The sequence below is a fragment of the Diaporthe batatas genome (genome assembly GCF_019321695.1).
Source record: "Diaporthe batatas strain CRI 302-4 chromosome Unknown Contig00011, whole genome shotgun sequence".
Taxonomy (NCBI): domain Eukaryota; kingdom Fungi; phylum Ascomycota; class Sordariomycetes; order Diaporthales; family Diaporthaceae; genus Diaporthe; species Diaporthe batatas.
Genome location: NW_025408558.1, coordinates 687,468 through 901,440, shown reverse-complemented (window position 1 = coordinate 901,440; position 213,973 = coordinate 687,468). Strand labels below are relative to the sequence as shown.

At 52.8% G+C, this 213,973-nt stretch overlaps 57 protein-coding genes across 57 annotated transcripts; 25 read left to right on the top strand and 32 right to left on the bottom strand.

Moving 5' to 3' along the window:
- The first annotated feature begins 1,456 nt into the window (after window positions 1-1,456).
- On the top strand, window positions 1,457-5,921 carry KVR01_009314 (uncharacterized protein). Its single transcript, XM_044784958.1, has 2 exons — window positions 1,457-4,040; window positions 4,114-5,921. Exons 1-2 carry the CDS (start codon window positions 3,504-3,506, stop codon window positions 4,774-4,776), a joined length of 1,200 nt encoding a protein of 399 aa, XP_044641816.1. The 5' UTR covers window positions 1,457-3,503; the 3' UTR covers window positions 4,777-5,921.
- Window positions 5,922-18,098: 12,177 nt separating this feature from the next.
- KVR01_009029 (uncharacterized protein) lies at window positions 18,099-21,968 on the bottom strand. The gene is made up of 3 exons (XM_044782051.1): window positions 20,172-21,968; window positions 19,816-20,069; window positions 18,099-19,732 (listed from the first exon to the last, which is right to left on the bottom strand). Exons 1-3 carry the CDS (start codon window positions 20,382-20,384, stop codon window positions 18,484-18,486), a joined length of 1,716 nt encoding a protein of 571 aa, XP_044641531.1. The 5' UTR covers window positions 20,385-21,968; the 3' UTR covers window positions 18,099-18,483.
- A 5,082-nt stretch (window positions 21,969-27,050) lies between these two features.
- KVR01_009129 (uncharacterized protein) lies at window positions 27,051-32,194 on the bottom strand. Its single transcript, XM_044788215.1, has 4 exons — window positions 31,406-32,194; window positions 31,310-31,339; window positions 30,638-31,003; window positions 27,051-30,581 (listed from the first exon to the last, which is right to left on the bottom strand). The coding sequence occupies exons 1-4, from the start codon at window positions 31,553-31,555 to the stop codon at window positions 29,436-29,438; spliced, it is 1,692 nt and encodes a 563-aa protein (XP_044641631.1). The 5' UTR covers window positions 31,556-32,194; the 3' UTR covers window positions 27,051-29,435.
- Window positions 32,195-33,238: 1,044 nt separating this feature from the next.
- On the bottom strand, window positions 33,239-35,489 carry KVR01_009450 (ubiquitin-specific protease UBP6). The gene is made up of 2 exons (XM_044788284.1): window positions 35,317-35,489; window positions 33,239-35,190 (listed from the first exon to the last, which is right to left on the bottom strand). The coding sequence occupies exons 1-2, from the start codon at window positions 35,327-35,329 to the stop codon at window positions 33,521-33,523; spliced, it is 1,683 nt and encodes a 560-aa protein (XP_044641952.1). The 5' UTR covers window positions 35,330-35,489; the 3' UTR covers window positions 33,239-33,520.
- Window positions 35,490-35,672: 183 nt separating this feature from the next.
- KVR01_009388 (uncharacterized protein) lies at window positions 35,673-37,380 on the top strand. The gene is made up of 4 exons (XM_044789446.1): window positions 35,673-35,802; window positions 35,860-36,186; window positions 36,292-36,417; window positions 36,469-37,380. Exons 1-4 carry the CDS (start codon window positions 35,800-35,802, stop codon window positions 36,520-36,522), a joined length of 510 nt encoding a protein of 169 aa, XP_044641890.1. The 5' UTR covers window positions 35,673-35,799; the 3' UTR covers window positions 36,523-37,380.
- A 1,076-nt stretch (window positions 37,381-38,456) lies between these two features.
- On the top strand, window positions 38,457-41,668 carry KVR01_009146 (uncharacterized protein; the record flags this gene model as incomplete). Its single annotated transcript, XM_044791057.1, has 6 exons — window positions 38,457-39,053; window positions 39,384-40,346; window positions 40,424-40,804; window positions 40,860-40,895; window positions 40,967-41,353; window positions 41,438-41,668. 6 exons carry the CDS (start codon window positions 38,457-38,459, stop codon window positions 41,666-41,668), a joined length of 2,595 nt encoding a protein of 864 aa, XP_044641648.1.
- A 968-nt stretch (window positions 41,669-42,636) lies between these two features.
- On the top strand, window positions 42,637-45,110 carry KVR01_009259 (uncharacterized protein). The gene is made up of 3 exons (XM_044789923.1): window positions 42,637-43,028; window positions 43,136-43,874; window positions 43,955-45,110. Exons 1-3 carry the CDS (start codon window positions 42,826-42,828, stop codon window positions 44,165-44,167), a joined length of 1,155 nt encoding a protein of 384 aa, XP_044641761.1. The 5' UTR covers window positions 42,637-42,825; the 3' UTR covers window positions 44,168-45,110.
- Window positions 45,111-45,172: 62 nt separating this feature from the next.
- KVR01_009632 (uncharacterized protein) lies at window positions 45,173-49,692 on the top strand. The gene is made up of 2 exons (XM_044782050.1): window positions 45,173-45,799; window positions 45,861-49,692. Exons 1-2 carry the CDS (start codon window positions 45,777-45,779, stop codon window positions 49,159-49,161), a joined length of 3,324 nt encoding a protein of 1,107 aa, XP_044642134.1. The 5' UTR covers window positions 45,173-45,776; the 3' UTR covers window positions 49,162-49,692.
- A 391-nt stretch (window positions 49,693-50,083) lies between these two features.
- KVR01_008941 (uncharacterized protein) lies at window positions 50,084-52,094 on the top strand. The gene has a single exon (XM_044783401.1). It carries the CDS (start codon window positions 50,512-50,514, stop codon window positions 51,676-51,678), a length of 1,167 nt encoding a protein of 388 aa, XP_044641443.1. The 5' UTR covers window positions 50,084-50,511; the 3' UTR covers window positions 51,679-52,094.
- A 47-nt stretch (window positions 52,095-52,141) lies between these two features.
- On the bottom strand, window positions 52,142-52,770 carry KVR01_009554 (uncharacterized protein). Its single transcript, XM_044783113.1, has 2 exons — window positions 52,532-52,770; window positions 52,142-52,429 (listed from the first exon to the last, which is right to left on the bottom strand). The coding sequence occupies exons 1-2, from the start codon at window positions 52,692-52,694 to the stop codon at window positions 52,275-52,277; spliced, it is 318 nt and encodes a 105-aa protein (XP_044642056.1). The 5' UTR covers window positions 52,695-52,770; the 3' UTR covers window positions 52,142-52,274.
- Window positions 52,771-53,476: 706 nt separating this feature from the next.
- On the bottom strand, window positions 53,477-55,698 carry KVR01_009285 (uncharacterized protein). The gene is made up of 4 exons (XM_044786931.1): window positions 55,510-55,698; window positions 55,399-55,431; window positions 55,221-55,336; window positions 53,477-55,159 (listed from the first exon to the last, which is right to left on the bottom strand). Exons 1-4 carry the CDS (start codon window positions 55,549-55,551, stop codon window positions 53,566-53,568), a joined length of 1,785 nt encoding a protein of 594 aa, XP_044641787.1. The 5' UTR covers window positions 55,552-55,698; the 3' UTR covers window positions 53,477-53,565.
- Window positions 55,699-61,279: 5,581 nt separating this feature from the next.
- On the bottom strand, window positions 61,280-64,719 carry KVR01_009579 (uncharacterized protein). The gene is made up of 2 exons (XM_044785428.1): window positions 64,148-64,719; window positions 61,280-64,084 (listed from the first exon to the last, which is right to left on the bottom strand). Exons 1-2 carry the CDS (start codon window positions 64,259-64,261, stop codon window positions 61,547-61,549), a joined length of 2,652 nt encoding a protein of 883 aa, XP_044642081.1. The 5' UTR covers window positions 64,262-64,719; the 3' UTR covers window positions 61,280-61,546.
- A 237-nt stretch (window positions 64,720-64,956) lies between these two features.
- Window positions 64,957-67,180, bottom strand: KVR01_009153 (uncharacterized protein). The gene is made up of 7 exons (XM_044788210.1): window positions 66,787-67,180; window positions 66,578-66,697; window positions 66,290-66,513; window positions 66,089-66,233; window positions 65,467-66,023; window positions 65,300-65,396; window positions 64,957-65,224 (listed from the first exon to the last, which is right to left on the bottom strand). The coding sequence occupies exons 1-7, from the start codon at window positions 67,091-67,093 to the stop codon at window positions 65,094-65,096; spliced, it is 1,581 nt and encodes a 526-aa protein (XP_044641655.1). The 5' UTR covers window positions 67,094-67,180; the 3' UTR covers window positions 64,957-65,093.
- Window positions 67,181-71,792: 4,612 nt separating this feature from the next.
- On the bottom strand, window positions 71,793-73,498 carry KVR01_009082 (uncharacterized protein; the record flags this gene model as incomplete). Its single annotated transcript, XM_044791229.1, has 4 exons — window positions 71,793-72,222; window positions 72,286-72,670; window positions 72,757-72,941; window positions 72,999-73,498. The coding sequence occupies 4 exons, from the start codon at window positions 73,496-73,498 to the stop codon at window positions 71,793-71,795; spliced, it is 1,500 nt and encodes a 499-aa protein (XP_044641584.1).
- A 1,993-nt stretch (window positions 73,499-75,491) lies between these two features.
- On the bottom strand, window positions 75,492-76,658 carry KVR01_009627 (uncharacterized protein). Its single transcript, XM_044784989.1, has 2 exons — window positions 76,055-76,658; window positions 75,492-75,982 (listed from the first exon to the last, which is right to left on the bottom strand). The coding sequence occupies exons 1-2, from the start codon at window positions 76,498-76,500 to the stop codon at window positions 75,649-75,651; spliced, it is 780 nt and encodes a 259-aa protein (XP_044642129.1). The 5' UTR covers window positions 76,501-76,658; the 3' UTR covers window positions 75,492-75,648.
- A 2,473-nt stretch (window positions 76,659-79,131) lies between these two features.
- Window positions 79,132-80,931, bottom strand: KVR01_009343 (uncharacterized protein; the record flags this gene model as incomplete). Its single annotated transcript, XM_044788405.1, has 7 exons — window positions 79,132-79,511; window positions 79,602-79,901; window positions 79,991-80,131; window positions 80,192-80,225; window positions 80,286-80,536; window positions 80,666-80,755; window positions 80,874-80,931. 7 exons carry the CDS (start codon window positions 80,929-80,931, stop codon window positions 79,132-79,134), a joined length of 1,254 nt encoding a protein of 417 aa, XP_044641845.1.
- A 1,620-nt stretch (window positions 80,932-82,551) lies between these two features.
- Window positions 82,552-83,133, top strand: KVR01_008908 (uncharacterized protein; the record flags this gene model as incomplete). Its single annotated transcript, XM_044792626.1, has 3 exons — window positions 82,552-82,671; window positions 82,738-82,902; window positions 82,957-83,133. 3 exons carry the CDS (start codon window positions 82,552-82,554, stop codon window positions 83,131-83,133), a joined length of 462 nt encoding a protein of 153 aa, XP_044641410.1.
- A 433-nt stretch (window positions 83,134-83,566) lies between these two features.
- On the top strand, window positions 83,567-84,215 carry KVR01_009141 (uncharacterized protein). The gene has a single exon (XM_044781731.1). It carries the CDS (start codon window positions 83,718-83,720, stop codon window positions 84,117-84,119), a length of 402 nt encoding a protein of 133 aa, XP_044641643.1. The 5' UTR covers window positions 83,567-83,717; the 3' UTR covers window positions 84,120-84,215.
- Window positions 84,216-84,783: 568 nt separating this feature from the next.
- Window positions 84,784-86,512, top strand: KVR01_009569 (uncharacterized protein; the record flags this gene model as incomplete). The annotated part of the gene is made up of 2 exons (XM_044782258.1): window positions 84,784-86,346; window positions 86,435-86,512. The coding sequence occupies 2 exons, from the start codon at window positions 84,784-84,786 to the stop codon at window positions 86,510-86,512; spliced, it is 1,641 nt and encodes a 546-aa protein (XP_044642071.1).
- Window positions 86,513-93,906: 7,394 nt separating this feature from the next.
- On the top strand, window positions 93,907-95,546 carry KVR01_009507 (uncharacterized protein; the record flags this gene model as incomplete). Its single annotated transcript, XM_044794342.1, has 4 exons — window positions 93,907-94,163; window positions 94,235-94,767; window positions 94,880-95,067; window positions 95,166-95,546. The coding sequence occupies 4 exons, from the start codon at window positions 93,907-93,909 to the stop codon at window positions 95,544-95,546; spliced, it is 1,359 nt and encodes a 452-aa protein (XP_044642009.1).
- A 345-nt stretch (window positions 95,547-95,891) lies between these two features.
- Window positions 95,892-97,974, bottom strand: KVR01_009050 (glutamine--tRNA ligase; the record flags this gene model as incomplete). The annotated part of the gene is made up of 4 exons (XM_044790203.1): window positions 95,892-95,972; window positions 96,034-97,280; window positions 97,333-97,514; window positions 97,571-97,974. 4 exons carry the CDS (start codon window positions 97,972-97,974, stop codon window positions 95,892-95,894), a joined length of 1,914 nt encoding a protein of 637 aa, XP_044641552.1.
- Window positions 97,975-98,325: 351 nt separating this feature from the next.
- KVR01_009150 (uncharacterized protein) lies at window positions 98,326-99,824 on the top strand. Its single transcript, XM_044782910.1, has 2 exons — window positions 98,326-99,166; window positions 99,230-99,824. Exons 1-2 carry the CDS (start codon window positions 98,466-98,468, stop codon window positions 99,399-99,401), a joined length of 873 nt encoding a protein of 290 aa, XP_044641652.1. The 5' UTR covers window positions 98,326-98,465; the 3' UTR covers window positions 99,402-99,824.
- Window positions 99,807-104,513, bottom strand: KVR01_008967 (uncharacterized protein; the record flags this gene model as incomplete). The annotated part of the gene is made up of 6 exons (XM_044789073.1): window positions 99,807-101,936; window positions 102,060-102,311; window positions 102,436-102,774; window positions 103,206-103,326; window positions 103,390-103,457; window positions 103,536-104,513. The coding sequence occupies 6 exons, from the start codon at window positions 104,511-104,513 to the stop codon at window positions 99,807-99,809; spliced, it is 3,888 nt and encodes a 1,295-aa protein (XP_044641469.1).
- A 1,160-nt stretch (window positions 104,514-105,673) lies between these two features.
- On the bottom strand, window positions 105,674-106,677 carry KVR01_009505 (uncharacterized protein; the record flags this gene model as incomplete). The annotated part of the gene is made up of 2 exons (XM_044789920.1): window positions 106,466-106,677; window positions 105,674-106,401 (listed from the first exon to the last, which is right to left on the bottom strand). Exons 1-2 carry the CDS (start codon window positions 106,503-106,505, stop codon window positions 105,674-105,676), a joined length of 768 nt encoding a protein of 255 aa, XP_044642007.1. The 5' UTR covers window positions 106,506-106,677.
- Window positions 106,678-107,199: 522 nt separating this feature from the next.
- KVR01_009195 (uncharacterized protein) lies at window positions 107,200-108,503 on the top strand. The gene has a single exon (XM_044788895.1). The coding sequence runs from the start codon at window positions 107,240-107,242 to the stop codon at window positions 108,218-108,220; it is 981 nt and encodes a 326-aa protein (XP_044641697.1). The 5' UTR covers window positions 107,200-107,239; the 3' UTR covers window positions 108,221-108,503.
- Window positions 108,504-112,535: 4,032 nt separating this feature from the next.
- KVR01_009329 (uncharacterized protein) lies at window positions 112,536-112,872 on the bottom strand (the record flags this gene model as incomplete). Its single annotated transcript, XM_044784512.1, has 2 exons — window positions 112,536-112,558; window positions 112,647-112,872. The coding sequence occupies 2 exons, from the start codon at window positions 112,870-112,872 to the stop codon at window positions 112,536-112,538; spliced, it is 249 nt and encodes an 82-aa protein (XP_044641831.1).
- Window positions 112,873-120,249: 7,377 nt separating this feature from the next.
- On the top strand, window positions 120,250-124,744 carry KVR01_009348 (uncharacterized protein). The gene is made up of 3 exons (XM_044794412.1): window positions 120,250-120,903; window positions 121,305-124,244; window positions 124,304-124,744. Exons 1-3 carry the CDS (start codon window positions 120,749-120,751, stop codon window positions 124,383-124,385), a joined length of 3,177 nt encoding a protein of 1,058 aa, XP_044641850.1. The 5' UTR covers window positions 120,250-120,748; the 3' UTR covers window positions 124,386-124,744.
- A 703-nt stretch (window positions 124,745-125,447) lies between these two features.
- Window positions 125,448-126,259, top strand: KVR01_009038 (uncharacterized protein). The gene is made up of 2 exons (XM_044794983.1): window positions 125,448-125,679; window positions 125,828-126,259. Exons 1-2 carry the CDS (start codon window positions 125,608-125,610, stop codon window positions 126,032-126,034), a joined length of 279 nt encoding a protein of 92 aa, XP_044641540.1. The 5' UTR covers window positions 125,448-125,607; the 3' UTR covers window positions 126,035-126,259.
- A 1,363-nt stretch (window positions 126,260-127,622) lies between these two features.
- KVR01_009023 (uncharacterized protein) lies at window positions 127,623-129,746 on the top strand (the record flags this gene model as incomplete). The annotated part of the gene is made up of 3 exons (XM_044793503.1): window positions 127,623-127,770; window positions 127,871-128,603; window positions 128,705-129,746. Exons 1-3 carry the CDS (start codon window positions 127,737-127,739, stop codon window positions 129,744-129,746), a joined length of 1,809 nt encoding a protein of 602 aa, XP_044641525.1. The 5' UTR covers window positions 127,623-127,736.
- Window positions 129,747-131,758: 2,012 nt separating this feature from the next.
- On the bottom strand, window positions 131,759-133,893 carry KVR01_008978 (uncharacterized protein). Its single transcript, XM_044791462.1, has 5 exons — window positions 132,988-133,893; window positions 132,825-132,929; window positions 132,534-132,758; window positions 132,341-132,483; window positions 131,759-132,284 (listed from the first exon to the last, which is right to left on the bottom strand). The coding sequence occupies exons 1-5, from the start codon at window positions 133,225-133,227 to the stop codon at window positions 131,789-131,791; spliced, it is 1,209 nt and encodes a 402-aa protein (XP_044641480.1). The 5' UTR covers window positions 133,228-133,893; the 3' UTR covers window positions 131,759-131,788.
- A 236-nt stretch (window positions 133,894-134,129) lies between these two features.
- KVR01_009499 (uncharacterized protein) lies at window positions 134,130-136,153 on the top strand (the record flags this gene model as incomplete). Its single annotated transcript, XM_044792507.1, has 6 exons — window positions 134,130-134,376; window positions 134,435-134,505; window positions 134,561-134,696; window positions 134,756-134,816; window positions 134,881-135,457; window positions 135,571-136,153. The coding sequence occupies exons 1-6, from the start codon at window positions 134,239-134,241 to the stop codon at window positions 136,151-136,153; spliced, it is 1,566 nt and encodes a 521-aa protein (XP_044642001.1). The 5' UTR covers window positions 134,130-134,238.
- A 328-nt stretch (window positions 136,154-136,481) lies between these two features.
- KVR01_009270 (uncharacterized protein) lies at window positions 136,482-137,852 on the bottom strand (the record flags this gene model as incomplete). The annotated part of the gene is made up of 4 exons (XM_044792891.1): window positions 136,482-136,522; window positions 136,792-137,166; window positions 137,250-137,591; window positions 137,648-137,852. 4 exons carry the CDS (start codon window positions 137,850-137,852, stop codon window positions 136,482-136,484), a joined length of 963 nt encoding a protein of 320 aa, XP_044641772.1.
- A 1,424-nt stretch (window positions 137,853-139,276) lies between these two features.
- On the bottom strand, window positions 139,277-139,581 carry KVR01_009033 (uncharacterized protein; the record flags this gene model as incomplete). The annotated part of the gene is made up of 2 exons (XM_044783771.1): window positions 139,277-139,398; window positions 139,479-139,581. 2 exons carry the CDS (start codon window positions 139,579-139,581, stop codon window positions 139,277-139,279), a joined length of 225 nt encoding a protein of 74 aa, XP_044641535.1.
- Window positions 139,582-139,943: 362 nt separating this feature from the next.
- KVR01_009492 (uncharacterized protein) lies at window positions 139,944-141,716 on the top strand (the record flags this gene model as incomplete). Its single annotated transcript, XM_044793363.1, has 2 exons — window positions 139,944-139,971; window positions 140,092-141,716. 2 exons carry the CDS (start codon window positions 139,944-139,946, stop codon window positions 141,714-141,716), a joined length of 1,653 nt encoding a protein of 550 aa, XP_044641994.1.
- Window positions 141,717-142,026: 310 nt separating this feature from the next.
- On the bottom strand, window positions 142,027-143,199 carry KVR01_009370 (uncharacterized protein; the record flags this gene model as incomplete). The annotated part of the gene is made up of 4 exons (XM_044781334.1): window positions 142,027-142,673; window positions 142,755-142,828; window positions 142,902-143,075; window positions 143,174-143,199. 4 exons carry the CDS (start codon window positions 143,197-143,199, stop codon window positions 142,027-142,029), a joined length of 921 nt encoding a protein of 306 aa, XP_044641872.1.
- Window positions 143,200-147,131: 3,932 nt separating this feature from the next.
- KVR01_009368 (uncharacterized protein) lies at window positions 147,132-148,301 on the bottom strand. Its single transcript, XM_044782243.1, has 2 exons — window positions 147,796-148,301; window positions 147,132-147,689 (listed from the first exon to the last, which is right to left on the bottom strand). The coding sequence occupies exons 1-2, from the start codon at window positions 147,937-147,939 to the stop codon at window positions 147,396-147,398; spliced, it is 438 nt and encodes a 145-aa protein (XP_044641870.1). The 5' UTR covers window positions 147,940-148,301; the 3' UTR covers window positions 147,132-147,395.
- A 480-nt stretch (window positions 148,302-148,781) lies between these two features.
- On the top strand, window positions 148,782-151,189 carry KVR01_009211 (uncharacterized protein). The gene is made up of 3 exons (XM_044782167.1): window positions 148,782-149,394; window positions 149,495-150,427; window positions 150,496-151,189. Exons 1-3 carry the CDS (start codon window positions 148,998-149,000, stop codon window positions 151,098-151,100), a joined length of 1,935 nt encoding a protein of 644 aa, XP_044641713.1. The 5' UTR covers window positions 148,782-148,997; the 3' UTR covers window positions 151,101-151,189.
- Window positions 151,190-151,203: 14 nt separating this feature from the next.
- Window positions 151,204-151,992, bottom strand: KVR01_009117 (uncharacterized protein; the record flags this gene model as incomplete). Its single annotated transcript, XM_044785382.1, has 1 exon — window positions 151,204-151,992. One exon carries the CDS (start codon window positions 151,990-151,992, stop codon window positions 151,204-151,206), a length of 789 nt encoding a protein of 262 aa, XP_044641619.1.
- A 952-nt stretch (window positions 151,993-152,944) lies between these two features.
- On the bottom strand, window positions 152,945-154,498 carry KVR01_009525 (uncharacterized protein; the record flags this gene model as incomplete). The annotated part of the gene is made up of 6 exons (XM_044786981.1): window positions 152,945-153,498; window positions 153,669-153,786; window positions 153,854-153,977; window positions 154,034-154,202; window positions 154,266-154,367; window positions 154,444-154,498. The coding sequence occupies 6 exons, from the start codon at window positions 154,496-154,498 to the stop codon at window positions 152,945-152,947; spliced, it is 1,122 nt and encodes a 373-aa protein (XP_044642027.1).
- A 3,354-nt stretch (window positions 154,499-157,852) lies between these two features.
- Window positions 157,853-164,553, top strand: KVR01_009134 (uncharacterized protein). The gene is made up of 2 exons (XM_044794424.1): window positions 157,853-158,151; window positions 158,242-164,553. The coding sequence occupies exons 1-2, from the start codon at window positions 158,128-158,130 to the stop codon at window positions 158,728-158,730; spliced, it is 513 nt and encodes a 170-aa protein (XP_044641636.1). The 5' UTR covers window positions 157,853-158,127; the 3' UTR covers window positions 158,731-164,553.
- KVR01_009341 (uncharacterized protein) lies at window positions 160,105-164,190 on the bottom strand (the record flags this gene model as incomplete). Its single annotated transcript, XM_044792548.1, has 1 exon — window positions 160,105-164,190. One exon carries the CDS (start codon window positions 164,188-164,190, stop codon window positions 160,105-160,107), a length of 4,086 nt encoding a protein of 1,361 aa, XP_044641843.1.
- Window positions 164,554-169,041: 4,488 nt separating the features above from the next.
- KVR01_009239 (uncharacterized protein) lies at window positions 169,042-169,998 on the top strand (the record flags this gene model as incomplete). Its single annotated transcript, XM_044782127.1, has 3 exons — window positions 169,042-169,121; window positions 169,579-169,661; window positions 169,733-169,998. 3 exons carry the CDS (start codon window positions 169,042-169,044, stop codon window positions 169,996-169,998), a joined length of 429 nt encoding a protein of 142 aa, XP_044641741.1.
- A 1,486-nt stretch (window positions 169,999-171,484) lies between these two features.
- Window positions 171,485-173,238, bottom strand: KVR01_009185 (uncharacterized protein; the record flags this gene model as incomplete). Its single annotated transcript, XM_044785278.1, has 3 exons — window positions 171,485-171,547; window positions 171,623-173,004; window positions 173,058-173,238. The coding sequence occupies 3 exons, from the start codon at window positions 173,236-173,238 to the stop codon at window positions 171,485-171,487; spliced, it is 1,626 nt and encodes a 541-aa protein (XP_044641687.1).
- A 706-nt stretch (window positions 173,239-173,944) lies between these two features.
- On the bottom strand, window positions 173,945-174,934 carry KVR01_009398 (uncharacterized protein). The gene is made up of 2 exons (XM_044785257.1): window positions 174,750-174,934; window positions 173,945-174,690 (listed from the first exon to the last, which is right to left on the bottom strand). The coding sequence occupies exons 1-2, from the start codon at window positions 174,888-174,890 to the stop codon at window positions 173,953-173,955; spliced, it is 879 nt and encodes a 292-aa protein (XP_044641900.1). The 5' UTR covers window positions 174,891-174,934; the 3' UTR covers window positions 173,945-173,952.
- A 360-nt stretch (window positions 174,935-175,294) lies between these two features.
- On the bottom strand, window positions 175,295-175,894 carry KVR01_009027 (uncharacterized protein; the record flags this gene model as incomplete). The annotated part of the gene is made up of 3 exons (XM_044781626.1): window positions 175,295-175,367; window positions 175,397-175,654; window positions 175,728-175,894. 3 exons carry the CDS (start codon window positions 175,892-175,894, stop codon window positions 175,295-175,297), a joined length of 498 nt encoding a protein of 165 aa, XP_044641529.1.
- A 1,382-nt stretch (window positions 175,895-177,276) lies between these two features.
- Window positions 177,277-179,949, bottom strand: KVR01_008946 (uncharacterized protein). The gene is made up of 2 exons (XM_044790486.1): window positions 177,733-179,949; window positions 177,277-177,676 (listed from the first exon to the last, which is right to left on the bottom strand). Exons 1-2 carry the CDS (start codon window positions 179,692-179,694, stop codon window positions 177,602-177,604), a joined length of 2,037 nt encoding a protein of 678 aa, XP_044641448.1. The 5' UTR covers window positions 179,695-179,949; the 3' UTR covers window positions 177,277-177,601.
- Window positions 179,950-181,302: 1,353 nt separating this feature from the next.
- KVR01_009070 (uncharacterized protein) lies at window positions 181,303-183,939 on the top strand. Its single transcript, XM_044790233.1, has 3 exons — window positions 181,303-182,264; window positions 182,404-183,132; window positions 183,220-183,939. Exons 1-3 carry the CDS (start codon window positions 181,406-181,408, stop codon window positions 183,675-183,677), a joined length of 2,046 nt encoding a protein of 681 aa, XP_044641572.1. The 5' UTR covers window positions 181,303-181,405; the 3' UTR covers window positions 183,678-183,939.
- Window positions 183,940-187,302: 3,363 nt separating this feature from the next.
- On the top strand, window positions 187,303-188,409 carry KVR01_009338 (uncharacterized protein; the record flags this gene model as incomplete). The annotated part of the gene is made up of 3 exons (XM_044790348.1): window positions 187,303-187,556; window positions 187,623-188,003; window positions 188,067-188,409. 3 exons carry the CDS (start codon window positions 187,303-187,305, stop codon window positions 188,407-188,409), a joined length of 978 nt encoding a protein of 325 aa, XP_044641840.1.
- Window positions 188,410-189,532: 1,123 nt separating this feature from the next.
- Window positions 189,533-190,466, top strand: KVR01_009036 (uncharacterized protein). Its single transcript, XM_044788157.1, has one exon. The coding sequence runs from the start codon at window positions 189,570-189,572 to the stop codon at window positions 190,365-190,367; it is 798 nt and encodes a 265-aa protein (XP_044641538.1). The 5' UTR covers window positions 189,533-189,569; the 3' UTR covers window positions 190,368-190,466.
- A 2,489-nt stretch (window positions 190,467-192,955) lies between these two features.
- On the bottom strand, window positions 192,956-193,735 carry KVR01_009202 (uncharacterized protein; the record flags this gene model as incomplete). Its single annotated transcript, XM_044788969.1, has 2 exons — window positions 192,956-193,572; window positions 193,669-193,735. The coding sequence occupies 2 exons, from the start codon at window positions 193,733-193,735 to the stop codon at window positions 192,956-192,958; spliced, it is 684 nt and encodes a 227-aa protein (XP_044641704.1).
- A 1,939-nt stretch (window positions 193,736-195,674) lies between these two features.
- On the bottom strand, window positions 195,675-197,346 carry KVR01_009636 (uncharacterized protein; the record flags this gene model as incomplete). The annotated part of the gene is made up of 4 exons (XM_044785398.1): window positions 196,383-197,346; window positions 195,954-196,309; window positions 195,809-195,875; window positions 195,675-195,743 (listed from the first exon to the last, which is right to left on the bottom strand). Exons 1-4 carry the CDS (start codon window positions 196,515-196,517, stop codon window positions 195,675-195,677), a joined length of 627 nt encoding a protein of 208 aa, XP_044642138.1. The 5' UTR covers window positions 196,518-197,346.
- Window positions 197,347-202,109: 4,763 nt separating this feature from the next.
- On the bottom strand, window positions 202,110-203,307 carry KVR01_008880 (uncharacterized protein; the record flags this gene model as incomplete). The annotated part of the gene is made up of 5 exons (XM_044788695.1): window positions 202,110-202,224; window positions 202,304-202,436; window positions 202,516-202,899; window positions 203,004-203,204; window positions 203,274-203,307. 5 exons carry the CDS (start codon window positions 203,305-203,307, stop codon window positions 202,110-202,112), a joined length of 867 nt encoding a protein of 288 aa, XP_044641382.1.
- Window positions 203,308-204,044: 737 nt separating this feature from the next.
- Window positions 204,045-206,177, bottom strand: KVR01_009629 (uncharacterized protein; the record flags this gene model as incomplete). The annotated part of the gene is made up of 1 exon (XM_044781900.1): window positions 204,045-206,177. The coding sequence occupies one exon, from the start codon at window positions 206,175-206,177 to the stop codon at window positions 204,045-204,047; it is 2,133 nt and encodes a 710-aa protein (XP_044642131.1).
- Window positions 206,178-206,586: 409 nt separating this feature from the next.
- Window positions 206,587-207,777, top strand: KVR01_008994 (GTPase NPA3; the record flags this gene model as incomplete). The annotated part of the gene is made up of 1 exon (XM_044788994.1): window positions 206,587-207,777. The coding sequence occupies one exon, from the start codon at window positions 206,587-206,589 to the stop codon at window positions 207,775-207,777; it is 1,191 nt and encodes a 396-aa protein (XP_044641496.1).
- Window positions 207,778-208,232: 455 nt separating this feature from the next.
- KVR01_008961 (DNA-directed RNA polymerase core subunit RPC10) lies at window positions 208,233-208,549 on the bottom strand (the record flags this gene model as incomplete). Its single annotated transcript, XM_044786432.1, has 2 exons — window positions 208,233-208,257; window positions 208,323-208,549. 2 exons carry the CDS (start codon window positions 208,547-208,549, stop codon window positions 208,233-208,235), a joined length of 252 nt encoding a protein of 83 aa, XP_044641463.1.
- A 324-nt stretch (window positions 208,550-208,873) lies between these two features.
- Window positions 208,874-211,284, top strand: KVR01_009097 (uncharacterized protein). Its single transcript, XM_044782667.1, has 2 exons — window positions 208,874-209,856; window positions 209,905-211,284. Exon 1 carries the CDS (start codon window positions 209,073-209,075, stop codon window positions 209,712-209,714), a length of 642 nt encoding a protein of 213 aa, XP_044641599.1. The 5' UTR covers window positions 208,874-209,072; the 3' UTR covers window positions 209,715-209,856; window positions 209,905-211,284.
- Window positions 210,519-211,314, bottom strand: KVR01_009471 (uncharacterized protein; the record flags this gene model as incomplete). The annotated part of the gene is made up of 2 exons (XM_044782999.1): window positions 210,519-211,134; window positions 211,232-211,314. 2 exons carry the CDS (start codon window positions 211,312-211,314, stop codon window positions 210,519-210,521), a joined length of 699 nt encoding a protein of 232 aa, XP_044641973.1.
- Window positions 211,315-213,973: the final 2,659 nt, after the last annotated feature.

Sequence of the window (213,973 nt, the reverse complement as noted above, 5' to 3'; positions counted from 1 at the left end):
ACGTCCAGGGTGGCCAGCTAACAGAGAGCACGGCATGACCGATGGTTTCCCTCCGCGCACTCGGGGATGAACTGTGGCAGAGAAAAGATCAGACAGAGTGCTCGCCCTGGTTGACACCAAAAACTCCACTTGCCCGGTCTGGGCTCGAGAGTCCAGAAAAGAGGCAAAGCACCGCGATGACAGTCAGCTGATGAGGCAAACCCAAACCCCATTATCAATGTCCGTGTGAACATGGGCGCACTCGCCGACACCAGCCCAGCTGCCCACACCCCGTGCCCAGCTTGAGCCCTCCCGGGAGCGATCATGCGGCTCTCCCCGGCCCTCTTGAGCATGCGCTGAGGGGGAGAAGTGAAGACAGCAGCCCCACACACGGGGTTTGATGAGGATGAAACCTACACCTGCGAGATTCCGCCCTGGTTGAGACTCATTTATTAGACTGGGCCTGCCAGTCCAGGCGCAGGCCGGCCGAGGGTAGGCAGGAGGAGTTCAGGTCAGAATCAGGTAAGATCAAGCGCGTGGGAAGTCAGTCATCTTATTGCCTGCGCCATGGCCGTTCTCGTGCCGCGGGCCCCAGGGCGACGGGAGATAGATGCGAGGCTTACGAGGGAGGGCGGGTGACGGTTACGGTTACGGGACGCCTAGTCGAGGCCAGCTACAAGCGAGCAAGTACCCGGCCATGCAGGTACTTGGGACAAGTATCTTTTCATGGGCGGTACGTACCCGGGGCCAAGGCAGGGATACATGGCTAAGTTGGGACCGCCCCTGGGCCTGGGAACAGAACAACCTGGGAAGGCACATGGGCCTCTCCCGCCCGCCCTCCTGCTCGGTCCCCTGCCCGGCCCTGGCCTCTGCCCTGCCCAGATGGCTAGGTGGTGGTATGGTAGTATCTATCCCTATCCCATCCGCTCATTCACGCATCCTGGCCATGCATCCATCCACCCACCCATCCACCCCCAACACCATCATCCATGGATGGACCGACCCATGGGACCTGATGCATCCTTACCCTTAGCAGCCTACAGCCCAGCACAGTACGCCCAGGTATCCAAGTACCCCCAGGCGGGCAGCGTGCAGCGTGCCACCCTTTTCCCTCTCTAGGGCCCTAGGGCCCCCTCCCCCCGCCGCCGCCGCCGCCGTGGGCCGTGGAACCCTTCCGTCTGTCTGTTGTTGCCAAGTTGGAGAGAGAGGGCTTGCTTCCATTCCTTCCCCATTCCACCACACATGCCACGGCCTGCCAATGCCATGAACCGTACCTACCTGGCCTAACCTGAATCTGATTCTGATTCCGACCCGTGCAGCCTGCCAGCCCTGCCTGACTTGACTGACCCTTCGCGGCCCTGACGGCCCAGGAACACACGTTGTACGGAGTACGGAGGTACCTCTCCACCTGGGCACCTCTGACCTCCCACCTGCCTACCTTACCTTCCCACCTCTGTCTGCCATCTCCCACCCTGACCTGCCCTGCCTGCACCAGACAGCTCGTACGTAAGTAAACCGGGGGAGCTCAGCAATACATTACCATCCTTCCCGCACCTCTCTGCGCTCCGCGTCACCGTCGACCATCCCTTTCCCTTTTCTACCTTGTCTTTGTCTCGAACTCTGCCCTGCCTTGCCTGTCTTGCCTGTCGGCGCTGCTCGTCTCATTTTCCCATTCCAATTCCGCCGTCGGACCCGACCCGACAACCCCCCACCCCGCCACTGCAGTAGTAGCAGCAGCAGCAGCAGCAGCAGCAGCAGCAAGGCTCCCAGAATAAGGTACGGTCTATCTGGTCTTGATGTGTGCTCCCCACCTGAGTGTGTGTGTTTGTGTTTGTGGGTTGAGTGAGAGAGAGCCCACCGCATTTTACTCGGCTCGACAGTCAGCCTGGACTCGAGCTTGACTCGATCTCCATCACGTACCATGCTCACTTGTCTGGTGACGACTTGACACGGGGACTTCAGTGTCGCTTGTCGTCTTTGTTCGCTCGCCATTCCTTGCCCCCCCTCGCCCAACCTCCTTGCCGACTCCTCCGCCCCCCCCCCCAACCGACCCAGGAAAGAGGGCAGCGCGCACTTCTGCACTCGGCTCTCTTTGCTGACGATTGTTGGCTGCAAACGTTACTTTCTTGCCCCCTTTTGCCCCCGTGCCAGACTCGCCTCTCTTCTTGATTTCTTTCCCCCTTCATCTCTTTCTTTCTAGCCCCTTCCGTTTGCCCGTTTTGTTCGTGTACCATGATATCATCCGTGACCGTGGCGCTCCCGCACCGGGTTCAGGAAAAGAGGGCACTCACACTCATGGCTTGTAGGCTGACATTCCTCGAGGGGCGGCAGAAGATCTAGAAGATTGGAGAGGACGGTCCGGAATTGGGCCTTGGAACGAACGGAAACTCGGTTTCGGCTCGGCTCAGCTCATTCACGGCGAGGCCTTGATGAAGGTTGGCGAACTCGAGTTCGAGAAAGGCGAAACGACCAGACGGAGCACGGCCAGAAACGGCGCACACCCTAAAGGCCTAGAGGGCGACCAGCCGTCCCGTTCGTGGTGCCTTGGTGTGTCTTGGGGCTGTTTCTTTTTGAGATTGACGAGCCCTGCGCGCCAGATCAGGACCTGATCTAGGTAGTAGCCTTCCGGGCTGTCCCGCTAAGTACTTACCGTACCAAAACCACCCACCCGGGCAGGCAGGCCAAGGGGGGGTACTCGGCTGGGCTGTACTGTGCTGTGCCGTACCGTACCGCACCCGCACCGTACCGCACCGTACCGTGCCTGCACTGCAGACTGGCAGTCCCGCCAACCGCGACTGCTTGCTACTGCTGCTACTTTCGACTGCAACTACGAGGCCTGGCGAGGGAGTTTCCGACTATAAGGAAGGGTGTTCCCGCCCCGAATCAACTTCTCCACACTTTGGGAATTTTGCGTCGGCCCCTTCCAAATTTTGCCAAATTACATTGCTTGCAGCAACCCCAAGCAAGGTGACAAAGAGAGTACCCTCTGTTTTCCTCCCCTCTGCGAAACCTCGTCCTCGACACGACACCGCACAGCGCGCGCGCGCGCACACACCCAACACACCCACACCACCCACCACATACTACACGCACATAGACACACACACACACGCACACAATAACCAGCACAGCACCATCCACAAATACCAGCGCAACATCATCCACGGCCTTCAATTGACCGGAATTCCCAACCCTCCTGGATTACGACCAACCCAATCCTGGTGCATGCAGCATCCCTCTGAGCTGTGCTACCAGGTGTGGTGTTTAAATACCGCTCGGTACGACTAGTATTGCTTTTACTACTACCGTTGCGACCGATTCCGCCAGCCAGGCCGTTTTGATTGACACAGCCTCGGCGGTTACGCCACTGTCGCATAGCAGCTGCTTCTAGAACAATTTTCTGGGAGACCACAAAAACACACGGGACAAGAAGAATAGACCCGCGACGACCATCCTCCAGACTTCTCGTTCGACTTGTTCGAGCCGTGGTCAGGCTGGCGCCGAGCACACTCCGCCAGTTTAGGATGTCAGATCAGGATGGTGGCAGGGGCCATCCCGCCCGAGAAGCCCAAGAGTCTGCGTATCCACCGCCTCCTGGCGAAGAAGACGACCGCTCAAGGTCATCTTACCACCACCTGCCTCCTCCTCCTCAAGCGAGCGTGACTCTCCCGCCAATCCATGACGCCCACCCGGCCTACGGCGGGAGTCGCTACCCACCACCTCCAGATCCCAGGACGCGAGGGACCTACTCTGCTTCACCTACCGGTGGGCCAAACGGCTATCCCGCTCCACCTGGTGGCATGTACAACTTACCACCTGTTCAGGCGCCGCCGGATCAGCGACACTACGGGGTTGAGCCACGCGACTACTACGCGCGTGGTGGATCCTTTCCTCCGCATCCTCAGCCCGAACCTTACAGCTATGGCGGATACCGACCGCCTTCCGGGCCTCCTTACGGTGCCTATCCTCCCGAGTATGCGCGCGGTCCGGGTGGCCCACCACAACAGGCTGCGCCGCGGCAGAGGACTTCAATAGCATGCCGCTACTGCCGCAAACGTAAAGTCAGTAGAAAAATTCCTTTTGCGGCACGGAAAAACTCGGCGTGAGTTGTTTACTGACCTTATGCGCATCTAGATCCGTTGCAGTGGTTACAGCCAGACGCCCGACGGGAAATGTACAAATTGCAGGAAAACGGGCAATGAGTGCATTTTCCAGCCTGTTTCCTCATCCTCGACCACTGCATTTGTCCCTGTGTCGGCTGTGCCCGGCGGTGTACCCCCCGGAACACCTTTGTTCGGCGCTTTCGGACAGCCGTTGCCGCAGGGAGGAGCACAACCAGGACAGCCTGGAGGGGCGCCTCAGCCACCCGCTGGTGGCTCGCAGCAGCCGTATCCTCCTTCGGAAAACTACGCCTTGCCCTCGCCCACTGGCTCTTACTACCCCCCGCCTCCAGAAGACAGGAGTGGAGTCCCACAGCGACGGTTGCACGAAGAAGAGCACGGGCAGCGCCTGCCCCCTCCGCACGTCTACGGTGAACCTGACCCGCGAAGGCGCTCTCCCGCATCCTCTGCACCCGGTGGCACTCCGCCGCAGTACGAGTATCCACCTCCAGACAGGACCTCGACTCCTAGCCAGCGCAGAGAGAGCCCGAACGCGGCTCAGTCTGGGCAGCAGGGCGGCAGTGTCATGGCGCTGAGCAGCCTGATGGACCACCCACCCCCACGCCCCCCGCCAAGCTCTGACTCGAGTCGCGATATCGATCAGAACATGCTCGGACGGCTGAACCGACGGACCTAGCAAGGAGGATTGGTAGCCATAGGACAATCGGTCATGGCACGGGAATTAGGACTCGCCCTGTGACGAACCACGGAAGTATTCGCCTCGGCGCGACAACGAGCTGGTTCACGGCGCCCCGCGTGACAGTAGTCCGGCCTATGGACGGCATCGATAGATCTCTGCTGGACAGTCTTGATCCATTCGTTTGTGAAGCACGCGTTTTCTTAATCTTTCGACTTTCCAGCATCCTCATCGACAACTCGGTTTGCTTTTCTCGAACTACTATGATACCCCCCGATTGTTTGGAAGATTGTCTGCCATGGGAATTAACGTGGCTACTCGGGCATGGATGGGTAATTTGGGAAGTCGGACGGGATTGCCGCGTTTTACTCGTTGGGACGGGGCGGGGTGACGGAGCGGGAAAGACGAAAGGGATTACAGGAAATTCGGGGATTCAAACACAGGCCCACTATTGCATGTCTTGAAAGAGCAAAACTGTCACCAAACAAAAAAGGGTAATTTGTTGCCAGCGACGGGACAGAGGCGGCGGCGGGGCGGAGGAGATCTCGCAACGACCTTGGCAAACCTCTTCTGTGTGTGGGCGGGCGGGCATTTCAGCAATTAGAGATGATCTCATCGGTTTGGCGACAAACAACACACACTCGCAACAGCCTAGCCCTTCTGCTTTTTATCATCTCTTCCTCTTCTTTCCTGCAGCAGAGGAAAACAAAGTAATGCCGGGGGATACCTCTTTTTGTTTTCCTTTTTGTGCTTTTACTCCTGCATCTGTCTTGGCATTTTTGTTTCTTCCTTGCCTCATGTACAGAAGGGCGAGATGGCACCTAACAGCAAATTTGGAGGGGTTGAAAGAAGGATTGCCTCACGGCAGAAGAGAAGGCTGCAATCAAAGTCATGCTTTTTTATGATTTCTATTTTGCCTCTATTGCGTTCTACCTGATGATTACGCATGCTATTTGTCTCCTGCTCCCATCCTTCCTCTGTGTTTACTTTTTTTGTTTTTGGTCATGTCCTCCTTCATGCTCATGCAAAATGTTGATTCTTTGTTGCCCTCTCTGTACAAACCATCCATTCACCCTTCTTCCCACTGCGGCTTCTTATTCAACTGTTGTCTACCTGCCAGCCTGTGCTGGCTGGGGAAAAAGTGGGAGGGGAGGAGGGGGGAAGGGAGGCTCGGGCAAACCTAACAAGACGTCAGTCATGCCGGAAAGATGTTCTGCGAGGAACAACAAAAAGCACACACACAAATGACAAATACACATGATATTGCTTTGGTCTGATCATCAAGACCATTGCCAGCCAAAACACCGAAGACTCTGCCGTCTCTTCTTACATCCTACTATATGTCTCTTGCCGTGCCATGTAATTATGCCGTTTTGCCAGTGCTGGGTGTCCGTCCCGTAGTCGAACCCATCCCACCTCCACCTCGCCCGCCCCCCGACCCGAGACCCGAGGGCATCCAGCCGTGGCCCCCCCCCCAGACAACCGATGTGACTTTGTTTCAAGAATGCCCTGATACTGCCTTGACGGGAGGGCCAGGCGGGTAAGGAGAAAACATAGTTTGGACTATCAAGGGGCACTAGGCGGGAATGTTCGTGTGATATGCCATCATCTAACACTGCGCCATGAGGGACGAAACGCCTGGATACCACAGTACCTGGATAGCCAAGGCCCTGCGGGCGTCTCCAAAACCTTGAGAAAACCCGTCCTCCTACCAAGGGTTACCTACCTGGGCAATGCTACAGTGGCAGGGCGGGCAGCGTGCCCTGCCCCTCCCATCCATGGCGGGAAGTGGAAGTGGCCTGACAGGGCACAGGCGGAATCGATAGGACGGACGGGCAGCAGAAAGTCAAAGAGAAAGACGACATGGTCGCGCGTGTTGTGGGCTGCATGCTGCAGTAGCCTCCCCCTCCTAGGATGCCGAATGCGTGTTCCGCGTTCCCTCGTTTCCGGGTTTCCAAATCGCCCCTCCTCCTCTGGGTCCCTCGGATGCGCCCAGGCGGACCAGAGGGGTTGATTTCTGTGGAGCTGCGCGCCGCAGCGAGATAGGCTCGTCGATGAGGGGTCTGGTTACTCATCCTTCGAGGCTTTTTTTTTTCTTTTCGCTTGCTGCTGGGGTATCGGCTGCAAGTCTGGGCGCACACTGTGCTAGCAAGTAGGCAGGTAACGGCTGGGCCTCCGCTGGGGCTGGCAGGGCAGGGTAGAAGCTCCTGGGGGAGACCTAGACAACTAGAGCACGGAGTACATGGTGTACACAGTAGCAAGGAGTGTTCGGCAGCCCCCAAGGTGCGTGCGCGCATTGGCTGGTTGCGGGACTGCCCTTGTAGTGGGCTGGCCCGGCATGGGTAGGGCATTGACGGGCCTTGCTGTCAGCCACGAGGTGTCTTCAGGTTGGTGCCGGGGTGCTGGGGGCTTGGACAGGTGTTTGTTGCTCCGGAAGGGCTGGATCTTGGGGATAATCTCCGGCGGCGAACCGTATCTGGTGGTCGTCCAAGCACCATGGTTGACTGATGAGTGGGCGTGTGAAGTGAAAGGCTGGCCAGGTGGTTGAGTGGGAATGGATGGACGGGTGGACGGGTGGACAGGTGGACGTGTTCGTTGGTCTCGCACGTTCTCGTTCACAGCCCAGTTGGCAGTTGCAACCTTCAGCTGGCTCCAAGGTTGTCGTGGATGGTACTCTGCTCGCTCAGTTCCCGAGAGGGCGATGACATGACCATCAACGCCAGCGACGGACACTCAGCGACGGCCCCTCCGCTCATCAAAGTGCCTGCCTGGTACCGTCTGCCCCTCCCAGCTAGAGCCGACGTCCTGAGTCCCCCCGTTGGAGACCATCGCGTAGAGCTTGCCCAGGAGAGGGCCTCGCAGCAGCGGGCATCCTTGCTCGGCAAAGCAGGAGCGTGAGTAACGGGCCCGGGCAGGGCCAACGAATGACTTACATTGGATTCTCGGGCGGCGCCAGAATTGTGGGAACACTGCTGGGCGCAGCAAAGCACCCAGATCCCGAGAACAGAACAGCAGACTGACTGTCCTTCTGGCCTGGGATCTCGTGGGGTCGGAGATCATTCACGTAACTCATTGCTGCAGTGGCCAGGGGCAGTCGCACGGTGGATCGGGGGGGGCAGCTGCTGCGAGATGACGGATCTTGATCGGAGAGGGGACCGATCACGCTGTTCCCCTTGGGCAAGCATATTATGCCCCTGATGTCGTGTCATGTTGTACTAGCAGAGAGACGCAGACGCAGACTGCAGAGTCTGCAGAGACTGCAGACGGGATGGCTGGTCCAACTTCCGCGGGGCAGGACTTCTCCGTCGAGAGCAACATCAATTCGCTAGTCTGAGGCAGTCGCGGTGTCAGGGAGGCGAGTGGGAGCAAGTGGCATTCGGCCTCCTTCCAGAAATGAACACCACTCACGCACGCACGCACGCACGCACACACACCAAAGCCAACCAACCTCTCCTGTGGTCTCCTCATCTGTTTCTGCAGCTAGTTTATGCATACACTTTTCAATGACACCATCAAGCTGAACCACCACGATGTACTTTTATGTATACTCTTGTAGGCACGTAGCATCTGCAGAGCCTTCCTTTCGCCGAGGCTCGAGGGCTGGGCAAATGCCAACGGAACATGGCCTCTCTCTGACCAGCAGTGCTGTGTGAGCTGCCAGCTCGCCTTGCTCTCGTGGGCGGAAGCTACTGCAAGGACTGTTGAGTTGACGGCGGGAGCAGCCATGGGTGCATTGCTCCTGCCCCGTTGTTGTGATTGATGTGCCTCAGCTCCAAGGCTCCGTTCCGTTTCTGTAGGCGCGGGTACGGCTGCTGCTGCTACTGCTCTTGCTGCTGCTGCACATCTGACCTTCCTGGTCCCTGACCGTCAAGGCTTGCCCGTTTGCCTGTGCAGACGGGCAGACGGGCAGACACTGACCGTATGTACTTGCAAGTCATGATCAAAATACGCAGGACCGTTGCGCTTGTTAGCACAGTCTGCGCCTAAAATACAAACGGTTCTGTCCAAGTTTCTTTGGACAACATATGTCACTCTGCTCGAGTTTGATGGCATCATCAAGATGCACATTTTCGCATCGTTATCATCATACATCTTCTTTGAGTGAGGCTGCCTGCCTGGAAGGGGCCTATCCGTTTTAATCCGTTTCCCAGCCTGGGCTCAGAGCTGCCTTGTGGCCTCGCGTAACACACGAGGGCAGCCACAGTCACCAGGCTCGACATTTTTTCTTCCCAAACCTTGCCGGTCCACCACCATCGTCCTGGGCCAAGCACCAGGCGGCGCACCGTGGGAGTTTGGTGTCGTGGTTCGCTGGCAAAGCTCCGGGCAAATCTCCCTGGCGCGGCTGGGAGCTGCGTAGCTCCAAGGCCGGGCCGTGTCGCAAGCGTAAAGCTGGGATATCCCGCCTGTACAACGGCACAGTCCCTTGGTGCATGCGACGTGTGGCGTGATTCAGCGTGGTAGACGAACGGAGACTCCGGTTTAGTGCCTCCCTCTTCCACAATGCGCCCGAGTGGTCGACCCAGTGCTGCCCGACCGTGCCGATTCACTTGGTTTCGGTCCGCTGTGTGGCCGGGTGGCTACAGGCGCTGCCCAGGCTGCCATGTCGACGAGTACTCCGTACGAATTAGGGGCTTCTCAACGCTCAGGCTGGTACTACATAGTAACGGGATGAAGCGTGCTGACCGGCCCTGCGCCAGACACCTAGTCAAGGCAGCCCAGCCTGCTTCTGGCCGCGGCCTTGCCTACCAAAGTTTGGTCAGTAACTTGGCCCGCTGCCCCGACTTTCTCGAGCACCATCACCCCTCTCTCGATGTCACCAAAGGCTGTCATTGGCTGGGGTATGGATTGTGACAGCCGAAATGACCGTACCAGACTTCACGGCTTCACAGCTGTGAGTGCGCGGCAGTGATGGCAACCATCCGTCTTCTGCTGCTGTGCATCATCTGCTCCTCAGACTGTCGGCCGGGTGCCAGAAGACCACAAAGGCTGAAGCAAGGCGGAGCCGACCACAACTGACCCGGATTGCCTGGTTCTGTGGAAGGTAGGTACAGTCTAGAACGCGCGCTACATTCAAGAGAATAACCTTTCCCAGTCTTGGTACGCCTTGCCTCTAGCCTAACGTGCGAACCCGACCAAGACACCCACATCCATGACCTGCTGCTGCGGTACCCATGGAAGGCTGCAGGCCCCTCTTCCCGGCCAGTCAGCCAGTGACTGCGCATTAAAAACTGGTAGAGGGGCATGCTGAGGGCTCTAGTGCGCGGTGTTTCTGAACGTTGCACAGAGACCAGCACTGACCACACGCGACAAGAGGTTGGGTTCCTTTGCTGGACCCGACTGGCCTGTACAGAAGGGCCGGATCCGCGATTTCGACACCAATACTGCATCCTCTGGTCACCTGCGCCTCGCGAGGCAACGGACTGGCTACCCTACTCGCTCTCAGACCGACGGCCTGCGTTCTTTGGGCTGCGAAGCCGTCTCGCTCTGGCATGCACCGCCCAGACCCAGAGAGTCTTCTTCCGGAGCAGCTGCACGTGGGTCATGTGCTTGCCATTGTGCTGCAAATAGCCGCATGAATGCAGAGCTGCTGCAAGCTACGTACTCGGCACCCGTTGTATTGGTTGGATGTTGGCGCAAGGAACAGTCGCCCACAACGCTGCGGGCTTCCAAGACACCAAGAGAGACATGGGCCTTGCCTTTCGAAATCGTACGACATCATTCCGAGCGTCCGAGCTTGATAAAAACACGCCCTGTCATTCCTCTCTCGCGGTGGGAGGGAACGGCGAAAACATGGTACCCGGCAGCCTCGTCCACTCGCAGGACTCAGCCTTGTCTACAAGCTTTCCGGGGCCCGCGGGCTCTGGAGATACGAAATGATTCGGAAGGGGGAAGGAACTAAATAGACAGCACGTCTTGTCCCGATGCCCCGGCCCTATTACGCATCCAGCACAATTTGCGCAGCGAGTGGTTGCTTGGTAAAATCCCGTGTGCACGCGTCTGGATGTCCGGGGTTCTTCATTGCGCAGACCGTGTCTGGCTGCGCTCGAGTGACGGACAGAGGCGCCTGGCAGAGCGGTAGCTGACTTAGTTAGCTTCGCGGTGGGATCTCGCTCCACTCGCTGTCATTAACTAGGGGGTTGCAAACCCCTGTGGTTATCTGCGAGTGCAGCTGGCCAACTGGTGGGTCCTAAACGCAGGCTCGAGGTCACGACAGGAGGGAATACTGAATATGTCGCTAATAATCTCGCAAGGCTACCTTTAAAATCGTCATGGAGGCGCAATCTACGCCTGTGGACCCGCGGCGCCACTGATGTGAAAGGTGATCGCACTCGTTGACGCGGGGGATGTGCATCAGGTCCCTCACAATACGGATGGCAAACAACCCCCTTGGTGGCCCGGTATGCCTCGAATTCTCCAGCGAGATGTCTTCTGACAGAAACCCAAAGCCGCAGATGCCCTCGAAACCACGCGACCGAACCTGTCCCTTGCGAAATTCACTTGCGACGCCCAAGATGGATGCGATGTTGCGATGACCGAGACATACACGGAAACGAATCAATCGAATTGCTCGCGACCAGCTCAGGAGCCCCCATGGGAAAGTGACAAATGCTGGGCACACCAGAGGCAGCTGCTCCGAGTGGAACGTGTGAAGGTCCAAGATACGTTGACGCTGCGCACGGCGGGCAGGCAAACGATGCCGAACAGTCTTCTAATCAGAGATGGGAATCATAAGCCCAGGCCTCTATCGCATCGTCCACAACGAAACCACAAGCGAGACTGATGACCCACTTGGGTGTCCAAGCTTCGACCGCCAGTACTGAAGTTACCAGGCAGGCAATCGACCAGGCAGGCAATCGAGGTCATCCGCCTTGTCCTCGTGTATCGGAGGACTGCAACCCATCTGCCAGTGTTTGAAGAGTTGCCGAGACTCAAGGACAGCCCAACACAATATTGTGATTGACTATAAGTCTAGATTGACAGCAATATAGTCAGAGACCGGTCGGGTCTCGTCTATGCGACCGGGTGGAGACTCTGGCACCCTGGGTTGCAAAGAGATTTTGGCTACACCGCACTGTGGCTCTTGCTCCTTGCAGAGACTATGGAAAGAGACCGAAGAGTCCCGGGCTTGGGCTGTAGTGTCTCTTCACTAGCTCGCAGGGTCGAAAAGCTTACTTGCGCAACAGCACTGCGGGTCTACACCAAGATTCATCGCAGGCCACAGCCCTCAAGCGAGGGGCCCAAGTACGTCTCGCCGCGCGCTTCCTCAGACTGGGTCTTGTGAGGGAAGCGAGGTTACCACGAAACAGAGTCTCAACCAAGTTGTTGAGTCTCAAACCTAGTTTTTGTGGGACCAGATAGTGTGTTTACTATGGGCTGTGGTGGCTCCTGGAAATCTGCCGAGTTGGAGAGCTCAGCTGACCACCACACCTTTTTCTCTCCCCTGCACTTTGGCTATCCACCCGCGCAGCATCGTGAAACATTTCGAGGCCAATCAGCGGCGGAAGCGTATTCCATCCTGGAGCTTCGAAATGCCTCGACCGGGCAGAGCTGAGAACCCCGGGGGGGCGCAAGCTGCGCGACCAGGCGCTGGCCACACGCTGAATGATGCACAGTGACCCACCGTTCTCGGCACGCCATGTCCATCTGGTACTGGATCAAGAAAGTACATTTGTTCCCGTGCCTGCTTGTACTCTGGCTGTGAATCTGATAGACGGGCAGCTATAGCTCTCATTGGAGGCAGCTTCTCCTGCGCGGCGTCTCAGGAGCCTCACCGTGTCAGCTCCTGACTCGGCCTCCCTGCAGTGGCGGAATGGACCAGTTCCGTCGTCCGCTTGCCTGCACTACACTACACGACACCACACTGCACTGCACTGCACTGCACGGTCCTGGTGAATCTGTTGGGACTCAGCAAGAGGGCTCGGTCCGAAGCTCATTCCGTCGTCTCCAGGACCGCAGGCTGGAGCTTGTGTGTACATGTACCCCCATCTGGCCTGTGCGGAGAAGCGAGTGCGAAGTTTAAATGACGACAATTTGCCGTGACTGGTTCAGCGGAACGGCACGCAGCGAGCGGGAACAGTGGGAAATTCGAGAAGCAAAAAGAACACGCGCACAGAGGCGAGGGGTGGGCACGAGAGGAAAAAAGCAAGTCGGCGGTTCGTCACGCAACAGGGGTTTTGCCGGCTGCTTGAATCCATGCGTCCATGCCCATGCCCACCCCTCATGGGAGATCCCGCGCATCCCGCCTCCCGTCCACCTACCTCACTGGCTCATAATAATATATACGCAACGCAGGGACAAATGATATCGTGGGAAAGCCATGCCCTCCCCTTCCCTCTTCCCCCTCCACCCCCCAATCTGGACCCCGTCCCCAATTCCTGTCCCGCTCACCTGGGTCCCGCAAGGTCAGGGGTGTCGGGCAAGCCGTATCGTCGCCTGTCTCGGGACAGGGGTGAGCTTTTGGGATGGAGGTGGGAGGCGACTAGGCGCACGATAGGCACGACGAAGGGAACAAGATCAAGGAGCCACGTTGGACAAAGAGGTGGGGAGAGGCGGGCCAGAGGGGCTGGGAGGACCGACTGACCGATCGGAGTGACGAGTCAGAAAGAAATTTCACCCTTCTTTCCCCTCTCTCTGCCCTACTGCTGTGTGTGTGTGTGTGTGTCTGTCTCTTGTCGGATCTCGACCTCGACCTTGGCCTGGGGGCGTGGGATGCGCGCACATGTAGTTTGTGTACTGTGCAGGCCGGCTAGGTTTGTTGCGTGCGGGTTGGGTTGGGGAGAATGTGCGTGCGGTAGATCTGCCCGTCCTCACGTGGGCGGTGCGGGCCTGGCTGGCCCTCACTGCCTCGCCCTCCTACCCACCCCCACGCCCCCGTGCAACTATCTGTCATGTCGAGCCCGCCCTCTTTTCATCTGGTTTTCCTTCTTTTTTCTTGTAATTTTTTTATTCCTCTTCTTGGCCCTTTGGCCGTCCCGCGTGATAGATTCCAGGGGTTCGCACCGGGCCGATGATGCAAGCACCATGTGGATGTGGGGTGGGCAACCCTTGTTCACTAGGTATTCTTTCTGGGTGGCAGGCTGGGTTGGCAGGCATGGCAGGCATGGCAGTGGCCCGCACAGTGTCTCGGCTGCGTGGGTGTCCCTACACCCCTGTGGATAGGTACCTGGGCGGGACTGTTTAACGCCGACGGGCGCTCGGCTGGCACGGAGTACGGGGGTACATCATGTATGTGTCTGTGTGTCTACGAAGTACGTCTCTGTGTATGTACATGTACGGTGGACGGTGGACGGCCACGGCGGCAGGCGGTGCAGGCCAGTCAGTGGTGGGATGAGGAGATGCACGCCCCGGGTGTCTCTCTGTGTCTGACGGGTCAGATGGCGGTGAGGTTGAAATATTTTTTTTTTCCCCTTCCTGCTGTTGTATTGTTGAGTGTCACGATCCGTAGGGACGACTCGGACTGGTTGTGATTGACGGTCCTTTCTAGATGTACGCTGGGCGTCTTTTTTTGTGTGTCGGTGTGTGTTTATATGGCACGCGCCTACCGCGGGTAACGGTAATTCCAGGTCTGAGCGACCGGCGCATCGAGACCATCTATACAAGGCAACTTTTATAGCCTTATGAGACTTGGCGTGTTCATATCCAGTGTAGTATTATGAATATACTTTTTTGGATTCCTTGTTATACCGTATGTACATGCGAGCGTCTGGGGTCCATCGCTTGGACCCCTGGGGCTGAGGGCTCCGCATAGCTGAGCCTCGATGTATTACATGCATATGATTGCACCTTGCGCTTTCTCGTTCAAGCCGCGGTGCTTGCTTGTGAAATTGGACCATGTGAAATCCCGTCGGTTAGGCATTGTGACGATGTAGAGAGTGTCAACCATTTCTACTCCATCTGATCTGCACAACATGAACAGAGACACAAGAAGGGACGGGCAAAGTGTAGGCCTAAAACGGAAGAGTAGAGCCCCAATCGTCTTCAAATCTGGCGCCACTATATGATTTTACGTTTCTGTTCTCGGAAGCGGGATATTGTTTGTTACTTGGGGGACGCGTTCCTTAGAAGGTTGACTGTACACACCATGCTACAATAAATCTAATTAGCTCAGGCATCTGCGATACGGCTCTAGTACTTTTGGATCTATCCTCGGGGCTTCATATAGCACATTGTTCCAAGGAATAATTTCCCAATAATATCATCCCAAGGAACAATCAACGATCTCCTGTAGAACGATCTCCTATTGGACAACCTTTTGTGAAATATCCACGTTTAGGGATAGCTCTTAGGATTGCCTTCCAAGGAATAGCATGCTTAAACGGACGTGGAGATAAAACATGTTTAGAATATATCCCTCTGAGTTGCCAAAACAGATACGGGTGAGCAGTGAGACTCCCGCATAATATTTTACAGGCTGTGGAGGTGTGGTTATGTCCAGATGTCATGACAATAATCCATGCGACCATCCTCCTGGCCCCGAATATCAATGACTACCTGTATCAACACGAGAGTGCCTTTAGTCTAGAGACAGGGCAAGGGAGAGAGCAAGTCACCAAATTCACGGCATACCCAAAAGACCGACCTGCTCACGGACGGAATGTGGCCCAGACGGGTCTGACTTGGCAATTTGTGCGCAGACGAGGAATCCCAATACCAAAACCATTTCCAAACTCACCCCTCTCATACACGGGTGTCAAACACCTCTGTCTCACTGACCACGAGTTCAAACGAGTTTGCACATACCTGGGTACCTTGAGCAAGAGTGATGCCTGCACTGTTCCCGGACATCGCCGTGCTTGTATTTCTCTAAGAACAGACTCATTGTGTGATCTTACATCCTCGGTGCAATAGCTATCTCGGGGGCTTTAGCCAACCATGAGTTATCGAACTGTTTGCCAAACCTGGCCTATGTGTCGTAGACTCGGTACGCACTTCCAAACTATCCATCATACCATACCACAGATCGGGTAATGTACCGTGACTGATGCACAAATGAATTGGAATGGAATGCGCGTCATTGTGGAGAAACGCATAACGTTGCGAACCCGTTTTGGATGTGCTCGAACTCGTGAGCCTGGACGTTCGTCGCTGCCCAGGTGTTTCCGAAGCCCTGCCGTTGGTGCCCCCGGCGGGGCCTCGGGGCGCTCACGTAGACGCGCGCGGGCGCTTCAGATACTCCGTCCCGGAAGTCGGACAAATGACCATACTCAGGAGCGCGCGCCGTCGAGACGGTACGCTTTAGCCTTCCAATTGTGTGTGCGTTGTAAGGCTGAGACTATAAGCACCTATTGTATTGTAACTACAGTTATCAACATCATATGTTTTTTTTTCAAGCGCTGTCTTGAGCGTTTACCACCTTATGAAGGCGCCATGTATGTCCTCGGACGTTTACGGAATAGGAGCGAAACCAGTCAGGACCGCGCGGCTGGGGGAATTGGAATAGCTCTTGCATCATGAGACCTTACTCTCACTGATCTGAGTGTCAGATGGGATATTCAAGACGATGTTGTATATTCTCTTTAGCGAAACTAGGTCCTAGTCCAAGCTCGCTTTTTCAATACGTCTGTGAGTTGCTTGGTTTTTTTTTCTTTTTGATGTATTTTTTTTTGGGGGGGGGGGGAGGCTTGCTTTGCGAATCCTCGTCTCTATTCTGGCAAGTGGTACTCCTCAAGCTGAGGTTGGGTTCAAAGGAGTGGACGTGACTTCTCGGTAACACGGTATGATGAGAGGACAGAGTTGTTCCGGCGCACTACAGGCCTGCGAGACTCAAAAAGCACCGATGGACATTTTGTTGGCGCGTCATGAAATGAAGCATAACTCCCATGGAATAGACCTTTTGTCTCTTCTGCTACAAGATTCTGATGGCCGAGTACAGATCGAGGCCCCAGATACCGTACTTTGCATACGCATGGCTTTGGATCAAATAACCATGATAAGAGACTTTGGCGGCTGGGGCATATGAATTCCATGAAAGTTTTCGAAAAGATATTTTACCCTTGAGTATGATTTAAATTTCGTTGAATATACATGTTATCTTAATGGGTGGTTTCGTTTTTAATGCCTATACATATAAAATGTATGTGGCGCCTTCATACAGTGGTAAACGCTCAAGACCCAGCGTTTTTTTTTAAAAAAAAATGCAGTGCCAATAACAGTGGAAAGAGAATACAGAACGTATGTGGGCACGTGGCTCAGCCTCGTGCCGCACATGTTATCATAATATATTCTTACAAATTGTTCGCGGGTAATTAGTACGTGAGAACGAAACTACACACATCTCAGAACGCCAACGCTGTCCATAAGGCACTGTCCCAAGTCGGCAGAAGAGTTGCTACTGCTCAGTAAATGGTCCCAAAAAGCTGTTCATCCGAGATCGACAGGTTGAGATCGGATGGCATCCCATCGGGGCTGTGGAAAAACGCAGCTGGTGATGTACTATAGTATATGTAACGCGCACGTCAAATTTGGCCCCATCCCTAGCTCCCCTCAACGGACATTTCTGCTTCCTTGCCTTCAAATTCCTGCATAACTAGTTCTCTCTCTGATAGGAAATCACCAGTAGAAATATCAAGGTCGTGATTCTTTCCAAGTCAACCTTGCAGAGGCCCCTGAGATATCTTGTAATGTGGGCCCACACCCCTGCGCCCACAACTCCAGCCTCGTGGCTAGCACAAACATGAGGCGTGCTGCTGTCTTACCCACACAAGAGTATCTTTTCCTTGCGCACGTTACCGCGAAACATTCCATTCTGATTCCCTAGACACAATGCTTCATAATCGTTTGTTTAGCACATCCTGGGGTTCCATGCAGAATATAGTCGAGCCTCATCGTACCTGGCCGGGCACACTGTGTCTTGGTGAACGCAACCGCCCTCAGACCGGGTTGCTGCCTAATTGTCTCCTGCCGCTGCTCGCGAAAAGCAGACAGTACGTGAGACCCTGTTGAGCACATAGGGTTATCCCTTGTGGCCCCCCTGCCTACAACCCCCCCCAGGCCCAAATGATCGTACGTGGACCTCGTCGTTCTACTATCACTGCAGGTGCTAGACTAGCCGTCTCACATACGAATAACGCCCCAGATCGCGTGTAAACAACAGACTGTCCCTCGCTATATCAGTCCTCCGGCTCCTGACTACTTGTCAAGGCCCAGGGACGGTACAAGGGATGGATCAGCCTCGAGGACAGGGTATCCCATAATATGGATAGGGCGAGGCAGGCGGTATGAACCACATCAACCGGCCCATGTATGAGAAAGGAGGATGACGGCTGGGGCAGAGACGAGACCTACCAGTGCGAGAAGAGGAAGGAAAAGAGCTCAACGTGAAATAAACTCTGGCGTAGGTAGATAAATGCCAGTTGTATGGTCTAATTGCTACCTCAAAATGCCCAATGTACAAGCGATCAAATAAGAACCATGAATCCGGTAAAAGAACCCGTCCTCGCTGAGAAACGCCCTTGCTCAATGTTGGTTATGATGTGAGATGCTGCGCTTATCCTGTTGTGCGCACCGTAAGAATGACCTTCCTCCATTTGACTTGACACAAGGGCCCTGCCTGCCCAAATTCCTGTTGTAAAATGACCTCAATATGCTTCTGATATGCCCATCTCCCTTTTTTGTGAATCCAATTCGGTTATGCTAGCGAGCAATGCAATGTTTTCCTCCCATGGACATTCTGGAAGTTCTGTTCTTCGCCCTTGATTAAGTGATCTTTCAATCATCGTCGGAGGACATCTCCTCGTCCTCATCCTCCTGTTCTTCGTCCTCCTCGTCCTCCAGCTCAGGCGTAGCCTGCCGGCTGGCTTCGACAGCAACCTCCTCGCGGACGCTCATCTCGCCCGTCCCAGCGTTGCGCTCGAGCACAAAGCACCGCTCGGCAAAGACGCCGCGCTCGTTCTGCCGCCGCCAGGGCTCACTGAGGCGCCGCACCATCACCTTCTTCCACCCGCCGACGTTGATGGTGATGGAGCGCCAGGGGACGGCGCCGGCCTTGTGCCTCACGAGGAAGTGCAGCGTGCGCATGCTCGCGTCGCGGTCGCGGTCCGAGCCCGGGTGCACCACCTCGAAAGGGTGCAGGACGGTCTGCACGTGCAGCGTGAGGGTGTGCAGCGCGGGGAAGGCGCACACGGCGCGCAGGAACTGCGGCGGGTCCGTGTGCACCACGTCCATGTCCAGCTCGAGCACCTGCACCTGTCGCATGTGCGTGGCGAGCATGGCCAGGTCCTCGTGGTAGACGGTCGGGCAGCGGCGGTCCTCCTCGCCGAAGCCCGTGTGGTCGCGGAGGCGTAGGGTTGTTAGGGTCCGGGCGTGCGAGAGAAGGGCGTCCACGGGGAAGTGGTACGTGTGCACCGTGATCTGCAAGGTCGACAGGGCTCGGATGTGGGACCGAACCAGGAGGTTAAGCCGCCTCGTGGCCTCGATCCGCAGGTCCGGGAGGTGTGCGCTGAAGTCCTCGCAGTGCAGCGTCTGCAGGTTGGCCAGCTCGTGGAAGCTGACCGAGTTGAGGAAGTTGAACACGGGCACCGAGATGAGCTCCAGCGAGGTGATGCGCGAGAAGTCCCAGTGCCGGGAGACCTCGTCCGCGCTGTGCCGCCAGTCGTAGGAGCGGAGGGTCAGCTCGCGCAGCGGGGGGAGCCGCTCGTGCGGCGCGAAGTCGAACTGCGTGCCCTGGCCCCGGTCCTCGAAGTGCAGCGTCTCCAGCTGACGCGCGGAGAGAAGGAGGTGCTTGAGCGAGTTGAGCCGGGTGACGAGCGGCGGCGCCGGGTGCGCCATCTTCAGGGACACCAGGAGGTTGATGGGTATGGCGCGGAGGTAGGTGTTGCGCATCTCGCCCTCAAAGTCCCGGAGAGGCAGCTCCTCGACATACAGCTTGGTGCGGTTGTAACGGGTCTGCTCTGCGCTCAGTATATCGGATGGCAGCCAGAATCGGCCCGATCGGACCTCTCTGTCTACGTATCGCCATCTAATTTAAGTACGTTGGTCAGTACGTCCGGAACTTTGATCTGGAAAAGGAGGGTTGCTGGCTGCTTGCAGGAGCAAACTTACCTCACGGAACAGAGTCTCCGTATCCTCTCCAGGATTCGTTTGATACCGGCCGGGTCCAGGTCGCTCCTGGCAACAACGTGGTTCGTATGATTACTGATGTGCTCGAGAGCTTGGGGGAAATGTAGCACTGCATCCTGGGCTACTATCCGCTCCGTCAAGACCAAAGTCTTGTAGGCGATAGGTATGGCTATCTGGTTGAACCGTTGGCAGAGAAGCCGAGCGGTCGAGACATATTGGGTGTCGATGTCCCGGAGCTGCCAGATCCAAGTCAGTATGTTGGTCAACAGGAAAGCGGCCTTCAACAAGAAGGTATCACTTGACAGGCCACGGGCGTGCTAGGAGAGATGGCCACAGACCTGTTCGAATATTAAGGCCAGCAGCTCGGTGCTGAGGTCGTTCAGAGACCACCTAGGCTGATGCTGATGATACTGCTGCTGCTGCTGCTGCTGTTGCGAGTGGTAACATGTCTGGCATGCGCCTTGGGCATAAGAGGCCATTCGCTTCCTCCGCTGGCGAGCACATTCAGCCAGGTCTCTGGGGAAAGAAAGGAGTGTAGAAGGCATGGACATTAGGTTGAGGTGCCTCGTGGAGAAGATCTCACACGAAGCAGGCGGGACGGGTAATATTAATTCTGGAAGATGTTTCCATGGGATCCAATAATTGATATGGACAGGGGTGGGTGACCCAGAAGTGAGGTTGGGTGGATATGTGGATATTTCCGATGGGTAACAGCAAAGGATGGGCTGCAGGGGGGGAAGAAGGGTCAGATCTTGGCCCGGGTTGGGTGCTGAGGGTCGACGTGGGAAAAGGAGGCTATCCTGCTTTTGGAGAAAGTAACGAAGATGGAGCGGTTGGGGGATGGGGGCGGAGGTGACATCAAGGACCGGCGATGGTCGATGTAAACGATCCACCGGCTGCGGCAGAGAGCTGCAGTGCTAATCTGCGAGTAGCGTGACACGGCCGTAATAATGCACGCGAGGAAGGCGGCCGAGATCGAGAGGGGGGCGCGGGCACAGCGAGGCCCGGGTTGCGGATCTCACGAGGCTTGGGGAGGGGGGGCGGCTCTGATGGGTCCGTCGCGCTGGGACTGACTGTTGCCTTTTTGCGTGCCCAGGACGGCGGAGACGAGACGTCGATAGGATTGCTGGTTGGGCTGGCAGACTAAGATCGACGCGCTATGTCATGTCCCGAGAGGTACTGTGCGTGTTTCCGTACCTCGACCTTGGGGAACTGGACTAGGACCCAGCCCGGGTAAAGCACAAGCCCGAGACGAGTCGGAGGGAGAGACAGCCAGGGCCGAATAATATTCTGCCGTATGCGGGTGGGTGGATATGCGGGCGTCGACGCAAGCGAGGTGGCTTCCACCAAGAAGGTGCATGCGTCGGAGGAGGGGGTGGCCGTCAAAAGAACGAGCGAGTGGGTGGATGGTGGACCGGAGAGAATGCCAGGCAAAAGTACGCAGTGAGTGGCGGTAAGGCTATAAAGAGCGTGGATGCCACCAGTTGACACTAGACTGGCAGCCCGGCTTGGAATGGAGAAACGTGGCACGCACGGATTCTGGAATTGTGGGTTGTTGTTGTGGACCAGACAGAAAAAGAAAAAAGAAAAGGGCTAGAATCCAAGGCCCAGAAGCTAGAACACTGACGTTGGGCGGGAAGAGAAGCGATTCGTAGAAGAGAAAGAAGGAGCGGTCGTTTGAGAGTAGTGTAGACCGTGGTAGCGTCAGCTCCAGCTCGAGCCCAAGAAGAAGGGGCACGCTGCTGAGTAGTAGCAGTCCAGGTTTCCACGCCCGGCTATTCCGTTCCAGTCCAATCGAGGCGAGGCCACTTGCTGTCTGCCTGTCTGGCAGTCAAGGCAGTGTCTGTGTTTTGCCTGCCCACCGAGCCGCCAGGACAGGCTGTTGGTGGGCGATGGGCCACAGCATGGCGAGGCCGTGGAAGAAGATGGGATGAGGTGAAGCAGCGCGCACACGAGAAACGCCGCCAAAGCAGCCGTGGGGCGGCGGCGGCGGCGGCGAGGAGACACGGGGCAGATGGTCTGGTGCGGATCACGACCCAATCGCGGAGCAGCACAGCAGGGTGGACAGCAGCCAACATCAGACGGGCCGGCCAATGCTTGTCCCGTCTCGGACGGTCGTGTTAGACCCAACGGAGAAGCTTATACGTCGTCTGATGTTTGTGGCAGAGTCGTCGTCGAGACGAGCAAGTGATTGTTGCGGGTGTGGCCTGCCTGCCCTGCTGTGCCCTGCTGCAGCCCGTGTGGCCGGATGCATGCTCGCTTACTTGCTCGCTGTGGTGCATGGGTGCATGCAAGTGAGGCTTGTTGGTTGGTAATTGGCCCGTCTGGGGAACGTTCTCAGTGCTGCTGTTCTTCCGTGACATGTCATGCCACGCCATGTCAAGTAATGCCACGGTCTAGCTGGGCTGACGCGACTCGACCTGCCAGAGCAGCAGGAAGCAGTATTTCCATCCCATCCGTAGCGACTCGTCCAGTCCCCAAGCGGGTGATCTCAATTTGTTTGATTGCTGCCTTGCTCTGTTGGGCTGAAGCCTTTGGGGGCCTGTGTTGTGCTGGTCGAGGTGTTTCGTGTCGTGTCATGTCGTATCATGTCACCTAATCTCGCGGCACATCTGGGCTGGCAGGCAGGCAGGCTGGCTGGCTGGCTGTCAGTCTCTCCATGTCCACCTGGCCCTGTCGGTGCGTGCGGGAGCATGTATATCGCTCACTTGGTCCACTGGCTGGCTCACACGGCTGCCGATGGCGTGCTGCTGGCCAAATGGTGATGGGCAGTCGGCGGATGTGGAGAGGTTTGTCGAGGCGTCAAACGAGTGTTGCCAAAGTGGACGTTTCGCAAGGTCCGCCCAAAGAAGCAAGAGGCGTTTTTGGCTCCCGCCCCACCATCGAGCAGCCGGGGGCCGCCCCACCGTGGGAGCTTGACCGTTTTGGGCGCCTGATACCACGTCGCCCCAGGCGGCCACGCCCCAAGAGGCGACGCTGGCACATGCGATTCCGCTGCAGTGGTAACGCATGTCCAATCAGGGGTCCTTTGTGCATTGGCTCTGCAATCTTGTGTGGGGAGGGGGGGGGGGGCTGGCCGTCCCTGGCCTGCAGCCTGCAGCAGTTTGCCGTGTGGATCCGAACGAAACGCATTGTCCCGCGGCAAGTATTCTCGGTACCCTTTGTACCTGGGCACATTGCGGCAGGCGAGGGGTACATGTCGAGTACCAGCAATGCGGAATACTGAAGCACACCTCACCCGTCCGTGGAAGCAACTGCTCCTGCTTGTCATCACCATCATTCGAACAGACGGCATGATATGCTGCAGACAATCAATCTGCAGCGTCTATGCATGTTATGGGCCAACCGCTGCATATCCCACAGCATGCTGGAGCTGAATCCAGCCAAAAGTACTCTGTATTGCTTGGCCACATGGGACCATGCGCGCCATATTGCACACCGACGACTCGTAAACCACGTCTATCACGTCTGACGACACCAATAACTCGGCATGCTGTTCGATAGAAACATGCAGGCCGGGGTCGGGCCTGGGGCACATTAGAACTTTAATATGATCATTCAGTCAGTCGATCAGTCGGTCAGTCGGTCAACATGCGTCATGTCAATGACCCCATCAGAGAGAAAGAAGCAAAAGCACTGGCACCACTATTGTGCTGCACGCACGGCATCTATCTTATCCGAGAAACCTGTCAAATGTCTGCATGATACCCCTGCATACCTACTATTCCCCACCAAGCCCATCCTTCATCGATGGCTGCCTTGATGTGCATACAGACACGAGGAGGCTAACGAGGCGTACTGGCTTGCGACTGGGCTGGGTCCGAGGCACGACGAGGGGACAACGACGAGCCGGGTCGCCGTCTACCGCGGTACTGGCCAGTGGCGCTGGCGCCATCATGCACGCCATTGTCCGAGTGAGCTCCTAGGGCCCATCAACACGGGTTGGCGACCATGGAAGCCAGCAGCCAGAAGCGTTGAAACAACCACCGGGCGGGTAATAATGACGATAAAAACGATGGAGTATACCATAATACCCTGAGATAGCGGCTCGATTTTGTTTCCGTCCCAAAAAAAAAGGGTGCCACCGCCGCCGCCGCAGCAGGTCATCACACACCAAACCGACCGACCAACAAACCCCCACACACCCATCCACCCACCATCATCCATCCACCTGGGCACTTGCTAGCACTTTCCTACCTGGGCAGACGTGTGACTGGGGAAGCCCAAGACATCGGATGATGTCTTGTCCTGCAGACAACTCTGGCATTCCAGGAACCTTTTCTGTTCCTGCTTTTTTGGTCTGCCCTCTTTAGCACGCACGCGTGGGAGAGCAAAGATTGTTCCATATGCCGATCAACAATAAGACTGACAGGGCAGCGTGCAGCCTCGGCGTTGATCCAACCAGCTTGGCCGTTGGGCCTTCATTGGGTCGCCGCTCGTATAGATATTGTACAAGCCTGCGTATAGGTGTACAAGTGTACCAAAAAAAATCGAGGACACAAGGGGGGAACTGCCTAGGTTCCATCCTCCAGGTTGGGGGCCGGCTTGCTACTGTGCATACCTTGCTTCTTCACAAACCTGCAGTTGGGAGTACGGATTATGCAACTATCCGTCGGCTTTGGCCAGCCGGCCAGTGAGCCGGGACAAGGGGCCAAGTCGCAACGGCCTTGGAATGACTGGCCTCTGAAAAGCAGGGCCAGCTTCATCCCTTCTGTACTGTGTAATATCTCCGGCAGTAGTCCACTCTCCAATCAAACTGCCAGACTGCCGCGATATTAACCGCTTTCATCTGAGGGGTGGTCGAGGGGGGGAACAAAGTGCAATATAATGGGTGGGTGACATGTTGAGGCGTCGATCACCTGGGACGACACGCGACGGGCACACCCACCACACACAGTACCCTACCTATAGAAACACATACGGGATGAAGATGGCGTCAACACCAAGGCCTGATGCACCATGTTGGAAGGCGCCGAGGTCCATGCTGAGGATCGCTGAACTGCATCATCCATGGCATTCCTCATTGCTGTTCGACTTGTGAAGGCGGGGAAGGGGGCGGTGTCATCTTCAGACAAAATCCACGTTGATCACAGGTTTCGCAGGTGTTGCCGCAAGCTCTTCCAAGAGCAGAACAGCAACGCCTGCGCATTTACCAACCAGCCAGCCACAGTTCGGTCAGCCAGGTACGGCTCGGCAAGGACACCCGATCTGCAGGGCTGCAGGGCTGGATCGGCCCCCTGGGGCACAGACATGAGACGGAATTTTCTGGTTTTGATGTTTCTTTCCCCTTTGGCGTCGATCAACCAGACTCGCATACAAGAATCCTTCGCCGGCCGGTCCAGTCGCGTCTCTTTCTTTGCAACAGGACCATCACATCGCACCAACATGGACGGGAGGCGGCGCCTGCATAACGTGCGTTTCGCAGATGATGATGTGTCGATGCAGCAAGGCGTCCAGCGCTGCCGCCCCCTCAGCCCCTCCGGAGGGGCCTATCCGGAATTGTCGTCCCTTGCTCTCTCTCTCGGCTACGTACGTACTGTGCGTGGTACCTGTGTCCGGGGCACAGTTCGCAAAGTAGCCCCTGGATTCGCTTTTGGACGAGCCGCTGCGAAGGAGGACCCCACAGAACGCGAAAGGAACGAGTGGACAAAGGTGTGGGGTCTCAAGGGGCAGATCTCGGTGGAGCCCTGGATCGAGGTTGCACTCGCGCACCCGCGAGATAGTGCGAGTATAATTAATTAACTGAACTCTGGGGTTCCAACAGCCTTGGTCTGCCCTTTGAAACTTGCAGCGGAGGTCCCGACGTTTATCGTTATTATGGGAGTAGGCCTTTTCTCAGTAGGCATCCGGCCGTTGCACAGATACACTGAAACTTTAGGAAGCCAAGAGCGACGGCCCTCGCCCTCGGATTCCTAGGTCGGGAGGAGCGGAATCTTCTTGACTCGCATACGGTTACAACATAGGCCAACGTGCAGAGAGCCTATATGACTTGCATCTGCAGCTGCAGTCGTGTGTGTGCCCACAACGTCTTGGGCTGGCTCGTGGGGCATGGACCACATACATTAATTTTGAATCTTTAAGAGATTTGTCCTCAGTCTTGGACGGAACTCGTCAAGATGCGAAGGATCACGTCCACCGCTGGGAAAAGCAAACTCACCTCCCCGGCTTTTCCGGGCAACCACCACCGGAAACATATTTAAGGTTCTAGGCAACGTCTCCTTCTACTCTGTTTCCAGGGCCAATCCTCACCCTACGTCTCAGATCCCCACGGGTTTCGACTGTTCTGCCGGTTTGCGCGGGGGAGGGGGGAAAGTTCGGGCGACATTTCCGAATGCAGTTTGACTTGCACACTTCCAAGCGTCAAGCCGATTCACCTGCGACGGGTGAGCCGAGACGGGCCTTGCGCTCTTCCTTTGCCTCATCCCCTGCGAATCCTACATCCCTAGCTTGTCCTGTAGACCGCATCCTATCGTTCTATGTGTATATCCGGAGCAACGTATAGATGCAGTGACTCGAAATATCTGCGGCCACTCAAGCGCAGGCCGCCAGCACTGACTGACCCGGTCTATCATCCAAGACCCTCCTAGCGGCCGGGGCTCCCAAGGTTCCCCAGCTGGGCTGACGCCACGCTGCAGAGTCCTTTGTTCCCTGGTACGACACATGTGTATTCACACCTCACTCGTAACTAGACCCAACACACCGGGCCATGCGGACCAAGGCCGGGCCAAGAGACGACGGAGCCTGTGGACGCCAACGAGTTATTTTCGCTCGCGCGCGCCTCAAATGGCCAAGAAAAGGAAGGGACGAACACATGTTCGCGAAACCGAACGGCGGCGGGCGAACCTACCCGCCCGCAACCCGCCAACGAGCGCGGCTTACTTGATTCGGATGTAGCTTGCGATGGAGGAGTGCGTACTTACGGAGCCTCAAGTCCACCGGTGTGGGACTCCCAGCGGGGTGGGGAGGAAGGGCAACAGAAATGGCCCCCGACATGTGAGTCTGTCCGTGTGAGAGCTGAAGAGACATGCCACCAAAAGACGAGATTTCGTATCTATCTCGTATATGCTTCTTGCCGCGGTAGGGAGGAGGAGGGCCGAATGCTGACGTGTCTGCCTGTGTATTCACCGCCCCTATCAGACCGGCCTCACCAACCACGTTCCGATATGGGGCGATCTGTGACGACGGCATCGAGCCCGCCGCATCGGGGGACCAGGCCGGGCTTCCACCCCCTTCCACCCCCACCCGGTGAGAGCACATTTTTCACACCGGGCAATAATACACGCATTACGCCGCAACCACCACCGTGGCTGCTTGTGTTTCTGTTCCACCTTTGTGGATATCTGGAGGTGTGATGGGGGGGGGACACTGTGCACCAGCCTCTCAAGTGAGCGAGCGGATGGGCAAAGACAGCCAAAACTCGTCCCCGATAGACGAGGTTATGCATCTCGTGCATGGCTACTGGGGATTTCTGAGGCAGGCCGCAGAGACTCGCCTCCCCATGATGGGAAGCAGAAGCCGCAAAAACAAACTGCCCCAACCCACGTCTGCATATGCGCGGCCAGCTCCCCTGGCGGCTCTTGCAGCAGCAGCTTCAACAGTTGTCGTGCGTCCACTCGCAACTCATGCCGTGGTCAGAGGAAGACACGCCTGTCTTCTCTGCCCACTCGTCCTGGCGCCCGTTGATGGTCGCCGTCGACAGGGGATAGGCCGGCCAATGTCGAGGAAATCACGCACCCTCCCACACAGAAACAAATGCATAACACGCACGCATGCAAACGTTTTGCTTTTTCTAAGCCCCTCCTTTTTTTGAGGCGCGTGTCCACATGGCCCGACACGAGGTACGTGCATGAGAAACGTGCATCGGGAGGGAGGCGGGCAGATCACAAACTGGGCACTGATACCAACACCACGACGCCGCCCACACCACAACGGCTATGTCAAGTCCCGCTTCCAAAACTCTTTCACTCACCAGGAAGACGGGAAGAATTTCGTGCCGGAAAGTGGGGAGAAGATAGGGGGGGTTTACAACTGAACAAGGAAAATATCAATAGACCTCAGCTGGGCAAGGGGTGGTGTGTGTGTCAGCACAAGACAGGCACATCCATCATCTTTTGGAAAGACCCATGCCGGACACAGATGGATACCTTCTCCAGACTCCCTCCGAGATCCTCAGGTCTCAAAAACTGCCACTTATGATAAAAGAAAAAGCCGCCGATGAACCGCACTGCTTCCCCTTTCCAGGTCGTCGTCGCAGAGAAGAAGAAGAAAAAAGAAGAAAAAAAGACAGATCCGAATGCGAGGAGACAGACGCCTCGTCCCGCGGCGCAAACGAGAGACACTGATCTGCGGACATAAACCCCCGACGCAAGCCAAGGCGGGCACAAGAGGCCGGGGGGGGGGAGGCAAGCGAGAAGAAGCAACATCGTAGGAAGGGGACGAGACTTCCAAAAAGAAGCAGGAGAAGAAAGAAAAAGAAAGAGAGGAAGAAGCAAAAAAAGAAAGTTATTGGAGGCAGCCCGCTGTCCGTTGCCCACATTGTGTCCAACACCGCCCAGTGCCTATGCACACGTCAACGCGCATCAGAACCACACCATATCATCTACCGACGACACGAAACCACACGACATGCACAAGCTTGCGAGCCCTTCCCCGGTCTGGCCGAGTGTCATGGGGGACTGACTGACTGACTGACTGGTGACTCGAGCAGTCGGGCTCAACAGGTAGCCCGAATGAGAGGGGACTTCGGGTCTAGGAGGCTCTCGGGGCCAATATATCGAAGACAGACAGACAGACAGACAGACAGACAGACAGACAGACAGATTCGAGGCAGAGCCGGGGACTCTGGAGAAGAGCAGGAAGTCGTGAGAAGAGAGAGGGAGGGAAACGTGTCGCCGTTCTGAACCGCTGGAACGTGCCGCATGTTATCCTCAACCTCACACCACACGCGCAGTTTGTTGGTTCCATGCCCTGAAGGGCGGGACCGCGAATGCGATATGTCCCCTCCCCTACTAGGTGTCGTACGCAGTCCGTGAAGGCGCCGAGAGGACAAAACGGGACAAAGGCCCCCGGAGATATGACCAAGGATGAGCCAGATGACACATGGACGAGCAGGTAGGTAGTCACGGATACAAGACCGTGGCCGGCGCGTAGGTATGTAGGTATGCTCGCTCACTCTCTCTGGCTGGTATTTCTTCTCATGCCCCATGGTAAGAACTGCTGTCTGTCTGTCTGTTTTGTTTTTACTATTATCTTTCATCCATGCCAACCCTGATGCTTCATCCTCAACCACAACCCCCTTCCCCGCATGACATCGCCACTGCAATCACACATCCTCATGTCTCTCTGTTCATTCTCACCCGAGAGGGGGGAAAAAATCCATAAACAAGAATGCTGTTGGTTGACCCCCCAGGTAAGTACCTGCCTGGGTAGGTGTAGATAGATCTGTGTGTTTTAAGCTAAACCAAAGAAAAGAAAAAGGGCAACCTGGGTATTTAGGTGGTAGGTAGGTAGGCAATCGCGCGGAAACCACATTCCATGCATCCCTCCTCCCCATGCAACAACATATGTGCAGTTAACCAGCCCGTAAAGCAAAGGCCGCTCGCTCAGTACCGATAAACCGGCCTCTTCCCGGACGAAGACCCGCCGTACGAGTCCGAGGCGGTCGGCGCGTTGTAGATGTCATCGCTCAGGTCCGACACGGCACGTGGCCTGCTCGACGAGGAGGACCCGCCGTACCCGCCCGCGCTGCCGCCGGCGACGACGGGGCTCACGACCTCCTTATCGCCGTCCTGGTCCGGCGGCCCGTAGCCCGCGCCGTGCATGGTCACCTTGTTCATGGCGCTTTCCTGCCGCCCGAGATAGCTGCGCGTCGGCTGCTCGCCGAAGCCCGGGTGGAACGGCTCGTCGGCCAGCCGCGGCTCGTCCAGGTGTGGCGCCCCAGAGTTGGAGGAAGAGGACCCGCCTCCTTGCTGCCTCCTGCCGCTGCTGCTGTACCCCGCCGGCTCCGGGTCGCGGAAGGGATCCTGGCCCTCATCCAACGGCGTTGCGTTTGCGGATCGGGATGGGCCCGCTGTTGTTGAGTAGTGGTTGTTCCCTGCTGCAGAGTGTCCCGGCGGCGGTCCCGGAGGTGGCGGCACGTAGTCCGCGGGGTCAGGCTCTTGTCTCCCCTTCCCTTTCCCATTGTTGAGCGGCTTCCTTGGCACCGACGGCGCCGATTCGCTCACGTACCCCATACCGGCGGGTGGGAATGATCCCCCCTGTTGGAGAGAGTAAGACGCCGTCGCCTGGGGCATGGGAGGGCGGTTCGAGCCGTTCACCTCGGGCGCGGGGCTGACGTTCTCGGAGCGGTCGCCGACGCCGAGTTCCTTCCTGGCGCTAAGCCGGGCGCGCTTCTCGTTGTTGAGCGCCTGCTGCAGCTCCTCGTTGACGTCGATCAGGCTCTCCATGGTCTCGTTATCCGGACCCGGGTTCTCGGCGGTCATGTAGCCCTGTATGCTCCTGGACGCGCTCAAACACCTGTCGGCGAACTCCTTGACCAGGTCGTTATCCAGGACCTCGGTCGATGGCGTGTTGGCTACCAGCTGCGAGAGCAACTTGGCCGACGTCCGCGCCTCCTCTAGACGGTTCGCCAGCTCGACGGGGTCGGGAAGACGCTTGTTGCTATGGCTCCTCGCGAAATAGTTTTGCGAGTGCATGTCTTGAGGGGGCATGTTGAAATTTTGTGGACGCGGTGGTGGCGGCGGTTGTCCCTGAAAACCATTAGCAACTCTGCTTCTGACATGGATGCAGTGGTGCCGGTGCATACCTTGTAGGCCTTCTCCTTCTCCTTCTTCCACAGCTCGTTGAGCGGACCAAGGTTCTCGTCCCAGCCCTTCTGCTGCTCGAATGTGTCCAGCGTCTCCATGAGCATGTGGCGCACAGAGAGGTCTTTCCCACTCCGCAGCAGCTCCTTGACCACGTCCAGGAACTTCCCGTCCAGGTTCCGAGTAAAGGTCGGCCCGGGGTTGTCAGCGAGAATCCTCATGAGCATGAGCGCATTGTACTGGTAGGACGGCTTCGTCCAGTAATCCTTCTTGAGGTACTTGCGTATCGTCCGCGCGCACTCGGCGGCTGCTGTTGGCGACGACTCGGCGGACTCGACTATGGACGGCAGGTAGATGACATCGTCGCCCTGTACTCCCACGCGATCAGCAACTCTGCGCCAGTAGTAGTGTCAGACAAGGGGGCACAGCGGGCGGGCGGGAAAGACGACGGCAGATGGGCAGGCCAAAGATGCGCAAGCAGAAGTGTTGTGCCTGTCCCTCCCGTCATCTCGGACAACGATGCCGACCTGCGCACCGCCCAGTAAGGCCCTCCTCAGCCCTGGGGAGAGATGCCGCAGATCTCGCATCAACCATGTCGTGCGACACTTGCGCGGCCACCCAAAGCTGCCCTAGTCCGGATTCCACGAGTGCGCCCCCAATGACATGCAACATACCGAATTACTACTCGACTCGCAGAAAGCTTTCTACACACACACAGCAGCATCAGCAAGCAAAATCCCCCAGCGACTGGCGGTTGGCGGGAATCGTACCACGCTCCTGGCGGCGACGGCCTCGGGCGAGTCGCCCTGCAGGTCGACGGCGGAATCGCTGCCTGCTGCGCTCGCGGTGTCGCCGGAAGAGTCGGTCCTCTTCTTGATGCTGCCGAGCATCTTACTGCTCAGACCCTTCATAGACTTCATCGTGGGCGTGGGAGAGGGGGCGCGCTCTGTGCGGCCACAGTCAAGGTATGACGTCGGGTCGGGCAAGAGGAAGAGCGGAGGTGGGTGGGTGGGCCCAGATGGGCAGGCAGAGTGACGCGATTAGGCTGCTGTTGCTCGAGTCGAGGTTCGGGGTCAGCCAAGGCTCCGAGTCGAAGCAGCAGCTGTGGAAGCTGTCCTGATGGTCGTGGCGGAAGAAGCAGTAGGCAATAAGTTGGGAGAAGGCTGTTCAAAGAGAGAGGAGAGAGTGAGGGTTGGGAGGAGGGGTATCTCAACAAAGAAGAAAACAGAAAAAGGATCGATGCGAAGGAACGAGGCGAGGAGCGGCGCAGTCAGTTTGGATTGTCGTGCAGTCGTCGTAATGAAGTATGGGGGAGGGGGCGGTGATTGTGCACGATAATAATACCGTACAAACAGTCAGTCAGGCAGTCAGGCAGGCAGGCAGGCAGCCAGTAACAATAATAGACTGAGACTGGGGGCTGTTAGGCGATGGGCCGATGTAATAATATGCGTGGCAGCGTACAGGCATGCAGGCGTGCAGGCATGCTTGCGCAGGTGGGAAGAAAAGGCAGCCTGGCAGCCTGGGATCCGCGAGGTCGCGTCAGTCAAGCAGTAACCAAGAAGGCAGGAAGGGTGCAATGGGGATCTGGTTCGGTTTTCGGTTGACCAACAAAAGCCAAGCAAGGGTCCTGTCCTCGAAGCTCTGAGGGGCAGAGGGGAAACCCACCTGCCCACCTGCCCACCCACGTACGTACCACCTGGTCAGCGTCCCCACAACGCTTGATCTGGGCTGTGCTAATGCGCGTATAATGCTGTGTTGGCTGGCCTATCTTGTCTGTCTGGCAGTCTATCTGTCTGTCTGGGTGGCCCGGGTGTGCTGGCAGCTAGCTGTCTCGTCTCCTCCCCCACTTCGCCTATCAGCTACCAAAGCAGCCTAGGGCCAGCACTCCTGTCTGCGAGACCAAGAGACGGCAGTAGTTTCAACGTGACGGCCGGCCGTTTGAGGCCAGTGTTTTGACAGCTGCAGGAACAGGAAATCGGAGAGGTGTGTTTGTGTGCCCTGAGAGTGAGTTCGGTCAACAGGTCTGTCAGGGGGAGACCAAGCACTCGGAAACAGTAGGTGCGGGGATTATAATCTTCAGTTATACACTTCTGCCGAGCAGCATAGATGGGATGAGACGGGATGGTTTGGCGGTAGGCTCTTGTTGCTTGTACAGTATAGCCCGCCCCAATGGTCAAAGTAAGACCCCTGTTCGTCTTCTCTTTCTCTGTCCTTCTCTCTCTGTCTCTCTCGTTGCTGCTGGTCCTGCCGTCGTCGCTGCTGACTGATTCTTCATCAACGCCGACCGACCTCCATTCACCGGCTGCACAGCCTCAACCTCCACGCAACCCGACCACACTTCCAAGCTTCCTGGCGGGGCCCCCCAGACCAGCCGGCACATCATCTTACGGCTTGGTCGCACTTGGCTGGCACATCACCTGCCGCCCGCCTGTCGTGGCCTTGGGGGCTGCCACCTCCCGTGCCCTCCCGTGCCCTCTCGTGCAAGCTGATGTTGACCCATAACTGACGAGGCCGCCATTGCATGCTTCCGCCCCGGCCAATCACAACTTCCCCGCTAGTTGCGAAAAAGCAACATCAGTAGACAGGGGTCGGGCCACAGCATCCTGCGAGAGACGGCTTTTTTGTATTAATCTTGCAATAATGGTGCACCCACTCTAGTTTCTATCGCTGGCAATGTTCCTCAGTCTCCAGACTCCACTTTGTACCGCCGTGGCAAGCACTGCATCGCTTGTTCCTTGACTAGATCCATGTTGAATGCTCCCTTGCCATCCGTCCCCAGTCAGAATGAGCTGTGCTCCCACATGCGGCGGACCCTCCGGACCAGACATCACCTGCACCGATTCCATGTGAACCATACTGCCGGCCTCGCCTGTTCCCGAACGGCTCTACTGGGTCTCCTCCACGGTGGGCAATGGGACCGCCTTGTACAGCAGGATCAGCGCTGAGTGCGTCTCTCCGCCGCCGGCAAGCGTCTCGATCTTGTCGCCGGCTACCTCCGACACCCTGTCGTCGTTGAACCAGTACCAGTTGCCGTCCTCCTCGCCGACCTTGCCAGTCTTGGCATCCTTGGAGCCCGGCTTCTTGACATACGCCGTGTAGTGCCCGCTGTCGGCGCTGGAACCTTGATGAGTAATCACGGCCCGGAGTTCGTAGAGGCCAGACTGGTTCGCGCCATCGTCCTTGGCCAGGTCTTGGTTGACCAGCGAGAGGAGCTCCTTCTTCGCCTCACGGAGCGCCGATGCCTTCTCCTCCTCCCACTCCGCGTCCGTCTTATACGTCTCCATCGACGTGTCGCCGTCAGCATCTGTAGCAGGCTTCTTGCCTTCCTTCTTGTCCTCCTTCTTGTCCTTCTTGTCAGCCTCGGCTGCCTCAGCTGGGGCATCCGAAGATGTGGGCTGTGCCCTTCTCCTCTTGCGCGCCCGCGTGATGTCCTCCTCGTCCTTCTGAACCTCTCGAAGCCTGTCCCTGACTGGGATCAACTTCTGCTTCAGCTCGTCCGTGCAGAACTCCATGATGTCGAGGTCCTTTGGGAAGGTGACCTTGCGGAGGATCTTGGCCTTCTTCTGCGTGTCTCTCCTCCAGAAGAAGCGAACGAATTGAACGGTCAGGTACAAGGGCAACCGCGAGATCTTAGACGACCTAGTATAAGATACGTCCCTGCCTAGTACCTCGGACCTCTTTTCGATCTTCTCTGTCAGGCCAGCCAAGATTCCGTCTCGCAGGTGGTTGGTCTCGGCATCGATATGACAGTTGAGCTTCAGGTGCCTGTCAATGGCCTCAATAGGCTGCTCGCCCCGCTCTCGGGCTTCCTGCTCGTCACACTCTAGCTTCGACTCGAGCTGAAGAGACATGTATCGGTCGACCCACGAGACGGGGGCAGAATCGTTTGGGCCCTTGATTTGCAGGCTCGTACGGACCTGGGAGAGGATGTTGGTCCAGGCCTCCTCGGCATCCTGCTGCGCATAGCCCTGCCCTGTGCGAGACCTCTCCGCGAACTGGGGGAAGCTTTGACGCAGGGCCTGGATGAAAGCAAATGGCGCAAAGGAATCCTGTGTCTCGCCCATCGCCTTGACAAGGTTCTTCAACTGTGTCGTGATGTCGAACTGGGGCAGGACGCCGAGGGCGCTGGAACCCGGTTGGCTCTTGTACTCGTACTTGACCAGAGATTCTTGGAGCTCGGGTATCGCCCGGAGCGTCTGCAAGGTCGAGTTGAGGTAGCAGGTATTGCCCAGGTTGGTCAGGCCGCTTGGGATCGCGCCCACCTGCTGGGCCCTCTCGGCGTCGGTCATGTCCTCCATGAACTTGATCTTCTCCTTTGGCCGGGCCAGTTCTCCTCCACCGGCGCTCGGGGTGCCCATCATCATAATCTGCTGACCATTCTTCAGGCCAAGCTTGCCCATGTCCGCGTCATCTTTCAGCTGACCACCCTTGATCAGGATCTTTTGTCGTTCGGGCTCGACGGCTGTTAGGCTGTAGACGATCTCCTTGAACTCCGCACCCGTTGCGGAAGGGTCCACCTCGACATCATATTTGGTGCCCTGGTGTTTGATAATGACTGCGATAGGCAATGTTAGCACCTGGCAGTCGATCATAGAAGGGAAGCGATCGGGGCATCTGAGCATTTCCGACCTGCGTGATTCGGAGGAGGCAGGGAGCTGAGCGCGGGGGAGGGTTGACTTACCATTCACCGCCATCTTGTCAGTTGCTGTCTGGAGTTTAACGTGCTGCAACTTTCATTCACAGGTTTGATGCGCAATGGGGATGGTGGAGAAAAAAAAGTTGGCAGTTGTATAGACTTTCTGGAAGAACCAGGTAGATGTATGTCGACGTGAGCTGCAGGGAGGCAAAACCGCGGGAGGCGGGCAGGCAGCTGGGAGCTTGTGTCATCAATGGACATGGCGGGGCACACCAGACAGCAGTGTGTAACTGTGTAAGGGAAGGCGCGACAGGGGGGAGGGGGCAACACCCGAGCTCCAGCAAATAGGGTACGTACCTCCAAGCCTTCCCCTGATTCCGCTGGCATGTCCCGCCGCTCCTGACGCCCCACACCGGGCTGGGTTGACGTCGCTCCATTCGGGGACAGCTCCTCTGGACGACCACCTCGACCTTCACCACGCCAGCCCGGCATCTTGGACACAACTGGCAGAGTCCCCGCGCCTTCAAGATGGTACGGGATGACCCCCATACCCGTATATTTGCATTGCACCGCTGACGAGTCTCCTAGTCTCAATCCCTCAGGCCGTACCTTCAGGCCGTCCGCAGCAGCCTGACAGCCGCCCTCTGCCTTTCCAACTTCGCATCCCAGACCGCCGAGCGACACAATGTCCCCGAAGTCGAGGCCAGGACATCGCCCGAGGTCCTCCTGACGCCCCTAACCATTGCGCGAAACGAAAACGAGCGCGTCCTCATCGAGCCCAGCATCAACAGCGTGCGCATCAGCATCAAGATCAAGCAGGCTGACGAGATCGAGCACATCCTGGTACACAAGTTCACCCGATTCTTGGAACAGCGCGCCGAGTCCTTCTTCATACTGCGGCGGAAACCCATCAAGGTGCGTGGTTACGACGACGGGTGTTCTGCCGACCTCTCGCTGCCTCCCCCCGGGCAGGCTGCGGCACCCCTGACTAAGGTGGAGACTGACCGACCGTCTGAGTAGGGATATGACATCTCCTTCCTGATCACGAACTTCCACACGGAGGAAATGTTGAAGCACAAACTGGTGGACTTCATCATTCAGTTCATGGAGGAGGTTGACAAGGAGATTTCGGAGATGAAGCTATTCGTGAGTGACAACTGCCATAGCCTCCTCGTTGCATCGACTAACCAGGTGCAGTTAAACGCACGAGCACGATTCGTTGCGGAGTCCTTCTTGACACCTTTCGACTAAGGCTTGACTTGCCCTGTATTTGGTTTGTGGGAGGGGGGGTGCTGTGACATGCCATGACGGGTTGGGGTGGTAGATAGCGCTCAGAAACGGAGCAACTCGGCAAGCATGCCTCCTTCCTTTCAATGACCCCGAGCCATGGTATGTGGCTCGAAAATGGCTGTATTGCACCAAAGGAGAGGTTGCTAGGTGCCGGTGAATTGGCACATTGGCAGTATTTTGGCCCAGGCTCAGCACTCATTGCTGCCGTCCAAAGGCTGACAATTGAAATTAGACGAGTCAGATTCAAGCTCATGAGGGAACTGAGCCAATAAAATATCAAAAAGTTGTTTGCAGCCAAGCGGTCTCCCTTTAGATGCTGATTCTCCCACGTCCACAGCAAGGCTACTGGCACGGCTGACACTGCAGGTAGGCTTCCAAGTGCTCATATGCGAAGTTGTCTTATAGGAGGTCATATTAAAGCAAGTGATCTTTTCAGAAACCATGGGGATGTCTTTAAGAAGGTTGGTCCACCAGGTTTTGAGTATAATAATAATTTCGAGTCTGACGCGGCTGAGTGGGCGGGCTGAGTGGGCGGGCTGAGCGGGAGGGCTCAGTTGTGTCCAAGGAGACAGTGCAGCCTTGCCACTCTGCATCATTTCCGAGCTTTCCATGTTGGTTTTCTGTATACTAGAATCACTCTTCGCTTTATTTTGGCAGAATCCTGGTGTCTGCTGGTCATGCGTTCCACCGAGTTCATTCACGAGAGGACCAAGAACAAGACTGTCATGCAGACAAGCTCCGCAAGCCATTCTATCAAGGCTGGCTTGAAGACGTAGCATGATATAGCTCTCCTTTTGAAATTTCTTATTCTCGATGGACAAGATCTAAAGAATGCACAGCTGTGCCACCATGTGTGGTCGAGTCTGAACAATGGACACGACAGTGTTATTACAGTAGATCTGGAGCACACCCATGGACCTAGGAGACATATTGGAGTCAAGGGACCCAGCACGCTGTTTGATATTATAGGGCTTTCTGTTTGTCTTGGGCAACTCATAGCCCTGTCCACCTCATCTGAGGTCCAAGACCCAGATCAGACTTTTTTTGACTTTGGTTTCTTTTTTGATCTCACTCCATCTTGTGAGCTTTTCCCCTTCTCTCTTTCTGCAATTTCTTTTAAAGCAACACGTTTTCATTCTGCCCCTGCCTATATCCTGCTTTCGTCCAAACTCTTGCCAGGCCTCTCCCAGTGCACCTGCTGCTGCCAGGTAGGGACGCGTCGAAGTCCACACCACCAGCTTAAGGTGAGTTGACTTTCTTACTTCGCCCTGGGCTTGCCTGACCTCTTCTGAGTACTAATTCTTTTGCATTTTCCGAAGTGCCCTGCCATAACTTCCATCACTCGGAAACACCAACTTGTACTCTCAATTTCACCATCGTCAAACTTCACTGTTGCTGGACGAGCTGACCACTTCCCTGATCAAGTGAGTATTCGCACCATTCTCTTCTTCTCTTCGCCTTCCTCTGATACCACTTCCACGCTTTGTCCTCGCCTTGCCATCCTGGCATTCCATCATCCTGCCGTCCCATCACTTCCACTGTCACTGTCCTGTTGGCAACGTGTCCTCTCAACGTCACCTCTTTCCTCATCACGTCCCATACTTCCGGTTGATTCCGAGGCACTGCCTCTGAATCACAGGGCCTCAAGTCTGTCCTGTTTGAGCCGGTCTTCTAGTCCAACTGTAAAGACGGAGCTCAGAAACCCCTCCTTCGAGAGTGTAGCAGTTCTCTGCCACAACAGTGGCGTTCCTCCCCTTCCACCTTCCCAACTGCCCGACTTCTTGCACATTGATATAGCTGTCTGGCACTTACTCCACCTGAAGAATTGCTACCTGATTTGTTGATTGGAACGATCTTGATTTGCTAAACCCCGGTAGCCACAGGCCTGAATTGCGATGTCGTCCTCTTCCCACACCACGCCGACCAAACCCGGCTTGGTGAAGACGTTCGAGACGCCTCACGGTCGCCGCACTCATATCCAGCGGCTGCCTCCTGTCCAAGAGGGCTCGAACGATTCGCTCGACTCCTCTGGCGGGGGTGTTCCCCTCAACACCTTTGCCTTCCCTGGACTTCCGTCCCAGAGCAAGAGTGAGACCAACTCGCCGTTGTCAGACCGCTCCTCTTCGATCAACCAGGCTTCTCACCTCAGCGAGCCCGCTGGACTTCAGTCCAGCCTTCAGAATGCCAGGTTCAACATGGGTCTTCAGCAGCTTGAGGCATCGGCTCAGCGAAACTATGGCCAGCTCAACCCGTCTACCGCGGAGTTTCAACCTGCTGGCATCCAGCAGGCCCCTGTTGTGTATGCCCAGCAGAGCTCCATGGGCGTCACTCAGGGTCAGAGTAACATGGCCATGGGATCAACTGCCTTCCAGCCTCAAGCAGGTGACCAGCTTGACGGCGCTGCCCTCACCCCATTCACCACCGTGAGTGTTCCCAGTCAGACTGGCAACACGTTCCCATCCCAGGTTGGCAGCGCGCAGCTTCAGCCCCAAGTGACCTTTCCCAAGACGAACGGTATGACCGTTGTCAACGGATCGACCCCTCAATTCGCCCGAGTTGCATTCGACCCAACCAGTGGAGTGACTTACAACGGTCCTAACGGTGGCAGCCACCTGCAGCAGCAGTTTATTCAACAGCAGCAACTCTTGCAGCAACAGCAAGCTTTGCAACAGCAGCAGCTACTGCAGCAACAGCAACAGCAGTTCCTCAACGCGAGTGGAATGACTTTCGGTGCACCCCACAACAACAACAACCCTCCTGTTCAGTACGCCGCGAACAACACGAACCAGACCCTGGTGCTTCGAGATAGCAACGCGACCCAGCAGTACGCCAACAACACCAAGATGGATTTCAGCGCGCCTCACGGCAGCGGCCCTCAGTCTTTCAACAACGATGGACAAAACACTGGTGCCCATTACGGTCAGGTCGCCCAGGGTATGTCTTCGATCTCCTCCCCACCAGCCAACGGTATGGCCAACGACGCGAGTGGCATGACCACTGTCGCCAATGCCTTTGAGCAGATGTCCATGTCCACTCTGCAGGCCCACCTGGTCCACGGAGGCCAGTACGCGCAGGCGCAGACCAACGCGACCCCTACTTTCCCACAGGGTGTTGCTAGCCCTGCCCAGTACTCAGCCCAGTCCACACCCTTCCAGCCGCAGAGCAACGTTGTCATGCAGCAGCAGCAGCAGGTGGGCAACCTCTCCAGCAACTCTGGAGGCGGCCCCAATTACGTCCAGTCGACTCCCGCACCGCCGTCCACCATGTACAACAGCCCTGGAGGCGCAGTCCCCCAGGCTCGTTACGTGGCGCCCCCCTCCTCTCGTGGATGGAGCGAGCCTCGCAAGCTGGACACGCGCCCCAACATCTCGAACGAGCCTCCTCCTCGATTCGATCTGCAGACCACTCCGACTGGTGTGTCTCAGCAGGGCTACAGCAATGTGATGTCGCCTGCCTCGACCGCTGGCACCATCCCGCCCCGCGGCACCACAGCCTCGACTGGACCATCGTCCTCCGCCAACTCGGTGGTGGACCCCTTCAACGGCCCGCCTCTGCCCAGCGTCATCCAGCCGATTGAGCCCCAGTCTGCCATGGTCCTCCACGAGAACCGTGTGCCGGAGGCAATTCGCAGGATGCGTTCCAAGCAGTTGAACGCGCTGACGGACTCCGGACCAAACGGTCGTCCCCGTCTTGACGTAGCTCTGGATGCTGCCAACTTCCCCTTCGTCGAGAGCGCTCGCAACGCGCAGCCTGGCGCCCACTGTGGTGTCATAAAGCTGAAGAACGTGAGTCTGCGAATCCCTCTGCCTTTCATGAATCTGGACCTGAGCGTGTGAACGTCCCGCTGACGGAGCTTTATCAGATTCCCTTTGCCACCAAGAAGTCCGAGATCCTCGCCTTTCTTGGGCGCAACTCCAAGGTTTTGAATGACAGCCAGGAACCCGTCCACATCATTATGGAGCGCGTTACGACCAAGACCAATGATGCGTTCGTCGAGTTCATGAGCATGCAGGCGGCTTCCAACGCTGTCGAGAAGCACCACAAGACCATCGCGAACGGCCGCCTCAGCCGCCTTGGCGACCGCCCGATTGAGGTGGAGCTTTCCAGCCAGGCCGCCCTGATGAAGGACCTCTTCCCTCACGCCAAGGGTGTTCGCTGGGAGGGAGCTGTGCCGATCATCCTCGAGGACCACCCCACTGAGCCGTGGAACTGCTTCAAGGGATTTGTCACCGAGGAGGAGATGGTAAGAGACTTCGTTTCGTGCCCGGTTTGTGAAAGTGCTAAGAAACTGTGCACAGGCGATGCTTGTGAAGCACGTCGAGGTTCCCCAGCGTGTAAGTTAACAAATCATCCATCCACCACGGTTCCTGCCTTGAACAGTCAGCTGATGGTGTTTTTCACACAGTCCCCCTACTCCCGTGATTGCCCGCAGCGCCCCTTTGAGTGCATGATCAGCACCCTCCGCAAGCTGCCGTGGTACAAGACCGACTGCATCACCATCAAGCAGCGCCACGCCGTGTACAACGCCTGCATCCAGCTGATCCGTCTGCTTCAACACTCCATCAACGACAGGAAGAACGAGGAGCACCTGACGCCGCAGCTCCTGAAGCGCCTCTGGACCTCGGCCATGCTCTGCCACGGCTTCACGGTCACCCAGCGGGACGACATCGCATACGTGGCCGGCATCCCGGAGAACCGCCTGCGCGAGTTCAACATGCCTCGCTTTGCCGAGAAGTGGGTGCACGCCTACACCTTGTGCCCCAAGCCTGGCACCCCACTGGACATGATTGAGGTATGGTTATTGCGCTTCCTTTCATTCCATCCTTTGTGTTGTTGTCACCCGAAAGAAAAGTGTTGCTGACCAAGCCGGCCACAGTGGTACATCGCCATCATTCGCGAGGAGACCAACCGCACCGTCAGCATCCTGCAGCCCAACATCCAGGCTCAGATCTACAAGGAGGGAGAGCACACCGACCTGTACTGGGGCTTCTACTTCAAGGAGCTGAACCTCCCCCAGGGCCCTGACTTTGACAACATGACCCTGGCCAGCATGGCGGAGCTCGAGTTCCGCTGCCTGACCAGCATCCTCACGCGTGCCTTTGGCTGAGGTGCCTGTCGAGAGCTGTACCGAGATGGAATGGCTTTCTTGTTGGAAACCCTTGTTGGTTGTCCTTGATTCGAAGGTGCCTGTCATCCACAGATGACTGTTGAGTCCGTTCTAAACCGGACTGTTGGTCTACAACAATCTGCTCATCATTCGCTTCTCTGAGTTGGCTGCCGTGGAAAGAAGGCGGCTGGAAGTTTCATGGCATGGAATTCTTCTTCGGAAATCATTCCCTATCCCAGCTGAGGCTGAGACCTGGAGGACTCTTGTCCGATTTGAATGATGCGACACATGGGTCGGAGTTGTTGGCGGCATCTGCCTCTTTTAATTCGTTTCTTTTTAGTTTCTCGTTTTCTTCCGTCCTGCACCCCCTGGCCGCGGGGTTGGCGTTTCCGGATGGGTTGTTCTCCCACAGTTGTGGTGGTGATCTTGGAAAGGGGATTCAGTACACATGGATGGATGATGGGGCGTCACTCCATCTTGACACATTTCCCCAACATTAGATTAATACCTTGAGGCTTGCCACATGGTGCGCACAATGGTGATGGAGGACATTGATGGACTCGGAAAAAACTGCCGATTAGACTGATGCACAAATTGAAGGAGTTCATTGATGACTACTGCATGCTCAGTGGTAATGTGTATGTGCCGCAGCCATGTGCAAGAGCCTCGTCTTGCCGTTCAGTCTTCCGTTCTTGTAGGTCCTCGCCCGCTCAAGGCGAAGACTGAAGCCGCAAGCAATTATTGACCCTGATTAAATTGAAGAAAGTGGCTTACACCAGGGCAGGACTGTTGAGAAGGGATCAATGCCACCGAGGCCTCCCGGGTACGCATTGATGGCTGAGCCGAGGTAGTTTGCTCAATGGCAGGCACGCGTCATCTCTGGCTTAGGTAATCCACATGCAGACTGCACACTCCCCCCCCCCCCTGCCCAAAATTTCGGGCGGTACGAGGCGTTGCCAATCTTATCGGCGATTTTTCGTCATGGATGAGTTTACTTTCCTCCCATCAGTCGATTAATCTTTTTTGTACTGTCAACTTTGACCCACCGCACGAGGGCCACCATCCGAGCCTGCAACGAAATGTGCTCCAGGCTGCAATAGTACAATTGACGTTACCCGAGGGTGGGATTCCGCAGGTTTCAGCAGCCCTGAGTGGCAATGGCGACGCCGGCGGCGACTTACACGATGGCCTCTGACAGAGACGACGGCCGGCGTGAGCAGCGGGCGGCAGACCGCCTCCCCCCGCTGATCCGCTCGAGAGAAACTGGTGAGGTGATGCCAGAGGCGCGTCCCCTCGGTTCAGCCCAGCCCGTAAAGGCTTTGGCGTTTGCAAAATCGTGGCACCACATGGTAGCCGGAGCGTAAGAGAACCCCCAACGCCGACTTGGAGCCCGAGACCGAGAACTGGAACTGCATGGTCTCGAGAGCCGCGCGCGCTCCCCCGCTGACAGCCATGTTCAACCTACAGTGTCGGCGGAATGACGGCCGCCGCCCTGACCGCGCCCCTCGACGTCCTCAAGACCCGCCTCCAGTCAGACTTCTACCAAGCACAGCTCCGGGCCGCGCGGCAAGCCCACGCCAACATGAACCCGGTGCGCGCCGGCATGTACCACCTGACCGAGACGATACAGATCCTGTCGTCGGTCCCGAAACAAGAAGGCTGGCGGGCGCTGTTCAAGGGCCTGGGCCCCAACCTGGTGGGCGTGATCCCCGCGAGGTCAATCAACTTCTACGTGTACGGCAACGGCAAGCGGCTGGTCTCGGAGTACCTGAACCACGGGCAGGAGGCGCCCTGGGTGCACCTGACGGCGGCCATCGCGGCGGGCGTGGCGACGGGCACGGCGACGAACCCGATCTGGCTGATCAAGACGCGGCTGCAGCTGGACAAGAACGTGGCCGAGCAGGCGGGCGGCGCCGCCAAGAGGCAGTACAAGAACAGCCTGGACTGCATACGGCAGGTCTTCCGCACCGAGGGCCCGCGCGGGTTCTTCAAGGGCCTCAGCGCCAGCTACCTGGGCGTCACCGAGTCGACGCTGCAGTGGGTGCTGTACGAGCGCCTCAAGAAGGGGCTCAAGCACCGCGAGGAGAGGCTCGTCGCCAGCGGGCGCGAGTGGTCCTGGTGGGATCACTTCGTCGACTACACGGGCAAGGCGGGCGCGGCCGGCGGGGCAAAGCTCTTCGCGGCCGTGATAGCGTATCCGCATGAGGTTCGTTTACATCCGACCCGAGACGGACGGCATGCGCCGAAATAGGGGGGAGACACAATGCTAACATGCATGGCGAACAGGTTGCGAGGACGCGGTTACGACAGGCGCCCACGGCAGACGGGCGGCCGAAATACACGGGCTTGATGCAGTGCTTCAAGCGCGTGTGGTTGGAAGAAGGCCTGGTCGGCCTCTACGGCGGGCTGACGCCGCACCTCATGCGGACGGTGCCGAGTGCTGCCATCATGTTTGGCATGTACGAGGTCATCCTCCGGCTCCTGGACACACCCTCTTGAGGAGCCCCAACGCCTCTTCAGACCACTGCCTCGGCGCATATCTCATCATATCTCGTCGCGCAGAGACACAGCGCAGCAACTGCGCCACAGCCAAAAAGGAAGGACGGCGGCAACCACATAGGAGGAGGACAATGTAAGATCTACAAGGCATGATGGATGCACGATTAGAATCTGAGAATCTCCCCGCCCCCCACACCCCCACCCTCGCCACAAGCAGGGTCGACACGCTACTCAATTCTTTCTCTTTCCGAGGCTCCTTGTTTCCGGGTTCGACGGGGTCGAACGCACCCTGTCATTGTACCTACCTACCCAACCCACCCCCTCGTGTCAGCTCATTCTGCATATAGCCGGACGGAGCCTTGGTTGTACCATATCTAGAGGAGGCGCATAGAATAGCAAGATCATGGCCCATTGAGCCTGTTTGGCGTTGAGCCGGGGGGCCTGAACAAAAGTATAGGATATATACAACAATATAAGAATACCCAATGCCGACCGAGGCGACAACCGCTCGCCTCATTGACGGTGGTCCTCGAGTGGAGGCCTGCACCAAGTGAAGCCTGAACCTCAGGGATGATGGTTGATATTCTTCAAAACGAGCACTGCGGTCAAAGTTTTTGATACCAAACCAGCCGCACAGATGCTGGCCGCCGGCCCGTCGCTGCTGCGACAAGGAGCCCGTGCGAGCCGTACTTGTTTCTTCAGGGGCGAGGTACCAAGTGGTTAGGACGTCATCCCATCTTCAATGCGCCCGGGCTGCAGGTGACTGTGCGTGGCGTTCCTGACAGCTCTGGGCCGGCTGGGCGAACGGGCACTGGAAATAAATAAATGTAGTCTATTTACTTATTTTACGCATGGACCGTGGGCCGCCGTTGATCGCCACCGGCATGGTGTCGACACGTCTTGAACTACTTGGCCCTCGGCGGATGGGTGTGGCGATTGTGGGGTCGTCATGCCCATCTCTGTGATAAAAGGGTCGTTGGGGGGGCCTCCCTCCCGGGCTCCCGGCAGAGTCAGAAGGACGAATTATTAAGTTAATGCAACTCTGTGAGCTCTGTGGCTTGGCCAAGGACCGAGGAGGCACGAGGGTGGGACGGGACACTGCCGCAGCGGCTTGCCCAATTCCTCGTAGGATCTGCCTGCCCTCTTCTGTCTCTGTCGTACCCAGAAAATACGGATACAATTAGCCAGTTCGAGTCCATCCCGCGGACGAAACAAACCCACCCAACCGCCTGGCTTTATTTATATCCCCCCTGCCCACATATTACCCGCTCGCCTTGGCCCCACGACTCGTCACCAATCGTCACTGGTGGCCTGCTTCCGCGCCATCGAACTGCCTCTCTCCCACGACTGCTGTGACTGCGCCGCTGTGGTCCAGTTCGCCCTCGTCCTGTTCACCCCGACCCGAGCATAACTTCTCTCTCTCCACTGCACGAGGCAGCGATCCTGGAGGCAAGGGCGCCCGCGCAATGCCACTTTGGTGACACGACGTCCGCGACTCGGCCCACACCCCTGCGGAGACACCGGCAGACCTGCGCCCCCAGCCTGCTAGAAGTACTCCGTAGAGTAGAAGCGACATCCCCCGAGTGCAAAAGCACCCCCTAATAAGCCCATGATGGACGCCCGTTCCCCAGCGTAAGTCCACTCACTAGGTGCAGATGCGAGCAGATGTCTAATGTCGCGCGTCATCGTGCAGAACCCCAAACACGCCCTACGGCCAGCCAAGCCAGTACAAGGTCAATGTCAACCGACAGAAGACGAGGAAATGGGTCGAGGCCAAGACCCAGAATTATGACGGCGACGACTGGGGAGGAATCGACGACGAGTTCGACGACGACGATGCCCACGACACCGGCAGCGCAGGCGGGCGCCAGGACTACTTCAACCAGCCGCCGCAGGCTCAGAGGCCCGGGAGGCTGACGGCGGGACTGCGGGCCATATCCAGCAGCGGGCCACCGACGCCCGGGTCGGGGTCGGGCGGCTCGTCGCCCAGCCTCAGGCCGAGCGAGCGCATAGCCCTGGAGAAGCAGGCCGCGGGCAACAGGAGCGCGAGCGGACCGCCGGCCCTGCACATCCAGACACCGGGCAAGACGGCGACACAACCGCCGCCGCCGCAGGTCGGAGGGCCGACCGGGCCTGTGGGCGGTGCGGCGTCCCCGTCCCCGTTCCCGCCGCGCAAGAGCAGCATGACGAGCCAGGACAGGCCCGACGTGACCACGACCGCCGACGCACGACCGCCACGCACGAGCTCGAGGCCAGAGTCCCCGGCAAGCGCGGCGAGGACGCCAGCCTCGGCGGCAGGACCACCGCGGTTCATCCGACCGTCTGAGATCTACAAGCGGATGGAGGAGGAGAAGGAGAAAGAACGTAGGTCAATGGAGTCGGCGGGACGGCCGAGCCTGGACAGCATCGGGGGCCCAAGCAGCAGCGAGGAGGGAGGCGACCCGACAAATGCCCGGAGGCGCCCGAGTTTCGGCAGGAACGATGAAGGAGAGGCCAACCGCAGCTTGCGACCCCTGGAATCGGTGGCCGAGAGGAAGAGCGAGTATGGATTTGACGGGCTGATGATCAACCCAGCAGAACCAGCGCCCCAGATGCCGACCCAGACCCAGACCCAGACCCAGGCCCAGGACGAATCCCGGAATGCGAGTGTGCCAGAGCCAAAGCCAGACCCCATTCCCGAGCCCGAGCCTGCGATGCCCTCACCTCCAGAGCTGCACCACCCCCAGGCAACCACCGCCACAGACGCCCCGCCCGAACCACTCAAGCGTTACTCCACGAGCCCCAAGCTGCCCCTCCTCTCGAGGCTGAGTGGGTTCGGCGGCGACTTCTTTTCTGGAGGTGCAGACTTCATGAGCGACTCGCCCAAATCTTCAGAGCCCCCTCCTACCAACGCCGAGCCAACGCGTCCAACAGGAGACGAGCCAGCCAACGCGCCACAGCCAACAGTAGCAAATGACGCACAACTCAGTAAGCAACCGCAACCGCAACCAGAGCCAGAGTCAGAGTCTCTTGGATCCAGCCAGCCAAAGCCAAAGCCCTTCCGCCCCTCGTTCCCTGGAGCCTGGGTCAGCGAGACTGCCACCACGCCTGGAGACATGGCCACCCCTGGCCTTGGAGACAACACAGCTGACGTCCCAGCCCATCAACCTATTTCCATCAGTGAGAGCCCCGACGACGCCCACGACGCCCACGACGCCCACGACGCCCACCTGAGACCTGCGCCTTTGCGAACACCCTCCCCTGGCAGTGCAAGTGCATTCAGCGCCCACGACGATCAACAACAACACTCCACAAGGTCTGGACGTGCCTCGCCCGCTAATCACCACTACCTCAAAGCTACAGCAGACCGCTCTGTGGATGCTCTTTCGGGGCGAGACAACGAGGATAAGACCGGTCCCCGCCGAGACATGACCCCGATCGCACCCTTGCAGCCCCGCAAAAAGTCGTTCGTGGTCGAGGACGACGCGGCCCCGGCCCCTGCCCCAGCCCCATCCCATCCCAGCAATCCCATCACGAGAGTCGAGACCTTCGGCACGGCGGACAACGCGTCGCCACTCAAGGAGAGCGATGTCCTTCGCGACGAGATCATGCGGAGCCTTAGCCCGGTCCGTCCGCCCGGTGGACCCAGCGAGCCTCCCCGGGATGAGAGTGCGGCCCGCGAGAGTGCTTACCTGAGTGATGTCTACGGTGACTACTGGTCGGGCGACGACAAACCATCCGAGGCCGGCAATCCTCTCAAACTAGGCAGCCTCCGCGAACTCGAAGCTGCGCCAGCAGACAAAGACGAGGCTGCGGATGCCACTCCAAAGCCTCCTCCACATTCATCCTTCGAACCTGTGACGACCAATGCGGCTCCACCACCCATCCCAGCTGTCGAGCCAGAAGCCGCAAGGCCAGAGCCGAAGCGAGAGCGCTTCTCGTGGGAGGCAGGGTCTACTTTTGGTGGCCCCAGCTCGGCTCAAGCTTCACCAACGAAGCAGCCAGACCCAGATTCCACGGACAACCTGACAAGCCCCATCTCTGCATCGAGACATGAGGACCCCACAAGCCCAAGCGGCGACGGCCGCAGCTCGCCTCTCTTGTCCCTCCCGACCATGAACTTTGGCGACAGCGACATATCCCCCACAGTGGTATCAGCAGTAAGCACGCTTCCTCAGGACCAGGACAACCGCACCACCAGTGACATACAATCCCCGCAGTCTAACACCACCGCCGATCAGGACGCCTTCTCCCCGCCACCTGACAGCGCGAACAAGCACCTCTACCCCACCGAGGACAAGATCCCGGCCCAGTCGCCAATGTCGCCCCTGTCCCCGCTGGAGCCCATCGCGACGGCAGACGACGAGGAGGCACAGCGCACCACATCGCCGCCGCCACAGGAACCACCGGAGGGCGTCCCGCTCCCGCGCAGCCCATCACCCACGCAGCCGGGCCCAGCCGCCACCACCACCCCCACCGGCGGCGCCGATGAGAAGCGGCAGAGCCAGGCGGCGGCCTACAACATGATGACGCTCAAGCAGATCCTGTCGCTGCCGTCGCCCTCGGACCGCGTGCAGAAGATGCGCGAGACGCGCGAGCACATGGCGGCCCTGGAGACGGGGCTCGCGGCGTGGCTGGCCGAGATGGCGGCGCGGCCGGCGCACGAGAACGCGATGCCCTCGTACGGCTACGCGCTGTCGGGCGACGACGCGGAGCTGTGGGGCACCAAGGGCGGGGCGGCGCGGATCCCGCTGAACGCGCCCTCGGCTCCCGGTGGGGGCCACGACGGCGGGGATGGGGATGGTGGTGGTGGTGGTGGTGGTGGTGGTGCGCCGCACCCGGGCATGGGCCGCGCCGCCAGCACCAGCATCAACATGGGCAACCTCGTCATGCACTCCGGGCAGGCGGGGGCCAAGGGCAAGGAGCTGCTGCACAGCGCCGGCAAGATGGGGAAGGGGCTGCTGAGCAAGGGGAAGAATAAGCTGAGGGAGAGGGCGGAGAGCAAGAGGGCCTAGGGAGGGGCTGGGGCCGCAAGAGGGCCTAGGGAGGGGCTGGGGCCCGTGTGAGACGAGACGGGGGTGGGAAACGAGACGGTTTGGGTGGTGGGTTGTGGTAATTCCCTGATTTCTTCTCTTGTACTCGGTGGTAAGTAGGGTTGGTACTTGCTGTATGTGTTGGGAGGGAGGGCGAGGAGGGCATAGCGCATTGTTTTGTGCTTCTTCTTCTTCTTCTTCTTGGTACCAACTTTGTTTGTGCCTTTTTGATTACTTGGCTTCCCTCTTTTTTTTTTCTTCTCCAATCCGTCCCTTGTTCTCTCTCACTCTTCTTCTATGTCGACTCTGACTGGATAGGAGGCAATTGGCGGGACTGCAGAATGAGAGAGGAGGCGGATAAATGGGTGGTTACTTGGTCGGGTGGGATGTCTATGTAATCTATTTTCCCCCCAAGGCATATAATCCGGCTGGTCGGGCACTGGCTGGGTATGGGCGTTTTACGAAGCACAAGTGAGAGATAGCAGCAAATTGAGGAATGAACTGCTCTATTCATGTTGTTCTCTTTTCTGGGGGTGGAAGTGACTTGGATGTTGTTAAGTGAGATATAGGCGTTGCTGGGGCCTACGAATCTACAAGTGGCCTTTTCTGTCCGACTCCATTATTTTGTGCTTGAACTTTAAAGGTAGCTCCCAGGACCAGAAGCTACATGTAGCTAGTTAAACTAGGCATGTTATATTGCTCCCACAGTGCCCCATGTCTGACTGAATTATATGCATATAGGCCCTTCACAACACGACATACACAATGCTGCTCTATGGTATGTTTCAACGCCCCAGCTGACCTTGATCTAGGAAACGATATCCATTTGGCACACGAGAAGTCGAGACAGAACGGTCATCGTGCTGTCAATTTGGCTGCCGTCGAACAAGCCGCGCGGATCCGTCCGAAGGCAATACACGTGTAAGCCAATCCCCGCAACAAGACGTCATAAGAGTCAGACACCCACCCTGCCCCGTGTAAGAGACTCGGACAGCCAAGACCATCAGGACATACTATACAGAAACAATTGTTGTGATAAATGCGTTCAGGCGTATAGGCGCATAATCGGCCGTGCAGCGCAGCAAATCATTCGGCATCTGATGCACCGAGATCAACGCGGTCAGATCGGCATGAGTCACATTTGTGGTGTTGCTCGAGAAACACCAAATGGGCGTGGAGCAGATGAAGTTTTGATATGAATAAAGCCCGTCTGGGAAACCATGGGGAATGGACATTTGGAATGCCAATCAATCAAATAGATCGCACCCTTTACTCACATACCAAATATCTTACAGAATTCCCATATCAGCCCCAACTGCTTCAAGTTGAGCCATGGCCGACGTCGAGGGCGCCCTCCCGCTCGCAGCCCGCCGAGACCTTCGGGTCTCGATCGCGGAGACCAAGGACCCGCTGGTAGAAGCACTGCCCAAGGTCGAGCTCCACGTGCACATCGAGGGCACGCTGACCCCGGAGCTCAAGTGGAGGTTCGCCCGGCGCAACGGCATGACCCTGCAGAACCCGCGGACGGGGGCGGCGTTCGCCTCGCTCGACGAGTACCAGGACTCGCACGACAGCTTCAAGAGCCTGTCCGGCGCCGGCGCCGGCGGCGGGCGGATGAACAACGAGGAGGAGACCCTGTCCTTCTTCGAGGCCTACTACGGCGGGTTCGAGGTGCTCAAGACGGCGGCGGACTACCGCGAGCTCGCGATGCACTACCTCGAGCGCGCCGCGGGCATGAACGTGCGGTACTGCGAGCTGTTCTTCGACCCGCAGGGGCACACCCGCACCGGCGTGAGCTGGGAGACGATGATGGGCGGGTTCCGGTCCGCGCAGGAGGAGGCGGAGAGGCGCCTCGGGGTCAGGAGCGCCTGGGTCATGTGCTTCCTCCGCGACGAGCCGGTGCGGTCGGCCGTCGAGCACTACGCCGCCGCGCTCGGCTACCGCGACATGATCGTCGGCGTCGGCCTGGACTCGAACGAGGACCGGCGGCCGCCCGCGCTCTTCGAGGAGGTCTTTGCCCGGGCGAGGGCGGACGGCTTCCGCCTGACGGCGCACTGCGACGTCGGCAGGGCGTACCCGGTCGAGCATGCCCGCCAGGTCATCTGCTCCGTGGGGGGGACGGGTGCCGACCGCATCGACCACGGCCTGAATGCCGTCGAGAGCGCCGAGCTTGTGGAGGCGTTGAGGTCGAGGGGGATGGGGATGACGATCTGCCCCTGGTCCTACATCCGGCACCAGCCCATGGATGAGGTGTTTGAGCGCATCCGCGCCCTCTTCGACGCGGGCGTCCGGGTCTCTATCAATAGCGATGATCCGGCGTTCATGGAGGATACCTGGGTACATGAGAACCTGCTGGTCGTGCGGAAGTTCTGCAAGTTTAGCGACGAGGATATGATCAGGCTTGCGGAGAATGCTATCCTCACCTGTTGGGCTTCTGATTCGACCAAGGCAGAGATCACGGCTGAGCTGGATGCCTTGAGGGGGAGGTACATAACATGATGTATTGGGTTATGGGCTGGCAACTCTCGCTCATTTTTCACGTGATCGGTTGTGGACTGTTGCTGGACCGCATCCATGGATTGCTCATGTCGCCGGAATAAGGGCGAGGGCGTGCCTTAGGGGCAATGGACACAAGTGGTGCGCGCGGAAGTGCCCCAGGGTGAGTGCGATCGATCTGGACCTGTCGAGAGGGCCATCGCTCGGGATGGCCAAGCCACATGTGCAATGATCGGTCCATTGGGAACTGCAGGATTAGTGGGGGGATTACATCAGGAGATACACATTCTCGATGCGAGACCAGTGTCACTCCCAATGACAGCTCTTGGTGGCCGGGATCAATTACGTTTGGAGTCCTTACATGCCACAATGTCCTTTCAGTCTGTGGACAGAGGGCGTAATTATATTGTTGATAAAAGTTCTCGGGGATATTTCAACTTTAAAGAGCGGTGGATAGACCTCAGCGTGAAAAAGAGACATGATGTTTATTAAATATTGCCGGCTAAACCATGTAAAAATGTCTCCACGAATCTATTCCCGTCGCGCGCGTTTACAGCAGAGTCGAATTCCTCGTCCGAAATCCAGCTCATGCTCGCGATTTAAAACGCCAAGCAGCTTCCGCTGACGATGGCCTGAGGCGGCGCAACAGCAGCACTGCGGGCGCCGACGATGGTGACGGTGGCCCCATCAACGCCGGAGAACGAGCAGGTCGCCCCGCCCAGGGAGCTGATGGTGTCCACGGCAAGGCCATTGTCTAATCTCTTGCGTCAGAACACATTATTTTCGCAGGTTGGGAGCAGGTGGAGTTCTTGGGGTGAGGTTTTCATGATCTCTCTTTTTCTCTGTATGTACTTACTTGTGTGGAAAACGGTGGCGTCGGTAGGGACGTCGAGGGTGTAAGAGGCCGCTGCGCCGCTGAATGTGATGACGGCCTTGAACTGGCGGGGCTCGGCTGCCGGGGCGGCGAAGGTAAGGCCGGCGAGGGCGGAGATGATGGAGATTGCCTGGAAGTACTGCATTTTTGCGGTTTGGACTGGGAGATTTGACTCTGAATGTAGCGAGAGAATTGGCTGAAGGATGGTGTCTTGATTATTTATGTGATGGTGGTGAAGTCGACATGTAATCGTGGAATGGAGAGACGCGGCACCTTTTTATAATATCTAGGTACTGCAAACTCATGACGGCGGTTACGTCGGCATAGTGCACACGATGTTTTCAAAGAGAGGTTTCTCGTATAAGCTCAGTAAGCATTATGGTATGCGATTTTGCCCAATACTCAGTGGCGATGTAAAGGGCCGACTAGTAGTAACCAATACGAACATCTGCAGTTATGGCCTTCTTTAGTCTCAGCCAAGACCTACACGATATTTACTATGGTATCCAGCCTCAGTGTGCACGTGCTGATCATCTGATCGTGAGGGTCAACGTCTGGACCATTAGTCGTCTGGTTGCTTCTAGGGGCAGAATGATTCCAAATATCGTAGTCGCACTGCGGCGGAGTCGATGCGCGCGGCTTACTGCTCAGGGCCCACTTGTGATTAATTGATTATTGATCTGCTGGATTAGCCGCCACGCTCATTCATAATTTATCTGACAAGCATCAAGCTAGATTTGTCAACCGCTACCAGTGAAAGTAACAACGGGATAGGCGACTGCAAGTCGGGAACGAATTACCATTTAGATATGATTCAAATGCATGCTAGACTATTTGAAAAGGCTGTGCAGAGACACCACGGCCCAATTCAGCTCGGGGTAACAAGATGCACCTTCGGCTTGAAGGCAAGTTGGTATTAGGGGCATTAACTCGCAAAACCAAACTCAAGTCGTAACAATCCAGATGAGCAAGCTCATCCAAGGCAGTAACGAAAGCAACCCCACACCAGTCGTCACTCATGCAGCGCTAGCCTTTTCCTGGACCTCGCCCTTGGGCAAATTAGTACCCTCCGCAGTCTTAGGTTCCTCCTTGGTCTCAACGTTCTCCGCCGGTTGGGTAGCAGTCGATGTCGGCGCAGCAGCAGCACTTTCCTCAGAAGCAGTCGACGCCTGCTTCTTGGAAAAGAACCCGGCGCCCGGCACGCTGACACTGGGAACGCTGACGCTCGGCATGCTCATACTCGGCATAGTAGGCATGCTCGGCAGCTTTGTTGGAATGTACCCTTTGACCCCGGAGCTGGCCTGGGAGATGCCCGTGCCGGTAGACTGGGCGATCCCCATAAGGTACCTGTAGTAGCTCTGCTTGTCCTTGACCTCGGGGACCGAAGCCTCTACGCCCTCGGCGGCAGCTGCGTCGTCGCCACCATCGGTTGGCAGGGGCACCAGGGAGGCGGCGGCGGCAATGTCGAGGGGCGACTCATCGGGCATGCCGTCGCTGTCTTCCGAGGCTTGGGTGTCAGCAGCGTTTTCTGTTGTTGTGCCCTTTTCCCCTTCGACCTCGACGCCCTCGTCTGTGGCCTTGATAGCGTTCTCGGCAGAGTCAGCGGGGCTGGGCTTCGTGATTTCGGGGTTGTCGACTATCTCGGAGTCATCATTGAACCATGTGATGACCAACTTGGTCGCCTTGTCGATCATGAGTTTGTAATCCTCGTTCTTGTCGGTTTTGAACAGCGACATGTGCGCCTGGATCTCGTCCTCGGCGTTCTCGACGACATGCCTGGAGAACAAATTGCTTGCGGGTTGGTCGTCTGCCGGAACAGCGCAAAAGGTCCTCTCCGGTACGAAATACCCGCCGCTCCAGTAGCCATTCTCACCCATCGAGCAGTAGATGTCGTGGATGCCGATGCCCTTCAGGTTCGCAAGCCGCTCGAGCCTCTTGTTCAGCTCCTGCTGCTTCATGAGCACGCCGACAAACGTGAGGTGGTCACTAAGCCAGGCAAAGGACTGCCCGACGTTACCCTTGTTGACATAAGCAAGACCCTGACCGAGGCGATCCACTCCCTGCTGGTACCCCTCGACAATGTCCTGCTTCTTCAGATTCCTCATGCCCTGGACGCCGTCCATGATTTTCTGGCGGTGGATATAGGCAGCCACGCCGCCCGCAGCGATGGCGCCGACGGTCCCCGTGCGCACGGCAACCAGCTGCCACGTCTTCCACGCCGCCGGGCTCGTGGTCCTGTTGGCGCCCGGGACAGACCCGGCGCCCCGCTTGAGCGCGGTGCTGATGCTGGCGGGCGCGGCGGATAACGCCGTCATGACGTTGAAGACCGAGCTGACTTTCTGGTAGTTGGAGAAGCCGCCGTAGACGAACATGGAGCGCGCGAGACCGTTGAAGGGCGTGTCGAAGGCGAGGATCCCCTGAATCATGGGGAACAGCGGGGCCTTTGGGTCGTCACTGGTGGCGCGCTCGTTCAGGATGTGAAAGAGGGCCTCAGTGGCTACGAAGCCGCCCATGGAGTGGGCGATGAGGATGACGCCGACATTCTTGTCGTTTGGTGGCCAGGGCTTCTCCAGCTTGGCCTTCCTAACGTCCATCACTCGTTCCTTGAGCCTGTCGCACTGTCAGTTGAGAGGCTCGTCTCTCGGACACGCTTGTGGAAAAACAATCTTACCATTCTAGGAAGTTGACGCTGGCTTCGGTGAGCTCTCCCTTGGTAGCATACTTGGGATAAACGACGGACTCGACGTTATGGTCGGAGAGCTGACTGCTGAGGTGCTTTTTGAGATCCTTCACAAATTTTGTTAGTTCACTAGAATAACCAACTACCTTGAGAGAGGCGGCCTATTTACCTCCGGGAAAGTACCGAAGCTGTCATCGCTGCCCTGTAAGTGCAGAGTTAGCATCAATAGTGTTCTTGTGGGTTGTTCTCGTTTCAGCCCTGACTACAGGTAGAAACTTACCTTGAAGCCATGTATATGGCACAAAAGCAATGTTCGTGACATAGCTATCGTTGCTGTGCGTGGTTGATGATGATACACGGTGTTCCAAGGTTCTAGGTTTGTTGTAAGATGGTCCTAGGTATTCTCAATGAGATGATAATTTTGCAAATATGAGAGAGTGAGCGCGCAACGAGCTTGAGAGCATGTATGAGCTGTGTCTACGCATTGTGTATTTGTCTCCGGGATAGGCTCTAGATGTCGTCAGCCACACCTGCCTTTCTTTTACACTCGAAACAGTAGGAGGGTGGCCAAGAGTGTGGCGTGACGAGCCACAACGTCACCCACGACGTCACCGGCAGCGTGGTCGCCCCCAAAAGCTAAAGAGACACTATGCAACTTGCATGTGAACGGCTGAACCCGCCACAGACCATTCTATTGGGTTTTGGAGAAACGGCTGTCAAGGATGACAGCTTAAGCGTGTAGCATAAAACTTGATTTGACGGCGCTAACGCCTGGCGGGCAAATGGCTGTTGGAGGACGCAGCTAGGCTGGTCGTCTGGGCATCCCGACGAACGTCGGAGGTGCAACGGCCCCCACCTCCGGCTCAACTTACCACTGCCGTCTGAGACCGGAGCCGATGACCGGGCGTGCTACTATTATCTTACTTAGCCCGTTTGCATGCTAAGTGAGGAAAGTGATTAAAGTGTATGCGATGCCTTCATGCAGTGAAAGATGGGATTATGCGCCAATGCGACCGGGACTGAATACAGCCCTCAAGTGCTGTTTGACAATGGCTCTCGTCACCCTGGTAGGTCGACAACAACTGAAAGAGTCTGCCTATCTGTCTGAATGTATCATCGTGTGAACCCAGTCTTCTCTGGACCATCTTCACGCCTGGGGGGATACACTCCCATGGAGTGAGCTGCTTTGCGATGATTGTCCTCGGCACAAGTTTCCCCCGGGTGTGACTGTCGAATTCGAAGTCTTTGGGCTTCTCAGGCACGGCAAGGTGTGTGTACACGCGAATGTTTAGCTCCCGCATCTGCTCATCTGGGAACTGGCACGACAACCCGATAGAGCGCGCCTTAAGTCCTTGAATTCTTCGTTGGCATGTCGCTTCAGATTGAAGACCCCGGCGCCTACTCGGCGACCGACAACAGCCTGACAGAATTTGAACCGCTTGGAAAGTGTCTAAGCATATTCTCACTTCCTGACATGACATTTTGGCAAATTCTTTGAAATTGTGACTGATTAGTTGTAATAGTATGTATTGCTTGTGACAAATCGTGAGTCTGGGGCGTGACTCCCGACGCGACGCGAGGTTGGGTGGTTAGGACTCCTCAGGTCGACGTTGTGGCTGCGTGACGGATGTCCGAGCAAAACTTGTACATTACTAAGGTTGTCTCGAGTTTCTGTAGCCTTGGACTCAGGATATAAAGTTCAGCATAGCTATAGAAACCACGCGGTTTCCACATATCAGTATATTGGAGTCTCGGCAACGCCAATTCACGATTATTGCCACGAGACGGTCTCGTCAATACGAGGTAGATGGGGTCAGGGAGAGAGGGACAGCATTTGTGGTCCAGATGTAGTAAGTCGGGGGACGCCAGTGGAGTATTGCCTCCATTCTGGAACGCCATGTTGACAATTATTGCATCGATCGAGGACGGCACCCTCATCTGATCGGCTGGCTGGTGGTGGCGGATACTGCCGCAGCTTTCTGCGGCACTTTCTTCGCCATGTTTATATGCTGAATTGTCGCCCGCATCCGATTGATCCAAATGCGTGCAGTAAGCCAAAACTCCCCAACTCCTATCCATCCATTGTATGCTCCGGTAAACGCCCGTGACTCCACAAATTAATCACTGCACTGCCTCGCGGGGCATACCGATTGGTAACGGCTGTGTGCCATCCGGCACGTGCGTGCACCTTTTTTTCATATCATCGAAGGCCTCGAGACCGGGTATTGCAAGTCTTTTCAACGGTCGGAAAAATCGGGCTTCGACGGGTTTCGGGTGCTGGAACATGGAGAATGAGCATTCGAGCGGGCAGGGCCGGACGGCTTCAGGACCTCGGGGCCGAAGTCGTCCAGAACATTGGGAATCGAGCCATGGGACAAACCTGATCAGTCATATTTTCGACCCCGGCCGGCTTATTCCCAGCCTTCCTGGCTCATAGACGCATAGTGGGTTTCGGACGACCGCGGCCGGTGTCTCGGGGCCGGATTTTGTGTGTATGTGCGCCTCAAGGCCCAGCGTGTCTCCGACTTGGCCCCCAGAAGCTTAATTCCTGCTGAAGCTTATATCCCCAAGCCTTCCCAGGGTGATGATCAAGGCGAGAAGAAGACCAAGAACGATCACGAAGACCTCAACCATGAACAGGGGAACAATAATCATCTTGAGGGATGTGTTGTATGTTGGTCCGGCGGCTTGGCAGGCGGGCCCTCTGTGGTTCACTGTTGACTTGTTGCCGGATGGGAACTCTTTGGCGTGCAGAGGGTGCTGGAACGGGAGGAGATCGGACGCGAACAAGCTGTGACGAGAGTGCTGCGGCTGCCATGCAGTTTATAAAAAGTCAAAAGGAGTGGTCACGACGGTACGTCACGATCTCGCACTCTCCGGTTTTAATCTCGGATGCTGGCCGGGGGGCATCTCTCGGTGGGCACTCTGCATTGTCCCTTGACCGCTCTGCTCGCGCATTCTGGGCTGCTCTGGTGTTGGCCCTTATTTACTATGGGCAGGGGTGAATGCTTGCGCCGGACGGGGCAGAGGTGTTGTGTGTCTTCCCACGTCGACAGGAGGGGGGCACGGATTAGGAGGCCTAGGAGGCTCCATAGTCTCGTGGGAAAAAGCCCCAATCTGCGCCATGGCCCTTGCAAGGGAAGAGAGAAAAAAAAAAACCCACACTCCCAGAAGCAGGCCATACCGTGTATAGCAAGGGCCCCCAATCGCACCTCCGGGCCAGCCCAGCCAGTTGCAGCAGCTCATTGGCGACTCATTTTACAGGATATCCATCGCCGGTGGACCAAGCTACCGAGGAACCGCAAGTGGGCCCTCGCTACATGGGCACCTGGGCCGGTTGAGTCTTGTGGCGTTCGAATTCCCGAGCCCCTGAGTCGTCAAAATTCACCATCGGCCACGCGTTACCACGCTAGACCTGGAGGCCACTTATATAAGCGAACAGCTTCCACCCTGCCATTCATACTCGCCTCCCGAACCGCGAAGCGAACGGGTTTCCCATGATCCAAGGGGCGACTGCACTATGGTATCGTGCCATTGCTTCATTCCGACATCCATGATGCACCTACCGCATTTTGCCGGAGCCGTGCCTTTGCCCTTGTGATAGGGACACAGGTTTGAGGCGTTGGGGCTTGTCGGCCGCAGTGGCGCCCCTTTTCCTCCCACCATGCAGACCCACTCAGAATCCCTGATTTGCAACCCGCATTCCAAGATTCAGAGAGGTGCAGGCTTCCTTCCGATGGGACCTCAGAGTGCACAAAAAAAGCCGCCACCCACCCTCGACTCTCGTGGACGAGGGTAAATCTGGGCGAACACGACCTCATGAGATCCGGTTTTCGGGTGTGATTGAGCAGGAGGATTTCCGCGACTCGGGGCAGCCCCCAAATTACTCGAGCAGACCATAATAACCTTTCCTCGTACCGACTATACTATTGCGCTCGACATCCATGGATACAATCATGGCCCTTGGCGAACCCAACCGACTTGACACAGACAGCGAGCAAGCATCCCAAGGTTTACTGTCAGTGCACAACCCAGGCCTGGCCATCCCGCACGTCTCGACAGTTCCTCCGCGCCTCGCATAAAGTGAAAGCTTCGCGATGCCAACCGCACCAGCTACCCTGGTCCAATGCGACATAATACCGAGCTTGCCTTATCTCCCTCCCTACTATGTAGTACACAGTGTAACCGAAGCATATCTTCAGGGGAGTCTCGGGTAGATCCCCTTGGCCAGGGTCGTAAGATTTAAAAACGCTATCTGACCGTCCGTCCAGCCCGTCCTAGGAGTTAGTATTTGGGCCTAGCTAAGCCCCAAGGGTTGGTCGACGTCTAGGTGATATACAGGCCCTCTAAGGGGCCACGACCTTCATCTGCTCACTTGCATCGGGTCCACTTAAGGGGATTAATGGGACAACATGGCTAGCAGCGTGGGTATGCTGGCTGGCTGAAAGACCCACCCTGACCAGGGTCGGGGTGGTTAGAGACAACGGCCCAGGCTAAAATAACCTCTAGTACCTAGCACATTACCTGAGATTGCTAACCGGAGTCCACTTTCCCGTGCCCCTAGACACGGCATACTAATAGAATCCCATGTCTCGCTTGATCACCACAAAGACTGATCGAGACACTCTGGATTGTAGAGAATAGCAAACGAGAGAATATTGTCCACCTGAACGAGCTTCAGAAGAGGCCAAAATGGAAGATTGGTTGAAATCCTATCTTTGATGAGTTGCTGCATGGACGTTGTCGGTGGGATATGCACTCGAGTGCCCTTCCAAGGTTCGAAAATGTCGGATGCTCCCGAAGCAGAAAGAACTTGTGAAATAATCATCAGTTCAAGGAATAAGAAAATACAGCTCTAGAGCATAACAGACAATGCTCAGTCGCCTCGTCTCATCAATGCTTTCCACCAGAGCCTCATCTCCGGACTCTGGGTAACGCCCCGCCCCCCCCAAATCAGCTCAGGCTGTCAATCGCTTTCCTCTTTGTGTACGCGTCTGTTCCCGAAGTTCCACTTCGCTAGTGCATAAAGTAGATCAGGTTCGGCGGTTCCATCTTCGCAGGGCAGAAGATTAAGAACGCGAGGCGGTCCACTGTGGGCCTTGTTGATCGATTTGTGCTCCGCAGTATACCGAACAGCATTATTTTTCTACGCTTACACGTTAGACAGTAGCCTTAGAATGCATATCAGTCTTACCAAATCGCCCTGCCTTGTGTAAATCAGCGTGGTGCGCGTCGTCAGATCACACGATCATCACAGGCACACTGGCAGAATTGGTTGTACGGTCAGTACTCTTTTCTGAGTCTCATATTGACATTCTTCTACTTTTTTTTTTAATGCACGTGAGTGTCTAAAGCAAAATTTCTATTACGATCTCATCGAATGATCAGTGTCCCACTGTTGTTAAAGCCCTTGGCAACTTGGATAAATAGAGGCTGTGTTGTGTCAATGAGGGACGTTAAGTCAACTAGAACTAGTTCAGTGGCTGGTTTTCACTGAGACCAACTTATCAGCTCACGCACCCCAGAATTCTACGAACCCCAGATATCGATACCTAGGTACTGTTACAATTGCAATTGGAGCGACGGAGGCTACAACGTTGCACACAGCGGTAGTGTTGAAGTACACTACACATGGTCCATCACCATCACTGCTGCTCCCTCTGGTCATTTCCGTAGACAAGATGAAGTCGAAGTCGAGTATTATCCAATTGAGCGTTTTCCATTGTGTGAAGGAACCATGCGCCTCCGGGATGTATACGGATGAAGAACGAAATCACTTATCCATTTGGTCACAAGCTAGCGGAGTCCCCTCTTCGGCATAAAATCAGGGCCAGAGTCCCGTTGTGATAACACTCTGTCATTCCTCATCTGCAGGATAGGTGATGCGCGCCACCTCCAGGATGCCCAAGTAGCCTCTGTATGATATTATCCTTTGATTTCATATGGGATAATATTCTATATAACGTTCTCCTTTAACAAACACCATGCTTGGATCACAAAACACGAGGATACGGGCAATTTCGGACATGATGGACGATCCATCTACACATGTGGCTCATGGTCTCAATTGATGTGACACATTGGTGCCAGACTACCTAACTACCTAATTGCAAAGCTCTCGACGCCTAGACGGAAACCCAAAGTACTGAGTGGCTAATTGCTGTCATTTTCTTTTCGCATCCAAAATTCGCTCCAGACCTCAAATCCGATAACCCAAGCCATTACTTCATCCTGATGCCCACCACCATTCATTCCCCGATGTGCCTCAAAGCCTTGGACAACAACAAAAACGCCAATTCTGTTGCCCGCGCTTCAACTCACTTCGAGTTAGTCGAATGAACGGCCTTGTCCCCAAGAGGGAACGAGACCTCGTACTCGAGGTCCAGCTTGACGCCCTTGCCGGGGTGCAGCTCGACGTCCCAGCGGACCTCGCCGCTCTTCTTGAGCGTCGCGACGGCCGTGCCCCAGCCGCCCTTGCCGCCGTCCTTGGGGCCAGCCACCTGGTGCTGGGATCCGGTGCTGACGCCGCTGCCGCCCTCGGACAGGCCGCGCGGGCTCGCAATGTCGACGCGCAGCTTGTCGTCCTCGCTGACGGGGACCTGGTCCAGGACGATGAGGCGGACGGGCTTGGAGCTGCTGCTGCTGGTGGTGGTGGTGCCGTCGCCGCTGGTCTGGGAGGTGGCGCCGCGGGTGTTGGTGATGGTGACGGATCGCCTGTACCCGGTGCTGTCCTCCTTAGAGAAGACACCTGTCTGGCCGCGCTTGACGTCCGCGTTGGGGTAGATGACCCTGATGGTGGGGTCGACGCCCAGGCTCATGTTGAACGAGTCGCCGCTTGGGCAGTGCGGCAGCGACGAGCGGCCCATGAAGGTGCCGTCGAGGGTGAGGCCCACGGGGCCGCGGAGCAGCGACAGCTTGCTCGCGTTGCGCAGCTTGGCCCTGAGGAAGGCGGCGGGGCGGTACTTGGCCACGACGGTGTGGCTGAAGCCGACGTTGCTGAAGAGGATCCTGGCCACGCGCTGCTTGGAGGCGTTGCTGCTGGGGGCGAGCGTCTTGCTGCCCGGGAGGTCGTACGTCGTCGTCATGCCCATCTCCTCGACCGCCGACTCCTCGAAGTGGAGGAATTTGTCGAAATCAAAGTCCTGGAGCGCGTCCTCAGTGTCCAGCTGGTTGGCATGGTCGTAGTCACAGTCTTGCGGAATCTTGTCGGCGAAGACGCCAGCGTTTGTATTCGCAGCCGCGGGAGGAGGTGGGTTGGCACCGCTCGGGGCACCGAACAGGCTGCTGGCTGGTTGGATGGCACGGCTCTGGGCACCGAACAGCCCGCCGCCGGTTTGTTGGTTGGCACCGCTCGGGGCACCACCGAACAAGGTGGTCACGGTGTGGGCTGGCGCGTTACCGAACGGACCGAATGCATTGTTTGATTGCGCTTGCGCCTGTTGCATCTGCATCTGTTGTTGCTGTTGCGCCTGCGGCTGAACCTTCCTCATCTGCGCAGGATGCGCCGGAGGCTCCTCCTGCCGTGCCCTCATCGTTCGCCTAACACCCTGCTGTTCCAGTAACATCAGTTGCATCTGGTAGTCCTGCAAATCGTGATTCGTGCCGCCAACCGCCCGGGCCTGTTTCCTGAATTGTGTGTTGCCGTTCGGGAAAGGCTGGCCGGGCAGCCCAATCAGGTGGACTCCGTGCCTTTCATGGGACGTGAAGCAAGCCGCGTTAATGTTCGCGGCCCGCTGTGCCACCTCCTCGGGGCTGTTTGTGATGTCACCAGCGGAGTAGTCATCGGACCTCCTGGCGAGCTTGATACGCCACGGCACGAGCTTCGGGATGTCGTCCTGCAGGCCAGAAAAGACGGCCTGGGAGGTAGAGAGGATGATCTTGCAGTCCTTCCACGTCTCGGAGGTGTTGTTGGTGAGCTGGGCGTCGAAGAACAGGGTGCCAGTGTTGGTAGTGGTGTTGAGTTGCAGGTCATAGGATGGGGACCAGAATGCCGCGGACGTGACGTAGGAGAGGGAGATGTCACAGGTTGAAGACGGAGCCTCGGTGCCTGGGGATGCAGCTTCGCTGGGCTCGTCGGCGACAGGCTTCACAAGATCGGTCACGGAGGCGAACGAAGACCGGCGGGACGAGATGGGCGTGTACTGGGTTGCGTCAAGAGTGATGCGGACGGTATAGCAAGAGCGCGGCCAGAACTTGCACCGTTCGGCGTGGATACGTGCCTGCTCCTTCTCTTTCTTCTCAAGGCGGGCAATGAGGAGCTGATTCTTCTTGCGCTTCGCCTCGGCCTCCTTCCGAGCGGCCTTGTTGCGCTTCTTGTCCTCCTTTGCAGTCTGGGCAAGGAGCCTGGACCTCTTCTTCTCAAGGCTGGAAACCTCGGTATTGAGCTCTCGCTGGCGGAGCGTTGCATCCATGCGTTCCTGGAAGGTCTTGCGTCGCTGTGCATCATAGACATCAACGAGCTCGCCAACGTCAGCTCCGGACTTGGGCGTAACTTTCTTTCCATACTCCTCGAGCAGTTTCAGACGCTTGTCTGCGTTAGACACAACCTCATCATCTCTCTTGAGGACATCATGCAAAGCCACGAGCTTCTCCTCCACCGCCTTCAGCTCCTTCCTGGCTGGGGTGAGGGATTCGTCGTCGGAATCCTTGGCCGAAGCATCCTGACCGTCATCATCATCTGACTGGTCGGAGTCATCCTTGTCAGAATCAGGATAGATCTCTTGAAAGATGTCTGCGTTGTCGAGCAGCTGGACTGAGATATCGGAGATGACTGCGGCGCCAGTGCCTTCAACCTTGATGGAGTGCTCATCGACGGTGGGAGTCAGACCAACGACGGTAATATGGTTCAGGCCGGGCTAGAAATAGAGTCAGTACTTGCAGGTCCATGGAGATGACGGGGGATCTAGGCGGATACATACCTTGAGGACGACGTTTCGGATGTCCCGCACGACTTGGGCACGGGTCGGGAAAAGCGTAATGGACCGCGTGGGCAGGTCGCGAACATGATACTCCTGGGCGTGAGCGGCTTCCATGCTGCACGACCGTGGTCACGGGCGTTGAATGGGATGTTGTTGAGAAAGAAATACGATGAGGTTGGGGGTGGTGAGCTTGTGAGCCCGGGTTGTGATGGTCGTGATGGTCGTGATGGTCGTGATGGTCGTGGGGTGGTGTGATGAGTTGGGTGGGTTGGGTGGTTGGTAGGAAGGAAGGTTGATCAAGTGGCGGTAGCTACGAACACGGCGGGATTCTTTATACTTGTCAAACCCACCGTTTGTAGAGGCGCAGGCTGCCAGAAACGGAAATAACGGAAATGGTCGAGGTGAAGCTCTCTGTGATCCGTCAGTGTTTGCTCCCAGGCCAGACGTCGCCAGCAAACAACTGGCCAATGAGCTGCAGCCTAACCCTACAAAAGTTCCTGCCTGAAAGCCCTTCGTATCCTCGATGACTCAGATGGACTGATTTGCTCGGTAAAACTGTCAGTGCAAGAAAGAATACTGAGGCTCGCGAAGAGGTTAAGGCATCTCAACGGCGGGGGGCGGCCTCTTTGGTCGCTAGGCAGCAGCGCCAGTGCAGTTTCTGTTACACGCTATTGGCTGATGACAAAAACCTGATGACAAAGCCAGGGTGGAGAGGGTCCCCCTTTCCGCATTGGTGAGGGGGAGGGGGCCCGTGAGGGGGGGGGGTGGTCGCTCCAACCCTTGATTCCTGTATCCTCCTGCTGGCCTAGTCACATACAACACAATTGATGCACTTCAAGACGAGAGCTACTGTATATGTACAGATGAATCATCTGTTCTATTCTTCACAGACTTCACGAACAAGTCCCAGCCTCAAATTTGCTGAAACAAGCAACTAGCGACGGGCTTATGATGCCTGCTCTAGGCCTCTGCTCCACTCCACAACCTGAGGATGTGCTTTCACCTTCCTCGCATCGAAGCCGATGACCTGGAGCCCTGCCATGCTGGAAGCCCGAGACAAGGCTACATAGCTTTGACCTATACGTCGAGAATTGAAATTAGCCACACAATTTCCAAGTCATTGGGAACATTGTCATCCAGTGTGCCGCTTACCCTTTTCAAACACCTTGCTCAAATCGACCTTGACCCGCTGGATTGTCTGGCCTTGTGCCTTATGGATTGATACAGCCCATGCCAGGACGAGCGGAACCTGAATATGGAGTCAGTGGATGATGCAGACTAAGTGAGTGCGCAGCAAATTATGCAGGAATCAAGCATACCTGTACCCGCCTCGCAAGTAATTTGCCCTCACTGTCCTCAGCCCGAAACTCATCACGGGCCACGAGCATCGTCTCCTTGCCCCGAAACGTGCTGAACTCAACCAGCGGCAGCAACTCAACACCAGCGCCACTGCCCTGGTACGACTTCTTGTTATTGTTGTTGCTGTTTTCACCACCGCCCCCATCAGCCGGCGCGCTAAACCCGAGCACCTTGCCCACGCTGCCGTTCACGAGCGTCTCGCTGACGTTCTTGACCAGCATCACCTGCGCCTCCCGCTTGAGCTCTAGCACCCCGACGGCCATCATGTTGTCGAGAAGTCTCTGCCTCTTGCCTGGCTCCGCGGACCCCGAGTCCCGCGCCACAAATGTGTGCATGGGGCCGCCGAGGGCGGCGAGACGGGACGCGTTGGCGCGGTCGACCTCGGTTCGCAGGGGGAACAGCTGGGTGGGGAGGATGCCGTCGTCTTGTGGGAGGGGTCTGGAGAGGCCGGCCAGGACTCTTTGTGTTGCTGGGGGGATCTCACCGCGGCGAAGCTCATTGAGAAGATTGACGAAGTCTGCGATTGGACGATGCTGTGTGAATATTATAGGGTGCAATATGCCCAGGCGGTGAACGACTCACCACTATCCTTCTGACGAAAAACTTGAGTGAGCGTCACGGTTCGCTCGATGCTCTCTTTCCACGCATCACTTTGGAACGCAAAGAACACATCCTTTCCGCCCTGAGTGACAGGTGGCAGCTGGAAGAAGTCACCCGTGACAACAATCTTGTGGCAGTCAGTAGGCGCAGAGTAAAAAACTGTGGATTCCTGAAATAGCTGACTTGGATTCCTCCAAACGGCCTCTCTGTCTTTCGGCGGAGTGTGGTTGAGAGGGCGGCCAAGAGGTTGAAAAGCTGGCCGTCGACCATAGACACTTCGTCGATAACCAGGACCTTGACTGCCTTCCACCGCCGGTGGGCGGGCCTGCATGTCTTGATGTAGCTGATTTGCTTCTCTACGTCGAAGACGCCAGGCGTGATAGCACCCCAGGCGTGCAATGTCGTTCCTGCAATTCAATCAATGGTTCTAGAACCCATTTATCGGAGAACAGCAAAGACTGGGACACGAACCACCAATGTTCTGCGCAGCCATGCCGGTGCTGGCGCAAATGGCCAGAGAGTCTGCCTTGTTGGCATATTTCTCCCGCAGAGCCTCGATGATGGCTCTCAAAAGCAAAGATTTGCCCGTGCCTGTATGAAAATCAGCATTGCTATATTCCAAGACCCCAAGGTTCGTAAACTACCACTCAGTCTATATGTAAGAGAGTTGTGCAACTAACCTGCCGAGCCAGTGAAGAATATGTTCCTCCCGTCATTCACAACCATCCGCAACACTGCTTCTTGCTCAGCGCTGAGACCGACATCGCTCCCGCCGCTTATTCTTTTCGGTGTTGGCAAGTTGTTGGACAGAGGCTTCTCCGCTGTGGTATTTTCTCCATTCCCAGCAGCAATGTCAGGTGCTGTCTGTCGTGGGGCAAAGAACGCATCCAACGTCGTGCGCTGGAGCTTGACCGGCCCTTTTGCCTTGGAGCCTGCAAGGCTATCGTTTGCCTTCCGCTTGATTGCTCTGGGTCGTATCCCGGGCATTACGGAATGTGCCGGGCGAGTCGTGTGTCGCCTGTCCGTTTGTCAACGCCAAATCCACCCCTGTTTGGCTTCGGTCGTAAGATCACGCTGAAGTGCTCGGCACGCGTCGCCCCACAGAGGTCATTGTTTACTATGCGTCAGCACGCATAACCGTTGACCTAGGGTTAGACCCTCAGACCCATCCTAAGTCCACTGGGACATGCAGCACCGGTATTGAACAACTGCAGATTGTAGACATAGACGGCTAGACAAGCCTTGAGCGAACACTAGAAATGGGACGTCAATAATGATTGCAAAAAGATATCAATGTGTCTGCTTCTAAAGAAATAAAAGTCCCTGAAACCGTTCCCCTATGATTTTCTTAAGATTTCCCTGAAATTTCGTTATTCCTAATACAGGAGTATAATTGTATTTAAGAAAGCCAGACCGTCACAAAGACCTAGTCACAGAGAGGCTGTTATGACGTATACACCTGAATTCTCCCAGCTATTGCGGAGGAACGATCTTAAGGTCAGCACAACCCGTTGTGGGATACTGGGGACCTGACATGATTATGGGAAGTCCCGCGGTCTCGCGCAAATCTTCCGATATATATTCAGCACTAAGGGACAGCCCCTGATTTCTAGTGCAGTAGCGCTATGTATGGGCTAGGATTGTGTGATCGATAATCGAGAGGGGTCAGCCAGCCACAACATGCGTGCTATCGGATGCCTATCGGGGTTGTATTTTGTGTAACAACATCCCGTCATCCCCGCTTGATGCACATTTGCCGAGCCGCTGCCACATGCTCATTGACCACCATCTCGCACCGTCCATACTTAAGTATTCAATCTTCAAGGTGGATTTCTGGCACCTCCAACTCCGAAGCCAGACTCGTACCCCGGATAGAGCTGTCGAAGAGATGGCCGACTCCCTTATCTCGAAACTGATTGCCAGCACTATAAGTATTCCGAGCGAGTTGTCACTGGCCGCCGCGAACTTTAATCTGGATTTCACCCTCGTCAAACTGGAGGCGCCAACCGAGTTTGGCGCTGTACACGACAGCCTTAGTCCGCTTCGGCGAAAAGAAGCAGAAGGTGGGGGACTCCATAGAACTGCCAGGAAATTGGGCGCACTATTCCACGGTATCGTCTCGCCGGCGCCAGCTCTTCTCTCTGCCTACGGAACCCGTGTTTCACAGATCGCAGACAAGCAGAAACTCGATCCGAGCGAGCGAGCGAAACATGGAATTTTCTCTCACATTTCCGGCGCGGATGCTTCGAGTATCTGGGCTGCTGCTACTTCGGGCGAGAATGCGATCGTCGTCCACCTATTAGCCTGCATGGTTGCAGCCATATTCGATGCACCCCAAGCCGTTGCGTTGTGGATGGAACTAATAGACCGAAGGAAGACAGAGCTGGAGCATACTCAAGAGCCTGGAATTGACTACGGAAGGGCTATAGCCTCCGCCATGGCGGCGAAGCAGCAGTTTACGAGAGACGAGCTCGCTACTTGGGACAATGGCGCAAGGGCTTGGCTCCAATCGGCGAATGTCGTAATGAGGCGCCAGCGCGAGACAGCTCTCGAATACACGGATACGGCGGCAACTATCGTCAACCCAATCGACGACGTGTACCTCAGTGTTGTCAGAGCCTGGGAAGATGCGGTGATTTCCATGGATTCACTTGTCCGGGGGGTGCCGCAGAAGGTCCGGAATGGAGCAGTCCTCCTTGCTATGAATTCGTGGCACCTCTATCCAGACCTTTGCGTTCTTAGCAGAGGCCCTGATGTTTTGTTTCAACATGACGACCTTATAGTGGACTCCGGAATTCTGAGCATAGACCTGGAGCCAGCAACTGACACATCGGAATCCCGAAGCGTGTCCTGGTCGCTGCCCTTATCTTATATGAGATATTATGGGGACCCAGTGGTCATCAAGAGCCAAATCAGTGTGGATTCATCACGTATCACCATGGAACAATTCTCTTACGTACTACTTGGCTGCGCAGTATCAGCCTGGGCGGGTTCCAATAACCTGAACACAAGCAGCGAAGTCATCGACACTTTGTTCCTACTGATGGATGCGATGCTTCAGACCAAAGTTTTGGTAACTGAGGAACCGGTAGAAGCGGATATACGGCAGGTGAAAAACGTGCTTGATAAGGACTCATGGGTAGGACAGTTATTTGGAGCTGTTGAGCACTGGAAACATGCCAAAAAGAGCGAAAGGGCGGTTTTGGAAAAATTGGTCAACCACGGTCGTCGCCATGGGCAGTTCCTATGTGACCTGGATCAACATCCAGCACCTTTCTTCGGGCTCAGCCACTTACCCTCACTCTTCAGCCTGTTGAACGGAACAGAGGCTCGCATCGCCTGTCTGCGGCAGTTTGCCAAGGACCAAGGGTTGACGAATGAGAGTTTTGTTATTTCATATGTTGAAGGATCTTACAGGAATCCAGTGTTTGCATCAGTTGCTCCCCTAGGTCAACATCTGACTGCAGGCCAAGAGGCGAATTCATCGGGCCGGTATCTTCGACGTCAATCATCAGTTCCTCAGGACAAATCCAAGTACGCCCGCTGGCTAGTTGTATACACCAGCATTGCTAAACGATGCGCTTGCAACGGCAACTGCACGCGACAGGCAATCGACCAACACAATGATAAGAAGGCCCGGTGGAAAGACTTCATCAAGAGAGACAGCACGAGGCGTAGCTCTGCCGCAGTGCAGACCTGCCCTTGTAAACCCTCAGCTTTCAGTGCGAACCTTCCGCTGCTCGAGAGAGGATGCTCCCTTGCTTGTCACCCATGGAGCCCGACAGCGCCTTGTACTTCTCACCTGCGGGCAGCCTCGAGTCAGATGAGAGCCAGGATCAGCCACATCCAACAGCAAGGCGAATACTGCCTGGCAGCGAATTGCATCACCGATGATCTCGCTCAGACTCGAAAGCAACGCGTTGATTTCGCAAACGGGGTCGACTTTGAGACGTCATTGACCGAGCTATCACACTTCTCGACAGGTATGCAAACCAACTGCCATGCTTCTTCTCATGTCTGATACTCTCAATACGTAAATCATGCTCTAGGAACAACAAGGACTAACACGGCGCAGAGGACCGCCCTGAGCTGGAATTTTATGCAGGAGATGTTACCACTGCTATGATATACAGGGTTTCCAAAATGCCACAGCGACATCAAAAAGACGGCGAGAATGCTGGGAAGGGTCAAATAGATGTTGAGCCAGGGACAACAAGCCAGCCAGTAGGGCAGTACATGAGTGCAAAGGCTTTGCGAGAGGCTCTTCGCCCTGCTGACTTCAACTCCCCCCGTCTCGCTGAATGGTTCACTATCAGCCTTCGGAAGAGCCATCGCCGCTACGTCAAAAGCCTTCGCGCTTGTGCCGCAGCCTCGAATCTGTATCGGACACTGCCGAATACCACGGTGTCCCCTACGGTGGTTGCCAACACAACTATCCCAACGGCACGATGGTGCCCTGCAACGGAACCTCCGAGAGCCTCTCCACTGACGATGACCTTATCTCGGCCGGAAGCGTTCGCCTGCATCGCGATGTTTGAAGCTGGGAAAGTCCTAGAGCCGGACTACCTGTCTGCGGTGTTCGCAATGACGTCGGGCGACTCTATCTACGTGGCTGGCCAGCTTCTCGAAGACCCCTACGAGGTTCCAGCAGAAAATGAGATCCGCAGAATCCCAGGTAACCTGGGTAGGCCCGGGCTGTCATTCTTGGTACCTCCACCCAGGCCAAAAATTCGCACACAGTCTCCAGAAAGCTGGGACATAATTAATCATGCCAAGTTCACGGGAAACATGACGGATAGCTTCTGGCAGACCTCGATGCATCTGACTCTGACGCAGTATCAACCAGAACTTCGAGAGCTTGGGGCCAACGCGAACGAGAACTATATTGACCAGTCATCGTTTCTAAGGGAGAGCCTGGTGCAAGTTCACGACGGGAAGCATTGGCTATGCGACCTGGACATCCTCGGCACTCTAAGCAGTCACCTTTTGAGCCGCGTCACTTGTCAGTGCGCTGAAAAGGTTGATGCGTTACTCAGTATTAGTGGCGTGCAAGAAATGGCGACAGTAGATAATTGGGAAGAGCTTTTGACTCGGCCAGTGAGCTCTGTGCCGTTGGTAGTCCGAGCCGCGGGCAACTTTTTTGGCAGGCTTGCAGCAGCGGGCTTGAGCACGCGATTGGGGAGACATACAGTGATACTCCCCAAGGACGTTTGCTGGCTGTGCACCACGAGACATGTTGATAGAATTATCCATGTTGGCGTTGAGGCAGGTGATATCGTGTTAGTTTTGTAGGCGGTTGTGAACGTCAACGGTGTTCATAGCAGCGCTGGCCGAATCAAGTCAGTCAAAATGGAACATGCAATTATCCTGTGGTCCTCGGTGAAGTTTCAGTCAGACCCCTGGTACCAGCAATCGACATGTGTAAATCCTTCCTGGTTGCCGAGATCCAAACATATAAGGCTTACGAGCCCACCTTAGGTACATAGGTAGTGATTTGAAACTGATATCAATTTATGGGTGCTTCGACATATGCGAGGCTATACACTCTATCATCGCCAAAAAATATGTTGCAGGCATTTTAGTGCCAATCAATATTCGTAGAGTTACGATATGCTTTTCTACGTAGCGCGCGCAATTTTCTAAACAACAGCCCCTGAATGTATGCACAACTACAACACAGTACCCTCTAAACCGTATACCTGAAGAAGGTCGCACTGTCCCCGAGATCCCTCTCTGCGTGCTTATCAGCCTCGGTGTACTCGCTGAGCGGCTTGTGCACCCTGTCACGGCGGGCGTTTTCCCTGCGGAGGTAGATGGTCATGAAGATGCTCAGGCAGGTAGCCATGGCCTGAAACCCAAGCAGCGTGGCGTGACCAGGGCGGTAGGTCGGGCGGTCCTTGGCCAGGTAGATGTATGCGGCGATGAGACCACCGAGGTTGCCAAAGCCGACGTGCATGGCGATGCCGACGCCGCGCTTCAAAGAGCCGCCGATATTATTACCGTTCCAGGCGACACCCTGTGGCACGTTAGGGTAGATGCCCGTCGCGAGGAAGAAGCAACCGGTGTACTTGACACCGCTGCTGGTTGAGGCAAGGAGCATGATGAGGCCGATCATACTGTGGAAACAATTAGTCCTGGCGAAGATGAATCTTGGGCCTGGGTCTGGAAGGGCTGCTTACGCGATGATCATGAAGCCGATCATGAAGATTCCTCGTTGCTTCATCCTGTCGGCGAGGTAGCCAGCCCCGATGCAGAAGATGCAAGCCACAAAGTAAGGAGGCACGGTCAGGAGCTGTGCCGTCGTGTTCTTGTAACCCAGGTCGGCAACGATGGTTGGCAGGAACAGGGCATAGGAATACAGCGGTGTGTAGACTCCAATGGTGATGAACATGTGTACCCAGATCTTCCAGTCCTTGAGAGCGGCCCAGAAGTACTTCATGTCGAACTCATCCGCGAGCGAGGATCGGTCGCGCTTGAGGCGTGCTGTGACCTCCTTTTGCTCCGGCTCGGTCAGGAAGGGTGCGGTCGAGGGATAGTCATACATGAACTTGAAGGCCGAAATAGCTGTACACGACAGTCAGTAAAATGACCGCTATCTACGGACACCAGCGTTGTTCGGGTCTTTAGTTGTTCCAGTGGGACAAACTCACCGACGAAGAAGGTCAATATGCCCTCCAAAATGAAAATCCACTGCCATCCAGACAGTCCTGCGACTCCTCGCATCTCCATGATGCCACGCGCCAGCAGACCGCCAAAAGCACCTGCAGCTGTTGCAGCGGAGAAGAAGATGGCCATTCGCAGTCCACACTCGTGGCGTGGGTACCACATCGTGATGCTGAGGCGGAGTCAGCGCAAAACCTTCAATTTCAAGATTGAGAAACGATGGACTTACTAGTATGTGATTCCAGGAAACAGACCGCCCTCAGCAAGACCCAGCGCAGCTCTCGCAGCCATCAGTCCGGGATAATTGTGCACAATTCCCATGAGTGTGGTGCAGATGCCCCAAGCGATCATGATGATAGGAATCCAAATACTCGGGCGGAACCTCTTCATGGCCATGTTGCTGGGAACCTCGGCTGCGACATAGAAGGGGAAGAAGATACCGAGCGCATTGTTGTACTGTAGACTGGTCTTGGGCATGCCAAGATCCACCTCCAGAGTGTCGAGTCTGGCATTGCCAATGTTGGTTCTGTCAAGGAAGGAGAGCAGGTAGAGGAGCGCAAGAAAGGGGATGAGTCGGAGGTCAATCTTGCGGATGAGCTTTTTGGTTGCGGACACGTCCCAACCTGCGGCCTCGACGGAATGTGAGTCAATGTCCTCGACAGTCTTTCCCACGGGCTTCTCTTCCATGCTTGTGCCGGAGCTGTCCACTTGGGCTTTGATGTCCGCCATGGCCACAGATGTTGTTGAAATGATGGTCGGCAGCGTTGACTGAAGCCTGACTCGCAGTGAGAGGGGCGTTTATGACAAGTAGACGTCCGCTGTTCCCCTGCGTATAAGCTCAGCTAGTGGCGGGTATCAAAGCCTTCAGGCGTATCTAAGCAATGACTACGAGGGGATGGCTTTCACTTTATAGCTGCTGAGCCCTGTTCTTACCCCTTCCGAAGTATTATACCACTTTGGGCCCGCAGCCCGAAAGGTAATCTTGGAAAATGATGCACAATAGTCTTGATTGGGCGTGCTAACACTGCAGAAGGGCTTCCATGGGGAGGTGCCCCGGACACCGAAGCAAAATGCCAATGCCTAGCCAAGACAAAACCACCTGGGGTCTCACTTTTAGTCCACTTGACAAGGCTCAGGAACTAGGAGGTCCCCCTTCTGTCCGGGCCAACGACTTAGAATTCGTCACGAGTGCTGGCCAAGGCGCCAAAAAGGTTTATTGTTGTTCCTTCTCCTCAGCTCGCCGCTTTTTGTTGAGGATACTTGTTACCATCACGGCTCGTAAGGTTGAGGCTCCCGTCAGCACGGCCGCTGCCTATTGATAGTACCTGAGACCTATGGATCAAACGGGCAAGTGGTGTAACCCGCGGGGATTTTCCAGCTAGCAGGCTCAGCTTCTGCTGCAGTTACCTGGCCCGTGTCGGTGGTTGCAGCGAGGCTATTCGTTCGTGTGTAGCTGGCTTGATAACATTTGAACAGAGAGTTGGACAGGATTCCATGCCCAGACAGACTATCCCTGGCGTGTAGAGCCAACAGCCAATATCAGCCGCCTATCCAAAGCCACAGGCTTGGGCCAAGACTTGGCAATACAAGTGCTCACTCCCCGCATTCTTCCCAATTATCCTGAAGCTGGGCCAGAACAGTGGCGCACAATGTGCTACCTGGTTAATATCGTAGTACGACAGGCATGCTGACTGCAACCCCTTGCACCCGAGGCGGTGGTAGACTTAATACTGGTCACTTCGCATGCGAGATTGCTAGATTGTTCGTCTGCTCAACCACACGAGGGTGACATTGGACCCAAGCGGCCGGTCGAATCCCCATCAGGCGCGCAGATATGAATTAGCGCCAGATAGGGCAGGGACATGGATCCGAGAGGTCGGACTTTTGGCGTGTCGTGTCGTGTCGTGTACTCCGTACATCTTTTCTGTTCCGACTCCTCCATTGCGTTAAGCCTCGACTGCCTACCGCGTGGCGTTTTCTGGGCACGGCGCGCCCAGCCGGTGAAATGGAGGAAATGACTAGGTTTCAGCAAAAGGGAAGCGAAATGAGACCCAATGGCGGCACTAGAAGTGGATGGGGGCCAGACAAGAAAAAAAACGAAAAGGATTCCCGCCCCTTGTTGGCGCTCGGCGGTTAGACTTGGTCCCTTGCGGGGAGCCGGTAGTCTGGAAGGTTTGTGTCCGCCAAGTCCCCTCCCCCACAGACTTCCCCGGATCTTGGGGGCTACAAGCTCGTGGCAGTGCACGCGAAAGCGGGCTGGTCTCAGACGTCAGTCAAGAGAACCTCCAACTTGGCGTCTGGACTCAGGATCGGGCCCGGACATACGGAATCTTTGATAAGGTCAATCAAGCCCGTGACCAACATCGACTGGTTCAGGCCTTCACTTTGATGTTCTTCGAGACGGTGTCGTGATCAGACCCTGGTCACTAGTTCGCTTCCCCGAACCAAACTTCATCACAATCTGTTGGTGAGGCCAAGTAACAAATGCGTTCCTTTGTGTAAGTCGCCAAGTAACGACTCCGACAAAAGGTCCATTGACGCCCGCATGATAGCGCACATACCGACTTTTCCGGCTGGCCGAGTGTTTCAAGAAGAAAAAATTCGGTGATGAGTGATCTCGAGGCTATGGCGGGGTGGGGAGTGGGAAGTGTTGTCATTCTAAGCCACATCTCTCGACTGATTTTGTGGTAGAAACTTATCTTGGAAAGCGTTAATGACCAAATGCAGAAAATGAACCAAAATTCTTATTTCGTAACAACCTCGAGCGCCTCGTTCTTTGTTTCTAGGGCTAAACACCAAATTCCGGGTTTTGAGTATACAACAGCTCGAGGCAGTGTTTTGTTACTCGATCACTACCAACGAGATGTCTTGCGCTCTTTTCAGAGCAATATTCGCCATCGCCATCCGCGGAGTGTCTTCAAATCGGCTTGAGTGATTGCTTGATCGCCTCTTTCCAACTTGGCATGCAGCCTCTTCAGCCTCCTGGACATCGTTTTGGCCACGCGCAAAGACACCTCGTTTTGAAAGACATACAGCACCGCAAATACGAAGAATGTTATAGACGCCAGTCCACCAAAGCTGCTTCGAACAGCATTCAGTATGCGTGAAATGAGTGACTGGCTCTTGAAGAACGCATATTCCGTTTTGTTGGATGATTCGCTGTCATGCCGTGGTCGTTTCCAAATCGCCTTCACTGCAGGGATAATTACAGCACTTTGACAAGGCTGGTCAGTAATCGGCGAAAGTGCGAGTCAACGTCGAAGAAAGAAGGCAATGTTTGCTCACGCCAAACCCCCCAATAGCCACTTTCGCCATCGATGCCGCTCTGCCGCCCTTATTATGTCCGACACCTCCCCCCTCAGCGTCATCAGCTCATCGAGAACATTAGCAGATTGTAATCTGAACTGCTCGAGAAAGGCGACTCCGTCAGCCTGAGGTCGTCGCTGCTGAAAAGCGAGCAGCTCCTTCAGGCCATGCTCGACGCTCAAGCGAGCTGTTTTTATGTTCTTCGGGATCTCTTGCGGAGAGAATACTCGGACAGGTCTCGCGAAAGGTTGACCAGGCAGCCCTGCGTCAGTGACCTTGGTAGGATGCCAGCTGTCGGGCAAGGCGCCGGACATGCTGGGCCCGGTTGGTGGGTACCCGGGGACATTGGATGCAACTGATGTTCCTGCCGCATCAGGTTTCTGCTCATATCGGATGACCGTCGTTGGCGATGATGCAGTGGCCATGATTACTACTCCTGGGGGCGGGGGCGGTGTGAGGACGCCTATGCCTGTTGAGACTGACACCTCTCAATGCCCGTGATGTCTGACTAACTGTAGAAAACGCCCAGATGGCCTTGTGAGCAATTGGTTGAAACGACCGTTGATAGCTTCAAGGACTTTCCATGTTGCCACTGCGTCTAGTCACTTGGGCTCCGTAACCAAAGGCGGGGGGAGGCTCGGGTCGGACAGGCACAGCATTGGTTCCGAGCAGAACGCCAAGGATGCTACGTCACAGTGCTTCAGCGGTAGGGGGTAGAAGTCAATTGGGCAGAGCTACTCCAATTCCTGAGAGGTGTCTCGTCTTGAAATACATGATGATCGAAGCTTGCATCAGGTGTCTATAGAAGCACACTTTACGCCAAGCCACTGGTATACTTAACAGGTCGCCATGTATGTCCTCGGACGTATACGGAATAGAAGCGAAACCACATACTTAACAGGTGCATGTGTGAGCAGACCCCGGGATGGGAACATTGGCGAACAAGTCCTGGGATATCGGTCTAATCTATAGATCACTGGAGGCTGCTCGCTCTAAAGATTTGGTACGGCTATTATCGTTTTGACAGCGTCTATCAGCCGTTAGATGGTCAAGGCTGGTTTAGAAAATTGAAAGCGAAGCCTAGACGAGACCATGAACAACTGCAGCAACATTTGAAGCGGCCTCGCAAGTCTGGAAGCATCCCAAGATCACTATCACTTTCGATTTGATATCCGTCGGAAACAAAGGTGCCCAAGAGCAAAATTTCCCTGTGACTGTTCTAACTTTTCTCCTAATTGCAGACATCACATATAATCTTACCGTACCATCGTCCCACCTCCAAATAACGTACCCGGCCCACATTCCGACCACCCCCTGATTCCGACCACCTGATTTAGACATTTACACCCCTCTATTAAGACGAAATAGGGCCCTATAACCCTAACCCTAGACTTAAAAATAGGGTTTTAAATCTATTATTTAATAAAAATACTTAAAAAATCTATTTTTAGTAATAATAGTTAGTTAAAATTAAAAGACTTAAATATTAAAATTTATTTATAAATAATTTTTAAAAAAGTCTAATAACCCTAACCCTAGACTTTAAAAAGACTTATTAAATTATATTATTAGATAAGAATATTAATAGAATTTTAAAAATACTTTTATATTTTTAAAAGTATTTTTAAAACTTAATATTTTAAAATATTAAAAATTATTAATAAAATATTAAAGATTTATAATTATATTAATATTAAATTTTATTTAATAAATATTAATAATATAAGTATTTAAAAATATATTTATATATTAAAAATAGTTAATTATATAAACTATTTATCTTTTTTTTAGTTCCACTACTAAGCTGGAAGCAAATAGTTAGGGTCCTAGAGGGATGAGACACAATGTATCTTTCAAAGATCAGCTCAGCTAAGTTTGCCATACAGGACTTTTCACAGTGACTTCACAATCTACATAGTTAATTATATTATATTTAATTTCTTTTATATAATATAACTTTATTTTTTATAAAATAAATAAATTTATAATTTTATTAAAAAAAGTTTATATAGAAAAAATAAAAAAGTTAAATTTTAAAAATATTATTAATAATTATTTAATAAAACTTTAATTAATTTAAATAATAATAATATTAAATAAAAACTTATAAAAAAAATTAAAATTATAATTAAATTAAAATTAAAGTTAAAATATTAATATTTATATATAAACTCTTATTATTTCTTAATATTAAAAATCTTTAAACTTTAAAATTTTTTAAAATTATTTTATTATAAAATATAATATTTTAATAATCTTCTTTAATAATATAAATAAATAAGTCCTTTTAAAGTTTAAAGTTAAGGTTATTAGATTTTTTTAAAAAGTATTTATAAATAAATTTTAATATTTAAGTCTTTTAATTTTAACTAACTATTATTACTAAAAATAGATTTTTCAAGTATTTTTATTAAATAATAGATTTAAAACCCTATTTTTAGGTGTAGGGTTAGGGTTATAGGGCCCTATTTCGTCTTAATAGAGGGGTGTAAATGTCTAAATCAGGTGGTCGGAATCAGGGGGTGGTCGGAATGTGGGCCGGGTACGTTAATAATAATAATATTGACATGTCACAGCAAAGTCACTGCGATTGAACTACACCCAATGTATCTGGTTTCGCTTCTATTCCGTATACGTCCGAGGACATACCCAAGGTATCTTAGGACAACTTCTTACAGGACAACCTCCTGTAGGATAACCTCCTATAGGGTAACCTTCTATAGAATAACTGCTTACCTCCCAAAGGATATCCTCCTACAGGACATCCTCCTACACCACAGGGTGGTGTTCCACAGGAGGTTGGGGAAATATCGTGACCGCGTAGCGGACGCCCAAGCAGAATCCTCGGGATCGCCTTTTATCCACACAAGAGTGCCTTCCGATTGTGCAGCTTCAATTAACTGTTGCAATATTTGCATTCGCCCTTTTCCCACTGGTTCCCCCCGGCTCAGCCCCCACGCTACTCCCGCGGTCGCTGTCGCTCTCAACGTGGAGGAGCTTTTGTTTCCTGCTCTCTGATGTCAGTTAACGATTCTTGGTTATGACATGAAAAAGTCTTACTCTTTACGCTTGATGTAAACGTCTAGAATGTGAGTGGCGACAATCAATGACACAGCACAGCCAAGGCAGAAAGAAAAGCCTTTAGGATAGTTTGGTGACTCCACAGTGGGAAATGTCAGCAGCGGCGTCCAAGCTGTCGAAGACTGTGCGATGATGGTAATCAAAACTAGCGTGAAGGACCGTTGCTCAGGGGAATCACGGAGGATGGTGTTGACCCAGCCATGCAAGACACTCGAGAGTGCGTTGGACCAGTACATAGTCGCGAACGCAAACCACTTCGCGCCTTCGGGGATATCCCACACGACAAGCATGATTAGCCCGGCGACGTTCCGGAGTGAGGAAAACGTGATTGCCCAGGCCGGGCCAAGGACCAAGTCTGAGAGAAAGCAAGCTACAAGGTTGTACAGTATCCCCAGCGCAGGTGCGATGGTCCCCATCTCATTAACCTGGGCTGGGCTGTACCGGCCCAGGCTCTTGATCCACAGCAAGAAGCTTCCGGTGCTCTTGTGTATTCCAGCGTTCCAGAACAGTATGTCCACAAGGACGACCGTCCAGAACTGTGGGCTGAGGAAGATCTGCTTGAGATGGCCGAGCTTGAACTTGCCGCGCGTAACGTGGCCGCCGCGCTCGAGCCGAGCTTTCGCGATCTTGATATCGTGCTCGTTGAGGATCCAGCGGTTCGGCTGTTCGACGGTACCTGGTAGCAGAAAATAACCGAGGATCCCGACTGGGATTGTAATGACCGCGCAAATGATGTACATCCAACCTAAATATGAAGCCGAAGTCAGCAAGCATGGTTTAATTTGGTGGTGATCATTTGGACTTCATGAGCGATGGCATGGGAATAATACGAACGCCATCCAGACATCCCCTGAACTCCCTCCAGACGATGCGAAGCCCCGGCTGCGATGAGACCGGCCGTTAGGGTCCCGAGATTCAACCCAGTGTAGAAGATGCCGCCTCTCCGGGCGATCTCATGTCCTCGGTACCAAGAACCTGCGAGAGTGGTAAGAATCTTCTCACAGGATTGACAATTCAGTCGGATAAATAACTCACCAAATACGTAGTGCATAGCTGGAAAGAAAGCGGCCTGAGGTTACCAGTTAGTAATGTATCAGAGAACAGATATGATTACGGCAGAACACCAGACCTCGAAGAAGCCAACCAGGAAGCGGTAGGCAGCCATCTCTCCGAATGAGTGCGCGCGGTATTGTAGAAGCGTGAATAGACCCCAGAGTACATCCATAGCTGGAATCGTCCAGTACATGGGCACATAGGTGAAGATGAACATAAACGGTATCATGCCTACAACGGCGCCAACCGTGTACATGGTCTGGAGTTCCACGAGCTCGTTCCCTTTGAATCCGAGTTCCTCCTTCATCCCTCCAACGTAGGCATTGTCTGCAAGCGTTAACAGCGGTTTCGCAATGATGGTGGTGAATGTCATACTCAAGTTCGCCTGATCTACGGAGAAGGCTTAGTTAGCTCTCTGAAACAATCAGCAGTGGCAGGAGAAGGCTAGAGTCAAACCTATGTATTTTACCCAGTATGCAATGACAGCGTACGGCACCACGATCAGATCTAGCTTAACAATGAACTTTCGCTCCTCCAGCGTGTCATCTGTAACACACATTAATACGACGTTCCTCAACCTCGAAGCACATCAACATTACGCCAACTTGGAATGCCCGAGACAAGATGGAAAGCAGAAATGGGGAAGACCACGAGAAGCACTTGCCGTCGGAATACCACTGAATCTTCCACCATTTTCCCCTAGGAACCGTGTCCGCTGCCATGGTTGGGCGCTCAGCGTGTATGTGCGTTGGCCTCAAGCAGACTGGATGTTTCTTTGGAAGAGTCCCAAGCTGAACTCGAAAGATGCAGAAACAATCCAGCTGATATCAACCCATAGTGTCAGTTTGCGAGACGTAGGAGTGTGACATCCGACCTCCGCTGACCCCTGTAAGTCAAAATGTTCTCGCCTGTCGATTGCGTGAGAGCGTATCGGGCTTATGCCATCACGAAGCGAGAGTTGTCCCGCTTTCCGGAAGTGGGGAAACCTGCACGACCATGATAGCACGGCTCGCCTACCGGGAGGCACACTCGTGAGGCTTGGCAGGAATGGTGAACGAGCTACAGTACTGCAGCAAGGTGTTAATGAGAGATGCAGGTGGACCTTCTGCCCATGAGGTGGGCGCATTCGGCCCGGACAGGGCTGCACATAAGGGATGCTGCGTGTAAGATTGGTTGAGGCCGAAGACGAAATCCTTGCGGCAAATCGTCAGGATGGCGACTCATCTTTGCTGATGATGTTCATTTATCTAGCGACAGCCTTTAGAGAGCGCGACTTTGGACTTATAGGCAAGGTTACCACCCAGGCTCGAGCCAGCAAAGCGAATGCACAAATAGGGCCTGGAAAGAGCTACTACGACGTCACGTATATCTCCGACCTTTTGGATGCTCACCTAATTTCCCGCGCACGCCCTGGTCGACGCCCATGACAGGGCCGCACTATCTCCTAAGAGTCAGGTTTATGGTGAGGCTTATATTATTACTAACGACCAGCCGGTTCTGTTTGGGGAATTCAACTGGGCTGTTGCTGCCTCCAGTATTGCAGGAGGATATCAAGGTTGTTTTACTAGGTTGTCATGCTGGCAGCTTTTGAGCATAATTACTCGCACCTTAAAGTGAGATAAGGCCAAGCGAGTTTCGGCTACAAGCCGAAGGTGGATGTCTACGAAGGGTTTGAGGAATGTAGCAAATGGTTTGTTGAGGAAGCGGAAAAGACAGAACTGGCGAAGGAAACAATCTGAAGATGCCAGCAGTCTAGATTTCTGGTGGCGTGATATAAAGGAAGAGTTTCGAAATATTGAAATTTATCTAGTCGACTCTTCTAGGGAGTTTTCCGGCGTCTCGGAAGCCCACAACACCGTTGAGGCTTTACAGAGGATGAATGAGGTTTCTCCAATAGTCTTGACGGACGCGGTGAAGGTAGTATCTCCTAACAATGAGGTGAAGGGCATCGTTCTGTTCTAGATTCAACACGCTTCGAATACAATGAAAGCGTTTTGAGTGTTCGTAGAACCTGGAAGTAGGTGTACTCCTCGACTGCCAAGTGCTTGGGCAAAGGTTGACAGATGGCTTTGTTCTGTGGGAGAAAAACAAGCCATTCTTTGAACTCTTTTTGTCGCCCACTTCGCTGGCTTTGTTGCAGAACTATGATCAAAGCAACAAAACAACCCTTGCCCTGATAACCACAATCGAATATGGCCCATCGATTGTGAAAGACGAGGCCTATTGTTGTTGCGAGGACTGTCTTAATAAGGACTCCAATCACGAGTTGAGCAGAAGAATAGCTTTTGTTGGTCCCCCACCAACATATGTGCTAATTATTACGAACCGGAGCCAAATCCAACATGTCGAAGACTATTACACAAAAGCGAGTTGTTCGTGGCCGCAAAGCCAAGTGGACCACTTTAGATATTGATATTTTAGGGTCGACAAAACAAGACGCTGGGAAACAGCAGCCTGCATATGTGTGTTGAGATTTCCCCTGGAATGATAACTCGACTACAGATCCGCTAACTAACGTTGATTCATAGTACTCATTCGATGGCGTGAGATCAGATTTCCAGGATAACAGTGGACAGACTTGGATGCTCGAGTCCGAGGCATACTGGCAGGTCAAGAAGTCGCTCGAGAAGCGCACGTCCGAGTATCCAAAAACCACGCGGTATGTTGATGCTTCCAGTCTCCCATTGAAGAAAGTAAGTCTACGTGAGGACTCGGTTCTTTACCACATACCTCTGATACCGGGGCAGATCCAGGCCTGGGATATGAGCCAGCGGCCCGGGGCGGTGAGGGCGTATTTTTACCGCGACGAGCCGTGGAACTTTGATGTGTTGTATCATGACCCGCGCCAGCCGAAGCACCCGGAGAGCGGGCAGCATGCGTATAGTGGCGCATGTTATCATCCCGAGGAAAACGGGGATAATTGATCCATAACTTAGAAGCGAGCCTAGCAATGGCCTTAATACTATACCGAAATGTTGTCCTTCACAAATAACTTATCTTTAGAATTGTACTACTTACTATCTAGTGGATGTGCTACGTGAGCAATTGGAATGGGTGTGATGAGTGGTGGTGCTACCCTTTCGATTGTGACTTGGGATGGTAGAACTTGTGGTGCGATATGATGCGCAAGACAAAATTCATGGTAGACTCTATATATCTGCCGGGCGATTTCACATTTTTGATTGAGCTTTGATATATTAATTGTATGGACGAAGTCACAGCTGCTGAGGTAGGGTTGAGCGGGTGAGGGGGGGATGTCAGGGTTTTGGCTCTTGGAACAGGGGTTCAGGGGCTCCAAAGTGTCGCAGGTGTGGCTGGCGCCAAACGCTTGACCTGAGCCCCAAGAGCACATGTCTGCAGCTCGCTCACTCATCGCCATCGCCGTTAGCAATATCAATATCTACACAGATGCCTCTTCACATCAAACAGGACAACTTACTTTAATTTCGTCTCGCACTGCATCCAAAGAACAACAACATCAGGCGCTTGAAGCACAACAGAGTCGAGGATGGTACCGTCGAGCACAGCACTCATCACCGCTGCTGCTGCAGCCAGCCTGTTGCTGGGGCCTGCACTGGCCACCGGCAGCTCATACCCCGACCCTGCCATATCACGCCCGCAGAACCTTAACTCGGACGGGCCCGTGGCGGCACATGCAGCTGCGGAGGCCGACCAAGCCAGCCACGAAATGGACGATGACGAGAGCGCCGAGGTAGGAGTGCCAGAGGAGGACTGGCCGCTGGACTGGCAGCCGGAGCTAAAGAGGTCGGAGGCGGGAGGCGAGGAAGAAGGGAGGGTACTTTTGAAGAGGGAAACCAGTGCGGCGCCCACGATATACGGCGTCAGCATCTGGCTGATACTCGCATGGCTTGCTCTGCTGTACTTGATGTATAAGACTGGCTCTCTATGATTGATGTCTGGGACACTGTGTTCATTGTATCTGGGGAAGAACGCCAGCCAATACTATATTAATGAGCATTTAATTTCATCCGCGTGAGGCGGCAACCTCAAGATGTCCTCTGGCTGCACGTTCCATCCAATGCTCACTTGCCAATTCGCTGAGCTTGTGGAGTGGTGGGGTGGCTCCCCTGCTTGGCCAACGACACGAAGCTGAAATGCCCAACGGAACGCGTCATAGACAGCTTCCGGGCTGCTCTCAGCCAAGGCCAAGGCCATCGCCATTGCCAGAGAACTCATGACCATGGCTGACTTGCACTACTTGCAGTGTATACTTGCGAAGCAGGACTCAGCAGGATCATACATAGTGCAATGCTCTGAGTTCAGAGAAGGACAGGGAATGCAGCTGTCTGGCAAGGATGTAGACTAGCTTTCTCGCTTCATGGTTAATAAGGATCCAGTCCGGCTCTGTCTCAGCTTCGGCCCCAGCACATCCGGCTTCGACCCTTGACCTTTGAGCCTTGACCTTCGACTCCGGACCTCATCCCTCCAAGGTTACTCACCACCCACCGCCCAGGCCCAAACCTCGGTGAGTCTATCAAGACTATCATCCTCGCCTGTGACATCCAAGGCACGCCAATGCATCTGTCAGTCCATGTTCCTCTCTCCAACACAACATGTTAGACAGGTACGGGCCTGTCCTATGGACAGCACTCGCCGTCTTCGTTGTCTACGGCATCAGAACCATCAGGAAATGGCAGTACCAGCGTTTCCAGCAGTATGCCGACTTGCCTCAGCCCAAGACCTCCTTCATCTGGGGCCACTTGGCGTTTATGGGCCAGCTGTTTAAGAATGCACCGGACCCGAGGCGCCATCTCGACGACGTGATACGGGACTACCTCCCCAAATTGGGCAGCCCGCCAGTTCTTTTCGTCGACCTCCGGCCTGTCAACTACCCCATGCTCGTCATCTGCGACCACGACGTTGCTGAACAGATCACCAAGCCCTCCACAAGGTGGGCCTTGAGCACCCCCAAGTCACCAACCCTCGGTGATATATGGCACCTGACCGGCAAGAACTCAATTCTCACCTCCGAGGGTGACCACTGGAAGGCTCAGAGGCGGCTGTTCAACCCCGGATTCGCCCCTCAGCACCTTCTGACTCTCCTGCCCGTCATCCTAGACAAGACCAGGCTTTTCCTGGACCACCTCGATCGGTTCTCCCAGACGGGCGAGGAGTTCTGCCTCGACGAGCTGTGTATGACACTGACCTTCGATATCATCGCGGCAGTGACCATGGGCCACGACATCAATGCCCAGGTCCCCGGGCAGCAGAGCGAGATACTGGTCTCGTTCAGGGCGATCGAGGACGAAAACGCTCGCCATCGAGGCCCCGGCATCCCCGGCACCAAATTTCTGAGAGAGCGCGTCCGCCGGAAACATGCCAAAAAGCTCGACCGGCTCATGAAGGATATGGTCCGCAACGAGTACCATAAGCTGAGTGCCGGTGGCACCAAATCCCGCAGCGTCCTGGCTCTGAGCCTGCAAGGGACCGAGCACCTCACCCCTGAGCTCTTGCAGCAGACGAGCGACAACCTGAGGATGTTCCTCTTTGCCGGCCACGACACGACAAGCATCCTGCTCCAGTGGGCCTTCTACGAGCTGTCAAGGTCGCCACGGCAGCAGAGGGCGCTCCGCTCCGAGCTGGACGAGCTCCTCGGGCCCGACGCCGACCCTGATGTCGTCCGGGAGAAGCTGCTCGCGCCCGGCGGCGCCGAGATCCTGGGCCAGATGGTCTACACCTCTGCTGTTATCAAGGAGATCTTGCGCCTTCATCCCCCGGCCGCGACGGTCCGGATGAGCCAGCCAGGGACGAACTTCCAGCTCACCCTGTCCGACGGCAGGCAGGTCTGCCCCGATGGGTGCATCCTGTACCTGTGCAGCGGTGTCATCCAGCGGGACCCCAAGGTGTTCGGCGAGACCGCCAACGACTTTGTCCCAGAGCGATGGCTCGGTGACACGTCAGGTCTGCCGGCGAGCGCGTGGAGGCCCTTCGAGAGGGGCCCGCGGGCCTGCATCGGTCTAGAACTGGCGAATATCGAGGCCAGGGTGATCTTGGCATGCGCTGTGAGGCGGTATGACTTCCAAAAAACTGGCATCGGAGAGCTGGACTCGGATAGTGATGGCAAGCCCATCTTGGACGACAAGGGATATTACCGGGCAAAGACGGAGCTTTTCAACGTAAGATATTTCCAATACCTAATCCTTCCAACGACACGCATGGCCTTCGCAGCTGAGGTACCGCCCGCTAACCCACCCCTCGGCACAGAGTATGCAGTTGACGGCGAAGCCTGTGGACCGGACCATGATGAAGGTCAAGCTCAGCGACCAGGCCACGAGAACGTGATGGGCCCCGTGGGCACAGGTAATAGTATGCAGAACACGATGAAAAGTGGGTCCTCATCAGAAGATTTATTTTTGTCTCTTGTGTGGCTCTTATCGAGATTGACTGTCGACCATCAGCGGAGCCTCCCGTCGCCCGGCGACCTCTCTGGGAGCCTCGGCATGTCTGATAACGACCGTTGCAGTTCCCCACAATCTGCAAGAGAGAGAAAAAGAGAAAAAAAAAAGCTCCTGGATTTGGTTCCCCCCTTTCAAATTTCCAAGGGCTTGGTATCCTGCCGTTCGTCGCGTACCCCAAAAAAACTGAAAAATGAAAAATGAAAATGTGGTATCACTGAGGTCTCAAAACATATCGCTGTCCTCGAGACGAGCTACTTCCTCCCACATCCTCCACAAACTGTCTCTGAATCTGGGTTGAGATGTCCGCACCCACAGCGCCAGTCGCTTTGTGGGACAAGCAGGGCTGTGGCCGGCGTGGCTGTCATGATTGCATACCAGTTGGGTATAGAGACGGGTAGCTTCGTGGGGGAAAAGGCCGATCCTGATGCCGTGTTAGTGGCGTGGGGTTGGAGGCTTGTTCCGCGTCAGGCGAGATCTCACCTGGACTAGTGGATGACCTTTGGGGGACGCTATATGGTCCGTCTTGGTCCAAGCCTTATTATCGTGTCTTGGGAGACTTGGGAGCTGGTGGGATCTTGTGTGAGGCGTTGGATGAGAGGTCGTCGGATGAATATCCTTCAGGAAGGAGTGTCTTCGAGAAGGGACAGCAGATCAAGATATGACTTGTAAGAAAAGGACAGTGTCGATCACCAGGAATGGCCGGGGCGATGATCAACAAGAGAGGGTGGGCGGGCACGGCGGCCCATCTTATGTCAAAATAACCGCGGTGCAGCGGGAGGCCAGACCGACCTCCCGGGGAATTTCATTACAATATCCACCCGTCTGACAGGCTGGGTTTCTCAACCCCCATCTCAGAAAGGGCAAATGGAAGAAAATGGCCGACGCTCGCCTCGCATTTTGCCAAGTTTCGACGCTTTTTGCACATGCCATATGACGTACGCGTTCGTCAAAGATAGACGAGACCCTTGGGCCGCCCCTCACATTTTCCTCTGCCACCCCCCTCCCCCAATCAGTCATATACAGTGACGGCTCATGGATAGATAGTACATAGTATGGCCTGGCTAATAGATTGAGGCAACCAACCCCCCCTCCCCACCCACCCACCCGACCACTATGGCTGGCTGGCTCTGGTTCAAAGACACGGCACGGGATGGGGCGTGAACTCGGGTGGTCCGGGCCCTGGGAGCAGCCAGTTCGGTTTGATGTACAGTGCCAGTGTGGTGTGCGGTCTGGTGGTGTGGTCTTGGGTCTCTTCTAAATCCCCCAGGTGCGTTTTCGAGTACGTACCGCTTCGTGCCCAGACCTTAAGCAACCACACCACCTAAATCTAGTATAGGGCGTGCTTGGCAGACGGGAAGGCAAATATACCTCTTTTTTTCAGGGCCATCACCAACTCTCTCGTCCCTTCAAACACTTTTTTTGTTTGTTAACTGGCCTTAACGCGTCTAAAAAATCTCTGCTATTGCCAAGAGATTGCTTGGGGACTTTATATAGCGAGCAAGGCGGCAAGCCCCCAGGGCCATCTCTCAACTTCAACTTCCTCCTCTTCTCTTCGTTTCTACCACCAAAAAACACCAAAAACCACCATTTCACTCTCTCTCTCTCCCTCTCTCTCTCCTCGAGGGCACTAGTTGCGGAGCGGACGGCCCTGGTAAGGGCCGTGCAGCCACTAGTGACCAACCCTCCCGGGCAGAGCCCCTCTAGTCCCCCGGCCGAAGGCCGTTACCTCAAAGTTGAGGTTGAATTCGAAGTTGAATTCGTCTATGGCAACGGTTGCTCAAGAGTGACGCGTTGGACACTTTCAAGTGAAAGTACCTCTCCCCCCTGTCTGGTGTGTCACACTGCCTCGCATTCGTGCATAAGCGAGGGCCCACGGGGGATATAGAAGAGACCGTGGTCTTGCCGAGCCGAGCGGGGATACTAATCCTTCCCGCGGGCCTGTCAACTGTGCATCTCGCGCTACACCGGGCTGTCGTGGTGCTATGTCCCCGGTATTTGACTCACCAGATATTACCAGCTCAAACCAGCTCTCGTCAAAACCTTCCCGAGAACTTGATTGTTTCTTTTTCTTTTCCCCCCCTCTGGCTGCACATTCCGCTTGTGTGCCCATCATGAGCAAATGTGGGGATTGTTTGCCCAAGTGGATACCTCCCGAAAGAAAAGAAGAAGGAAAAAAGAGAGAGAGAGCCCCCCCCCCCAGCCCTGTTTTCTATCTTTAGGCAGAAGTCTTGTGGTGCCTGGCCCTGCACTGACTGCACTCTGACCGTTCTACTCGAGACACTAGGGCCATTCCGCAAATAGCGAGGCCCGGTGCCGTCATTGGGTGCGCAAGTGCTATGAGAGGGGCGGGTTAAGATTGAGGGAACCCACTTGGTTGTCTTTGCTCTGCCCAGCCAGCCTGACTTGGGCGGAATACACAGTAGATACACTGAGTATAAAGCAGCACACAATAATTGTTTGGCCTTAACAATAATAATGGTGGTGGGCAAATTTCAGCCCGGTTGCCCAGATCTGGAGATGCCGAGCCCCAGGGAGACAACCCTCGAACCGAAACGTTACGCTGGAGCCACACCTGGCCAGCCATGCCCAGCTCCAACTGTGACGAGATTTCCCCGAGAGCCTGTGGCCCTGTGGCCCTGTGGATGGATGATGCTGCTGGCCCAGGCCGCACCCCAGCACCCCGGCACCCCGGCCCCAGCCCTGGGAGGGCCTGGCCGGGTACAGACCGTGGGAAACAATGGGCTCCGCCCAGGGTCCCGCTTTGCTGGGTCCACGATGGCGAAACTTTTTTTTCTCTCATTCCCAATGCTCTGTTCTCGCCCTGCTTCACGTGGCTCCCCACGCAGCGCAGTTCATGCAAGGCCCGGGCGGCGTGGAAAAGCGGGATTGTGACGATCATCTCTCTGGTGGGGCTGCATTTTGTTCGTTCCCAGCTTCCCGCTCGACCCTCGGGCTGTCCGCGTTTGTTTCAAGATTCTTGATTCTGTGGGCACATCATTCCCGTCACCGCCTAGCCCTCGGCACGCTTTTGCCAGTGGTTGTCGTCATGGCCTCGTGGAGGTTGGGAGCCTCGTGGGCGGCACATGCGCTCTACCAAATCTTCGAGGTCTACTAGATACATAATTTGTGTACATGTGATAAGGGCAAGCTCGTCGTCTTTGATCCAGCACATGACCAGCTCATTAATTATGCCGTAGCACTTGGCCATATATCCCCGGATGATACATCGTGGTGTTTTGGTGTAGAACTCCGCAGGGATCCTCAAAATCGGTAGATAGTCTTCTGACAAGCATACCCCTCTGGCATAATAAACTTTCCCGGGATCACATCCTCGAAATAATTTCCCGCCGAACGACCTGCCCCATCTCGCTGCACACATAAATCTGTGACATATTTTGGGATCAATGCCAGGACCGCTCTGTGGACCGACCTCCCTCCTGACCCCCCATTTGCCCGTTTGCCCGTATACGTGTAGTGTATTACACCGCGGATATCTCACTCGCATTCGCGTGCATGGATAGCTTGGGATGCTCACGGGGCTGTATCTAAGTGACGCGTTTCGAATTCTCAGCTTCCTACATAAGTACTGATCGGGCAACTCTAGGCTTCGCTTCCGCACGTCCCCGAGCATCCTTCCTTGCCTCTGTGTATAATCCCGAGTTGTTTCGGCGAGCGAAAATCTCTACTCATTGTGGAGCTACATCTCCGTTCATACATGCACAAATGTGAGTCACAATATCAACATCAAATGGTGGCCGGATGCCCAGCGTCTCCGGTACGTGGATCGAGTTACATGTAGAAGGGGCGTCCTCTTAACAACATCCATACCGAGGCCACGTACCTCATGACGGGCATAGACTCATCCACGTATTCACCGCCTGAGTCGTCGGCTTTGCAGGCATTTGATCCTGCTTGTAGGGATATGGACTCGAGAGCTCGGGGGGCGGGGAGGGGGGGGGTTGGACACATGTGAGCCCCGAAAATTCACGCCGATGGCAGCTTTTCAGCGGAGTGCTACGTGTCAACACTGAAAGTGACACTGAAAGTGCTGACTCCCAAAGCTGCGATTCGAGAATCTCTATTTCCGATGTCTCGCCTAGCACCCGTGGACTTGAGCCCGCAGACTTACTGTGGAAGCCATCTCTTCGAGTAAGGCAGTTGAGAATGTGAGTTTGAATCGAGAATATCAGAAGGGTTTGAGTCATGGAGACGGCGGCGGCGGATCTTTGGTAGGTCTGTAGGTATCACTACTACGTAGTACGGGAACCGAGTTGACTTCTTCCGCCTCGCACCAACATGGAGCGATCCGACATCAAACAGATCACGTATATCCCCCCGTGATAAGGACGGCCTCAAGCTAACGCGGTAGAATATCGGCAAGGCGAGTCAGTTCAGTCGACCAAACAGTTCTAGATCTAGACTTACTCGAGGCGGACCACACGACAGACGTCAAGTGAAGCTTATCTGACAGCTCCAGGAGCTTATCTGACATCGAACCGGCCCTGGTGTTATTTATAGCAAGTCCCATCCATCGGTCTAAAGCCGTTGAACTACCAGGTATTGAAGCTAAATATGTCCTCAGGGCTGAGGTGCGAGTGGGGCAGACGTTCAGCTGTCATGTCGCAGTCCTTCTGATGTTGACTTAGCGAGCCATCCACATGTCTGTTTCTGGATCCTTATTTTGGGTGTTCAGCCGACATCAATGTGCGTTGGTGTTGTGGGAACTCCCTTTCGCCTACGGAATACGAGGCCGCGAATGGGGATGGCCGGATGGTCAACCTCGGAATACGAGGAACAAGCCCCCGCCGAACCGGTTCCTGCATGACCCCAGGGGAAGGTCACATGGCAACACTGCAAAATTATGAGGATGTGTGTTTGTAGATACCACCTGGGCACGATATAAAACAACATTCTGCAAACGTTCCTAGGGTTTCCGCCATTTTGGCCATCCAGCGCCCCAACACGCTTTCTCAAACCCATAAGAATCGAGAGCGAAATGCGGGCTAAGGAATATGCCCTGCATTCACGAGCTAAGATTTCTGGACTAAGCGCCACGACTGCCCAGTCATATTCGGAACTTCTCACTATCATCGTAGTAAGATATGAGCTTTGCTCATGTCCGCTACGGGGCCCTGGGCATCTATCACTCAGCTTCCATAATAGGTACTATGCGTGTGACAATGAAGCAAGCGGTCGATTATGATCTATCGTCAGTCTTTTCACAGTACTGGTATTCCATCTTTGTGTTTCTGCAAGGAATTGGCAATGTTCTTGTGGCTCTGCTGGGTGCTGCGTTGCTCCGTGGTTCCACGATTCGCGGACCACGATTCGCGAGAGCTTTGGGGCAAGGCGATTTGCTGGGCTGATTGCACGTGTGTACTTACCCCGACGACATCAATAATAGGGCTGTGGCACAGCCTCAAGTGGGTGGAATGGCTATGCTTTAGAGTTTTTGTATTCCATTACGGTGATCTTCAGCGCATTTTCTTAAAGCATTCTTCAAAGTAGTAAATTTGGCCAAAATAGAAGGGGGTCAATACGGATCATCATACTTGTTTAGAAGATGTTCCCGTTGCACACGTACATAATCATTAGCAAAGCAGACCAGAAAATACTGAATGAAAGCATGGTGTATAGGATGAATACATGTCTACCTTGCACAATCATTCTTTAGTTGCGAGCTTGTCGAAATTCATCGCTGCTTTGAATGTGGCTCTTGGTCTTCAAGCTCGGGCATTCTCCTACCATCTGACCATCACCTGGATGCTAATAAGCCAGGGTCTGAATCAGCAGTACCTAGGTACCTACCACCTGTCGTATTTTCACCACTCTTATCGACATTGTATGTTTCCTAAAATCCTGGCCTTGGAGCGTTTACCACCGTGTAATTAAGGCGCCATGTATGTCCTCGGACATATGCGGAATAGAAGCAAAACCAGTTATCGCTCTTCCAGCCTTCACGTGCCTGAAGACACATCCCTCAAGCATCCAGCCTGGCAGAATCACACAAAAGCTGGATCTGAGCTTTTTCAAGAGCACTGCGTTCTGGGTACTAATGGGATAGCTTGGTAATTTCATCCAAAGTCTTGGCTATTTTATGCCGCTTCTATACTTACCCTGCGAGTTATGCGTTGTTTCTCTGGCTGTGTTATTATACTTTTCAGACATTAAACTGAGTAAGTATAGCCTTCGCCGTAACTCAGGGCTGGGGCCCCCTGGCAGGGACAATTGCTGTATCGCTGTGCGATGGAGCCGATGTGGTCGGGGTGACCTTTGTTAGCTGGCTGGTCTGGAAAAAGATGTGGGATGGTGTAGTTGGCGCCATTGGTGGACTCTCTTTCGCGGGCCGCCTGTCAATATTCCTTGAGATCTAGCCTAGTGGCCCTCAACCCGTAGGTCCAGATTGCCCTGTTATAAAGAAGTGACGTTGAGAAGTCGAGCTAGGCTACGCGGCCGCCAATTCTCCACGTGCCCATCTACCGCCCAACCCGGACGACCGGAAATTAGACGCGCAAGAGCTGCCACTGCACACAGTCTGTCAGGGAAAACCAAACCTGAGCCCCTCCCCTGTTTTCTTATGGTTGTCCGTACTACTACTAAAAAAAAACACTCTCTTTTATACATACCTATATCGCATAGATACCGCCTCATCATCCTTTTAAAACTTTCAGAACAACCAACCCTCCTATCAAAAAAGTTGCTATTTATAGGAGGACTGGCTATTTTGAGAGTTTGATGAGGATGAAGAAGTGGTATTTATGCTTTGTAGGGGCGCTCGCCAAGAGAGCGTTTTTTTAGTGATACTTGCGGATACGGGCAATCAATCAGACAGGGGGGGCCAAGTCTCGGTTTTTCTCTGGCAGCGTCCTTGACGCGCCCCGGGAACTTGGCCCGCGAAGGCGTCCATGTTCGGCGAGCTGTGGACCAGTCACGACTGCCCAAGAAGGAAACCACGGGGTTGGCGCCGCCGGGCCGCGGCACACTAGGCTTGCCTTGTTCTTAGTGAGCGCCTTTCCGTCCACGGGTGGTCCACGGGTGTCTGTCTTATGCACCGAGCTGGCCGTCCTCAGGTGCTCTATGCCTCCACTCTCCATGGTCCGACCGACATGTCGGTCTATGGCCGCCCGAACTCTGCGTCTGGTTGCACCGCATGCGCATATACACACGTGTATAAATAAAATGTCGCTCGCCTCGCGTGGAAGAACATGCAGGCTCTGGGGTTCCCCTCTTTGGTCCCGAGCCTTGCAACGAGCTACACATTTAAGGTGACCCTCCACGATGCGTCTCATTTTCAGACAGGCGCTGAGCCTCCTCCTCGTGGGCGCCGTGGCCGCTGGCCTGGCCAAGCCCTATGAGAAGAGGTCCCTTCGAGACATTCAGGAGCGGACCATTCTGCAGAATGGCCAGGTTCGGATTACGAACTACCCTGACACTCGCATCGACCCTGCAAAATATGACTTCAACACATACCCCCCCAATGCCACAGAGATCTCGTACAAGGGAAGGTGGGACTCGAAATATGTGTCCTGGTGGAGGTGAGCTTGCTTGTGCTGTCCCATCACTGAAAACGACCCCTGCGAAGTGAATATACTAACACAACTTGCAGCGCACCTGGAATCAAATTCGGTTACACCGGACAGACAGTCGCCGTGAGCTTCGGAAACCTCACCTCAGACGGCGTGCTGGTCGGATACCGCATTGCCGGGCTGGACTGGCAGTTCACAAACATCACCACCGGCGGCACGCACCTTCTAGTCACTGCAGACACCCCAGGCTCGGACCTGACCGGCCCCATCTCCCCAATGTCTCTCGAGCTGCGCGTGACCAACTGGGCCTATGGCATCCAGATCGCCGCCGTCCACGTCGCCAAGGGCGAGACGCTCGTCAAGATCCCAGACTTCGGCCGCAGGGTCGAGCTCATCGGCGACAGTCTGACGAGCGGCATGTACACGACGTACGAGGGCCTGTCGAGCTTCGGGTATGGGATCGGAGCCGGGCTGGGCGGGACCGAGTACAGCGTCACCGCGTTCCCGGGCATATGCGCGAGTGACCAGCAATGCTGGGACAACGTGAGGGGCCAGTCGCGGCAGTGGTTTTATAGCTGTGACACGAGCGAGAGGGCAGTGAAGCAGTATGGAGGTGAGCTGGACCCCTCTGTATTCGTGATTATCCTGTGTTGGATGGGGATCTCCATCTGTTGTGGATATTTCTCATGTACGAAAGCAGCCACTGACCGCTGCTCGTATCGCAGAAAAACTCGAGAACGCAGAGCCCTGGGACTTCTCGAAGCAGTCGCCTGCGGACCTGGTTGTCATCAACATAGGAACAAATGACCAGAATGCCTACAACAACGTCTCTGCGCAGACCTACCAGGACAACCTCACCAGGTTGATTCAAGGCGTCCACGGCGTCTGGCCAAACGCCCAGGTCGTACTGATGGTAAGCTATCACGCCGCCCAACCCACCCTGTACCTGTCTCGCCGGGACACGCAGCCGCCCGGGTATGCCAAGCCTCGCTAACATCACCACCACGGCAGACCCTCTGGCTCGGTGTGTCCCAGAAGGGAAACACCTACTACTCCGACGAGCCCGAGGGTTTCGTCCCCCAGATCCGCGCGGTCAACGACTACTTCAACTCGCCGGCGTACCTGGAGAGCCCGACGGTCTACGACGGCGTGGCGAACCAGACCCGGAAGCTCAACGGCACGAGCGAGCCCTTCCTGCACCTGTTCAACACGAGCGGCATCCTGCAGCACAACGACATCGGCCCGCAGTACCACCCTACCGACGTCGGCGCCATCAAGGTCGCGAGCCACGCGCTGCAGTTCATCAGGCTGAAGCTGGGCTGGGAGCTGCTTGCTACGGGGCCTGAGATTCAGCATGAGACGCTCTACTGGAACGATGAGCAGAATTATTAAGGTTTATCGGTCGCCCTGTGTGTTGGGAACGCTGGCATGGCAGTGTTGATTTGCTGTATGCGGCGGGGATAGTGTCTCGGGGTATATAATTGTGACACGGTACCAACGCTTTCTATCCAGGGAGACCTCGGGAGTCGAGGGTGCCTCTCGCTACCCAGGTGGCCTTTTATCGGGAAACACATTTTAATGCTAATGAATGTGCCACTTGGCTTGAATTCACTCTGACATTTGAGAGCGCCCCTAGCGGCGGGTGCCAATCACCGAAACGCTCAGTCGAGTGTGACGATGACGAATGGTATTTTATTCCCACTATAGCGGAACCAGTCCCAGCACTCGCTCACACATCTATTTCTTACCAGCATCCTCCTTCAGCGACACAATCCTGTTTAGGACAATCTTGTCGTCTGTGCTGTCGACGTCCATAGCCTATGAGCGGCGAGTGTTAGTAATGAGGCCGGTAGGATGGACTAGTGGAGATGCAACTCACGAAATAAGCAACTCTCATTCCCTGGAAACGGACAGACTCGGGCCCTCCCTTGCCCAGCTCACTCTCGCCCGCCGCCTCAGGCCAGGGCGCCCGCTTCTTGACCTCGTCTATGCCGGACTCGATGATCGCGTCAGGGTAGATCACCTCGCTCTCAGGATTGAGGTCGGTGAGGAAGCCACCTTCGACGGCGCTCGGGTTGTCGCTCTTGAAAAGCTGGTTGTGCACGCGGACCTCGCAGCGGCGGGAGCCGTCCGTGCCGACCCACTGGATGTACGTCTTGGGCTTCTTGGTCTCGCGGTCGAAGACGGCACGCACCTCCGTGACCTTGCCCGTCGCGTCGTCCTTGGTGAAAGAGGTGGCCTTGATGGGATAGGGGGCCTGAAGCAAGCCAACGGTCTTGCCAGGCGCCAGGCGGAAGTAGCTAGGGTCGTCGACCTCACGGAAGTCGGAACGGTCGATGTACACGGTCTTGGTGAGCCTGACAAAGTGGCTGCCCATGTCGGGGTTCTTTGGCGAGAAGGGCAGCGTGAGCTTCTTGCCTTCCTCATCCCCAATGTCCTCGATGACGACCGGGATGGGGTCGAGAACCAGCATCAGCCGGGGGACTGTTCGCTCCAAGTACTTCCTGATGGACTGCTCAAATCGGACAATTTGGATCACGGTGGCGTTGGTCGTGACACCGAGCTCGTTCACAAACTCGAGGATGGCAGCTGGCGGGATGCCGCGTCGCTTGATCGCCATCAGTGTGTACAGCCTTGGGTCGTCCCAACCACGCACAATCTTGTCTTCGACCAGCTTCAAGATCTTTCGCTTGGAAAGGACCGTGCCGCTCAGAGAGAGCCGTCCGTACTCGCGCTGCTGGGGCTCGTAGACCTCCAAGGTCTTGTTTAGCCACTCGTAGCTTACCCTGCTCAGGATGAACTCGGTTGTGCAGAGCGAGTGAGTGATGCCCTCGAAGGAATCGCACAGGCAGTGTGTGAAGTCGTATGTTGGGTAGATCTTCCACGTGTCTCCCGTGCGGTGATGAGGCTTGTCAAGAACACGATAGGCAGCAAGGTCCCACATCTGGGGGTTGCCGTCTGTTATGTCCTGCTTCATGCGGAGGAAGGCTTCCCTGGGTTTGTATTTGCCATCCCTCATATCTCTGAACTTCTGGAGGTTCTCTTCCACCGACTGCTCCGCATCTTTGCATCGATAACGAGGGCTCTCCCCCTTCTCGCCGCCACGCTGAAGCTTGAGTTCCGCGTCTGTGTCCCCTATTAGCACCGGAATCTCTTCTCCCGGCTTGGCTTTACTGACCGTCACAGTGGCATACATATGCCTTGCCGAGCCCTATGAGTTTCTCCGCGAGGTCGTATAGCTTCTGGAAGTTGTCGCTGGAGTAGGTTATCTTGTAAGGTTTGAAACCGAGCCACCGAATGGTGTCCAGAATAGCAGTGAAGTAGATCTCGTCTTCTGCCTCGGGATTGGTGTCGTCGTATCTGCAGTGATAAACCTCAGCACCAGAAGACAAATATGAAGAGGCCTTGTAACGCACCTGAGGTAGCATTCGCCGCCGTGATACCTTGCGAAGCCAAAGTTGACTGCAATTGCTTTCGCGTGGCCAATGTGCAAGAACCCGTTTGGCTCGGGAGGGAAACGCGTGAAGACCGGCTTCATGGGCCTCTTGTCGAAGACCTCAGCAAGGAAGCCCTGCTTGAACATGGCGTCGGTGTCGATGACTTCCTCCTGCTTCTCCTTGGGCTTTGGCGGGGCCTTCTTTGCTGCCCCATCAAAGCCTCCCTTGGCCGGTGCATCCTTGGCATGGGCTTCCTTCGCAGCCTTCTTTGCCCTCTTCTGCATCCTCTTCTTCAGCTCTCCCTTGGAGACCATCTCTCCCGTCTCCTCGTCGAGCTGGAGCTTTGCCATGGCGGCATTGGCATTCTCGACCTTGTCCGCCATGGTGGGCTGTTTTGGCGGGGAGACACACACAATCGGGACTGTGCGGACGATTTGTGGTGCCAATTGGATTCCTGTCGATGTGTATTGGTTGCAGGATGTGAGTATGGCTGGAAGATCGCTTCGAAGAATCAGATCAGAGGGTTCGATCGTCCGGCGGTCGTGGTTGAACTGTTGAGACGCTGCCCGGTGTGAGTCAAAATTGCCAGGCGCAAATCACACACAGGCCGTTGTGAGGACGAGGGGCAGTGCCTCTCCCCGATAAGATAAGCACCGCAGATCATGGTCTAAGCCCCCGCGACCGTTGGAGCTCACAGCTAGCTCCCCGCTGTCGTCATCCCTGATTGTTACATAGTACCTGCACCACATCTGTTGGCTGTGTTATTAGCTGTGTTGGCTCTGCTGGTTCCCTCTCCACGACCTGAACACCACACCGTCAAACCCCACATCATCAACACATCGCAAGTCGCCAGCATCACGCCAGTAGATTTTTGATGCGATATTTTGCAGCCGCGCGCCCTTTTGCAACCATAGCAGCCAAGATGTCGCTCCTCGCAGCCGACGAGATCCCGAGCCTCTCCCTGCTCTACAAGCTGGGCAAGCTCCCGTCCACGCCATCAAGCATCCAGATCCCCACCACCCTCTCCTTCAAGCCCGCCGGCTCCATCACCCCTTCCAAGGCGCTCAACGACCGCGTCTGCCTCGTGCGCCACGACATCACGAAGCTCGAGGTCGATGCCGTCACCAACGCCGCCAACAAGAGGCTCCTCGGCGGCGGCGGCATCGACGGTGCCATCCACGCCGCCGCTGGACCAGGCCTCCTGGCCGAGTGCCGCACTCTTGGGGGCTGCGACACCGGCGATGCCAAGATCACCGCTGGACACAACCTGCCCGCCAAAAAGATCATCCACGCCGTCGGCCCCATCTACAACGCCTTCCAGCCCGACGAGAGCGAGGGGTTGTTGACGTCGGCCTACAACAGCGTGCTGAACCTGGCCGTCGACAACGACTGTAAGACACTGGCCCTGTGTGGTATCAGCACGGGCGTCTATGGCTACCCTCCTCATGAGGCTGCCCCTGTCGCCATCTCCACCGTCAAGAAGTTCCTGGAGAGCGAGAAAGGGCAGAAGCTGGACAAGGTCGTCTTTGTCACTTGGGTGAGGCAGGACGTTGAGTCTTATGCTGAATTCCTTCCGTAAGTAGATCAGTATTAGTTTATGAGTTCGTGAATAGGGGAGCCAGACTGATTGTCCACTAGGGTCTACTTCCCTCCGGTTGAGGACGCTGCGAAGACCGAGCCAAAAGCGGAGGCCGAGGCCAACCCCGACGAAGATGTCGAGGCGGCCAAGGAAATCGCGAGCAAGCTACCCGACGTTCCCACGTCCGAGCCCGGCGAGTCCGAGCATCCCGAGAAGAAGCAGAAGCAGTGATTTGGGCCAGTTTGGATGCATCAGATGGAGTTTATGGCAAGCAATCGGGCACGGCTGAGGCGTTACGGAATGGAACATTTGGTCAGACACGTGATTTGCGAAGTAATGCATTGCATAACGGCAGCTATCTTGAAATACCCCTCGATCTCTTTTCACGGCCAGCGGAGTAGCTTCTGATACGCCTCGGCTGGTATATGACAGAGGAGACAGTAATGGAATTAGTGAGAGCTTGCGGACCTCACCCGCGTGCTAATATACATCTTGCAGACGCCGAGGGAATGTATCCTTCGACAATTGTCCTTCCGCTTACCCGATCTGAAGCCCTCTCATCTCTTCTCAAGAAGCCATACCGATGATCAAAACGTTCCGTTTGGAATCATACTGTGTCTATGGCGGTAGAAACCCTCATTGGCGTGGAAACCGTGGCGGTTGAGGGGCATTTGGTGGACCTCCTTGAGGCTGGGACGGGCCCTGCTGGTTGGGAGCTGTCCACGCTGGGTTTGCCGGAAAGGCACTGCCTCCGACGGGCTCATAGGTCTGAGTTGGTGGAGCGACGCCCACCCCCGGGCGCAGGCCGGGGAAGTTCCCCAGCGTGGCCTGCGGGTTTGGTCCCAACGTTTGTTGCCTGATCAGAGCCTCCATCTGCTGCTGAGCCAGGCTGCTCTGGGCCGCCGACGCCCCGAAGATGTTGTTGGCGCCAGGCATGTTGGTGTTTACTAGGGCTTGCCCGTTCGGCCCCGCAACAGTCTGCAGGGCCCGGTTGTATATCTCCGGGACGACGTGGCCCGACAGTGCAGGGTTGGCATCATGCTGGCGTCCTCTCTCCCCGAGCAGGGCGGACATGGCACCGAGAGGGTTGCCACCTTGAACAGGCTGGCCCGTCTGGAGCCCTCGCAGGAGGCCCCTGAAGCTGGCCTCGGCGTCCCCTTGGGCCTGGGGCTGCCCGCCGGGTGCTTGCGCGTTGCCTCCTGGCGTGAAGGCCCCGACTAGGCTCTGACCCTGGGCCTGGGCCGCCGCCGCCGCCGCGGGATTGACGAAGGGGCCCGCCTCGGTCGGGATGTTTGCCTGGTAGAACCGGGTGAAGCCTGTCGTGGGGTCTTGGTACGGCACGAATCCTGAAGCCTCGGCATACACCGCCTGCCAGGAGTTGATCTGTCCTCGCTCTGGTGATACTGTGTTGAAGCGCTGCCGACGCAAGCTGGGGTCAGGGTCGTTCTGGTTCTGGCTCACTATATTGGCCAACCTGGGGTCACTCAACAGAGCGTACGCGCGTTCTCCCGAGGGGGGAGGAGGATATTGCTGGTCCACCTGTTGTCTCTGAAGCCTCTGGACCTCACCGACAAAGGCGGACGCTGCAGCGAGCCTGTTGTTGATCTCAGCCAACGGCGTGCCTTCTTGCGCAACTCTCAGTAATGCCCCGGTCTTAATAATGAACATCCATCCTTCTACTACTTTCAATACAGGCCCGGACATCTTGCGCATGTGCTTCCTTGCCATCCTCTCGATCCGCTTCGCATTGTCCTGCGCGTTGTTGGGGTGGACGTTCGCAAAGTCCCGGATGTGGAATGCATATGCCTGATGATTCTCATCAAACGTTTGGCGTACCGGCCGGAAGGCGTCCTGCACTGCCACGAATCTCTCCCTCAGCCGCGGCCGTGCCTGGTCCAGCAACTCCACGGCTGGTTCGCTCTGAGCTATTCTCAGGAGGATCAGTGGATCAATGGTTGTGAACGTGTCGAGGAATGCGATACAATCGGCGATGATTCGGAGGTGAATTGTATCCAAGCGCCTTCTCATATCCGCGGCGTAGAGGTTGTAGATGTCTGCTCTTGTTGCAGGATTCGGCTGTCTATGGTAGTCAGCACAGGCTGCCTGGTAGAACGACGCCTCGTTGCTCAGAGCCCTATGCATGCCTGCCATGGCGGCAAATGCATTTCTGAAATGAACATGTTCGATTGGCGGCGTAGGGTTCGGTAGCGGTTGTTCCGAGTAAACCTCGTTATGGAGCTGCTGTATATAATTCCTGACTATGGTTGCCTTGTTGCTGCAATCATTTCGCAGGCTCCAGAGTGACTTGTCCGTCTGTTTCCACTCCAGCTTCTGCGTGTACCACCGCAGACTACAAATCCTCGGCTCGACGGCGAGTCGGGTCAATTGTTTGAGCCAGGTCCAGACCACCACGTTGTCCCAGTCGTATCGCACTCGCCAGTCCACATCTTGCAACCATGCCCTCGCTGCCCAGCCGAATGTGAATTGCACTTGTCGCCAATTGAAGAAGGTCCAGTGGCAAGTCGCTCTCGGTGGGGATATGGGCCACATCTTCATTGCCTCGTGGCCCCACTTCTCTAGTTCATAGTTCCAGAAATGACGGGTGAACAGTCTGCCGATGAGGGGAAAGGGCATCCTTTTGAAGATTCTTAGTCTTGAGTCTCCCGGCCATGAGACCAAAGTACACATGGTCAAAACCTCGTCAATGAAACGTGTTTCCGGGAGGAAGCCATTCGTGCCCAATTGGACCGGAGCGGCACCCCAATACTGATTCGGAGAAAGAGATGCTGTCAGCGTGCAACTTTCTACTGCCCGTGAGAGCTGTCCGTGATGGAGGATGTAATCCATAGATCGGACTGCCTAGCCAGAGCGACGGGAACTCGTACTCACCTGGTTTTCAATTGCCCAGCCTTCTTCTGATTGCCGCTCATCAGAAAGAAAGGTGTGCTGATCATCCTCCGAGGTTATAACCAGGGAACGGGTTGCATAACGCGCATCGTCCCACACTTGGCGATATCCAAACTCCATTAAGTTTCTCAGACATGGCGGCCCTACCATCCGACGCCACTCGTCGGTTGGGTCGAATCTCAACCACGTCGCCAAAGGATTGAACAACTGTTCTCGTGCGTAGACTACAGCGTGCTATCGGTTTGACAGGGCTGCGTTAGTAATCGACAAAGGCGAACAAGGACCTCAACCCGCGGGCAGGGTTCCCACTCACTTGTAATTCATGCAACATGGTTGATGCAAGATTGAAAGAGCAAACCGCCTTCTCGGCTTGCGTATATTCGTCAATCAGTAGCGGCCATATGTAATCTGCAGAGATACTGATTCTGATAGTGAATGGCCGCTCTCGAGGACTGTCCCGAGGATCCTCTAATTGGGTGACACCCATCAGGACGGGTCCCTTATTTCCGTTGTCGTCGTACTTGGCCATTATATCCCAGGTGAGACACTTCTTCAGGATTTCGCAGACCCAATATACCGAGTTGAACTCCAGACTCTTCAATACCTCCTGCTCCGGCATGAACTCGTCCGGATCTTCGTCTAGGTACGTGGCGAAGTATTCTTTCCGGTTGACTGCCGCCCAGAGGTGTCTGTTTGTCTGTATGTATGAATCATTAGAAGAGGTTGGCACACTGCTTGAACACATTGCAAATTGGTTTCGTCTGAGACCTTGCTCTTGTATCAAAACCGTCCAAGACAAAGCCTTGTACTACGAACGGTAGCCGCTCTCCAAGCCGAGCTTCAACCACAATGGATTCCGACAAGCAGGGAAGGATCAATCAACGAAGGACGCCATACAATTCTTTGCTGGGCCCGACCGGCTCTCCTGGAATCATAGCACGCACGCATCTTGTAAATGTCTGCAAAAGCCCATGTTGCTGGGTGCTCACTGTTAAGAACAGTTGTAGCCAGCTGAAGGGCAGGTTGGATGGCCATCCAGAGAAAGTCGTTCGCCTTGGACAGCTCATTTTAGTATGGCATATTGCGCTCCATTTTCAGGAACTGTTTGAATACCAGGGGAGCACATACAGCGCAGTATTCGCCCTTTTGGGTCGGGAAATTGTACACCTTTTTGACCTTCTTGGGGTCCTCGCCATCATGGCTTATGCCCCTGTCGGTAGTCACTGCCCATTTGTCCCTCGTGAGGAGGCTGCGCGCTCATCGGTTAACTAGATTTACATGTGGTGATGTAATAGGCTTTTGCCGGACTTACTCGTGTAATGGACTATTCAGCTCACAGACGGCGGTCTTGTCCATCGTCCATGCACCCTCCTCTACCAGCTGCGATTATACTTGATCAGCGAGCCCTTTCATCACAGCCGTTCCTTCTTGATCTGAGCGGATACAGAACTTCCATACCTCGTTGGTCGAGATGCCGCCAAAAAGCATCCGCTGGTAATCTTCTCGCAGGTCAAAGTCGGTTTTCTGATCCATGTATTGCAAGAGTGCGTTGGCGACCTGCCCGTCACAGCTTGCGCCCAAGTCCGGATGTAGAGTTCCAGGAGCGATACTTTGAAGTGCCGCCCGGAAGTCATCCTCGGAAGCATATCCGCCTCGAGCAGACAGAGCGTTCTGGTACTGTCGGTACACCGCATCGTAGTCGGCTTGGTCGACCACGGGCTTCACTCCTTGGTTGCTCGGTGTCACCCGGGGATTCGTCAGGGGAATATTGAAATCCACCTGCATTGGAGTCGCTGCGGATTTACCGTAGCCTGCTCTATACACGTTGTTGGGGTCTATGCCGTATCTTTTGGCGGCATCCGTCGGGTTTCTGACCGCATCCTGTTCCAGAAGAGCGGGCCGCAGAGTCTGGAAGAGGCCCGGCCTTGCATACATTCGATACAATGGGTCATCGTTTGGATTTTGCTCTTCCGGTGGGTCTTCAGCCTGCCTTGGCTCCCGACCTGTGTGCACAAAACGCGCTTCCCACCCTGGATCGGTCCAGGCAGGCACGAACTCCACATGATGGCCTGTCAGCGCCAACTTCTGGATAGTCTCTTGCCGCAACTGCCCCGCGAGTGGCTGCTGAGCCACTTCTGCGGGGGTGTTCCAGCGACCATCCCTATCCAGGAATTCATATGGGAAATGGAGCCTGAATTGTCTGAGTGTTTGCCAATCATCCTCACCTGGCTCCGCAGAATCAGGTGGCAGGTTCGGAAAGGCCGCCTCCTGCGCGTCGGGAGTTGTGTCATATATATCGGAATTCAGAGGAAATCCTACTGGGTAATAGTCGACCTCTGCGCCGTCATCGGACGGAAGTTGGCGTGGGGATACTAGGGAGTCAGCATGGGCGCTACTACTGCTGCTATAGTCAAAGAAGTCGTCGTCATCGCTCATGGTGAATTCCCGGGATTGCCTTCCAGTTCACTTGGCTTTCCAAAATCAGTCCGGGTAAAAAGATAAACCAATAAATGAAAAGAAAACAAAAGAGGAGGGAGGCAGTCCGGAGATTCGGGGGAGCGTTGGTGGCCCTAGTTGATAGCAGAGTTTTGTGTAGCTAGTTAATCAGGTACTCGTAGAAGTCCACATGGGCGCAAACTTTGTCCTTCAGTTACGGTGGCTGGCGACATAGACAAAGCAATTTTGTATTGGGTTCCTGTCTCAGCCTTGAAATTGAAAGGAGGTTAGTTGCCGGCACCGCTTCCGGCGGGCATTTCCTCTTCATCCTCGGTACACAAAGGGTCCCCGTATTGGAGAAGAAATTGAGACTCTTGAAGCAGCTGGCTCAATATTGGGCCTGTTGTCGAATTGATTCAACACAGTTGGTTTGAGTAAACCAATCCAAGCAAGCCTACCAACAACTTGGCGACACCGTAGACAGATCCGCTTGTCCTGGTCACCAATGTGGTTTCGCTTCTATTCTATATATATCTAAGGATATATATAGCGCCTTTATATAGTAGTAAGCACTTAAGATCTAGTATTTAAAAAGAATATAATATTAATAATAATAGTTATAATATAATAGGTATTTATAACTTTAGCCTTATAATATATAAATAAAGTTAAAGGGTATTATTTTAATAATAATATTAATTATAAATAAAAGAAACTTATAATTTAATTATTATAAAGGAGTTATATAGTAAGATTAAGTTTAAAAATAGTTATTATATAAATAAATTATATTAAGGGAAGTTTAAATAAATAATTATCCTTTTAAATATATATATATATATATATATATTAATAAAACCTTTATTAAGTAAGTATTATAACCTCTATTTAAGTATATAGCTACTAACTTTAAAAGAACTTAAGATAAAGAAATAATTTATAATATATTACCCTTAAGACTTTTATAATGAAGTGTTAAAACTCGTAGAGAGAGTTCTAGAAGTGATTTGCGAGAAGATGAAGGGAGGGTGTAATGAGCTTGTCCTCCTTTAAGTCTACGCTCTTATTACTAGCAACCACCAACTCCTCACCCGGTCACCAATAAGTGGGAAAGGAAAGTATCTTCACATCGTAAGGCGACTTTCGATTTAATATTAGAATCAGAACTGCACGGCAGGTGAGACAGCACCGTCGACCAGCAAATTGGTCCCGCTCACAAAGCTCGCTCTGTCGCTAGCCAGCCATACAACCGCATCGGCAACCTCCTCTGGCCTTCCCATCCTCCCCGTCGGGTTCGCCTTGAGCTGCTCTGCAAAGAATTCAGGCTTCTCCCTCTCGATATCGCCCCAGATGCCGTCCTGAACGTAGATGTTGCCCGGGCTGACGGAGTTGGCCCTGACACCGTCGATAGCGAGCCTGTGCGCCAGCTGCGAGGTATAGTGGTTTAGGGCGGCCTTGAAGGCGCCGTAGGGCGAGGGGGCGGTGAAGTCGATGTAGCGACCCGAGACTGAGGAGATGGTGACGATGCTGCCCTTAGACTCCTTGAGGTGGGCCAGGGCGGCGTCGACCAGGCTGTAGGTACCGACGATGTCGGCCTGGTATGCTGAGTCCCAGCTTGTGCGGCTGTTGTCCACGGCCAGGGCGGAGACGTTGGACACCACGACGTCGATGCGGCTGCTGAGCTTGACACACTGGTTGACCCACTCGGATACCTCGTCGGGCTTGGTGATGTCGACAGTGTGGCCGTGGACTTTGCCCTCGCGGTGAGATGAGGATAGGGACTGCTCAGTGGCATCGACGCCCGACTGGGTGCGCGAGCAGAAGTGCACAGTTGCGCCCTCTTCAAGAAAGGACTTGACTATGGCGAGACCGATGCTCTTTGTGCCGCCTGGGCCTTGTCAGAACCGGCCGGGCTGATGTCGTGCCTGTCATGGGATCGCATATATGCGTACCTGTCACCAGCACGACCTTTCCCTGGAGTCCGAGTTGCATTGTCGTAGAGGCGAGATATGAGCAGAATATAGCATGAGGCCTACTGGGGCAGGAGCTGAGGAGACGGGTGTCGTCGAATTAAGCTCAGGCAAGCTGCGTAGTAAGTCACATAGTCAACTTCCGAGGTTGTAGTTGGAGAGAAGCAGCACTTGAGGCCCACTGCCTGTCGGTCCACCCGCTGCGGTTGAGGGCGGGGACACTAGCGTAAAAGAATTTCGCATCTTGCCATTCACCACGACGAATGCCCGGTTTTCGGTGAAGTGTTCTTCTATGGCAAGTTGCTCTCATTCCTATCGCGAGCGTAACACGAGACATACCGACCAGCATATCTATCTGGTAGCGTGGCGAGAGCCGGATTGGTAGTCTAATATTCAAGGCCAAACCCTGGTCTGATTTCAAAGTGGCAGACGATGGCGGGAAAGGCAAGGTGACGTACCACCGCGGTCGTAGCACTTGAGGTCTTCCATTCGCAATGCTCCGCAGACAGGCCAAACCCAGGACCCGGCATTATACTTTGTCAGACCAATACCCCTTTCAATACGCCGCGTTGGTGGTTGGCTGAGAATGCCCAATGGTTTGTATGTTTCCTTGGCTTTGAAACATGCATCCCTGCAGAGGTGACTCGGACTACAATAGGCACTTGTTTCCTCGTGAATGCCGCTTGGCCAATCATTCCGAGCCGCCCACAATGACGGCCAGATCGAAGGTCTCTCATAAGGTCGGCCACCACGCCCATGGCCACGACCTTGAAGCGTGATGACCGACAACAAATCCTACCACCGAGATTGCAGGCCAATTCTCCAGACCAGTCGCTCATTATGCACGCCCTTCCCGCAACTCTCGTCACCCTCATTCTGTCCATCGTGGGCACAACAGCAGCTGCTGGCAGCGATGGCCTACCTCAGGCCACCAAGTACATCGACAGCAACTCAAACATTACATTCCTCGGCTATGCGAACCAAGGATTTCACTTCGGCATGGCCCTGCCCCAGGACCCCAAAGACGACCTTATAGTCCAGCTCGTCTCACCCTTAAAAGACGGGGCCGGATGGGGCGGCATCGACTTCGGCGCCTCCATGACAGGGCCCCTGATGGTCGTCGCCTGGCCCAACACGGCCAAAGACAACACCGTCATGATCTCGCCCCGCGTTGCCACCGGCTACGAGATCGACAACGGCGCCAACCCCTACAAGGCGAACCCCATCACCATCACCCAGATCCCGGACGGCACCTTTGTCAACGACACCCACGTCTCCGCCACCTTCGTCTGCGGCGGATGTCTCAACACGGACTCGTTCGGCGCCGCAAATACGACGGCTACTTTTGCGTACGCGTACGCGTATAATCCCGTCGCCGACCCCGCCGACCCCGACACCCCACTGTCGGACCACACTGCCAACGGCGAGCCCTACGGCGCTTTTGGGGTCGCTGTTGCGCAGGCCATGAGCGGCGAATATTCCAATTGGGCTGCTCTGACTGAACCCGCTGCCGCCGCTTCTGGAACGGCCTCGGCTGGTGCCTCGGCGACGAGTGGGGCTGGGGTGGCTTCCCAGACTGGTTCGTCATCATCTTCATCGTCGTCGTCCGGTGGCCAGGGCGGGCACTCTGCCTCGTCCGTCGAGTACTCCGACGTGTCTGGGCTAAGCGGCGGCGCCATATTCGCACTTGTAGGCGTTGGTTTGATATATGTGCTACAGGCAGTTCAGATCCTATGAGATACCCCCTTTTTCTTCAACTTGAATGTTTTCGTCTTTTATATTACAGGCGTCCGGGTCTTCGTCTGGTGGGACACATTTCGAGCTGGCTTTCGCTTGTGGGCAGAGTTCCCTGCGGCGTTGTTAGAGGGGCGAACAGGCGTGTTTTGCGAGTATTTTGGAAGCCTTGGAGGAAGGCAGCCGGCACCTGGGCAGGAATGGAATACGGGGGGAGACCGCCGAACGGGACAGCTTTCCTTCCAATGAAGCATGAAACGGTTGCTAGAATCTCGCTGGTTTCTTGAATCAACATTGAGGACTGATCGGAACGAAGGTGAAAGCAAGATAGATAACCTTGAGAACGAGACTAACAAAATCGAAGTCGATCAACAATCGTCCCCCATACGCTGGATAGGAACATTGAAAGTTCGCGCGGAACCTTAGAATGTGACCTCTTTCATATATCACCGATGGCTTTGGCAAGTTGATTGTCGCAGCAAAAGATATGCAATATGTCCACTAGTTGATCTAAGGAGCCACACCACCGCAATGTCTGCTGCAATAAAGGATGTGCTGGGTGGTCCATCGGTTTGACCCAAATTTCTGTGCTGTGGTGGCCTCTCCTTCATATTCGCTCCATAAATGTCCCAACCAGGGGTAGCTCTACGAGCCGCAGTAAAATTATACCAAATATTAAGCTATCTAAGATAGTCCTCATAACTTATAATAAAAGAGGCTCAAATTATTTATAAAGAATTCAAATGTTATTAATTTAAAACTAGAGTTACTTAAGGAATAGTACGGGGGAAGTAATAAAGTTGAAATCCTGTATCACAAGAGGTATAGAGGCTACTTGGGCTGATAAGATAAGCAGGGTGTACGGACCTACTGGTTGGTCCTGCGGGCGATCAGCCCATGGCCCTGATACTGTCTGCCTAGGTGGGTGGGTGACGCACGCTGGGAAAGCCGATAGCCGCTGCCGCGCACATATTATCCATCTAGATACTTGAGTATGCTGTTTGCATCAAAACCATATGCTTGGCCCATGCATAAATCAGAATTACCAAGATATCAAATATCTGGGCGATCAGACTCATCCGGTAGAGGAGAAGAATCGCGATTGTCACCGTCGCGGTGTGGTCGAGCATACAACACGCTTGTCCGATACGCACATGCAGCCACAGCATCCCTAAGTACCTACCCAAAGGGCTCCTGTCGGACAACCTCCTATGCCAGCACCACCCCCCGGCTCCTCCCATAGGACAACTTTATAAAACACAGCAAACTAGCAACAGCCTTAGGGCCTCTGCTACGACTGTATACCAAATATTATTGATGTGACGGCAGTGCGTGAAATGCTTCACCGCATTAATGTTCTGGCCCTCCTTCCCTCAGCCCTGCCAGGATGTTAGGCAGCACTTGAGCTACTGCAAGCCACGCTGGCCAGGAAACCTCAACCAACATGATTGATCGCGTTCCACTTGCGAATGACTCATTGGAGAGTGGCGTTCATTGTTGTTTCACTGTTGGAATTGATATCCCTGATTCGCTTGGCCCTGTTGCTGCGCCATGTACCTGAAAGATGGTCCCTAAAGGTAGACCTCAAGCGCCAGATGGGCCTCCTACCAGCTTCCCCGATGTCCTGCTATCGCAAGACCTTTCCGATCGCTAGGTGCATAGATATTTCCTCGCTGTTCTCTCAAAAGCAGCAGGCCGGCCTGACGTGTGATCCAAAGTCCATCTAACCTGCATAGATATTCGCGAGGCACAGCGAAGTGTGAAAAGTCCCAAGCAGGGGTGACTTGCCAGCCAGAAGCCCCTTGTAAAATACCTTTGAATCAGGGAAGTGCCCGTGTGATAATGGGACATTACCTGCTGTGGCTGCATGAGGCGGCCACGCACTCCAGGGCTGCGACTGGGACCACCCCCCCCCCTGATGCCGGGGAAAAGGCCCCCAAAGCCTGCAGATCCTGCATCAGCCAACGTGAAAGGGAAATTTTGGTGCTGGAGAAACATGTGTGCTTCACCCACTCCCCTCACTTCTTCGCCTTCTGGCAGCCTGGGCTTCAGCCTCGATCTCTCTCTTCTTTCACGACCAAGCGGGTTCCAAGGTTATCATGCATCCGTTTCGGTACGGAATGCGGTACAAAATTTTCTTCGATTTTGACTCGGAGGTACTGAAATTCGACTTCTGAGACAGAACCAGTGTCTCAACACCCTCTCTGGGTTCGATGAGATAGCCAGACCAGGGCATTAGGAGTTCTGCGGCAGAAACATGCCCATGACTGCAAGGTATGCACAGACAAGCAGTAACCGACGACCCTCACTCTTCTCCATCGATTCAGCCAGGAAAAACACTAACACAGCCATTACCAAGACTAGGGAAACACTGACGGCGGCATTCGCACCGAAGAAGGTCAAGACAGCCAAGGGCATGAGGAGAAAGGCAATTATCAGGATCAGCGCAACTCCAGTGCCGACCCGCTCGAGCCTGCTTTCGACATAAACACGATATTCGAACATATCATCCTCCGAGCTGCGAGTCAGGAACGGACCCTTCGATTCGGTCAGTCCGAAGTCTGTCGATAATCCACTAATACACCGCTGAAGGTTGGACCACTCACAAGAATATATTTGGCCAAGTCCATGGCCGGGACATACTCGTGAACAAACCGCGCTATCGGTCCTCTCTCTGGGCTAAGTAGACGAAAGAAATCCACGTCTTCGACATTGTACATCTCCCACTGCCGATCTGATTGCTTTGCGATCCAGTTCTGCAGCACCTTAAGGGCTCGCGGTTGTGGACGCGCGCATTCATCCATAGCCTTCCATGCGATGAAGTCGGTACCTGTGAGCAGACATTTTCGTCAATGTTTTTGACCTCAAATGGATGAATCTTGGTGAGTACGATGCCGGGGGGGGGGGGTGTGGGTGGGCATACAGTGTTCTTTCAGCTTGGCCCTCAGTGTCTTCGACATTCTCTCCCATCTCCTGCGGCTTCGGTGACCTCGGCTCAAGCTATGTGGCTCGACCCCAAATTTTTCATTGATTCTCTTCCTTAGGCGGCGCATCTTTCTCGACAGGCTGTCTATTGCCACGACAGATTGGTCTAGGACCATGTTCCTCTCTGTCGCAAAGGCAGGAAAGAAGTTGAGCTGTTTGTCTCTTGACTTTAATCGAGCTAGGCCTATTTGCCCCACGTCTTTCTCTGAAAGATGTCATCAGCTTCATCTCGGCAGTTTTTTTGCTGGTGACAGTACTGACCAGGACTAACTTCATCCTCAGCAGCTGCAGGAGAAGTTACTGTCGAAGCCGAACCTTCCAAATTGACGCCGCCGCCGCCGTCCTGGCCAGTCTCCGCTGTCCCTCTCCCATTCTCAGACGCAGGCGCATGGCTCACGCCCGCACCTCTTTCCAGCTCGTCAAGATCGATGGGTGTTCTCGGCATTTCAAACACAAGTGAGAAGGACAGGCAGAGATGTGTGATCTTTGAGGTCCTCATCTCGACCGTCTCATCATCATGGGCGGGGCACGCTAGCTTTATACAAAGGAGTCGCCCCACCTGGCAAACATATTTCACGGGATAGAGAGTCGTCGCAGGTCGTCGGGCGGTCGTCGCGAATGCTTTGGAGCTCCCACCACACCGAAAACACTGCCACTCTATGATCTGCGACCATCGGGCCGCTCGATTGTTGTCGGGCGTTACCTACCCGGCGAATGGCATATCTCCGCCCCCCACACCAAGAGCCTCGACGATAACCAAGAGACGGATTCACACACCGCTCAGGAGCCTGAATGCGTGAGGTGCCGCAGGAGTCGGGCGTCATCTCCGCAAAACTCTAATGTGGGTTGGCGGGTCACGTTATACTGTCGGCCCCCAAAGTCATGCGATGGGAGACACCGACTTCACGATTCATTGGGCGCCGCCGCCGATGTGCAGCTGTGGTGGTGTCCAGCAGCTCCTAGCGCAGGACGACCCGAGCCGTCGTGGCGAATCCCGAGTCTTCGGCAAGCACAACAGCGTTTGGGTCGAAATGTGGAGGCCTTCACAGCCAAGAGTAGATCTTTAGGTGTGCGCATATGCGGTGAGGGCCAACAGTCCTCGATTATGTAGCCATCTATCTTCTGGTTGTACGAGAGACGCAGGGTTGCTCTGAACCCCGAAAGCTGTCCAGGCTCTTCTTACATCACTCGACCCCTGAATTGACCTAAGCCACCTCCGCCAATAAGCTTTTGAAGAGTGACTTTCATCACGTGTCCCTGCTCAGATGGCCTCAAATCCTCGACATCGATCTCGGTGGCCACAAAGCCCGCGAAGCACTACTGAACAGGAAGGCTAGTAGTATCGTGCGCAAGAGCCTTAAAATCATGGAGTTAGTGTGTCTTCTTTTTTCTGTGAAAACTCGAACGGCCGGGATGCCAGGCTGAGATCGGGGTTGATGCGTACAATTCGCACAAATCTCAAGTGAACAAAAGCCTTCGGGTTGCACCATCCTAGCAATCTTGTCGGCCTGAGTCTTTCCTTTCGTTTCGTTCTTGTGTTTACGCTTGTTCTTGTTCTTGTCCTTGCTCTTGGCTTTGGTCTTGCTGGGGGTCTTCTCCGAGTCGTTGGTCGACGGCCTCGGTCTCGGCTTGGGCTTGATGATGATGGTCTCCCTATTCTTGATGGCCATTTCAAAGAGTCTTGAGTATAATTGGTGTAGAGAGGTTTGTGGAAAAGTATGTAGATACGTGGGATTTGTCTAAGAGATAACTGGGAGCGTCCGATGAACTATGAGGTCGTTTGGAACTCATAATTTGGTGGAAGAGTTCTCCAGCGCCTTTTGTACCTCTGGACTACGGTCTACGCCGCTTCTAGGCCCGTGAGCCCCATCTTAAAACAGAGCTTTGCAAAGCGAGCCTGGGACTGTGAACAAATGCCTTCGGAGCTTCGAAGCGGGTCCGAGATGCCTGTAACGCGCCTGAGAAAATGCGGACCTCGATATCATGGGCTCCCGGATGTACAAAGCGCGTCCCCGGCTGGATTGCAGCGACGAACACCATACACGCCTGCCGGGCCCAGACCGTGCATAGATCCCTGGGTAGTCATGCATGCTGCCATCCAGGCACGAAAGCTGCCGGCCGAATCATCTCACTCCACTGCTGAAGGCCTGACACTAAGCCAAGGGTTCCTGCGGTGATCCGTCATCTTCTACGGCATCGAGCGGATGCAAGGAGGCATTGCATTGTATACTTTTGAGTAACATGACATCGGGGCTGCAGGATCTAGGCTAGCATTATGACCTACGAAACCGGCTTGCAGGTTTCGACGAGGCATCAGCGTCTGACTGGTGGCGTACGCTTTGGCCTCCGAGCTCCTTGTGCCGGCCTTGTTAGTTTGCATTAGCTGTATGTGTTCAGCGTCTGCAGGTATTTGGGCGGCAAATTCGAAGTCTCGCCGGGCGGAAGACGCGAGACAGGCCAAAATTGCTTGAGAGTTTCGGTTATCTAGGTATTTGATGCTCGGATCTACAAACACCATTTTAGAAAGCTCCATTAGATCAAGTCTCAGTTACAGAAAACGATGGAGGTGGAGTTGTATGAGCAAAAAGAGTCCTGAGTACTTTTGTCCTATCACCTTCGTCCGTGACGATCGAGCCTGAAGACACAAGGCCATACGAAAGTCCTCACTTGCATCACCGTTCTAACACAGTGCCCGACTAACGAGATCAACCCGTTGAGAAAGAGATAAGCGCCATAGTTTCATGTGGGAGACGTTCCATTGGTTCCAGTGGGTCAAAGGAGGTGGTGAGACTCGAAATAGATATATCTGGGGCTGGGGGATCGGCGCCGGAAGGGTGCCGGCGGATGTCCAAAGGAGAGGAGGTCGCGCGGAATCGCGTCAGACGCGTCGGCTGGTCCCTATCAACCGACCCGGCTAGAAGGTACCTGCTTTTTTATCGGCTACCCCTGGCCTGTTTTGGTTGTAGCGCAAAGACGTTGACAGCCGTTGAAGATGCAGCTCAGGCAGTAGGTAGCATGGCTAGGTCCATATCCGCGGTACTTTGGTATTATGAGCTCAAGTCTCCGGTGCCCATCACCCCCGTCCAGGCCATGGATCTACCCTGTTGACTCCTCGCTGCCTCAGCGCCTTCGAACAGGACAAGGTGAATACAAAACAAACTCCATTGTGCACTGTCTGTCCTCATCACATGGTCGATCATGCGGGTCACGGTCCGCTTCCACCCAATGACATTTCCTCGCCGCGCACAACATGCAGATAACGCAGTATGGTACATATGAACCTCCTTCAAATAGCATCTGTACGGGACGGGTGCCTGAGAAAGTATTCGCTGTGTTCGAGCGACTCACTCTCATCCCTGGCCCTGTGCATCGGTCAGCCCTATCCCCCATACATAGAGATAAAACAGCTAGTGCTTGAGGTGGCACCATACCCAACAGGTAATTACGGCTATGGATGAGTTTAATAGTGGAAAACTGAAAGGTTGGCGTCTGGATATTATGTGCTCCTGTCCCGGAATAGGGGAAGTTACCTAGGTACCTAGGTAGGCAGTCTGGGCGTCGCTACCTAGGTACTGCACAATTGAGTCCGTAGTGCCGACATTCAAATGTTATACCTTGACAAACTCCCCGGGTCCTGTTACTGAATAGGCTAGTCTAAAATGATTACTGGACTCTATCAGGGTGCTTAAGTAGAGAAGGAAATGATCCACATTTGCGTCTCACGGTCAGACGCAGTCTTTTCTATGTGGCAAATTGTCGAGGGGTGACCACCTGTGAGGACTATGGCAACCTGAAAATTGGATAGCGCGGCGTTGCACACTGCTCCGACCACCTGAGCAGTTAATTTTCCAGTTACCTAGTAAGTGCAGACCTGGTCGGGACTACCTAGGTACTGGCCCACGAGCACGACCCGTAGCCCTTCAATGTTGGCACCACATAGCCTGGGTCTTGGCAAATAACATCCATTTTCTGAAAAAGTCAAAGTTTCAAAACTGCACCTAGTTGCCTAGATACCTAGGTACTCGTAGAGGGCCGAGCGCTGGCAGCCTTGTCTCGCACCAGGCAGTGATTGCGGCGCAGCTCCCGAAAGTTTTATCCATGTGGCTCCCGAGCCGCTCCTCCGCTGTCTTTGTGCATCGAAGTTTCCATTGCCCATGCAGCTTCTCTACGAAAAACCTTCTCTGGTTCACATCCTACAAGAGCAGGGGATTCTGCCCACGTGGTGACCGTTTCGGCACCAGAGCAGGTTCACTCCGGAACAGCTTATCCACTTCCGCCCCCTGGAAAATATGCAGGAGCCTCTAGGGCTGATTCTTTCGAGCCAATTTCGATGCCTGCTTTGATGCTTGGTACCTTGGACAAATCGGAACTCTAACCCAATGTCTGCCGGGCATACCGAGCGAGCACCTTGGTACCTAGGTACTTACCTAGGTACCTTTATTTCCCTTGCACTGTGCTGATGATCAGCGGCAGGTGAGGCTTACCGAAATCACACCAGTTAAATCTCTGTTCCAAGATGAAGGCAGGAACAAGAACCTGGCGTCATTTTGCCTTGCTGTATTTAGCGACTGCATGCTGGTCAGTTGGGCGCGCCCCAGCTGCCCCAGCTCGATCCTGAACATGTTTACCTACGTACGTGTCCTGCCACCCAGCCCTGGGCAAGCTAGACCTACTCGTTCTCATCGACGGGACTCATGGTCAAGTTTATCGGGCTTGCGTTGCGGGCAGCTGGGACCAGCGAGTCGATGGCTGAAATGACGCACTTGTTTTGTGTCCCCTGGCCTCCCCCGAAGGCCTTCAGAAATTCCGTCGATCCGTAGAGCCTTTCTTCCCACCTCTACTATAAGCAGATTCGGAAACGCCTTTTCTACTCCTCAGTCCCCTCCAGCTTCGACCCAACAGTACCCACTTCCTCACTTCAGCGTGGCCTGCACAGACATGAACCTCCATTAATAATCAAGTATTACTTATTAAAAAGAGCTATTTCAATTGCCACTTTACTACCATTATCCTTTGCAGACTACCATGTTGAAGTAGAGATGCAGTTACCAGAACATTATTATTGTTATTTTGTCAATATCAGTTCCTTCTACTGTATTACCAGCACCGCAGCCGCCCCAGCAGAACGTCCTTGTAGCTCGAAGACGACACATTCAGTCTTCACGATCCCATATTCAAGAAATGTGAATGATTCTTCTCGAGCAGTCTCTCCTCAGCCTTTCAGATCACTCTCACGCCTGCCTTTTCCCCATCACAGATCATTGATAATATTACCGGCCACCATGGCTCCCGAGGTCCCAGACGTGGGGCCCAAAACAGCTCACCCGTTGCTTCAAACACCCCTTCTTCGGGTTGCTACCAGGATTTCCAAGACTTGCGTATGGCTTGTTGTATTTGGCAATTGGAACAGACCCAGAGTCTCCTCTTGGAGCTAGCTCCACAGCGACCGTTGCACAAACGGCTACCACTGGCACCCCCTCCGAGAAATCCGGTTTTAACTGGGCCCCTTTCCACTGTGCCTCCGTCGTGAAACTTTGGTGGCAGTATCAATATGCCCTTTGGAAATTCTGGAGGAACCTATGTAGACCAAGCAAGCGCCACAACTTCTTTAGGCACGGGAAGGAATGGGCCTTCTCCAGTCCCAACTGTCACCTCCATCGAGCACGTCCGGCTCGTCCTAGAAAGTAGATCAGGTTTCTTTGGAGCCTGGTCCACACGTTGGATTTGAAATCTCAGAGCATTCACTGAAGTCAGGAGCACTGGCCTAAATATTGGAACGCGTTCTTGGCTGAGATGATGTGGCTGAGGAAAATGGGTCAGCCAGTAGCTTCGTTGACAAAGCGAGGTGACTTCTGGAGCCCGCATTTTCCTGACACGATGCTCACCTCAATCGACTTTAGAACTTGTCTTGGAGAAGATATTAGCGCACAGATGGTCGTGTAACAGCTAAGGATCCATATGAAATCAAAGCCCATTACACATGTAGTTCAAAAAGCTTCGGATAACTTTCCAGGGAAGAAATTAGATTGGCGGGCTATTTTCAAATGTTGCTGCATCATGGTTGCAAGGTATGACTTTTTTATTGTGCGCGGTGGCTCTAAGCACGGGGTGGGGAGTCACAGTTGATCCAAGTAGAAAGTAATTAGGTCGATATAATTTGGTATCTCAATTATCTACTTGAACAACACTGCTGGTTTTCAAAGAGACTCAACACGACCGCAGTCTTGCAGTATTTCCCATTTCATCATTGATGGAGACCCGATGGAGCTCTTGCGGGCGATCGACCAATGGTCAGTGGAATCAGATATCCTATTGCCTTACCACTAAAGCATCGGCGGAAGTAACGATAGATCAAAGCACAGTCCCTGTAGCTGAACTTCTTATCAACATATTTACCTTGCATGCAAGGTTCCTCTCAAGTGCTGTCTAAAATTGTATAGAGGGGAGGCATGCTATAATTAAACCATGCTTAATGGAACAAAAGAATCTTTCTCGTTGCTTACTGTGTATGATTAGGATCAGTCACATCTTCAAGACTTGGATGGTTCTCTACAAGTCTGGAGGGAAGACTGGGACATCGGATCTGGTGACCAGCCGCCTCTGCACGGTATGCTCGCATGTTGGCAAAGCGATGTTGGCCGCCGAATACCAAACCGCAGGCTCAAGCAGAGTAAAAGAGGTCACTCTTCACTAGAAATAATCTCACAGCCCCTTTCAGCTCGGACATCAAGGATCCCGCGGATGAGGGCAGAAGACCAAAAAGCAATACCAGTAGAGTCCACTCTAGAATGGCTCCTAAACGAGCTCCCAAACTCTATCCTTACAGACCTTGACGCCTGCGACATAGCTGCACTGACGCAGTGCAGCCGACACCTCCAGGGCCGACTCGAGAACCGTGCTCTAAGAGGACTCATACCGCTCGCCCACCCCGCCCCTCTCAGAGTGAAGCGCAAAGACGGATAACATTAACGGCGTGCGGGTAGCGGTGCGGCACGGCGCGAAGTCTGACGTGTTCAAGGTCTCTTACACGGCTGGCGAGGAAGGGCCAGGACGAGGTGTGTGTGTTCATGCTTGACCACGGGGCGCGCATCGAGGTCGAGCGCACGCATGACAGGCCGCTGCGGCACCTGGTGTGGAAGCTTATGAAGTCGCTGTGCGCCGGAGAGTCCGGGCACGTTGAGACTGTTCTATGAGGTGCTCCGGTACGACCAAGAACTGGATAGACTGGCAGCTGCTGGAGCGAAGAGCGACCGTGGCTGAGTCGCCGGTCTGACAGCGAGGTTCAATTGTTGGTTATGAGGAAGCCAGGGGTGCACCAAGGTCGTCCTCAAGTCACGCTATATACAGGCAAAGCACTGATTGGCAGTTTATAAACCACATGCATAAACCTAGGTAGTTATGGACGGCGACCCTTTGATAGAACAGCGGGATAATAAGACTCAACGTAGAAGAGTGACAGTCGGCAGATGCCACTAGACAACTGGCTGGACTCGATCCCTGCCGTTGCCGGGCGCATGAGGGAACGCAGGCGCAGGGTAGACTAGATGAGATCCAAGCTAACAAGGCAAAACCTGGGGCCCCGCGAAAATAACATGGGGCCGGAGGATGGCAGGGGTCAGCAGCAGGCCCATGTCAAGGAGCGTGTAAGCAGGAGAGCGAGGGATGCAGGTCAGCGTGCCGTGCGCATTGTGCTGATGATAATAATAAGGTCGGTGGGATTCCGGATGCCACTCGCGTGCAGAGACGGGCTGAGATGCTGAATGCTGACATGACAGCTTGCAGGTCTGTCTGGATGGGCTTACGCCGCACATACATAGCCCCATGCAACGCAACGAACAAAAAGTTTTCTTGTCCTTAAAGTTCTCCTGCTGGGCGGCGGAAAGGGACGAACCTGGTGGATGTGGTGGTCGAAAGTGGCACTGCCTTGCCCAGCTTTGGACTGCTGTCAGGACTGTCAGGACCGAGAGCAGAGCCAACATTGCCAGCAGGCTGGGGCTCGTGCCTGGCTACGTTTGAAATTACCGGGATGTTGCATGCTGCGACAGTTCTGGCTGTGGTTCTAATCCTGGACACCACACAGTTGGGGCTCGGAGTACCCGTGGCGGACCAGGCTCACCCGACTGGCTCGAGCAACAGACATCGGAGGAGGGAGCGTGAGGCCTGCGGCTCTATGGGCCGTCTGAAAAATACGTAGATGTTGCATTCACAGAGCAAATAAGCCGAACGCCGACGGTTCGCGATGGCCGTTGGGCTTGTGCAGAGTAGTGGGTGGATCAATGGCCAGGGCTCCACAGTCGACACTGACAGAATAGCTTATCGTCCCTGATAAGGAGGGTGAGAAGAGGGAAAAAAAGACGAGATTCAAGACTTGAAACAGGGCTCGTTGTCCGGTTGCTCGCTCTGGCAGTGCTGGCAGCTCTGGCAGTGCATTCTGGGAGCTTTGTGACGTCGTCCAGGGAGGGACACAGTCTTGCAGTGTTCGAGTCGTGTCAGTGTGTTGACGAGGCCAAGTGGCAAACTCTGTTGATGAGACACGGTCTGACAGTCTGTTACCTGTTACCATGTTCGCCTGTGGTTGATGCAAAGAATCCAGACGGACGGAAAAGTGAAAAATGCCACCCACGCAGCCCTGGCAGCCCTCCTTCCTCCCTCCCGCCCTCCTGCCCCTCCGGGCTGCCGCATGAAATTTGCCGCCCTCACCGCCTTGACCTGGTGCCTTATCAGGACTAGCGCCACCCATCGATAAGCGATAACCAGCCAATCAATGGTGGGGTAATCCTGGCCCAAGCAGGATCGGGTGGCCACCACCCCCCCATCTGCTCCCCCACCCATCATCCCTCTAGCAGAGGCGGCGAGCCATCGAAACAGTGACTTGGGAGAGAGCTAGGCTGGGCTGGGCTGGCAGCTGGGCACCTCTGGACCCTTGGGACGCCTAGGCAACCCCCCGGCGGCAGCACTACTACGCACCTGGGCAGCAGGTACTACCACTACCACCACCGGCAAACAATTTTTTGGGCAGAAAAAAAGTTTTCCAGCCATTTTCAAAATTCCCACCCTTAGCCACTTAGTCAGTCAGCCTGCCCGCGCTCCCTCGGCCCCCCCTCCTCTGCGCTTTTAATAAAAAGCCACCTCTTCCATTTTCCCACGCACCCTCTTCCTCCCGACACATATCCACCCTCCCGTCTTTTCTTTCCCTTAATACCCATCCTTTTATTCTGCTCATCCTGCAAGCAGTTGTGGTCTCGTCGACGACAACGATCAGCAGCAGCCCGAGCATTTCCTGCACTCGGTCTTGGACATCTAGACTCGAGGCCCGGATCCCCTTTGGTTAGACCCGACCTGAAGACCTCGATAGAGCAGCAGGATTCGACCTCCATCGACTCTCTTGCTGTGGGTTTTCAGTCTCCCTCCGACCTTCCCTCCGACACGAGCCTGCCTCTATCTTGAATAGAGCATACACCCGGTCCGACACACCTCACGGCCTGTCGACAGTCTCTACAATCCTCCCATTTTCCCGCACATTTTACACCGGAAAAATACACAAAAATGGCTTCCAAGGAGAACGCCCAGAGCATCAAGGTGCTCGACGAGCTCATGTCCAAGCTCAACATCTCCAAGGATGCTGCTGAGATCAAGGGCTCCGCCCTCGAGCTGGCCTCTTTCATCAACGGCCCCATCCAGGACTTCGATGTTCCTATCAAGTGAGTAACAACCCCACAAGCCCTTGTTCATTTGCGCGATTGCGGAAAGCAGAGCCAGAAGCCCTGCGGCGTACGTAGCCTGCCTTGGCTATCGTTTGGCGCTGCTGAATCATTTGCCCTACGGGTTTCTTTTGGCCTGTGGGGTCAAATGCACACAGGGTGCGCCTTACGGGTTGCATGGGCTTTGCCGGTGCAAAATTTTTGCATGTGCGCGTTTCGGGTGGCGACCTGGGCACTGCGACCTGGAAACCCCGCTGCGAAAGCTGGTTTGGGGTGGCCTGGCTTGCACCCTTGGGCGCTGACTGGTCCACCCAACCCGCTCAAGACACCTGGCTTCCGGCAAAACCGCGTCTTATCAATTTTGGGGTGTAACAGAGCCGCTAACATGTGAATCCCTGCAGGACCATCGAAGGCCTGAAGAAGCAGCTCGGCAACAAGAAGGATGCCGCTGCCCGCGAGAGGGCTCTCAACGCCATCGAGACCATCGCCCGCCACTCCGAGGTCTCCGCACATGTCGAGCCTTTCCTCGTCGCCCTCCTGCCCGGCGTCCTGGCCAGCGCCGGTGACAAGATCACCGCCGTCAAGACCGCTGCCTTCTCCGCCGGTCTGGCCATCGCTGAGGCCATCAACCCCAACGCCATCAAGAACCTCATCCAGCCCCTGAACGAGTCTCTCCGAAATGCCCAGAAGTGGCAAGAGAAGATGCTCGACCTCGACATCCTCGACAAGCTCGTCGAGACCGCCTCCGTCCAGACCACCTTCCGTGTCCCTGACCTGCTGCCCGTCATTTCCGAGGCCATGTGGGACACCAAGAAGGAGGTCAAGGAGCGTGCCTACAAGGCCATGGAGAAGCTCTGCACCCTCATCTCCAACAAGGATATCGAGAAGTTCATTCCCGAGCTCATCAAGTGTATCGCCAAGCCAGAGAACGTCCCCGAGACCGTTCACCTGCTCGGTGCCACTACCTTCGTCACCCAGGTCGAGCAGCCCACCCTCGCCCTCATGGTTCCTCTTCTGGACCGTGGTCTGGCCGAGCGTGAGACTGCCATCAAGCGAAAGTCTGCCGTCATTGTTGACAACATGTGCAAGCTTGTCGACGACCCCAACATCGTCAACCCCTTCTTGCCTAAGATGTGGCCTGCTCTGAACAAGAACTACGACAACCTGGCTGACCCCGAGGCCCGTGGCAAGACCAAGCAGGCTCTCGACACCCTTGCCCGTGTCGGTAACATCCAGAACGGCGTGATCCCTGAGCCTACGCACCACAGTGAGATCAAGATTGTCCTGGGTCACCTCAAGAGCGTCCTGTCCGCCAAGCACAAGAACGTCACCGAGGACAAGTTCGCCCCTGTCCTCGAGCACATCTCCGCCATTGCCGGCGAGCTGATCGACGAGAAGGACAACGACGCCAGGTCGTGGGTTGACAAGCTCAAGACCTACGTCGCTGTGCTCGTTGGCGATGACAACGCTGATGCCGTCATTGAGACTCTCCGCCAGAAGGCCTCGCCCGAGGCCGCTGCCGGTGGTGACCGCCCCGAGGACGAGGACGACGAGAACCCCGACCTCTGCGAGTGTGAGTTCTCGCTCGCTTACGGTGCCAAGATCCTGCTCAACAACACCCGCATCCGCCTCAAGCGTGGCCGTCGTTACGGTCTTTGCGGCCCCAACGGTGCCGGAAAGTCCACCCTCATGCGTGCTATCAACAACGAGCAAGTCGAGGGTTTCCCCAAGCAGAGCGAGGTCAAGACCGTGTTCGTTGAGCACGACCTCGACGCTGCTGACACTGAGATGACCACCATCGAGTGGACCATGAAGAAGCTGGAGGAGGCCAAGGTCTCTGCCACCGAGGCCGATGTCCGTGCCCGTCTCAACGAGTTCGGCTTCACCGACTACATGATCAACGGTCTCATCACCTCCCTCTCTGGTGGTTGGAAGATGAAGCTCGCTCTGTGCCGTGCTGTCTTCGAGAACCCCGATATCCTGCTGCTCGACGAGCCTACCAACCACTTGGACGTGAAGAACGTCAAGTGGCTCGAGGAGTACCTGGAGAACTCCCCTTGCACTTCCATCATCGTGTCTCACGACTCGGGCTTCCTCAACCGCATCTGCCAGTACGTCATCAACTACGAGCGCTTCAAGCTCAAGACCTACAAGGGTAACCTGGAGGAGTTCGTCCGCAAGAACCCCGCCGCCAAGTCCTACTTCGAGCTCGGTGCTTCCGAGATGGAGTTCACCTTCCCCGAGCCTGGTTTCCTCGAGGGTGTCAAGACCAAGGCCAAGGCTATCCTGCGTGCCAACAAGATGTCCTTCCAGTACCCTGGCACCAGCAAGCCCCAGATCACCGACATCACCTTCCAGTGCTCTCTCGGCTCGCGTATTGCTGTCATCGGCCCCAACGGTGCTGGCAAGTCCACTGTCATCAACGTCCTGACCGGTGAACTGATCCCCACCTCTGGTGAGATTTGGGCTCACGAGAACATCCGTATTGCCTACATTAAGCAGCACGCTTTCGCCCACATCGACAACCACCTGGAGAAGACTCCCTCCGAGTACATCCAGTGGCGTTTCCAGACTGGTGAGGATCGTGAGACCATGGACCGTGCCAACAAGGTCATCACCGAGGATGACGAGCAGGCCGCCAGGAAGATCTTCCGTATCAATGGTACCCAGCGTCGCATCATCGGCATCCACTCCCGCAGAAAGCTCAAGAACTCTTACGAGTACGAGTGCTCCTTCGCCCTGGTTGAGAACGCCGGCCAGAAGAACGAGCGTGAGGTGCCCATGATGACTGCCGACAACGAGTGGCTGCCCCGTACCGAGCTGCTGGCTTCTCACCAGAAGCTGGTTGCTGAGGTCGACATGAAGGAGGCCCTCGCCTCCGGTCAGTTCCGTCCTCTGGTCCGAAAGGAGATTGAGGCTCACTGTGAGAACTTCGGTCTTGACGCTGAGCTGGTTTCCCACTCTCGTATGAAGGGTCTGTCCGGTGGTCAGCGTGTCAAGGTCGTCCTGGCTGCTTGCTCTTGGCAGCGACCTCACCTGATCGTCCTCGACGAGCCCACCAACTACCTTGACCGTGACTCTCTCGGTGCCCTGTCCAAGGCCATCAAGAAGTTCGAGGGTGGTGTCATTATCATTACCCACAACTCCGAGTTCACCCAGGACCTGACTGAGGAAGTCTGGGCTGTCATGGACGGCAAGATGACTCCTTCCGGTCACAACTGGGTCCAGGGTCAGGGCTCTGGCCCCAGGCTGGACAAGAAGGACGATGATGAGGAGGACAAGTTCGACGCCATGGGCAACAAGATCGTGTCCACCAAGAAGAAGGCCAAGCTGACTTCCAGGTTCGTTCCACCCAGTATTCCTCCTCTCCAACTGACGCATAGGCTAACCATGTTCACAGCGAGGCACGAAAGAAGAAGAAGGAGCGTATGGCTCGTCGCAAGAGGGGTGAGGAGGTCTTCTCTGACGAGGATGACATCTAAACCACCTTGAGCGTCCTTGAATGATTTGAGAAAGAAAAGAAAAAAGTTCCGGGAATTGTGGGGCTTCGGCGTTCATTTGGGTCTGGCTTAGAGCATTCATTGTCTATTTCTACGAATTATGTGGCCCGGAAGGTTCAACACGCAAGCAGCTTTTCTAATCCCGTCATAGAGATAGACACAGGATCTACAACGTCTTTTTACTCGGGGAATGGAGGCCCCAGAGGAGGAGGCTTACAGGTCTGCGTGGTTTGTTGAGGATGTTGGCTGGAAGGGAAAGTCCAACGCGTGCGCAGTAGAACCAGATACCAGTAGATGAAATAGAAGGGCCAATAGACGAGATATGAAAGAGTTGTCGAACCATTATTTGACCGTTCATCACTTGACGAATTTGTGTATGCATAGATCGCTAGTACCAGTAGTAGGGTCGGAAGTGGCGGCTGACCAGCTGCTGAGCCTGGAGACTGCCGCTGACATTCTTCCCCATATGAATGAAGTATGGTATCACCCAATGTCCTATAGGAAAAACTAATCCCGCATTTAAGAACACCGCACATAACCTTGCAGCAACATGTCTTGAAGAACATCTCAGTAGTCTATAGAGCTGGATGTACCTACATACCAGTTGACCTAGGTACATAAATCTTTCATGAATAAGAGAGTGCTTAACAGGTGTTGGTTTTTTTAATGTCCGGTCAGTGTAATGCATTATTATTGTACGGAGTAGATGAGACGGTCTCTATGAGCTTAGGGTGAAAAGGCGTCACCTCAGACCAGATCATTTACATGTACGATTGGGTAGATGAGAAACGCGCTGGCCAGCCGAACATGTCTCGGCTTCTGTAGTTGTTGCAACGTTGATTTCTCCAGTTAGATCTATGGCCTGGCCGCATGGAAGATCGACCAGCCCGCAGGTTACCTAGGTACTTAAGTAGGTACCTAGGTAGGCTGTCGAAAGTACCTAGGTCGTGTGGTCTGGTGATGTCGACGTTGCGGTTGAGGCGCGCGAGTGTTGGATGACGTCAAGTTGGTCGAGTACGTCATGTTGAACGCGGTGCCGTCCTTGTGCTGACATCGACCGTCACCTCCTTTTCGTCAACGACAAGTAAGCTTTTGAGATCATTTGCACTATATTACAATCAATACCCAGAAATTTGCCGGTGCAATCCTGAATCAGGAGTCACATAGTTCCCAAGGAAACATCTAGCACTGAACAACATCAAATATGTCCGGCACCGAGAACCAGCAACCCAGCCTCGTCGGGGCACACGCTGAATACGTCAAGGGCGCCGCGCAGGTCAGTTTTCTCCCCTGAATCTCTCTAGCACAATCAACCTAGAGACTGCCGAAGAGAGGGACTTAGGAGGGAGGCACTCCCTTGCATTCTTTTGGCCGGCTCCCAAAGCATCTGTCTGTCTCATCGTTGACACAAACACACACCACAGGCTGCCATTGGCAACGTCACAGGCTCGGAGGCATGGAAGGCATCGGGAGAGCAGGCCAAGGCGCACGGCGTGTCAGATATGAAGGCTGCGAGCGAGGGCCGGGACCCGAGCAGCCAGGGGTTCGGCAAGGCCGAGGAGCTCGCTGGGAAGGCGGTCGGCTGTGAGGGCATGGTCAAGGAAGGCGATGCTAGTGCGAAGAAGGACTAATAGTGAAGTGAAGGACGAATGAATGGAACTTAATGCGCAAATGGTTATGTCCAGGACTGCGGGACTCCTCGTTCTGTCTTGAACCTTGCCGTAGTTCTTGATACAAGAGCGGGATTTAGTCCTCCTATCACAGATGGTATCATGTGCTCTGGGAATGATAATATCCCGAGATACTTATGACGGCGCGGTTGGCAATGAGGAATTTTGAAACCCTTCACAAGCTCATATGAAAGGTATCACAGTTTGCACCTTTGCTCTATCTCTGCAAAAACGGAGCCCCTCCCGCCGCTCATCTGTCATGGGATTGCATTATTGGCAAGACCATGCCACCAGGCTACGACGCTGTATGCGAGAATTGTTTCCACGGTGTATACCGCCTATGCCAAGTCTGTTAGGCGACTCGCAACAGACACGTGGAAAGTGATATGCTGCTGCAAAGAGCATGAGGTAGTCATCTGCCTGAAACCCACGACAATCAGCACATTGTGTATCTCAGGGACGTCCGTAGCCACGCCCAGGAGTGTGGACACCTCAATTTTCGCCAGAGATCTGTCAGCCACCCACAAGCACAAAGGACTATGGTTACTCTTTAGCTGCGATATGCTAGGATTGTTCAGAGTGGGGGCAGGACATCGCGTACGATGAAAGAGTCGCTCATTCTCACAACCAGACTTGCCAGTGGTGCGACGACACAGTGGTATTATTGCATTGAATACAGGTAACATTGGAATATTTGGTTTGGGGGAAAAGCTGATAATCTAGTTGATAAATTTGCTGCTCCAGTTACAATGACCGCAGCATGGTGGTGGAATAGATGGACGATAAGCCGAGTCATACGGCAAATGTAGTAACTTGCTGCGCGATGGCTTCACCTGTCACACCAAGCAGATCACAACAGTAATTCTGATGAAGCACAAGGAAGGAGGTGTTGACGGCCCGAACCAACGAATCCAGATGAGCATTTTCTGGACCCCAAGGGCTTGGTGGCCGCAGGCTCTCGATATTGTTGTAAGCTGCGCTAATGGCGGCGCGGTCCGGTCCACTACCCAGGCAAAGACCCTCGCAAGGAATAAGGGTCTTACTGAGCGGCAATTGGAACGACGTGAGGTTATTGCTTATTCACATTCATCTCGCGTCCATGCTGTTGACTGGGTACAGAGAGGTATCGTAATGAGTCCGTTGTAGCAACAAGAGACACGACGCCTTGGACTCATTAAGATGGTGAGTAACGCGATCCAAAAAGGCCATGAGTTGGGACTTTAAGGATGAGAAGAACGCTGCCGTCTGGCAGGCAGGATCAGGTCCCTACTAGACGCTAGAGATGTACCCCGAGAAATCCAGGGCCTTGGAATCGGCTCGTAAGCTGTCAAGAAAATGAGCGGGGTATCTATCCTTAACTGGACAGTGTAGGATTCCCATCCATACCATGAATACCCGCTCTGGCATAAAAAATTGTCGCAGGATTCGCCAAGTGGACGAATGAGTACGTGTAGGTAGAAATTTGGTCCAAGCGTCAATGTAAGCCCTTATCATCAGGTCCACCCCAATTTGGCATCACTTCATAATTCAACTTGCACAGCATCGGGCCGCACTGGTCCGGCTGACTTGTCTCATCCCAATTAAGATTTTTCAGAGGCACACGGGTTGTAGACCTTACCCGCTGATCGTCCTTACATCAGAACTTTCCAGCCCGTTTCACAGAATGGAGGAAGCAGATCTCGTGGTCATAGGCGCTGGTACGTGCACATTGAGTGTCCGCCGTCTGCCCCAACTTGAAGTGCTTGCAACCGAGCCCCGTACAAGTCACCAATTGAAATTGACAAAGTGAAATTCTAGGTTGGGCAGGAATAGCTGCAGCCAAGACCTTCCACCAGATTCAGCCTTCGAGAACCTTGGTCATCCTCGACTCAAATGAGTCTCTCGGTGGAACATGGGCAACTGAGCGCCTCTATCCAGGCCTCAAAACCAACAACCAGCTGGGGACTTATGAGTACCCCGATTTCCCCATGAGTACAAATGTCTTCGGCGTGAAGCCCGGGCAGCACATTCCTGGCCAAGTGGTTCACGACTACCTGGAGAAGGTTGCCGAGAAGTTCGGCATCGCGGATAAGATTCGTTACTCAACAACGGTTGTTTCCGCGGAGCAGAACAACCCGTCGGGTGGTTGGATTGTGAAGAGTGTCAAAAGAGCGACTGGGTCTTCAGAAGACTTCGAGTCAACCATTTTGGCCCGAAAGCTCATCGTTGCATCTGGGCTTACTTCGGAGCCTTTCATGCCGTACTTTGAAGGGCAGTCTTCATTCGGCAAGCCAATTTTCCACGGTAAAGACTTCGCCCGACACGCGGATGCTGTTGAGACCACCAAGCGGGTGACGGTGCTTGGAGGTGGCAAGACTGGATGGGACGCGGTGTATGCTCACGCCATCAAGGGCGTGCATGTGGACTGGATAATTAGGGAGTCTGGCCACGGTCCTGTGTGGATGTCGCCTCCCTTTGTCACGCCTTTCAAGAAATGGCTGGAGAAACTGGTCATGACGAGGGCCTTGACTTGGTTCAGTCCTTGCTCCTGGTGTGTACTTTTCTACGGAGCTTCAATGTTATGGCCCTTCTCCTTGCGCGCAGATGAATTCTGCAGAACAACTCTTGAGGCTGACCGTGCTATGGTAACAGGGGCGAGGCAGATGGCTACTCACGTATCCGTGGTTTCCTTCATGGGACTGCCATCGGACGACTAGTAACCAATGCCTTCTGGTACATACTGGGCAACGACGTAAAGACTCTGAACAACTTCAAGTCCCACCCTGAAACAGCCAAGCTCCAGCCATGGAGCCACCCTATGTTCGTCGCCTCCAGTTTCTCAATTTATAACTACGATACGGATTTCTACGAGCTGCTGAGGAACGGCACGGTGAAAGTATACGTCGCCGACATCACATGCCTAGGGCCTGAAGGCATCGTGAAACTTTCCAACGACACAGAGATCAAGACTGATGTCATGATATGCGCAACGGGCTGGAAGTCGGCGTGTCCAATCAAGTTCCTACCTGAGGGCATCGAGGCTGAGTTGGGCGTGCCTCACGTACCCTCACCGACTGAGCCCCACGATCTCGTTCATCGAGCTGACAATGAGATCTTGAAACGGTGGCCGCGCCTGCGAGATCCACCTGTCCAGAACAAAAATTTCGTGCCTTTCGAAAAGCAAAAGGGTATCATCGCCACTTCTGAGGGCGACCGAACCACCTCAAAGCTCACCCCGTGGAGACTCTACCGCTTCATCATCCCGTCGTCGCCGCCCCTAGTCCGCCGTCGCGATATCGCATTCGCGGGCATGATGATGAACTTCAACGTCCCGACAAATGCACACTTACAGTCGCTGTGGATCAACGCCTACTTTCTTGGACGTGGAATCGCCATTCCGAATGTCGAAAATGACATTGAGAGAAACGAGATGCAATACGAGACTATTTTGCATAGCAGGTTCGGAAAATGGCGGTACACCGCTGGCCATGGAAGCCAACTCCCTGATCACGTGTTCGATGCGCAGCCATACATTGATCTATTAGTTGGCGACTTGGATTTGCAGAAGCACCGCAAAGGTGGCGCGCTCAAAGAGATATGGGATCCCTACGGACCACAGGACTACGTGGATGTTGTGGATGAATGGAAGCGGAGGCATCATATTAGCAGTTTTATAACTGGCTACAGTATATGAAATCAATATAGTAGATCTCAGGATATCTCTGACCCAGAAGACTCGCCCAAGGGACAAACGCCATGAGGGCCGCGGGGGCCTGAAAGTCCACGAAAGCGGGGCCCTCGAGCGTGTACTCTTCAACGTTGGTGGGTTTGGCGCATGTTAGGAAAAGGTGCGTGCCGGTATAGTCTTATCTGAGTCTTATGCCTCAAGGGATCATAGTTATTTGAAATGTAATAAAGTTTCTGTCCTAGTCGAAGTGGCCGCGGGTGTAGTGTTAACCTGTCAGTTCCGTGCCGCTAAGCTTGTCGATGCAGCTGGTGTCAAAATTGAAGCCAGGAGACAGAATGTGTTTGCGGCATCTTTCATATGCAGAAAATGATCTTGAAGAAAATGTTTACAATATTTCCCGTACTATGGTTATTTCCCTAACTCTACGTCTGGTTAAAAGCCCCCCTTGCTCCTCATGTTTGCGTCATATCATCATGTTTCTTCATAGTTCAATCACGACGTTGTCGAGTGCTTCTAATGAAATATCCGATAACAACTCGCATTGAGTTTAGAAACAATTCGCAATTGTCTGTTTAGAGTGTGGTTCTGTTGCGTATTGAGTTCATTGGACGTGTGAGTTGTGATCATGGGGTCTGTTTGAATCTTAGTATATAACAAATGCATACACCATGACCGTCACATACGACCATAGACACAGGAAAATACGGGATCCCGTCCGCTCTCCCTTAGTCAAACCCGTGATCGCCGGATCAGTAGTTGGGTCGGTGACGACCAGCGAATACCTGGTGTTGTATGTTTTGCCTCTCCTTTTTCCTTCTTTTTTTCATGGGATTTTCGCCCCACTCGGGAAGTAGTTATGTCCATAGCAGCAATTCTAAAACGATTGTATGTAGTTCACATGAGTGGCCTGGCTTACCAATACTTAGTAAGACCGACTCTTGCCTCTCAAGGCCATACGAGGCAATGTTGTCTGGAGGGACTTGAGATGCCGTCTTGACTCAGTGCAGATGGACGGTGCGTCAATAGCAGTAGGATTACATGCATTTTATATGTATGAGGATTAAAAACGAAACCACACTTGAGGTCACTCACGCCGTGGCGTAGAAATTCTGAACTGTTCCTTTACTACAGGCATAAGTTACTTTTTGTTATGAGGATTAAGCTCCTGTTGTATTTGAACATGTGCTACCAATGAAGTACTACTTCCGTAAGGTTCTACTAGAATCAATTGATAGAATATCTACAAGGGCCTCCTCGGTCCCCGAAGAAATACAGCCCGGTTATGGATCTTGTGCGCGCGCCCGAGGTCCCCATCAGTATTTCACATTTAAAACTCGAATCGATGGCTAAAAAGACGATTTTCGGAAACATCGTGGACTTGCTGACTCGCCAAGCCGAGTATGTCGTAAGCGCGGAAATGTGCAACGATGCCTACCAGAAAAGTACTAAATTTGCTCGCGACCGACCGTTAACTTTCGCAAGTACCCAATCAACAAGTGTGTTCGGGTCTAACTATTGCATGGATGCTAACAAGATCTATTTCTTATTGATAGGCACTCGTCGTACTGGGCCTGGCTTCGGTGTTCGCACCGATCCTCACGGCAATGACTATTGCATCGATTCAGCACGGTGTATATCTGGTCACTCTTGGACTACCTTGCAATCATATTCCTAGCCGCAGTACTGGTTCCTTTTGCGGCGACAGAAGGTATTACATGGCTCAATTCCACCGCTATTCGGTCATCTGCCAACCTGTTCGTGAAATCGCTGGTGGGCTCGGGGAACGAAACCAACCGCGTTCTGATGAGGCCACAGGCCGAGGAAAATGATAATCAAGCTCATGCCCTAATTGTGCTTATTCTGTTTAAGGTGGAGGACAAGAGCTCCCTCAGCAAGAGGAGGACGAAACAGAAGACTACTGCTGGTCACCAAGTACCATAAACGGTCGTATTTACCATAATCGGTCGTATTTTAACTCTATACAGGGTTTAGATTTGAAACACAGACTCTTGGAAATGTGCTGAGTGTTGTATTGCCGGGACTCGATGTTATACCGCTCTGCCTCCTAATGTGGCAGCAGACAATGTACGATCTACCGCCCACGACGTGGCTTTGGAAATGCTTCTCTGCCCATTACCATTTCTCGGTGGAATTTTGCTCTCCTTTTCAGAAGCGGTTACTTTGAAACTGTACTCAATGTTGTCCCATCTTGTCTGCGGCACAGCCCACTTGCTTACCGAGCCTCCCTCAGGCTGTGTTGGGCTCGTTGAACTCACAGGGGAGTTTAAAGAAATAGACTGCCCCGGCGATTTTCCTGGGGGTCTTGAGTGACTAGATATCGCTGTTCGCATATTGTTAGGCCCTCCGTAATGAGTGTTCAAGGCCGTCATGAAAGTCCTCAGGATGGGCGATGTAGTCGCAAATATGGCGAAAGAAAGTTGTATTTGGGTGAAGACTGAGGCCAGTACACCGTCTAGAGTAGGATCAAGACTCTTGTATTGGACTTCCAACCAGTGGAGGCGGAAGATGGCTGGAATTATGACTCTAGGAACAGTTTCAGTGACTCGATAACACAGCTTGTCAGATTCCAGATGACTGACGGTAAGCGAAGTGCAAAGGCAGACAGCACGATCAGTTTCTTCGTGGTTCTAAAATTCAGGCCGTGAAGCATATACAATGAGATCCCGAATAGAAGGAGCTCAACAACCACGTCGAATGCAGTGATTGCTTGCCATCGGATAATCTGAACGAAGTTTAGTGTTTGTTCGCATGGATTTCTGGTAACCAACTGACCAAGTCTCTGCACTCGACTCCAATAACTATCCATGGCTGTGGCTCATCGCAACGAATAGCTACCAGTAATTCCGAAATGAACATCAGAATAGTAGATAAACCCAGCACAACGTAAGAAGCATTGACGTGCCTCGAGTCAGGAGTCAAGCGGATGAAGAGAAAGACCACCGAGCACTTGGTCAACCATAGAATGAAAATGTATAGAAGGTCGCAGATAAACGCACTCTGAAACATAGTGGTCAATCTCCCTCATCTTTGTATGGAATCAAAGGCTTGAGACTGGTGCCATACCTGCTGCCACGAGACGACATCTTGCGCTGAAAGACCATGTATAGTGTTTCCGAGTCCGTTTCTGACCTGGACAAAGACAAATGCAGATTGGACTATCATGGTAGCCTTTTGCCCCGGGCTTGGTTAGTCTGATGGTTTGACAGGACAAATTGAGGCAACAAACCATTGAAGTGATAGAGGCCATGTCATCCCATCCCAAGTCACTTGCAGGCCGGTGAAAGTACTGCCGCACGAAAGCCCTTATGGCCATCGAAAACACGCTGAATGCTAGGCATAATGCCGCAGCAATGACAACAATAGCGCATTTGTCCGTGTCTGTTAAATTTGCAAGAGGAGGCGATTGCCCTGGTAACAGCTTATGCGTCGATTGCTCTAGTGCTGCGGCCGCAGTAGGGGAAGCCATGCGATGGGCTTGCAGGGCAAAAGGCCGTCGAGTCTCGAAAGGATGCCGTATTTTGTTCAATAAGATCAAGCAAAAGTTGATGCACCTGTTCGGGTCCGCGGAGATATCGAGTCGAGGATCCGAAGATGAATTCAATGACTTGTGTTTCGCTTTTAGTCACCCTGGGCCATGGTCGCCGCAGGAGCACTCATGGACCTGAAGTTGAGAAGCCCGAGAGTTCGAAACACTGCGACAGCCAATTCCCAACCTGAAAGGTTGCATACAATTACACGCACTTGACGAGCCTCGTTCCACTGTCAGTGTCTTGATTCGCGCTGCCCATGGGATAGCCTCCGGTGGCGACCACAGCTTAGCTACAGCGAAAATGCTGTTATGTGTGTGACTGAGGCGAGGTGCACAGAGAAAGCCACCGAGACTACCGCTGAGATTGGGGTTGCCGAATTTTGTACGCCCAGGCAAGCACCAGAAGAGGAACTAGGGGCCTCGGGTTCAGTTCAAGCCCTCGGAAAGCTGAGGATTCTTTGTGTTCAGCTGAAGTTTAACGCCGGCCCGTCGTCTGTCTGAGCTCCGAGCCAAGCGCTTTGAGCATGCCCGTAGAGTACTTGGGTACTAGTGGCGGTTCCACGACATGAGACACCGAAGGCGAAGAACACGGCGGGGACCCGCTCAGCCGCTCTCCTCCATGTACTTTGCCTTGGGCTCGGACGGTACCGAAGGTCGGGCCTTGGAGCCATTATTTTGGTTACTAGTCCGGCACGCAGATTCCACCACTGACATCATGTCTCACGTCGTTTTCAGCTTAGCTCAAGGAAAGCGCAGCCAATGCCATTCCAGGTACCTGAAGATCTAGGTGCTTTGCGTAGCTTCTATTTCACATGTTCGCAGTCTATTGTAGAAAAAGTCTGGCTTGGAACGCTCAAGTTGCACCGTTTGTCCTTGCCTGCTCGCTATCCACACCGGATTCTTCCACTCATTTTAGCCTTGAAATGTGCTGAATATTCCACAAAAGCAATGGACGGAAATCCTCTTGTGGCAGAGGCTTCTTGGAAGCCTCTGACGAGCATGGAGCTGCGCAGTCTCTCCCGCGAGGATAGAAGTTCGCAAGATGCATACGAAATGTCTTTGTTAGGACGTGATCAGGAGCTAAACGTCAGTACGAACACCCCACATATCGACTCAAGTCTAAAGCTCATTTTGTGGCGAACAGCGTAACTTTCGGTTCATTTCTACCCTGGGATTTGCGTGCACGTTGATGAGCACGTGGGAGATTTCTCTGATGTCAGTCTCCCAGCGGAAAAGGTTGAGGTGATAGAAACTGACAGCAGCATAACAGGACAAGCTTCTATGGGCTTCTGAATGGAGGTCCTGCTGGTCTTGTGTGGGGCTATTTAATAACATGGGTCGGATACTCCCTAGTGTTTGCCTCGATGGCCGAATTTGCCTCTATCTCTCCAACATCAGGAGGCCAGGTAATACATGTTCTCGCGCTGGGTTTGGCATGAAGTGACTTAACTGACTGTGATCTCAGTACCATTGGGTGTCCGAGTTTGCGCCTGCTAAGGCACAAAAGTTTTTGAGTTACACCACTGGTTTGTCATTTTACCTTAGCAGTGTGTTCGCGCTTGAGAATGGCTAATCAGCACGCATCATTAGGATGGGTCTCAGTGTTGGGCTGGCAGGTTGGCCTCACTTCGCTAGCATTCCTTGCTGGAACCATGATACAAGGTCTGCTTGTCCTTACGAACCCACAATACGCATTCGAGCGGTGGCATGGCACCCTTCTCGTAATCGCCATAGCGGCATTCTGCATGATTTTCAACACTGTGCTGGCGAAAAAGCTCCCTATGGTCGAAGGCCTGGTCCTCTGCATACATATCTTGGGATTTGCTGGCGTCCTTATACCACTTTGGGCATTCGCGCCACTTAACAGCCCAAGTCGTGTCTTCACAGAGTTCCTCAACCTCGGTGGATGGGACACAAAAGGCTTGAGCTTCTTTGTGGGTCTTCTGTCCCCAATCTACACGCTGATTGGGGCTGATTCGGCTGTACACATGTCCGAGGAAATAAGGAACGCATCGTTGGTTCTCCCCAAGGCGATAATGTGGGCGGTGTTCATTAACGGAAGCATGGGATTCGCCATGATCATTACATTCTGCTTCACCATTGGCGATGTTGAGGAACTTTTACACTCCCCAACAGGTTTTCCTTTCATACAGGTATTTTATGATGTGTAAGTGGAAATCCATTCGTACTCTGTAACCGTTATACCTCACCTTGATTGTCTGTTTCTCAGAACTTTGACCTGATGGTTACTACATGAAGCTGATATGATCGCACTGGTAGAACTCAGAGCTACTCCGGTACATCAATCATGACAGCACTACTAGTTGTTAACATAACATCCGCGTGTATCTCAACCGTTGCCACGGTCTCACGTCAAACATGGGCATTCGCTCGAGACAATGGCCTTCCATTCTCAGCGTTCATTGCCCATGTCAAACCGGGCTGGAACATACCTCTCAACGCCATCCTCGTTACCTTTGTGATCACAGCCGTCCTCTCGTTGATCAATATTGGCTCTACGGTCGCATTCAACGCCATAGGATCACTTTCAGTCAGTGCTTTGCTCGGAACTTACATACTATCCATCACTTGCCTGGTGATTCGCCGTCTTGAGGGACCACTCCCTCATCGCCGTTGGTCTCTTGGCTTCATGGGGCTGTTTGTCAATCTTGGGGCAATCATGTTTTTGCTTGTGGTTTGGGTCTTCTGTTTCTTCCCAATTTCGCCACAAGTCACACCCGAGACCATGAACTGGAATTCGGTCATGTTCTGTGGCGCCATGTTCTTCGCTATGCTTTATTATCTCCTTCACGGACGCAAATATTATACGTCTCCGAGGAGCTTGGTCAAAAGAAACGGTTGATATAATTCCACACAGAAATTCCAAATTGAAGTCCAATCTTGATAGCTGATCTTTTATGGGAGGCCTTCGTCACTGACGGCTCCCATATCCACATCGGCAAAGACTTTTTTATAATTCTGATCGCTTCACAACTAATTAAACGATACTGACACACACACTCGAGCGTCCTGCTTCTCTGTTCAAAAAGATGATCTAAGCGGCTTGAACCGTCCTGACTGGTTATAAAATCTCATAAAGCAACGATATAACACGCAACACAAAGATTTACTGGAAGGGAGAACGATAGCGTGCTGGTGTGCCTCTTATTGCACAAAAGGTACGCCTAAAGCTACCCGCCTGGAGGAGCTCTGTGGGTCAAGGTATGGTCTCCTGGCTTGGCGTCAGCATCTAGGTGGGAATTTCAATACCATGAGTACCAAGTAAATGATCCCGTCAAAACAAAATGAAGATATGAGATGAAAGGCTGAAGTAGAATAGGAACGTACTCGCCGAGACCAACCGCTCGATTGCCGAATCTGTCACCCAAGCCATTATAGTCAAATGTTGCAGTGTGGAAAACACTGCGGTTGTCCCAGATTGCTTTTTAAAAAAAAGTAAGCTCAAGTATGAATTCGAAGCGTAAAGTTAGGACAACGCACCAATGTCATTCTTGTTCTGCCACTTCAAGCGGACCTGCAGGTCGTGATTCTTGTAGACTAAGTCGAGGAACCACTTTAAGAGATGATCACTCTCCTCCTGAGTGACGCCATTGATATGACGCACATGACCGCCGACTGGGAAGATGCTTTTCCACCCTGTCACGGGGTTGGTGCGAACGACTGGATGGATGGCCTTGAGGTCCAGTCCAACGTTCTCGGGCGCACCACGGGGCTCACTGTAGAGCTTGAATCCGCCCCTGTCGGCGACCTCCTGAAAGAATGGCTGAGCAAATGTCCCTGTTAGGCCCTCGAGAAATTTCTGGTATGGCTCGCTAATCCGATCATAGATCTCATAACCCGAAGCCCAGAGGGTATCTGTTCAACGTCAGCCTCTCTAGCCTACCTAGTTGCCAAAATGGGCCAGAAGCCAAGGTCAGACAAGGCATGGTCACACTCACCCCCACCTGTCTCGGGAAGTTCTACCAGGCGCAGTGAGGTGTAGTCAGCTGGCACAGGCTCGAAAGCTATGTCCGAGTGCCACTGGGCACTATTCTGCTTCTTGGCGCTGAGCTGATCCGCCGTGTCCCGTTTGTACAGCTTGTTGTGCTGAACGGAGCTGATGGTGGAGATCTCCTTGTCGTTGCCACCAAGCTCCCGCGAGTCGTTGAGAATCGGATGAATGTGGAGCCCAGAGGTCTTGGGCCTCCCAGTTAGTTCTCCGAGGCGCAGGATCAGCTTCTTCTGGAGGTCATTGGTGAGCTCATCCTGGGCACGGAAGAAAACCACCCCACGTTGCGAGACTGTAGGCTTGACATTAGCGACACTTGCGGGTTCCCCATTGAAAGAGGCGGCCTACTAGTGATTGCGAGATCTCTGAGCAGCTCGTCGGAGTTTTCCGCATTCAGCCAGTCTGTGAGGCTGGCCTTTGGGAACTCTCGACCAATGCTAGGTGTGACATCGAAAGACTCGAAAGAGTCCAGGGCTCCAGACAGCTTCAGCGGCTGTCTGTGCTCTTCCTTGGACCGAATCGGCGTGTCAACCTCGATGGCGGAAGGCGTCATCTTTTCCCAAATGTATAACTTGCTTCAGCACTGGCACTGATGACACGGAACGTTGTAGTTAGCGTGGAGACTACCTGGGGCTCATCAGTTTATACTGGTGTTTGAAAATGTAAAGGATGTGCGCGAGGTTCTTTGGAGAAGCTGCAACAGAGACGTAGAAATAAATACACATTTCATAGATGACAAACGACCGGTGTCGCTGCGGTCCGGCAGTCAATATAGGTGTCTGGATTCCTGAGCTCGAATCAGCTCCGACTAAGCCTGGTAAATCATCAATCCGCCTCGATGGTGGAAGGCAGTCTAATGATTTCGTGCTTTTAGTTGGTCTGCGCCATCGAGTCGTCCTCTTGTTCACGCAACCAACCCAGGTCGCCAAGCCAATCAGGAGCAATCACATCCCGCGGGCGGGGTCGTAGAGCACAGAAGGACGATGCCAGGACTCGGCCTGATATTATCACCAGGTTGCTATTTTTCTGTAAGAGGCAACCGCCATTTCAGCTTGTTAAACAGATTGACTTTCCTGGAATTACTAGAATATACATCTACTAGTTATTTGCGATCTTGTCTTCAAATATAACATATATCATATTTTTGTCACAATAAGGCAGAGGAGAGCATTCGCATAGCGCTGGGCATGTCCGAGCAAGAATGGGATTTCCTCCGGGAGGAGGGACCAATCTCCCCACACGAATTTGGTTCGATTAATGACAAGCGAGCGCCTCTGTCTCTGATTCCGGACGAATCAGCCGTACTCGTTTGGAGTCTGGAAGTCTTGGTGGGGTGGTGAGGTCGACATTCGGGGAGGTCATCACGCCATCCCGCCATCCCGCCAAGCATCAACTCACATGCCACGTAGGATTGTACACAGCAACGATGAAGGGGACTTCGCATATAAGCTGTATACTTGATCAGGCTAGCACAATTCCCCAGCTGAGGGCCGCAAGAGCAAGACAAATACTATGTTTAATGAAAGTCGCACTGTGATAGTCTGATACGACCATAGCCCACATTGGGTTATTAATTCTGCATGAAAGTGCCGTTTGAGGTAATGATGATCTTTGTGCGTCTATGATATGTGCCTCGCCCAAATCTAAACTGCATTTGAATACGATGGGGGTGTTTGGCCCGCTTAGCCCAATAGGAAGTCATATGGGCACATCACGCAACCAGATCCAAGGCCTCGGTCAATGCCCTCGGTTAATCCAGGAATCTGCTCGAGGAGGCGACATCGGCGTCAGGGGCATGGTAGTGTGTGTCGTGGACCAACTGTCCTGTTGTTGGGAATCATGCGGCTTTCCTTCGCCATCGATAGACTAGGAGGACAATCCCAGTGCCTTACGAGTAAAACAAGCTGCTTGAGGATACTATATATGAACGGGAATGGTGGTTCTGTTGCTCGATATTAAGTTACACGTGGCAGCTCTTTATTTCTTGGAACTTTGCTCGGCAGAGCTGAGTCCACGACATGCCTCTTGTATTGGGCATTTGCTTCCAACGTTGGCATCATGACCACAGTAGGGCTGTGTAGGGTTGTTTCCCTTGAGACCTGTAGACACGCTTAAACGTCACATACACTCACACTTGATGCCCAGGTGGCTACTGAACGAGTGTGGCCACAGTACTTACAAGAACCCATCCGGATCCACACAATGGAACGACGGGTGATGAAAGATGAGCTTTTGACGTCGAGTACCCTGCCGACTTGGCACATGGCATTGGGAGTCCCCATTCAGACCGTGACCATGTGGACCTGGGGAGGTGGGGCAGGGATTTGGACCCTGACAACAGATAAGCAATCTTATCGATAAGCATTTTTTCCCCTGGGCCTAAAATCGCATTCTGTCAGACGGTAATCCTGGTCTTTTCTCGCAGTGCAAAACAAAGCCATCCATCTCGAGTCCCCCTTTGAAGCGGACAAGCTCGTCCCTCGTCCCTCGTCCCTCGTCCCTCGTCCCCCATCCCCCCTCCGCTTCTCTCATGTCTCGACGCCTCCTTTCTGCCACATCTCTTCCCAGTTTTCGATCACCGAGTCTTCACTTGTCACTTATCCAGCGCAGTCCTTTTCAGGGACTCCGCACGCTCTCGACAATCATGGCCTCAAACGGCGATGGCCTCCCGAGTACGAAGCCCGCTTCCTCCACCGACAACAACTCACCCGTTGCCAGGGGAGGTCGCAGGAGGCAGAACAGAAGGCATCCATACCGCCCAAGCGACAGTGCGAAATTCTCGTCGGGCCCAGCGTCGTCCTCCCAACATGCCTCGCAAGCACGGCGCCCCCCGGTGCAGAACAACAAGTCAATCATCGCACCTGCTCGCCCCACGTCGTCGCCTCCTCGCGTCCGCTCTGGTCCACCACCTCGTGCCCCCACGGCCGCGACCCCTCGCGTTCGCTCTGCCTCTCCTCGTCGCCCCGCCGACACGACAGGTCTTACCCGATTTGACGCGCTTGCACAATACAACATCCACCCCACCCTGCTCCAGACCATTGCCCAGGACATGAAGTTCGAGTACATGACACCAGTCCAGGCCGAGACCCTGCCCCTGCTGCTCTCCGGCCGCGACGTCCTCGCCCAGGCCAAGACCGGGACGGGAAAGACGGTGGCATTCCTCCTACCCGTCATTCAGAAGCTGGTCCAAAATACTGAACCTACCGGGCGCACAAGCCTGCTCGTTATCTCCCCGACCAGAGAGCTCGCATTGCAGATAGCAGCCGAGGCCAAGGAGCTTCTGCAGCGATTCCCAATGTTCAAGGTCTGCACTGCCATCGGTGGCACCAACATGCGTAGCGAGACCGCCAGCATGCGCAGGGGCTGTGACATCCTCGTCGCAACTCCCGGGCGACTCCAAGACCATTTGACACAGCCCGACGGGGCCATCCGATCCATGATGCAGTCTCTCCAGGCCCTGGTCCTGGACGAGTGCGATCGTCTCCTGGACATGGGCTTCCTCAGGGATCTGAAGAAGATTATTGGTCTTCTCCCGGACAAGACAACCACCCAACGCCAGGGCATGTTGTTTTCCGCCACCATCGCCCCTCACGTACAACAGTTTGCCAGCCTGGTTCTCGCCAACGGCTATCAGTTTATCTCTACCATCCCGGAGGGCGAGGCCCAGACCCACGAGCGCGTGCCGCAACATGTCACCATTGTTCCCGAGTTCTCCGACCTGGCAGCTGGCACGGTCGGAGCCATACGCCAGGAGATGGCAAGAGTTGGCAAGGCCAATTTCAAGGCCATCGTTTTCGCCCCGACCGCTGCGCAGGCCGACTTCTACGCCGACGTCCTGGGGGCCTTCAAAGACCTGCCACCCATCTGCGCCCTCCACTCACGCATGTCGCAAGGCAAGCGCACCCGCGTCACCGACGAGTACCGGAATGCATCCAACGGCATTCTCTGTGCTACGGATGTGGTTGCCCGTGGCATAGATTTCCCCGCGGTTTCCAACGTCTTCCAGGTCGGCCTGCCCATGGACAGGGAGTCCTACATCCACCGGCTGGGCAGGACTGCTCGTGCTGGCGCCGACGGCCACGGCACTCTGGTTCTCGCCTCCCACGAAGCCTTCTTCCCCAAGACGGCCCTCAAGGATTTGAAACTGAACGAGACACCGGCCGACCTGAGCGCCCAGGCTGAGGTGTCCGCTTTCACCAGGAACATGGACCCTGATATGCAGGGCAAGGTCTACCAGGCATGGCTGGGATACTACAAGAGTGCCAAGATGAAGATGTCTGTCATCGAGCTGGTCCAACAGGCCAACAAGTTCGCCCTTGAGGGTCTTGGTGCGGCGGGAGTGCCTGCCCTGAAGAAGAAGACCGTCGGCCAGATGGGACTGAAGGGCGTCCCGGGACTCAACGTGTCCAAGGTGTAGATAGAAGTGGCGTGCCAACCTCCACGCACAGTACGTACATGAACACGAGGAAGATCTCTGGTGGCTGGCAGGTAGTTGAGGCGTTTCCTTGGGTTTTCACAGCTCTACTTAGATAGGTTCTCCTTGTTTGTTAAGGCTCTCGGCGATCCGGCGAGTCCACTGCATCCCTTAGAACGGCTAGGTGGGCACAGGTTGCTGAGGAGGAATAGACATTGATACCCACTACATTATCCCATTATCCTCTCCGCAATTGTATTAGTCACATGGAAACACCGTAAAGGCCCATGCATCTGGGGCCGAATACCAACCCTCACTGCCAGCGTGTCCGATCTGGCCGGGGCTGAGGGTAAGACATCGGTCTCCACGGCCGAGTCCCGCTAGGTCCCAGAGGTCCCCCCGGGCTGACCGCCGGCTGCCCCCGTTCCGGGTCATTAACCACGTCCGACACGTCCGACACATTCTCGCTCACCGAGTCCCCGGTCGGCCCATCAAAAACACTCAGAGAGAAGCCGTCTCCCAGCGACGACGGCGTCGTAGCGACGGAGAAAGGTCGCGTCGTGTCTCCGCCGCCCTCTGGCCCGGGGCTGCGCAACGTATGGGATGATGAAGGCTTTGGTCGCGGTGGCGCTGGTGGCAGCGCCTTCATCATGATGCTCTTATCATCGGTCGGGTCCTCGGTCGGTATCCTCTGCAGCGTCCTGTCCCTTGACATGATGTCCGCTGACTTTGCAGTAGTGGTGGCGGACTTGCCAAGCCCGCTCTGGCCATTTGATGCCTTGCTGCCCCCCGTGGCGATATATGAGAGGCCGCTGCCGAGCCGGGACGAGAACCGTGAAATCATCTCTGGCAGGACTGGGACGTACTTGACCACCACCTGTCTCGTTGCGGGGAGGCAGGCGACCGTCACGCCCGTGGTCAGCTCGAGGGCGGACCATAATGCCACGCCGAAGAAGTCCACTATTTGCATGGTCATGTCAGTCGATGTAGAGGCGGGTCTAAGGGCTTGGCTATGAGATGCGGCTTCCCGGGTGTACTTACTGGTTGGATTTTGCGGATAGGCTTGGGCGAAACCAATCAAGCTTCTCAGGCGGATACAGCTCACAGTGGTGATGCTATCGAGGCGACGTTAGCCTGCCGATCTGCCCAAGAACTCGGAAGCCTCAATAGCTCGTCACGAGAACTTACAATATGCCCAGCCCGAACATGACCATGACACCGAGTTTCCTTCTGAGTGGCATCTTCAAACCCCATACTTGACTAGCCGGCAGTGCCAACATCCAGACGTCGAGGGCAATATTGATTATGGCATGCGCCCAAGCCATGGCGTAGATATTAATACAGCGACCGACGTGCTCGCCACTATGCAATATCACCGTCAGCATGCGCCTACGTATATGTGCTGATAGCTCAGTCTTGATATATCGTTGCTGATATGTGTCTCAGGTTGCACGACTTACTCCCACATGTCCCAGAAATAGCTCATAGGTTGACACTGCGCCAGGTCGACTATCACGAAAACCCCGACCAGGGTCACGTTGAAAATCTGGGTCGCCCAGAGGAAGCGTCGAATCCTCCTCTCGGGAAATAGTCGGAGGTAAAGAAAGGTGATCGATATTTTGATAGTTCCGATGGTGATTGTGTACAGCACCTCGAAAACGAAGAAAATTTGGAGAAAATTTGTGATTTGGTTGAATGGGACAAACCAAATGTCCTTGCCCAGTCCGTTCTGGTTGGCTATAGTTTGCCTGTCAGATATTGTTGACTGGATTTTGGAGGGCGTAATCTTACCAATAATTCCGCCGGCAAGGAACACATTCTGTAGTACCTGCTACGCTGTTAGCTTCCACCACGAGCGTCTTGAACACTATTCATTGTTTCTCACAAAGGCAACGACAATAGTCGTGTCATCTGGTCCCCATGGTGCGAGCTTGAGGATTCTGGATGATATTCTGACAAAGAAGAAGACATCTTGGATGATGGTAACCACTATTTGGAGTAAAGTGACGATGGGTCCCCGGTCGACGACAGGAAGGTTGCAATTAGTTGATGTGATACGCTTGACGACTGTGTGGGTGTTAGCGAAATCCTCTTCCCAAGTAATACATGACTGCCCTCCAAGTTATGTGAAGGGTTGATGATGAACGCACCCAACTGGTCTTTGACAATGCAACCCAGGATGACGCAGTTCGTCACCGCATCATTGTAGACCTTGTCAAGGCACAGGCAGGTGTAATCTGTCAGGCCACACTTGGATGTGGAGAGAGAGGAAACAAGACAGGAAACCTGGACTTGGCGTCAGTATCCATCCCATCGATCATACTGAGGTGAATGAACCGGACATACACCACACTGTGGAACTCCAGTCAGATTAAAAGACATCTGGGGTTGATGCTGGTGAGCCTGGTCCGGGCGACTGGAGACATATGCAAGAAGGATAATCTGCGGCAGGGTTTGTGCAGGTGCTGAAGAGTATTTACGATCTCATCGGCAGCGTCGAGCCTGGAAGTATCAGAGTACGTTGTTTTCTTTACATGCCCACCCAGCCCATCTGCTGTGGGCAAGCCACCGGTTTTCTGAAATTCTACCGAAATGATTAGCAATCGTCCGAATACAGCAAATGTTACGAGGGTCTGCAGCATATAAGCTGGGGTCGTTCCCGTTACGGGGGGGAGGCATCCGATACGGTCATGTTATCCCATGGTTGCGTTTAGCATGCAAGTGCTCAGATGGCTAAAGATGAAGTGCAGATCACAGGATTTGTGAGACTAAGAAATATTCTCCGAGCAACGCTTGCTAGTGAGCCATCCTGACTGGATAACGCACACCTCCCTCCCAGGCCTCCCCCTCCATCGCCACTTGACTTTCTAGGCGGCCTAGGGGGGTCTCACCGTACAATTCCTTGAGCTATGGCCATCTGTCGTTATGTGAGACGGTCAAGATCTACACTACTACTGGAATGGTCCCCCCCTGCTCCCGAGTGGAGTCAACAACATCAAGGCTATCTTGACCCACTCCATCCCGGAGCCGTCAATGCTGTCAAGTCGGGAGATCAAAAGCCAAATGAGCCGCTCCAGTACCTCAACGGCGAGCTCGGCACGTTCCCCTAGTGGCTTGACTAAAGGAGGAAAACCATCCAGGGACTGAGCTGACCGCCGAAACACAAGGGCCAAGAAGCTAGTACCTGTCGTTAAGTGAGGCTCCCCTGTCAGGAATGTTCACGATGCAATCGAGTGGAGTCGATACCTGTAGGGGTCGATAGCTTTGACTTCAACATAACAGACTCGATCCGAACGAAAGCCGGGTACCAGGTCAGGTGTCCTCCTAACTGGGGTCCTGTTGCCAGGACGGCCAAGGCAACAAGCCACCTTGGGAGTCATGCTTGACATTGGTCTGGAGAGCCACAAGGTTTCTGCCTCCCAGGATCTGACACCCTCGAAACCCTTCAGGTGCTGCAAGATCTCGTTTCAATTGTTGCTCATGGAACTGTCAACCCCATAATGCAGTGTCTGTGCCATCATGAGCAACCTTCGTTGTTCCCCCACATGTTCGACTTGTTAGGATCCGAATTAGCAACACCGTCGAGCTTATATCGCCTCCTGAGGTCGCGGCCGGAAAGCATCGCCAGCTCCTCTTCTGGCCCCGGATGCAAATGGTCACCCGGAATGTATGACAGCCCGTGCGCAAGCCTAGTTGCCAATACCTATGCCAGTGGCGCCTAACTCCACCCAGTACGGAATAGCTTGGGAATCCATCCATATCTCATCCCGCTCGGAAATCCGCGCAGAAAAACAAGGGAAAAAAGATTTTTGAGGGTGCACCTACCACATTGGTGAATAAGGTTTCTATGTAAGACCTGACTTATGTTACAACCTTAACCGCCCACACCGGGCCGATGTCACACGGGTGATGAACCTCGTCCGTGCGGCTGCGTGCGACTGTGGATCTCTCAGAACCAGATAACGTCTCGAACTTGGAAGAGGGCCGTGTCACGACATGGTCCAGGTGACTGCATCGCCTGCATCTCATGTACTGAGAAGCAGTGCATTGCCAATGCTTGAAACTGGGTCTCTCTCTGCAAGGGCAGCTAGCTGATGTTGGCCACAGACTGTCGCCGGCTGGAAGGCTTTCTGGCCTGACACGGAGCCTCCCGTGGACGACTCACGGCAACAGATTGTGCGCATATCCATATTCTTCCATAAAACCTTATCCAACTGCCGATATATGCCGTTGGGAGCCTGGAAGTCTCGCCGAGAATGTCTTGTCTATATATATAGAAATGCAATTATTGTCTTCGGACAAAGGGAGTAGGGCACGACTGGTTTTCCAGGAAGCCTAGCCGAACCATGATGTATATTACACTGCCTGTCTAGCGGGTGGCCAACTTTGACAATACCTGATCATAGCTCTGATGGACCCTTGTCGCATCCGGGATTCAAGATGGCGATCCAAGGTAGCAATCCAGAATCGAATCGGTGCCAGCCGGCCAGAGCCCGAGATATCAGATGATATCAGGAACATGAAACTCAATGGAGTAGCATCGGCCATAACGGACGAATCTGGTACGGGACAGCCACCTTGCTCGCTGAACTGACAGGCTGGTCGAGGGCACTCGCCGATTAGTGCACCACGATCATCTCATCATCGGGGGACTTGAAACGTACAGGTGGCATCAGCGTCCGTGCATTTGAGATACCTGGGCTTCGGTTGAGGGGTCAACTTGCCAGGCCTGCTGGACCCTGTCGACCATTAGCTTGCCAAGTGCGCGCGCGACGATCCCCTGGCAGAAGCGGGCCCGGGGGGGGGTTCCTATCTCTGGAATGGGACATTGTGTAAGGCACGCACTGACACATGGATTCGATGTTGTGGATATCTCATTACCTACTCCGTACTAGGTATTAGTATAATGCATACGCACCATCGGCTCGTCGAGCCGGAGCACCCAAACGCGGGGGCTACGCAGCGCTACAGACGCCACAGACGCACCTCGACCGAGGCGAGGAACAACTCAGACCCGAGCGTTACATCGACGATATCATTGGGACCCGCGGCCCAGGTTGGTGGCGTCGAGCCTGGCGGTTCCGCGTGACAAGCGTGTAACGAGTACACAACCGACCAGCCCACGTGGGCTCCTACGTTGCCAATATGTCGTGCGCATTTCGCCTTGTGCGGCTGGGAGAGTAGCGAACCGCCGAATATCGCCGCATATAATGACCGGGCTGGGATGAAGTGGCGTGGTGTGCAAGCACCGCGCTGTCCTGCGCTGGGACGGCCAGCATTTGAGGCGTAGTGGCAGCCCGAGATCTTGGACACATCGATCGGAATCCCGTCCGACGGGTTCTACGGTTCGTCAAGATCCGAGAAACATCGGGCAGTCGTTCAGGTTTCACAGTAGCCGTTCACGACGGCTGTGCATGGTTGTTTAAATAAGCTTGTTTGCTTTAGATTCCACAAGTGCGGGCCATTATTACCCCAGTTTTTTCCACGAGCCCGTGTTCCGGAAAGCATAAGATCGTGTCATTAGCATGACTGCCCCTTTGATACCAGTAACAGATGCCGCAAGCAGTACCGGCTGACATGACAACGGCATTTCCATACATCAAAAGAAGAGCCGCCCGCCTCTCGGCCTGACCGAGTAGCGATCCCGACCCCACGACCTCGGGAGTAGCCACTCCTGCACGCCTAAAAGACCAGCTGCGCAAGACGTCCAGTCAAGCCAGCCAGTACGACCGAGCTCGTGATGAAGATGGGCAAGCGGACCATGACTTTGTTCACCAGGGACTGGAAGAGCGAATGGACGACCCTGATGCCGACGTAGCCCCAGGCAGCGTACTTGGTATACTTGTGGTTGTCACCGACGATGGTCAGGGCCAATGCCACCGCGAAAAAGGTAGTCGGCTGCTCGTGCAAGTGGTTGAAGTTATCCGCAATCTGACGAATATGAACCGGGATCTTGGTGTTCAGTTCCTCCTTGCACTTGATTTAAACCAGAGAATTAGTACCGTAAAGACCGCAAGGAAATTATTGAGATAGTAATCTTATAAGCAGCTCGCACGAGCTGTATTTGGAGACGAGAGCGTACCTTGTCCGGGTCAGTAGAAACGCCGTACTTGCTTACGGCCGGGATGCGGGTGGCATACATCCAAGCTTCCATGACGAATGTCCATCCGGCCAGGGCGGCGACGGGCCGGATCAGGGGGGTTGGGAGGCCTAGGTATGATGACATCTTGTTGAGCCCGGTGTGTGCACGTGGTCAATTGGGTGAATCGTGTCAGGGTGCCTTGGTGACGTTTAGTCAAGGTTCGATAACGAGGTTGGTTGTTCTGTTGCTGCTTGTCGAAGAATGGCCGCGGACATCCGTCGAGAAGAGGGGTTCAGGTGGAGTGCTGCTATCTGTGACAAGCGAAGTGATGCTGCCCCCTGGAATCCTTCGGGTTGTACTCGGCCTCCAAATTTGCAGCAGAAATGCGCTACACCCCACAGCACAGGAAAGGGCGTGTGTAGTTACCCAAGTTACCTGTCTAAGCGGAGTTCTTTTCACTCATATTACTAAAAGCACTGCCTACGCTTATGCACTCCTCCCTGTACATAGTACCAGAAAAGCCCAGCAGTATTACTCGAAGCGCCAGACATTGCTACTCAATGAAGTGTTATACAGCGAGTAAACATTCGTTACTAGAGTCCTACGCGGTCTGTTGACCATTTGCTGCGCCACTCCGACTCGGATGCAGAGCCGTGCATTCGGATGCATAAAGCGGTGATGGAACCCAAGTGCCTGGGGCAGACCAGGCCGTCTCGCGGCATCAAGCCAGAAGCGTACAAGTGCGACTGCGGCTGACTGTCCCACTGCAAGCTGTCGGGTAAACTACGCACCGTGACATGGCACAAAGCTGACGGGAACCACGATGGCCCACTGGCGAGGACGCCGCGCTTATCCCAAATGGGATTTATACCACGAGAGGCCACTGGCTATCTCGTGGCTCAGGTGTGTCATTTGCTCCTTTGCGAATGCGCCTCATTCCACGCCCAAGCCGTGACCTATCCAAGGCTGCCTCGACCCAATATGGCGTTCTGGTTCATTAGAAAATGTGATGATGATTCCTTACTTAAAGACGCCTGCTGCGTCCCATCAGTCTCGAGCGCTGGTGAGCCAAACACCAAAAGATTGTACCCAGTCTTCTCGATATCAGCGCTCAGACACAGTGCTCAGATCCTGGGGACTTGAACAAATCTTTTGAGCAAAATCTCGTCTTCTTATACAAGTACTAGTAAATACCAGGCAACATGATCCTCGCATATCGTTGGGCGCGCAACAAGCACCAGCAACGCCAACAAGCGCGCGATGAGGAGCCACTGGGATCGCCCCCGACCAACACGGTAGAACTCCCTGTGCAAGCACACACGGAAGCAACAGAACAACTTGGAAAAACCAAAAAATCATCTCAGAGTCTCGAACCGCCGGCAAATGCCATCCAAAACGGCACCCCGGCGGCCGTGCCAAGTGCCAAGGCCGTGGCCAAGTCGGAGAAACCGGAGGCCACCCCGGAGGAGAAGGCGGAACAGCGCCGCAAGAGAGTGTACCGATGGAAGATAGTCATCGGCCTTTTCGCACCTTTCACCCTGCAGAGCCTGGACACAACTATCATTGCTTCTGCTCTGCCATTCATAGCGTCTGACTTCAGTGAGTACATTCTACCAGCGTGACTACCGCCGTGATTCTCGCGCTACGACTTTCCATCAACGATCTGCAAACTGACATAAACTCATCACTACCTCTATAGACCAGCTCTCCCAGCTCAACTGGATAATATCCGTATTCAACCTCACCTCAGCCGCCTTCCTGCCCTTTTGGGCCCAGATAGCCGACATCTTCGGCCGGCACGCAACGATCCAAACGACTATCATCCTCATGATTATAGGTTCAGCAATATGCACAGGGGCGCCAACAGATGCCTTCGGTGTCCTTCTCCTTGGGCGCGCGATCCAGGGCGTCGGCGCTGCAGGTGTCAACATCAGCGTGCGTGTTATCCTGGCCGACAAGGTCTCGCTAGCCGACTACGCCGTCAACTGGACGCTGTTTGCCCTCTTCTCCGGCCTTGGCTTCAGCATCGGCCCCGTGATAGGCGGGTACCTGACGCGCGCGAGCTGGAGATGGTGCTTCGCCATCAACCTCCCCGTCGGCGTCCTCGCAATCGTGCTGGTCGCCGTGGTCCTGCGCCGCGAGCTGCTTGGCCCGCAGCCCATCGCTGGGCTGGACGGTGAGAGCGGGCGGGACCATGCGGTGGTGGCCTGGCGGGCAAGACTCGGCGCCAGGCTGATGACTCTCGATCACGTCGGCCAGTTGCTCTTTCTCTTCGGCCTCGGCCTGCTCATCCTGGCGTTCACGTGGGCTGGCGGCACGTACGGTTGGGGGTCGGCGGCCGTCGTTGCGCCACTTGTCATTGGTGCCGTGCTCAGCGTTGCGTGGGTATTTTACGAGTACTCTATGGCTTCGCCGCATCTCATGTCCCGGGTGTTCCCCAAGCAGAGGGCCATGATGCCCTGGGAGCTGCTTGCCAAGCGGGATATCTGCCTATTGTTCTTCGTGAACTTCGACATCGGGGTGGCTATGTTTTCTGTGATGTACTTTATGGATCTGTACTTCTCACTTGTCGAGGGCCACAGTTCCAGTGAGGCTGGGCTCTCCTTGTTGTACTTTCTTCCTGGACTCGGATGTGAGCAGTCTCCCTCCCCACTCGGTCCTATATTCACGGCGCTCTCACTGACATCCCTCACCTGGCAGCTGGTGCATACTCCGCGATGTTTTGTGTGAATATCTGGCCCCGTCAAACTCTTCACCCACTGCTTCTGGGTACCATCTCATCCTCTGTGGGCATCACAGTCCTGGCTTGGGCTATATCTGCCGGGCAGACCAACACCATCTATGGCATGATGGCACTCACCGGTTATGGCGTTGGTGTCCGTCTCAGTCCAGCATCGATGCATGGGCTAGCCTACTTTCCAGCGAGTACAGCAGCCATCACCTCCTTGTTTTCTTTTGCTGTGCCGTTTGGCGGAATGATTGCCTTGACGACTATGAGCACCGTATTCAACAATAGGAACGAGGTGAACCCGAAAGACGGCGTGACATGGGCGTATGTTTCCGTCATTCCGTTTGTGTGGCTCTGCACAATTTTGACAACTTTTCTTGGCAACGTCTGGGTTAGGAAAGAAGGGGACCACGAAGTAGTCAATGGAGCTTACTTCTGGAGCCTTTTCACTCGTAAATCGCTACACAAGGAGAGGAGGTCTCGTGAAGGGGCTGGCTGGGCTGGTAGGGCTGTCTCTAACACCAATACTCAAGCGGTTGTAAGTGGTGACGAACACAGAGATACACAGACGGTGTAGATTATGGTCATGTTACCCGGATTCTTTAAAGACGCTTCATGGGTTTAGCGGCTGTAGATACAATTAATCTCAAGGTACCAGTTCAAGGAGCCGCTCGCCTCTTTTAAGTGACCTTTGGCTGCCTGATCATGTATCTAAAAGTATATGTCCCCCACCTGTCGTCTCCCACCGGTGCATTGATGTCCATTTTCTGCGCCCAGCTGTCCAAATCGATCTCCAGCGTGCTGTCCGGCTCGAACCCGCACTTCTGATATGTATGAACACCAGCCTCGCTGGAGTGGACCCAGCATAACACACCCTCGGAATCAGCGCGATCCGTGCCTTTCTTGATAAGAGCAGGGCCGACGCCGCGACCTTGGTATTTTGGATGCACGGTAATCGTTATCACGTACATACACCTCGTATCCTTGAATCGCCCCTGGAAGGCCGCTATGTGGGACGATGTGAACTCCTTGAGCTGTCCTAGAGCGTCAAGGTCCGAATCTGGCTTCAGAATGTCGTCTGCAGAAACAACTAATTTCGGCTTTTCGAGGTTGGTCCCTGCACCTCTCTGACCCTGCCCTGTCGCGATGGTTTGTTCTGACTTGGTTGGGTCTGTGTTCGGGACAACCTCGTCAAGGCTCATGCCCCAGCACACAAACCCTAAAATCTCCCCTGTTGCATCGTCGACTGCCTTGGTCAATTCTAGGCTTCCGGCTGGACGGCTGATCCAATACTCAAAAGCTCCACCCATTCCAGCTGCGTGGTTGTAGGGCCTTGTTGGGTGGGCAGCCTTCAGCATTGTGTGTCTGTCGTCCTCGAAAGCGAGGCCGCACATTTCTGCCATGGCGGGGAAGTCAGCTGGGACGACAGGCTTGAGTGAGAACGACGTTGCGCCGGTGGGAAGTGACATTTTGACGTTAAAGAAGAGGCAAAGAATGGTGGTTGAGTTGCAAATTTGTTGTGTTGGAAATGAGATTGTGTGGACTTTTACAATCAAGCAACGGGCATCTGACAATAGTCAACATTTGAATAGGCGGATATGCTTAGGTATCCAGGCTAGCCCTATTGCGTTCGCCGAAGAAAAGGTGCGCTTCTGCAGCCTTTTAGTGCGACGACCTATCTCCGAACCGGGCCAGTGGGATTTGATACGGGATCCGAGTTTGTTCTAGAATACCATCTGATGAAAACTAGAGACTCACCACAACGAGATGCACTTGATCTTACTGTTTCTTGCAACTCAGCGCTGTTCCTACACAACGAGCTATGCTCTATTATCCCTTACCTAGGTGCGCTTCCGCCGCATGGTAACTTCCTACAGGATAAGCTCTTATGAGACAACTTCCTGACCTGTCATGGGAGAATTCCCTATGGGTGAACACCGAGTCCATCGGTGCTATTGTACTTGACTTCATCACCAGAGGTCCAGAGCATGTCGTCCTGGATCGCAAAGAACGATCCCGCACGAGCTATGGGCATCTAGGACACCGTCCACTGGTGGTGACCGACCGAGTCTCAGGGTCGTCGAAGTCCAAGGATCAGATGGTGGTTTTTATTTTGGGCTGGCAATTGATGCGGCCATGCATGAAACAGCCTGTTTCCGACAATGCCGCCAACACTGGGTCGCGAGCCTGAGGCTGGCTTGGCTGGCAGCTGCTGGTGGAAGGTCCAAAAATGATCTCGCAGTGACATTTTAGGCGATCACGTTGCCTTCTAGGGCACTAACTGTTGTTCCGGCTTAATGGAAGAACTGGAACAATACAGATAAACGACCTAAACCTGGTATCAAAGGCGAAGCGTTTCGCCCAACCGCTCCCGAGTGCTTTCGATACCATTATCCACGCCCCTCTCCTCACAGTCTTGAACTAGTTATGAACTGTAGCATGAAGCCCAGGCAGGATCTGCAAGTCCTCAGGCTTGTGTTCGTACTTTCCATCCTCGGTTATCTTGGCCCCAGGCGTCTTCCTCTGCTGCTGGGTCTGGCGGATCTTGACCCACTCTTCAGTAGTGAGATGCTTCCCCAGCTCAGTGAAGACGTTTGAGGTCTTTCCCAGGCGTGCCAGCAGCGGGCTGTTCTGGAGCGGATCCAGAATAACATGATTGTTGGGCCGGGCAAAATATAGGACACCGAGGCGGTCGACGTGTGCCTGGTCCTGCGGCGGAGCGTGCACGCGATGAATGGATGACTTGATGAGCCCTCCCGTCAAAGCGGTCAGCGCATCGCATGTGTTGATGGTGATAGTCCCATCCACAGGCCGGACCCATTTCCATTGACCCTCGTTGTTGAGGATTTGCAGGCCACACACAGGCTGTCTGAAAAGCAGCGTGATGCTGCCAAGGTCGGTATGCCCAGGCGAATACAGTTCGCCGACCTTCTTGTTTTCCTCCTGCGAGCGGGCAGCGTAGTGCATGTATCGCACTATAGCACAGCAAGTCAGCAATCAAACAGTTTAAGGAGTAGCTTTGTACTGATGAAGCCAAGAATAGGCCTCTCTTCAAGTATGCAGCCCCGAAATCTTTGTTGTGTAGACTGAGAACGTGGTATGTTTGTTCCTGAAGGGGTAAGAACTGTGTCCAGAAGTTGCTTACGGTGGTCCTCTCCTTTGATATCGTACTGGTGCTCGTGAACCAGCTGATCCTCATCGGGGAGCTCTAGCAAGATCGCAAAGAGTTTCAGGAGCTTCATAACAACTTCCTCGTGGCATTTCTGTAGTGACAGCGTTAGAAGCACTTGGCCCTTCAATTAGATACAGGAGGACTGTTTCATCACCTACCCGTGAAAATGCCTCGATCTCTCTAATGTTCTCCTCAAGGACCGGTGGCTGTTTGCGCTCGTGAAATCCGTCAAATTTCGGAATATTGTAAACTTGAACATTGTCCTTGATTCCATTGCCAAGGCTTGTATCATGCGGTTAGCATTTCACAAGGCCACCTTGAGGGTCACGAAATCTTACATTCTGTGGCCAGCAGGCCGGTATCCGTTATATTCACCTCGGACAAGATCGTCGCTGTTGTGGTACCTCAGCTTCTCCTCCAGCGGGAGATTGTAGAATTCTCGGCCAAGGGCAAATTGCCTGTCGACTTCTTCTTGCGTGATATTGAAGTTCTTGACATAGAAAAAGCCTGGAAACCAGTTAGCATTTAGTGGCCGCGTAGCTGGAGGTGTAGGACTGGTTTCAAGCTCACCAACTTTAGTGACAGCATACTCCAGCTCCTTGACGAGCTCCTGTTTGCCGCCGGGCGTGTCGAACTTGCTCAGATCGATAGTAACCAACTCCGCCCAGTCCACTGTTATGGTTAGCATCGCTAGACAAGTGGTGACCTTCCATGACTACAAGTCATAATTCTGCAGGAGCTTACTCACGGTCTTCCTTGGTCACGGGGACCTGTTCATACCTCTCAATGATTCTTCCAGGCATCTTGTGTAATCGATGTAGTATATTCTCTGAATAACTACGAGTTGAGACTGAAGCTGAAGCGTGCAAAGTCTGGGCCTGTAGAAAGTGATGTTTCTCCAGGAGAAGCTAGTTATGGAGCGATGTGGGAAAAGTCAAAGAAAAGTCGAAGATGCCGCCACGACGAAGAAATATGACTTTCAACTGGCTCGGCCTACAATCAAATCACGTCATACGGCTTATCACTAATGCTCTTACAACCATGTTGCTCTCCAAAGGGTGGACCGGGTCCTTTTCAACTGCACATGGGCATCCACCTACTACTCTGCCCGCATCGACCACCAATGATAACGGGCACGAATGTGTGTCAATTGTCAGAAGCTAGTGTACAATTGGCAACCCGCACGCCGGTCCCTCCCAGACGCGTCGACCTCCACTGCCGGAACGAGTGAAGGAGTGCGGAGATGCGAACACGCAATCAGAGTTATGGAGCACACCATCTCACAGCCATTGGGTGAAATATCAATGTCATCCAACCGCAACAGTTTTGATGTTTACTCTCATGCTGATGAAAGGTTTAGAGTCGGAACACGCGGCTTTCACCTCGTGGGTATTATTGTGTTGCCTCTCTGGAAGGATGCGGGCCCAGTCAGACTCCGACACGGCCGAAGGCCCAAATCTTTGAACTCACCAGCACGCCATTCGGACCCCGCCAAGCACCACTTGAGCTCCGAATTGGTCTTGAATGTCGATGTGAAAAAATAGTGTGTCGCTCGTCAAGCTCAAGTATCTGTGTTGTAATAGAAGGAAAAGGATAATTGCCTGCTAATTCAAGGTGAATGCTTTATGTATTGGAAGCTTATTGCCTAGTTGCCTAGTCACGGGCTAGAAACGCAAGATCTGAGTTGCAAACTATATTAATATGTCAGTCTCACTCTCATTTCCGAGCATTGGTACGCCTTTAAGAGATGCGTTCATTATACCGATTGGTCTTGAGCGTTCACTACTAGGTGAAGGGGTTATATGCCTTCAGGGTGTATACGGACCAAGAACGGAACCATGTCAACATTTAAGTTATTATTTTTCATTATCTTCTTAGCTTTTAGACTAGCTATTAGCTTGTACCTTAAATATAAAGTTAATAATTACTCAATATATACCCTTAAATTTATTTATATATAGTAGAGTTACTAGCTTCCTTTATAGAGCTCCCTCTTTTACTATATTCCTTATATATTGTATAGAAGTAGATAAATCCTTAATAATAAAGTAGTATACCTAAAGGAGGAAGATTTAGTTCTTAAATACCTAGACTTTTACTTTCCTTATATAATGTTTATTTAATATATAGTAAATAAACTCTACTTAACTTTTTAAAAGGGTTTTAATTTTTTTATAAAATTTATATAAAAAGGCTTTCTTAAATAAGTTTATTATTATAATATTATTATTCTATTAACTATATACTTAAAATAAGGATTATAGTATATTTAGTTTATTTAATAAAAATAGATCTAAATAGTTATATAATAAGTATATTAATAAAAAGAGTTAGTTTATTAAATCTTATATTATAGGATTCTTCTTCTTATAAAGGCTATTTTAAAACTATTATAATTTTATTATATAACTATTTTATTAGTTTTAACTTTAATATTATAATAAATTAACTTTTAAGTTATTTATATTAATAATTCTAATATAATATTATTACGAGTAATACCTTTTAGTCTTATTTATATAGTATAAAGTTTAGCTATATATCTATATATTATATTCTTTTTCTATTATTATTAATATTATATTTCTTTAAATACTAGGTTTTAAGTGTTTACTACTATATAAAGGTGTTATGTATATTTTATATATATAGGGATTAAAAACGAAACCACTACTTGAGTCATTATTTCTAGGATGATCAACAGCCAGCTATAGCAGAAAAAACTCGTCAGAATTTGGTACGCTGAAGAGAATATTTACATTCTGCTGATTGCCACATATGCCTGGAAAATCAGCTCGACCGCTCAACAAGCGATCTTATTAACCCGCGAGCATACACTTTCTTATGCCAACTCGAATCCCTTCTGTTCCAGTCATCGTTGAAACCCTCACGCCGTCAGTCCACTTCATGATGCATAGCTTTGTGCCGCTGCGACGTCAGCACTCAGAAGCATATTACTCGATTACGAAGATGCGCGTCAACTTGTCATATCATGACTTCAAATTCACCTACAATCTCTATCATGTCCTCTCAGCTGCGTGATCGAAGCCTATCAGCAGCCGGTCAGAATGAGGGTCACCATACTCCTCGAAGCCGTCCCTCTGGCGGCCAGCATTGTCTTTGCCGACGGCATCCTTGGACGTGACAATGGGGAACGTGGGCCAGAGATCGAGGAGTCCCACTACTGCTTTGAACAGTGCCGGCCACGCAGTCTCATAGTCTTATCAGATGGTCGTCTCTTCGTCTGCTACGCGCGAGGAGGTGGACCTTCCCCCTTCACTTTGGGGTCAGCCGTCAAAAAGACAGCGGACGGCAGCCCAGGCTTCGTGGTGCTGGACCTAGGCATGGGCGATTCGTGGTGGCCGCTCGACGGGGACAGTCACGTCCAATAACGGCGAGGCATTCATCAGACCCCTCAGGGCGGCCGGTCCTTCACCCACACGTAGGAGGGCAACAACGAGATATCGCTTTCTCCAAGCCTAAAGACCATGAAAGTTACCACTCTGACCGGCAGAGAACACCCCTTCCGCCGTTCCCACACGCAACGTCCGGACGCGTGCGCGGGATCGTTTGCTCGCTGGGCCTGGCGGACCTGGAGGCTGGGTGGACGCGGCGCCATGTTCGGCATGGCAGACGGGCTGCCATAGAGGCTGGCCGGGGAGAGCAACTTCAGCAGCCCCAATGGGAATCCTTGACCAGGTCGAGGTGGTCAATGTTCAAGATATCTGACAAGACCTGGACTAGGCTGTGGCCGATGAAGGTGCCGCACCACGGCTTCATCCCGAGCTCCATCGACGGGTCGCTGTGCCTGCCCGGTGCTGCCTTTCAGTGCCGTTCACCAGGGCGAGTCCCCAACCACGTATCATGGCAGATACATCCTTCCGTCGCTGTGAGCATCTGTATGTTCCTGGTTAGGGAAAGCCTTGCGGGCCTTGGGTAGTCCTGGGTATGGTGAGGTTGGATATGCCAGCTCTATGGTGGTACAAGAGCACAAGGGTACAAGGGTACAAGGGTACAAGGGGACCCAGAACCCGAGCGAGCGTGAACCTCTTTGGAGCTGCCCCACTTTGAAGCTCGTCGGGCCGGGGTCAGTAGCTGGGAGCCCCACCTGATTTGGTCACAACTCTGGATCCATCGTCACTGCTGCCTTCCTGTCTCTCCTGCAGCCTGATTCACCTTGCAACACCGACAACAACACCAACGCCAACAAGCAAACTTTCCACTTCTTATTTAAACCTTTACCGTCCACCAACGAAAACAGCACACCATATCCATCCCACACTGCTCCCCATTCGCTCAGTTCTCTTGCCCACCAGCCACTTATCAACCAACCCTTTCCCAAGGGAGACTCCCAAGAAGCAACACATTCGAGTACTGATACACTCCGTACATTCACACCCGACACTCCAGCAACAGCACAACCTCCGTCAACATGTCGAACAAACGCGTCGCCAAGGTTCGTGCACACCCCCGACACCAACAACCACCCCCACAGCCCCCCCAGCCCAGGTGAGATAAACTGACCACGCCTTCCCACTCCCACCAGGAGCTCGGCGAATGCACCCAGAACCCCCCGGCGGGCATGACAGTCACCCTCCCGTCCGAGTCCAACATCCACCGCTGGCACGTCACCCTGCAGGGCCCGCCCAACACGGTCTACAGCGCGGGCCAGTTCGGCCTCGTCGTCCAGCTGCCGCAGGAGTACCCCTTCAAGGCGCCCCTCGTCACCTTCGCGACCCGCATCTACCACCCGAACGTCACCAACGACGACGCCGGCAACATCTGCATCCCCCAGCTCAAGCCCGAGAACTGGAAGCCCGCCTCCAAGCTCGCCGCCGTCCTCGAGGCCGTCCGGAACCTCCTCGTCGAGCCCAACCCGGACGACCCCCTCGAGCCCCGCATCGCAGACGAGTACAGGTCCCAGCGCGCCCAGTTCGACAAGACCGCGCGCGAGTACGTCGGCCGCTATGCTAAGGGCACGCCCAGGTTCGACGCCGCCCCGGCCGCCGCCGCGCCCCCCTCCGCTGGGCCATAGGTACGGTCCATTCCTGTCGGGAGGCCCCCCCCTCGGCCGCAGGCGAGGTCCAGTCTTCTCGGGATTCCCCCTCCTCGGCCGGAGGCAAGGCGCGATGATGGCAGGCCCGAGGAAGAAGAGAGCGGCGGGGAAGCGGGCGCTTGAGGAATAACCACACTGCATCCCCCTACCCCCTCAGGCTCACTCGGCGGGTCCCTCCAGGTGTTGACACGGTCTCGACTAGAGGCCACAGCGGTGTTTTTGTGCGAACTGCCGCCGGAGGTCGAGCAGGAAGCGTTCTTACATCCCTTAACATACCAAGCGCCGCGGGCACGGGCACGGGCACAACAGCCTAGCGATAGGCTGGTGCTTCATGGCAGCGGCGCTCATTTGCATTTCGGGGGGTCATGGGTAGTGGACGGCGTTCCGGTTGTGGGTTTGGCATGGCCGTGGAGTCCTCTGACATCTCTATTACCATACCATAGGCCCGTCTTTGTAATGAATTAATGACGAACTACAGTTCTTTACCTCAATCTGCTACCAGGGAATGGAGTAAAATGGTCGGAGCACAGTGTTCCGACTGCACACACTTCAACAAGACGTGGAATCACCATGGCTGACATCATAGAAGGCACATTGGTTCCTGTTGGAATGCGCAGCAGACGCATATGTCTTCTGATTCCTCTCTTCTCTGCCAAGACGCGGGTAACCGCTCCGTGCTCTCTTCAGAATTCTTCTTTTCCCGCCCAGTCTTCAGAACCCTGGGGTCTGTCTTTGCGCCCCATATGCCGGTCAATGCAAACCAAAGGAAAACATCTTCGAGATATCTATCTGTACAACATCGGAAAACAAGCACAGGTATTGCTGCTGAGAAAACAAACAGAAGAGAAGCAAATATAATAATGTCGTTAGAAAGGAAAAGACCAGTTGTGTTTGTCCAGTTCAGCCCGAAACAAAGAGAAGAAAAAGGAGGTAAATCAAGAAAGTGATGGAACATTGAGAGCAATTAACGCCGATGCTTTACCGTCCAGCCCAATGCGTTGCCAGAAAATTTTTGTTCGCCGCCTGCTGATGCGTGCTTGGCCGTCCACAAAGTTGGCACGGCAAAAGAATCTCTGTTCCCCTCATTCCCTTCTGCAAAATGTTGCCTCCAACGCTATCGTTCATGTTCACCACCAGGTGAAGTTCGTCGTTCCCTACCCGTGCCGACGCGTCCTCCCTTCCCGTAAGGTAGTATCCAGGAGGGTAGATCTCAACCCGGAGATCAGTCGACACCATTAAAATTAATACAATGAATCGAAGAGGACGCCCTTGCGCCCACTAACTCATGACACCACCACCGTCGGGTGGGTCCCGGAGCGAGGGCATCGAAGGACGTCGCCAGAATCCGGGCTCCTAGACCTCGAGACTGCGCTCCTTGTGCCTGCGTCCGAAGAGGGTGTGTTTCCTCCGCACACTGCTGCTGTCGCCCGATGTGACGCTCAGCATGTCTGCGTTGCGAGTCCTGGACACCGCTATCGTTGCGGCGGTCGCGATTCCGGGGGCCGCCTCCGCAGCAGCCACGGCCTCCTTGCGCTGGATCTGTAATTTCTCCTTTCGTTCCGTCCGCTGCTGGTCGATGGCATCGCTGGTGAGGTGGTTCAAACCCGACCGCTTCTTGAAGCAGATGTCCATGAAGTGGTTTGCGTCAATCATCTTGCGCGGGAGACTCTGGACCACGGCAAAGACCTCCATAGGGTCACTGATCGACTTGATCTCATTCTCTCCAGCCTTGAAAATGGCGAGCGCAACCCGGAACAGGGTCTTGGATCCCTCGTAGAAAAATACATCCCACACGCGCAGTGTCGTCTCGATTGGAAGGGTACCTATGTAGCACGACATGAACCATGCCGTCAACGCGAGAGTGACAGGTGGGAGGTTGTCGCCGCTGACTGATGCATTGCTCTTGTGATATCGAGCGCGCCTAGACTTCTTCTTGGTGGTTCCAGAGCCGTCGTCGGAGATCTTGGACCAAACATTGGGCAGCACAGTTTCCAGCTCATTCATAAGCACGCTCAAGTCGACTTTGGAGCCCTCTAGGTTCATTTCGTGCGTCCCTGGGAGGTATACCCTCGTGATGATGTTGAGCAACCAGAAAGCTTGTTCCTCCGAATCCACAAACAGTAGGAGCATACCACCGAGGAAGTTCAAGGACTGGCAGTATCCGATGCTAGGATTGAAGATGGCGAAGGCTGATAGGACGCGGCGAAGGCTCTCGATGATCGCAGGCTCAGAGCCTGGGGCCTTGGGTGTGGGATTCGCAGACTGCGTGGAGTTGTTGCGGCTGTGTACTGGAGTGCTACCTGGCGATGGTGACTGCGACGCCTGGCCCGGTGCAAGACCCGTCGACGGTGCCGAACGCCTAAAACGCACATTGTCCGGGAATGTCCGATACAGATCCCGCTCGATGTCGTCCCGACATACTTCCTTCAACTCCCCGTTCTGCGCCTGCTTGACCAAGTTGTCGTAAACGCCTCGGTTGTTTGCCAGAATCTTGGGGCCGCCAGCGTAGTAGAACCATGCTGCACCCCTCCATTCTGGCGGTATGCCCTTCCTGATAAACCTCTTCGCTTTGGCGGAGTGCTGAGGGAAACGATTGGGGTGATCGGTCATCAGTCCATTCTCATTGAGGAAAGCCTCCCACTTCCTCCGCCTCCTCGCGAGGTACTCGGAATATTGCCCGTTCCAGTCGTCGTACTGCTCGCGCGTGACATACTGGTTTGATTTCCGGAATCCGTAGCGATCATTAGCATCTGGGTCCAGGTCCTCTGGCTGCATGGCTCCCTGCACGGGCTGTGGTGGAGCAGGCATGACGTCGATCTTTGGCTCGGGAAAAGTCGGCGACATAGGGGAAAGAAGCTCCTTGTCAGCAAGTGTCGCCGTGCTGTCTGTAGTCGGAAGAGTCGAGTCCGCCTTCTCGAGCGCATCAATCGAAAGGTACTCGTCGTGGGGCCCAACCTCTTTGCCCGAATCATGTCTGCTATGCCGCACGCTATCCGCCTCGAAAGTTTCCGCGTCATCGTCTTGCTTCTCAAAGTCCACAATGCCGGTTTCCTTCTGCTCCGCGTTGATATAACTCAGCCTCATGTCTTTGGGCAAGGACGAGGCGAGACTCTTGCGGAAGAAGGCGTTGGTGTCCCGGAGACGAACAGCCCCATCGGCGTTCAGGGGGAAGCTTCGGCCTGGGATGGCGATGGAGCCAGGGCGGTTCATGGCCTCGATCAGGCGGCTCGCGGCCTCGCTGTTATGTGAGACTGCCGATCCCGGCCTGGATTCGTCCTGGTCGTCCATTCCTCCCGGGGTGAGCCGCACGACTGGTACATCGGTGCCGACGCTCGGCTTTCGCTGAAAGACGTCCATATCGCTGTCGTAGAAGCCCTGCTCGTACAATCCCATCACATCATCCACGCTGAGGCTTTCCCGGATTTCGATGCTTGGTGAATGGGGACCGAAGAAGGGAGAGTTCCTATTTCTGTTGCCCATGCTGAAGATGGAACTTGTTTTGGTCTGGACACTAGACCTCTCGGGTTCCGTGAACAGGGTATCCTGGGCTGTGGACGTCGTAAGCTGACTCCGCATGCTGGAACGCATCTCATCCTCGTCTAGGTACGGGTGCTGGGCCCAGGGGCCTGAGCCGTTTCGTGGTGGAGACCGCGGCCGGACCGCGTGGGGGAGGCCCATGTAATTACCTGTGGCGGAATTCTGAGACACGTTGCGAGGTGCAGCACCAAAGCGATCATAGGAAGGTTTATTGTAAAGACTTGGCGCGGCGGATGCAAAGGTGCTGGCAGACATGTTGGAAGCGACCGAGGGTTGTCGGACAGGCCTTGGCCCTGCACTGTAGGGTATGTAGTTGGATGCCATGGGCCTTGACTCGAGACGGGCGGAGTCCGAGTTTGAGGTATTGGCTGTTCCAGGTCGGAGGTACAGGGGTGTTGGGAAGTCGGGACGGTTCGGGCTCCCCAGACTAGGCTTTCTCGGCCGTGAGAAGTTGTAAGTGTCAGTTGCAACGCTGTAGGCAGTCTCTCCAGACTGCCTACTCTCCGGCCTGTACATATTTGTAGGCGAGCCGGGCGTCACCGCGGCTGCGTGCTCATGTCGATTTGTCTCGGTCCGGTCCAAGTTCAAGTCCAAGGCTTGGTCCTCAGGGATCTGAGGATGTGAGTACAGGCACGCCTGAAAGGTGGCCGACTGGGGAGAGCGGATGGGAGAAGGAGGGATGCCCGAGTCGGAGGCTACAGGCGCGTCTGTAGTCGTTGCAAGACCTGCACTGGTGTGTTGCCCCAGGCTATTCTGACGCCGCACGGGCAGGGAATCCCATCGAGGACCCGGGTAGCCTGGAGAGATGGGGGTGATGGGGGTGTTTGGAAGCGACCGTTGGCGGCGGGTGGTGACGGCGTTGGCGGGTAGGTGTCCCGGCCGGTGGCTTGGGATGCACGGAGCCTCGAGGGTGTCTCGACTAGGGGAGGCGGCGTCCTGATCGAGGCGGCCGTAGATGGGATGACCTCGGAGGGGGGTGAAAGGCGCGTGGGTGTCGGGAGGGTATCGTGTTTGTAAGAGTGGAAGTTGAGCCCTCGCAGGAGAGAATGACGAGGAGGACAGGTCGGGCTGCGGTTGTGCTGGCGTCGTCGTGTATTTTGGGTCTTGGGAAATAAAATGAGGGTCCGTGTGAGGGAGGACCCGGCGCTGCCGTGGTGAAGCTGGGACCCAGTGCTGGTGTGGGTGCGGGAGCGGGTGCGGGAGTGGGTTGGGCGGCGACAAGGTGAATTGGTCTTGTCGCGGGGACAGTGCGGGCAGAGATTGTGGTTGGGAGTGACTCGGCCGATGTTCAAGGTGAGCCTGGGTCTGGTGTTGGTTGTGGTGGTGGTGGTGATGATGATGCAGAGGCGAGTACTGCGAGACCGAGGCGGGTAGTGAACCCTGCCGCTGCCGCTGCTGCAGCCGAGGCTGTTGTTGTTGTTGCTGATGTTGTTGGTGGTAGTGGTGGTGTTGTTGTTGGTGTTGTTGTTGGTGTTGTTGTTGTTGGGGTGGCAGCGGTGGCAGCGCCGAGTCGAGACGGAGGTCCCTCGGCGAGGGCCTCTGCACCTGGTCATGATGATCTGGGTTTGGCATTGGCATTGGCATTGGCACCGGCAGAGCTACGCGGCCCGGGTCTGATTGCGCATGGTGGTGATGGGCCAGGGCAGGAGACATGTGAATATTCTGGAAGGCTTCCAAGGCCCGCCCGACTGCCTCAGCCTGGTGGTGGGTTTCGGCGCCCCTGTCTCGAGGAGGAGGCGGGCTGAGGTGAAAATGTTCGGGCGGTACTGCGATTTCCGCAGCACTCTCGCGTGGTTGGGACCAGGTGCTCGTCTTCTCTCGGTTGAGACTGCCGAGATCCACCGCCATCTTGTTAATCAGAGACCCTGACCCCCCCGGTCCTGCACCTCCTGGGCTGGCCATTGTTGGCTGCCGCTGCCCGTCTTCTCCTCAGTCGTCCCGCGCGTGGTTGAGCCTCCAGAGTTGAGTTGGCGGCGCGGTCTGGGCATGGCGGACAGGGACGGGCGAGTGTCGAGGGCGGCGAGACGACCTCGAGTCGAGGTGATGCGAGGACGGAGACTAAGAACGTCTGCTGTGGTATCTCTTTTGGGTCGGGGCCGCCTTGCTTGTACCTGGCGGGGGAGGTGGTTTTAATTAGACCCGGCTCCTCCTTCGATATTGGGCCAAGGCAAGGCGTGGGAGGCAGGTAGGCAGGCCAGGCAGGTACATGTACGAGGTACCCACCTTGTGCAGGACGGGCGTGACGAACAAAAAAAAAGATGTCCCAATGATACGTCAACTTCAGCACGGTTGTTTGCTACCGAACATTCCTGCAGTCTGGTGGAAGAGCAGTTATACCACAGTACTGTCTGACTGGTTCTACACTACATCATGCATGCATATCCTCGGGGCCTGCAGCTGATGCACTGCACAGGACGGCGCCACTGCAGGGTCAACAGGATCAGGAGCAGGATCAGGGTGGGGATGTGCAGGCAACGCTGTGCTCTGATTGAATGTCAGTGCCAAATGCGACGGGGTTACATGTGCTGTAGTACGTTGGTTGGCTGGTGCTCCGTACAGGTGGTAAGGTAAGCCCCATGTCCGAGTCTTACTGACGGGCATCGATCAAATTGGAATTGGCAAATGGCAATTGCAGTTCTGATTTTGGGGCAGCCAAGCACCTTACCAGGCTTGCCAGGCTTGCTTTGCCAGACTTGCTTTGCAGAGGTCCCCCCATGCTCCCAAGCCAGCTTCCAAGGTTCTACCACAGTACAGTACAGTAAACTTGAGGAGCCACAGTCCAGCCCCCAACGCAGGAGGAGGAGGAGGAGAAGGAGGAGGAGCGGGAAGGAGGCCCAGTACTCCGTACATTTGACCTCTTTTTTTTTTCTTTCCTTCCAAGGCGGCCCCCCTCCCCCAACACCTCCTCCCAGGCAGGCCAGGCCAGCAGCTAGCAGACCATGGCTCGGCCGTTGGACGAGGGTCCCCCCTGGTTCCACACCCCAAGCTCTCTTCGTCCACCGCTAGCGAAAAAAAGCAAATTGGCGTTTCTGCTTCCGTCCCCTCATCGCCGCGTCCGTCGCCCGCGCTGGCCACGTCCCGCCGTACTGTCGTATAATTGCACACCTCGCTCAGACCTTGCGCCAGAAGCCAAAACGCCCTGACGCCCCCGGCCAAATTGTGCCCAGCGTCGAATTGGCTTCGGATCGTCGATCCTAAGCTGGTGACACACACCAATGCACGCACGCACGCTCTCTCGATCGCACAGAACAGGCCCGTTGTCCGTCCAGGCCGTTCCGTTCCGTGGCTCGTGGCTCGTGGCTTGTGGCTCGTGGCTTTGGCCACCAGGACAGCGGCTTATAGGATGTCCTCCCGGGCTGTGACTGACGGCAGATGGACGAGTGATGGCCTCGGTGTGGTCAAAGGGGCCCAGAGATTGCGATGTACGACCGGCGGGATCCTCCAGACGTGCGCTTCCTGACTTGCTGGCTTCCTGGCTTCCTGGCTTCACGCGCGTCGCGCCCAGCACACGGCAGGGGATCATGCCTGGATGTCTGGACAGCCCTGAGCGCTCACTTCAGCCGACGAGTTGACTGACATGACAGCACGCCTCAGGTTCTCAGCATGTGTTGCTACTGTGTATGACCTCACTCCCGCCGCGGTGTGCCCACTTCACCCTGGCCCGTCCCCACATCATCAGCGAACGTTTCAATTTGACAGTGAAAAGACTCTGTGAGCCCGAGTCTGAGTCTGATCCCCGAGTCCCGCCGGCCCGCGGGTTCCCTGTCTGCCTGTTTGTAGGCAGGCACGGCACGCATAATCTCATGATGGACGCCCCGTGGCTCAACAAACCTGGTGAGCCACCGAGGACGACGCCAACTACGGCCTCGAGAGGGCGAGTCGAGCCGAGCAGCAGACGGGGCACACAGGGGAACACGAGAACAGGACGCCGGGGGGCCATCGTGGCCATTTCCCCCTTTCAGCACAACTTCCGGGCTGCCAGGCTGCCAGGTTGCCAGGCTGCCTGCCACAGCCATCATCACTTCTCCTATATCTCCTATCATATTTTGGCTGCCAATACGGGAGGCTAATCCACATGTCATCACCGGGTCGGCTGCTAATAAGTCTTTGCGACCCGGCCTTTTTGCAAACGGCCGGCACCCGCCTGCAAGGAACCCCCATGCGGCCTCCCACGCCACCAGGCCTGTTCAGGCCCGCCAGCATCTCTTGTGCCTGAACCATTCCTCATTCAGCCACGGCGCCCTCACCCTCAGCTGCGCCAGCAGTCGGGTCCCCCCCACAAGCTTTGATCTGGCTCTGACTGGCAGACTGGAGAAGGCTTCCAATGCTTCCATTCTGGTTCTGCTTCGTCTCGGCAATCTCAGCACCAGCGGGTGGTCTGTACCGAGAGCATGCAGTCAATCTATTTTTTCGAAGACGGGTCTGCGGGCTGCAGGTCAATTGTCTCTGACTTAGCACACAGCCATCTTATTTGATTCACCCCCGTCGTGCTCTGCTGGCTCTTCTGATCGGCCCAAATAGAGACCGATGACAAGCCTGAAGCATATGAGACAACGCTACCAACTCTTTTTTTTTTTTCGGACCTCGACCATACAGGTCATAAAAGTTGGCCGCCACCGTGGTTATCCCGAAGCTGATTTCTAGCCACCACCCTGCCGACGACCATTTGGAGGGCCTGTCGCCCAGTCTGCCAGGATCACCAGCTCGCCTCAATTCCGCCCAGGTGCCCTCATTCATACGATCTTCCGCTTTTGACGATGCTGTCTGTGCTGGTCGCAGGTTTAATTGCTTTTTTTTGCTCTTGTTTGTGCCCACCACTGGCGCGCGGGAATCAGTCCCCCCTACCATGGCTTGTGCAACCAGCGGGCACTTATTATTATAGTGGCACAGACACGGGAGGCTGCGGCGAGGGCGCCGCTTCGAAGTCGAAGCTACCCGGCGGACCGTGCCTATCGTGACTGCTTCTTCGCAGGCCGGCAAAAGCAAAAGGCATGGTTTCTTTTTTCTTCTTGATCGTCGCGCCTGTTCTGTACGGTACATCAGGGTTCGCGTCTCCCGCAGCGCTGCAGATGATCGGTCTGCTCTGGACCGCCTGATCTACAGGGCTCGGCCCGTTTCATTCTTGTTCCCGGATGCTACCTTTTATTTGCAATGGTCACTCGTCTTCAAGCACCTTCGTTTGTTCCAAGGTTCTTTGGAAAAGCGCGGACATCCCCGCCTTTGTCATGAGACCGCCGGTAGCGGTAGAAGGACCTGAGTCTCGGCGTTGAGTCTTGACGTCTCCTATTTACACGCATTCGAGAACAGCCGCTTGCAGGTGCAGGCCAGCTGGGCTTTTCCGTCAGGATTAAGGGTGGGATGCGTGGGATGTTGGGGGCCAGAAAGGCACTGCCCGGTGGGTCAACCCTGGGGACGAGCCGCTTACTGCCTCCTGGCCCCTGCCTCCTGCCTCCTGCCTCCTGCCAGTGGCGAGGGGGCGATGGGAGCTGGGGAGGATTTGAAGCACGTCCAAGGGGGCCAGACACAATTGATGACGGGCAAGGGATGGTGAGGGAGGGGGCGTTTGCTCTGGCCGGGCTTCATCGAAGCAAACACGTGCCTCCTCGAATCCATCCACCGCAGACGACGGACGTCCTTGGGGCCTCAAGAGTCTGTGGAGAAGCTTGGGGAGGGGGCTGATGAGGAGAGGGGGATGGGGATGGGATGGCAGCATGGCAGCATGGCGGCATGGCAGATGGCTGGCATCGCCTGGTGATGTGCGGAGGTCCGAGCTGCACGCCTTATCGCTCATCGCTTATCGAGCTGCTAGGCGCACCGGCCACCTTACGGCACCGGCGATCGCTGCTTCCTCGTGCCAGCCACCCCGCTTGCCCGCCCAACCAAGGAGAACCGGGGACTGCTGCTGTTTCCCCTTGCAGGCAGATGTTGCAGCCGGCTTCCCCAGAGGTCGCGGGTTCGAGCAGCTGCGGGGTATTGACCTCGGCCGGGGAAGTACAGAGTACTTGAGTTCCGCACTTTCGTCATGGCCGCCCGCCTAATACGCTCCTCAGGTCGCATCATGCCAGATGCTGCAGCCCCGAGTACCACAGTACTATGCTGAGGGGGGGATGGGGGATGGGGGGTGGGAGAGAGGGAGAGGGAGAGGGGAAGTGTGGGCAGGACTCTTGAGCAAACAAGCAAGTGCTTGCTGCACCAAGCTGAGCCTCTCTGTCTGGCTGTCTGGGCGGCTTGAAGCTCCCCCGCTCCCTTCCCACCCAGGTTCCCAGCCAGCCATCTCTCCAGTCTGCCCTGTCTGCCAGTCCAGTCCACCACCAGCCCCAGGCTAGCCGTCCTGGCCAAGCTCTGGCTCGTCTCTCCTGCCCTCATGCCCGTCCGTCCGCCCACCCCCTCCCTCCCCTTCAGCCTGCCTGTTTGCTGTTAGAGCTCTCTGCTGCCCTGCCCGCGCCTGGCCGGCGCACATGGGCTCCCACACCAGCCCAGGTACCTACCTCCTCACTCACCCTCTCTCCTCACTCTGGTCCTGGCCTCCCGCGCGGGCAGCACAGTAGTAGCTCCAAGCTCTCCACACCAACAGACCGCGACCACCCCCCCGAGCTGCCCCCTTCCTCTCAGCCGTCCGCCCGTCCCCTTTCCTTTCCTCTTTTTCTCCTTGCCACTGCTGTCCCATCTTTCTAACACCAGATCCGACACCTTGTTGTCCTTCCGAAGACCCCGTTTTATCCAATTGGATCTTTGCATACCCATCCTTGCACAATGTCGTCCCGCAAGAGAAAGGCTGGCGAGGAGGAAGAGCTCGTCAGCCTCCCGTCCGGCGACGAGGAATCCGAAGAAGAGTAAGTCCCTGTGTTCGTCATCAGAGCTCTTGTGCGCCTCTGCGCGCCTTGCGCCTCCGTCCCAGCCGGCGCACAGCGGGTGCCGATGCAGTGGGGCCGCTGACGAGATATGCGCCGCCCAAGCGCATAGCTCAAGGCGATGCGCCGTCCTCGCCCCCGCGCCCCCGTCAGCCTGGTCATGCGCGAGACCCTCGGGAGAACTTGCGCAATGCCCTGTACCGTGGCGCGTCCGCGGCTTCGAGTCGTTCCCTTGGCGCATCGACCCGCGAGACGGCGAGGACGGCCAGCGCCTTGTCGCCAGACCCTGACACTGGGCTCTTTGGTGTCGTGCGGAGGCTGCCTTCTTGGGCGCGTTGTATTAGCCAGGCGTGCATTTGTGCGACGTATCACCGTACACATCTTGCGGCCTCGCAACCCCATCTCGCCAGACCCTGGCACTGACCTGACTGTCCAATAGATATGTAAGCGACGAGGAGGACGAGGAGGATTATGAAGATGATGAGGAGCAGGAAGAGGACGACGAGGAGGCTCCCGCTGAAGGTAAAGTGCCCCCAACCCACCTTCTCGCAAGAGATGCCACCCCACACTGCTGACACGGCGTCTTCCCGTAGACAAAGCGCCTCCGGCGAAGAAAGCAAAGACCGCGCCCGCCGAGGAACAGGAGGAGGAGGAGGAGCCCGAGGAGGAGGGCGAGGACGAGCAAGAAGAGCCCGAAGACGAGGGCGACGAAGAGGCCGGTGGTGCCGAAGACGACGACGACGCCGCCGAGGTCGTCGGCAATGGCACCGAGAAGGCCAAGGCCGACGTTGCGGACGCTCCCGAGGCCGCTGGGGAGGATGAGGCCGAGGCCGTTGCAGGCGAGGGTGATGAGGAGTAAACCCAAAGTTTGGACAGCGGGCCTCTCGCTACCGACAATGCATTGGTCTCTCTCTCTCTCGCTCGGTTGCTTTTTGGTCTCAGGGGTTCGCTTGCGCGTAGAATCGGGTCGGGACAGATATTTCTGTTCGGAGCATTTTCTCTTCGCGCCATTCGTCTTGGATGGTCCTGTCTTGTAGCTTCCCCGGCCTTAAATACACAGTGCCTTTGTTAATTAGTTTTTCAAATTACCTGATCCAGTCTAGCCTCGTTATTGTTATTACTTCATTGGAAGACCAGTCCTGCCTTGAACACCATCAACTGGTCAAGGTCGATGAGCAGACTATGAATCTTAAAACATGTAGCGCCGTGCAGATAGATGGTTGAGAGCGGAGACCCGTACTAATCGCCCTGCAGTGCCACGTCAACTGGCTTGCCCCTCCTTTTTGTAGTCAACGAAAGCTGTATGGCGCGCGTCTGGGAGGCCATTGAGCCTCGACGGCTCAAAAGCTTAGCTATTAGCTGTTCCAGAAACAACGTGACCAGGTCTCGCCCGGGAATTGATTCTCTGCTCGCACCATCTCTTTGCCAGCGGCCGACTCACACCAACCAATACACATTCAGTCAACTGCATATCGTCACGCACGGTGGGCTTGTAGCCCTACTTAAAGTTCAACAAGTCTACAAACAAGGCTTGCATAAGTTTGGGACAAAAGGAATACCAGGTTTCCTCGCCTGTGGCGGCCCAGGCCCATGCAAGCAAGTTACCTACTTATTAGACGCTCGCCATCTCCAGAGGTTTCCGGTTAGCTTCCTTTCCTCCACGGCCGTCTACTCCTCAGAGCATCGATTCTACCCTCAGCAAGGTATGGCGGTACACTTAAGCGCCACCCATTCCCACGGCCAGTACATTCGGCAGGTAAGTGATGTAATAACATTTGAAACTAATATTATCAATTGAAGTCTAAATAGTGGGCTTGTATTTATATCCTCTACTTTATTTCATGTGAGTCTCTAATCTCTTTTTGAAATATTGGCGGATAAGAATGCCTATTCTGGGACCGTAATAGAGTTTCAGCGCTCTCTATCTTCCTTTGACAGCGCATCCTTTTTATCCAACTTAGCAACCATAAGCGCCGAACTTGAGTGTGCTTCTAAATTGCACCGTAGGAGGTTGCCGTGTTGTGTCGCTAAACTCCCGAGGTTTTTGCACGGTGGGAAAGCTGTGCTGCTGATGGTCGTTCGACATAACTTATTGTTGAAGCAGCGAGTAGTATCACGCCCGCTTCAATCGCATGCCGAATCGAAGTGGTAATATCAGGCCTGACTGGACAACAGAGTACGCGAACCGTTCCCTCAAGCAAACTACATCTCTCTCGATGATACATACACAAAGCCCTCAAGTGATGTCCACTTAATTATCCCAGCAACGCCTGAATACTCTCACCTGTTGACTAGTCGACCCTGGGAAGAGGTACACATGCCTCATAGAATATATATTAAGTCTCTCATTGGGCTATCTGAACCTTCATTTGCATCCCATCTACTGGTTTCGCATTCACCTGTCGTGTCTAGAGGCAAGGAATTAGCATCGACATCACAGCAACTTGGATCCGTATAGCACCAGACATGTGGTATTAACTTACATTATAGACCTCTGACCTGACAGGTAGGCTGCCGTTCCTCTCGACTGCCGGTTGACCCTTCCCATCCAATCTTATCTCGCCGAGCCCAACCTTAACGAAGTCATACCGACGGGCAATGAGAGCAATGATGATGCGCATCTCAATCATGGCAAAATCTTGTCCAACGCAACCACGCGGTCCCCGCTCAAATGGTCTCCAGGCACCAGCGGGGATGCCGAAATCACCGGTGTTGTCCAACCAACGCTCCGGCCTAAACCAGCCTGCCGACTCTCCATAAACTTCTGGGTCACGTTGTATCAGGCCCTCACAGTTGTAAATGATCATGCCGTCCAGACAGTAGCCACTGCCGTCTGGTGCGCGGACTGTGAACCCCGTTCCTGGCTTCACAGCACGCGCTGTAGCTGCGGGTGGGTTTAGCCGTAGCGTCTCCTTGATCACTGCGGATATATAGGCCATCTTGCGCAGGCAATCCGGACCATCAGGTGAAAGAAGCTTGGCACGTATTGCCTCTGGGTCTCTTTCCTTCCCGAGAACGCTGTCGAGCTCGTCACGGACAGCGTGGAGAGCGCGAGGTGTACGTCCGAGCCAGTAGAACACCCAGGATATGGTGATGCTTACAGTGTCGTGACCTGCCAGCAGAAAAGTTTTGATCTGGTCACACGTTTCATTCAAAAGTGATGTGGGAAGATGGCTGTTGTTGTTGCTGTCCTGTAAGCTAAGAGATAGGATACTGCGGGATTGGTTCTCTCCTTGAGCTTTCTGTTCGGCATGCTTGGAGCGGATAATGTCTTTGACAAGCATATTGATTCGCTTGCTTAGACGACGGCGCTTCATTTCTGTCCTGGGAATCATCCACCAGGGGAAATCGGCTTTATCGTCCCAATATGTTCTGTACAGGTCAATGTACAGGCGCACCAGCTCACCCTGTTGTGATAGATCTAGCGGCTGAGCTTCGAGGTCCACGTCCATGACCACAGAGCCAATGATGTCGAAAGCAAGGTTCGTGGCAAGCGCAACAAGGGAGAATTCCTTTCCGGTTCCGCTTAAGCTATCGAGATGCTGGATGAATTTGGGAGTCTTTTCGAGAATACGTGGCAAAAGCGTCATGAGATGTTGCGGGGCGAAAGCCGGGTTGTATTTTTTACGGAGTACCCTCCATTCATCTCCATCTACATGAAGGATGGAGGTAGGCCCTGTGAGAGGCAGCATATAATTGAGGTTCGTCTTCGGAATACTAGTCGGAAACTGGGGCGAGGCTTTTGATATTTGTTCGGCGACTTCATGGAAGCTGATGAGCACCATAGGCCGATTGACAGGCCGGAGATCAACGAGCATGAGCGCCGGCCGGCCAAGCTTTTCATGCATCTCCGAGAACATGGAGTCTAGTTGCGGATCAGACATCGAATGGGGGAACAGAAGGGTGCTCGTCAGATACCTGGATGACGGTCCGTTGCGCCGCGTTTGATCAACTCATCGAGAGTCTTCAGGTGACCAAACAGCAGACTGGATGGCAGTTGTGGGATTTTGGCGTGTTGCTTGAAGCGTTTGTGTCGCAGCTGGATGAACAGGTAGGTGAACAGCAGCGCGATGGCCGCGAGTGTGATGGGTCTGAGCATCTTGTCCGGTAAGAGGGCCGGGTGGGTGTGGCAACATGTCCAGCCCAAAGTTCTAAGATGGTGGCGAGCGAGACGAGCAGGTATTCACGATTTCGATTTCGGCAAGTTACAGTGAAGGTTGGCTGCGCGATTGGACAAAAGTACCCAGGTTGTGGCACTCGACTAGGCAGGTACAATGTGGGCACATGTAGATGACTGATGCCTTCTCCCATCCACTTGAGGTAGGCAGTATGGACTTAGCCTGGCAGAAAACCCCCTGTTTTAACTCAATACGTACCTTTCGCGACGCGGCATTGCAACTCTCCTGCTTCCTCCCTACTTTTCCATAGGTAGCCATAGCTTTAAATTAACAATTCTTCACTGATAATTTGAAACTCTTTTGCCACAAGTCGTGAGGACCGTCTCACTTCACAATACGGATCCTATCCGGTCAAAAAAGGGTATCTAGGTACTTAGCATGATGATACTGTATGAAAATGCATATAGGTACAAATAATTCGGAGACATGTCGCCCGATCATTGGGATAGAATTCTAAACTCCGTCCTCACATGTGCAGCAACAGAAGCGATGCTAGTCGGCGGAGAAGCAGTTGGAATGTCAAGCTGTGACACTGCCTCGCAATTCAACACCCATCAGTCCGTCGATTGGACCTCATTTGTAGGAGAAATGCAAATATTTGTTCCACAGTTCCACAGTCATCTCTTCCCATAGATCTAGCCCACATATACAGCCCACCACTGGCACCAAGAGCTGTCGTAGATGGAGACATGCTTCAAATGTGGACATGCCGATATGAAAAGCCGCATGGCATCCACCGCGGCCCTTAGTACTTCTGGGGTCGATGTTGCAATGCGCTGGATCGCCTCGTGATCCTCGTCGACCTCGTCGTTCTCGTGCTCCTCATGCTCCTCAGCTTGAGCGAGCCTTTTGGTCAGAATCTCTTCAAGCCGCGTCGCTGCCTCGTCGCATGCGGCCCGGACGGCGTCGTCGTCTGTCCAATCCATGGTAGGGATCCCGACCGCCACGACCTCAGAAAGGTCTCCACGATCATGGTTTAGGATGGGGTCCAACGGCTCACTACCAAGGTCAACTTGGATATGAACATCCTTGTCTGGCGTCGCGCTCTTTGTTATAAAGTCCAACATCATGAAGTTGACATGTCGCAATGAGCTCTGCGCCCTGGACAAGCCAAGGGGGCCGCTGGTGAACGCATCCAAGGCCTTCTTAACATATCCAACCCATTCATTCGAAGACTCCGTTTCAATCAAGAAGACCGAAACCGTCCTGTAATATCGTGAAAGGGTTTCGGCTCGAGTCTGTCTGTTGACTCGTGTGATGGGCGGCTGATCAAGAAGACCTCGTTCATTTATCATAGCTTCGTGAGAGGCCAAAATATGGGCGTATATCATGTTTCTTATCTCTCCTGGCAGTTTGAGGAAAGGAAAAGCGCCCTGGGCACGTCTTGTTGGCTTTGTTGGGCTGAGGAGAGGGTATGTACATCGTGGCTTACCTTGGCTTGTTTCTGTATTTCTGCCTCTCCCGGCTGACCGTCCACCGAACGACTCTGGACTTCCCGGTCCTTAGGGCCCTCGAGTGTATCTGTAGTACCCATCATGGGCGGACTGTGGTTCTTCACAAGCTGTGTAGTCATTGGCGCAGCGCGCACATGAGGTCAACTACCCGTGGCTCATGCGGATTTGGTTCGCGTTTTGCAGGACGTGTGCGTGCGTTATTACGCGAGGCGTGATGTGAAATCGGAAGCGGAACCAGGGTTTAACCCCGAGCTTCTTGCGCTCATATTCTATTGGCTTAGTTAGTAAACAAAATAACTGCTTCGTCTAATTCAAAACTAAGCACCGATATTTTTAATTGAGTTGCTTGTGGGCAATCGATTTCATCTTCGGGGCAATAGTTCATGAGAGAATTAAACAGACGGCCATATACAAAGCGACTATGCCTTGGCGCGTTCCCAGCAGGATATCTTTTAGGTTACTGGACGCTCCAGACTCCCCTTGCGCGCCTTGTGTAGCCTCCCCCTGTCCATCTTGACCAGCCTCACCGGTAGAGCTTGCGGTCACGGGAGCCGTAGCTGTCGCCGGAGCCGCAGTGGTCGGAGCAGGTGTCGGAGCTGTGAGTGGATTGGAATTGAGCGGACACCACCCGTAGCCGTAGCAGTCAGACGTCGTGCCGGAGGCCTCGTAGACATATCTGTTGAAACCGTCTGGGTAAGCATAGATAAAATCTCGCTCGTAGTCCCATGCCGCTTCAGTGGTGATGAGAGGGGATGTTGAGATCGTGAGGGTCACCGTTTGGTCGGAAAGAGGTGTGACGGTGTTGGCGCGACAAAAGAATGTGCTGAACCAGTCTTCGCCGGTGGGTACCACCTTGTCGAACTTTGTTGCAAACTCATAGGCCCTGTAAATTGATCAGCCACTGGGGCTTTGACTAGGGAAACGAGGCTCAAGTGCTGGGAGAATGAGTCACTTACGAAGGACAACAATATGTCCCTATTTCTTTGATCCCGTCGCCCACCTCATTCGTTATCTCCAGTGCTGATGTCATGCCCACGGGACAGTCGTTGAACCTTTCCAGGTCATAACTTCCCTCTCGAGGCGCGTAGCAACTTGCGTCCTCCAAATCTGGTGGACCCAGCATTGTCACGGTGCACATGGGGGGAGTCGGCGCATGCATTGTGTCCGCTCTGAAAGCAGATGTGTCGCTAGGTAACCACTCTTCGCCGCATGGCATAGTTGTGAGCCATAGGTTTGAGGGCGTGAGACACGTGGGTCGTGGCTCAAAAGCCGTGATTGTACCATCGGTATGAATTCCGGCCATGGCGATGCGTCGAGTACTCGCAATTTTTACCCGAGAGAAGTGTAAAATTGGATATCAATTGATGATTAGACTTGTCCAGATTTATAGCGTTGGGCAGACTGTTCTGAACCCAGATTGGGGATGCCCATGCCTATAACTATCACGAAGTGCAAACTTCTCAGATTTTATGGCCCAATAACAAACAGCCAAGATCAAATCCCGGCCCTCAGTAACATATGAGCAGGGTGTAATGTTGCTAAGCCATAGCTTGCTGGATATAAGCCTATGAAAATAGGTACAGCATGAAGGCAACAGATGTTGCGTGCCGGTCCAGAACATCGATACCCAATCCTCGCCTTCCGTCTTGAGCCCACTGTGGGCACCTTAACCTCTTGGCTCGCTTGGGTAGCGATCCTTCAGGAACAAGTCCCCACCAGATCACGGGTATGCGGCAAATTTGAGGCGCTAGCGAGCATGTGCTGGAGGCAAGGCTGTAAGAAGGCTGGTGTCTCTGATAATTACTGTGATCCTGCCTGTGCTCGAAAAGGTCATAAGTGCTGGCGGAGCTTGCTGAGCAGCGTCCACTGGCGACATACATATTGAGGTTGGAATATGCCCTTATCGTACCTGTCAAGGACGTGAAGGCTGCATAGAACGCCGCGCCGCTGTTCCTCATCCAACGCGTGGCCAACAGGAGCATCAGAGTGTGATGGCTCAGCATACAGGCCGGCTTTCTGAGCTGCCTGACTTGCCATCCAAGTCGCTCCCAGAAGTCCCCGGTCTTTTTTCACACAAACCACTGTTATCGGTATTACATGTTTTTTAAACGCTGGGTCTTGAGTGCTTACCGTATGAAGGCGCCGCGTATGTCCTCGGACGTATAGGGAATAGAAGCGAAACCACATAAAGATATGAAACCTTGAGCAGGTTCGTCATCTCATGGCATCCAGTATCGAGCCTCTGAAGTATAAGGATCATGCTCGTTGAGAGCCTTCCATCCTAACGTCAGGACACATCGTTCCAATGTAGCCAGCAGCTGGGTTTTGAACAGTACGCTAGCTCTGCCTACCTACGTATGTGAGGGCCATGGCATGCCCATCGGGAAAGGCTCCAGCTAGGGCCGACTGATGCTGGTGTTGATGTGATGCAGGCGCAGCATGGCTGCGTCGAAAGTACAGTTCGGCAAAACGCGAGAGCACATGTACACCAGTCTCGAGCGGTTGGACGGTGAGAATTGCTTTGTTGCGTAGCATCATTAATTCAGTCGTGTCGCAAGAACAGAGGTACTTGTCAAAGCCACTTCGCTACAGACGCCTGCGCAAGTAAAAGCCAATCATGAACCTGAGAGCAAACTCAAAACTCCTGCCGAGCCAACGCAGTAAAAGAAACCAGTGCCTCTGGTGTATCCACGAATCACCAATCTGTTGTGCACCGCCTCCACCAACACCTAATGCCTTGCCATGATTAACCCCGTTCTCTCTGGACTTCATTTGTGACCACGGCGACATCTTCACCAAAAGTTCTACCACCGAAGCACCCTCATAAAATTTAGTCCATGGGGTCTGTTTCGAGGTGCCCGTCATCATCACCGGGCGAGTCTATGAGCTGACTGTCTGCGACGGCCTGTGGCAAAGGTCAGCAAAGTTCTCGGTGTCACAAGTTGAATCGGTGTCACTTACGGTACTGGTCCTACTAAGACCAGCAGTTGACTTCTCGCCATTGCCACCGCCACCACTCTTGCCCATGGACTTGGTCAGCTGGAGGACAAGTTCCTGCAGCTTCTCGACCTCGGACCGCAGCTTCTGCACCTCAACAACGGTAGCGTCGACCTCGAGGTTGGTCCTGGCCTGGTTGACCGTCTTGTTCCAGCCGTCGCTCTCAAAGTCGATCTGGTCGGCCATCTGCTCCCATTCCTCGATGGTGTCATCGTCGTCATCGCCGCGGGCGCGGTTGGCGCGGATCTCCTGCGCGCTCTTTGTCTCAAAGTAGGCGGCCACCACCAGCAGCGGGGAGTATATGACGGCCATGACCACGTCGTTGAGCTTCTCGTACTGCTTCTTGGGCATCCACCACTCGAGCGGGGCGGCCAGGCAGAACACCTCGATGAGGTTGAACGGGGCGATGAAGACGTTCTCGTCGGGTGCGCGAACGAACTGCATTGTTTTCTGGGCGAAGAGGGCGAGATATTCGTCGTTTGCGTTGGTGTAAATGTCCTCGTACGCAGAGTTGTACAGGGCAATGAGGATGTTGAGGAGTACAACCATGACGACGAATGTGAACAGGTAGTATAGGATGAGACCAAACGGCGCACCAAACCTGTCGAAACCGTCAAAGTCGGGGGACTGCATCAGGGCGTTGGCCATAGCTTGGGAGATGAACTTGATGTCGGTGATGTTATCGTCGGCCTTGTCCAGCCCCACAAAAGCCTGCATAAAGCCGATGACAATTACAGCCAGGAGTGCAAAAAAGATGATAGATTCCTTCATCATGACCTTGAGGACGACCAGCATCGCGCCAAAGAAGCGGAAGCTGTCGAGGTACAGCAGGAGGCGCATCCAGAACATGGGCGCACAGCAGGCGAGGAAGTTGTAGGATAGTATGTTTAGCTTCTCGCGGGGGCCCGGATCGTTAGGCGGTGGGGACTCTTCGTGGCTGAGAGCAGCGAAGCGGATAGCAAGACTTGTGGTGAGCAGGGCGTAAAGTAGGGCATTGAATGCGGTCCAAAAGCCCCAGATGTGGTAGCCAGCTTTCCAAAACTTGGTGAACTCGTCAAAGACGAAGCCCAGCGTAAAGAGGTAGAGCAGAATCTCGACGAAATCCACGTCGGCATCCCTGTTGATAGAGTTGATAGCACCGGTGTACAGGCCGAGGTAGATGAGGGAGATGAGAAGCTGGGCGGCGTTCTGGTACATTGGGGCGCGCATGCGGTCCGGGTCGAGGTGGACATGGAAGGTGGTGTTGTCCTTGTCCTTGAAGTCGACGAAGCTGGCGGGATCGTTCTCGTCCTGGACCAGCCAGCCCTTCCAGAGATAGCTGACGCACTTCTGGTAGCCGGAGGAGCCGATGACGCGCAAGGCGTGCAGGTCGACGGCCTTCTCGATGACATTGCTGGGCGGGGTGGACTGGTTGTCGACGACGATAGAGTAGCGCTTGAGGAGGACCGAGTGCAGCAGGTACTCCTGGTCGTCCTCGGTCTCGATGATTTGCTTGGAGATGACCTCGCAGGCGGTGGCCCTCAGGGCGTGCAGGTCACAGTCCCAGAGCTCGGCCAGAGACTGCTGCTTGAACCAGCGCTTGCACACGAGCAGACAGTAGACGACACATGCGGCGTTCTGCGAGCCACCGGCCTCCTTGGCAGCCTGGATGACCTTCTTGGTGATGACCTTGGAGTGGGGCCTCGTGATCTGCTCCTCGTCTATCTCGACGGGCACGGCCTCCTCGACGAGATGGCGCAGGCGCAGGGCGACCTTGGTGACCTCCGGGGCGGGAATGGCGGACTGCAGGGCCTCGTCCACGTAGCTGGGGAGCAGTCGTTGGTGAGACTCGTGCCACCAATCTCTTCCGGAGTGGGAGCGAGTTCGAGAGCGCGGGTTGTCAAAGCCCAGCAGTCTTCTCGGGTCGAACCAGCGTCTGGGAGCCATGCTGGAGAAGGCTGGTGGTTAGGATGCCCGCCTGAAGCTGCCACAATATGAGAGAGAGAGGAGCTTGGCCGCGTCACGATTTGCTGGATGACGATGCGATCAATGACGGATTTCAGGACTGGCGAGGACGATGTGGACGGACAATTTGGGCCAGATGGCAGATGGCAGATCCCAAAAAAGCCAATTGAGTCCTGAAGCACCTTCTTGCAATGCCCGGCTTGTCTGTTCTGGCAATCTCTTCTTTTTGGAAGACAGGCCGAGGTCGAGGTCGACAGGACGCAAGCTTTCTTCCCAAAGGGCCTCGTTTTTGGCCCGGTGGAATGACGTGGGCCCGGCAGGGGGGTCGCTAACAAACAGGCACCCCTGGCCTGCCGTTGACCTGTTAAGCGCGGTCTCCAGCCAAGACAATCTATGCCAAAATCAGGGAACCCGCCTGAGGCGCTGCAACCCCAAGCTATCCCCCTCTGCATCAGATGTACGCTTGCAAGCTCAACCTGGGCTCCTGGGCTCCCACACAGGGCACCCACACACCACTCTTGAGGCCGCCTCTCAGGCCGCACACGTGAGATGCAGCCGCAGCGCTGGCCTGCATTTGTTTCAGTTGCTAAATTCAGCACAACACGCTATTCACAGCTCCACGATAAGCGACTGATAACATTGCAAGTCTCAGAGCTTGCCACACAATAATTCAAAGACTTCTCTATGCAGCACGCGGCACTTATTTAACCTCGAATTTTCAAGGGAAGGACGTGAAATATTGTACTCAAGTGCAGATGAATTTGGGGCTGGAAGTTGGACCCCTTCAGAGTCAATGGTCACAGTTGCAGAGCTAGCATATAAGACTCTCAGGGCTGCCCACATATGTACCCAGGAAACTATCAATGTGCAATCTAATAGGAGATAACTTTGCAGAAATGTTGATCAATAACACCGCTCGGATGGTTCACTCCATAGATGCTGCAGCATCGTAGTAGATACGGACACCCCACGAAAGCTCATCCGCTTGGAAACTTAGCTGCATGAACATCTGCCTGCCTGCTTCTGCTGAAAGTACAGAGCTCGAGTGCTCTGTCCGAGGCGCGGTGTACTTGTAATGCTGATCGCAAAACACATGACTCTTGACTGCACTTTGGAGCGCATTCGATCCACTAAGACGAACAGCTTATCATTAGGATGGATGGCAGGAGCAGCTCATAGAATTGAAGCCACCCCCGTATTACGGCGCCCGAGTTGTATACTAAATCACATGAATTATTACTCCCGATGGCGAACTACCATGTCAAACACAACCCAACAAGCATCTCGTTAAACTGCTTTACTTCGGATCAGGCAATCAGACCTCGGGCAGTGTGTTCATGCAATATTTCTTGGCTTGCACGAGCCATGCTGCATGTGAGATGTCACAATGGAGAAGGCTGGTTCAATTCAAAATTGATTCCGCTTTGGGAATAATCACATCAGTGAAGCGCTCCGCTGCCTGAAATGCACGTAATGCTAGCAAGGCAGCGCGTGGGAGCCTTGCGCTATCACCTATTGGGGAAATCTCGTCAGTCTTGACTTCCCGGGGTTCCTGTCATGGCCGGAGACTTCAAAAGCTCAGTGCTGTCCCAAAAACACTCGCCGCTCGCGATAACTCGGCTACAGAAATCTTGCAAACCTCTCGCTTGCGTCTCTCCGTTTCATTGAATCCCAGCAACTGCGAACTGCCAACATGCGGCGATTGGAACTCGGCCTCGAAGAGGACTTTGACAACACTGGCGATGGTCAGCTCAGGGTCCCCGGGTTCGGATACGATTATTGTTTCGAGCTGGACTACATGTTCCCCAAGAATCAAGACAGATTCCGCCATGGTGCCAACGACTTCAAGCAGTGGCCTCGCTTGACCGCCAGAGAAGTCGCTATGATGGGAGTCATGAACGTCCTGACAGACAAGAAAGACTGGCATGAGAAAGTCTTTGACGATGTGATCGTTGCCAGGTGGAAAGAGGAGGCTCGCAGCGTCCCCCTTATCAGCGACATGGCGTGGGAGTGGTGTCTGACTGAGCTTCGGGACAAGGCCCGGCGATTTGAGCACACTGGTCGAGTCCTTGTCTTCGATGCTGGCTCAAGAATCTCCAAGTCTGACCAGCGAGTCACGGAGACTCTCAGGCAAGAATTGAAGGATGCCGTCAGACCACTGCTGGAACGACCTGATTCCGAAAGAGACTGGCATCCGGGCTCAGATGGCAAGGTGCTCAATCTCGTACACCCGTCTCTTTTCCCTTTAGTCTACGGGAGGACAAAGGTTCTGGTCAATGGGGGTAAAGTACCTCTCGACTTCTCCAGTGCTGGCTCATATAAAGAGGCAGAAACCGCTTCAGATAACCAACAGCCCCCGCCGAGTCGCGGTGGTCGCTGGTGTCAACCGATCGAGGAAATGTGGTCCAGGAAATTCCAATGGCTTCCTTGCGAAGTTGAGTTCACCGAAAGCACTGGAACGGATGTTGAGATCACGTCGTACATCAACAATCTTCATCCCACATATCATGCTGCAGTGTATGCAGCCATTGAGAAAATCATTCCGCTTGCAAGTATGTTGATTTCGCGAAGCATACCTTTTGACGTCCTGATGTGCCAGCCGCATATTACTTCTATGAGGCATCTCTGCAACCAACCATCATGTCTCCCTTTATTTTCATGGCACGGAACGGCTTCCTAATCAATTCCCAGTTGCACCTTGGAACGAAGTGCTTGTTCACGGATCTCGTGGACGGACACCACCACGCATACGAACATACGGCGCCCAATTCACACCAGAATTGCCCGAATGGCAACGAGGTCTTTATTTGATTGAATTTAATCGAGAATCTAACCCGGAGGCTTACGCACTAGCCCGAGAAAAAGTGTTGGATTACGTTAGCCAGCCCGTCAGCGCTGATCAATCCGCGAGGGAAGTAGACAAGGTCAAACATCCAATGTATGAGCCAGAAAACATCATGGAAAAAGGCGGGCTTGGGCCAGCAGTGAGACTCTTCTATGAACGGAATCTTCGAAAGGTCGTCCACCCTGAGCCAGGGGTTTCTTTCTCCTATGATCAATGGAAGGCGGGGCTTACTGGAAAAGGGGTTGTCGAGAAAAGACGGCCTCCTTTTGAGTGGAACGGGATCAGTTACGGTGAAAATTCACATCACTCACTTGACGATCATGACTACTACTCGCTTCGTATCCAGGACGACTTCCGTGACGAAGGACTCCAAGTCATCATCAAACTCTCCAGCATCGAGCTGACACCGGAAAAGCCAAAATACGACGGAGGCAATTGGCACATTGAGGGCCTATTGAACGAGCATATTGCAGCTACGGCTCTCTACTACTATGACGTCGATAACGTAACAGAGTCAAGAATATCATTCCGTACCGAAGCAAGCTTTGATAACGCGGATATGATATATGAGCAGGGTAAGTGATGAGAGTCGATACCAACATCCAACTCTCGAGATTGGAACGGCAGGGAGAAGAGACGAACTAACAGGCTGGGCCCCCAAGATGACCATGCCCCTTTGGTCGAGATATTCGGCATCGCTTCAGGCAGTCTCCGACAAGAACCGCCATACCAAAACCTCGGCTCCGTGTCCACGCCACAGGGCCGCTTGCTGGCTTTCCCCAACACGCTCCAGCACAAGGTCGAGCCGTTCGAGCTGATCGATAAGAAGAGACCAGGCCATCGGCGATTCCTCGTCCTGTGGCTGGTGGATCCGCATTACCGCATCTGTTCGACGCGAAATGTGCCGCCACAGCAGGAGTCGTGGTGGGATGGGGTCGGAACCAAGCCACAGTGTGACCCTGGTGCTCCGGTGACGACAACCCCGGGTGAGAAGATCCCCGAAGGTCTAATGTCACTGAAGGAGGCAAAGGAGTTGAGGTTGGAGCTCATGGCAGAGAGAACGAAAAGGGTAAAGGACATGGAAAGTGCGGCAGAGAATTATAATTTCTGCGAGCACTGAGTTCCCCGGGTTGTTTCATTTCAACGAAGATTCTGTTGGGCTTTTCTTTTATCTTCGTCTGGCTGGTGTATTGGCATTTCCTACAGAGGGTGAGCCTAGCCCAACGCAGTGACAATCGCGAATACTACCTAGGTAGCCTTCTGGAGCTTGACAAATCTTTGCCAAGGCCTCGCTGCGCTGCAACCTACCTAGGTACCTAGGTACAATTCGTAACGGGATATTTAGGTAGCTTCGTTGCTGATCCCTATATCTATAAAACGCGTGTAGCGTCTTTATACATTAGTAAACGATCAAGTCCTAGCATTTGAAACAAAACATAATTCTAATATTAGTATACCTAGGTAAAGAGAATACGATATGTCTGTGGGTATGCCCAGGTGTGGCCTTAGCCTCGTGCCGGTAAGACAAGGCTAGGAGGCATTGCTCCCGACGGCGCCGCTGACTATAATTGCTAGTACAAGTAGCCCAGGCACTAAAGGCTGGCACCAGGGTATTTGAGATGTAGCCAGGTCATCCAAAGAATGTTTGGTTCTGTTCTTATTCCGTACATATTCAAACATCTGAAGCTGTATACAGTGGTAACCGCTTAAATCTTGGAAGATCTAATGTTTTAAGACATGTAAGGCCCATAGCAGTCGAAAATACAATAAGTGCAAGAATAAATCCACTATTCAAGCACAGAGCGAGGCACTTCTAAATATCTAAGTAGTTTCGTTTTGAATCCCTATATATATAAAATATATATAGTACCTTTATATAATAGTAAATACTTAAGATTTAATATTTAAAGAAATATAATATTAATAATAATAGAAAGAGAATATAATATATAAATATATAGCTAAGCTTTATACTATATAAATAAAATTAAAAAGTATTACTTTTAATAGTATTATATTAGAATTATTAATATAAGTAACTTAAAGGTTAATAACTAATAAAATAGTTATATAATAAAATTAGAATAGTTTTTAAAATAACCTTTATAAAAGAAAAATCCTATAATATAAAACTTAATAAGTTAACTCTTTCTTATTAATATACTTAATAGCTATTTAAATTTACTTTTATTAAATAAATTAAATATATTATAGTTTTTATTTTAAATATATAATTAATAAAATAATAATATTATAATAATAAATTTATTTAAGAAAACCTTTCTATATAATTTTATAAAAATTAAATCTTTTAGAAAATTAAATAGAATTTATTTATTATATATTAAATAAATATTATATAAAGAAAATAAAAGTTTAAATATTTAAGAATTAAATTTTCCTTCTTTAAATATATTATTTTATTATTAAGGATTTATCTACTTCTATATAATATATAAGGAATATAGTAAAAGAGAGAGCCTTATAAAGAAAGTTAGTAACTTTATATATAAATAAGTTTAAGGGTATATATTAAGTAATTATTAACTTTATACTTAAAATATAAACTAATAGTTAGTTTAAAAGTTAGGAAGATAATAAATAGATAAATAGTTAAATAAAAAATATAATATAGCTAAAGCCTCTAAATATCCAATTTAATACCTAACTATCCAATTGGTAAGATGGCCTCCAGATGTCAGCTGTTGCTTACCTAACATGAGAATTTTTATGACGCCTCCCCTGGTTCATGAGACTTTGATGCGGTGACGACATGACCCAAGGGGACCAACATGAATCAATACATGTGGGTTCGCTATTGTGTTACATAGTGTTGCCAGGCCACATGTGTACAACTCGGCCTGTCATGACCGCCGATCGATAGTGACTGGAGATCAATACCGGAGCGCATTCAACACTTAAGAACGGTGTCTCAACCATTCTAGAATGTTAAAGAGATCCCTGGGGATCCCAGATGGAAAATGGGTGACTTTCAGCCTGAGTTAGATTACAGGCGCGGTGACGACTCAGTAGTGCCCACGTTGACGAACCCTCGGCGGGCTGCACAGGCTCCAAAAGCGTCGTTCGCCGAGGGCAGCACCGGCTTCCAAACGTGAGCTCGAATTGCGTCCTTTAGATGCTCGTGGTGCCATGTATGACCCCAGACATATGCGGGATAGAAACGAAACCAGTTAGATGCTCGTGGACTTCCTGCTCTTTACCTTTTCAAGAACTCTTGCCGAGTGGGGCTCTTTCTTCATCATTGAATCTGTAGTCAAGCCAAGCTAGAGTGAGGCCACGTGAGTCTGCTGCCAACTCTTGGCATGACAGCTCTGGCTCCCCAGGTAGAATCAAAACAATCTCCGAAGCGCCTTGACTGCGTTCAAGGTTTCCCTAGAATAACAGAAATTTCCAATATCAAATATTAGCAGCACGATGAGGCTTGCAGTGTTCATATGCGTGGACAATGGCCGTACCAGTCAATGTGAATCCAAATAAATTGAATTCGGCACTGATAAGTGCTACTCGGGCCGTCCTCCCGACTCATTAGAGTAGAACCAATTAGCTTAAGCATAAGGTGCAACGGAAGATCTTCGAGTAAGGTCGATCATAAAACCTCAGTCTGTGCATTTCGTGATGACTAAACCTGAACACATTTTGCTAAAGCACCCCGGTGTTTAAAACTGCCAAAGCTTATTCACAGTAAGGGCGCCTGTCCAGGTGGGCAAACAGTCCTGCCCAGAGATTCGGTAATAACCGCCGCAATTAAGGTCGATCTGGCTTGCAGCCCCAGAGTGCATGTCCATGATAATTAGTAAAGACTAAAGCTTGAGGAATGAACCGCTAGAAACTATGATTGGGGCTGGTGGTGCAAAATTGGTTGGTTGTCTTGGCTGGAAACCTTATTACCCACCTTCATTTGCAATTACTGTATTTGTCTGATAGCGAGGAATCGCTTGACAGACGATTATGAAACACATCTTGACACGCTACCATTCATCCAGCGTTTATTTCTGGCTAACTAGGTGAATCTGAAGATTTCTCCGTCCGCATTGAAATCTCCTGAGTTGCTTGTCTAAGCGCTGCTTAAAATTCAGCTAACTCCCACTTCATCCCAGTTGCGAAGTCTACATGAACGGCGGGCACAGCCGCAGAGGCTAGACAGCTTCGGGGGCCAGAATGAAGAGTGCAGGAATTGACTCGTCCGCGATGCCAGATGCGGACTGCTGAGACACTAGGAGCGTATGTTAGGCACATGGGCCATCGTGGTCGCCGGTCGATCAGGGTTCATCAGACGGACACATGATTCGTGCGCGAAATAAGCCACCCTTTTCTACTCACTTTGTGCAATGTCTCCATCCTAACAATTACGGTGGCCCGGGACAAGGCTGCTCCACATCATCTACCGATAACAACCAGGGAGTCTTGTCGAGTTCATCCAGGGGGGGGGGGATCTCCGTGACTTCCCGCCGCCCAGAGCCGCATCAAGGGGCAGCGTCAACTTCAAACATGACGGCCGCAATAAGGTTATTCGGAGGCTTCAGCAGTCCGTTACAACGCGCGCCCCCCGATATCCCTCCCCTATAACAATCCCGCTGGCCCTGCCACCCGAGACAAGATGTGGGATCGTCTCATCCTTTCTTAACCGCGCTACTTTATATTCTTAACCCACAGTCATTCGTTGCCTTGCTAGTACTAGGCCCCACATTCCTTTCGTTCGCTAGAATAACACAAATTACTTCAAGATGTTCTCTCAAAGACTCCTCACCCATACTTCCCTGTTCTCACTTGCGTCGCTGGCGGCCTCGCAGTCTGCTATCCAGTTCGACGGCCGCGTCCCTGCTGGCACTCAGCTCTCTGCCTTCGATTCAGACAACGGCCTGTTCAACCCGGGCAATGTTTTCGGCAAGAACGTGACTTTCAGCAAGCTCCTGCAGCTTCCTGATGTCGCCCCATCTCTCTTTGACGTCGGCACCGTTCCTCTGGAGGTCACAATCAAGTGAGTACCGGTTGAAGCTGATATCGACATATCTCGTTTGCGATAGACTGGCTAACAAGTCCACAGCGACGAGTCCATCTTTGCTCCTAGCGAGACCAACGTCCAGCTCGGCTTCCGCCGTGCTGAGCTTCTTCCTGCTAGCAACAATGGCACCGACCCGTCCACCCTGGGCGTGAAGAGCCTGCACTTCAGCTTGATGAAGGATGCTGCTCGCCCGCTCAACATCTCGCACGAGTACCAGCTTGCTTTTGTCGAGAGCGCCGACTTCAGCACCAACCAGTTCGTCCTCAAGACTGGTACTATGCTTGACACCTCCACCCAGGGCGGTGTCGACCCAGACAGCCTCATCCTCTTTGGAAATGTCAAGCAGAGCCAGCAGCTCTTCAGCACCCCCTTCACCGAGGGTGTCTTCCACAACTTTGGCCTGACCCTCGACTTCAACGCCAAGTAAGTCAAGTCTCTCACCGCTGTGGAAATTCTGTACACATACTAACTCTCTTCCGCGTCTAGCACCACCCAGGTGTTCTACTCCACCGGAAACGAGCCCCTTGCCAAGGTCACCGAGCCCCTGACCAACGACATCAGCGGCCAGGGTCAGTACCACTTCGGCGTGCTCAAGAAGGGTGTCAATGGCGGCGCCGACATCACCAAGGATGCTCAGCAGCCCGCGGGTATCAACGAGGGCATCATCTACGGCGGTATCTTCCAGGAGGACAGCTCCGCCAGCACTATCACCCTGTCGCCCCAGGGCGGTGCTGCCACCAATGCCACCGCCGCCTCGAGCAACGGCTCGTCCAGCTGCACCAAGAAGAGGTCTGTTGGGAGCATCGCTGGTCGCGTGAAGCTTAACTAGATAGCGAGATGACGGAATTTTTGCGTGACTCGGAATGAGACAGCCACATAGTGTAATGTTGCCTAGCCTTTCAAGGTGACCTCGGGCAGTGATCCCCTAGAAATATATCTTTTCTTCAACTCCAAATAAGCGAGACTTCAATGAGCGACGTAGATTCGTGCTGAGCCCTCTTTTTAGGACACATAGTTGTCGATATCGTATCTTTTTGAGCGCTGAGTCTTGAGCGTTTACCACCGTGTGAAGGCGCCATGTATGTCCTCGGACGTATACGGAATAGAAGCGAAAATAGTTACATGGAATATGCTACTATAAATATTTAGAAATCAAGGTATTAGCGATTCTTCATTTTTCGGTATGTGATGACCTCGGGACACAGCGTGCTTGAACTTGCCTGAAAAGTGCATGTGCCCGGTCCGGGTGTTGCTGCCGGAACTCGGTCACAGGGTTTGTCTATGCAGTGGGTGAGAGCAACTTTTAAGGTCAGGAGACACGGTATGGCCTGAGCATCCCTTTCAGTCACATTATCTGTCTCAGGGCCAGGCGGAATGCTGCGCGGTCTTCCTTCACGCTTGGTTCGTCTGCAGCCGGTGGTTTGTGGAATATGTATGTTGACAGCTCCTCCAGCGGACGATGGAAAAATGGGTCCTGGTACTGGTAATATCCAACACTTGGGCTGTTTGTTTCAATGATAAAAATTGCTGGGCTCGTGTTGATCTTGCACGTAGACTAGCCTAGGGTCAGAGACGTCGAGAGGTGGGTCTCTGAGTCTAATATTGCGTGACTCCAGTATCATTGATGGGTGAGGACTGCATCAGCACTGAGTCCGTTAGGGAAGGTTCCCCCGCAATGCGATCACTCATGACACCAATCACAAAAAGGTCGTCCAGTCGTCCGGTACCGTGTAGCGAGTCCCGCTAAACTAGGCTGATCTTATGTTGCGGGTTCCTGATTGAAACACGATGCATAACAAACGCGTGTCTAACAGCATATATCGGATGTTATGACACAATAGGTGTGAAGCCGCCAGAGACAACATATGACCAAACGTCACACCACAGCATATTTATATTAAACTCCAAAAATATCCGTGAGAGTATTGGAGGGCAGTTGAATTCCTGATTCTTCTTCCAACAACTCTCCATACTTGCCGAGCCACCAAAATGAAAGTCTTCATTGTTTTCGCTCATCCAGAGCCGCAATCGCTTAACGGCTCCCTTCTACAAGCTGCAGTAGAGGAACTGGAAGCCCAAAGTCATGAAGTTCAGATCTCTGACCTATACGCCATGCATTGGAAAAGCCACATCGACCGTTCTGACTTCACACAGCTCACGCCAGAGACCCGCCTGAGGGTGGGCTACGCTTCGCGTGAGGCGACATTATCGGGCACGCTCACAGACGACATCAGACGCGAGCAGGAGAAGCTGATGTGGGCCGACATCCTCATTCTACAATTCCCGCTGTGGTGGTACTCCATGCCCGCCATTATGAAGGGCTGGGTGGATAGGGTCTACTCGGCGGGCTTCGCGTACGGTATTGGGGAGCACAACAATGAGCGGTGGGGGGACAGGTATGGAGAAGGTAAAATGCTGGGGAAGAAGGCCATGGTTGTGGTGACGGTTGGGGGATGGAAGGAGCACTTCTCGCCTCGAGGAGTTTGTGGGCCCATTCACGATCTCCTGTTCCCCATAACCCATGGGATGCTCTATTACACCGGATTCGAGGTCTTGCCGTCTTTCGTCGTGTACCAGTCTAACCGAGTGGACGAGGTCCTTTTCAATGCAACAGCCGAAGAGCTTCGGAAAAGGATGCGAGAGCTTTCCAGCACGCAGCCTATTCCTTTTCGCCCCCAAAACGGTGGAGAGTATGAGATCCCATCTTTGACCTTGAAACCGGAGGTGGAGGTGAATTCTCAGTTGTCAGGGTTCTCTATACATTCTCGGCCTTCGAAGGATATTTAGGATTCAATGTATTTATATGGTTATGAATGCAGCTTCCTATCAAGCGAGTATTGGACACTTACTTGAAACTCGCAGTGATAGTGTGAAAGCGATGAGAACTTGACTCTGCATATCAGAAGCCGATAAGTATCTAGGTAACTCTTGCAATAATAAGCCTTGTTGTAGCTGAGCTTAGAAGCGTCTGGAAGAAGTGTTCGGCTTTCTGGAAACGGTTTCGCCCTAATACTTCTAGAGTTAATTAGCATGGATGGGATTTCGGTACCGTCTTAATGGGGACGGGTACCTACCTCCATCACTAGACTAGACCAAGTCGTTCAGATATTCGGAGCCACGGTCGACTGCCTCGATACATGCGCTTCCATTCCGAAGCCTAAGCTTGCTACCCAAAGTAAATGCTTGCCACCACTAATTTGCGCCAGCTCTCGCCCTGCGAACCTGCAATCTTGGCACCCATCTATCGCCAGACTGTTTCAAGTAACGGCTCGTCAACTCGGGCCGTAATTTGAACAAACCACAGGCGATATCTGGGCAAGGCTAACGAGTGGTATACGTCATCATCCTGGCTGTTCAGGTTCGACCGGCTTGGGCGGTCTGAGCAGATGAAACGCAAGACATGGCTGGGTATAGGTATAGTACATAATATTGAGAGAGTGGTAACTCCAGCACGCTCCCCTCGTTATTTACTTGTAACCTTTTGTTCCATCCATTCCGGTCTGTCGATTACAGACAACTTTGGAAGCTCACTCTGTCTGATTTCGCGATTACGAATGTGCGCATATTTGACGGTGAAAACATCATTGATCGTGGCTCGGTCCAAGTTAGAGGTGGTGAAATCTCAAAGATATCATCGAGAACAATCGCGTTTGATGGACCCACCATATCAAAACCCGGGCACACTCTGCTGCCCGGATTCATCGATGCGCATGTTCATGTAGATTTTGGCAATGAATCCGGGTTAGCACAAGGCTTACGGTTTGGAGTAACAACGCAGTGTGACTTGGGAAATGCTCCGTTTCAGATCGACAAGCTGCGTAGCTTGGTGCAAGACGGTGACTGCTCGGATATCAAAGCTGCAATGCAATCAGCGACGCCCGAGGGCGGCTGGCCAGCACCATTACTCAAGGTACCTGGAAAGTCATGTGCCAGGTTGTCAAAAACTCTGCATAGCATGCTGACAGACCTTGATAACACAGAAACAGGGTATCGAGCTCCACCTGATGAGAACCCTCTCAAGACGCAGGAGGACGGTCACAAGTTTGTGCGCGATCAGGCTCAAGCTGGCGCTGATTACATGAAAATTATCCACGAATCTGGCGCTGCATTCAAGATGGTGCTTCCCAAGCTTCCAGCAGTTGTGGAGAGAGCCATTGTAGAGGAAGCGCATCGGTCAAACCTTACAGTTATGGCTCATGCATTCACTCTTGATGATACCCTAGAGGTCCTCTCCCAAGGCGTCGATGGAACGGCCCATGCAGTACTTGACAAGCCACCAACCGAAGCGCTTATCAAAGCATTTCAGAAAAGCGGTGCTTTCTGCATCCCAACACTGGCAGTGATCGGAAGTAACACTGAAGAAGGATTAGAGATGCAGAAGAAATATGCTCATGATCCTCGCACTCAAGGTTTGCTCGAAGAAAAGGGAGAACAAATGATGTGTCAATGCCTGGCAATGACAAAGCGAAGTGATGGGAGTCTCCAGCATGCGGTTGACACAATCAGGAGCCTGAACAAAGCAGGTGTTGACATTCTCTGGTAAGAGCATGTGAAATCATCTGGCACGGTAAAACCATCAACTAGTCAAAGCTTACCAATCTTGCAGTGGTACTGACTCAACTGGCCTCGCTGCTGGGACTGCTTATGGGCTATCACTTCATCAGGAACTTGAACTGTTGGTTAAGGAATGTGGATTCACCCCCTCTGAAGCGTTGAGATCTGCAACCAGCTTAACCGCCAAAAGACTCAATTTCACGGACCGTGGATGGATTCGAGAAGGGATGCGTGCGGACTTGGTACTGGTGGAGGGCGATCCTATGGATGACATCAACCACACAATGAATTTGAGAGGAACATGGATCGCTGGCAGGCTGTGTTCACATTATCAAGATAGAATATAAAATCAGGGTAAAGCCAGCTAACATGGACTTGTTTTTTCTGCTAAACAATTACGTTGTGTCTGTAGATCACACAACTTAAGAATCACAAGTAACCACGGCTGCAACCCTTTTAACATCATTTCCTGATACCACCCATGGACGGTACCTAGGTATGCCTCCCCCAACCCCCCCACCAGGCGAAGTCCTATACGTGAGATCTTGTGTGAAACAGTTGCACAGATAGCAGAAAATTCACAGGGACTTGTTGGTACTTTGAAAATGTGGTGGTGGTACGGTAATAGTACATGTGACAGTATCCTACAGAATGACCTCCAATACGATGCTACGGTGGGATGAAAGCTTACCCCAGCATTTCCATTGCAACTCAGTGCAATGCCTCTTCTTCTTTCTTCAATCCTACAGTACCAGAACCGCTTGGTCTGTCAACGAACAGGCAATGTTCAAATCTCCTGAACACTGTGGTGAACTTCCTCGCTAGTCTTTCCAATCCTGGAACGGAAGAAAGACCAAATTGCCATCCTCATCAAACCTCGGAAGGGGCTTGAACTCGACGACCATACTCATCTTCTTCGTATGCTCGATCGCCTCCCTCCATACGCGGACAGCTGATCGAGATGGAGTGTGCATGGCAACCGTAAGTGCTGGCCGTTTGATGTTGCGGCGCCTCAGGCTGATCTTGGACAATTTTATGGAGACGTCAGGCGTTAGGAACCTAATCGACATCCCAACACCTTCAAATCCGAATTCCGGCTGTGACTCAATCATGATCACGGCGCAATTGAGCCTTGGCATTTCTCTTGCGGCACGGCCCACAAGTTTCAGAAACTCATCCTTCAAGGGGAAGCTTAGAGGGCGCCTTTCCTTGATGATTGGTCCTCGAAAGATCAATACTTCGAGGTGCGGCCATGAATGTTGCGCTTTCGGTACGAGGCTGCCATGCTGAGCGTCGTAGAATGTCTCAAAAAACAGGGGCAGGTCAAGAGGGCCTCCTAATATAAGCTGCTTGAGATGGTAGCTAGTGTGGCGCATGGAAGCAATAGACGGCCCAGTCAAGATGCCGACAAGTATTCCATTTGAAATTTTTGTCTGCCCTGAGTTTGGTCAGTTGAGAATTGGGTGCTTTCAGCGCCCCACGGGAGTGAGAGGAGGTGGGGAAAGTTAGTAGAGGGAACAAGGAAATCACTTACTGCCGAGGAATGGCTGCGTCATTTCCAGTACCTTGAGCTGTGGTGTTTCTGTACGGAAGCCACGCATGACTTCTATGAGATGGTTGTCCCTATCATCGTCGCTTGAGAAGCACCAAGGGCTGAGACGGAAATGGGCTGCTCTCAATCGAGGTAGCTTGCGGAGCAGGCAGAGCAGAGCCAGCGGCAATTTGCTGAATGTTCCTGTTTCCATAATGATATGTAAGACTCCGATGGATTCGATCTTTGGTGTTTCTTCGATTTCTTGTCGCAAGTGTTGTACGGGAAAGTCCTGTAGCTCAATGTCGAGTTCCACAACGAGCAAATCAGTTGTGACTTCCTCTAACGACCAAGTTCCCAGGGTCCGAAGAAGCCTCAAAATGCACTCATAGCTGCCTCCGATGCGATGTGGCCTATCATCTTCCGAGCCAGGGTGCTGGTAAGTTGGGTACTGTCGGTACGATTCGAGCCGCAACACTTTCAAGTATCGGCGTCGTGGTCCAGTGACAATGGCCGAGAAAGCCAGTATATCGGCGTACTCGTTAGGCCCAGAATCAGGCACCACCCAGAGGTCGAGGGTTGAGAACAGTTGCTTCTCAGCCTCTACTTGCCACTCTGTGCTTACGCAAGCAAACTGGGCCAGACTAGGTGGCTGTTTGTCCTGTAGCTGTGAATGCAAGATGCCGCGACGCGACTGCACCACTATGGGGCTGCCTTCTTTCTCGAACCATCTCTTTCGGCGCTCACGAATGCCATGAATGAAAATCTTTATGACCTCTAAGCGCAGTTCAGCGGGAAGCCGCTGGAAGTAAAAGAAACACTTGGTCGTTTGACGCCGTGACGTGCGAGCTCGTGCTAGTAGGGAGCGTGAGCTGGAAATCGGGCGCTGGTCATCGCGTTCGGGGTTGACAAAACCAAATGGGATCCCGATGTCAGCCATGGCGGCTCAGTGTGGTCGAATTCATCGGAGACGTCGATGTCGGCACTGAATAAGGGATGATGACGCTTGTCGATGATGCTTGAGGCTGTTGCCTAGGACCTATCGCATGAGAGGGAAGGGAGGTGGGAGGTGGGTGAAGGGAATGTTGTGGCAGATCAGACCTCAGATCAACAATCCAAAGTCAAGCGTCTTTAGGCCTCGGAGGTCGGCAGATTTTGTTGAAATCAAGATGCTGTGAAGGTCGGCAAATGGGTATTAGACGCTAGAAGGTAGACAGGCGTTCAGAAAAGGACACCGGGATCTTGTTGGGTGCTGAGAGATCTCGGTTGGATCAAAGAAAGAGACTGGGAAAGCAGCTCACGAGTGACGCGATGCAAGGTGTGGCACCAAGACAGTTGAGCTGTTTGGCTAAACCAAAGGCTTGTCCAGGGCACAACAGTGGTCAAAGTTACTTCTAGAGCTCACGTGCTTGCCCTCTTTTTCTGTACAGGCGGCTTTGCATCTGATAAATTGACCACACACAAGTTTCTGAAATCACCCTGCAATCTTGTAATCTTCAAGATGGTGCTCCCTAGCCTTATCTGTAACATCACAAGGCTTAGGCCACTTGCTACTCTATGATATTTTCACCACTGTAATCAACATTGTACGTTTCATTTCTCTCTTTCTCTCTCTTCTTATTTTAAAATAAAAGAAAACATGGTGTATTCTAAGTGCTCACGCCTGCCAGTTTTAAACACAATCAAGAATCCAGTTATGAACATGAAACATGTATGGATAGCACTTCTCACTTGCAATTTGCATCAGAACTGATGTTGAGGATATTAAGGAGTGGCTTGATTAAAATTAATCCAACTTTGCAGAAACCAAACACTACCTAGGCCTAGGTACTCTAATAATGATAGTCTAAAAGCAAACACAGCCATTCTATAAGCACAATTCTTTCGCCTGCATGCAAATGCCAACCTGGGCCAGATCCCAGCTCCGTCTTCCATGCGTGTATTTGCCAATTATGAGTTTGAAACCTGTTCAGTGCCGTGATGGGTTTACGTTTTGGCCCATAGTGCGCTTAAGCACCACAGGTCAGATCACCGGTGTTGGAGTCAAAGGTGCAGCGGTTGCTATAGGTGTAGCTCAGCTATAGGCGTGCCGGGTTAATTCTCTGAGTTTGTATGCCTAGATGGGGTTACGACTTTGACTTACGTTGATGTAACCGCCGTCGCTCTCGGTGTAGAACTGGTTGTTGGCAGTCATGTACATGCAGTCATAGCTGGAAACAACATATTAGCCTCGCATCTCATCAAACACCGAAGCATGTCAGTGTCCGGTCTGCAGATAGATAACTCACTCAGTGTTAAGCTGGCCCAGCTCCAGCTTGGCCGAGACAAGGCCGTCCTTGCCAGCGGGGTTCTTGAGCTTGTAGCCCTTGTTGTAGCAGATGGCGGCCGGGTACTTTTGGTAGTCCGGGTTGCGGGCCCACATCTCGGCGGTGGTCTTCTTGGTGAAGGCCTCGCGGGCATCGTTCCACTTGCCGAGGTTCTTGATGGTGTCTTGGCCGATCTCAACCGCGATCTTGGTCAGGATGGCGAGGCCCTTGACCGCGGCGATGCCGGCGATGGCCACGACGGGGGCGATACGCTTCTGGAGCGCCTCGGAGGTCTGGTCCTCGGGTGCGGGCTTGACGGTGAACTTGCCATCGGGTCCCTGAGTGGTAGCGTTGTCAGCAGGTGGTACGAGGAATGGGGCCTGCATTGCAGGTGGGGAGGGTGTCTTTTACCTTCTGACCCGTCAGGTCAGTGGTGGTAGAAGGAGGGATGTTGGCATTGGGAGGAGCGGGGGCCTGGGGGGAGGGAGCAGCCAGGGCGGTGGCGCAGAGAGCCAGCTGGAGAAGAGTGGTGAGAGTGAACTTCATGGTGAATGATTTTGGTGGATTGGTGGATGGGTTTTGGTGAAGAAGACTTTTGGTGGTAAAGATGAGGAGATGATTGCTAAAGAAGCTGGAGTGTCTGAAGAGTGTAGTGAAGAAGGCTTGATGAGATGATGCCAACAAAACGATGAACGTGAGGAAACACGGCTCTTCTTATAGAATTCATCGTGACCTCAACATAGGCGAGGGACGATGTCTGTTTCCATACACGCTCTCCAGCACGGAGGCAGCTCTCTCAGCTCTCAAAGCACTTTGCCGCTTTGTCTTCTAACTTGCGCATCTTTGCCGGGCTAGAGGCAATCGCAGGGCGTGCTGTAGGCCGTGAAGCTGGGATGAAGCAGAAGTTTCTGGATCGAGTTGAGTGCCTCTCCCTCCAAACAACAGCCGAAAAGCTAGCTCGACCCACATGGGGTGATGTCCTGCGATGTTCCGCTGCGCATGTCATGCGCAAGGGTGCCTCGAAAAGCCTGCTTCGGTGACAGGACACGATGAAAGCTGCGCTTTGGTCGCCTCGAGGGGACGCCATAGCCCTGCGAGCCGTCACGTGGCTTGTGCGTTGCAGATGGGATGAACTCCAGGAGGTGTTTGGCACGAGAAACGTGGCGCTGCCCCTCGATCCACTTGGGCAACCGACTATTGTCCAGGTGTGGACGAACTCCCCCTGCCGCAGAGTCGTTCCAAGGTTCCAACCCGCTTCCAAGGTTAGGGCTGGCTGCCCAGGTCCCATCCCGGACGCCAACAAGCTTATTCTGCGTTTCGATGGACCGTTGCCAATCGCATCCTCGACATCTGAAGCATGAGGCGATCACCACGCCCCGCCCCTCACCGGCAGACATTACGACAAGGAAGACTGTCGTTGAAGCCTCATGTGCTCGATCATGCGGCTGGAATGCAGCTGCCCCTGGTTAGCAGTTTATCTGGGGAAATGGCCAATCGGGCTGTCCGTTTGGATATGGCTGGTACCGGCCTGACGGCCAAACATCTGCCGACTGGTCTGGTTTCGCGATCTATCCGAAGCTTGTCGTTTCACTGACAGCTCGCCCTAGTAGCTGCCTAGCATCCCGGACTCGTGGCTGACAGCTGACAGCGTCAGAGCGTGCGCGAGACAGTCACATTAGCGAGGTCCCATGGTGTCATCCGAGTAATTGATGTCTCTTGGGAAGAATGCTCTCCCACTGGTAGTCAAACATGCCTGTTAGCCGACAGACACCCTCCAGATGTCATTGCGGCTGCATAATGCTGCAAACCGAATCCACATTACAGGAAGAACCAATTACCAATCGAGGTTTCATATTCTCCAGGTCAAGGAACGGGGCCAGACTAAAGTCATTAGAACCTGAGCGTGAACCTACTAGTTGTTTGACTGTAAGTCCCTCTCCATAACACCTCGATGGTGCTATATGATCGACGTTCTTGGAGGCATGCAAAGAATGTGTTCTGAAGTACCAATCCACCTTCCAGACTCAATATAGAACAAGTTTCACAAGAGGGCCCTGCGTCGGGCCGTGCCCATAAGGCTTAGTTTGTAAACGTGTCTGTGCTCTGGTTGCACTATCCCCAAGCTCATTGGCCACTGGATGGCAGGTTATGAAGCAAGCCACGTGCAGAAAATACTGCCAGTGCACCCAATGCCACTCTAAAATTAGAGAAGGAGGTTGGGAAAGGCCAATGTAGAGAAACATCCAAACGCCGCGATCTTGTTTGGTGTGGCAGCTGCGGGTACTGCCTAGGTAGAACGCACGGTCTGGTTCTTCTCACTTGCTTGGACTAGGAGTGTGAGCTTCGCTAAAACGATCAAAATCGCGCAGGGGGGGTGGGTCACACCTCCTGGCGTCTTTGCTGGACTCGCGCCGAGGCAGACTCGGATAGTATCCCATGGGATGCTAATGAGGTGTGGCCGTGTCCTGCAACTGCGCAAAGGACCTCGTGAATAGACTCGTATTAAGTGGGAATGACGGAGAGGCCCCCTGACTTGCTGTTAAGCGCTTCCGTGGCTTTGAAAGAGCCAATCGCGTTTCACGTCGCACAGAGACAATAGTCCCGGTCAACCACTTCCGTCAGGAGCGAGTTTTACGGTCTTCTCTATATCCCCAATGGGCCCCCCCTTCTACCCCTTCCTATCAGCCTACTCTTTAAATAGATTAGTTATATCTTAATATAAAGTAACCCCTATAAACTATCTATATAAAGAATTTATAAATAATATATTTAAACTAAAAGTTTTTAATATATTTATTTATTACTTTTTATAAAAACTTTTATTATTTAAAATATAATAGTTTATATTAAATTAATTAATACTTTTAAAATAACTTTATTAAATTTAAATTTTTTATTTTTAATAAAATCTTATTAAATATAAATAATTTTTTAATATAATTAATTAATTATTTAATAAAAATTCTTATAAAAATTATTAAAAGTTTTTTATAAAACTATTATAATTTAATAAAAAAATAAACTATAAAGTTTTATTAAACTTTTAAATATTAAATAAAATAAATATATAAAAATATTTATTATTAATTTTATTATTAACTTTATTAATTATAAATAACTTATTAAATAATTACTTTTATAAAGAAATTTATTAATTTATAAATTTTATTAATAATAAAAGAATTAATATATTAAATAGTTTTTAATTTATTAAATAAAATTATTAATATTATATTTAATATTTTATTTTTAAAAAATTATATATATAATTTTTAAATAATAATTATATTAAATTAAATATATTTACTTTATAAATTATTATATTATTTAATATATTTATTAATATAAATATTTATTTATATTTATTAAAAATTAACTTAAATAATTAATAATATAATAAAAATACTTTTATAATTATTTAATAAACTTAAAAAAGTTTTTATATTATAATAAATTTTATAAAAATATATAAGTTAATATTATATACTTTAATAAAATAAATAATTAATAAATTATTTTATAAAAGATAAATAATAAAATAAATTTATTAATATAAATTTTATATATTATCTTTCTTTTATAATATACCTTTTAATAAATTTAATTATTTATTAATATATTTAAATTATTTTTATAATTAATAACTTCTTTAATTAATTATTTAATTATCTTTAAAGAAAGTTTTTATTATTAAAAATATATTCTTTATAAATATATATAAAAGTTAATATTTATAAAAAATAAATAAATATATAGTTTTTAATAATTTTAAATATAAAAAATTTTATTTTATAATAAAATCTTTATTTTTATATATTTAATATAATTACCTTATAATTAATAATTATAAAAATTTTAAAAATAATTAAAAGTTAAAGTTTTATTATTATAAATAAAGTAAAATATTTAATTTTATTATAAATTTATTAACTTTTTTATTATTAAAATTTATAATTAATATATATTTATAAACTTTATAAAAAAATATAATTATATATTATTTTTAATTTTATTAATTTTAAAGTTATTATAAAACTTTTAAAAAAGATTATTATTATTTAAATAAATATAGAAATATTTAATTATATTTACTTAATTTAATAAGTATTATTATTATTAAATAACTTTTTTAATTTATTTTTAAATATAATAAAATTAAAATTTTTAAAGAATTATTATTATAGTTTTATAATATAACTTAATAGTTTTATTTTTAATTTTATAAAAATAAAGTAAAGTTAATTAAACTTTATATTTTTATATTTTCTTTTAAAAATATAATAAATTAATAATTTTAATATTTTTAATAAAGTTATAGTTTTACTTTTATATTAAAATTTTTATTTAAAACTTAAAATTTTTATTTAATTATTAAATTATTTATAATAATATATTTTAATATTTATAATAATATATATTTAATTAATTATTTTAAATAAATTATAATAATATATATTTTTAATTATTTAATAAAAGTATATATTAAAGTATTATTATTTATAGTTATTATAATAAAGTAATATAAAAAAGTTATTTTTTAGTTAATATAATATATAATATTAAAAAAATATTATTTTATAACTTATTAATATATAATTTTATTTATAATCCTTTATTTTTTAAAAGAAATTAATATATAAAAGGTATTTCTTTTTCTTATAAGTATATAATATATAAATTAATTCTTTTATTTTAAAAAATATTTTTATATTAATAATTTAATTTTTATTTAATATTTTATATAATAATTCTTTTAATTATTTATTACCTTATAATAGTTATATTAATATAAAACTTCAAAAAAATTTATTTAATTTATTTATATTTATATATTAATTTTTATTTTTATATATTTTATAAATAATTATAAACTTTATAAATTAATAATTATTTTATTTATATTTTTAATAACCTTTTATTTAAATTTTACTTTTTTAAAATATTTTTATTATAAACTTTAAATTAAAAACATTTAATAATATTATATTACTAAATAATATAAATATATTTATTATTTTAAAAAAGTATAACTTATTATAATATTATAATAAATATTTAATTTAAAAGTTTATAAATATAAAGATTAATTTTATTTAATTATTAAAAATAATATTATTAATTATTTAAAACTTTTTCAACTTTTAAATTAAATATTTATTAATTAAATAGGTTAGTTTAATATATTTATTATATTTTTTTAAAAAATTTATTAATAAAAATATTTATATTTAAATTAATTAATTATAAAAGAATTTTTAATTTTTAATTATATTTATATTAAATTATATATTTAAATATTTAATATAAAGGTTTAAAAGCTTTTATTATTTATTAATTAAAATAATAATATAATTAATTATAAATTGTTTTATAAGTTTTTTATAAATATTAATTTATATAAAGAAAGTTAATATTTAAAGTTATAAGGATATTAAGAAGCTTTAAAAGTTTATTTTAATATAATAATATATATAATATATATATTTTTAATAAAGATAATATTTTAATAAAAAATATTAAATAAATTAATATAATTAATAAAAAAGAGTTAAAGAAATTAAAATTAGTTTTAAGTTAAAATAATATTTTAAATTATTAAAATTATATATAATTTAATATTTAATATATTTAATAAATAAATAAATATATAAATATATAATTATTATATAATTATTTTATTATAATATAAATTATATTTATATAAAACTTTTAATTAAATAAAAAAATTTTATTAAATAAAAAGGAAATAAGAAACTACCTTTATTTATTAAGTTAAGGTTATTTATTTTAATTTAATTAGGTAAGTCTTAGTTAGGAGGATATTAAGAAGATATATATTTTAGAATATATATTTAGGATTTAGAAAACCCTGAGTTTTATACTACTAGCACTCTCGTGTTGTCGTTGGTAATGTAAATCTGGAGATTACGGCAGCTGAAATGATGTCTTTAGCCTGAAGGTTTGGGAATATACTGCAATATTCAACTTTCGCCATATTGGATCTAGCGAGTCTGTCTTCAAAGCAAACACCAGTTAACCTCACGATTTCGTTAATCCGGCAAAAGATGCGATAGAGTGCCGATACTCCCAGTCCGAACCCACCCATTTAACGGAGAAGGAGAAAGTGGTGTGTTTTGTCTATGGCAAGCAGTAACCTCCGTCCACTATGATGTCTGTTCCAGTGGTGTAAGAAGCCGCATCCGAGGCGAGGAACAAGTACGCCCCCTTGAGCTCGTGGACTTCTCCCTCGCGACTAGGGACAAGACTGGTATTAGCGATCTCTCGGGCCCCTGCCATGCATGAATCACTCGGGAAAGGTTCGAGCAACTTACCCCATGGGAATCTTGTCCTTCCAGATCTTTTTGGTGTCTTCGTTGACGAAGGTTGAAATCTCCGTGGCAATGTACCCCGGCGAGATTGCGTTGGCGCGGGCAAAGCCCACCCACTCAACAGCGAGCGACTTGCCTAGAATCCCAAATGGTTGTCAGTCAATCCGATGGCCCCAGGGCCGGCAAAGACGGCGGGAATCAGAGGCGCAACTCACACATGTGGCTCACACCAGCCTTGGCCGCATTGTAAGCCGCCTGCAGCTGGGGCACATTGACAATATGACCCGACATGGACGCAGTGGCGACAAAGCTGCCGCCACTGTAGCCCTCGAGCTTCCCGCCCGCGGCGTCCTGGCCCGTCTCCCTCTGGCGCCTCCATATCCTGCCGCACGTCCGCGCGCAGTAGAAGACGCTGTCGAGGTCGTTGGCCACGACCTTGTGGTAGTGCTCGAGCTCGCCGTCCATAGCGGGGCCCTGGGTCCACGGGATGCCCGCGTTGGCCACGAAGACATCGAGCCGGTTGTTGAACTCCTTGATCTGGGCGTTGACGGCGGCCTCGACCTCCTCGGCTGAGGTTACGTTCACTTTATATGCGCGGCCTGCGGAAGATGTCAGTTTGGGTACTTGCTCGATGTCCTCGAGGAGCATAGGTTCGTGAAGGAGCTCAATCCCCAAGGAATGGAGTGAAATAGGGGTTACTGACACTTCACGCCATACTCGGCCTCGATTTCCTGTGCCCGCTCTATCGCCTTTGCATTGCTATTGTACCAGATGATGACGTTCGCGCCAGCCTCGGCGTAGGCATGAGCAACCCCCAGGCCGATACCAGCACCAGCACCGGAGACGATGGCCGTGCGACCTTTCAGGGAGAAGAGGTCGAACACTTTCGTCTTGGTAGACGCAGCTGATCATAGACGAACAGATTAGCCTGCCATCGGAACAGTGTTTAAGAGGTGTGATGGTGGCTGCTTACTTGTGATATCGTGCTTGAACTTGCCGTCCTCCATGGTGAATCTGTGCTACCGATGAAAAATTCCCTACGAGCGATGAACCTTGAGTACACCTTTCATCTTTGCATGGTAGGACCGTGTGAGATGTTTATATATTCGACGCTGACTCGCGTGGGCTGCCACACTGCTTGCCGGCTCGCGCCGCCGAGCCCGGCCACGATGCCGTCCCGCTTCGTAGGCGGTGAGGTCCACTTCAAGGAAGCTAAAAACCCAAGAAAACCCCAGAAGCCTGGGGTTGCAGGTCCGTACTGGGTCCGGGGCCCCACGCGCTCCGCAAGGCGTGGGATTGTGTATTTGGTTCCATCCCGGATTAGGCAGTTCCGCCACGTCTAAAGGTGTTGTCGCCAGGCTGTTCATCTCTTAGTCCGCTTCGCATCAATTCTCGCTTGACCGGTTGACGAGATGGTTATCTGACTGTTTGAAATTCCAAGGCCAATTTTACATGCAGTGTCCACTTGATACTCATATCTTGTCAGACTGCGTGATTTTCCTTTTCTGACTCCTACCGTCCGTGTAATGGACGAACCCCGCGAGCTTATCTTGGAAATCTCTTCACAGACTGTGACGTTTCATTGCGGCTGTGTACGGTGTAAGTTGGGCCAGGTGAGGCTTGTTCCGGTCGCTGCAACACGACTACGAGGCAGGCAGTGTGATATTCCAGGCGGCGTAGAACAAAACATGAGACCAGCACTGGCTCCTCAAAGTAATGTCCCGACAGCAGTGTCAAACGCTGCTCATTGACCCTCCGTCAAAGCCCTGGTCCAGTCAAACTTCCTCCACCTCTTCTTAAAAGCCTCAGCACGAGGGTCACCTCTGCTCCATCTCCCCTGCTTCTTGATGTTGTCGGGCTCGCAGTCCAGCATCCCGCCAATAATCTCCCTTGCAAACAGATCACCCTTCGGCCACCGCGAGGCATCGTCCACAACGTGGCCCAATCCACCGTCAATGGTAAACCAAACGTGGAAGTACGGCATCTCCTTGGCTATGCTCCTCCGGAACGCGAGCTTGCCGGCCCCTTCTCTTGCCTTCTTGGCAGTGTCTATGAGCTTCTTGTGCTGGCTCCACTCCTCCTCGGTCGCGAGCACAGCCTCGCGGAAGAAAGCTGGCGCTGTGTCCCCGAGGTCCCACGGGATGGGAACTGCTACTAGTGCGGCGTGTAGTCGGCGGTGAGGGGCGGCCGCGTTCTCGTAGAAGAGCACCTCGCGACCTTGATCATGGTACAGCCTTGTCAGGCACTTCATGAAGTTGCGTATCTCCTCCCACTCATCGTCGTCGCATTCGAGCAGATTCGTCCTGTGGCTGATGGGAACGACAACGGCCCCGCCCTCCGCGCCCTTCAGCTCTGGCTCTGTGGCCAGAGTCAGATACACGCGCGTCCCAAGCGCAAGGATGGGCGCAATGGGCTGGTCCTTGGGTGGCTCCCGGTCCTCGTGATGGCATAGTGGGCAGGTGTCCAGGACCTTGTTCATCTTCTGGTACTCGTTCACAGCCATGTTCTTGAGGTTGATCTCGGATTTGTGCACGCGCTTGGCCAGCTTCTCGGCGTTTTCGTCCAGATATTCCAGGTCGTCGTCGAATTTGGCATCCTTGGCAATACGCTCTGCAAGTCGACCGCCCTCGCCGCCTGCCTGGCCTCTGGTGCGCTTCTCTTCGCGGACCATGTCCTCAATGCTCATGTCTTCGTTCGCCTCGACTGTACCGCGCTCTCGGCCGCGCTTGTTATCCACCGCCTTCACCTCGTTCCGCGTCCCTGCGAGCATTCGACTGTGTGTGGCGTCCAGAACCACGGCCTTGTCTCCGCTCGCTGTGCCGTTGAAGCGCGCCAATGCCGCGTTATACTCGGCCTCGAGTTTCGCAGCGTCTGGGGCCTTTCTCAATTTCGCCTTCATTACCTGTGCGCGCATCCTATTGAGGGTGGTCTGGTCGACGGGCGGAACAGCGTCCTCCATGACAGCCCCTTGCTCCGGCTCATCATCATGGTCGTAGAATTCTTCCTTTGGTGGCGGACGCGTCTTGGCCATGCGTTCCCGGTACAGATCCCCAGTAGGCTTTTCTGCACCTTTGTAACCCTCTCCATAAACCTTGCGCCTGTCCATTTCGACTTTCTCCTCTCGCACGTTATCAAAATCCTTCAGGCTTCCGAAGCGTTCCTCGCCGATCTCATCCGCGGAACGGCCCGTCTGTTCGGCTGTCCTATAGACTGCATTCAACTTCGTCATACGCCATTTTGAGCCTTCGTCGCCGAATGTATAGTCGACTTCATTCGTCAGCTCGTCCAGGTCGTTGGCTGAAGCACCGCTGGCGCCCCCCAAGCCTGTGTTCAGCTCTCTGTGGTGAATGACCCGTTCTGGGGCCTGCTTTGGCGGTGGCGTCTTCTCCTTCTTGCCACGTTGAACGTAGTCGATATCTATGGCGCCGGTCATCCAGGAGTCCCGCTCCAGTGGGGCCTCATCTCGAGGTGCCTCTTCCTGTGGCGCGGGTAGTTTCTCCTTCGGATCCGTAGATGTTATGAAGCCCGGCTCTTCGTCGCCGGCATGGCCCCTGTCTCTATGTCTGTGCCTGCTCCTCTTGGATTCATCTTCGCCGTCCCCTCTCGAGTGCCGGGACCGCTTGTGGCGGTGACCTTCGTCGTCAGAATCGTGCTCCCGAGAGCGGTGGTGCCGGCTTCTGTGGCCGTCTCGATCCCGACTCCTGTCCCTGTCATGCCTATCTTCGCGACGACGATCGCGCCTCTCCGGCGACCTCGAGCTTCGATGATGGTGACGATGTCTATGCTTCTTCTCACGCCTCTCAGAACGCTCCTGGTCCCGCTCCCTTTCGGCCTTTTCAGCAGCAAGCTGCTTCTCGAAATCGTCAAGCCCGTCCATTGTAGATTACTGCGCAGAACGGAACAGCAGTTGTTCTCCAAGGACACGCTGAAAGCTCTGGCCTGGATGATTAAGAGCTTCAGAGGGGCGTCGCAGAAGAGGAGGGATTGAAGAATTAAGACTGTGACGTGATGGTTCCGGAGCCTCAGCTTGTTGGGGTAGCTCCAGAATTAAAGCCACTGCAGCCTGCAAGGTTGTTTGTTCTGTTGCGGCAGGCAACTGGAGCTACTACATGGTACAGGCTACAGTATATGGGGGCCCCACAGTGACATCGGTAGTGCCCCGCAGACACCTGGGAAACTTTTCATGTGAGTTTGCTTCTCCCAGCCCGGTCAAGCACTTGCTTAGTCTATTCCACCTGCCACTGCCAGATCTTGTCGCACTGCCCGCACAAGGCAAGCAAAGCACAATGGCATCCGCTTCAACAGCATCAACCAGCCAGCCTGCCGCTGAGAATGGCCAGCAGCCTGTTGCCGTCGTGTGTGTCGGCATGGCCGGGTCGGGCAAGACGACCTTCATGCAGCGCATCAACGCCCACCTCCACGGCAAGAGAGACCCGCCATACGTGATCAACCTCGACCCGGCGGTCCTCAACGTCCCCTTCGACAGCAACATCGACATCCGAGACAGCGTCAACTACAAGGAGGTGATGAAGCAGTACAACCTGGGCCCCAACGGCGGCATCCTCACCTCCCTCAACCTCTTTGCCACCAAGGTCGACCAGATCCTCGGCCTCCTCGAGAAGCGCACACAGCCCGACCCGGCCAACCCCAGCAGGAAGCCGATACACAACATCCTGGTGGACACGCCCGGCCAGATCGAGGTGTTCGTGTGGTCCGCCTCGGGCACGATCCTGCTCGAGTCCCTGGCCTCGAGCTTCCCGACCGTGCTGGCATACATCATCGACACGCCGCGCACGAGCTCGACCTCGACCTTTATGAGCAACATGCTTTACGCCTGCAGCATCCTCTACAAGACCAAGCTGCCCATGATCCTGGTCTTCAACAAGACAGACGTCAAGGATGCCAGCTTTGCCAAGGAGTGGATGACCGATTTCGAGGCCTTCCAGGCCGCGCTCCAGGACGACGAGAACAGCAACGCCTTTGGCGGCGCAGAGGGCGGCGACGGCGGCGGCAGTGGGTACATGGGGAGCCTGCTGAACAGCATGAGCCTGATGCTGGAGGAGTTCTACGCGCACCTGAGCGTCGTGGGCGTGAGCAGCATGACGGGTGCGGGCGTCGACGACTTCTTCGAGGCGGTCGCCGTCAAGGCCGAGGAGTTCAAGAGGGACTACCAGCCAGAGCTGGAGAAGAAGAGGAAGGAGAGGGACGAGGCGAAGCGGGCGACGAGGGAGAAGGAGCTGGACAAGATGATGAAGGGCATGTCCATGTCCGGCCTTGCCAAGGACGTACCAAAGGCCGGCGATGGCGATATCGATGCCATCAGCGACCAGGACTCTGACGAGTATGATGACGACGTCGGAGGATCTGGCGATGGGCTGCAGGCGAGATATGAGGCGGCGATGGATGGTGGCGATGAGACCCTGAGCCAGGAGGCCAGCTTTGCAAAGTTCCTCGCCCAGCAACAGAGGCAGGGTTAGCCGTGGGCAGCCTTGGTGATTCTTTTCGTGATTGTGCCCATGGGGGCGAATACTGTCGTCAAAATTGCATATAAGAGCGGGTCTGCTCTGGGGGAAAGGTGCGCATCTGCGGCGTTCGGTTCATAGGGTCTTGATACCATCAGACATTGTCTTGGAAAATCCATTCGGAAGTCATTTACTCCTCAACTCCAGTTGATCAAGTGCTCCACCCGTATCAGCAGTGTGGACGGCTGTCCGCTTGCTCACCATGCTTCATACAGCTCAGGGACCGACGCCGTGTTCGCCGGGTCAACCCTTTCCCCTTCCAATGCCAGCGCAATGCCCTCTGACCCTTGCCCTTCCGCGGGCTGCGAGCCCCCTCGTATATGCCGTTGCGACCACTCACTTGCCGTGCCCTCGAAACACCTTCACACCCTCACCACACCTTCACGCCGTTATGTGCGTTCAAATGCTGTCTACCGAGCCTCGAACTGGATCATCCTGCATTCCAATCACGTCAGACAAACTGTGCCTTTCGCCACCCAAATGTATGCCGCTGGACTCACCTCTTTGTCCGCTCCTTGTAGAGCACGCGACACCCGCAGTCCTTGCATCTGATAGGGTCTGCCTTCCTCAGGTGGGTTGAAGAGCCGCAGTCACCGCACAGGTACTTCATCTGAGCATTGTCGTCACGGAAGTCGGGGTTGAACGCGCTGGGCTTGGCGGCGAGGGCAGCGCCGCCGAAGCTGCCGCCCGGGGAGCCGGTTGGGACGGTGTAGCCTTCGCGAGACATTTTTGCTGTGTCAGGGCCGTACGTCCGAAAGATGCGGTCGAATGACGGGAGCAAGTCGTGGCTGGTGATGCGTATATGGGCGGCGGGCGAGTGCTTGAGTCTGGGAGATGCAGGGTCTGATGAAGAGATGTCACTGAGAGGCAACAACTTTGATACTGGGCAGTCAAATGTCAAAGTTGGGGCCTGCTGTTAGACGCTGAGAAAATTGGGCGGTAGAGATGGGCAGCGGCAGAATCCGAGCTTGCCTGCCGCGCACCCGACGGTTCAAGCAGCCCGTTGCGACCAGGGGCCGAGCCGAGGCTCAATAAACCCAGGAACCCAAAAGGTGCATGGTAATGACGTGCTGCCATGGTGAGACTTTCCGTTCATCCTCAAGCCATACATGTACATATACCACCTGATAAACTGGCTCTGGGAGCTTGGCCTGCCAACCTTTCCCTCATGACAGAAGCTCGACACAGTCCCTGCAGGCTGGCCGACCACAAACGCTCCTCCCACCAGAACCGGTGACACGACCGGCACGATGGCGCCTCTCGTGCCAGACGCGTCCTTCGACGGACCAAAGCCAGCAAACCCAGCCCACACTCCAGTACTGGCCGACCAAAGCGAGGCCAACTGCCCCTTCTGCCGGATAGCAGCCCTCTACAGGCCCTTCGACCCGTCCTCGCCCCCGGCAACCGACTCCCCCGCCCTCTCGACCACCAAGGCAGACCCGAACCCAGAGACCTACGTGCTGCTCTCGACCCCGGACGTGATCGCCTTCCTCGACATCATGCCCCTCTCGCGGGGCCACCTCCTCCTCTGCCCCCGGCGCCACGCCCCCAAGCTCACGGGGACCACGCCCCGCGAGGCCCGCGAGCTGGGCTACTACCTGCGCGTGCTGTCGGCGGCGCTGAGCAGGGCCACGGGCGTCGACGACTGGAACGTCGTGCAGAACAACGGCGCCGCCGCCGCCCAGGTCGTGCCCCACATGCACTACCATGTGATCCCGCGGCCCGAGATCCGCGCCCAGGGCCGGTGGAGCGAGAAGTTCACCATGTTCGGGCGGGGCCAGAGGAGCGACCTCGATGCCGAGGACGGGGAGCTGCTGGCGGGCAGCGTCAGGGCCGAGATCGCGAGGGTGCTGGCGGAGGAGGTGGCGCGGCCCGTCAAGGGGAAGCTGTGAGTTGTTGTGGGCATGGGGTTGCACAGCCATTCTGGTCTTTGGGTGAGAGGAGAGGGCTCGGCCGACCTCTTTTGCCGGCCTGGCCGTGGTACGACGGCGAGGTGAGTACTGCCTTTGGCTCTTCATCTTCACTATTTGACCTGTGAGTTCTTTACGCTGACTCAATAAAGCGTCGTTAACATTGTGACAGGTTAGGTACACTGGATGATTCACGACTCTCGATGCTTTAGGCGCGGCGGACAAGCACCCAGTTGGGATGCGGACCTAACATCAAATGCATTCGTGCCCTGGCGCCGATCAAGCGATGGACCATAATTGCATGCGGAGTCTCAAGAGCCTGCCCGCTTCTGCTGTAACTTTGGTCACCGGCTCACTAATTGAAGCGCATTTTGAACAAGTTCGGCAGAATCACGAGTAGACACGAATTGTAATGGGGCATCGTCTACGGGCTCAACTTACGAGCCGCGAGGGCAACTAGACATAACATTGGCCTCTCTTTGTTTGTGAAGACAACTGACGCGAATATGGGGCGCCGGCGGGGACATTAATGAATATGTGGAAGATAAGACGAGAGTCAGGAGACAGGAAACATACCTGGGCAGCGAGTGAGCAGTTGCGCATGTAGAATATTACTAGAGTCAAGACGCCAGCCACATATAATGCAGATCGTTCGGCAAACTGCCCGTTGGCACACTGCTGGGTATCGATCATTTTATTTCGTTTCTAGTAGACCATTCCCACCATTCTTTTCAGATGCTTCATTATCTATCTTGTACATGATCATGATCCATCGACAACAAATGTCTACTCGTCGTCACCGTGGAACACCCGGATGGGCAGCCAGGCGTCGCCGCAGACCTTGAACCTCTCCTTGATGCCGTCGAGGGCGGCAACCTCGTCGTCAGTCAGGCTCCAGCCGTCCAGCTCCCTGTTGGCGACGATGCGCGACTCGGTGACGCTCTTGGGCAGGACGGAGAAGCCCTTCTGCAGGCCCCAGACCAGCAGGACCTGCTGGGGCGACTTGCCCTTGTTCTTGGCGATGGACAGCAGGGCCTCGTTCTTGCCGAGGGGGGAGTCGGTGCTGCCGAGGGGCGAGTAGGCGGAGGGGTGGATGTTCTTGCCCTGGAGGTACTTGATGAGCTTGGGCGAGGGGTTGCAGGGGTGCAGCTCGATCTGGTTGACGGCGGGGGTGACCTTTGTGGTCTCGGCGGCGAGCAGCTTCTCCATGTTGGTGATGTCGAAGTTGGAGACGCCGATGTTCTTGACCTTGCCCGTGTCGAGCAGCTTCTGCATCTCGCGCCAGGTGGCGACAAAGTCCCAGTCGGGGTAGTGCTTCTTGAGGTCGTCGGGGTCGGTGGAGCTGGGCCAGTGCATCAGGTACAGGTCCAGGTAGTCGGTCTGCAGGTTCTCGAGCGACTTGCTGAAGCCCTCGGTGACGCGCTTGTGCCAGGGGTTGTCCAGCTTGGTGGTAAGCCAGATCTCGGAGCGGGGGACGCCAGAGGCCTTGATGCCGTCACCGACCTCCTTCTCGTTGCCGTAGGCGAAGGCCGTGTCGATGTGCCGGTAGCCTCTGCAGCTTTGGGAGAAAAAGTTTTCCCATTTTTACAAGAACTTCTACTATATATAACTATAGCTTCTACTTAATAAGGTAGATTAATAACCTATATTAAATAATCTATTTTTTTAATAAGTTTATAATATTATAAGGTATAAAGTATTATTTAATAAAATTAGTAAAACTTAATTATAAATAAAGTTAAAATTTACTTAATTAATAAACTTTCTATATCTTTTATTTTTATTTAAACTAGTTAATTTTTAATTTTAATCTTTAATTTAAACCTTTATATCTTTTATAAAAATCTATTATATAATCCCTAATAGAAGGCTTTATAAAAACTTATAATACTTTTAATTAATAATATATTAAAAATCTTTTAATATAAAAGTAATTTATAATTATAAATTAAATAAATAATATTTATAAAATAAATAAATATATTAAATAGTTAAAAGATATTTATATAAATAAAAACTTAAAATATTAAACCTTCTTACTATTTAAAATAGTATTTTATATTATATTATAAATAAAGGGTTTAATAATATAAAACTTATAAAAATTAAAACTATTTTTAAAATTAAATAATAATAATTTTAACTTTAATAAACTTTAATAAATCTTTAAGTTAATTATTAAATATATTATATATATTAATATTATTAATTTTATATAATAAAATAAATTTTAATAATATAAATAATTAAATTAAATTTCTTTATAATTTTATTAAATTTAATTATATTCTTTATTATTTTAATAAATATATTTATATTTTAATAAATAATATTTAAAAGATTATAAATTTAATATTAAAATAATTTAATTTATTATTATTATTAAATAAAAACTTAAAATTTATTTATAAAAATTATTAAATTTAATTAATAAAAATATAAAAACTATTATTAAAATATTTTTAATATATATTTATTACTTTTAAATCTTTAATATATATTATTATTAAATATTAATAAATATATTTTAATAAAAATATTTTTATTATTATAAAATAATAGTAAAAGTTTAACTTAATTAAAAAAATATTATTATAATTTTTATTTTAACTTATTATATTTTAAATATATATATTTATATATATATAATTTATATTAAAATAACTATTTACTAATATATAATATATACCTTTTATTTTCCTATTATTAAATAACTAACCTTATAATACTATTTAAAGTTAATTAAACTATTATAAAGTAAAATAAAAATAAAATTAATAAAAATATATAATAAATATAAAAATAATAATAAAATAAGGTTACTATTTTAATAAATAAAAAGCTAACTTTTAAAGTTAATATAATAAAAATATTTATAAAGTCTAATTTTAAGAATTTTAAAATAAAATAAATTAAATTAAACTTTATAATATTCTTTTATATTAAAAATATTATTATAATACTTTTAACTTATTTACTTATAATATTTAATTTAATAATTATCCTATTATCTTTAAAAATAATATATTTATATATACTATTATAATTAAATACTTTATATATATTCTTAACTTTAAAAAATAAATAAAAAAACTTTAAAATAATCTAATATAGTTTATTAAATTCTTTAAACTTTTATTTAACTTTATTATTAAAAAAGTATTAAATAAATAAATTAATATTAATATATAAATTTAAAATATATAATAATTTAAATTAAATAATATATTTATTTAACTCTTTAATTAAAACTATTTTATAAATATTAATAATAAAATATACTATATTTAAATTAAAGTATATATATAAAGCCTAATTATAGAGCCTTAAAGTTAACTACTTTAAAGTTAACTACCTTAAAATTAATTACCTTAAAGTTAACTACTTTAAAATTAACTACCTTAAAGTTAACCACCTTAAAGTTAACTAACCTAACCTCTATAAAAACTATAAAAACTATAATAACTATAATAGCCCTAATAATTATAATAACCCTAATAATTATAATAATTATAATAATTATAACCTCTTCCTACCTAACCTTATATATACTTATAAACTCCATTAACTCTATATAATAGTAATTAATACTATTTATATTAAATAATATATATATATTAGTATTAATTAATAACTTTTAATTTTAAATATAAGTTTATTTATAAACCTTTTAACTAAAATAAGTATACTATTACCCTTATAACTATTATAATAAAGTCTAATATATATTAATAGACCCTACTACCTAACTAACCCTACTAATAAACTATAATTATACTAAAAGTATTTAAACTTTAACATTACTTTCTAAATATTTATTTTAAAATAAATAAAGCTAATATATTAAAAATAAATATATTATTTAATTATAAAAATCTATTAATTAATAAAAGTTTATTTAATAAACTTTAAGTAATAATAAATTATTATTATTTATATAAATAATAATAACTTTATATTATAAAATAGTTAAATTAAACTAACTATTTAAATAGAATATTTATAATTTTATAATATATAATATTAAATAATTTTATTAAATTTAATAATAAAATACTCCTTTTAAAATATAATTAATAATATATATATTTTATAATAAATTCCTTTTATTTAATAAAACTATTTAAAAAAGACCCTTTTAAATATTTAAAATAAAAATTTTATATTTATAAAAAAATAATAAAATAATTAAAAATAAATCTAAAAGTTTAAAAGTTTATTTTTAAAAATTTTATTTAAAA

What these genes read in the sequence shown, in the direction of transcription:
- KVR01_009314 (XM_044784958.1), top strand. Translation starts at nt 3,504, where the DNA reads ATGTCAGATCAGGATGGTGGCAGGGGCCATCCCGCCCGAGAAGCCCAA. An exon ending in GCTACTGCCGCAAACGTAAA is followed by an intron (nt 4,041 to 4,113) that starts GTCAGTAGAAAA and finishes ATGCGCATCTAG; the next exon opens with ATCCGTTGCAGTGGTTACAG.
- KVR01_009029 (XM_044782051.1), bottom strand. Translation starts at nt 20,384, where the DNA reads ATGTCCATGCCTTCTACACTCCTTTCTTTCCCCAGAGACCTGGCTGAA. An exon ending in TGGCCTTAATATTCGAACAG is followed by an intron (nt 20,070 to 20,171) that starts GTCTGTGGCCAT and finishes TGGATCTGGCAG; the next exon opens with CTCCGGGACATCGACACCCA. An exon ending in CGGAGACTCTGTTCCGTGAG is followed by an intron (nt 19,733 to 19,815) that starts GTAAGTTTGCTC and finishes TACTTAAATTAG; the next exon opens with ATGGCGATACGTAGACAGAG.
- KVR01_009129 (XM_044788215.1), bottom strand. Translation starts at nt 31,555, where the DNA reads ATGAAGTCTATGAAGGGTCTGAGCAGTAAGATGCTCGGCAGCATCAAG. An exon ending in CCGTCGCCGCCAGGAGCGTG is followed by an intron (nt 31,340 to 31,405) that starts GTACGATTCCCG and finishes GTGTGTGTGTAG; the next exon opens with AAAGCTTTCTGCGAGTCGAG. An exon ending in AGAAGGAGAAGGCCTACAAG is followed by an intron (nt 30,582 to 30,637) that starts GTATGCACCGGC and finishes AATGGTTTTCAG; the next exon opens with GGACAACCGCCGCCACCACC.
- KVR01_009388 (XM_044789446.1), top strand. An exon ending in TGCGGCGGAAACCCATCAAG is followed by an intron (nt 36,187 to 36,291) that starts GTGCGTGGTTAC and finishes CCGTCTGAGTAG; the next exon opens with GGATATGACATCTCCTTCCT. An exon ending in TTTCGGAGATGAAGCTATTC is followed by an intron (nt 36,418 to 36,468) that starts GTGAGTGACAAC and finishes AACCAGGTGCAG; the next exon opens with TTAAACGCACGAGCACGATT.
- KVR01_009259 (XM_044789923.1), top strand. Translation starts at nt 42,826, where the DNA reads ATGGCGACGCCGGCGGCGACTTACACGATGGCCTCTGACAGAGACGAC. An exon ending in CACCACATGGTAGCCGGAGC is followed by an intron (nt 43,029 to 43,135) that starts GTAAGAGAACCC and finishes TTCAACCTACAG; the next exon opens with TGTCGGCGGAATGACGGCCG. An exon ending in TGATAGCGTATCCGCATGAG is followed by an intron (nt 43,875 to 43,954) that starts GTTCGTTTACAT and finishes CATGGCGAACAG; the next exon opens with GTTGCGAGGACGCGGTTACG.
- KVR01_009632 (XM_044782050.1), top strand. Translation starts at nt 45,777, where the DNA reads ATGATGGACGCCCGTTCCCCAGC. An exon ending in ATGGACGCCCGTTCCCCAGC is followed by an intron (nt 45,800 to 45,860) that starts GTAAGTCCACTC and finishes GTCATCGTGCAG; the next exon opens with AACCCCAAACACGCCCTACG.
- KVR01_008941 (XM_044783401.1), top strand. Translation starts at nt 50,512, where the DNA reads ATGGCCGACGTCGAGGGCGCCCTCCCGCTCGCAGCCCGCCGAGACCTT.
- KVR01_009554 (XM_044783113.1), bottom strand. Translation starts at nt 52,694, where the DNA reads ATGCAGTACTTCCAGGCAATCTCCATCATCTCCGCCCTCGCCGGCCTT. An exon ending in CGCCACCGTTTTCCACACAA is followed by an intron (nt 52,430 to 52,531) that starts GTAAGTACATAC and finishes GCAAGAGATTAG; the next exon opens with ACAATGGCCTTGCCGTGGAC.
- KVR01_009285 (XM_044786931.1), bottom strand. Translation starts at nt 55,551, where the DNA reads ATGTCACGAACATTGCTTTTGTGCCATATACATGGCTTCAAG. An exon ending in GCCATATACATGGCTTCAAG is followed by an intron (nt 55,432 to 55,509) that starts GTAAGTTTCTAC and finishes CTGCACTTACAG; the next exon opens with GGCAGCGATGACAGCTTCGG. An exon ending in AGCGTCAACTTCCTAGAATG is followed by an intron (nt 55,160 to 55,220) that starts GTAAGATTGTTT and finishes ACAGTGCGACAG; the next exon opens with GCTCAAGGAACGAGTGATGG.
- KVR01_009579 (XM_044785428.1), bottom strand. Translation starts at nt 64,261, where the DNA reads ATGGAAGCCGCTCACGCCCAGGAGTATCATGTTCGCGACCTGCCCACG. An exon ending in TCCGAAACGTCGTCCTCAAG is followed by an intron (nt 64,085 to 64,147) that starts GTATGTATCCGC and finishes CTCTATTTCTAG; the next exon opens with CCCGGCCTGAACCATATTAC.
- KVR01_009153 (XM_044788210.1), bottom strand. Translation starts at nt 67,093, where the DNA reads ATGCCCGGGATACGACCCAGAGCAATCAAGCGGAAGGCAAACGATAGC. An exon ending in GGCCGTTTGGAGGAATCCAA is followed by an intron (nt 66,234 to 66,289) that starts GTCAGCTATTTC and finishes GACTGCCACAAG; the next exon opens with ATTGTTGTCACGGGTGACTT. An exon ending in TACTTGCGAGGCGGGTACAG is followed by an intron (nt 65,397 to 65,466) that starts GTATGCTTGATT and finishes CTCCATATTCAG; the next exon opens with GTTCCGCTCGTCCTGGCATG.
- KVR01_009627 (XM_044784989.1), bottom strand. Translation starts at nt 76,500, where the DNA reads ATGGCCACTGCATCATCGCCAACGACGGTCATCCGATATGAGCAGAAA. An exon ending in TGGCTATTGGGGGGTTTGGC is followed by an intron (nt 75,983 to 76,054) that starts GTGAGCAAACAT and finishes GCCTTGTCAAAG; the next exon opens with TGCTGTAATTATCCCTGCAG.
- KVR01_009141 (XM_044781731.1), top strand. Translation starts at nt 83,718, where the DNA reads ATGGTACCGTCGAGCACAGCACTCATCACCGCTGCTGCTGCAGCCAGC.
- KVR01_009150 (XM_044782910.1), top strand. Translation starts at nt 98,466, where the DNA reads ATGCGATATTTTGCAGCCGCGCGCCCTTTTGCAACCATAGCAGCCAAG. An exon ending in TCTTATGCTGAATTCCTTCC is followed by an intron (nt 99,167 to 99,229) that starts GTAAGTAGATCA and finishes ATTGTCCACTAG; the next exon opens with GGTCTACTTCCCTCCGGTTG.
- KVR01_009195 (XM_044788895.1), top strand. Translation starts at nt 107,240, where the DNA reads ATGGCCACGACCTTGAAGCGTGATGACCGACAACAAATCCTACCACCG.
- KVR01_009348 (XM_044794412.1), top strand. Translation starts at nt 120,749, where the DNA reads ATGGCTTCCAAGGAGAACGCCCAGAGCATCAAGGTGCTCGACGAGCTC. An exon ending in GACTTCGATGTTCCTATCAA is followed by an intron (nt 120,904 to 121,304) that starts GTGAGTAACAAC and finishes GAATCCCTGCAG; the next exon opens with GACCATCGAAGGCCTGAAGA. An exon ending in AAGGCCAAGCTGACTTCCAG is followed by an intron (nt 124,245 to 124,303) that starts GTTCGTTCCACC and finishes CCATGTTCACAG; the next exon opens with CGAGGCACGAAAGAAGAAGA.
- KVR01_009038 (XM_044794983.1), top strand. Translation starts at nt 125,608, where the DNA reads ATGTCCGGCACCGAGAACCAGCAACCCAGCCTCGTCGGGGCACACGCT. An exon ending in ACGTCAAGGGCGCCGCGCAG is followed by an intron (nt 125,680 to 125,827) that starts GTCAGTTTTCTC and finishes CACACACCACAG; the next exon opens with GCTGCCATTGGCAACGTCAC.
- KVR01_008978 (XM_044791462.1), bottom strand. Translation starts at nt 133,227, where the DNA reads ATGGCTTCCCCTACTGCGGCCGCAGCACTAGAGCAATCGACGCATAAG. An exon ending in TGGCCTCTATCACTTCAATG is followed by an intron (nt 132,930 to 132,987) that starts GTTTGTTGCCTC and finishes CCGGGGCAAAAG; the next exon opens with GCTACCATGATAGTCCAATC. An exon ending in GCCTTTGCACTTCGCTTACC is followed by an intron (nt 132,285 to 132,340) that starts GTCAGTCATCTG and finishes AACTGTTCCTAG; the next exon opens with AGTCATAATTCCAGCCATCT.
- KVR01_009368 (XM_044782243.1), bottom strand. Translation starts at nt 147,939, where the DNA reads ATGTCATCATACCTAGGCCTCCCAACCCCCCTGATCCGGCCCGTCGCC. An exon ending in TTTCTACTGACCCGGACAAG is followed by an intron (nt 147,690 to 147,795) that starts GTACGCTCTCGT and finishes GTTTAAATCAAG; the next exon opens with TGCAAGGAGGAACTGAACAC.
- KVR01_009211 (XM_044782167.1), top strand. Translation starts at nt 148,998, where the DNA reads ATGATCCTCGCATATCGTTGGGCGCGCAACAAGCACCAGCAACGCCAA. An exon ending in ATTCATAGCGTCTGACTTCA is followed by an intron (nt 149,395 to 149,494) that starts GTGAGTACATTC and finishes CTACCTCTATAG; the next exon opens with ACCAGCTCTCCCAGCTCAAC. An exon ending in CTTTCTTCCTGGACTCGGAT is followed by an intron (nt 150,428 to 150,495) that starts GTGAGCAGTCTC and finishes CTCACCTGGCAG; the next exon opens with CTGGTGCATACTCCGCGATG.
- KVR01_009134 (XM_044794424.1), top strand. Translation starts at nt 158,128, where the DNA reads ATGTCGAACAAACGCGTCGCCAAG. An exon ending in CGAACAAACGCGTCGCCAAG is followed by an intron (nt 158,152 to 158,241) that starts GTTCGTGCACAC and finishes CACTCCCACCAG; the next exon opens with GAGCTCGGCGAATGCACCCA.
- KVR01_009398 (XM_044785257.1), bottom strand. Translation starts at nt 174,890, where the DNA reads ATGACTACACAGCTTGTGAAGAACCACAGTCCGCCCATGATGGGTACT. An exon ending in AAATACAGAAACAAGCCAAG is followed by an intron (nt 174,691 to 174,749) that starts GTAAGCCACGAT and finishes AGACGTGCCCAG; the next exon opens with GGCGCTTTTCCTTTCCTCAA.
- KVR01_008946 (XM_044790486.1), bottom strand. Translation starts at nt 179,694, where the DNA reads ATGGCTCCCAGACGCTGGTTCGACCCGAGAAGACTGCTGGGCTTTGAC. An exon ending in GTCTTAGTAGGACCAGTACC is followed by an intron (nt 177,677 to 177,732) that starts GTAAGTGACACC and finishes CCTTTGCCACAG; the next exon opens with GCCGTCGCAGACAGTCAGCT.
- KVR01_009070 (XM_044790233.1), top strand. Translation starts at nt 181,406, where the DNA reads ATGCGGCGATTGGAACTCGGCCTCGAAGAGGACTTTGACAACACTGGC. An exon ending in GAAAATCATTCCGCTTGCAA is followed by an intron (nt 182,265 to 182,403) that starts GTATGTTGATTT and finishes ATCAATTCCCAG; the next exon opens with TTGCACCTTGGAACGAAGTG. An exon ending in GGATATGATATATGAGCAGG is followed by an intron (nt 183,133 to 183,219) that starts GTAAGTGATGAG and finishes TGGGCCCCCAAG; the next exon opens with ATGACCATGCCCCTTTGGTC.
- KVR01_009036 (XM_044788157.1), top strand. Translation starts at nt 189,570, where the DNA reads ATGAAAGTCTTCATTGTTTTCGCTCATCCAGAGCCGCAATCGCTTAAC.
- KVR01_009097 (XM_044782667.1), top strand. Translation starts at nt 209,073, where the DNA reads ATGGCGCCTCTCGTGCCAGACGCGTCCTTCGACGGACCAAAGCCAGCA.